This window comes from Mastigoproctus giganteus, chromosome 13, assembly GCF_048544385.1.
Source record: "Mastigoproctus giganteus isolate SK-2022 chromosome 13, ASM4854438v1, whole genome shotgun sequence".
NCBI classification, from domain to species: Eukaryota; Metazoa; Arthropoda; class Arachnida; order Uropygi; family Thelyphonidae; genus Mastigoproctus; species Mastigoproctus giganteus.
The window spans coordinates 117649850-117910670 of NC_143587.1; the positions used below are offsets into that span (position 1 = coordinate 117649850).

At 36.5% G+C, this 260821-nt stretch overlaps 1 protein-coding gene across 1 annotated transcript; it reads left to right on the plus strand.

Annotated features, from left to right (window-relative positions):
• The first annotated feature begins 3405 nt into the window (after nt 1–3405).
• Nucleotides 3406–231720, plus strand: LOC150076390 (forkhead box protein K1-like). Its single transcript, XM_090388139.1, has 7 exons — nt 3406–3787; nt 125144–125326; nt 157305–157641; nt 168173–168366; nt 174833–175044; nt 202633–202815; nt 231026–231720. The coding sequence occupies exons 1-7, from the start codon at nt 3429–3431 to the stop codon at nt 231508–231510; spliced, it is 1953 nt and encodes a 650-aa protein (XP_090244265.1). The 5' UTR covers nt 3406–3428; the 3' UTR covers nt 231511–231720.
• Nucleotides 231721–260821: the final 29101 nt, after the last annotated feature.

Sequence of the window (260821 nt, forward strand, 5' to 3'; positions counted from 1 at the left end):
TTTATATGTGTCATATTCTGAATGATTACGGAGCCATGGTTTTTTGAATTAAAAAAAATGCCAATGGAGTTTTCAGCGATAAAAAAAAAAATAAAAAATAAATAAATAAATAAAGAAAAAGGAAATATGTGCCTGGTTTGAATAAACATTTTACTAAGTACCTGTCTGCTTATTCTTATTTATTATATTTTATAATTGAAAACTCCGTAGACTTTTTTTTTTTTTTTTTTTTTCAATTCAAACTTCGCGTTATCGTTCAGAATCTAAAAGATAGCAGAACTATCAGAAACCTGTTTGCATAAAACTTTTTCCCCGGTTTTTAGATAATAAATCGATCCTGAAAGTATGATCTATGTTAATTTTTAATTGAAAGTACATTTGAAATTACTTTATAAGTATTTAAAGCACTTTATAATTGAAAGTACATTTCGGATATTCAGGCGTTGCTCAACAAGCAAAAGCTGGATCGAAACCGAATTTCTGATCATATTTTGCCAGTGTTGAATCCATAGTGGTGTTTGCACCGGGGGGGGGATGCAAACTTCGGGGGTACATGCATCGGGGAGGGAAGAATGTAAACTTCAGGAGTACATGCAGTATATGTGTATTCAGTATATGCAGTATGTGGGCGAATATTAATATATTTATTATTATTATTTAATATTTACAACATATGTATATACTGTATTACAAACAAATCTATTTATGAATGTTATAATATGAGAATTTGAGAAAACAAAAGGAAATATTTATTATTTAATATATAAATACTAATAATCAGTTCACAAAAACCACATTACTGATAATAATCACAGTTTAATAATATAAAAATCACCGATTAAAATTCGCAAAAAAACATACAAATTATAAAACATGCAAGTATTATAATAATCTTATTATTCTTTGCATATGTATTAATCATTTCATTTATTAATTTTTGTAATAACTCATTCGAGTTATTACGAAAATTCTAAGCCTTCTAAGTGTATCTTCATGCAACGTTACAACAATACAGATACGTATATAATAAAAAGATAAAAAATGTATTGTTTATAGGTTGCGACCAAACCGTATTAAAGAAAAAATTAGCCACAAGTAGACTCTTGCTGTGAAAAAAAAAAAAAAAAATAATAATAATAAATAAAAAAAAATAATAAAATGAATAAAGGGAATCTGAAAACCATAAAGTGCAACTGCGACTGCCGACGATTGAAATAGTGTCTGCAGTACACTCCCATTTCTGCACAGACATCGTTTAGCCCTTATCCTGAAAGCCGCGGTACACTTTCTAATTACAATAGCATATACTGAGGGACCATTTCAGGTGAATCTGTTCACGGCCTGCGATCCAGTCGGTCGTGTTTGCGATATACAAACAAAAAATTAGTTGCAAGTAGACTGATTGTGTGAACCACTATCAAGAGATGGTTTATGTGAAAATAAAGGGAACCATAAAACGAAAATGTCGGCGCTTGAAATAGTGGCTTCAGTTACAATTTGTGCAGCCAGAAATGTTGCCTATTTAATTATTTAAAAAATTTTGTGTCGTTTGAATTTTAGTAAATTTTCACTGTGTGAAAATGTGCATGAAGTGTGCTTGTTGACGAATGATCAGTGGCGTGTCGTTCAAGAAATCAGGCATGTTGTTTCCCAGAAAGTTTCTGTACGCCTGCCCTGTGAGTTTGGAAGTACATGGGGCCCAAATAACTTATCGCCAAAAACACCCGCCCAGATGTTGAGGCTGAACCACTGTTGGTGATGTGATGAAAGAATTGCATGTGGGTTTTACTCAGCCCATACATGCTGATTGTGAAAGTTTTGGATTCCGTCTCGTGTGAACGGTGGTTCATCTGTGAATATCACTAAGGCAGGAAAGTGAGGAGTTGTACTACACTGCTGCAAGAACCACTGGCAGAACATTACTCGCGCAGGGTAATCTGCTGGTGACAAGACCTGTACCCGTTGCAGATGGTAAGGAAACAGTTGGTGTTCTCGCATCACTCTCCAAATAGTTGAACAGCCAGTTGCATTGTTATTCTGCGTGTGCTGATTCCAGGAGTGGCATGCACAACATCCAAAATCTCCTCCTCTACTTCAGGAGTCGTAGATCTTTGTCGTCCTCTGTCGGCAGCACGAGGTGTAAAGGTCCCATGTTCACAAAGGTGGCGATGGATACCTTCAAACGTTTTCCTGTCTGGACATCGTTCTGGGAACCTTTCGTGGTACAAACTACGAGCCTCCAGAGCATTGCCGTCCTCCCAACCATACATAAATTGCATATCCGCTTGCTCCTGATTTGAGTACATGGTCGGAATAGAAAACCACCAGATTCTGTCAGTACCTTGTGATGAAGGAAATCACCTGCGGGAGATAAGACATTCCGGTTAATAACTCGGGAACCAAGCATTTCCGGAACTATGTTGATATAAAATATATTTATTGTTTACATATGAGGAACTCATTCCTGAAGTTATGCCATGTATTTTTGAGACACCCTGTATAACGCGATACTGAATTATATAACTGCACACAGCGCTTCACATAAAATGAAATGTAATTATTCCAATATTTTTCTCTTAGTTTAATCTTTTTATGTTAGTTGCACAAAAGATTCTGTGAATTCATGAACTATGTTCAATAATAAATAACCAGAAGACCATTCTAATTTTGAAATAATTTTACAGCAGTTCAGATCTACAGTAGATATTTTTCGCCAAACACTAGCAGGGGCTCACATTTGGTGAGTATGGGATTGGCACACCCAGGGTTCTGAGCTGGATATCATCACTCTTCTCTTTCTTGGTGATTCCCTTCTACTTCTGACTTGTTCTTTCTCTCTCACACACACAGGGTAACTCAGAATTTTTTTTTTTTTTTTTGGCTGGTGCAGCAAAAGCCTCGGGCTTCTTTGTACCATATGCTAATAATAATAATAATGTGTCGATATCCCATCACGACGACAAAGTCTACAAAATCTAAATGTTTGCAATAACTATGAAGCGCTACGCAAATTTCAAGGTCGGTGAATGTCTGTTGGTTTTTGTCCTGTGGTGCCTTCAAATTCAGTTTCACGTTATTGATTATATTGGCACTATTTCCGCATTGAGCGGAAAGAAGCGTATCCAAAAATAAGGCTCAGCTTGTTGGCTGGCGGCCACTATCTTCAAGAACGAAAGTCAGCCGTCAAAACATAATCTAAGCAGCCAATCGCCAGTATTACAAGACCGCAGCAAAAACATCAACAAACCCTCGCCGGAATGCCCCTTATCAGTACGCTAGACAGGCCGCTGATCCAATACTCTCGCACTACACTAACACACGGAATTGTGGGTAAGAGCAGAAAGCTCATTGATTAAACGTGGTACAGAGTGGTTACCGCTGTGTTTGTCAGCCATTTTGGAAAGAGTCAAGGTGTGCTTGCTATAGCAATGGCGTCTCCCCAAAAGGCTTCCGATAACGATGCTTGGGCACTTTTAGCCTTGAAATCTGCCCCAACTAGCCCGTCAAAAGTTCAGTGGAGTCCCGAACCAAAAGAAACTGCCATAGCTAGGTTAGAAGGCAGAGAGTTTGAGTATATGATAAGACAGAACCGAATAACGATCGGTCGCAACAGTAGCCGAGGGGAAGTAGACGTAAATATGGGGCATTCGAGTTTCATCTCTAGGAGGCATATAGAGATATATTTCGAAACGCCCCATTTTTATATGATTTGTAATGGAAAGAATGGCGTTTTTGTCGATGGTGTTTTTCAAAGGAAAGGTGCGCCGCCTCTGCAACTCCAAAAAACGTGAGTATCTAAGTCTATCTTGTTTGTTTACACTTTGTGCAACCATGAGCACGTTGCGTACATTAGGCTAAATGTTGTTGCTAAGCCTAATCTCCCAATGAAAACTATGAACTCGGCACCACGACGCTGTAACGAATCATGCCGATGTCACGTGTATCTTGGTTGTCGCTGTTTTTATAAATTAGCAAAAAAAAAAAAGTAAATGATTTTGTTAGTAAATGATTTTATTATATTATTCCATATGAAATAATGAGAAACCGTGTTTATAGTTGGAAATAATAGGATTTTAGTATAGATGATTGGTATGTGTTATTGATAAACAAACATGGGTGGTATATCAAAACAAACAAAGCATTGTGGTAGAATGAATTAAGTCTTACTTTCACTCTGTCTCTTGAAATATTTATGTTTATTATACAGTTTTTTCTCAATTTGACACATTTTTCTAGGTAGGAACGTACGTTCCTGAATACTTAGAAATATATAAATAGAACGCCTGTTTTATGTTTTTATGAAGGAAAACTAAATAACTTCATTCAAATTTGTATTACTCTTCAGACAACAAAAAAGTTCGAAATACATTTAAATATTTAAAGCTTTTACTGGTATAAAAGTGTAATATAAGTGATTTTGCTAGTGTTTTAACACTAACGAAGCCCTCTATAATTAAATTTTAACGTAAATTAAAATTTTAAAGGGTTGTTTAATGTGACGAGACCCTTTTTTTTTTTTTTTTTTTTTTTTTTTTTTAAATAAGAAACTCTTCGGAAGCTTAGAATAATCATTATTCTGGGAGAATTTACAGATTATCGCTGCTTAAAACGAACCTTTTGATTCGAAATTTGTTTAGATGCAAATTTGAAATCCAGCATATTGTCAGATGATGTGGAGAATGAACTAGAGTTACATGACCGGTACTAATACAGTGCGAAAATTTTCAGTCGCATAGCAAATTACTAGATAGAATAAAAAAAAAAAAAAAAAAAATATATATATATATATATATATATATATAGTTTACTGTAGGAAGGTTGTACATAGTATTATTGAAATTATTATTAAAAACATATGTAGTAATTTTGAATGACAATAAAATCAATATAACTTCTATTTGAAAGGGTTAGGGAAGCGTCATTGTACACAATTTCTGCAGAAAATTCAAATTTAATTAAATTCTGTTATATATTATATTTAAGAAGCTTTTAATGCATGTTATATTTGTTTAATTTGATTTATACTTCCAAAAATTAATTTATCTAATTCAAAATTTTAATTGCAACAGTTTCTAAACTTTAGTTTGTATTAAAAATATGCTTTTATTTTCCTTAAAAAAAAAGATTTAGTCATAGTATTGGTGACTATATAGATGGTAGAAGAATTCTGATAACTGTATATGTAACTTTCCTATGGTGGAATGTCATTGTTGTTAGCACCCCCCCCCACCAGTCTTACAGGTCGAATCCAGTTTTCTTTGGGGTGGGAGGAACTAACTGGGTAATATATTATTTTTTCATATCCCTTTGCAGACAGAGATGCAATGAAATTCTTTTATTTTAAATTATATCTGTGGGAAAGTAGTCTTCATTTTCACTTTGACTTGATAACAGAATCCCAAAGTGGATTCATAAATATTCTTTTAGTGGCATGGTGTGCAAGTATATCAAGAACTGGAAATTGGTGAAATAATGAGCGCTCACTTCTTTAGTGAACTATAATGCTGTCCTTATGATACCATCAGCCTCACATACCAACAAGCTTGGTATGTGAGGCTGATGGTATCATAAGGACAGCATTACAGGAGTTCTCTGAAGTAGTACAGGAAAACGTGTGAGAATAATCTATAATTCTTTAAGAAATTAAAGGCAGATTACACTCCGTGAAGATTTAAGTACTCATTATATCACCAATTTCCAGTTTAAAAGTGGATTCAGAAATGTAATCTGTAACTAAACATTAGTTTAGTATATTCACTATTCTGAATATACAAATCTTCTATAGATTTCTCAACATTACAAATTGTTGGTTTTAAAATGTGCAGTTAATATTTTAATTAATTTTAAATTTAAATCTAATTTTAAACTGTTATTTAATGAACCCAACATTTTTTATGGACACCACATAGAAAGCTATGTTTAAACTTCCAAATATCTTCCTTTGGTTTATTTTTTTCCCACAACGTTTACAAACTTTTAAAGTATAACATGGGACCAGTTTTAACAAATTATTTGGTTAGTGCTGTTTCTAGGTTCTCTGTAGTATAAGGTATGTTCATGTCAGATGGCATCTGGAATTTCTCCTATCTCCGTGTGTGTCCGCTGTATTGAGGACAGTACACTGTCAAGCCAGACACTTGAAAGTGTGTGGCCATGTCTGTACAGTGTGATGTGCTGTGTCCATTGTCCGGCTTATTGACTGCCAGGCCCCTAGTGGGGCACAACGTTGCCCATACCTCGCCATGTGGAGGCTAGCTGGTTGCGTCCAGTATCACAACAAGTTGCTCTGGCAGGTCCTACTACCTAGTTTCCTGGGATTTCAGTGGCTAAGACCTAAAAAAAAAAAAAAAAAAATTCACGCATTTGACATTAATGCTTAATGAGATTGCTGTTAGGAAATCGCTGGTTGGGGTTGAATGCTAGAGAGACGTGTTAAAAGGCCTAATAAGTTGGACAAAATTTTGATGTTATTAAATTTAGACATGTGAGGCTATGCATTAGATGAAAGATAATAGTGGGAGGGAGGGAGGGGAGGCTGAAGACTGGGGGAGTAGAAATAAGGGGTCAATAGAAGAGATGACCCTTGCTAGGCAGTGTGGCATGTTCATGCCACACCAGAGGGTAGTTTGGATGGCAGGTGGGGGAGGTGCCGAAAAGTTACCTTTCCCTGCCAGGGATAGGGGTTGGAAGCAGGCTAGTCTAGGTGTCCAGCCTGGGTTGCCATATGGCTTAGGTAGTGATCAGCTGCTATCCTGATCTTTGTTCCAATATCTTGGTTGCCCTTTCCTTGTGGTGCTGGTCAGTTTGTTACATCCATGTGTTCTCTATAGTGTGAGGTAACCTGGTATAGATTGGCCTTTTAAATATATGTAAATATATATCCTTCCCCTCAAAAAAAAAAAAAAAAAAAAAAAAAGATCATCTGCAGGATTAAAACTAGTGATCTGGGTTGTCAGTCTCTACTGAACAGATTTAGCATTAGTAGAGGCATTTGATGCAAGAAAGCAAGCTTATGCAGCATCAGCCAAAAAAAAAAAAATAATAATAAATAAATAAATAAAAAATAGCCACTTCCACTTCACCCCTCTGTTAGTTCAAAATACCTGTCCAGCTGAGCCTTAAACTTATTTAGGCTATCAACTTCCACGACAAGGGATGGAAGTCTATTCCACCAACCAACCACCCGCTGGCTAAAGGCAAATTTCCTCACGTCTATCCTACATCTGTCTTTCCTCAATTTGAATTTATGCCCTCTCAGGTGATTATTCTGAGCAAGAGGAAGGATCCTATCAGCATTGAGCATGCTCAAACCATTCAAGGCTTTATACACCTCTATCAGATCACCTCGCCGGTGCCTAGTCTCCAGACACTGTAATTTGCAAAACTTAAGCCTTTCTTCGTAAGAGCACCCCCCTTGTTCCATTCACTAATCTTGTTGCCCTTCTCTGTACTCGTTCCAGCATCTCTACATCCTTCTTGAAATGAGGCCTCAAGGCCTGTATACAGTACTCAAGGTGTGGTCTGACCATTGCCTTATACAATGGAATAATCACCTCCTTATCCCTGTTAGAAAAATTCCTATATATCATCGACAATACACCATGAGCTACTATTGCAGCCCGTCTGCACTGCTCAGAAAACTTCATATCTGCCTGCACAACCACCCCCAGGTCCCTTTCATTCTCTACCATTGTCAGTGTAGTACCACAGAGTTGATACGTTGCTCTGGGGTTGCTGTTTCCCATGTGTAGTACTTTACATTTGTCAATGTTAAACTTCATTTGCCACCTCTCAGCCCATCTGCTCAACCTTTCCAGATCCTGTTGCAGCAGCATAGTGTCAGTAGTGCCTTGACAACCCTGCCAACCTTTGTATCGTCTGCAAACTTGGACATTAAGCTTGATATACCATCATCAATATCATTTATAAATACAGAAAACAATAATGGACCCAATACTGAACCCCGAGGGACTCCACTAATAACATTAGTCCGCGATGAGCAGTGTCCATTGATTTATTGGGAAGATCTTCATTAGAGGGCCAGTATCCAAATTTTTTTTTAGAAATTTTAGAATCCCAGTAGTGCATTTATGCATAGACATCTAGGGACGGACATAGACATACTGGGAACCTTCCTCCTTGTGCCCCAGTATTGTGAGGGATGGGAGAACTGAAAAGATGAAAATTTTTTTTAGAAATTTGTAAAAAAATGATGAAGCAATTTTTTTTAGAAATATATATTATTATTATCCAATTTACAGGTGGTAGATGACTTTCATCAACCGGTGAAATACCACCGCTTTGCTTATTGGAAGCTTGAAGTGGTGAAACCCATGTTTAGTCTCTAGAGCAAAGTTTCCGGCATCCCCCCCCCATACTTCTCCTTCAACCCATGCACGGTACTAAGTACTATAGGTTTTGATACCTTTCGTGTTTGGGGTTTTCATAAAAAATAAAAAAAATAAACAGTTGTGTTTACTAAGATGACCATTGATCTTGAAAATTGCTTCATAGATCCAAAGATTTCATTGGGCAGATTTTCATTATTTTTTGCACATCTAGAGAAATATCTGGAACATCTTAATTAAGTGTATGACACAATTTTGGAATGTAATTGTCATATCCTGAATCCTAAATTCTTACTTTGCATTTTTAGCTTACTTGAAAGTCTTATTGTAAATTTGGGGGGGGGGGGGATTCAATCCAGAACTTGCTTAATATGTGTAGGATTGTTATTTGTTTGACTGACCATGATCTTCTGCCTTTAGAAGATTAGCAGCTCGTCTCTCAAAATACTTACTTTGATAGAAGCATGTTTTGAAGATTGGGAGAGTTGAATTGTTTAGGCCATTTTCTTTAGATCATCATTACACTCGAATGTTTGTAATAAAGCTTTATTACAAGAATTCTTTACAAACTAAAGTTTGGAAATTCCTTTCAAAAATATGCTTTTCCTTAAAAAAAAAAAAAAAAAGTCATAATACTGGTGACTACGCAGTGTCATAATTGGAAAACAAGACTGATATTATGAGATGAGTGCTGGTGATACCATCTATTAGAAGTAAACATGAAATGAAAGAGTGATTGTTCCTTGAGCACTGCAATAAAGGTCAGTGGAAATTTCTGCCATTTCAGAATGTAGTGTGAGCTGAACTGCATGTCTCTCCTATGTCTATGTTGTGGAGGGACAATGGAACAAAGGGCAAACATCAAGTTTTATACTATAATAATTAATGATAAACACCAGCCAAGAAATTAAACTGAAAATTTACTATAAAATAAAATAATATACAATGAAATGTAATGAAAATAAAATAAGATACAATAAAGATTAAAATATAGTTACAATATAGTTAAAATATAGTTAAAAGCAGTAAAATTATCTAAAATAAACTGGGTTAAAAGCGATGAAACCTGGAGCTTTCGGAGACTGCCATCTCCGTCATCAACAGCATACTACTAGTGCTAAGACACATCCTTAAGTAGCAGGTCCATGGCACTCATGCACGTAGTCATCAGACACATGATCTACATTCTCCATGCGCGTATCGAAATGGAAGTGGCTCGGGAACTTGTCAAACAGAACCGGTCATCCCTTCTGAGGACAACTGCCTCAAACAGGGGGTGTAAACGGGTCCCCCTGTCCCTATTAATAGTATTGTGACTGGATGAACCGATTTGCAAGCTCTCGAGCCACTTGCGTTCCCAAAATCCATGGGTGCGGTCAGTAATGACCGCGTCTTCAGGGGAGATCCGATGCTGCTTTTTCCAGAAATGCTCTGCCACAGCAGACCTCGCATAGTTAGCAGTCTTGATAGCGGTCGTGTGTTCCCCCAGACGGTCCTTTAAACGTCGCCCTGTTTCCCCCACATAACATCAAGTTTTGTTTGACTGGGCAAAAGTGCCACAGAAATGTTTCAAATGATGAAGCAAGTATATAGAGAGAATTGTCAGTCTTATGCATGTGTGTTTGAGCGGCATAAACATTTTGCCCATGGAAGAGAATTACTGGAAGATGACAAACATCTGGGCCTGGCAAAAATGGTTTGAATGCCAGAATTTGAAAATGTGCAGGAAATTACCGGTGACCGATGTGCTATACTCTGGATGAGTTCAGAAGATCTGTGCATTAATAATAAAACTATTCAACAAATAATAACCCAGGATTTGAAGAAAACAAAAGTCTGTGCATGGTTTGTTTCCACATTCATTAACAGACTGTTAACAACAGGCATGAGTTGAACGCTACAGAAAACTTATTGAGGCCGCTGAAAGTAAACCCATTTTCCCAAATTTGATCGTTACAGGTGATGGTTTTCAGTATGAACCCACAACGAAGTGATAAAGTTCAGAGTAGAAGTTGAAAAACTCCCAAAGCCAAGAAAGTTCATCAAGAATGGTCAAAAATCAAAACCATTCTCATCGTTTTCTACAACAGCAAGGGAATTGTGCACAAAGAGTTCGAGTTCATGACCAATGGCCATAGTGTTGGCCATTGGTCATGAACATTTGAAAGCATTTTTTTTCTTTCAAATGTTCATGGTGGATGTTACAGATATATGTATCAAGCAAAGAGTGGTGATTGAATTTCTTACCAAGGAAGAAGTGACTCCTATCAAAATCCATATGCGTCTCAAAAATGTTTATGGTGACAATACTGTAGATGTGAGTAGAGTTAGACATTGGGTAAGTCACTTTAAGAGTGAGGAAAGTGACATTGTTGACAAGCCAGTGAGTGACAACAGGCAACAAGAGCTGGATCGACACACTTATCAAAGAGGACCGCATCACAACACGCAAATTGTGCGATACAGTAGGTATAGGGAAATCTGCTATGATAACCATCATAAAAGGCTACAACAAGGTTTGTGCTCAGTGGGTCCCAAAAATGCTGACACATGAGCACAAAGAAGCCCTGAAAGTCATCTGTATGGAACTTCTCCAGCACTACGAAAGTGAAGGAGAGGGTTTTCTTTCATGCGTAGTTATAGGTGATGAAACCTGGGTCCACCGTTATGACCCTGAAACAAAGAGACAATCGACGGAGTGGCACCATCAAAATTCACCACTCAAGAAGTTCAAAAGACAGCCTTCTGTCGGTAAAGTCATGGCGACGGTGTTTTGGGACAAAGATGGGGCTTCTTGGAGGGTGGCACCACAATCAACTCAGATCTAAATTTGGAAACGTTGAAAAAGTTGAAAGCCCACATCCATAGAGTTTGACTAGACAAATACCTTAACGAGATTCTTCTCCATGACAATGCATGACCCCACACCAATCTGCGCATGATGGAGGCCATTGCAAAACTGGGGTGCACTGTTCTTCCTCACCCGTCTCATAGCTCGAACCTTGCACCTTCCAACTATCACCTCTTCGGTCTGCTGAACGATACATTCTGTGGAAATCCATTTTGCAGACAACAATCAGCTCAAGCAGTGTTCGCTGTTTGCGAAGCCCTCTGGAGAAAGAGTAAGGACTTTTACAGGATTGGAATATAGCATCTGACTCAGAGATGGTGGAAGTGCATAGAAAATGATGGTGACTTTGTGGAAAAATAACAGTATGTTTATTAATGATTGAGGATTAATTGATGTAAAAGGCATAGTTGTAGTAATTAAATTTTCTGAGGAAAAAAATAGGAGGCATTATTTTTGTATCGCTCCTCGTGTCTGTACATTTTGAAACATTTGTTGCACTGTCGTGTGTGGCCTCAGTATGGAAAAGACAGTAGTTCGTTACTCTTGCACGACAACACACCAGGCCACAAGGTTCTCATTGTTTGGGAGTTTTTGGCTAGCAAAAGAAGTTTGCTTACTTCTTGAACCCACCGTATTCACCAGACTTAGCCCTATGCAACTTTTTTTTTTTTTTTTTGTTCCTGATGCTCACGGCACCACTGGAAGGCTGTTATTTTCATGATATCAACACCATTCAAAGAGCTATGATGAGAACATTGAGCAGTATACCAATCACAGCCTTCCACCAGTTTTTTTTCCAGTTACTTTGTGATTGTTGCATTCAGTGTGTGGATGTGGTAGGAAGTTACTTTGAATAAACTAAGGTTTGTTTACTCATATGTAGGATCATTATATTTTCTTAGCATTAGTCTCATTTTCCAATTACGATGCTGTGTATATGGATGTTGTTATTTAGGATGGGGAGAAGCTAAGGTGGTAATAATTTTTTTATTTATCACTTTGCCTAAAAAGTTTACCCCTTGTAACAAAAAAAACCATAAAAAAAAGGAAAATAGCTGTCTAGATTTCAGAAAGATATATATTTTTTTTAATATGTACCCAGACTTTTTTACATTACAAAATGATAAGATTATACAAATTTAACGAGTAGTAAGGCTAATTTGACTATCATATTGAAGTTATATTTTGAGAGACTCAAAATATAACTTCAATTACATTATCAAAAAAAAAGTGCAAACATTACTCTGGCGATCTAGTCTGTACTTATGAGATGTAGACACATCTCATTATGCTGCCAAATCTCATCTAAATATACAGTATATAGTAAAATGCTGTTATTTCTGCTTTTTTTTTTAACATAATTAATTAAATTTTTTTTTTTTATGATTTGCTGATTGTTCACATATCAGTATTTTTTTTTTTTTTTTTTAATTTAGTGCTATTTAGTTGTATGTAGTGCATGCATTTTTCAAAACTAAGGGTTTGAAATTTTTGCTAAGGCTTATTAGCATATAAAATTATCTAGGAAAAGAAGTTGTTCTTATTTTTAATTCTAGTTGATGAATGATAATTTTATCATAGTGTGAAGTGGATTGTAGTGTACATTTTTAGAGAGACTGGGAGAAGAAAATTAATCAGTTTATATATATGGGGTAGTGCATAAAATTTTGACATATTTGTATCATCAGTTAAAACTGAACTGTTAGTTGAATTTCATTTAAAGTTGGGAGTAGTTTGTGGAAAATTTACTGGAGAGCAACAGTAAGTCATAGCACTTTATATGCTCATGAATCACGCAACTTTCATCATTGGTAAGCAAAATGGCAGAGGTTGTGCTTTACTAAAGCTGTGCTTTTTATCACCAAAACAAAGAGTGCAACTGCTGTGCAGAAAAGATTTTGGAGTGTATTTTTTTTGAAACATGATACTTTGTTTATCCCAACAGTTTGAAGAGGAAGGCTCTGTAAAACACAAAAACGAAAAACATTGACTCATGCAGCCAATGTTCATTCTCTAGAAAATTTTGAAGCCCTCAGAGTTGCAGTGTATCATAGAATGAATGAATATTAGCAAAGAATTATATGTTTATACGAACACTAGAAGGAAAGGAATGAACTGTATTAGCCCACTTCACGGCAGCAGTAATATGTGAATTTTCGTACAAGAAATTTTGATAAATTTCTAGTACGTGTTGGCCAGAATTTTCTTCATTCCTCCTGCAAAGCAGCAGCCAGTGCCAGTATAGAAGAAGGCTGTTTTAGTGACAGTCTAATCTAGTGTTCCGAACTGATGGGTGCTCTTGAGACAGCCAGGCTAACTTTTCAGTGTTACAGTCCACAAACCAATTCTGTTTGACCTAATAGAGGACTAGTTTGTGGTATGACATGGAGCATTATCATGCTAATACTGACAGGATCCATTTCTGTAGTGTTGTCACATTGTATGTCATGCCTAATTGTCCAAGTAGATCAAGAATGAAAACCAAACTAGCTGAAACAGTTCTGTACCATCAAACTTCATGGTTGAGCCAATACACTTCAATAGGATGCACTGGCTGGGCAATCTTTCTCTCTCTCTGCCCATGTCCATGGGAATTAAACCTTGTGTAGCAAGAGTCATCACTCTACAGCACCTTCTGCCACTGTTTGTGAACATTGGGAATGACACTGCTCCAAACATAGCTCTTATTGGTGACCATGATACTGGGCTTATGTGCAGCTGTTCTACCATCAAATACAAGGCTGTGTAGCTCTCTAAAGATGGTTGATGTACTGGTGGATGTTTCTGTATCTTGAATCTGCTTCTTTATTTTCTGCAGATACCACTGCAAGGCAGTGTTATCTGTGGAAAACATTAAGGAGCAGGTTGTCCTCTTTATGGTTTTTTTAAAATATTTGTTAGTTTTTATCCTATGATTTATAGGGCATTTGCTAGTAATGCAAATGATGTCATTATCCATCTATATAAGATTATGGTTGGCCTACATTTGGAGTATGGTATTCAGGTGAAGAGCACCCATGTTAGTGATGAGTGCAAATCAATGCCCATGTGAAGAATGATGTAGAAGGTATGGACCATAAAGTCCGACAATTAGACATCAAAGGGAAGATCTTATTGAGGTGTATAAAGTGCTGGGATTGTTAACATGATTGAGAAAGGTCTGTTCTCCCTCATAGATGAAACCGGAATAGGGGAAGGGGGCACAAATATAAAATCTCAGGGAATAATAGAAAATCGAATCTCATAAAATTCTGTGATATTCAATGTTCAGTAAATTATAGATAGGACACTGGGCCTTCCTTGTCACCTGTCTATACTGCTTGGTGAACTTCGAGTCTGCCTATACTATAACTCCCAACTCCCTTTTTTCCCCTGCTGTTTTTTTATTGAACTTCACCAAGTTTATGAGCTATTTTGGGGTTGCTATTCCTCAAGTGTTTTTTGTACAATTACAGCAAGGATTCATTAAGGCAAGATCTTGTCTGACTAATTTGATTGGGTACTATGATGTAAGAAAGGAACTGGATGCAAAAAATAATTTTGACACCATATTTTAGGTTTTTAGCAAAGCTTTTGATGCTGTTCTACCGGAAAGACTGCCATACAAATTGAAACACTGTCATTAGGAGTAAGTTATTGCTGTGGATAAAGGGATGATTGAGTGTCTGAAGGCAGAGACTGGTTATTAATGCGCATTGCTCTTCTTGGACTGATGTTATTAGTGGAGTCCCCGAGGATTCAGTGCTGTGCCCATTGTTCTTTTCAAGATTTATTAATGATGCTGAAGGTATATCAAAGCTTAATGTCTAATACAAAGGTCAGTAGGGTGGTTAATGGTAACAGGCATGGTATGCTACTGCAACAAGATCTAGAAAAATTAAGCAGATGGGCTGAGAAGTGGCAGTTAAAGTTTAACATTGACAGATGCAAGGTTCTGCCAATGGGTAGCCCTAATCTAATAATAGCATACCTACTGTGTGGTACAACTCCGAGGGTTGTTGAGAATGAAAAGGACCCAGGTGTAATTGTGCTGTCATATATGAAGTTTTCTAAGTAGTGTAGAAAGGCTGCCTGGATAGGTTATGAGGTGTTTTCAATGATATACACACAACAATTTTGCCAGCAGAGTTAAAGAGGTAATTGTTCTGTTGTATAAGGCTGTGGGGCACGACCCCCAGAGAAGTCATGGGATAAATTAAAGGGGTCGTAGAAATTTTTAAATAAAATTATTTTTTGTGTAGAGACCTTGCTACTCGAATGAAGTCTGAGATACAAATGAACCCTACTGCCACTCTTGTTTTGTTAGGGTGGTTACTCGCGTGATGAAGGTGGTGTTTTTACTTATTGTCCATGTTGGGAATATGCCTTAATTTACTCACTGGCTATGGGACACAGAAAGCATCTGACTAGTGCGACTGCACAGTACCACTCAATTGCTGAATGGTAATCCCTCTAGCTCTTACTTCATGCTTCCTGCAGCACAAATTCTCGTATTGCCTAAAGGCAAGAGGTGTGAATATGCGATTGGAGTAAATACAGGAACTCCCTAACTTACGTAAGGGTTGCATTCCGCGGAATGCTATGTAAGTCGGAATTTCCCTAAATAAGCATTTAGGGAAATTCCGCACTCGCAACTATGCGCACTAAATTTGATAGAAGCAAAAAAGAAATGTTCGATGAACATGTAAAATAGAATTATTCAATTTTTTTTATCTCACGTGCAGGAAAAATTTCAAAAGGGTACAAAATTACAAAAATTTCAAAATTATGAAATTACAAAAAGAGAGAGGAGACAGGAATAACGTCAGCAAGTTTTACCTTTCAAGCATCGTTTCCAGAATTAACTCTCCAGCTGATAAGCATGCCGCTGCAGAAGTTGAGGGCTGTGGAGATTTAGAAGGGGTTTTTTCGAACACATCACAAAATTTCTCTGCAGCTGCAGAATCGGCATTGGCAACTTTAATGTCTTCGAAACCAGTGCGATGTTTCAACGTATTAATCCACCATTTCTTGCCATGAACTTGGCTCGGGACTCGCTGTACTTATCCTTAATATCCTCATAAATACTTTTTGCTTGAATGGCCATTGGACTCAGGGGCACTCGCTTCTGAATATGATTTTCCATCCATATAATTAATAGCTTTTCCATCTTCGATATAGCACCTGAATGATGTTTTGTGATCACTGTTGGGGCAGACTGGCCCCAGTGTGAAATACATTGATCCTTTAACATGTTCTTTTATACTCGCACTGTCCCTTAAAATAGTATTCACTGTTGAACTAGCGAGACCTAATTCTGTGCAATAGATGACAAACTTTGTCGTGCTTCGTACTTTTTAATTAATCATCTTCATTTCTAAATAAATTTCGTTTCCTAGCACTGCCAGCACTTGCACTTTTCGTTGGTCGCTTTCCTCTTGTCATTATAATACGTAAATAGGAATGAAGAGATGATTCTGAAAATTTATTTATGTTTTTTATATGATTGAAGATTTCAGTGAAGGGGGAACACATTTCACCATAATAACGTAAAAACCCACAGAATTCCAGTTATCGGGATTATTGCAAATGCAATAAGATAGTTTACTACAACCGTTTATAATTGATTACACTAATAGAAAAGACCAATAAACCGGAGAGTGCAAATTGTTTTTATTATTTTATGGTATTGACCTCCAGAAATGTGTTTTTTGAAAAATATCACAAAAGGCATTCAAAATTGATTCTTATAACAGAACATATGATAACGATGAGAGTGTAGTGCAATTTCCATTATAAAAATGACCAAAATTGTAGAGAGATAAATAGCTTAGTTGTATAGCAAAAATTTCAACTTCCAAGGTCTTGGAATGAATTACCCAAAAAAAAACAATATGTTATTGGGTTCACATTACGATATTATCATGATACTGGCAAAAACTTATGTAAAGTCGAATTTGTGTAAATCGAGTATTACATAAGTCGGGGAGTTCCTGTATAAGTTATATAGCAAGTGTGTTTCAACTTTATTCTGCGTTGTAATTTGGTGCTTTCGTGTCAACTTGGCTGTGTTTTTCATTCTACTGCTACTTTTTATATTGCATGTTTCATTATTATTATCGTTGTTTTTAAGAAGAAAAAATATATGTTTTACCATGGACATTTGGGTAATTAGAACAATATGGCCGAGGAGTGATGTCAATAATGTTCCTATTTTAGAAGCTAATAAGGTAAGAAATATACCACGTGAAACTGACGTTATTTCAAGTCTAATGCAACCACCAATTTCTGATAGAGACCATCATATTCCAAATCAAAAGGAATTAAAAAGAATAGAAAAATTAAGAGGAATTTATGAAGTACAGCTTCACTTACAGTGTTGTTGGTGATGAGCAACGTTCTGTGTGTGTATGCGTGTAATATGTTACGAAAAACTGGCTAAAGAAAACATGAAACCTATTAAATTAACAAGACACATACATACGGAACATCCAGAGCTAATGAAAAAAACTGAATCCTTTTTCACGGAAGTTCTCCCAGCTGCAATAAACATGATTTCAATTATGCATGGAGAAAAAGTACAGCAACGATTCATAATAACTGTAATATGTAATATTCACGATAACTGTAATATGCCACGAGACTGTGTCTCGTGGCATATTACATTTATCGTAGACAACGTAAAATTCAATTCATGAAATCGATCAAAAGTCCAATTTTTGTAGTACAGGTAGATGAATCCACAGATATTTCAAACCTTGCTCAACTTATTGTATGTCAGATACTGCTACGAGTGGATATTTTGGAGGATTTCTATTTTTCTAAGCTTTATTAAAAGTAAAACGATGGCCAAGAAGATTTTTGATGTTATAAATATTTTCTTTCAAACAGATAATCTAATGTGGAACAACTGTTGCGATTTGTACTGATGGTTCAACTACATTCACAGAAGAAAATAAAGGTTTAAAAGGCAACGTAAAGGAAATTACTCCAAATATAACTTTTAATTATTGCATTATACATAGGGAAGCATTAGTAGTGAAGGAAATGCAAACTGATTTCCACGAAGTTTTGAAAGATGCAGTCATCATCATCAGCCATTTTCAATCCACTGCAGGATGAAGGCCTCTCCAGCAACTTTCCAGTTCCTTCTGTTTTGTGCAATGGCCCTCCATTTACTACCCACAAACTCATGAAATTCATCTGTCCATCTCCGTTGTTGTCTTCCAGGTTTTCTTCTAGCTCCTCTTGGGTACCATTCTGTTATTTTGTCATGTCTTTGAGCTATGTGTCCTGCCCAAGACCATTTTAGTTGTTTAGTTTTGATAAGAATGTCCTTTACTTGAGTTTGCTGCCTAATCCACGTGTTTCTCTTCTTATCTAACATTCTGATTCCCAATATAATTTGTTCCATTCTTCGCTGTGTAGTTCTCAGCTTCTCTTCCATTCTTTTGGTAGGTGCCCAAGTTTCACTTCCATAAGTCATGGTGGGGAGTATACATTGGTTCATTATTTTACGTTTCAGACAAATTGGGATGTTGCTCCTCAGTATGTGATTATATTTCCTGAATGCTATCCATCCAAAATTTATTCTTCTCTTGACTTCCAGCCATGTATCATTATTACAGCTAATGACTTGTCCCAGATAAGTATATGATTGCACCTTTTCAGTTACTGCTCCTTCAATCATTATATCCCCTTTCTGTGGCATACTTGTTCATCATTACTTTTGTTTTAGCCATATTCATCTTTAGTCCAAAATCCTTACTAACTCTGCATGACTGATTAAGGTTTTCCTCTAATTCTTTGGGATCGTGGCTTATGATCACAGTTTCATCTGCATATCTTAAATGGTTTAGGTACTTTCCATTCACATTGACTCCTTTCTGCGACCAGTCTAATCTTCTGAAAGCTTCCTCAAGGGCAGCAGTAAACAACTTCGGAGATATTGTGTCTCCTTGTCGAACTCCTTTCTCAATTTTAAATTTACTACTGTCTTTGTCTAGTATAATAAAGGAGGTAGCATTCTCATATATTTTCTTCAAAATCATAATATATGGGGTATCTATGCTTTGTATTTCCAGTGCCTGAAACATTTCCTTATGCTGTATAGAGTCAAATGCCTTTTCATAATCCACAAATGCCCCACATAATGGTGTTTTGTATTCATTTGCTTTCTCCATTAGCTGTGATATTACATGAAGGTGATTCATAGTTGAGAATCCTGTCCTAAAGCTAGCTTGTTCTTTTGGTTGATTCTCATCAAGTATTCTTTCTAATCTGTTACTAATGACCTTGTGAACAACTTGTAGATGTGGGATAACAAGCTAATTGGTCTATAATTTCTGATATATCTCCTTTCTTATGCAGCAAAACTATGATTGCATTATTCCACTCCTTAGGCATCACACCTTTTCTAATGCATTTTGTGAAGAGGCTTGCCAGTTTTTGTGTCATGTCTCTTCCTCCCAATTTTAACAACTCTACAGTAACTTCATCTTCCTTGGGGCTTTCTGGATCGTCATTTTCTTCAACGCATGTTTTACCTCATCAGGAAGTATATTAGGTATGTTGTATGTGTTACTAATTTTCAATCCATCTTCCCCACTGCTGGCATCATTCCCTCACTCCTTGTATAATTCTCTATAGTAGTCTTCTGCTATTTGAATTATGCCTTCTCTGCTATTTATAAGTACACCATCGCTATTCTTCAGTTTCAGTATCATTTGTCTTTCTGTATTATTGCTCACGGTTGCTGATTTCAATCCTTTGTTTTCCCTTAATGCTCGTTCTACTTTTTTTGTGTTAAATTTTCTATTTTCTTATGTCCTCTCTGAGTCTCTTTCTAATGGCTTTGCATAACTCAGTATACTCAATTTTCTCCTTGTCAGTGTTTTTCTTGCTTTTCATTTGTCGTCTTCGGTTCATCATCGCAAGTGTTTCTTGACTAATTTTTTCTTCTTTGGATTTCTTTTTACCTATAGGTTTCTTCGGCTTTATCACTTTCAGAAAGTTGTAATATTCCTTGTCAATATCTTGGTCCTGAGCAGTCTGCAGATGCTCAGTTGAAAGTTGAAAGATTGTAAGTGTGATCAACTTTATTAAAAGTAGGAGCTTAAATAACAGACTTTTCGCTATACTTTGTAATGAAATGAGATCCGCTTATGAAATACTTCTTTTATATACGAAAGTGAGGTGGATTGTCCAGTGGTGAAGTGTTGCGACATCTTTTTGATCTCAAACATGAAGTTTTAGTGTTTTTATCGGATAAAAATCAGAACCTTGCTCAATTGTTTACAAATCAAAAATGGCTTGGGAAAACTTAGTTCCCTTGTTGACATATTTGAAAAACTTAATGATTTAAATTTAAGTCTTCAAGAGCAAGGAACAAATATATTAATACCCAGTGATAAAATAGAAGCTTTCGAAAAGAAGCTTAATCTTTGGAAAACTGAATTTGAGTGTAATAATACGAAATGTTCCCATGTTTTTTTGATTTTGTTCATAGTAATATTGACATTTTGCAATTTACGGATATCATTGCCACCCACCTAACAATGCTAATTAAGAATTTTAACAAATGATTTAATGTATCTTCAGAAAAAAAGTTATATTGGATTCGTGATCCATTTGCTTTTGAAATTTCTTCATGCCCCGAAATTACCAGCAAAAGGAAGATCTTATCGACTTGTCTTCTGACGAAGCATTACATGCTCGTTTCAAGACTACAAGTTGTGAAAAATTTTGGCTTTCTCTTCGAGAAGAGTGTCCAGAATTATTGAAAATGGCAATACAAACAAATATTGCTATCTTTCGGGTCTACATATTTATGTGAGATTGGTTTCTCAAAATTAACAGCCATAAAAACAAAATAGCATTCTAGACGATGACATGGGAGTAGCAATTTCAAATATTGCGCCAAATATGAACCAAATATTATCGGTTACCAAAGTTCATCCTTCTCATTTGTGTTTTGTTCTGTAATTGTTAATTTTTTATTGTTTTGTAATCTTAGTTGAAGAATAAGAATATGATTTGTTGTTTTTGGTGTATTCAAATAAAATATTAAACAATTTTTATGTGTAAATTAAAAGGAAACAATTTTTTTTATTCCTTTCTCAGTACTCTAATAAAATTTTCTAATACATAATTTATAAAATCTCATTTTTCTTCTCTAAAACTCTGGTCATCCTACCTCGGGGTTTACATTGAGGGGTCGCATCCATTTTATATTTAATAAAGGGGGTCGCAAGCAAGGTAAGTTTGCACGCCACTGGTATGAGGCAATGGTTAGGCCACATCTTGAGTAAGCCTTGTTTTAAGAAGGATGTTGATCTGGTTGATAAGTTGCAGAGAAAGGCAACAAGATGAGTGTTGGGAACAAAAGGGGGTATTCCAAATGGGAAAGGCCTGTGTTCTGGAAATTGCAGTGTATGTAAACCAGGCACCTCTGAGAAGACCTGATTTAATGTCTTTAAGGCATTAAGTGGATTGAGTAAATTGAATGCTGATTCATCCTAACCCTTGCTTGTATGATGCACGTGCGTGCACACACACACACACACACACACACACTCACACTCTCACACACACACACACACACACACACACACACACACACACACACACACACACACACACACATGCAAACAAAGGTGACATAAATTTGAATTGAAGGAGCATGGTTGTAGGATAGATGTGTAGAAACTTGGTTTCGGCTGGAGAGTGATTAGTTGTTGGTTCCAAACTTGCATCCAGTGTTGTGGATGCAAGTTTCAAACTATCCAATGGGGTCGTTTGATCTTATCCCTTTGTTGATGTCATTTAAGCAAATCAGAAACAACAGCAATCCCAGAACCAATCCTTGGGGAACTCCATGTTAACCTAGTCTGAAGAATAACCAGTAATCAGAACCTTCTGCCTCTAGTGATCCACCTTAGTGACTGTATTATAATAGCTTGATTAGATTACACTTGATTTTCCCCTAACAGAACTGTGGTATTTATCCTTTCAGATCCCATATCCATCTAAATGTCCCTGCATCATTTGCCACTAAATTTTTTATTATTGCCTCCATGATATTCTTTTTATTATTGCCTCCATGATATTCTCCACCACTGAAAAGTGGTGGAGAATATCATGGAGGCAATAATAAAAATTGTCTATTGTCAAATCAGACTGACTGGTCTATAGTTTTTTGTTAGAATTGCCTTTATGTATTGGTGCACTTCTCTAATCCAACGGAATCTCTCCTGAGCCCTTTGATGCCCTCATAATTAATCTTATGGTTCCATTCATTTTCTTGCCATCTAATCAGAATTACTTTATTCACTTTAGAAGTAGATGGGTCCCTTCCATTCTTAGATGTTCTGGTAAAGCATGTGGGCCCACGCCTGGAGACCTCAGTATACTGTAAGCCAATGTGGTGTGGGCAGTTTACCGACTACAGATCGGACCATGCCCTTAGCCATCTCAACAGCACCGCCCGCACTCTATTCTCCTAAGCTTGGAGCCATTCCAGTTCTGAGGAAGCTAGGCGCACCGAGTTTTCCAGGGTAAAATGTGACCTGGTCAATTGTGTATCTGGGCATGTCGAACCAGATTTCGAAAATCCTCTGGGAATATCGCATGAAATGCGTACAGCTACCTGGTAGGAACTTACGTTCCCTGGTTTCTATTGTGAAAACTCCAACCGCCCATCTTTTGCGTATTGGAGTGGTATACCACGTAACTTGCAAAGATTTTTTTTTTTTTATGTGAATCCCAAACACGAGAGGTATTAGAACCTATAGTACTTAGTACCGTGCTTGGGTTGGAGGTTGAGAAGACGAAAGAAGATATTTGTTGACATTGGACTTGAACTTCTGTAGATTGTAATTTTCAGGAAATACGTATGAAGGAAGGTTGTTCCAGAAAATGGCAGTTGAATGAATAAATGAGGAAGATGAAAAGTTGGTTCTGTGGGTTTGAAGTTGGACAGTAAATGGATGTTGGCTGGTGGCGGCACGTGTTCAGACTGTTTTGAAAGAGAGAGCGGGAATTATAGAAGCCAATTCAGAAGAACAGTGCCCATGGAAGTATTTGTAGAAGAGGCATGCAGCAGAAACAGTGCGTCTATGAGAAAGCGAGTGGAGAGACTCTGTTAGAGATGAATCATTAATTAACCTAACTGCCCTCTTCTGAATGGAATCAAGAAGCCTGAGAGAGGTTTTGGGGGTACCACCCCAGATGTGGGAACAATATTCCATGGCAGGGCAGATTTGCGATTTATACAGAGTGAGCAGCTGTTTGGAAGAAAAGTAACACTGAGAGTGAAAGAGAAAACCAAGTTTTTTAGATGCAGAGGAAGCAATATTTGTAATGTGCTTGTGCCAAGAGAGATTAGAAGTCAGGGTAATCCCCAAAAGAGATATATCATTTTGCCTAGAAATCAGAGTGTCACTAAAGATAAGCATAGGAGCAGAAGAATCCTTTTTGCGAGATATAAGACAAGACTTAGTTTTAGAAGGGTTGAAATCAACTAAGTTGTCTTTGCCCCACTGGAAAATTACCTGAAGATAGGCATTTAAGGAATTGGCAGCAGATTTTCGAGAACTTGAAGCTGATTGAGCAGGACAAGGTTTCTCAAAATGGAAAGTTGAATGCAATGTGCTATCATCGGCAAAACTATGGATAGGATTTCCAGTCAATGGAAGAAGGACATTGATATACAAGAGGAAAAGAGTGGGGGAAAGAACTGAACCTTGGGGGACACCAGCATTAGTGGAGAAGTTAGAAGACAGAGAGCCATCTACCATCACCCTCAGTGAGCGATCAGAGAGAAAACTGGATAACCAATTACTAAAAACAGTTGGGAAACCATAAGATGGAAGCTTGTTTAGAAGACCTTTATGCCAAACACGATCAAAAGCCTTTGAGATGTCAAGAGCAACTACTTGTGTTTCACCGAATCTTTCCATTGAATTAGTCCATAAATGGGTAACATAAGCCAGAATATCACCAGTGGATCGACACTGACGGAATCCATACTGGCGATCGTTGATCAGATGGAAGGTTTCTAGGTAGTTTAAGAGTTGGCGGTTAATTGATTTCTCCATTACTTTAGAAAGAGTAGAAGTAATTGCAATGGGACGATAATTGGATGGGAGGGACTTGTCACCCTTTTTAGGAACTGGCTGGATATGAGCAAATTTCCAAGCAAAAGGAAAAACACCTTTGGAATAAGAAAGTGAAAAAAGCCGGTAAAGAACAGGCGTAAGTTCAGGAGCACAGGTTTTGAGAACAAGTGGAGAAATACCATCAGGACCTGGAGCTTTCTTAGCATCAAGATTCATCAAAATCCTTCTGATATCCTTTTGATGGAAGACCACAGGAGGCATTGAATGGAGCGTGTTAGGAATGGTAGGAGGTGTTTTACCAAGATCATTAATACATGAGCTGGAAGAAAAATGGGATGCTAGCAGGTCAGCTTTATCCTTGGCTGAAGTGACAACAGAACCATCTGGTTTGGACAGAGGTGGGAGCAGAGATGGGCAAAAGTTGCGGCCAATAGCTTTGGTAAGAGACCAGAATGCTCGGCTACCATTAGTGCAAGAAGCAAGTTTTCTACTCTTAGCCTGTTCAAACTCTAGTTTGGACTGATTAATAACTGCTTTACAATTGTTGCGAGCTTTGGTGTAGGCAGGAAATGAAATTGAAGAATTAGAAACAAGCCAATTACGATATGCAACATTCTTCTCTTGGACAGCCTTAACACATTTATTGGAAAACCAAGGTTTAGATAAAGGACGAGATTTTAAAGTGGAGTGTGGGATAAAGGATTCCATTCCTGCAAGAATAATTTCACTGACACGATCTGAGCAAACGTTGACATCAGAAGTTTTGAAACAGTAATCAGACCAAGGAAAAGAAGAAAAGAAGTCTCGCAGGTCATCCTATTTTGCATTCTTGTAATGCCAAACACACGAGGTTGGGAATAGCCATGAGATAAAGGTTCCATTGGAGAAGAGACAATCACCAAGTTGTGAACTGAAGTGCCTAAAGGACCTCTCACTTCGACCTTGTACTTAGAAGGGTTGTTTGTGAGAAAAAGATCAAGCGTGTTGGCTGTATGATTATGATTGTCCGGTATTCTTGTAGGTAAATGAACAATCTGTGCTAGGCCATTAGTAATTGCAAAAGCCTCATTATCTCGGTGTGACTTGAAAACGGAAGCCAGCTGGAGTTGTGAACATTAAAATCACCAAGGAAAATTATCTCACTGTTAGGAAAGTTGGACTGGAGAAAGTCAAGTTGCAAAGAGAGGAAGTCAAAGAGCTCCAAGTGATTAGTGGAGTTGGAGAACGGTAGAGACAACAGATGAATTTGACACAGTGAGGTAGAGAGATTTTAAGCCAGAGAAGATCAAAGAGAGGAGATTCCAAATTGCCAAGTCTGACAGGGAATATCAGAATGGACATATGCACAAGTACCACCTTTGAGGCGAAAGGAATCATACAGCAAATAATTTGGACATCTGAGATGAGCAGTAGTTGAATCAACCGATAACTGAGATTCAGTCAGAAAAAGTACATGGGGTTTGGAAGACTGCAAGTGGAAATGGACATCGTTGAGATTAGAATTGAGACCACGTATATTTGTGAAATGAATTAGGAAGTCCTTGGGAGGTTTAGATCTTTTCGCAGATAAGCCTGCTCAATTATGTTGACAATTCATGGTGTATTCAATAGTAAGAAAAAGTGGGTGGGACATGCTGTATGAAGTAATGAAATTTTTGGATATGGTGTACATGTGGTAAGAATATACCCAGATCCTTGACATAACGTGGCCTCGACAATGCTCCCCGCATACACACTACACGGACTCCCTCCAGTCACTATCTGGCAGAGTAGAGGTAGCAAGATTATACACTAGCTGATCCGGAAGCCTCCTAGAGAGTTACCAATAGGTTTGGTCCGGTGTACTAACTAACGGCCGGCCTGCGAACACCGTTTTAGAGCTGTACCCTCGAAATGTAAGGAACATTGGATCTCGCCACGACATTCATCATAACCTCAAAAATCATCAATCATACTGCATGATGGAAGAGATAGGGAAGGGTTGGCCGGACCTTAGCTCTAGAGACTAAACATGGGTTCCACCACTTCAAGCCTCCAATAAGCAAAGTGGTGGTATTTCACCGGTTGATGAGAGTCATCTACCACCTAGTACTGCCTGGTAACATAGAGGGGCGGCATTCCTCCAAGTGGTGTGGACGCCACACCTCGAACCCTGCTTACGTTGGTTCACACCTGGGTCGTCACCTACCATGTACTTGTGCATGGAGGTTATACCCAGGATTACTAACAGTCCCACCATCGTGAAGGTGCAAGCAGAGGATTGGGGTGTCATAGACCGTCCGGACTTCGCCGAAAATGGGTCCACTTGACTTGAGTGTGACCCGAATATCAGTTCCATCAGCGTTTTAGACTCCCAGGTATCAAGTACAGCTTGTCTGGCATATCTGAGAGAATGTCTGTGACAACCTCAAGGGCAGTTGCTACATAGGAGAGAGCTCGAGACGTTTTCAAGACTGCCTTGTGGAGTATGACATATCAATTCACCTTGGTGACACTGACCACTCCGCAATCGCGTACATTTCTGGTCGACCCACCATGACCTTAACCCTAAATGCGATTACAAAGTGATCGACCAATCCTGGCACTTCCGCCACTGCCTCTGGCTAGAGTTCCTTAACATATCATGCAATTCAAGAACTATGAATCGCTGCAAGGGCACGAGGATACACCCTATCTTGGAAACAACTGCCTTGAAGCTGGATAAACGTTGGCAGCAAACTCACAGAAGTTTGGTGCCCATTTTTGGGGCATAATCTAGTAGTTGAATGTTCAATCTCGTGACCATGCACGCATCACAGCGCACACAACTCTGTGTCTATTAAATTTTGTCTCTAATGTCATTATTCAGTTAGAATCTGTATATTGCTGATGAAGGGGCCCATTTTACCCTGAAAGCTACATTTCTCATTAAATTTATTACTGAATATATACAGTATCATTAATCTCCTTACTTTATTTCCTTTATTAATCTTTTGATGTTTGCTACAAAAGAACTACATGCAAACAATAATTTTGACCTTATTTATTAGATTTTAGGAAGGTGTTTGATACATTACCACACGAAAGACTGTATAAATTGAAGCAATGTGGCAGGTTTCTGCTTTAGATAAGGGGATAGTTAAGTGATGACTGAGAATCATTATAACTGGATGTATATAACTTCATGGACCTCATGTGCTAGGTTGATACTGTGTTGATGATACTGATTTATTTCAGATTAATTCCTAAGTTTTTTGAAAATACCAGGGTGAGCAAGGCAGTGAATGACAGTAATTAGAGTATGTTACTCTAGGAAGACTTAATTAACTTATTCAGATGGGCTGAAAAATTCATCAGTAAATATCATTGGATAATGTACTGCTTTGGTAGCTCAGGATAATTGATAATGAAAAAGATAGAATAGCTTATTTTGTCTCTGATGTACAGTAACTTTTCCAGTAAAAACAGAGAGATGGCCTTACCATGGTTTGAAGGCAGCAGTGAGGTCACATCTTGAATATTGCATATTTAACATGTGAATTGAATAAATTGCAATTTAGAAAGTTCATTTTAAGAAGGATGCAGAGAGAGAAGAGAAACAAGATTAGCTTATAAAGGGGATAATGTATAATAAAGGGGAATAATCATTTCTGTGAGTTGCAGCATTTGGAAACCAAGCATCTTATTATTCATGAGATGATGTAGGGAACAACTCAGCATAGTTTTGGATTTTAGTAAGGCTTATGTGGTAATCTTTCAGTTCCTCATGAGAGATTACTGTATGAGCTGGAAAAATTCTAACATATATTGCAGGACGGCTTACAGGGTAGAAGGCAGATGGTTGTCATTAATAGATATTCTTTAGATTGATGTAACGTCAGAAGTGTGGTACTCCAAAGATCAGTTCTTGACCACTTGTTTCTCATAAACAGCATCAGTGAAGGGATAGAGGACATGATGTCAAAATTTGCAGATTATCTAAAGATTGGGAGCACTGTTAATGATCAGTGTCAGGCAGCTCTCCTTTGGGATGACTTGAAAAGGCTTCAAGAATAGTCAGAAAAGTGGCAGCTATATTTTAATGCAGAAAAATGTAAGGTGAATAGCTTATGGAATAGCAACCCCAGAATAACTTGTGTACTAGGTGGGGTTGAATTTACAATGGTAGAGGAAGAAAGGGATCTGGGATTTATGGTATGGGCAGATATGAGGTTCTTTGAGCAGTGTAAACAAGTGGCCAGGAAATTTCATGGTGTCCTGTCAATGATTTATCGAACAATAGCCTGTAGAGATAGGAGGTCATAATCTCACTGTATAAGGCAATTGTAAGGCCACACTGTGCCGAAGTATGGAGACCTCATCTAAGAAAAGAGATTGAGCTTCTTGAAAGGGCCCAAAGATGGGCAGCTCACATGGTGAGATTGGCAGAAGGACAACTGTATGAGGAAAGATTTTGTTTATGTGGGTTACAGAGCTTGACTGGACATGCTTGGGGGAGGAGTCCTGATTTATGTTTATAAGGCTCTGAGAGAAGTTAATAGAAAATTAATTTTTACTGTTATAAAGAATTCCAGAACCAGGGGCCATAAATTCAAATTACAGGGAAAAAATTTAGACTGGATTGTAGGACATTTTCTTGTAGCTAGTGAGTTGATTACTGGAACAAATTGCCTTTAGGTAGTTGAGGCTGACAATTTGAAGAAATTTCAAAAGTCAAATGGAAAGTTACCAACGTGATGAGGCAAGTGCATAATTTGCCTATTTTCTTATCTACTTTTTACATATTATTATTTATTTATTGGCTGAACCCACAGGCAGAAAAATGGCTAATGGTAATACTGATACTAATTAGTTTGGTAACCTGATTAAAGCATTTAAGGTTTTAAGTGTTCATTAAGTCATGTGCTTTGAGTACTTAGAACATGCTGACTGCTCATTGATTCTGCTAGGTGTAGATTTGCTTATTCAGAATGACTGCAAATAAATAGATGATTCTTGTTTTACTATGTCTAGATGAGTCACCAAACCCGTTGCAGCAATTTTTTTTTATTTATATATAAGGTGTGATTGCAAAGTTTGGCAACTGAACTAATATTTCAGAAACATGAAGGCTTTCTGCCTATATGGATGAATCTCCTTTGAAGTAGTAGTCTTCTTGACATTGTATTTGCTGGTTGCAATGCATTTACAACTTCTGAAAGCATTCCTGATAGGCACCTTTTAGAATTGCTAATAGTTCCTGTTTAACCCTTCCACATAATTTCCTGTCATTGAAAATCTGTGACATTTCAAGGAGGTTTTGGGAAGAATCACAGGATGCAAAATTCAGTGAGTAATGGAAATGGGAGACCAGAGTAATGGAATGCATAACTGTGGGCTCCCATCCTTTAAATTCTTGAATTTAAAGTTGCAAGCATCAATTCGCTGAAGCCCACTTTACCAGCATTTTCTCTTAGCAGCATTGTATCATGGAACTGGAACTGTTTTATAGTAGTCCTGGTTAACTATTTAACCATGTGAGACAAATTCATAATGAACAATGCCCTGTGAGTCAAAATATACAAGCACAGTTTACATTTGATCAAGACTTTCTTGCTTTTTAGTGCCTTGGAGAAGACATTGAGAGGACATTAGTATTAGTAGAGGCATATGATGCAAGAAAGCAAGCTTATGCAGCATCAGCCAAAAAAAAACAAAAAAACCCACTCCCATTTCACTCCTCCGTTCGTTCGAAATACCTGTCCAGCTGAGCCTTAAATTTATTTAGGCTATGAACATCCACAACAAAGGATGGAAATCTGTTCCACCAACCAACTACCCGCTGGCTAAAGGAAAATTTCCGCACATCTATTCTACATCTGTCTTTCCTCAATTTCAATTTATGCCCTCTCAGGTGATTATTCTGAGCAAGAGGAACAATCCCATCAGCATTGAGCATGCTCAAACCATTCAAGGCTTTATACACCTCTATCAGATCACCTTGCCAGTGCCTAGTCTCCAAACACTGTAATTTGCAAAACTTAAGCATTTCTTCATAAGAGCAACCCTTTGTTCCATTCACTAATCTTGTTGCCCTTCTCTGTATTCGTTCCAGCAGCTCTACATCCTTCTTGAAATGAGGCCTCCAGACCTGTATACAGTACTCAAGGTGTGGTCTGACCATTGCCTTATACAAAGGAATAATCACCTCCTTAGCCCTGCTAGAAAAATTCCTGTATATCATTGACAAGACACCATGAGCTACTCTTGCAGCCAGTCTGCACTGCTCAGAAAACTTCATATCTGCCTGCACAATTACCCCCAGGTCCTTTTCATTCTCTAGCACTGTCAGTGTAGTACCACAGAGTTGATACGTTACTCTGGGTTACTGTTTCCCATATGTAGTACTTTACATTTGTCAATGTTAAACTTCATTTGCCACCTCTCAGCCCATCTGCTCAACGTTTCCAGATCCTGTTGCAGCAGCATACTGTCAGTAGTGTCCTTAACAACGCTGCCAAACTTTGTATTGTCTGCAAACTTGGAGCTTGATATACCATCAACAATATCATTTATAGATACAGAAAACAACGATGGACCCAACATTGAACCCTGAGGGACTCTACTAATAACATTAGTCCACGATGAGCAGTGTCCATTGATTACCACTCTCTGTCTTCTCCCCCTCAACCATCCCTTTATTCATAGCAGCAATTTGCCTCCATTGCCACACTGCTCCAATTTGTGCATTAGCCTTCCATGTGCAACAGTATCAAAAGACTTTCTAAGATCAAATATATAATATCAAAGTTATTCCCTGCATCCAGTTCTTTTGTGACTGCATCATAGTATCCAGTCAAATTGCTCAGGCAAGACTTTCCCTTAAGAAAACCATGTGTCCAAGCAATAACTGAAGTCTTGTCTAGATGATCCTACAGTGCTTCTTTAACCAGTGCCTCCATTAATTTTCCTGGAACAGAAGTTAAACTCACAGGTCTATAATTACTTGTGTCAGCCTTTGATCCTCCTTTGTGAATTAGGGTCACATTTGCACATCTCTCCAGTCTATGGTTACCTCCCCTGAGTCCAAAGAAGCTCTCATAATTATGGCTAAGGGTTTGCTTACTTCTTTTGCTGCGTCCTTTAATATAACTGGATAGATCCCATCCACCCCACGTGCCTTTTTTATGTTTATCCTCAACAATTTCTCCTCCACTTTCCTCTCAGTTATTACACAATCATCTAGCTCACTGCCAGAGTTTACTTCACCTCTGGCATTCCCCTTCCTGAATAACTCCTCATATGTGAATGTAGATACAAAATACTCGTTTAGTTTGTTAGCCACCTGAGCAGCATCATCAACAGCTGAACCATCAATATCCAGTGGACCAATCTGATTCATCCCTTTCCTTCTAGAGTTTACATAGGTAAAGAACTCTGTTCTGTTTTTCTTTGCATCCTTTGCGAAGGATTTCTCATAATCTGCCTTTGTGACTTGGTTACAGACCAGCTTATATCTATCATAGGCTTCCATGTCAACGATTAATTTATATGTATCCCTATGCATTTTTCTTCTCTGCCACATCTATTTAGGCCTAAACCTTGAACAATATTTCTTAGTTGGTATGTAAAGCCTAGTAGCTTCCAAGATAAGTTCTTTGAATGCTTCCATTTTGAATTTGCTGTTGGTAACATCATCAGTTGGTCCCACTGTATAGAATTTAAATACTGTCTCAGACCACTGTAGTCACCTTTACGAACGCAAAAATCATTCCCTTTACCCTTGATAGTAGTTACCTCTTTGAGTAAATCCCACTTCAGCACACTGCCACCTAGTGGTTCCTTTATCTGCAGATTCTTAATGCATGAAGAATTACTACTGATAATCAGATCAAGAGTATTACTCCCTCTAGTTGCTTCCTGAACATGCTGATGTAGAAAACAATCATCCAATAAATTCACAAAAGCATTGCTAGTGTGTGAGTGACCAACCCACAAATTCCAGTAAATATCTGGGAAATTAAAATCCTCCATTATAAGGCTCTCTGATTTACTGGCCCCCTCTATTTCCCTGTACAGAGTCTTATTATACTCATCAGAGTCATTAGTCCTATAGCACACTCCTACTCTCAATTTTTATCTCCCAATGCTTATGTCACACCAAACTGACTCAACACTGCACTGTACAGCGATGTCGATTGGCTTCACTTCCTTGGATTTTATGTGTTTCTTAACTAATAGCATAACTCCTCCTCCCTTCCTATCCAGTCTATCTTTTCTGTACACATTGTACTCCCCAAATTCCAGTTCTGAATTCCTTATATGCCGTAGCCTAGTGGTCAGGCGCGCGGGTGCATAAGTACACGTGCCTTGATTGACCGGGGTTAAAGCCCGTGACTGCTGAATACGGTGTTGTTTCTTGTATTCTGTGTGTCTTGTAAACTCCTCTGACCGTTTGGTCGTCCCGGAGTATAAACAGAAAATTTATTTATTTATTTATATCTGTGTGACACCACGTCTCTGATATCCCAACAATATCTGCCTTTGATGTTTTGAGTAATACCTCAAATTCATCAAATTTATTTACCAAACTACTAGCATTGGTGTACATGCAAGTATACATGCACCTGTTCCTATTCTTAGCTACCCTAACACAATACATGTGTTTACTTGTGCCGCAGTGACTCCCAGCGGTCTCTGAAATACCCAGCATCTTGTTTTCCAGGACTGGGCCTTTGTTTCTGTATCATAGCCATACCCATGATTCATCACTAGTAATGGTAGAAGAAACAAAGTTTGGGTCAGCAGCAGCTCATTTATGAAGATACTGACATGCAAGAACTCTCCACTCTGTGATCATTAGTGAGGAAGCTAGGCACAACTTCAGTTGAAATGCACTGATTTCCCAAATCTTGTGTTAAAATTGATTGACATGCCCCATAAGAAATGCCAATTTCACTGTCAACTTTGCATATAGCGAAACATTGGTCATTGCTTTTTGAAGTTGAATGGTGACCAGAGCAAGGATCATCTTCAACAGACAAGTGGCCCTCTTTAAACTTTGTGAAGAAGTTACACATAACATCTTCTCTAAAAATTGTTTTTTAACATTTTGTGGGTTTCTGTTGCACTTTCCCCTAATTTGAAATAAAATATGTTGCAAATTTGTTGCTTGATAAAATCCTAATTTTAAAGTGCAGCTAAACCCGATAAAACTTCCCAATAATAAAATTGTTTGAAACAACCGACTGAACTTCACTAATATAAATTTTAGGAAAGATAAATAAGTAAAAATAATCAAATAAGTCAAGAATAACTAACAATATATTAAAAGCAATAAAAATACATTGAGTAAAGTACATCAATAGCACAAATAAAATGAGAAGACAGAGTGCCTCTTTGCCAAAAAAAAAAAATAAAATAAAAAAAGACAGAGGCACCTTACCTTGAAAACTTCTCATCTATGCTTACGATGTTATCTTATTTTATCTTCACTTACGTTGCATAATTTTAACATATGTTATTCTCTCTTATGTTCCGTGATTATAACTTTTTTACTCCTTTATGTATTTTTATCTTTATATTTTTATTGTTTTTATTATATCGATTTTCATTCTTGACTCATTTTTAATTTATTGTTACTTATTTTAGTGAAGTTCAATTGGATCTTTCAAGTTAATTTTATTACTGATATGATCCCTGATGCTCAAGGCCTTTTTTGATCAGTGTGTGTGTGTGTGTGTGTGTGTGTACATACTCAGTGATCACTGAATTGTGACCACCTACCTAATACTGCGTAGGGTCACTGTTTTCATAGATAACAGCCGCTATTCACTTAGGCGTTGATTCCACTAGATGTCTGTATGGATCTGCAGCCACATTGCTTGCAGGACTCTTCACAATGTAGGAATAGATGATAGTTGCATCTCCATATTCTTCACTGCCTATTCAAAAATATCCCACAGGTGTTCAGTTTGATTGAAGTCAGTTGAATTTGGAGGCTGATCAAGATAGATGATATCTTCGCTGTGTTCCTTGAACCACTCATGTACAGTGCAGACCCAATGACCCTGCACACGACTCTCCTGGTAGATCCTCATCCTCTTTCTGTCTGGGAAAAATGCAACATGGAAGGGGGTCACGTGGTCTCCTAAGAGCTGCCAGTAGACCTCACCAGTGAAATGTTGGTCTATATGCACCAGGGTGCCTAGTTCTTGCCAGCAATACATGTCTCATATTAAGCAACCATTGCCACCTGCCTGGATAATGGGCATCGTGCATGATGAGTCCATGGACTCGTTTTGCTTACACTGTACATGAAGGCATCTGTCACCATGTTGCACCAGGTATTTGGATTCCACCCAGCATGCTCATTTCCATTCCTCCGGTGTCCGACCAGTTTATTGTTGACACCACAGTTGTCTGCTGCGGAACCCCATATGTCTGATTGTGCCGTGCATTGTAATTAGGCATCTCCGTAGCCAGGTGGGAAGGAGCAGCAGTGCGTAGCACATGCTTCTTGATTAGACCGGGGTTCGAGCCCGTCACCACCAAATACGGAGGATGCGGAAAGGTCAGGGAATGACCACCACATATCCCAGAGCAAAATGGCCTTAGTTGCTAATGCTCCTAAAAACCAAATAACAAACAAACAGCATTGTAATTTGGGATATTGCTTTGCCTTCCCCATATGGTATTGTGATGTCAGCTGTTGCACAGTAACCTGCCATTGAGCCTGTACAACACTCTGCACCCTTTGGTTACCACGAACATCCACCTTGTCTGTCGGTGGTTTGACCTGTTTGACACCATTCTTTGTACACCTTAACCACTGTGGGCTGTGAGCAACCGACAAGATGTGCAATTTCTGATATGGAAATATCTGATGCACAACAATCATGCCCTTTTTAAACTCTGTGGTATCTTTACTATGTGCTGTAACTGCTACTTTATCATTTTGCTTTCATGACCAGATGCAAATTACCACGGCTATACCATATGAAGCCGTTTGGCTTTTTGTACTGCAAGCTATGTGACATAGTCCATTACAGATGGGGTAGTCACAATTTGGTGATCACTGTGTGTGTGTGTGTGTGTGTGTATATCCTATGCTATTATAAGTTAGCTTATTTACATTATTTTGCCACTACTAATGCATAATAGAAAACATGCTTGTTACTGTGTGCAATTAATGATTAACAAATTACTGTGTGCAATTAACAAATTATTTCCTGAAGGAAGTTGTTTGGTGATGCTGTGGTTTGGTATGGCCTATCCTTATCTCAGTTTGTGCATGTGTAAATCATAGCTGCCCAAACTTGATGGTGATTTAGAATTATTAGCACAAATTGATTTATTTATTTATTTACAAACTTCTCACCCAAAGGGCATGCAAACTGTAGATAATGGTGAGAACACTGAGAATTACAGAGAATCAAGACAAAACAGTCACTAGTATTAATATATATACGAAATTTGGATTAAAAAACAGAGTACATAGACAGTTTACTTGTAAAATCAGTATTGTTGTGATTATTCAATACCTGAAGGAAATGGGACAGAGGATTTCCAAGTAAGTGTTGAGTAGGCGGGACAGGCAGTGAAAAATTAGTTTTATAATGAGAATTCAAGTGGGGGGATGGTACAGTGAAAGGTATTTGTTCAAGAAGAGATGGAGAATCGATAACAGAGTTTATGATATTGTAGACAAATAGAGACCCATGGAGTTGTCTGGAGTGAAGCGGAAAGAATCTGAAGTGATGACAAAGAGCTCTATAGTTTTGACAGTTAAAGGCAAGGCAATTTCAAAAGCATAAGAATTTAATGAACTTAATTTGAATTCTCTCAAGTTTGTGAGAAAGATATTCCTGTTGTGATCACCAAATAACATCACAATAATAAAAAATGGGAAGTATAAGATGTTTGTAGATAATGATTATAACTTTCACTCTTGAAAATTGAGGTTGAATGCTTAATTAATCCAAGAAGTTTGGAAGTCTGAAATATTACATGATCAACAAAGGAAGAGGAATTGGCAACATAATAATCAGTAAAGAAGGAGGGTATAACTGCGCAATTCGGGCAAAAACGACATAATTTACATTTTAATGGGTTTAGAAACAAGTTATTTTTATTGAGCAAGAGTGAGAGGGAATCAAGACAGGAGTGGAGTTCATTTCAGTCAGTTGAAGAATAAATAACTTTGTAAAGTTTAATATCATCTGCATAGAGTTGCCACTCAACATTAATGGACTGAAATAAAGTCAACAGATCATTAATGTAAACATGAAGGAGAGCAGACCGAAGAGTGAGCTTTGATGAACAGCTTGCGAAACAGTAAATGGAGTTGATGAATTACCATCAATTGTTATGGATAGTTTACAGTGGATAGTTTTATGGATAGTTTTAAGCAGTGAATCAAGTAAAGGGAACCGTAGACCATAAGATGAAAGCTTGAAGAGCAGAAGATCGACGTGGACAGAGTCAAATGCATGAGAAATATCAAGGAAAAGCGAATAAATTTGATTTCATTTGTCCAAATTAGTTTGTAGGAGATGAGAGAACAAAGTCAAATTTGAAGCAGTTGATTTCCTGGGAAGAAAAGTATACTGATGATTATTGATAAAAGGATGAAGGTAGTAACTAAGATATTTATAAAGTAGGAGTTCAAAAATTTTTGCAGTTGTATTTAGTATAGTAATAGGTTGGTAGTTATTAGACCTAGCTTTCTCATCCTGTATTTTATGTATCAGGATGAGATAGGCTTTGAACACTGAAGGGTAACAACCACGAAGAAGACAGTAATTGAAGAGATTTTTTTTTTTTTTTTTGTGTGTGTGTGCTTTTGTATGGGCATTTCCTAGAACAAAAGTTCATCTCCGCCTTGTTGCTCTGTTCAGTTTTTACAGACTGTCAAGGTAAAGCCAGTGTGTATCATGTAAAAAAAAAAAAAAAAATTTCATTCCACATAGGAATATTCCATGCTGGATGAAGATAGATGAAAAGGAAGGCAAGAGAGAGAGAGGGGGAAAAGAAAGAAGTTTTTCATCCCGCACAGGAGAAAGTGATAGGAAAGAAAAACTGTGTTTGTTTGTTATTTGGTTTTTAGGAGCATTAGCAACTAAGGCCATATTGCTCCGGGATATGCGGTGGTCATTCCCTGACCTTTCCACATCCTCCGTATTTGGTGGTGACGGGCTCGAACCCTGGTCTAATCAAGAAGCGTGTGCTACGCACTGCTGCTCCTTCCCACCTGGCTACGGAGGCGCCTCAGCTGATGTGTGTGTGTGTGTGTGTGTGTGTGTTCTGTAGTGTGATGTTGTATTTTGGCCTTTTGGCTATCTGGAAGCAGTGATCACCCGGACGACTTCCTCCAGGTACTTGTCCCTAGCAGAAGAAGGGAAAGGCCTCCCATACTATCTGCATGCTCTCCTCCCTGGGGAATGTGTTTCCCAGGGAGGAAAGAAAAACTTGCATAAGATGAAGAGAGGGAAGGGAGTAAATAGGAGGAGGACTATTCCGGCCCAGGGAAGTCCCAATCCAGGATGAATTGCTAGAACAACAATGCAAACAAAAAAAAAAAAAAAATTTATAAAATAAATAATAATAAACAAATAATAAATGAAATAAATAAATAAAACATATAGGGTGAGGAGGAGCTTTCCTGGTCTGGGGAGCCCCAGCCCAGGTCAGGACAAAAAAAAAAAAAAAAAGGTTTAAATCCCACAACCTGGTCAAGGAAAGGAAGAGAGCATCGGCCAGGATGTCAGCAAGCAGAATGATAGGGGGGAAAGAGGGGTTTCCCCCTTTTTTATTCCACACGGGGTGGATAGGAAAAGGCTAGCAGGAGAGTGCTAGGGCTACTCCAGGTCAGGGAACAACATTCCCCACCCAGAGCAGATCATGGGAAGGAGATGAGAGAGAGAGAGAGAAAAAAAAACAAAAAAAAAAAACTAATTTCTTCCTGCAGAAGGAATTTCTTCCCATGCGAGACAAAAGAAGTAGTAAGTCGGCTTTAAGCCAAGTAGCCACTAGTTATTGATTTGCAGAAGCTGCTAGGATGATCCTCCTCCTATGCTTGAATACCTCTGCCGCAAAGTACTGTAGCGCACCTAAGTTCTTTTGGGATTGTGCCAGGAGTTCTACTTGGTCAGGAGAAAATCCCAAAATTGCTGCCTGGAGTTGTTGTCTGTGGTCCTCGTAGATAGTACATTCAAAGAGTAGATGTTCCCAACTCTCGACAGACCCACAGAAACAGAGATTGGTATTTAGTGGACCTAGTTGGTGGAGTTTCTGGTTGAGGGATCCATGTCCAGTGACCAGAAAGGAGGTTTCCATGCTGATTGAGAACCACTTGTTGACCACTTTGCTGGTTGCGAATGTGACATCTGGTGTAAATGTTCTCGTAACAAGACCGTTTGTGGTCGTGTCCCATCTTGTCTGCCAGAAATTGATTAGCTCGTTATAGCAACGAGCCCTTTCCTGTTTGGTATCACTATCCATGTTGAGTTCAATATCCAGTATTTCAGTTGGGATTCTTTTCTTCAGGCAGTAAGCAAGTCCTCTATAGATGAGGAAGAGATCCAGGGGGTGGGGATGTTTCCAGATATTACTTGCAATTCTGCAGTTGACACTGTTCTACAAGTGCAATGGGTAGCAAGAATAATGCTTCTCGGTGGAGTTAAGCTTCTCTTTGATTTTGACCATAACTGACCTTTCAGAAAAGTAGTTTCTGGTCAGCCAGTAGAGTTGTGAGGAGCAGTTGGCTGAGTGGAGACGTTCCAGTGCACTCTCCCACCAAACTCAAATGCCCCCTCAAAGTCAACAAAAACGGCAAGCTCATACTTTGACTTAGATGTTTCTAGATGAAGAACCAGGGCATCTTCGCAGGAGCGACCAGACGTGAAACCGTGTCGTGCTGGGGAAATAAGGTCCTGTGATTGGAATAAGTTGACAATCCTCAGGGCCATGAGGCATTCCAGGATTTTGCCTAGGTTGGCCAAAAGTGCAATTGGCCTAAGGGATCTTGGCTCCATTGGTGGCCCGTTTGGTTTAGGTATAAGTCGAAGGAGCCTTCCTTCCAATACTTCGGAAATTTTGACTCCAGGAGGCATTTGTTAAACTGAAGTTGCAGTAGGTTGTGTTTTAATTTATAAAATTTTTGTATAAACATATAGTCAATCAAGTTGGGGCCCGGACATTTCTTTGGATTAATTTTCATCATAGCTGTGCCAAGTTCTTGTGGGGTAAAAGGGTTAGTGCTGTTGGATGCTATATAGTTAGCATTGTTTCTTCTGATTGTTGTGAATTCTGGCATATCTGTTGATATGTCATGATTTGTAAGAATTGGAACTAGAGACTAACTAGTTTTCTTGAAGAAAAGAACAGGGAGAGTATCGAGACTAGGAGCAGTGAAATCTTTAAGCCAAGAAATGGCTGATTGGACATCATCAGTAGTGAGAACTAATCTATCAAAACAGTCATTAGTATTATATTCAAATGAACAACAGGGAATAGAACATTGCTGTTTGGGAGTACAAAGTTTCAAAAAACGGGTAGCAAAAAGATTAGCAATGCCAGTGCCAATATTGAGATTTTGTAACTTTCTTAACATGATGGCTAAGGGAAGAGAAGGAAAAGTAGCTAAAGTTAGTTTTGAGTTTTAAATACCTTTTGTGGAGGTAATTTTTACAACGAATTAAATATACAAGCTTATTTGACATCCAGTGGGGGAAGTTACTACGATTAGTGGTAGAGAATTTGATGGGAAAGAACTCAGAAATTGCAGAATGGAAGATTAAGCAGATAATTAATGTAATGATCAATCAATTCAAATTTTGGATGGGAATCCAATCAACATTGCCCAGAAACTGATTTAACGAAGTCCAGTTAGTGTACCTAAAGCTAAAAAAGTATCTGTCAGAGGAAGGTTCAGAAACAGAAGAAAATAACTCAATGACAATAAGGAAGTGATCTGATCGGAAAAATTATCACCCTTAGAAATTGTGAAGAGAGTTGATTCATGGTTAAAAACTTAAATCAAGGTAGGAGAAGTTCCAGGAGGGAAAGGTATAGATTTCAGTTAGGGAATTACTAAGCCAAATGCTGCAGAATTGCCAGTCAGTGAATTTGGTGAGAGATTCTGGTCAAATTCAGTTAGGATATTAAAACCACTCAGAATGAGTGGTATTGCTTTTGGAGGCTCCAAAAAGATTGCTGCATTTATAATATTCCCTAATTGTTCAGTGGTGGCTAAAGAAACTGGAGGAGCAAGGTAGAAAAGAATAAGCAGAAGAAGCCTTCCTGCATAGTTAACTAATAATGAGATACCTTCATTGGGAGAATGTTCAGTGAACTGCAGCACTCTAACCAAGTAATGGGTAAAGATAGCAGCACCACCACCCTTTGAGTCTCGATCCGAACGATAGACAGAATAGGAGAGAGGTGAAACTTCTTTCTCGAGTATATGTGGATGTAACCAGGTTTCAGTGAGGGAGACTGGCAAAAATTTGTTGGAGAAGGAAAAGATGAAAAGCAATATTTTTTGCAACAATTACAATTGATATAAAAGAATAATGATGATGATCTTGTTATACATCAAGAAAATAATTGCTAGCTAGAGTAAGTCTGGCAAGATGGGCAGCAGTGCCAGAAGACAACCTGTATGGCTTAATAATAGGATCAGTTGGCCAAATATCCGTATCTAAAATATGTGATTGTTTGGATGGATTATTTAAGATTAGAAACAAAGCATAGTCTGGATAACGGGTAGATAACTTACTCACAGAGTTGTGAAGACCTAATTTAGTGTTGAGAAAATCCTCAACATATGAAGGATCTATGGAAGGAGCAAGCCGACTGATGAAAGACCAAGCTTGGTGAAGAACAGTGTGAAATCTACAGTTCTCATTGTTTCTGAATGTGAAGAGTGGTTCCTACTTCTGTTAGATGAAGAAAGGGATACATCAATTGATATTGTTAGCTGTTTATTAGATAGTTGCTGATTAAAATTGGTGGGTTGAAGACTGTTCATAGGTGCTGAAGACAAAAAGAGACCTGCTGAAACGACGGGCTGAAATGCTTTCATAGGGCCATTCACATTATTTAGCATGCATACTCCAGAAGAGCAAGTAGAATCAAGAAATATATTTGAAAATGTAGTTGAGTACTTAATGTTGTTAGACTGAGGACTCGTTAACTGGGCTGCATCCAAAGAAGGGTGAACAACTTGATTGGAAGTACTTTGTCTTCCAAATAAAAGGATAATGACTTGTCAGGACTTATTTATTCAGCTGATTAACGAGCATCACTGAAGGAAACCTGCTTAGGATGTAAGACAGGTGGAACTGGAATAGGTCCTGTGCAAGCAATCAGGATAGTTCTTTAATGATTTCACATTTAGAAGAATCAGCAGTGGAAGATTGATTGATGGTATTTGTTGGGTGAGGCTTAGGATTTTTGGTAGTCCCACAGTTGAAGGATTAAGACCAAGCTTGAAACTCTACATCGTACATCATGAACTGGAGAAAGGCCTTGGGATTTCCCAGTGGGGGTAATGTTAGACTGTAGCATAGAAAAGTCTGAAGAGCGACAGTTTGTACAGGAAGAGGATGAAACTGAAGCTTGAATAATTTCAGGATTGGTCGCTAGCTGGGAGTCCTGGAAAGAATAATTTTGCAGAGGTAAATTCTGTTTAGCTGGGGTGAGACAGATGAGATTGTAGAGGCAAGAGGCCCATTAGAAATTGACAGAAATTGAAGATTAGACTATGATTGGTTAGAAATCGGTGCTGAATGGGAGACATGTGGATCAACAGTAGATGGAGAAGTAAAGTAGAACTTAAGACAGATGTGAGAAAAATTCATGAGCCAAAAATAAAAACCACTACTTCCCACATCAGCTGCTTGATCCATCTAATAATTTGTTAGTCCTTCATCAAATTTATTCAAAGTAACAACTTCCACAGCACGAGATGGAAGTTTGTTCCAATATTCAACTACTCCCCAGGTGAAAGCAAATTTCCATACATCTGTCATCTCTGTTATCCAAGATATCACATTCAAAAAACACCTCAGTCATGTCTCCTCATGGGTACCTAGTTTCCTGATGTTTGAATCTGCAGAATCGTAGCCTTTTCTGTTAGGAATATCATTTTGTTTTCTCTCACTAATCTTGTTGCCCTTCTCTGCACCCATTCCAACAGATTAGCATCTTCCTAAAAGAAGACTTCCTGTCCTGCATTAGTACTCATTATGTGGCTTAACCATTTGCTTTATGCAACAGGAAACCTCGCCTGCTTGACAAACCCCATGAGCTGCCCTGGCAGTCTGTCTGCACTGCTGAGAAAACTTCATGTCTGACTTCACGATTGCTCCCAGGTCTTTTTCATTCTCTGTTACATGACCGTTGTACCATACAGTTGGTAAGTTGTACTTGAATTACTGCTATCCATATGCATTACATTTGTCAATGTTAAACTTTAATTGCCACTTCTCAGCTCATTTTCCTAATTTTTCTAGTTCTTATTGCAGTAATTTACCATGACTATTGCCATTAAGGATGCTGTCAACCTTTGTATAGTCTGCAAACTTAGACATTAAGCCTGATTTGCACTAAATGCTGGGAGACTCCGCTAATAACATTAATCCAAGAAGAGCAATTCCCACTGATAACCATTCTCTGTCTTTTCCTGCTCAACCATACCCATATCCATAGCAGTAACTTGTCTCTAATGCCACACTACTTCAATTTGTACAGTAGTTTTTATCAAAAGCTTTCCTGGAATCTGGATATAGGAAGTCAGAGTTATTTTTTGCATCCATTTCCTTTTTTACTGCCCAGTCAGATTGGTCAGATAAGGTCATCCACTAACAAATCCATGCTGTGACTGTGGTGTTATTACATTTCTTTAACCAGTGATTCCATTATTCCCTGCAACAGCCCTGTAAGAATGAAATCTGCTGCAGGGAATTCACTGGTTCCACACAAGGTAGTTATTGTCGATGACTATGTTTTAAGGGAAATGGAAAATATATTGTGCAAGAAGGATAGGTGGAATAGGACCAGCCTATGACTACCAAGGGAAAAAAGTTGATAATGTTGTAGAGTAAATAAATATCTTTTAACAGGATAAAAGGGGATATTGTTGTACACATTGGTGTTATTGACATTAATAGTAGGAGAATTGAGAACTTAACAAGTATGAGGCAACATTGAGAAAAAACTGTAAATTTGGGTTAAATTTGAAAGTGTCTGCAATTCTGTAAAGAAAAGATAAAAGGGTATGCCATAATAAAAGCCTTGTCAATCAATTTGGCTCTAGAGAGATTTGTGAAGGCTCATGGGGTAGAATTTTTCTCAGTGTGCTCTGTGCTTGTTAACAGGAGAGAGTGTTTCTACAGGGATGGAATACACATAAATAGAAAGCATGTGAGAATATTTGCCAATGCTACCGAGCCAGTGTTGGGGGGGGGGGGTCAGAAAACTGCAAGCTTGGGAATGGGATACGCAGACTAATAGATTAACAACAGCCACTGGCAGAAGTTAAAGTGATTCTTTCACTGTGAGGGTCATTGTGGAATGAGGAAATACATGGGATGTGTTAGGGTAACTAAGAGTAAGAGCAGGTGAATGTATAATTTAATGTACACTGAGGGAACAGAAATCATGGGATACCTACCTAGTAACTGGTAGACCCACCTATCGTCTGGATAAGGGCAGTCACACGGCGAGGCATTGAGTCCACTAGAAGAAGTTCATGAAAGCATTCCACAGGTATTTCCATCCATGCTTGCTACACTGTTGTCCATAATACCGTTGCATTCCTGGGTGGAGGATCGAAATCTCGAACGGGCTTTTCCACAGCATCCCAAAGATGCTCTACAAGTTTCATACAAGGTTCATATCCGATGAATGGGGAGGCCATTCCACCGTGGTAAAATCTGCGGAATGCTCTTCGAACCATGTTCTAGTCACCATGGCACAGTGGGGAGGCGGATTGTCCTGCTGGAAGAATCCATTGCCTTGTGGGTGCACGATGACCATGAAGGGATGCAGATGGTCTGCAAGGATGGACATGTAACCTGGACCGTTCAGAGATGCATCTAGACGTACCAGTGGTCCCGATGTGTGCCAGTTGAACACACCCCAGACCATCACCTCCTTGTTGACACGAGGGGTGCATAGCTTCATGCAGTTTCCGCCAGATACACACCCTCCTGTCCACTCGAAATAACTGGACTCATTGGACCAGGAGACCTGTCTCCAATCATCCAAGGTTTGGTGCCGATATTATTTCGCCCACTTGAGGCGTAGAGTCCTGTGTTGTGGTGTTAGCAATGGGACTCTGGTGGGTCGGTGCCTCCCATAACCTATTGCGACTAATAATCACCAGATGGTCTTGATGAAGACGTTTCTGGCACCTCCCTTGTTGAAGTCAGTGGTGATTTGTGCCACTGTCGCTCTCCAGTTGGCTGAAACAATGTGAGACAGACGATGATGTCCACATTCATCCACCACCCTTCTCTGCCCATAGCATGCTGTCCACGATGAGATGTTATTCCGGAAATGGCATATTCCTGATATACTCTTGATGCTGTCGAACTGGGATGGTGCAATTTCTGTACCACCAGACGCATAAGTGACCCATGCGTCCACCCACTATCATCCCTCTTTCAGAGTCGGTTAACTCACGACGTTTATCCATACTGACATCAAATTACCATCTACTTGAATGCAGTGTACCTATATACCTGCCAAGCATTGGGTTCGTCTACTAGTGAGAGGGCTGATAGCTTTGCATTGCCCAGGAACCAGGTATCCCACGAGTTCTGTATTTTCAGTGCACACCAATGCTAGGAGCATAGTAAATAAATTTATTCAATTTGAAGCGCTGATTATTAAGTCCTCAAATGCAGACATTGTGGAGATATCAGAGATGTGGTTTCACTCAGATATAAGGGATGCAGAATTTGAATATGGGGAGTACAATGTATACAGACAGGACAGGAGGGGAAGAGTGTGGTTGTGCTGTTAGTTAAGAAGTACATAAAATCTAAGGCACTGAATGTTGATTCAGTGTGGTGTGATATAAACATTAGGAAAAACAAAAATGATAGGAGTGCTATTGGCTGAATGACTGTGCTGAGTATAAAAAACTATACAGAGAAATAGAGTAAGATATCTTTCCAGATATTGACTGGAACCTGTGGGTTGGTTACTCGCACACTAGGAAGACTTTTGTGGATTTATATGGATAACTATTTTCTACAGCAGTATTCAGAGAGGTAACAAGGGAGAGCTATACTCTTGATCTGATTATCGGCAGTGAATTTTCATTCAGTAAGGATCTGCAGATCGAGCTTTTGAGTTTGTAAACTGAATTAGAGGTGTCAAAATCAATTTACCAATCTTGTTCATAAGATCGATTGTCTATTGATTGGAAGTTTACTGTAGTTTTATTGACTTTTGGACAATCTAATAACACTGGATTTGGGGCCAGATTTAGTGATCTGTAGATATATATTCATAAATGGCTAAGTGCCTATTAGCTTCAGCATGTATGCCTATTAGCTTAGCTGTCCACATGTAGCAGTTGGAAGTGAATGGATATTCATGAAACAGCCTATTCGTTACCAGCAGATGCATTAGTATACTTCTGCTGCAGCACTAATGCCCCTGCTGTGACAGGTTAGTGAAATATTGCAGAAGACTTGGAGATCACTAGTATTTTGATGTCAAACAGATATATACATGGCTGCTTAAAATAGTATATGAAAAAATTATTTTTAATTTCAGTAGGTAGCATTTTAGAATTTCACATTTAATCACCATTAAATATATTGTTTTGTGGAATTGTAACGAATTTCATTTCGTGCTTATTGCAGTTCACATATAGTGTTACGAGGTTGTATAGAGATATCGCATGCTTGTACACTCCTGGTTCAGAATAAAGAGGATTACTTGCGGTGGGAAAGAGAAGTATTGGCCACAAATTTCTTAAGATGGCTGCTCTCCTCATTCTTTCACAAGGGCATATGTACTTCCACAGAATTTGGGTATATAGTGTAGTGGGTCATTTGTTGGTGTGCAGATAACAGCTATTTCTCTGCAAAAGCCAGGATCTCTCTCTTTCTTTTCAAATAAGGTGATGACGATGAAGAAAAGGTTATGTCTTTGTCACAAAAGTAATTAGCTGAAAGAATAGAAGGCAAATTGATGAAAACAGACTAGATGAATAAAAAACATAGCAGACATATAATAATCCCAAAAAGAAAACCAGCTGATTATGTTAAAAGTGTCAATAATTTTAAAGACAATTCTTACAGATGTTATGTTGTTAACAGGTTAATGATTTAAGATAGATTGGAACTGGAGCTATACTTTAACCACTTTGGGAGATCAATAGAGTGGCCATCTTTTTTGGTCAAGGAGACCAACAGACTTAACATAAAAAAAAAGTAAAGTGCAGCCATTATCAACCCACTGCAGGGTGGAAGCCTCCTCAACAATTCATGCTGAGGGAAATGGACCATAATCTGCCACGCTAGTCCAGTGCGGGTTGGCAGATCGACCGTATTCAGCAGTCAGGGGCTTGAACCCCGGTCTACTCAAAGAGCGTGTGCTACTGCACTCCCGCTCCTGCCCACTTGGCTACGAGGGTCACTTAACATATAACATCTCTAATATAGGAAGGTTTCTTAACACTTTGTTTGGTGTAAGCAGCCTTGATTTCACATAGGGCTTCCCTCTTCTGATCCACACAACAGTGTTCCCATGGATGACTCTGGATGACTCTGTCCCGGTTCTTCATTCTGTTGAGATTCTCATCTCTTGTTTATCTTTTTCTTATATATCTATCTTTAGTTTAAATTTTATTACCATTTCCAAGTATTGTCACGAGATTTTTCCCCTATCCCTCCTTGGATAAACAGGGATTGCTACTAGGTCTTATGAATAAAGCATTAGTGGTGTAAGTTTGTTGAGAACCTAGAGGTTGATTATGGACCCTTTTAGCAACAATTTTAAGCATTATGTAAGTGGTATGTTTCTAGGCTGGTTCCTCTCACAACAATGTAACAGTGGAATCTGATGGTGATTCTGAATTAAAATGACATGACTTATGATCATCTGTATGAGAATCATATTTGATTGTTGTTGTACCCTGCAGGTCAGGCAACCTGAAAGCAATTAATAAATAAATAAAAATGGTAGCCTCTTGTGATGATATAATCTAAATAGTTTTCACTTATGATATAAAACATTTAAACTATGAGATATTTATTATTACTGAGGTAAAATGGCAAAGGAAAATCAGGACTGACTTCATTATTACAGATAATTATAATGCTAATAAGACCAGGCATGAGTGTGAAGTCAGTTTTAACAAGGACACAGAATCAAAATGCTGTAACAGTAACAAGTTTTAGTGAGATGGGTTTCAGTCTGTATTCATTGATACCCATAACTAAATTTTAATACTAGTTCCCGAATCTCAATCAGAAAAGAAGACAATTGAGCACATGAACTTGTTTAGTTTTCTCTTTTACACTCATAGTAATGAGTTGCTCTATAGCTAATGAAAATTTGAAAGTGAAATAGATGTTCTTCAATAGTTTTTACAAGATAGCTGTATTAACATTGGAACAAAAAAAGAAAAGTAAAATAATTGATTAATCCAGTTATGACCCTAATACCACATTATTACTGTGGAAATCTGATGTTAGGCTGCACCACTATAAGTGGTCTTGTAATAATTTTTAGTGTGGATTAAGATGAAATTTCTTTTCCTGTTTTAGGTTAAAATGAAGAGAATGTTTTACTCCATATGATAAATTTGATGTCCCAAATAGCATAGTTTGAACAAATGTTCCATTTGTGAGGGGGGGGGGGTGGACATGCAAGCAGTATTTGATTTTGCCCTGCAAGATCCAAAGTAAATGGTTATTTTATTTGGGTTAGTTAAAGCATTAATAAATAATCCCATGTGTACTGTTGTTTAGTTTTTAGGAGCATTAGCAACTAAGGCCATATTGCTCCGGGATATGCGGTGGTCAGTCCCTGACCTTTCCGCATCCTCCGTATTTGGTGGTGACGGGCTCGAACCCCGGTCTAATCAAGAAGCGTGTGCTACGCACTGCTGCTCCTTCCCACCTGGCTACAGAGGCGCCCCATGTGTATTGAAATAAAGCAAGCATTTTTTTTTTATGAATCAAATACGCAAACTCTTGATGTAGGCCCGTGTGTTGCAAGGTATCACGTAGATTCTAAAACTTTAGAATTAGGATTACAGTAAATAACACCATATTATTAAAATTCTAACAGTTCTCATTCCAGCAAATGCTTGAACATCATTATGCATTGCTGGGATGAAGGACAACAGTGATTTCTTAAAGTAAATTTTGTGTATTAATGCATACAGTCTAAAAAGCATACTTATCTTATGGAGATATGAAACCTCCACCCTGATAACCTCTTGCACTGCATTTACAATCAGAGACATTCAAGGCCTTTCAACAATGAACACAGTGTATTGAGAATATGAATGTGTAAAATATGAACTGATTTCTCTGAGATCTAAACATGTATGAATTTTCCATTGAATTGTAGATAATGAAAAAAAAAAAAAAAGATGCAGAATTTATAGCAAAGTGTTTTAGTTTTAGTGTGCTTATATCCCATTTTAGCCTTTCACACTGAATAAAAATTAAAAAAAAATAAAAATAAATAACTTGGTGAAAAAAAATTTTTTTCCATTGTTTCAGTGCATTTTTATGTTTTGGTTAAACATGCATATAGCTACTGCTGTGTATATTTTTACTTTGTTTTTGTAGGTTTATTAGCTTTACCAAATAACCTTGATCTCATTCAGTATAAAATCAACTACTCCTGTCTTATCTAGAGTTCATTCTGATAACCAGGCATAACGAGTAAGAGAATAACTGTGTTTGTGTTGCATTACTTTAAGTGATGGATTGAATGTTTAGTATTTAGTTAAAGCAAGTTGTCATCAAAATACAAAGAGAAATAAGTAAAAAGAAACAGAAACACTGCACAAAACAACTAAAAGTTTTGGAATTTTTTAATTTTTTTTTTTTATAATCTGAGAGCTAGAGGGATGTACTGTTAGGTGCTAATTTCTGTAAACAGGCTTAAAATTTACATTGACTATGTTTGGAAGGTTCTCTTTGATACCAAAGGTACAAATATTTTTCAGGATGAATCCCTTGTAAGATATTTTTTGACTCGATCAAACTTTACTTTTCAGGAGTTTGACTATGTACAGAACTGCTTGCCTACTTCAAGTAAAACCCACCCTCATTGGTAAAGATTTTTTTTTTTTTTTTTTTAACAGTTAAAATTTTTCTGTATGGAATACAGAAAACTTTAATATTTAACATGCAGCTTGGGCCACAACTCAGTGATTCACCTTTTTCTTTTTTTAATGTGTAAGCAACAACTTGATTATATAAAATAAAGTAGGATGTATTTGATTAAGTATTTATTAAAATTTTATAGTAATTCAAAGTTAATGTGATTAACCGCTAAGGCCACATGATGTTGTTAAGGAAGATCAATATACCCTCTGCAGTATGTTATGTCTAAAAACCTCATTACTTCTTACCTATATGTTCCTTTCTAACTTTTATATGATTTTACATCAATACATCATGAATAGCATTAGTATTAACAATTACATCTGGTATTTTTCATTATCAGTTACCTTGATTTTGGTTCTGTCCAATTTTGTGTTATTTTGGGATTACTGTTATCCAAATGTATGTTAAAAAATGTGTCAAATGTATATATCAGACGTGTTACTTATCTTGCATTTATCAGTATTATAACTTAATTGCTGTTTTTCAGACCATTTACTTTATCCACATTTTGTTGAAGTAGCTTGTTCTGACTGATATCATTAACTACCCAAATTAACTTTGCAACACTAGCAAAACATATATAAATTAATTTTCTCTTTATACTCCAGCAGAATCATACAGATCAGCTCACTGTGCAGATCTCACTTTACATTTTTGTCAAGTGAGAAGTTTTAAACTCCATGCATGACAAGAATATTATCAGCAGTCATGTGGTGTTGAAAATGACCACAGTACTTTTGGCATCTGGAACCATGTAGTAAAGAACTGTCTGATCACACAGATGCAAATACCATTCAGATATAGCATTGTTTTGATTGGCAACAATGAATTTTTTTTTACATTGGGTTAGTGTACAAAGATGAGTCAGGGTCAAAAGGGAACAGGAGCCTCCATGATTTTATGAAAGGGAATTGGGGGGGGGGGAGTCAGAGGGAAAGATATGCTATAGATTTATTTTAACTTAGCAAATACAGAATGGGGAAGGGGGTTACTTTGCCATCTTGAAATAAGATGGCTGGCACCGAATTATAATTATTTCCCACTTAGAATCCTGGGCGCTTCTGTAGCCAGGTGGGAAGGAGCAGCAGTGCGTAACACATGCTTCTTGATTAGATCGGGATTCGATCCCATCACCACCAAATACGGAGGATGCGGAAAGGTCAGGGAATGACCACCGCATATTCCCGGAGCAATATGGCCTTAGTTGCTAATGCTCAAACCAAATAACAAACAAACAAACAAACTTAGAATCCTGGTATTTTTTAAATTTGGATGGAAAACAAATTTACAGGAAATAATGTTCGAGTGGTCTAAACTATGCTGATGGATTTGCCTTTATTTTGATCCACAATCTTGAAACAAAAAGGCTGCCTCTCAAATTATAACCACCATCGCCCAATTAGGAACTGTTGTGTTTCCAAGTCAGTCCATACCAAATTTACAATACAGTGAGGATTTCCTGACTATCCAGATTGAGACCATTCTATTTAACCCTCCACTGCTGACATGGCATCTTACAAGCATTGCTTTTTTTAAATTTGGAAATTAAATTAGTTTTTGATTTGTCCATGGATAATAGCAATATTTAGTGGATTTTATTTAAATTCTCTGAGCAGAAATATTCTAAATAAAACAAAGTAACTTATATTTCAAACAATTGTACAAAGTCTTTTATTGTATGGAACAGACCTTGGACTTTGAATAGGCAAGGTGAAAAGAAATTGCCCTCCACAAAAATGGATTTTTGGAGACACTCAGCAAGAACTTCTAAAAGAGACAGAAAATGGAATGAAGACACGAGAGAAAATGGAATGAAAACACAAGAGAGAAAATGGAAGTAAAGAAGAATATTATCGCTACTATTGAAGAAAAGCGTTTAACCTGGTATGGACACGTAAAACGGATGCTAGAAAATCAGATATCCAAAGGCTACCTTGGAATGGATACCTCCAGGAAGAAGGAGAAGAGGAAGACCTAGGAGGACATGGATGGAGTACAGGAGTGCATGACAGCCCACGGTCTAACTGACCAAGATGACACCTTGAACTGCATATTGTGGCAGGAAAAAGTTCCTATTAAAAAATAACTTGTAGGTTGGGGAAACCCATTGCAAATAGAAATACTGCTCTTGAAGAATATTTTATATCAGTATTTTTAAAAAAAAAATTGACACCTGTCAGGTGCTCTGCTGCCATTTGTGTTATGAGGTTTGCACCACTACTGCTGGGTTTAAAAAAATTGTGTAAATAAAATTGGTGTCTGCAGTCACTTCAGTTATAAGAGATTTCAAATATATACTGTATATAATATTGGAACAGAAAATAGATCCAATAACTGAAACATACAAAGTGCAGCTAAAAAGAAACAAGAAATATTTTTTAAATCATTTATTATTTAAAATACAATTTCAATGTTTATCCCCTTCAGAATGTACCCTCCACCATTTCATATGCAACGCTCCATTCTTGATTTACACTATCTAAAACAGCAGCAGAAGTCCTTGGAAGATATGGCCTTTAATTACTGCATTGTGTTTTTCTTAATGTCTTCTAAGTCCTTAAATCATTTTCCTTTGAGGTGGATTTTAATTTTCAGGAACAGAAAAAAAGTTGCATGTCCCTAGATCTGAAGAATAAGGCAGGTGCTCCAATGTTGTGATCTTATTTTTTGTTAAAATTTCTCTCACTGCAACAGAGTAATGACATGGCACATTGTTATGATGCAAAAACCATTTGTCCGGCCATAAATTTGGATGTGTCTTTCAAATTTTTTCACAAAGATTTCTTAATATCTCAATGTAGAGTGTCTTGATTTGGTGGGACAAATTCATGAGGAACAACACCATGACAAGCATGGACTTGATCTTTGATCGAGACATTCTTGCTTTCTTTAAGTAAGAAGAAGAGGGAGGAGTTTGCCACTTCATGCTTTGATGCTTGGTTTGTGGATCATATTGAATGACCCAGGATTCGCCTCCTATTATCACCGAATCCAAAAAGTTGGGAGTTGAATGAATTTTTTCCAAATTTGCACTGCAAACTCTACACATTACTGCTTCTGATCTTTTGTCAGGATGTGTGGAACCATTTGCATGCACACCACATTATTTGCAAATTTATACATTAAACTTGATGTGCCTTCATGAGTATCATTAATTGAAAACAACAATGGACCCAACATTGAACTTGGGGGGGGGGGGAGCTTCACTAATAATATTAGTCCAAGAGCAGTGCCCCTTGATAACCATCCTGTTTTCTTCTGCTTGACCATCCTTTTATCTGTAGCATTAACTTTCCCTTAATGCCATCTGCCCCAATTTGTATAGCAGTCTTTGTGTAACAGTATCAAAAGCTTTTATGAAATCTAAGTATATGATGTGAAATTTTTTTTGCATCCAATTCCTTTGATACTGCATCATAGTATCCAATCAGATTGGTCAGACAAGATCATCCTTTAACAGATCCATGCTGTAACTGCTGTATAACTGCATTCCTGTTTTATTTCTTTAATCAGTGACCCCATTATTTCTGGAACAGAAGTCAAGCATGCTGCTCTGTAATTACTCACTTCACCCTTTGATCCCTTTTGTGAATTGGGGATACGGTTACACTTCTCCAGTTTGTAGGGGGCCACCCCCGAATACGAGGATGTATTCTTAATTATGGCTAAAGATTTACTGAACTTGCGTAGAGCCCATCTGCCCAGGCCCATTATTCATTTAGCTTCAACATAATCTCTTTTGCTTTCTTCTCAGTTATTACAAAATCATTTAGATTCCTTGTACTTCTGGTATTTTCTTTCCTAAAAACTTCTTTGCAGTTGAATGTAGGGCAAAATTTTCATTTAGCTAATCAGCAAACTTAACAGGATCATCAGTAGTTGTGCCATTATTAAGCTAGGCCAATGTGATTCATCCCTTTACTTCTAGTGTTAACGTAAGCAAAATTCTTTGCTACTTTTCTTTGCATTCTCAGACAAAACCTCATAATCTGCCTTAGCTTGCCTAACCCCCTTAGTGACTTCATTGCAGGCTAATGTGACTTAGTGACTTGATTGTAATTAATATAGGTTTCTGTGTTTCCTGTTAATTTATAATAATTTTGATTCTGTGCTAGTAGTCTCACCAGTTCATCTAACATCCGTTTAGGTATAAAACTTGAACAATACCACCTAATTCATATGAAAAGTAGTTTATTGCATACAAAAGGCACATGCGTACACAACACCCTTCACAGCTACAAGTCAGGGGTTTCTATGATTACTTCCCCAAATGCTCCTCATTTGCAATTTGCACCTGGTAACATCATTTGGGTCCCTTGAAGGGAATTTTGTGGTCATAAGATTTGTTTATGACCACAAAATACAGTAGACTATTGAAATAACGGGACATTTGAAATAATGGCACATTGAGATCTGATGTATACCTACAGCACAGATAAAAGAAAACAGCAAGTCATGTGATTGCTGTATTTGTTTACATTCACCATTTTCAAAGTGAATTCTGTACTGATGACACGGATTATACTGTTTTACATTTAAATTAAATTAAAATCCCCTCACTATGGTTCCTAAGGTTAATAAACCTCATACAGAGAAGAAAAGAAGAACATTAAAGCTTAGTGACAAACTTGATATAATCCAAACAATTACATTAGGATCACCTGGAATGTTAATTCATATACCCATGTGTCTGTATATTGCATGTGTTCTCTGCTCAATTTGCCTGTTTTGCTGGACGAAAAACCTCAGTTTCTTGGTAAAAAACCTTGATATCTATGCCTGAGACTCACTAACTCAGCCACGAAGTGAAAAAAGCCTATAAAAGTTTCTTGCATCATTGACGGGATTCGAATCCTGCTTTTCCACCCAGTGTGGAGAGGATGGTGACGATACCAATGTGCTATGCACACAGACTAAACTTGATATAATAAAGAAAATAGAACGGGGCATAAGCAGAAGTGCATTAATGGCAGAATATAACCTTGGATCGTCAGTATGTTTGTTTTTTTATGTGTAGTTAATAAAATTTCATTCTTAATCTCTATTTCTTATTTGGCCTCATTATTTCTGTATTAAATACATTAAAAATAAAACTTTCTAGATAATGGAAAAATTGAAATAATGGTACCTTGAATCCCTGAAGGTGCCGTTATTTCGAAAGTTTCCTGTATATAGGAATACAGGAAAACCTTGTGAATACAAACTTCGAGGTACTGAAGTTGTTTCACTTTGTAATAACATGGTTTATGAAATGAACATGTCAAAATCAACTTTCTAATTTTGTTTTTCATAATATACTTTGATTAAACTTTAATTTGCCATTTTTACATAAAATTAATATATTCATGAATATAAAAATATTCGTGAATATCAGAAACTCATTCTGAAAGAGTGAAAATCAGTTGAATTCACAATTAAAAAGGACCCTACATCAAAGAAAATTTTAAAGGTCATAGTTAATTAAAGGTTAAGGTTTTCTTCAATAAATATTAAGGATTCTTAAGAAATTTAGGATTTAATGAAGGATAAAAAAAAGCAGTAAAAGGTACTCTTATAATTTTGCATTGTAAACAGTAAAGATTAGTTTAGAAATTAATGAAAAAAATTGCAGTACTTATTTATGGATTAATACATTTCAAGAGCTTTACACTCTCAAAAAACAAAAAAAAAAAAAAAAAAATACAATTCTGAACACTTTTTGTTTTAAAGTGTTTTTAATGATAGCACAAATCTGTTCAGCACCTCTCTGCTAACATCACTGCAGGTCAGTACATTTTCAATCACATTGCCTTTTTTTTGCAGTTTCTTCACCATCTTATTGTAGGACCCCTTTGTTATTATAATCTTTACTACTGTCTACATAATGAGTTTAGATCTGGTGGTGTTGTTGTTGTTCATGTGTCTGTCCCCTTAGTTCATTCTGTTCATTCATTTGATGGCCATATTCACCTTCTGGAAGGTCTATGTGCCTTTTCATTAAGCCACTTTTGGCATTCCAAAAATTGCCATCCCAAGCAATCACAGTATTTTGAAGAACAATGAATGCATTCCATTTTTCGGGCAACACTGTTTTACCTTTTAAGGTGACAGATCAAATAATGCATGAGGTGGGATATGTAGTCTTTATCAATGATATCCTGATCCAGTGGCTGCACGAAACTTGTGACGTTTGGAGGCAGAAAGAGCAATCTAATATTTCACAACTTTAGTTCCACAGTGGAGTATACAGCACAAAAATTCACAATAACTGGAATATTCTTTTCTGCTTCAGCATTTTTCTGTCAATTTTAGAATTTGTGATTGAAAAATTTTAGCGAGTAAGACAAGCTGTTTTGTTTGATTTATACAAGGGAGATTGGTCACTCCTTTAAAACATCTTCATTAAGAAGACATGTTGACAACCAGGGGTACAAAGCTTTGTAGTATCATCTGCATTGGTATGCAATAGCATAGTCACTCTCTGTTTGCTAAGTTATTTCCCTATGGCAGGTTGCACCATAAATGGCAACTGTTTTATTGAAAATGTCCCGACCAATCTTGGGTTTTCTCTTTGTCATCTTTTCCATATTCACTGTAGATATCAAGTGAGACTGAGTTGTTCACTCATTAAAGTGCTGTAACCATTGCTACATCTAAAATCACTGATAGATGCAAAGGCTCTGTGTGAAACATTCTGCCTCCTCTATGTGGTCATCTCGAAGTATAAACAGAAAAATGATTTATTTTATTTTATTATGCCAATGCTCACAGCTGTAATGTGAGTTATGCTACTCCTATTTTTAGCTTTCTTTGTATTTTACACTAAACTGGCAGATCTGACCCACCCCCCTTCTGAAATGACAAAGTGACTGATAGCTAGGCATTGTGCTGTGATCAGCATACATTGTACTAACAGTACTGAAAAGTATTGTTATACTATCCATGGTGCAAACTTAGTTTGGTAGTACATATTAACTGTATTTTGCATTAAACAAATTTTTTAACATGAGAATGCCCATCCTTTATGAAGAGGAATGTGATCTACTTCCTACAAATGAGAACTTTGTATAAATATTGTATTAACAAGATTTTCCTGTTAATATAATGAATTATTCAGCCTATCTAAGAAAATCATAAAATCAAAACAATCTAGTGTTGCAGGTACTTCAGAGCAGTAGTTGAAATGGAATAAAAATTGTATGTCACACTGTGTTTGATTTTGATGAAGAGGAGATCTTTGTTCTCACTAGTTACTGACATGTGTGTGCATATTTTGCAGGTACAAATTGAATATTTTACATTTAGGTCAACCATAGAATTGGTGACTATATGAAAAGAAAACAATGTAAAGCATCTGTTAGCCGTCACGCTAAAAACTTACTACCTTGGGTGGTTTGCATGGTAAATATCCCATGCAAACATTTATGTTATTACAGTAATTTTTAAATTTTTTTATAAATATAACTACTGCATTTACGAATCTGATTTTTATATTACAGCATGTATAGTATTATTTATGAGAATACCCAATTTCAATCAGAAATCTTAATTGGAAGCTGTAATATAAGTGCCTAAAATTGGTATGAAAATCAGCCATTGTGATGGCATTGTTAAGGATTAAAAAATAAAACTATCTGGTGTAGGAATACAAAATTTTATATTTATAGAGAACATAAATGAAAAAAAAAATATTCATAGCCAGCTATGCTACCAGCACTTGAATTTTGGAAAAAAATTTTTTGACTCCACATTTAGCATTAGCACTGCTAATGCTAATGTGGAGTCAAAAGCATCAGCAAAAAAAAAAAACCTTCCCATTTTACCTATCCACAAAATGTGGATTTGTATTTGTAATTGATAGATTTATACAGCATAACCACTGTGTTATGCTGTATACTGTATTATGATTACAAAGCACACGCTTCTTGATTAGACCGGGGTTCGAGCCCGTCACCACCAAATACGAAGGATGCGGAAAGGTCACGAAATGACCACCGCATATCCCGGAGCAATATGGCCTTAGTTGCTAATGCTCCTAAAAAAAAAAAAAAAAAAAAAAATATTATGATTACAATAATTTACTTTTTCAATCCATGTGGTATTATTGATTTAAATGTTAAAATTTCATTCAGAAATCTCTGTCATAAATTTGTATGTTCCATCATGCCAATGTAATTGAGAATTTCAGTAATAGTAAAAATAATACAACAGTCAAGTTTAAGAATATGAAATTTTATATTTATGGTGAACATAGTTGAAATAACCAAGAATAAAATAAGTTACAAAAAAATATTAACGCTGTGTTATAAAGCGTTTTAATTTTGGGAAATTTTTAACTCCATGTGACCTTTTTTAAGTCCATGTGTCACATGGAGTTAATTTTTAACTCCATGTGATGCTTTATGAACCCTAATACAACCACTTAAGGGTTTAACCATTCCCTTGTCCACTGTAGCATCATACTGCCACATTGTTTCAATTTATTTAAAATCAGTTTGATTGGAACTGTATTAAAAGCTTTTCCAAAATCTAAATCATGTCAAAATTATAGTAGCTAATCAGATTGTGTAGGCATGATCTTCCTTTAACAAATCTATCGTATAATTGCTTTGCGTCTCCATTCATTTGCTTTTACTATTGCCCTTCCAGCACAACAAATCATTCAGGACTTTTAGACTGTTTCTTTGAAATTGTACTTTATCCAGTTTAACTTTCCTAGCAGTAAAATAATTTTATTTGTGATTTTAATCTTTCTGATTCTTGATGGCTTTAATTTTTTAGTTGTATGGACCTAGCCAATAGGGAGATGTTGAGATGTTTGCTGTTATTAATGGCATCACACAATTTAGCATAACTTGTTAAGTTATCTATTAGAATACCAAACAAGTCAAAACATACACCTAATACGCTTGATTGTTTTCCTACAATAACCCTTCAAAGTACAGTCGGTCCTCGTATAACACGTATTTGCATTACACGAATTCGATCATACACGATTTATAAATAGGGGAACGTTATCTTATATAACACTAACCGAATTCGCTTATACACGATTCGCCTTTGTGTTTACAAGAAATGGCAGTCGAATGCGGAATCACCCCAACTGAACGCAACACGATAGGAACGAAGAAGATTCTGAAAATGTATTTATGTGTTTTATATCAGTGAAGGGGAAACACATTTCACCATAATACTGTAACGTGAAAACCAACACAATTCCAGCTATCGATATAATCGCAAATGCAATTAGATGGAGTTTACTACCAGTTTATAACAGATTCCACTAGCAGAAACGAAACTGGAAATTGTTTTTATTGTTTTATGGTAGTAACCCCCAGAAATGTGCTTTAGTAAAATGTGAGGTGTTAATAGTGTATCTCGGCCTTTACGGTGTTGTTTATTCAGTTGCTACACGCGCGCAGCTTTGTTTCTGTGTATCAAGCGTGCCACCTCGTTTGTAATTGTGCTTTATTCCCTAAAAATTAGTAAAATACTTAAAAGGTGTGAAAAGGAAGCGTCCTGGCTAAGACACTGCAGATTCAGAGAGATAAAAAAAAAAAAAAGAAGCAATATCGATAAACAGAGGCGGACTGGGTCAAAAATTCTTACCCGGGAAAATTTGTAGTGGCCTCATACTACAGTTTATGGCCAAAATCACACCGGCCTTCGGCCCACCGTGGTTTCCCCCGTAAGGCTTATGGCCAGTCCGCTTCTGTCGATAGAGAAAAAATACGAAATTGTGAAACGCTTTGAGCGAAATGAAAGACCATGTGATATTGCACGTGCTACAGACCTAAATGAGGAAACGCGGAGAATTACAAAGAATGCAGAGAAAATAAAAACAACTTTCATAGCGGGAACAACTCAAAGTGTAATTAAAATCCATTAGATTAAGACACAAAGAATTGGAAGAGATGGAACGGCTGTCATCTCTTTGTTTAGAAAATCAAACAAAAAGCAAGTTTGCTTACGATAGAAGCAAAAGCATTAGCAATATTTTATTACGACTTACGTATTATAATTTATACTTACGTATTATAAAATACGTAAGTATTTTATTACGACTATTTTATTTAATATAATACATTGCATTTTTTACGAATAAAATACGTATTTTATCCGTAAAAAATACTAAAAATACTTTATTATAATAAAATATTATTTTTATTACGTATTTTATTCGTTATAAAATACTTACGTATTTTATAACGATTAAAATTACCCGATTATTTATTGTGTTTGGTAATGTTTTGGTTCCAAATGTGTGTTCAATCTTGGGTGGTCGGCACCTAACCCTACTTTTCCCATAGGGCCTGTTGTTTATATTGCACGATTTTGCATTGCACGAGGGTTTCTAGGAACGCAACTATCGTGCTGTACGAGGACAGACTGTACACAGTTAATGTTAATTATTTCATCAGTACTTCAGATCCAGCTTAATCATCTCCAGTGGAGTGTTTGTTCTATTGCCATTCTAATCCTCACATTGTTTAGCATCACAAGAATGTGAGATAGAACAATCTGTGTAATTTTGATTCTTTTTTTCCTTAGGTTGGAATTTTCCATTCCTAGATTTTTATCGCTCTTTAACTGTTTCTTAATTTCTTCTGACACTTTATGGACAATATGGATTCCATGAGTACCAATCTAGTAGTGATTTCTTGGCTTATATTATTCATATATTGTCTTATATTATTCATTGTTTTCCTACAATAACCTAACATACAATAACCTTCCTAACAACTTAGGAAGTTGGTTTTTTTTTTTTTTTTTTTTTTTGGCTGATGCTGCATAAGCTTGCTTTCTTGCATCAAATGCCTCTACTAATGCTAATATATGGACAAATTCCACGGAAAACTGTAGAGAACACAATTATTCTCAACATTTCTGAAGTTTTCGGTTCTCTTTTCCTTTTATTTATTAATTACCCTTTTGTTGACTGGAATTCCTATTCATAGTGTTGCTGATAGTACCCTGCATCTCAGTTTCCAATTCAACAAACCCTCATTTGCAAACAGCCACAACTTCTTGTATAACTACCAGCAGTTTCTTAAGTGGTGATCAGGTAATTTGGCAGTGGTAAGGGGGGGGGGGGGGGTTAAAAACAAGAAGCTTAGTTCACTCACTTCATCAAATCCTAAAAATTATTTGTGTCATTTCTCAAAAAAAGGAATCTGCTGCTTCCATGTTCATCTTCAGCGGTACTCAGATGTCTAGACAAGAATGCATATATTTATTGGGGATAACTTGGACTTTTAAGCTTTCTTAGAATGAGCATATTGTAAATATTTCTTCCTCCACATTGAAACAGCTAGGCTTTCTGTTTTGCTTTTGGTATTAATTTTCTAATTACTGCTGACTATAAGTTAGTTAATGTATGTGTAACTTTTCAGGCACCTTAGCAAATATTAATAAAGATTTATATATACTGTATATAAAAAGGAACAAAAAACAGCAAATTATATGCACAAACTGAGATAATTTTGTTTCTGTGCTTTGTCATATTGACCATCATTCCTCCATTCAGTGCACAGGAATGCTATATGGATAGCCTGTGTGACATTTTTGAAAAAAAAAAAATAAATAATAATAATTTACAGATTTCTGTTGGCCTAATTTTACTGAAATTTAGGAAGGCCTAACAGATTGTTCTAAAAAAGCCAAATATAAAATTTTTTAAAAATCCATTCACTTACAGTGGGTTATTACATATCTACAGACAGACAAAGGAATAATAATTGCCAGATTTATATTGATTCGAATTTAATGAAATTGGGATGGCTTGATAATTCTGTCTAAGAGAGCTAAACGTACAATTTCATCAAAATCTATCCACTGGAAGTTGAGTTATTGCATGTGGATGAACAAAGAAATAATAACTGTTAGACTTTTACTGGTGCAATTTTAATGAAATTTGGGATTACTCAAATTCTTTTTTCTAAACAAGCCAAATATAAAATTTTATGAAAATCCATCCATTAGGAGTTGAGTTATTACATGTGGTGGATGGATGGGCAGATGGATAGACATGATGAAGGCAATATTTATTTTGGATTTGCCCTTTCTGGTGATGCTGTATGATTTAAAAAGATATTGGCAATTTGGGCAGAATGACTGTATTTATCTCAAAGTTAAACAGAAACTAAAGCTTTGGCTTGAGAATTCAGTCTTCAGTAACTAGTGAGAACAAAGATCTCCTCTTCATCAAAATCAAACACAGTGTGACATACAATTTTTATTCCATTTCAACTACTGCTTTGAAGTACCTGCAACACTAGATTGTTTTGATTTTATGATTTCCTTAGATAGGCTGAATAATTCATTGTATTTACAATATTTATTAATTAATTATTATTATTATTTTTTTTTTTGCAGTCTTAATATAGTATTTATTTTCTTGTGGATTATGTGGTAGCAGTTTATACGTAACTTCTGTCGTGGTGTTACTTGGTGTTAAGTGTAATTCGTACAGAAGTGACTGAATGATTGGCATCAGAATTAGAGCAGCATGTTTCAAATTTTGAGTGAATGCTACTGATTAAATGGCAGTTTTGTTTTTAAAAATAAACTAGTAGTATATGATGTATACGTATGTATTCATTCCTTTTACAGTTTTTTATCTTCTCTTTAGGTGTCATATACATCAGTAATGTGCACATAAAATGTTCCATTGTTGCCATCATAATTATATAATAATAGAAATATTATCAATATTAATATGAGCCCCAGGCCATACTAGAACTCCTACTTGTCCTTCATCAGGTAGGCGCTCAGAGCCGTAAGAGACAACCCAGTTGTGAAATATTTTCACAGTATGAGAGATGGCAAAAGGTGTATTTGTCCAGCATAATTAAGGCCTTCGACCAAGGATTTCACATATACATATAAGTTGGTCAATAAAAGCACCATTTCTGCATGCAGTGAAATTCATAAAGTAGCAAACTAAGTTTGTGAAGAAATATCATCATTGCTACATATCATATTGCGAAATCCTTCCTGAGTTGCCTAGAGTAGCACTTTCTGCTAACCACTTAAGGGACAATTATCCCTGAAATGGTTCTGTCTGGGTGGTGCTACTCAACTGAGGATAAGTAACAGCAATTCTTTATTTGGGAATGCAAGATGAGGCAATCCTTCAAAAGTTGTGAAATGTGGTCAAAAGGTATTAGCAGGCACATGGATGCAGTAAGCATCCCCCCCCCCATTTAGAGGCCTTAAAAGTTATGATAATTTGAAATCAAATGGGTGAACACCTGGCACCAAACCAGTGCCAGGTTTTGGGAGAGGAAGTGGGGTTACAAGCTTACAGTTTCAAGACATTTTATGGTTCTGAGGTATAGAGGTCATCTTTTAGTTCCCAATATTAGAGAGGTCCTTGCTTCAGTTTTAGCTTTAAGCCTCTATTGGCCTTAATTTGGTGATAACTGCAATGCATTGAATATTTAAACATGTAAATGTTTTGATATTCATTTCTGGTAGTGTTTTCTTGGAATGTGGTCATGCTTCCAAAAATATCTTTCTGGAATTGGATAGATTTATCCCTGAATGTTTCTCTGGCTAAGGAATATTCTCTTTTCATATTCCTAAAATTCATAAATCATAAGTCTAATGGCTGATAAGTTCCCCATTAGACTTATGATTTATGAATTTTAGGAATATGAAAAGAGAATATTCAGAGAATAGCATGGCTTGTTAGATTTGAACCCTATAGAACATAAAAGTATCAACTGTGTATCAGTAACACAGAGATTGCAGGCAAGATTTGAAGTATTAGAGTCAGTAACAACTGTTGAGAAGTGGTGGCATACTGAACAAGAAAGGAGTGCAGTACTGTATTCTAAAGCTATTTATTTAGTATGATGTGAGGAATACACGAAGGAACCAGTTTTTTTCCCCCCTGCTTCCTTCGTGTATCGTGGCCGTGAAATCTAACCGTAACCGGAGGTGCGGCACCATCGTGATATCCAAGCCCGAGGCGGGATTCGAACCCGCGACCTTTGGGTTGCCAGGCAGGCACTTAACCCACCTGGCTAGCTCGGTCGGCTCCTAAAGCCATTAAAGGTTGCCACTGATCAGTGGTAGAAAGTGCATCGGAAGACCATCTACTTTTGCATAAGAAATCCATTAGCATGTGTACATATAATTGGAACAACTTATCACTGTGTACAAATTTTGATAACACAACTAATGTGGAAATACTTTGTTGAAATACTGATTTAATCCCTAAGGATTTCTTTTGTTGGTGGGAGGGACAGGGGCGGACTTAGGCCTAGGCAACTGCCTACGGCCCGTAAAACGGTTTTATTATACATTTTTTATAGTATCAATTTTTATAGGCAGAGGACTCTTTTTAGCTTTCAACATAATACAAGACCTGTACTTTTATATTTAGTAATAGAAGACCTTTTTTAACCCATTCAACTGTGTCCTTCATGACAATTTCTGAAAGGTGGGGCCCGAACTGAGAATCTTGCCTAAGGCCCGATTTTTCCTTAGTTCGCCACTGGGGAGGGACTTTGTCAAAGAAAGTGTTTAACAGAGAAAGCCAAGTATTATTGATGAAATGAAGGAAATTATGTGAGTAGTGGTGCCCCTGTGGATTTTCATGTTTAGTGGAAAATGTAGCAGTAAGGTTGAGATTGGTTGTTGACAGTTCAGGTGAATATGTAATTTGAATGTGTAAAGGTATAAAATTTTCAAACAAACAGTGATTTTCAAATCACTGTTTGTTTGAAATAGTGGTTTTCGAATCATCCTGAGCAATATTATAGCCTTTGCTGCTTTTGCACTAAACCCTAAACTCACGCACCAAACCCTCTGGACGAAATCGCATTGGACGTGGAAGTAGAAATATGTAGAGCTGCTGCACTATAAAGGTGATCAGCAAATCTCAGGATTTGTCCTTGACAGAGTGAGGGCGTAGGAATGCGTTAACAGACTTACTGAGGAGTGTGATATGCGTTGTGCATCATTGACAAATTTCAGTATTGCTATTGCACAATAATTAAACACCCACAAGCTGACTGCAGTATGTGTGTGTGTGCAGCATAAATTGTGGACATCCAATAATGACCAGATTTTGAGGGCTAAAGGAGGCGATATTCGCTATTAACTCGTTATAACTAATAAACATACCACTCACAATGCCCCATTGTCCATTACACACACTTCATACTATGATTTGATTGCTATGTACATCTGTATTGCACAACAGTATAGTGATTTCGTTACTTGTCACTAGTTTGGAGAGCTATGGGTTCGAACCTCGTCGGAGACTGGCGGAATTCTTAAAGGCCTCTTCAACTGGGATGGAGGGAGTAGGGTTCCCTCGCGTTTATTCCGGGGTTTTCAGCCCGTAAATGTACAAAGCAATTGCAAATTGGTCTGTGAACACACTTGTGCAGTCAATACACAGAGAACACATGGTTTTTGATGTTAATGCGCTATTGCTGTAAATAATAAACAATAAGTAATAAATAAAAATATATATATATACAACAGTAACTACATATCTACACGTAGATACAAGTGTATCTCTAATATGTGCATTTACGTCGTTTGCATAATCGAAAGCAGTTTTCCATTTCGTTCCTTATTTCCTTAATATATATTAGCATGCTGTGAATTGATAAATTCATCAGTCAGCATATTTTCCATATTCAGAAAGCAGTTTGAAGTGTAATACCCCAAGGGGTTCACATCTGGTGAGTATGGGCTTGGTACATCCAGGGTCCTGAGCTGGATATCATCATTCTTCTCTTTCTTGGTGATTCCTTTCTACTTTTCTCTCTCTCTCTCTCTCAGGGTAACTCGGGAATTTTTTTTAGCTGGTACAGCATAAGCCTCAGGCTTCCTTGCACCATATGGCTAATAATATCCAGAATACCTGTTTATCCAACTCAGCAGTGCATGACAATAGAAACTGTATTGATAGAAACAAGAAATATACGGCTTAACCAGAATAAGGTACTGTGTTATGTTACAGCGTATACAGTACTCTAGACCTCTCTTACATTCTTGCGTATTGCTAAACCTTTTACTAATTGGACATTGTGTTTTGTCATGATTTTTAGAACTAAGTCCAAATTGAATAAACAGTGTACTGTACTTAATATGCCCCTCCCCTTTTCGTTCGTAATGCAGTTTTGAATGGGGGTTAGTTCCATATAACCATTTAATCTCTTTTCAAAACTATGACCTTAGTTATTGCATTTTCATCATTACTACATAGTTAAATTTTTTAGACAAACTGAAGTTTGTACATTAGCATCATTATTGTAACATAATCGGCCGCCGTAGCCGAGTGGTCCCGCGCGCGGGCATAAGTACACACGTGCCTTGAGTGACTGCTAAATACAGTGCTGTTTCTTGTATTCTGTCTATCTTGTGATGAACTCCTCTGACCGTTTGGTCATCCCAGAGTATAAACAGAAAATTTATTTATTTATCTTATATTGCGAAATCCTTCACAACGAGTTGCCTTTCTCATGCTTCAAATAAGTAATGCTTCGGTTAGAGAAGACTACTGTTACTTATTTTCAGTTGAGTCCACCACTCGGATCTTTTGGAAACTGTTCGGAATAATTCAAAATATAAATTCAGATTTATTAAATAAAATGTTTTTTAAGAAACTTTTGTTATTGCTTTTTGCGTCAACCCTTCTGTTATTACTTCTACACTATTGTAGCAACAAAATTAAAAAAATAATAATAATTGTTTCCTAATCAATAAACGAAACAGGTTTCACGTGGGCGATTTTATTAACCTATAAAAACTCGCCCATATATATATATATATAATTTTTTTTTTTTCAATCTAAATCTTTCTTTCAGAATTAAATATCAGTAAGATGTCAGCTCAAATATGAATATCGAAATTGTGTTTGTTAAGCAGTAACGGTGTATAGATTCTTTGTAGTTAGTTACTAACCGGTTTTGCTAGTTTTAAATTGTGTATGAAGCTAATAGGAAATTATTCTTATTTCAGAAATAAAGCAAGTAACAATAGTCACGAGGTGTGATAAATAGTTGATGAAACTTCCTAGTTATCACACATTTGCGCAGGCTGGTCAAAAATGTCTATTTTTTTTTTTTTTTTTTTTTTTTAAATTTCAAAGCAGTTCCAGTTGACGAGTTGTAAGTGAAAGTTTAGAGTAGTGTTTCCTAACTTTTTTTTTTTTTTTTTTTTTTTTTTAAGCTACGAACCACTTTTATAGAGAGATCACGGACCACCAAAAAATATTAAGCTATACATGCAAATGTATTAATAACTGTATTTAAATGTAATTTTTAAATACAATGATATGTAATCATAATTAGCATATGTAGTTGGAGCATATGGAGCTGGTTTCTGCCAGTTCTGAGCAGATCCAAGATCACTGCTCTCAAGATATCCATTTCTCTGGTTACCATAAGGTTTCTGCCATGGGTGGCAATGGTTAACCCAAAGTCACCTAAGTGGTATGTCCCGAATCATAAACGTTTTGAGGCAACCAGCTGGTTTATGCCAGCTCCGAGCATATCCAAGATTACCTCCCATGATCCTTTGCATTTCCGACCGGAAATGGCGTCTATTTACGTCCTTCCCATGTCGTAAAATCGTGACAAATTGATTTTACTGCCGTCCGAAATTTAGTAGGTGATCTGCAAGATAGCGACCGGGCTAGCCGGGGGTAACGTGCCTGCCTGGCAACCCAAAGGTCGCGGTTCGATTCCCGCCTCGGGCTTGGATCAAAGTACTGCAAAAACCTTGGTAGGTGCATTATGGCCACAGAAGCCTATGCGCCAACAACTGGAAAAAAAAAAAAAAAAAAAAAAAAAAAAAGGTCTGCAAGGTCACCTCCCATAATCCTCTGCGCGACCTCCTCCCTCGACCCCGTTTTTCTTTGTTATGAAACGGAAATGTCATTTCCGCGTCGCAAAACCGTTTGATGTTTACACATCAAAAACTCTGTTTTATTGTCAAGTCTGATGGACCACAGGCCGGAAAACACTGGTTTAGAGAATCAGCTTGTTAAAAAGATTGAATTAAATAATAATCAGGGTTACTTAATCTTGAAAGGGAACTTAAAATATACTTTGAAGGAAATACTGTATACAACGTTTAGTCCAATAGCTTGTACCAAACAGTACCTTCTTTTTGCCTTTTATTTTTACGTGTCTAACGGTTACTTATTGATTACGGTCTTATTGATTTTTCGGATTTTACTTTGGAATTGTTTGCTTTTACAAATATTTTTGGAATAAAAATATGCCATAAAAATATTCAAATGCCATAACATTGTACCATAATTTAAAACTCGCAACTGTAACTACTTAGTAAAAAAATTTTGCATATTCCATGAATTTGGGTAAAATTGTTTACAGCTTTTGCCCCGACTTCTGTGTGGTTTCATTAGTAGCCAGGGGTGGGATGGACGTATTCCTTAGGTTTGTAAATTGTGGGTGTGGTAAAAACTAAAAAAAAAATAATAATAAATAAATAAATAAATATATATATATAGTGTATGTGTGTGTGTGTGTGTGTGTGTGTAATAAAATATATGAAGTTGGGAGGACTGGACTATTTTGTCCTTTGGTGCGTTTCTGCAGACAGCAGGATTAACTGTGTAGTTAACGCACAGAAGATTAAACTGCCATATTTAAAATATAGATATTGCCTTGACAACCTATTTCAGGATTTACTGGTTGCTCACCATATATGTGAGTTCTATAGTGACAATACCTAAAGACAAAACACTTGTAAGTTGTATGTTCCATACGACCGCAAGATTTCAGAAAGTTGTTTGCATCTCATGTAACTAACGAAATAAAATGAATAAATTTCTATTTTTTTCTATTTGATTTTTGAACATTTTACGTTTAATGTTGGCCTTAATTCTTTTCTCAGTTTGATATATTCCTGATCTTTTTCATTGCTGTATTAAGTCTCAGCATTTTATCCTTGGCGTTTTGACATGGAACCATTCGAGACAATCTGTGGTGTCCACTTTTAGCATCACTATCGTAGTTGTCAACCAGTGTTCTTGACAAATGCGATGTTGTACGAGTTTATCTTGATCAGTGGTTTCCAGATGTGGGCAGCGAATATACAGTATGTCGAATGCATACTATCTGTACATTAGCATCGACAGTCCATTTTTATTTGTTGTCTTCTGTGGCATGTTTCGTTTCCCACTCGTTTTGAAGAGTTCTGGATTTGATGATTGGAGAAATTTCTAAGCTCTTCTTCAGTCGAGGCTGTAGTAAGCCGATCTCAGCAGAGAGAGTACGGTTTTCTCCGTGAGTATTCCAATTTTTGCAGCTCTCACAACATGCAAATCGGTTCATAAATACCCACTTCTACAAAAAGTGACGAGCTCTAGTGCCGTTATAATAATAATTCATTTTGCAGATTCATCTGTTCACTCATGAAATGACAACGAAAAGTGGTATGGGGAATTTATTTTATTTATTTATTTATTTTGTCTGCTAAGGTTTGACAAGGTAGTATCCATTCTTAGAGACCAGTCGCTGCTTCTCTCAATATTTTTTTAAATTTTAATAGTATCCTTTTCAAATAAATAACAATATGCATTTGAAATGCTTTAGCGGGTCTTGATATGAGAACAATACCATTAAAAAAAATTGTCTTTTTACAACTGCCTATTCTATTAAAAAAAAAATTTGGGCGTAAGTCCTGCGAATTAATTGACTTTCAGATCATCCCCCCCCCTCCAAGTTTCATATGTCAGAGTTGTGGTTTTCTCTGTAACACATGTTTTTACCTACAAAAGGTACGATTATATATAGGAAGATAAATATTTTTAGTGTTTGTTTTTATATTTTCATTACGAGGTTTGTACCATTCCAGTTCCACTGGCGAAAAGCGCTGAATCTATTAAGTTGTACGTTAACATACTTCTAGCGGTAATACAGTACTAGTGAACTAGGTAATGTTCCTGCGGCAACCCTGCAGTTGTCAGTTGGCTTCGTTGTTCGAAATATTTCGTGAATGACCGCTCCTACATGCTGGGAGGCATACCACAAATGCCTCATAGCGGAACAGTGTGGAGAGGTTTACAAAAGAAAGAATGATTATACTGCTGTGAGATTTTCAAATATCTCCAAGAGCTCTTCTTGTCTGAAAATGCACCACCCGGTACCGTTATGATGAATATTAAATAGAGGTTTACTGTAGCCAACTTCGTTATTAATTATTTTTGTTACAAAAAATATTCAGCTACTGATTTAATACACAATTTTGTAAATAAATAATCTTTATTAAATGTACCATACCTTAGAGTTACAAATGAAAGGTACATAGTGTCCATTACTGTAGGAAGATAAGGATTCTGACTTAATCAGCATATTTCGATAATTGAAGTTTGAGAATTTCTGTAGCAATTATTTTCTTTTATACTTTTTATATATAGTTTTTAAATTATGTTTAGACTAACTTATTTTCGTAATTTGTTATAAATACTGCATTGTAATTTATATATAACAAATAGCCACAAAGGCTCAATTAACAATGTTTTATCAATATTTAAAATGTAAGAGATTACCTCATAGCTTCATAGGATGTCTTCTACACCATACTCTCGAAATAATATTTAAAAATGGTTAAAACATTAAAATTTGAATGTGTTCCTCACCCTTTGCTCGTGGATGGACCGACAACCTCCGACTGTGATACCGGGGGTGTCGGTCCATCCACGAGCAAAGGGTGAGGAACACATTTAAATTTTAAGTCGTTTTTAACCATTTTTAAATCGATATTATTTGAAGAGTATGGTGAAGCTATGAGGTAATCTTTTACATTTTAAACATCGTAATTTATGTATAATGGGAGCTGGCCATGTTCCTTGAATAACGAAACGTATGTCGTCTCTATTATGCAGGTTGCGCAGTCAAACCCGTACGCTACCACAAAAGTTTAATTTTTTTGTTAGCTAATTGCTGTCATAGCAAATTAATCTAGTGTGGAGTAATCCAAGCTATATATACAGGGTGTCTCAAAAATATTGGTACAAACGTTTAGGGGAGGTAGGTAACATCTAAAGGAATGTGAATCGCATAGGAACCCATAACTGGAAACGGCGCTGTTCATCAGTTCGCGAGAGGGAAAATTTCTGGTTTACTCATTCAAGCAGTAGTCGCCGCACGAAGAACATACATCGATATACGAACTGTGAGCTGGCAGACATGCACCTAGTGTATGGATTAGCAAAGGGCAATGGACGAGCCGCTCAACGAATGTATGGAGAACGCTTCCCACACAGACATGAACCGGACCACCATTTGTTTGCGTGTGTGCATCAAAATTTGTGCGATTATGGGTCATTTAGAGGTAACAGGAATAGTGCGGGCAGGCCACGTTCAACGCGAACTCCCGCCATGGAAGAAAGTGTGTTGAATGCCGTCCAGAATAATCCTACTACCAGCACACGTGCCGTTGCCTCTGCGGCCGACCGGGCTAGCCGAGTGGGTAAAGTACCTGCCCGGCAACCCAAAGGTCGCGGGTTCGATTCCCGCCTCGGGCTTGGATCAAAGTACTGCAAAAACCTTGGGAGGTGCAATATGGCCACAGAAGCCGATGCGCCAACAACTACCAAATCAAAAAAAAAAAAAAAAACAGCCGTTGCCTCTGCCTTAGGAGTTTCTCGTTGCAGTGTACAGTGTGTCTGGCACGACGATTCCTTACACCCCTTTCATTTCCAAAGGGTTCAGTTACTGCTCCCCCAAGATCATCCTGCACGTGTGGCTTTTGCGCAGTGGTTTCTCCAAGAAAGTGTTCAATACTTGAATTTTCCAGCCTATGTTCACGGATGAGGCTTATTTCACTCGGGAAGGCTTATTCAACCAGCACAATGCTCATGTGTGGGCTCACGACAACCCCCACGGTGTGCGCCCCCATGCGGCACAACATCGCTTCGCAATAAATGTGTGGGCAGGTATGGTCGGTGACTGCTTAGTCGGCCCATACCTGTTACCATCCCGCATGAACTCCGTTAAATATCGGATCTTTCTTGAACAAGTTCTATCAGGGTTACTTGACGGGGTGCCCATTATGGAAGGTGTGTTAGTGACCATTTGAACAGGCGTTTTGGGCGTCGATGGATTGGCCGTGGTGAACCCGTTGCCTGGCCCCCACGCTCACCTGATTTATCGAGCCTTGATTTCTTTCTGTGTGTGTGGGGGCTCAAATCTATCGTGTATGAATCGCCTGCGGAGACGGAAATGGATTTCGTGGCGAGACTCGTCTGCTCTGCTGCTACTATCAAATAAACTTCAGGTGTGTTCGACCGTGTCACGCATGCATCGCGTCTCATGGTGGAACCTTCGAGCATCTGTTGTAACATCATGAAATGCATCCATCTCGTACTCCATTGTTAATATTTTGTCAAATAAATGTTTGCCACTAATTACTGTCTTGTGTCATTTCTGCTTCTTGTGCCTCTGCTACTAGTTTCCCGTGACGTTTCCGGTTATTGGTTCCTATGCGATTCACATTCCTTCAGATGTTACCTACCTCCCCGAAACGTTTGTACCAATATTTTTGAGGCACTCCGTATATTAAATTTATTAAACTAGGCTGTTCCAGCCAGCTTTTCTGGCAACCCCGCCACTATTTACATTTATAGTACTGCACAAATTAATATCAACACATATATTATACTGCGCTACTATATAGCTACAACTTAGTTACCATCCCTGGCACGTGGAGCCGGGCCAAAATTTACTGTCAAGCGAACAAATGGGATGTACAGAAACTCTAAATTCTGCAACCCCCCTACCCTCCGCAGGATTGCCGAACAACCCCATGTAGTCTTTCGCACCCTAACCAAATCAGCTGTCGAGTTGTTGTTATTTGGTTTTTAGGAGCATTAGCAACTAAGGCCATATTGCTCCGGGATATGCGGTGGTCATTCCCTGACCTTTCCGCATCCTCCGTATTTGGTGGTGACGGGCTCGAACCCCGGTCTAATCAAGAAGTGTATACTACACACTGCTGCTCCTTCCCAGCTGGCTACGGAGGCGCCTCAGCCGTCGAGTACTCGGGCTCTCCTCTTCTCCGGATCGGCCGGAATGGAAGTTTCTCCACGCATCGAAAAGAGTGAAAAGAAAAACTTCTATACTGGCTGACCATATCACTTTTCCAGTTTATGCTACAGATGCCATTAGGGCCATGAGCTAATATTGTGTTTGGCTGCCGTTTATCCGAATCATTACTCCTACGCAACGTGGCATGGCGTCAATAAAGTTGAAAAATGTAGCTAGGTATATGGGACCATTCATCTGACCAAACTGAGAGTAAATCTGGGAGTGATGCGGGCATAGGATTGTGCTGACTGATATGCCTTTCCAGTTTATGCCACAGGTGCTTGGTGAGATTGATATTCGAGGACTGGGGCTGACTAGGATAGATGCATGAAATCTTCGTATTTTCTCAAGCCACTCTTTCACATATTTGGGACAGTTAATGATTATACCATCATCTTGCAAGTAATACCCTATTTCCATATGGCTAAAAATGCAGCATTACTGGGTGTACCAGGTAATGTTGCATTTTAGCGTTCACAATATTCACCAATGGGATCAGGGCTAAGGATATTCTACGGAAATATGCTCCACACCACTGCACCTCCGTCAACAGTGGCGCCTCCGTAGCCAGGTGGGCAGGAGCGGCAGTGCGTAGCACACGCTTCTTGATTAGACCGTGGTTCGAGCCCGTGACCACCAAATACGGAGGATGCGGAAAGGTCAGTGAATGACCACCGCATATCCCCGGAGCAATATGGCTTTAGTTGCTAATGCTCCTAAAAACCAAACAACAACAACAGTCTAACCTACAAGCACCCTGTGGTTATGGACTGGTATGGTTTTCTTTATGTGCACTTTCCATCAGTGCGGAAAGGCGTAAATCGTGACTCATTGGACTACATGACTTGCTTCTAGTCCTCTTTCGTCTATCCTGTTCATTTCTGAATCCAGTGCAGCCGTATTTTTCCAGTTGGTGTTCGAGATCAGTGGCTTTGAAGGTATCGCTGCATGCTCTGTTGTGATGTTCCCTCATATAATGAAGGGGTTAATTAATTGTTTCATCATTTGGCGACGATTACAAGTGCTAATCCGTTGCAGACATGGAACTCCACTTTCCTTCACTGTATTTCGACTGCAGGTGCGTCAGTTCACGGGTTTTTTCCTGGAGTTTTTCTTTTCGCTAAAGACTCCAATACTCCGTACTGTACTTGGTGCATTCTAACTTTACTCCTGCCATAAACAAATACACATAATCGAATAAAGCTCACATTAGTCAGTGAATGATCAATGAAAGCTTTGCTCAGTTACGTATGTTTATGTCAGTGAATGGCAACGGCCTCCGTAGCCGAGTGGTCAGGAGCGGGAGTGCAGTAGCACACGCTCTTTGAGTAGACCGGGGTTCAAGCTACTGAATACGGTCGATCTGCCAACCCGCACTGGACCAACGTGGCAGATTATGGTCCATTTCCCTCAGCATGAATTGTTGAGGAGGCTTCCATCCTGCAGTGGGTTGATAATGGCTGCACTTTACCGTACCTTACCTTTATGTCAGTGAATGATCAATGAAAGCTTTGCTCAGTTACGTATGTTTATGTCAGTGAATGATCAATGAAAGCTTTGCTCAGTTACGTATGTTTATGTCAGTGAATGATCAATGAAAGCTTTGCTCAGTTATGTTTGTTTATGTCAGCATTAAAGTTAGTGAAGAAAGTATTGTTTTTGAACACTCAACAAACAACGATAGTCCTCTTCTCTGTTGTAGCACCTCTTGCGTGTACCTACAGTTTTACACCTTTTGTAAGTTCGTGATATCCCAGTCTTTTTCCCATTGCCAGTGAACTGATTTTGGCTCTAGCCTGGTCGCACAGCTTTATAGCGCTGCCTTGCCCACACCATGTGACGTCTTCGATTTACGCATTTTCGAATTTTATAGATTGTTGCGTATAACACCCTCCCTAAAGTGGCCAGGCAGTGTACAGACAATATGATGTGTACAGGATAATTCAAAAGTAGTCTAGCAACTTGTAAGCCCCTATTTCTTGTAGTTTGTAAAATAATCAGTGAGCGAAAGCTGTAGTCTCGAAGTGTTTATTGGTGGTTACTCATTTGTTTGCCACCTACTCTTAAGTGAAAAGTCCTTTATAGTAAATTCCTTCACCCACCGACGGGAGTTTTCAAACGATAAGTGGCGAAACCAACATACGCATCATGTAGTATTATGCTATACCGTAACGGAAGATCATGATGTACAGTAATGGGAATAAACGCTCTTTCCTGTAGTTGTGGAAAGCTGCCAAGGCAGTACGTACGCTGAAGTTGTGGTATTATCACTTTTTGCACTTGCAGTCTTTTCACATGACAAATTCCACACCACTGAGTTGTATAGGAAACAATGGACCTTTTCAGTGTGGTCCATGAGTTACGCCGCTGTCATCCATTGTTTCCTGTTGCTCCTCAGGAGAGTGTCGTGATGTGGACTGACTGCGAAAAGGTGTTGGTTAAATGTTGGTTGTCACCAGGGTCGTATCCAGGTATCATCGTAAGGGAGGGCATAACGCCCAGGTATCATCGTAAAGGGGGGGGGGCATGGTGACCAGGCTTTTTAGCTTTTTTTTAGAACGCCTCCTGCGTTCTTTTTCTTTAATTTCAATGTGGGGAGGGACAAATGCCCTCTCTGCCCACCCCTGAATACGCCCCTGGTTGTTGTGACCGTGGTCGGCCTGATTCTCTTCTGGTTATAATAAATAATAAATTTTCTGTTTATACTCCGGGACGACCAAACGGTCAGAGGAGTTAACAAGATAGACAGAATACAAGAAACAGCACTATATTTAGCAGTCAAGGGTTTGAACCCCGGTCACTGAAGGCACGTGTACTTGTGCACCCGCTTGCATGACTACTCGGCTACGGCGGCTCAATGTCTCCTTATGTGCTTTCGGTTATGAATTGATTCTATAGCTGGAATATCCTCGCTAGGGTTCATATTGAGCTACCTTGCCACCTCTTCTGCCAACAACAGGCTGGCATTATAAACTATCGTCCGAGCGCTTTTCCATATTACGCTGATTTACGCGAACCTTTGGCGTATAACGGTGATTTTTTCCTACCTTATGGGACACAACTAGGGCTTGCATAAAACCGAGAAATTTCAAAACCGAGTTTAACCGAAGTTAAACCTCTTAAAACCGGTTTTAAAACCGATTTTCTTAGATTTAGGGAAAATAATTAAAAGCTTATAACACAGGTATTTATTTTATCTTGGGTAGACTGTACAAATCGTAATCAAATATTTTAAACAAAATCTATCACCTCTTATAGTAAAAAAAATAAAAAATTAAAATGCTCCAAAAAAGTAACCAGCTTGAGATTATACAAAATTACAAATTGTATTCAAATCCTTTGAATAAACTATCTTCTCGTATAGTAAACAAAAAAATAATAAGCCCTACAATAATAATAATAAATAAATAAAAATAATGTGAAAAAAACAGCTTGGGGAAATTACTATTTATTGCTCAGCTTTTTGCTGAAAATGATCCTTTAAAAAACACAGTATATTAAGCATTTTTCCTGATAGACTTGACCTTATTTTTGTGTTAAAGAGACCAGTGATCGAAAACACTCTGTCAGATTGGACACTTGTTGGTTTAATGGTCAGCAGTGCTCTATAAACTTTCTCCAGATTTTCATTTCTACTGCTAGTTGCCTCCAAAATTTTAAATTCTTTGCTGATTTCCAATTCACTCGGATATTTTAGGCTCTTCAGTTAATCTCTTTATTACACTATCATACTCTCGCATGAGTGTATCTCCAACATCGGAACTAGACGAGTCTTTGTTTTCTTCTAAAAGAACAGTTCGTTTATTTTCAGTTTCTTCATTCAACGCTAAGACTCCTTCGGAATGTTTTGCAAATAATCTCTGATAAATCTCTTCAGCATGCTTTTTCAAAACTTGCTTACTTGGAAAATCAAAAGTTTTTGAACCTGAATCTTCTTTCTAAACTTTTTGGGGTTGTGTAGATAGCTCAGCAAAGCCACAGTTTGGCAATTTCGTCTTGCATTGTAACGTTGCAAAGGGCTTGATGAAACTTTAAAGCAAATGGGTTTTCTGCTGTATCAAGCTTAGCAAGCGGAAATTCTATTGAAGACTCGGCTTTAAGTAAGTCTATCTTCTGAGGTTGTAGCCTTCAGAACATTTCAACTGGTCGCTAAGTTTCACATAGCAATTCAAGTGTTTTCCAGTCATCGTCAGACACAGCTTCAGTTGACAGTACTGCATATAGAGCATTTGGAATGCAATTTTTCAATTTCAAAAATCTCTCAATCATATAGAATGTGCTATCCCATCTAGCCTTGCAATATAATATAAGTTTATATTCTTTCTCATTAAATTTTGCTTTAACAAAATTTTGTAATGTCATTTTTGGTAGGCGATTTTCGAAAAAGCTTGCAATTTTTTCTGACTTTGTTAATAGTTTGTGCAGTATTTGCCATTGGATTGAAGAAATAAATGAGCTGATCGGTAAAGTCGGTTTGATAAAGCATGCCTTGCTGTCTTTCTTCAACTTCTTCATCATCACTACTTTCTTCATTATTTTCATTTTCTTCGGGAGACTCAGAGACTGTGGAACCATAATTGATTGCTTTTTCATAAAGTACATCTTTTTTTTTTTTATGAAAACCCCAAACACGAAAGGTATCAAAACCTATAGTACTTAGTACCGTGCATGGGTTGAAGGAGAAGTATGGGGGGAGGGGGACGCCGGAAACTTTGCTCTAGAGACTAAACATGGGTTTCACCACTTCAAGCCTCCAATAAGCAAAGTGGTGGGATTTCACCGATTGATGAAAGTCATCTACCACATCTATAACTGACAGATGTATACAATGGGCTATACATTGTTGATGATTAGGCGTAATTTGCTTGCCAAACTTAATCATCATTGCTGCTTCATCGGTGGTGCAGGCAACAATATCGTCATCCAAGTTCAAACCAAATTCCTTCAAGTGTCCATTCACAATTTGCTCAGTTCTTCTGCTATCAAGTGAACCATTAATCTCAATAAGACCTAACGACCAATGATTGTCTTTTGAATGCACATTTATATTCATATACATTTTATTTTGTATAGACGTATATTCGTCAATGAATACCGTGCACCCAAAACCAATGAATTTTTGAAATGCTGAATGAGTTCTTCTTTCTTAGTTTTATAATAATTCAGAACCATATTTTTAATTCTATTCACTGAGGCTGGTGGTAATTTATTGTATTTATTTCTCTGAAGGTGAAGGCTTGATTGTATAAACTCACTCTTGGCAATTGAATTAACAGAAAATCCATCTAAAGCAGCTAATTTTGAAATCTCTTCTTCCATAGATTTTTTTAACGATAAAGTTTTCCAATGTTCTTACCATTTTTACGGGAGGTTCACTGTTATCTTGTTTAATGTCAATCTGATGCATTTTCTTTAAATGCAACATCAAAGATGATTTAGATCCTTCAGACGACTTCATTATCTTCTGACATTTCGAACATTGTGCTTCATCTTTGCTTTTTCGAGCAAAATAATTCCATACATTTGATTTCATCTTAGACATATTAATAAATATTAATTAGTAGGAATTTATATCACCGCAATTTTAAATAAAAATATTGAAGATAACAAAGGCACAATACTATGCGTCACTCCCCCAAGCACTGAATGAAGAGTCTAAACGAGGCAAGTTTCAAAATTTTCACGAAAGAAATTTTTTATTTATTTACTTGCAATTTTTTCCCCCAATTAAATCTATTGTATTTTCAAAATTACATAAAGGCTAAATTTGGTGAAGCTGCTTTTTGGAGAACATTTGATCGCAAATTTAATAGGAATAAAGAAGCAAAAAACTTTCTACGATTGAAATTTGATGCAGTATTCAGCGAAAACTGTTTCTAGTGGGTAACCATCAATAAGGCGCGTTCCACAACTCACTCAGTCGTAAATGAGTACACCTGCATCGTGCCATGATACAGGTGGGAAGATAAAAGGTACCCCTCCTAGATTTGGGCCATTGCCCATGAGATTCGTACCTTAAAATAAAATAAAAACATGTTTAAAACAAAGCAGTTGAACGATCCAGACAAACGAACAAACGAAAGAAAATGTGCGTAACAAAAAACTATATTCGAGGGCTAACTAAAAAAAATATTCGAATCCGGTTTTAGAAGCTCGGTTTCGGTTTTAACAACTCAATATGAAAACCGGATTTAACCGGTTTATAAAACCGGTTTGCAAGCCCTAGACACAACCATTTCTTTCTAGGTCAGGAATGGCGAACCCAGCGGCGCGTTATCCTTTAGGCAAAAAGACATCTGTCTAGGGCCCCCGATCAGAGGTGGCTCCAAAATCACTGTTTCAAAAACTCATTGGTGTTTTTTGCTAATATTTAAGTAGTTTTTATCGGAAACTGAACTTTCTGCCTGCCAAAGTCAATGAACTTTACTTGAAGATTGATTTGAAAATCACGTTTTTTTTTTTCCTTTCAAAAATGGTTTTACCGATTTTGATGAAATTTTATATTTAGTTTTCATGTCATATAATTTGTTTGTTTTGTTGTCACAATAAAATGAAATTGAAAAGGTTCTTTTAGTTTTCTCTTTAGATGGGCCCCCAAATTCCATTTTGCCTTGGGCCCCATGAAGGTATAACGCGCCACTGGGTGAACCGATAGCACCAGCGCCACGATAAGAAAATATACGGGCACGCGACCATCCATAAATGGTTGATATTATATAAAAAATAAAATAAATAAATATACTGTGCGTATATATATATATATATATATATATATTTATTTATTTATTTATTTATTTATTTATTATTATTTTTTTTTTTTTTGGGCTGACAGACCGTAAATCGACAGTTTGTTTTACGGTCTGTCAGCCACTTCACCACATGTAATTGTGTGCAGAATTATACAGCAACAAAGTTTTCATTAGAAATTTTCAAGTTTGTTCCTTTTATATATATATATAATAACAATGAAAACTACTTACTTATTGTAGTCAGTTTTTTTTTTTTCTCCTATGGCACGCGAAATTTTTTTATATTTTTGTTTCTTATTTTTGGCTCGCAGAATGGAAAAAGTTTTGCCATCGCTAGTGGGTTTAAATACCACCTGATCTTTTTGCAGTAGCTGAGCTATGTACTTTTCATATGCAGGTTAAAGTGTAGAATAGGGATGGCTCCCGTGACATGATTTCCGACGTGAAAAGATGTAAATATGGTTAAAAAAAAATAAAATAAAAAAAAGGTTGTGACTTAACTTTTTGATATCAGTATTTATGCAGATTAGTGTAGTGTAGTGCTGTGAAAAACCAAATTGGTGCAGGGAAGTGAACTTTTTTCCTACATCCGTCAACAAAAAAAACCAAAAAAAAACCCAACCACTCATGTTTTTCCTCTCGTCAAAAGTAACTTCAGTACGGTATTAAACGAATGTCTAATATGTCTGTAAATTGGTAATTTAACATTAGTTTATTAATTGTTAGTTATCAGTTTTTCTGAAAAGAGTGATTATTTCAGAAATGTCTTCAAATGTGCTGTTATAAATTTCTTTTATATTGTATACTAGTGCATGAATTTTCCATATGAACATCCAAAATATGTCGAATATATACAAGCTGACGCTAAGAAATAGAGAAAGTTTATCTGTGTTGGTTTTGTTAGACCATTTAATACTGATTATCGATAACGAAAATTTTAGTTTCGCGAGGTCAAAATTCCACAAAAAGTAAACAAACCATCGGCCGGATCAAATTGCACGGCATTTTATCATTTCGCAGATCGTAGTTATTTTATTATTTGATACCGGATGTACCTGGTGAATCCGTAATTCCGTGGTATCAATCAGTCAGTAATCAGCTCACGATTTTTTCACTCGGGTGTAGCCTTTAGTTTGTCGATAACTGAAGTGCACTCCATTTTTCCCTTAAATATGGATCGCTGTCGAGATTATCAGCCACTTTCTCACGTGTATCGCTTTGCAAACTGCGTCGTAGTGGTGGTGCGTCCGTATTGCTCGCATGCCGCAAGTCACAAGCCATTCCATTCCGTCTTCAAGGTTACTACTTCTACCACCTACCGATGTTGTTTGGCTGTTGTTCGTCATTGAGGGCAGGGTCTATGGCCCCGCGCTCGCTCTTTCTCTCTGTCTGCCTCTGAGACAGCAGGCCTGTTGCTGCTGCCATCTAGTAGCGGCAAGCATATGTTCTAAATGTATATACGTGTTGGCTTTTAACCTCTATTTTTTTCATATTTAAGCGAAACAAATAACAAGTTAGTTGATGTATACGCAGTGCGTTTTCGATTTTTTTCTTAAATTGAGAGCTGTTTTTCATTTCTCTGATTGACGGAAGTGAGATATGGTTATCCTTATCAATTAATAACTAAGATTATAATTTTAAAGAATACTTAATAAAACTGTATAATTATATCTTGTACAAACTTAATGTTTAGTTTAATTACAACTGTATAATGTTTATTACTTTACTCTCCTCCCGTATACTTTTTTATTGTTATTTTTCTCACTGTACTATGTATCTCTTCTCAAACGGCACCACTAGTATTACATAACAGTACACGCAAACCGTTTACCGACTGGCTAAAGTTAACACTGCCGCATTAAAACTACATTTAATCTACGAATTTCTTGTTCACGTACAAATTGTATAGAAAATAATAATAATAATAATAATTGCCGGATTTCTATTTGTTCGATTTTAATGAAATTTCGTGACAATCTGTCCCACTGGCAGTCGATTTATTAGATGCGCACGGCCGACGTGGTGAAGACAATAGGCGCATATGTATATGTACAAAAGCGCTAAAATGCTTTTTGATGCCATAAAAATATATCAACTGGATTGATGAAGCGAATTCACTAAATTCAAGGCATACGCAGTAGTTCTTTCCCAGTTTACGAACAATATTTAACACCTCAAATTCGATTTACTTACTCAAAGTTCGATCTTACGAATTTGCTCAATTTTAGTAGCTCCAAAACATGCTGAAAGAAAGAAAATGAAAAGGGCGGGGGGAAGTACTTTCGGTATTTTATTTATTTACTATATGGATATTGTGCACTGCATAACATAATACTGAACTTCACTAAAACGTTATTATTTTACAACGTTATTTATTCGTTAATAGTAGTAATAGAGGCATGTGATGCAAGAAAGCAAGCATATGAGCTTATGTAGCATCAGCAAAAATAAAAATAAAAAAATTCACACAATCATTCCCTCTAAATGTTTGTCCAGTTCATCCTCGAATTTATTCAACCTATCAACTTCCACAACGACAGATGGAAGTTTGTTCCAGCAATTAACCACCCGCTGGCTAAAGGCAAATTTCCGCACATCTATTCTACATCTGTCCTTTCGTAATTTGAATTTATGCCCCTTTAGGTTCGTAATCTGAACAAGTGGAAGGATCCCATCAGAATTCAGCGTGCTCAACCCATTCAAGGCCTTATACACCTCGATCAGATCACCGCACAGGTGCCTAGTCTCCAGCCACTGCAATTTGCAGAACTTAAGCCTCTCTTGATAAGAGGATCCCTTCATTCCCCTCACCAATCTTGTTGCCCTTCTCTGTACACGCTCAAGTAAATCTACATTCTTCCTAAAATGAGGCCTCCAGACCTGTACGCAATACTCAAGGCGTGGCCTGACCATTGCCTTATACAGAGGGATAATCACCTCCTTTTCCCCGCTAGCAAAATTCCTGTATATCATTGACAAAACCCCATGACCTGCCCTGGCAGCCTGTCTGCATTACTCAAAACACTTCATATCTGCCTGCACAATTACTCCCAGGTCTTTTTCATTTTCTACCACCTTAAGTGTAGTACCAGACAGTTGGTACGTTTCTCTGGGGTTACTTCTACCCATATGCAGTACTTTGCATTTGTCAAGGTTAAACTTCAGTTGCCACTTCTTAGCCCATCTGCCCAAATTATCTAGATCCTGTTGCAGTAGCACACTGCCATTACTGTCATTAACAACCCTGCCAACCTTTGTATCATCTGCAAACTTCGACATTAAGCCTGATATACCTTCATCAATATCGTTGATAAATATACAAAACAACAGTGGACCTAACACCGAACCCTGTGGGAATCCACTAATAACATTAGCCCAAGAAGAGCAGCACCCATTGATTACCACTCTCTGTCTTCTCGCACTTAACCATCCTTTCTGCTCCAATACCATTCTGCTCCAATTTGTACAATAGTCTTCCATGCGCAACAGTGTCAAAAGCTTTCCTGAAATCCAAATATATGATATCAAAATTTATTTTTTGCATCCAGTTCCTTTGTAACCACATCATAATATCCTATCAAATTTGTCAGAGAAGACTTTCCCTTAACAAACCCATGCTGTGTCTGAATTATTGCTGCAGTCCTGTCTAGATGATCCTCCAATGCATCTTTAACCAGTGACTCCATTATTTTACCCGGAACAGAAGTTAAAGTGACTGGTCTGAAATTACTCGTGTCACACTTCGATCCCCCTTTGTGAATTGGGGATACATTTGCACATCTCCAGTCCGTGGGAACCTCCCCTGAGTCCAAGGATGCTCTCATAATTATGGCTAAGGGTTTGCTTAGTTGCTTTGCCGCCTCCTTTAATATAACTGGATAGATCCCATCCATCCCAGGTGCTTTTCTTACGTTTAACTTCAACAATTTCTCTTCCACTTTGCTCTCAGTTATTACAAAATCATTAAGTATCCTGCTACAATTTGATAACCTTCTGCCATTTTCAAACCTTAATAATTCCTCATGTGTGAATGTAGATGCAAAATACTCATTCAGTTTGTTTGCTATCTGAGCAGGATCATCAACAGTCGAACCATCGATGTGAAGTGGACCAATCAGATTCATCCCTTCCTTTTAGAGTTTATATAAGTAAAGAAATCCTTGCTGTTTTTCTTAGCATCTTTTGCCAAGGATTTCTCGTAATCTGCCTTCGCCTGCCGAACCTCCTTTGTGACCTGATTACAGATTAACTTATATCTGCCATAGGCTTCTGAGTCGCTTGATAATTTATATGCATCCCATGCATTTTGCTTCTCTGTTACGAGTCTCATTAGTTCATTTGACAACCATTTAGGCCTAAACCTTGAACAATATTTCTTAATAGGTATGAAACTTTTAGTAGCATCCACGATTAATTCCTTGAATACTTCTCACTTAGAATTTACTGTTGGTAACATCGTCAGTTGATCCCACTCTACAGAATTTAAAAACTGTCTGAGACCACTGTACTCGCCTTTACGGAAGCAAAAACCCTTTCCTTTACCCCTGATGGTAATTAAATCTTTAAGTAAATCCCACGTCAGTACACTGTGATCACTGCCACCTAGTGGTTCTTTTATCTGCAAATTCCTAATACATGAATGATCACTGCTGATAACCAGATCAAGAGTATTATTTTCTCTGGTTGCCTCTCGAACATGCTGCTGCAGAAAACAATCATCCAATAAATCCACAAAAGTCTGACTAGCGTGTGAGTGCCCAACCCACAAGTTCCAGTCAATATCTGGGAAGTTAAAATCCCCCATCATAAGATGAGTACTGGCCACAGAATTCATATTTGGTATATACGGTATGAATTGAACCTCAATAAAGAAAATTAATTTACACACACACACACACACACACACACACACACACACACACACACACACACACACACGATGAACAATTAAGTATATATATATATATGTATAATTGCTAATTTTGTTTTATGCGCTATAAGGTATAATATTTACAGTTGTGTTGTAGATATGTGGCATTAATTTTTGGGTTTGTGTTCGTAGTTTAATTTATATTTTAGTGGGAGGCATTAAGTTCAAACGGTACTGCCTAGCAATTTAGTAAGCTAGCAGATGATGGTTCCCCTATGTTATTTTAAAATGAAAATATGTTAACAATGAATATAAAAGGAAATAGAAAAAAATAATTAAGGAGTACAATAACGAATAAAGAATTAGTGAAGAGGTGAAGGAGAAAGGAAAAATCGGAAAATATTATGCGAGTTAATTTTTTTATTATATACTGTGTGTTTGTGTATATATATATATATATATATATATATACAGGCATACCTCGGTTAACGTTACCTCTGATAACGAAGCCTCGATATAACGAAGTCCGCAATTTCAAGCCCCATTTAACATAAAAAAATATTCCATTTTTGTTTAATCACCTGAAATCTAAACAAACTGAAGAAATTACGGAAACCTTTGGGGCTTCTCGTGGTTGGTTCGAGAAATTTAAAAAACCGGCCAGGATTCATAGTGTAAAATTAACAGGAGAAGCTGCAAGTGCAGATGTTGAAGCTGCAAATAAGTTTCCAGAAAAACTAAAGGAAATAATTAAACGTGAAAATTTTCCACCAAATTTGGTGTTCAATGTTGACGAAAGCGGTTTGTTCTGGAAACGGCTACCAACAAAAAGCTTCATTTCTATTGAAGAAAAATCAGCTGCTTGGTTCAAAACAGCCAAAGACCGTTTAACGTTACTCTTTGGATCAAATGCCTCTGGCGATTATAAATTAAAATTGTTATTAGTTTACCATTCAGAAAATCCGAGGGCGTTAAAAGGTAACATAAAAATGAATTTACCTGTAATATGGAAAGCAAATAGAAAAGCGTGGGTTACCAAGGAGTTATTTACTGATTGGTTTGTTAACCACTTTTGTCCTGAAGTAAAACGGTATTGTCAAAAAAACAACTTTGAAGAAAAAGCTCTTTTGTTGTTAGACAATGCTCCGGGACATCCTACTGATCTTAACACGTTGGACACATGCATTCCTGTCAAAGTTGTGTTTCTTCCAGCAAACACAACTTCCCTGATTCAACCATTGGATCAGGGAGTAATAGCATCATTTAAAGCTTATTATCTGCGTCGAACTTTAAGCAATTTAACTGAACTAGAGGATAAAGAGGAAATGACAGTTAAAACTTTTTGGAAAAACTACACCATTAAAAACGCAATAGAAAGCATTGATAGTTCTTGGAAAGAAGTCACTAAGAAATGCTTAAATGGAGTTTGGCGCAAAATATGGCCAGAAGTTGTACTAGAAGAAGAAAATAACATCCAAGAATTAGAAATGAAGTTATCCAGATGGCTCAATCAAATAGGTTTCGAAAATTTCGATGAAGAGGATGTTAGAAATTTATTGAATGCAGAAGATGATGGTTTTTCAGTGGAAGATTTAGAAAGCTTTGTTAGCAACGAAGACAAAGATAGTGAAGGCGAAGTTAAAGAAGTACCTGCTTTAACAACCAAAGATTTAAAAAGGTGCTTAAATGATATTGAAAACGTTTTAAATTTTTTTAGTGAAAATGATCCTGACTTAGGAAGAAGTGTTATAGTTAAGCGATCAGTGTTAAATGCAATAACTCCGTATAGGCAATTGTTAAATGAAAGAGGAAAAAAGCATAAACAATCAACTTTAACCTCATATTTTAAAATGTGATTTCACTTTGTATGTAAGTTGACTGTTTATTTAATAAAACTTTTCTTTGTTCGAAAAAAAGCTTTTCATTTTCTTTACGTAGGAACGTATCCCTATTCTGGCCATAGTATTTTTATCTCTGAAAACGAAGTTTCGCTTAACGAAGTAATTTCGTGGAACGCATCCTATTCGTTATTCGAGGTATGCCTGTATATATATATATATGTATATTTTAATTAATATGATAAATAAAAGTAAAGATGGCAGTTCGAAACTCCGGAAAGCTTAAAAAATTACATGAAAACGTTAAAAGAAAGTTACGATAGCCTACATGGGCAAGTATGGAAACGCAGTCCGTTGATGCTATGTCAGGTGTAGTCCCCCGATGAAATACCTGATTTAGCATCAATATTTATTTTGCTGACATCAGATTTCATTATTTATTAATATTTCATATTTTATCCCCGTTTCGGAGTTCTGTGTTTAGTAAATTTTTCCCGCCTTTATCTGATGTATGCTATCGTAACTTTCTTTTAACGTTTTCATGTAATTTTTTAAGCTTTCCGGAGTTTCGAACTGCCATCTTTACTTTTATTTATCATATTAATTAAAATATACATATATTTACATTTGCATCCGTTGCTGCTGCTTTGCGCGCTTCGGTGCATTTGCCATATCCAGTTTATTTAACTCTCTGATGTTTTCTGTTTTTACTCTTTAATACAATCTTTTATATATTATATTATTATATCAATTTAAGAATTAGTTATCTGCTGCTTTGCGCGATACTGTTCTTTAAATTACACCCATCTCCGTTATTCAGTCTTTATATGGTCTTGTTTTTAACTCCGGTTTGCCATTTGCTGGCTTCAATCTTTATTCTATAGTTAATCTATTTTTTCCTTGTGGCCTTTAGTGTTGCTTGCATTGGCATTTATATTATTTCATATACATCTGCATCCTTTGCTGCTGCTTTGCGGGCTTTGGTGCATTTGTTTGTCCAAACAATTTTTATCATTCTGTTATCTCTATTGGTTTTAATGCACTATTTATATTAATTTAAGTTTTAGCCATCTGCTGCTTTGCGCGATGCTAAGCTTAAAACCACAGCTCTCCCGTTTTATTTATTTATTTATTTATTTTTTTTTTTATATATATATATGGTCCTCTCTGGTACACTTCTCGCCACATTTCTTCTTATCTACCTAAATTTCTCCTTATTCTGTATATTTAAAATACTGTCTTAAAAACTGATTACAGAGGTCACTAGTCATCTATTTTTTCGTCAGTAGCTGTTTTATTTGTTTTGTTTGCAGCTATCGTATTGACCTCATGTAGTTTCGCGTCGCCATTTTCAGGTATAATATTTTTAATTTTATAATATTCACCCTTTTCTCTTAATTATATTTTCATTATAATACTGCGTAGGGACTACCTTGTCCATACTTTGTAAGAGATACCTTTTCGTTTTTTTTTTTTTTTTTTACATTTTTTTTTATATTTGTTTATTTACATTTATAAATTTTCTCTTGCATAACTATGGGCAAGTATGGAAACGCAGTCCGTTGATGCTATGTCAGGTGTAGTCCCCCGATGAAATACCTGATTTAGCATCAATATTTATTTTGCTGACATCAGATTTCATTATTTATTAATATTTCATATTTTATCCCCGTTTCGGAGTTCTGTGTTTAGTAAATTTTTCCCGCCTTTATCTGATGTAGGCTATCGTAACTTTCTTTTAACGTTTTCATGTAATTTTTTAAGCTTTCCGGAGTTTCGAACTGCCATCTTTACTTTTATTTATCATATTAATTAAAATATACATATATTTACATTTGCATCCGTTGCTGCTGCTTTGCGCGCTTCGGTGCATTTGCCATATCCAGTTTATTTAACTCTCTGATGTTTTCTGTTTTTACTCTTTAATACAATCTTTTATATATTATATTATTATATATATATATATATATTTTTTTTTTTTTTTTTTCCTCTTGCTCTGTCTTTCTTTTGAGGCAGTTACATGGATTACTGCCTTGTTGGTGTGAGTGCGACAAATGAAAATTTTATCATCTGGGAACCTAAAATATGCGCGAGTTTCACTTTTTATCCCCCAAAAAATTCACATCCCTAGTTTTATTACGATAGTATTTTCATATTGTGCTGCTTTATTTAATTATTGCGACTCTATGTTACTAAGATTGGCCATACTTTTTGCGTATATACCCGACTTTCGTCGCAAGCCTTGCAACGGAGATCGCTTGCTTGACATTTAGTAAACGAAAAGTAAGCCGACGACGCTTTTAGCGTTTTTCTCTTATAGCCTGTGAGGTTACAAGCGTGGCGAACGTACGTTGTGAGATTTACCGGCCCGCTGGCAATTGATCGCTAGTTTCATAACTTAAACATTTTTTTTTTTTTTTCTCTGTCAGTCATGCGCACCAGTTAAAACACGCCCAGTTACGGGCTATCTTCGCCTTGTTTTGATTGACTAGCAACTTGTTCTTCTTGTCAAATACTGAATGATGAGATCGTTAAATTGTCATTAGGTCCATAATTTATAGGAAAATAGAATAGAAATCACCAGCGACACTAATTTAATTAAATAAAATTAAATTAAATACAAGCATAATTACTCTATTAGAATAGAGTATTTTGAATACCGTTGTTTCATAATGATATTTTTGACATATTGCCAATGTGTCGGTACTATTAGTACGCTTCCTCACCTGGTCGTACCTCCCCCCCCCCCACAGTATGGTATGCTAGTCCTGGAGAAGTTGACCTGCCTTTCCCCTCCTTTCACTTTCTTCACGCTCCTGATGATATTTATATACTGAAGTTATCCAAAATAGCTTTGGGCAGCAAAAAAATAAAAAATAAAATAAAAAAAAAATAAATTAAAAAAAAAATATAATAAAATAAAAGATTGTAGCCTAAGACGGTACTTCTTTTTTTTTTTTTTTTTTTTTTTTGTGCAGACGTTTAGAGGACATACTAGTAATGCAGTTTGAATTTCTAGGAGCTGCGATGTTTAATACAGAAAATCCAAAATTAGTTGAACAACTTAATTTTATTTTTATGTTCAAAACACAATCTATGCATTTGCCTTGTTCCTGAACACGGATACATTGCAGATGAATCATGTATCTCGCTTAAAGACATTTCGTTATAACGAAACTAGAAAATCACCACCAATATTCGATTTGCGACAAACCTGATCTCGTTATGTCGGCGCCTTAAAAATAATTTCCAGAAATATTAAAAAGCCCGCCACCAAACAGTAGTGCTCTCAACTGAGTAAAAGTAAATCATCATTGTGAAGTGTATTTGTCAAATTAAAGTGCCATTTAGTAATAGATGTATTAGATGGTACCGTTTATAGACTCCAGTGGACATCGTTGTTGAGAAAGATGGAGACACTCAAAGGAGCAGGAAAATTAACAAGAACATAATAAAACTTATGTCATTTTTACTTTTTTCTGTGTTTATTTGATTTATTTTATACACTTCTTCGCTTTAACAGTCCGCTTTAACTTTGGACTTATTATCTTCTTAATTTCTTCTCATGAACCTTTCTGGAAACATTCGCTTTTTCCTCTTATGAGTATTTTGTATCCCAGTACCTGACGAGATTCAGAACGCTCATAAAAGGAAGTAAAGACATCGAATGTGTGAATACAGCTTGGAGTATTACTGTTACGTGTGTGTATGGTCTGATTGTATTCAAAATTATCTTGGACAGAGAAAGGCAGCACATGATGTACAAAGACATAGTGGAGATTGTAAAAATGTCTGGCTTGAATAATGTTAAGGAGGTTGATCGATTTACTCGAATCGCATGGTGAAGATTTGTCGTCTGAAGAAATTGAAAACCAAAAATGCAAGCTGAGGGTGATAAATGCTAACACTGCAGCCGACAAAATGAAAACAACCACAAACATGTGAGAAACTTTTACTTATTTACAGTCTCCAATGGCCATCTTTGCTAAGATAGATGTGACACTAAAAGGAACATAAGGGTGTGAACGTTACCGGTTAAGAGGAGAATCAAAATAATATCAGGATATCAGTAGGCGTATTTTATTCGACCTCATTAATCTGAAACAGAAGAAGCTCATTTTCTCCAAGTTATATATATATATAATCCTTTTTTCATCCTAATTGTTCTTTTCTTCCATGGTTATAGCCATAATGGAGATGGTTCTATGTTAAATAAACCAACAATTCACGAAGTTGTTCAATCTTATTATTACTCTGTTATTTTGCTATACCAGAGGTTCTATGGGCTATCGTGATTCTCTCCAGTAAATTGAAATTTCTTCCTTCACAAGGGTATTTTTGACTTGGTGTGATGGATTGAAGTGTGCTGATTCGACAGCACTAATTTAACCTTCAATAAATATACGAGTTTCCTACTTCTAAAATTATTATTTTGTAGAATACATCAATTAAGACTAATTACACGGGCCAACGTGATTTTTACCTCCACTAATATATCAGCTGTTGTATGCTGATATATTAGTGGAGATCAAATTTCACATCACAATTTCTACATATACAGGTTTTTGTGGTTATCAATAATTTATATATACATATTTACCAATACTATTTAGGGAACTAGATATGACAGTGATCTGTTGTATATTACCTGCAAATAATAATGTTTGCACGTGCCCATACATGGCATCAGTGTTGGAGAGGTTAACATGTTCAACTTTGTCTGTCTGCTTCCCACCTTTCTTTTTTCAGTAAGGGAACGACAGTTGTGATGCGAGTATGTGTGTATGTATTGCATATTGTTTGTTCCTTCTATGTTTTTCTCAGCATTAGAAAGTGTCTGAATCACCCCGACAATTACTGTTACGTGTGTGTACGGTTTACAACCAGAACTCGGAGGAAGAAAATATACAGTATTACTAAACGAACATATTCTTTCTATTTTGGTTGCAAGATTGGTGATTAGGGCAAAACTTGGGCTCCACATATGTGCTGTATGACTTGCACCACAAATCTGAGGATGTGGCTAATTCGCGATTAAATAAATAAATTAAAGTATGTATGCCTTTTGCGAGAACCGCGTAACCACATTGGTGGTTGCTAGTTTCGCATGACAAAAATATCAGGGATGTCCAGAAAAGCAAGTACAGCATTGAATATTCTAATATATCATCTACGACAAGGCCTGTTCCACATAATGAAAACCTGCCAATAGCAGATCCCCAGAATCACAGGATAAAGGAATCAGTGATGAATAATAGCGAGGATTCTCTGTTGTTGCAGACTTTGCTGACCGTCTAGTTCAATAGATTTGGACTACCAACCAGAAAATTATAACGCATTATATTAAATTAAGCAAGAGGAGTTGAATAACTTAGTTCGTGATTTAAACGTATCTAAAGAGCAAGTAGAACTCCTTGGCTCTAGGTTACAATAGTGGAAGTTACTTGAAGCTTGAACCAAAATTACAGTACTGTATATCGAAAGCTTCACAAAGTGTTTTCAAAATATTTCGTTATGGAAGACGGCTTGTGCTAAAGATATTAGTGGCATTGCACACAATCCCAATGAATGGCATATATTTATTGATGCCTCAAATTTAAGTTTAAAAAGAGTTTTGCTGCACAATGGAAATACATTACCAACATCTTCTCTGCTTTATGCTTGAAAGAAAATTATCAAAGTATCTCCAAGATCAGAGTATCTCCTTAGTGCAATAAAGTACCGTGATTTTGCGTGGAACTTCTGCAGTGATCTTAAGGTAATTGAATTACTCACTGGTCTACAGGAAGGTTAACAAAAGACTGTTGTTTTCTATGTTTGTGGGACAATTATGCAATAGAAAAACATTATATTGTGCAGCAGTTGGGAAGGGAGGGAGGAATTTTTTTACCAGGGAGAAGTAATATAAAATATTACCTTAATAATATAAATAGTAATATTATAAATGGCGTATATTTACTTTTGCTCGTAAAGCGAAATATTATATTACCTTTAGTAATATAATAATATAAAATATTACTTTTTTTGGTTGAACCAAAAATATTTGGTTCAATCGGTGTTCCACCGGCTTTTCTTTCACCTTTGCATATCAAGTTTGGATTACTGAAGAATTTTGTTATGGCTTTGGATAAAGAAGGAAGCGCATTCTGCTACCCAAGAGAAATGTTTCTCAGTTTAACAGATTCAAAACTAAAAGAAAATTTCCGGTGGGCCTCAAATAATGAAACTTCTCAAAGATGATGTATTTGAAACGAAGCTACAGGATACCGAATTAGCTCTTCGCGATCGTTTAAAGCAGTTGCGTATGGAATCCTTTGAAGATGGAAAGATGATCATTACTGAGTCTCTGGTTTCATCTTTACTGCAGTATTATAAAGATATGGGCAGCCGGAATGTCTTTGAGAATTCATTTTCTTCATTCTCATCTCAGTTTTTTCCCCCTCAATATTTGGGAGATGTAAGTGTTGAGCAAGGGGAACGCCTTCATAAGGACAAATCCACGATGAAAAAGCAGTACCAAGGTTGCTTACTGCCACGATGGGAGATTGCTGCTCGTTTCATATAAGAAAAATTTCTCTGAGTAGCAAACATTTCCTTTTAGAATGTGTGTAGTGCATTATATGTTTGATTAAAGTATTTTAAAATTAATGAATAATTTGTAAGACAGAGTGTATATTACTGTGTGGCTTTTTGAAATAAGTTCATTAAGTTATTAAAATTTCAGTATACCTTTTAATGGAGACGTGATAGAGAGAGGCACATTTTTGGTATTTTTGTAATCGGCGAATCAATTTCTTTTACAATATGCAATTTTGCTCCGGAGGTACGATTTTTTTTTTTTTTTTGGTTTGGCTAGTGTTAATCATATTTTAATATTATATTATACAGGTAGTTCTCGACTTTACGAGCTAATTCGTTCCTAGCGCGCGCTCGTAAGGCGAAAACTCATAAAGCGGGAATTTATTTCCCATAGACATAAGGTTAAAAATAGGGGTTACGTTCTCAACAATGAAATTAGTTAGCTACTTAGTTTGTTTAAACAATGATTGATTTATCGAAAGAAATGAAAAGGTAGCCTGTAAAATCAAGCAAATTATAATAATAGAGAAATTATTTACGACTTACAAATGTTAAAAAATGTTTATTCTTCATCGTCATCGACTATTTGATCACTCGTTGATCAAATAGTTGATCGCACACTCGTTGATCACTCATTATTGGCTCGGCACTCGTTGGCTTGTTGCACAAGGAGTCGTCTTCAGAAATGCTTCAAGAGGCATTTGTTTCCAAGATAATCTTCTCTTTTCTTTATAAATTTCAATAGCATGCATAAGCATTTTTTAACGGAACGCACAAATTGCAACTAACACGATTTGTGCGGAGTAACAAGTTTACGAAGCTTAAAAAAAAGGAATCAAGAGAAGATTCTGAAAATTTATTTATGTTTTTTATACGATTGAAGATTTCAGTAAAGGGTACACACATTTCACCATAATAACGTAAAAAAACCCACACAATTCCAGCTATCGGTATTTTCACAAATGCAGTGACACCGACTTTACTACCCGTTTATAATTTCTTGCAGTAACAGAAAAGCCCAATAAACCGGAAAGTGCAAATTGTTTTATGGTCGTGACCACCAGAAATGTGCTTTAGAAAATTATCACAAAGTCATTTAAAATTGATTCTTATAACGGAACGTATGATAACGATGAAAGTGTAGTGCATTTTAATGACTTCAATTGGTAATTAATACAATTTACAAACCACGCTCACGACCTTTTATATGGCCTAAGGTCACGCTCGTGACCTTTAAAAAATGACATTTTAGAGAGATAAATAGCTTAGTTTTACAGCGAAAATTTCAACTTCCGAGATCTTGAAACGAATTACCAAAAAACAATGTGTTATTTGGTTTACATTATGATATTTATACGTAATCTGTCTCAGCCGAAAAAGGTTAGAGTCCCTGGGCTAGGCGCCTCCGTAGCCAGGTGGGAAAGAGTAGCAGTGCGTAGCACACGCTTCTTGATTAGACCGGGGTTCGAGCCCGTCTCCACCAAATACGGAGAATGCGGAAAGGTCGGGAAATGACCACCGCATATCCCGGAGCAATATGGCCTTAGTTGCTAATGCTCCTAAAAACCAAATAACTAACTCCCTGAGCTAGACTGTTGTTATTACGTAATTTATGCAGAATAGACAAATCTACTTCCTTCTCTCTTACTGCATTACGTCAGCTGTTATATTTAAAATTTGTTATTGTTATTATTATTATTTTTTTTTTTTCAAGGAATACCATCATCATTTTGTCATGGGAAATTACTATTTACTTAACGAGGTAGGGGGTAAACAGGCTATATGCCTCTCCACTTATTATTAAAACAATGTTGATTCAGGGTGTCATTTTCAGTAATGTGTATACCCTACCGGGTGATTGACAAAATGATAAATTCAGCGTAAGGTTTTACAGGTTTTAATACTTCCCCCCAACACAGATGATTCACAAAACATATCGTGATAGAACAAAAGTCAACTTATTTTGCGCATTGATTCAATGCAACTTTATGTGGTGCTTTTACAGGTGTTTCTGTACAAAGCAGTGTTCAGGAGAACTTTCTTCTTCCCCAATTTATGAGGACTATCCTATCAGGGTATTCTGGTTAGTGGCGTATTATTACTAGGTTGGGCCCTAGTGCAAAGTTTTTTTTTTTTTTTTTTTTTTTTTTTTAGCGGCATCCACGATCATTTTTCTTATGGGTTCCTCTGAGCTCAGGACCCTTCTACAGTTGGACCACTGGATAATACATCACTAATTCCAGCAAGATGGACTCCCCCTCATTTTCAGCAGAATGTGCAAGACTGTTTAAATGAATATTTTTTGAATGTATGGATTAATTGATTGATTTTGCCACCTTGTTTTCCAAACCTGACGCATTTGTTTTCTTGAGTTTTGTGAAAACATGCCGCGTTCATATCACCACTCTCATTGATTGGACTTAGAAGCAAAATGGCTCTACAATAGTATCGCATCTCGATGTGCTAGTGTAAGTGTGTATGGAAAAATAGACTGGGATGTTGGGATGTGTACAAAATCACTGATAAGAGTCACATGGAGGGAACCAAACACTGTGTACGATTTTGTCATGAACAGAAAAATTAAGTTGTACAGTTTTAACAACCGTTTAACTACTTTTGAATTACTCTAGATTCTTCATTGCTAAAGAACACATCTCTGTGTTAGAATTTTAGTAGAACACGTGTAGTTATGCGGTACACCGATGTTCTGTGCTCAAGTTGCCCTGATAATAATAAGAATAATAATACAAAAACAACCTAACCCTGATCAAGGTTGTTAACAAATAGCTGGTGCTGTAACTGCGTGCTTTCTGACATGTCGTTAATTGTACCATTTTTTTGAATTCATTTTACATGGAGTAGTTAAAGGACCGTCTGCAATAATTAGAATTATTACTGATAGTAATTTGTGTAGGTGAATAGTAATTGTCCAGTTTAACTTTTGTTGTGATATAGCCTTGAAATCTTATACTGTTTTGTTAGAAGCAAGTACAAAATCCTATCCCGTCCACGAGATTCTCATGGGAGATCTCTCTCTCTCTTCTTTTTAGCCTTATCAAATCAACTGTCGGGCTCCCTGAATGTTTGGGCCCTACGATGGTGCTGTTTATATGGTAATTTTGCCACTGATTATTAATCAAGTAAAAATGTTACGTAAATTTAATAACTATTAAAAAAAATAACTGCGAACAAAAAAATATGGAACAATTTGGAAATTTTTCTGATATTGCATATTTTCCTAGCTTATCGATTTGTTTCACTGCCAACAATGGTACTCTTACGGCTAGCGGAGTTCTTATAATCCTTGTTTTTCTGTACACTATGGAGAAACACTAGGTTCGACTCCGCACGGGAATTTTTATTTATTTTTTTGTTTGTCTTGATGGATGAAATGTAGGAAGATAAAATGTGCGCAATTTAGACATGATCTACCGATGCCTCATAGCCTTAGTTGCCTTTTGCAGAAATCTCAACCTGTTTGAGATTTCTGCAAAAGGCAACATAAATTAAACTCTTTAATTTATAACAGTGACATTAATTAATAATTAAATGCATGCGCACACACAAACGGGTGTGCGCAAATTATTATATTACGTGTCGGTGAGGAATTTTTTTTATTTTGCTGGCGAGACACCCACAAAATTGTAACCTATCATTCGAGGAGTTATCAGTATAAACGATAGAGACAGTTAATTAACTTTTTTCTAGTATTCAAAAAATCGAATTTAAAGATTATATAACTTGGTGAGTGGTCAGAGACGAAACTACAGGCTCTGGGGTCTTCTCCGCCCTGCGAGATCCTTGAACAAGCCTCTCCTGCACTCTTTAAATATAGTACCAAAATAACCATGTCCAGCTACCTTCTTCCGCGGTGTTGGACCTGGCAGTATGGTAGTTTCGCAACTGATAGTGATATAATTTATATTGTTCATACTTCCTGATCATGCTACTTCATTGCTTCTGTTTCGTACAATAGATTTATTTATATAATTAAATGTACATTTTCCTCCAGATTCTCAGTACCCTCCTTTCGACTTCTCCTCCTTTTCCTACTACTACGACAGTCGAACCTCTCAAACCTGACATCACCTATTTTCCGGCTGTGTTTAGGAAAATGGGCGAATCTAAATTTTATCCTCTGATTGGACATTCGCTACAGTACGTTTTAGAGCTGTCGTGCAGTCAGGATTCCGCCTTTACAGCGTAAGTTTTTTCTGCTTTCCAACTACATTGAGAAATTTGTTAGGTCATAGAATTGTCTAATTGCCATCCTTGAACAAGCTTACGATTCATTAATAAAAAGTAATGGATTACTCATTTTCTGAATTTAACGATTCATACGTGAAACGTCACACTGTGGTAACGATTCGCAGAACGCATTACTATTTAGTGATGTTTTAGAATTTTTTTGTCTTTCGTAAGCAACATCCATATTGCAGCTCTAATCCATTTTTGTTTGTCATAGGCGGTCAAAAAGAAAATTAGGTAGCCCAGAGGATTTTGTGTTTCAAGAAACTCATACACAGGTCCATTTATGTATTGTGGAAACACGGCCATATAGTTCATCTTCGTTTTTTTTTTTTTTTTTTTCCAATTCCAAAACACAATACGGTAATTTTGGAAGGGAAAATAATTAATTTTATTTTTACTATGTATCGTGATGAGCGAAGGGCGCAGCGCATTTTACGGGCTTAACGGCAGGTTACTGTGCGATGGCCAGTTCACATCGCAATACAATATGGGGAATGCAAGAACCATACTGTATCTCAAATGACGATGCGTATCACACTGAGACTTATGGGAGTTCCAAAGCAGACGACCTAAGAGACGCCTTCTGCTGCTCACTGCTGATTATTGTCGACAGAGAATACGTAGTGTCAACAATACGCTGGAGGAGAGGAAACGAGTGTGCTGGCGAATGAGCCCCAAATACTTAGTGTGACATGGTGACGGATGCCTTCGTGTGTGGCTCGAGCAACACGAGTCCAATGACCCATCGTGCATGGTGCCCATTATTGAGGCAGGTGATGGTCACTTAATATGGGACATGTTTTGCTGGCAAGACCTAGTACGTATGTACCAAGGTTTCACTAGTGGGGTCTACCTGCAGCTCTTAGGCGACCATGTATACATCCCGTCATGTTACATTTTTTCTCGGACAGAAACGGCATCTTAATAGACAGTAATGCGGCGTGTCATCTGGCCCGCACTGTGCAACAGTGGTTCGCGGAACAGTGAAAATATCACCCATCTTGATTGGCCTCTAAATTCGCCTGAACTCAGTACAGTTGAACGCCTGTGGGATGTTTTGAGGCGTATGGACACGCAATCCACCTATTCCGACACTGGAAAGCCTTGTAGACAGGAAGGCTGCAGATCCCTACGGACGTCTGAAGACGTCCGTAGGGATCTGCAGCCTAGACAAATAGTGGCTGCAAAAGGTGGAAAGACGATATTCGCTTTGACATGCTTAATATACATTTATGCAATTTATTATATAATATTGGTGTAAATGCACCATAGTTTACCCATAAATTTAACTACATAAGTAGGACTACTTATATAGTTAAATTTATGGGTAAACTATGATGTATTTACACTAGTATTATATAGTTAATCTCAACCCATAACATATTATGCCTTGTGCATTTTAAAACGTCCATTTCAATTTTTAAGCAAACAATGATGTTGCCACATTTGTATAAAAATTAAAGGCTTCTTTTTCTGGTTTGACTGAATGCATTTACTGAAGGGACTCGGAGGTGGGGGGGGGGGGGGAAGGATGAAGAATTTTGATAAGTGACAAGTAATCTGGATTACCGAAAAGTTGGGTAAAGGGTGAAAAATCTTCGAATGTTAGTAACCTTCATTCATATCATCCAGAACATTTATATTGTATACTTTTTTTAGTGATAAGAAGCAAAAAAAAAAAGTGTCAGCACATTACAAAATACAAGACCTTTAAAATAAAACATGCAAGTAAAGAAAAGATATATTGCATGGAGCACACATACACTGAGGGATCACTGAATTATGACCACCCCTATGAAAATTGAATGCGATCCGTTGACTACGTGAGATACGAGAGTGCGGATTAGTCGACCTACGTAGCATAGATAAGGTGTCAGTGGTTCAGTAGGTAGTAACATTCCGAGCATGATTGGTAAAAGGAAGAATTTATCGGACTTTGATAAAGGACAGATTTTGGGGGGCTCGACGAGCTGGTGCCTCGATTTCCCAGACGGCTGAACTGGTGGGGTGTTCGAGAGCCACTGTAGTTAAAGTTTACCAGGACTGGCGTCAAAATGGTCAAACAACGACCCGACGGCAAAACTGCAATAGTTGATGTTATAGGTGAGCGCCGGGTCCGATGAATCGTACAGGCTGAGCACTGTTGAAGAGTTGACTACCCAATACAACACGGGCCAACCCGGAACAATATCTGGCATGACCATGTGTCGTACGTATGGGCTATACCAGCAGATGACCCCATACGGCATCCTTTCCTAACCAAGGTTCATCGGCGTAAAAGAGCATGCAAGTTGGATGTTATAAGATGAAGGTGTGCTGGTCGGATGAGTCACGTTATTTACTCCACACCGTGGATGGTCGTGTACGGATTTGGCGTTAACAACATGAGGCTCTTGATCCATCATGCATGGTATCAAAATTGTAGGCCGGCGGAGGCGGTTGTATAGTGTTGGGCATATTTCACTGGCAGGAACTTGGATCCCTGGTGCATGTGGAACAACGTATCACTGGTTTCCGCTATCGTCAACTGCTTGCTGACTGTGTTCACCCCGCTATGTTACACTTTTTCCCGAATGGCGATGGTGTCTTCCAAGATGACAATGCGCCGAGCCATCCGGCACTTGGCAGGAATGGCTTGAGGAACACAGTTCTGACTTCCAGCATATCGATTGGCCTCCGAACATCCTCGATATCAATCCCATAGAGCACTTGTGGGACACCATGGAAAGGCATATCAGGCGTCAGGATACACCAATCCCCTCCACACCTGCATTGCTGACCGCATTACAGACAGCTTGGTTGGCCATACCTCCCGAACCCTTCCGACATCTTGTTGAATCAATGTCACGTCGGATAGCTGCTGCTGTACCGAGGGCAAAAGCAAAAGGAGAACCTACGAAGTATTAGGTTGGTGGTCATAATTCAGTGATCACTCAGTGTATATATATATTTTTTATTTTATTTATTTTTTTTCTCTCTCTCTCTCTCTCTCTCTCACACACACACACACACACAGACACATTTTAATGTACAAGTTAATTCGTTCCTAGCGTACTCGTAAAGCGGGAATTTCCCATAGACATAACGTTAAAAATAGGGGTTTTTATGTATGGAGAATACGTTAACTAGTTTGAGTTGGCTAGGGCAGCTACCTTCTCTAATAAACGTATTTGTTAAATATGTACATTAAGTAATCACGCAAGGATCAAGCAAGACAAAAAAATTAGCGGAATTTTCTCAGGTCTTCTTTCTTATCATCAGTTAAGCGACTGACAACTCATTCTGTTCCTCTTCCCCCAGTAGTTCTTGTACTAAACAGTACTTTGTTATGATGAGATGGAGAAGTGGTCAATCGAGTCAAAAAATAAGGCCTCTCCCGTCGTATACGCGAAGCTAAATATGGTAGATAAAATTGTTGAATTTTATTACAAGCGATTAGCACATACAGCAATTCCTTTTCGTATTTGGTGGCACGGATCAGCGGTGATTCCGGTAGCTTATGGGTATGTCCGTAGGTGACATGCGACGAACTTTCAACATGGTGTGGCACGCTATAGGAAAATGTTGGCCAACCCTGGTTACTTCTTACAAGTCGCACTAGAAATTGTCCTTTATTTCCAAGATAAAAAAAAAAAAAAAAATATATATATATATATATATATATATACAGTATATATATATATATATATAGCAATAAAACTTCCCTTCCTTCTAGAAACCTTTTTCTGGAAAAGGATTACAGAGAATTAGTATGTAGCTCTGCCTTACCTTCAATATATGACATACAGACTATCACAAATGGTTAATTTGTAGCTGAACTTTGTATTTTTGTGATTGGTTACTTGTATAGTGAATGTTTTGTAAGATTTGTGCAGGGAATCAAAAATGTATACCAGTTAATTTATTAAAGAATTTTAATATTATTATCCCTCTCCTTTCCCTGCTTTTTCCGGTGGGATCTATATGTGTGAAATCAAGCTGCGCGATCATCCGAATTACAGGCATTAGTAATCATTTTATTGACCTTATCCATGACCTTCGAAAACCAGTACAGTAATCCCTTCTATAAATCAATGACACACTAGCGTAGAGAAAAACATCTCTTTAGTACTCGTGTTTCACGCAGTATGCTAGTTTCAATTTTTTTAATATATAAACGTGTAGTTCAGATGAAATGGCTACAAAGCACCATAATTCACCTTCCAAACTGAAGGTGGGTTATGCCAAAAAAAAAAAAAAAAAAAAAACATGGAAACAGAGCAACTGAGACACATTTCCATCTTCCTCCAGGAAGGAAAATGATACTTTTGCTTGTGAATTTGCATTGCAAATACATTATATGTAATAAATATTTTTTTCCAAAATTCTCCTTCTAAAATCTAGGTGTGTCTTATCGTCCAACAAATACAGTAAATGACCAGATAAAAAGTAATTGAAACTAAGTACACTCGCAATAGATGATATCACCGATATACGGGTGAAGTGCGGACAAAGGGTTTAAATGTAACTACAGTTCTACTCTTAAAGTTCTACATCGCATAACTGCGTTATAAAATTTTAGGGATTAAAAAAAAAAAAAAAAAACCCATGTGGTAAACAAAATTTAGTTTAATCACTACATGCATGTACTTGGGTATGCTGAGATCTTTATACTTTTGCATGTATAGTCAAATTCGAAGGTTTAAGGCTTTATTTAAAAATTGCGAAAGATTTAATATGATACGTCATGTGAATCAACCGAGGCAAAAAGACCGAATTATTATTATAACTGCGATTATTGTCAGAAGTAGTGTAAGCCTAAATAAAGAATTTTTTTTTATGGCTATAATTGTTCAATGAAAAAAAAAAAAAGAAATAATAATGATGCGAATGTGGGTGGGGGGGGGGTACTTACTTCAGGAATAAATTTTTCTGTGTTGGCTGAAGCTGGGCACCCACTTGCCCGCTAGAGGAAAACGTATCTAATTACATAAAACGTTTACCCCACCACATATTCCTTAATATGGTACGTCATGTGAATCAACAGAAGCAGAAAGATTACGAAATATAGCATTTCCAAGGCTACGCGTAGTATAACATCTTTTTTGCAAACAAGATTCGTCCTTCACAACGTACCACCCGCAGGTCCAAAAACCTTAGCGGCGAGCGCACGTGATCATCCTTGGCTGGAACATCACACCAATGATAGCAAATAGGCATCAAAACAAGTCAGTGGAAAGCTGGCAAAATGCCACAAGGAAAAGTAAATCCAGCCACGTGGGTACGCTGCTTTCGCTAGCCGTAATGAAACGTACAAGACGCAACAACATTTGTCGCTGGCGGACGTTTGCGAGGCCGTCAGAAACACATCGACCTTTTTCACAAGGCATTTCGGCGACTCGTTTGGGTTGGTGGGGTACGTCATTTTTCCGTCTCTCTTTAATAGTCTTTCCAGGATATTCTACACTGTCATGAACCAGAAATTATATAAATACTTTAATCATATTCTTTTCGCTGATTTACGTGGGTTCCGTCGTTATCAGTCTCATTTCTCTCTGACAAATCTTAACTACAGCGATTGACAGGGAAGGATGGATGGCGTATACACTGACTTGTCTAAGTATTAACATTTAACTCCTTGATCATCTCTTACTTAAACTGAAACTATTCTCTTATGATGTCATCTCCATTTCTAGCTGGGGTAATCAACTAGATTGTACCAAGTTACGTATTTCAGAAGCATCTCTAAACAAATAAAATTTCACATTGGGTGCCACAGGGATCATCTTTAGGGCCATTACTACTGTATTTAACAAGCTTTTAAAGTCTTGCAAAACCAAAATGGCATTGTCTGTTATTGCCAAGCGAGTATCAAGTAATAATCTTTTAGTAAATATTTATAAATGCAAGATAGCATCACTTAAGAACCCGAGGAAAAATATTATATTTTTTGACTATATATAACATAGGAAACAATATCACTCCTAGATATGCCTCGGTAACTGACTTGGCTATTACATTTGTTTACACTTGCTCCTTTGTAACGCATGTTCCGGAAATTGGGCTTTATCAAGCGTTTCGAAACCTCACTCAAAACTAACCAGACATTGTTTATATCTTTGATGTTACCAATACTTGAATATATATGGACAATTAATTCTCATTATTTAATTTATAAAATCGAAAAGATACAGATCAGAATAATAAAATGCGTATTATGTCAAGATGATATCAAGAACTTTCATGGATTTTTCATATTTAGCTAAATACAAGTTGAAACCTCTGTACATTGGACATCAGTTTAAAGGAGTAAAATTAATGCATAGAATAACTAACAGTTCTTGCCTAAACTCCTCCTTATTACCAGATATCGGTACGTACCAGTAAAAAAATACTCCAATTGTAGGCACATTTTGAACTGATCGTGGAACTAATCCACTAATTTATTTCTGGGCTTAATGGACCAATATAAACTGAACCCATTTATGACTTATCCATCTTATTAAAAAAAAAAAAAAAAAATTCCGGAATAACCGTTCCGCCCTGTCTTGAGTGTATCTCCTCCTTATGGTGATTTAACATTTAATATCAAGGAGTCTTTTTTAACGACAGTCGTCATATCTTTGCGTAAATTGACCATGAACTTTAATCAAGGCTTTTAATATGAGATCTGTATAACCTGTATTTGCTATACCTTGTTATTTATAAGTAATAATGTTAAGTATATTTACAGATTGTATTATTATTTTTGACAATTCCTGTTCCAGTTTTTTGTTTATAGTTAATAAAATATTTGTTAAAAACTCGTTAAATCAACGTTCTTTTGTATACAAACTGTACGGGGGGGGTGGAAGGTTGAAAAGTTGGTAATCCTCTAGCAACACTCCTTCAGAAAGGCTAGTAGACAGTCACAGCGGAAATTTTACGCAGACCTTGCGAGGCGTTTTGGTGGGGGGAAAAAAAAAAATAAATAAAATAATGTATAACACTTCAAATAATAACCCACCAAGTACTTTGGTCCTCTGGGTAAATTTTTACCCCGCATCACATTACAATTTAATTACACTAAAAAGTGCAGGACCAAAGTAGGGAAATGCAGTTACAATATTTTTTTTTTTTTTTTTTTAAATTACAGAGCCTAAACTAAACTGAACTCAACAAAGTTGTGTGAATGGGAAAGATAGACAAAATCAGTCACTGTGCAGTCATCCAATATTTAGGGGAAAGGGACTAACGCCCAGTTCATAAGGATATGGTTACAATATTGGGGGAGAATTTATTTCTCCTTCCTATTCCATGGTTAAGGAGTGGGCAGCAGGATTTAAACAAGCATGGTCTGGTGTGAGTGATCGATGTGTGACAGTTCGGTACATTGCCAGCGTCTCTGTTATTATGTGATTGATACACACGTTTAGATGAGATTGCCGGGGCATCTCATATTTTATTGTATTAAATTAAACTGGGTTATCATTGTATATTCTTCATAACAGAAGTTCTTAGTATGAAAAAAAAAAAAAACGTGTCGACAAAATGGACCCCAAAGTTGTTGACAGCTGAGACGTGGGTTCATCACTTTCAGCCAGAGACAGAGGAGCAGTCCAAACAGTGGAAACACTGCTCTTCTCCCCCTCTAAAGAAAGTAAAGTCGATTCCTTCTGTTGGTTGGCAAGGCCTTGGCATCAGGTTTTTTTTTTTTTTTTTGGGGGGGGGGATATGTGGACATGTGTGTGTATAGGTAGGGTGGCTCCTAGAACGTCCGTTCAAATCCACCTCGTTTCTTTGTACGTTGAACAGACTCTGCAAAACAGGCCAGCGTGTAATAGTGCAATGTTCGTGTAGTTTAATGCATGTTATTTTGTTGTGTTATGCTGACCTCTTGGCTACCCAGAAGCAGCTATCACCAGGAAGGCTGCTTCTAGATACTCGTCCACACCACGGGAAGGTGGGCCAGTTCCAGTAGATGGGACGCATAAGGTCTCAGGTTATGAGACAACAACACTTAAAAAAAAAAAATCCTCTGGGGGCCCAATCCAGAGCTTAAAAAAAAAAAAAAAAAAAAAAAATATATATATATATATATATAAAAATAAATAAAAAAAATAAAAAAAAAAAAAATAAAAAAATAAAATAAAATAAAAAAAATAATAAAATAAAATAAAAAATAAAATAATAATAATAATAAAAAATTAAATAAATAAATAATAATATAAAAAAAATCCTCCTCATCATCACCATTAGTCTCTTGGGCATTCTGGACACACTTCGGTAATGTTTTCAACACACTATTTTGGTTCAAGTGTTTAACAGGCGTTTCCTCAGTTCAAAGGCTCCCTTTGCAAAATCCTGGAATAATTGAAATACACTCCTATTAGATAAGAACACCTCTTCCCGACCTAACTCATTTTCAGCAATGATTTCCCTGACATTATCATAAATTGTACACACATATAATATATGGTGCCAACTTTCAACCTCACCACAAAAAACAGAGATCTGTATCCGAAAGTCCCAACTGAAATAATTTCGCTTTCATCGAGCCGTGACCTGTTACTAAAAATGATGTTTGTAAACTTGGTGTAAACCAGCTTCGAACTGTTCTGTCACTTAAAAAGGTAACATCAGGAATAAATTTCTTTGTCACTCGACCAGAAGATACAGTGTCCCATCTTGTTTGCCACAAGTTAACAATCTCGTTTAAACATCTTCTCTTCTCCCTCTTAATGTCAGAATTTATGTCAACTTCTATACCAAGAAGTCTAGTAGATATTTTCTTCTTAATGCCATAGCACAGCCCTCGATAAGCCACGAACAAATCCAAGGGGACTGCCCCAGCCATCACTTGAAGTGCAGTCGTAGCTACAGTTCTACATAATATACTGAGAAGCATTGTTCTTTGTAGTGAGTTTAATTTAGCCTGAAATCTAACAAGAGCCACTCTGTGAGACCAAACTCCCGCTGCATAAGTAACCATAGGCAGAAACACCACCTTATAATATAAAAATAAAGTTTTATTGGACACACCCCAATCTCCTCTTGATACTCTTATAATATAACCGGCAAATTTCCTGATCTTGCTATGTAGATGTGTTATATGCGCATAATAAGACAACTTGTGATCAATAATGAGCCCCAAGTATTTAGTTTCAGAAACCATAGTCAGCTGTTTCCCATTTAATTTTATTTGCGGCGGTCGTCCCAAATCAAGTTTTGTTTTAAAAAGCATCATTTTGGTCTTTTGGGGGCTAATGGTAAGCTTAAATCCTTGTGCCCAGGTATTAATATCATTTATTACACGGTTTGCATTTTGCTCCACATCATGTCGTGATCGACCTGCCACAATTAATGTGACATCATCAGTAAAAGCTATCACGTACAAACAGTGGAAACACTGCTCTTCTCCCCCTCCAAAGAAAGTAAAGTCGATTCCTTCTGTTGGTTGGCAAGGCCCTGGCATCAGGTTTTTTTTTTGGGGGGGGGGGGAAATGCTGATGGAGTGTTGCTACTGGATTACCTTCAGAAGGCTAGACAGTTAGGGGCGTTTGCATGAAATAATCAAGGACAAACGCCGAGGAAAACTCAACAAAGGAGTTTTGTTCCACCATAACATAAAATAAATAAAATAAATTTTCTGTTTATATTCCGGACGACCAAACGGTTGGAGGAGTTCACAAGATAGAGAGAAAATACAAGAAACAGCACCGTATTCAGTAGTCACGGGCTTGAACCCCGGTCACTCAAGGCACGTGTACTTATGCACCTGCGCGCATGACCACTAGGCTACGGCATGCCTGCTCACAACTCTGTTATTGACATCGCAGCACTGCATGAGTGCTTTGAAATCTTCGACCATCTCCCAATTCCCAGATCTAGCACCATCGGACTTTCACATATTTCCTAATTTGAAAAAATACCTGCCTGGCATCCATTTACCCACTGACAGTGACATCTTTGCCGCAGGCGCAAGTGGAATCAAGAACCAAAGCATTGCAGCATCGGTGGCAAAAGTGTATTGACTCCAAAAGGGACTATGTTGAAAAGTAATAAGTTACCAAACTCCTGAAATAAACCCATCATGCTCAGGCCACTGTTTCAAACAGCCTTGTGTGTGTTGCACTTTGCGAACGGTTAGCTCCTACCTGTTACTTATAATAAACATAGTTCTTAACATAGTTTCCCATTTTTTTTGCAATAACAGTTTTTCTCCGTCTGTTTCTTTTCGCAAAAAAAAAAAAAAAAAAAAAAAAAAAAGAGAGAGAGAGAGAGAGAGAGAGAAGTTAAAAGGACCGTCAGTTTTCGCTTTATTAGTTCCCGGGTTTACGAGTTTTTTTCCCCCCCAAGTATCAACAAAATCGAAAATATGAACATTAATTGCAAAAAATAAATGTTAAATATTCATAAATACGGCATTTCAAACCACACGCGTAGCTATACAATACTGGATTACCTACAGTGTACCCCGCTCTACGATATTAATCCGTTACCATCGTATCACGAAAATATCGTAATGTGAACCCAATAACACATTGTTTTTTGGTAATTCATTCCACGCTCTCGGAATTTTCAAATCTTCCCTATATAATTATAAAGTTCAGATTTTCGCTATATACCTCTCTAAAAGGTCGTTTTTATAAATTGTATTAATAAATTTTATAAATTTTCTGTTACTGCAAGCAATTATAAATTGCTTGCAGTAACAGAAATAAACTCAGCAATAAACTCGAGTTTATTGCATTTGTGAAAATACCGATAGCTGGAATTGTGTGGGTTTTTACGTTATTATGGTGAAATGTGTTTGCCGTTTACCGAAATCTTCAATCGTATAAAAAACATAAATTTTCAGAATTTTCTCTTCATTCCTTTTTTTTTTTTTTTTTTTTTTTTTTTTTTTTAAGTTTCGTAAACTTGTTACTCCGCGAAAGTCGTGTTAGTTGCAATTTGTGCGTTCCGTTAAAAAATGCTTATGCATGCTATTGAAATTTATAAAGAAAAGAGAAGATTATCTTGGAGACAAACGCCTCTTGAAGCATTTCTGAAGAAGACGACTCCTTGTGCAACAAGCCAACGAGTGCCGGGCCAATAATGAGTGATCGAGTGTGCGTTTAGTCGATGATGAAGGATGAACATTCTTTAACATTTGTAAGTCATAAATAATTTCTCTATTATTATAATTTGCTTGATTCTACAGGTTACGTTTTCATTTCTTTGGATAAATCAATCATTGTTTAAACAAACTAATTAGCTAACTAATTTCATTGTTGATAACGTAACCCCTATTTTTAATGTTGTGTCTATGGGAAATAAATTCCCGCTTTACGAGTACGCTAGGAACGAATTAACTTGTACATTAAAATGTGCGTGAGAGAGAGAGAGCGAGAGCGAGAGAGAGAATGAACAGCAGCGTTTTACACTGCGCTACCACCGGGATGGGGCTTTCCTTGAGGATGTCACTTATTTGCAGTGTAGCACTCCGGTAGCCCCTGTGATTGTGTTACGTTACGAGAGATCAGTGCCATTTTATTTTAAGATTTCTGCCTTAAATAGAATTGTTCTCGCTTATGTTGTTAAAGAAGGGTGTGCAAATGCACCTTTTTGTATATTGTTCTGATAAATAGGCATGAGATTCTTTAGTGGTGCTTTTTGGGAGACTATCCCGAAAAAAGCTTTTATCCCCCCCCCCCCCCGTACATTTGCACGTTTACCATTTATTTACTTTTTACTTACTATTTCTTTTTTTTTTTTTTTTTTTTTCCCTTTGTCTGAACACTTCGGTAAGCGATTTTCTGTTATATAATGTCCCCTCCCCCCCACCGGCTCGTTGTAATGATTATGAGGTTAGTGTTCCCCCTTTATTCATTGTGTTGTCGGTTGGCCATTCATTGTTCACCGAATAATCAATTGTCTGCTTATGCAAACAGTACATTTTAACGAACGTAATTGTATAGTAACTGATTGATTACACTATCTATTTAAAAAAAAAAAAAAAAAAAAATCTGGTGCTCTCTCTCTCTCCCCTTCCCTCGCTACTCCAACTTGTTCTCTAACCAACCGTCATAAACCACCACGTCCTGCGGACGGCGATATGATAGCTTCGCCGATTTAATGTACACAGGTGCTTAGCCATTCCACCGAATCAATACTATAGTTGGTTTGACATTTTTTTCCCTTATTTTTTTGCACATGGATGAATCCCCCCCCCCCTTTTTTTTTGAAACACTTGTGTTCATCAGTGAACCCTTTTTCAAAACACAACAGTAGCTTGCCATCATTATCTCATTCCACTTCCCCCGGCGTCTTTTTTCTATACTCTTGATATCACAGTAAAACCTTTTACGCTCTCGTTACTCACTACCAAGTTTCTGTGGAAAGTATTGAAGGTTGCTATGCAGGAAAATCAAGTAGATCTAGTTTTTTGAAGCTAGTCAGCTTGTTTTAACAGTCTTTTCTGTAGTTGACGCTTTTGCATGATAATTAAATCTTCACTCCTTTCTGAGCCGTAACAGTTGCGAAATTATCATTTTGAAGAACTCTGTGTTCCATCGAAAACATTATTGTGGAGCATCCTTATCTCAGGAAATTTTGAAATGATGTACCTTAAATTAATTGTCTATAGCCTTAACAAAGCATTTTCAGATCATTACAAATTCATAATCACATTTTCATCGTTTCTAACAAGAATTTCAAAGTGTTGCAAGTTTCCTTTAAGAGTATAGAATGGGCGATCGGAAATTGAGAGTAACGTGTTCTCCACTGTTTAGGGCAATGGTCTCCAAACGTTTTTGGTTGCGCACTCTTATTTTACTTAAAAGGACTGGCGCGTATCCCGGAATAAAAAATTAAATATATAAGTTTAATATATATTTTAATTTATTTATCATTTACATGGAAGGCATCATATCTAAAATCACATATAATTTTAAAAGATCACAAATAAAAAAAAAATACAAAACAAAATTAAATCGAAGTTCAGGTACAAAATGCACGTACTTGAACGTGCATGATCAAATAAATCCGCATATTGAAGTATTAAAAAAACATTTATTTATAATTTTTATTTTCAATTAAGTTTCGAAAAACTAAAGTTTTCATAATTAATAAATATTGATTTATTGCGGATTATCTCGCGCACCCCACTTTGGAGACCACTGATTTGGAGGAACATCTTTCATAAAAGATGAAAGATGTTCCTCTAAAACAGTGGTCTGGTTGGAAGGATGAAAGATGACAGACGTATCACGGTTGGGCACTAAATCCTTTTTTATACGTGTTTAGGTTAGTACACTACTGGGCACTACATCTTTTATTTCCAATTAGTCATAAAACGGTGTTGCATTCTGATAGAAAATCATAAATTTAGTGAAAATCATTACAAGATGGAAGTTTACTTTTTCGGTGCACTAACAGAAGTGCAAATTAAATGTTACTGTTGATAAGGAAAGGAAAGGCATAATTGTCACATGAACACAATCACCCTCTTCTCTCCGATAATTTAATAAATAGTGAAAAATCAGTTCGGTTCTTAAGTGAAAATCACAGGAAAATCTAGATGAGAAGACAAGCAAATTAGGAGAGAACGTCAAAGCAATACTTCTTATATTGTTCGCTCTGATCTTCATCTCCTAAGAAAATCAATATATGATGCAAAAAGTAAAAAATGCATGCCATGCCAAGAAATTTAAAGGATGCTTTTAACTCAACTGCATAGCACGCAAGATCAGTCTGTAACCAGCACACTGGGGAAAAAGTTTTGCCATGTGCGTTGTAACCGAAGTGTTGCCCATATTTACCAGTAAAGAAACTGGAAATTTTAAGAAACGCAACAGGCGTTTTTGCAAGTTTTTATTCCCCAAAATTTTTTCACCAGTTGTACACTGTCCATGTATAGAAGAACAGTTTTACTCGCCTGTAGCCTACTGTTTTATGCAGTCAAAATCAAGTGACGCTTACACTGAAGTGTAGACCACATTACAGGAAATTTGTATGGAACTTACTGGTCACTAGCTAAACTTTACTAAAATTCATTTGGACTTCGAAAGAAAGAAAGAAGTGCTCATTCAGTAGTATTCGGCGTGTTTCCGGAATGCCAAATAGCAAGTTGTCGAGTTCATATTGGGCCTTGTTGGTACCTGAAAATACAGAAGGACAAAAGTCTCAGGAATCACTATAATCAAAATACAGAAATGGGACGGACAATGGTTGAAATATTTTTTTTGCACTCAATTTTTTGCCTTTTCATGAAGTAGGTGACGGGTGTAGCACACTGATTGCTATTGCTCCGACAAAAGATGTCTTTTTCGTGATTACATTCTGGACAAGTATTTGGTAAAAAAATCTCCCTTTATCCTCCGGAAGTATGGACAGAAAAATCTTCATGTGCACCAACAACGACATGTCCTGATCTATTCCTATTACAATCAGCAGTTATAAACCCCGATATACATCAAATTCGTAATGTGCTTCTGGATATTCAGACTGAAAGTTTAAAGCAAAAATCTCGAGGAAAGAAACCAAAGATCGAAATGAATGTATCCTGAAAACATGGGATGATTACAGTAATAAAAAAATTGACTTGTCGTTTATGAAAATAATGGAACCCCTCTTTCAGTTGAGTAAAATATGATTAAGAAACGAATATACAACGGTAGGATGTATATCTTTTATATGTATGCATTCTTTTATGTAATATTTTAATTTGTCATAGTGTTGCAAGTAGGTTTCGAAGGGTTCAAATTATGTACTGTGCATAAATAGCTGTATTTTTAATATTTTGGGTAATATTTTTAATAATTATATATATTTTTTATTTTGTAAATAAAGTCCATTAAATGTCCTTTACGGACTCGGTCTTATCCCTGCAAACCTCGTTACAATTAGAAATGTCTCTAGCAAATAAATCGTCAATAAATAATTCAATGAAAATAAACATATATATATATTATTTATTTATTTATTTTACTATATTTGAAGTGTATAATTTCACCCGGATTTAAAAAAAAAAAAAATGTCATTACTAATTTGTCTGCGGTGCCCAATCGTGAACCGCCGCTTTTTAAGTTCGATATCGAGCTGTCAATGGAGAATTTCCAGTCATACGTATGGGATCATACGTGCATTTTTAAAACCAAACGGTTCTCTAACATTTCTTATTTAAATCACACCTGGAGTTAAAATATGCTGTTTTGGCAGTACACCTAAAGAGTGCTTGCCTTTGAACTTTATGGAGTTTGCCCTAATCTCGCTGCACACCATTGGGAATGTCTGGGTTAAATCATTTACGCCTCCAGAACACAAGAAGCCCTCCTTGGAGAAGATGGAATGAATCCTCTTGTTATCTGTACATATACCCAGCAAGTGTCAACAGATTCTTTTCATTCAGTCTGGAGCATTGCCGGACCAAGGTATTTGCGCGCCCCGGGCAGAAAGACTTTTCGGCGCCCCCTTCACTAAGGATATATATATATATATATATATATATACATATTTTTTTTTTTCATGATTTGTAACATTTGGCGCCCTGGGCAAGGGCCCTGCTAGCCTATGCCTTAATCCGGCACTGGTCTGGAGTCCAAGAATTGTGTTGAATTCTTCGGCGGATTCAAGTTATCAAATTGTCAGTTGAGCTTATGTAAACTGTCGTTTCCTTTGACTTGGTTTTAACTTCACTATTATCTTCAGATTCACTGTGCTTCCTCGGAAGTATAAAAGTTCTATGTATATATCTAGGTGAATTTTTCAAGGGTCAACCATGTAGATTGAAAGGAAAAACAACGATACGGGATTCTCTGTTTCTGCAGTATGGCAATACCAATTTTAAAAGGGCCTAAAGGTTGTACACTATAAAGTCTATATATATATATATATAATGTATGCATAGTGCACATTGATTACCGTTGATCCTAATGGAGTGAACTGTAATCACTGTGCATTATGCTTACTGTGTTGAATTTTAGTTTGCTGATTGTCAACAGCTGAAACAATGGACATTGTGTTGTTGTTGTCTGGGGATGAATTGGTAGTATGGCGGGGGCGTAAAAACGAAATGTTTTCGGTTCGCGCAAGTCTTTTCTCTAATAGTTTTTGCTGTGTTAGTCCGTGTTTTTTTAATCGACGATCAGTCCTTTTAAAAATATAATTAAAAGTTTTCCTTTTTCAAAGTTGGCAGTCCTACTTGTATCGTGTGACGACTTCGAGTAACGCAATTTCCCGGAACTGACAACACATGGTGGTCAATTGCTTGCTGTGTGACCATAGACACTGTGCAGATGAACGCTCATTCCCGAAGCGGACAGTAGGCTCTAGTCAACCTGCTTTAATTAAGCACCCATTGATGGGATTCAAACTCGGGCATTTTCCATTCTGTGTCTGGAAGGACGGTGTTTATATCCACTTGCTACGCGTGAGGGCATATGTTACATTATAACAACAGCAGCGCTTTAGTGATAACATTTTAAACACCTGCAACACTTCTTTCATTAGAAAATGCAATTCGTAATGTATTTCGTTTGTCAGTTTGGGTTTACTGCAGCAGATCTAATGCCATTTTTTGAAAACTCTAAACTGGATTGTGGGGAAAGGAAAGGCAGTTTCGGAAATTGTTCGTAATACATTGCATGGCCGTCATTAAGACGGCCGTGTTGCACTGCTTCCGGATTATATTGCGTAATCTTGTACCCTATATATTTGGTGACGCTCGAACATTGTCTTTTGATTATAAATGAATATGTATCATATTTTTTCTGATGAAAGAGAGAGAAGCGAAAATTTTCCGAGTGTTTTTCTATCCACTTAAGAGTATGCTTTCTGAACTTATGTAGGTCTTCATTGTTATTTTTTTGCTGCCTTTATCTTTTAGTTGAGAAAGTAAGAACGTTCCTGTTTTCTTTCTATATTTATGTGCTTTAAATGTTTTCGCTGTACTTGATTGAATTACCATTCAGTCACATAATGCGTAGTGTCCTTGGTCGTTGTTTATACTTAAGCTCGATCACCAGTTCTTCGAAAATTAGAAGACCGGCATATAGCTGTGTTCGTGTCGAAATTGTTTAGTCTCCTTTCACCTGTGCGTGCTCTTGCGTTCGACCTTCAGACGTGCCGTTTTTTCTTGTGCGATCTCTTCGACCAACCACCTGTCACATTCTGTTGACTGAAAGCAAATATCTTTATTTTTATAGTTCAGTTGTAATACAGTATATCCAAATTATACATTAGTCGAGTAAACGATTAGTTAACATTGTACATGGAATTCGGAAAATGCCATATCTGTAAAATACGTCAGAAAGATTGATTTTCTACTCACGTAATTTTAACATCATTGTTTAATCTCAGTAAACAAGGTAAAATTAACTTTGTTATTGAAGAAAAACATTGTGAACAAAAGCGACTTTTTGCCCCTAGAGTCGTTTTATATCCCGTTCAAATTGTTTTGACTGAGAGAATTAGGTTGTGCAGGTTGCTCGAATGAAATGATAAAGCTTTGTACCTGTGTCTTGAGACTTGAAGAATGGCTCTCTGTTTTGTTGGTTTGTTTATCATGCGTTGTTATAATGGATTCATGTAGCTTTATTTCGAAGGCTTTGGCTGCTAAATGTTTGTGGTTATGCTGCAGTATCCGTGGTGAACAGTAACTGTATTGCGTATTCTAGTGTTTCTCAACCTTTTTAGCCGAGGCACAATCCCCCCCCCCCCAAAGTCCTCAGGTACCCCTAAGATTATCGTAGGTAAGAAAGGGGCATGGGCGTTTTTCAGTTTTTTGCATGTGTGTGTATTATAGTAGAACCGAAAAATAATCGCCACTCTTAAAATTTTAAACTAAAAAAAAAAAGTATTTTAAGACTCCAAATTTAAAAAAAAAATAAATAATAATAAGACTTACTCAATGAATCTAATGATAGACCTGCTGCTCAGATTTTCAGCGATTTTGCTGAAATTAGGTGCCAAAGCTGATAATTGACAGCGAATGTCTGCCAAAGCTTCAAGTCTGTTCCCTTTTTTGATTTCATGTAACAATATTCGGCAAACGTTCACATAAAGAAGTCGTCACAAATAGTAAAAGTTTACGAACTGCTTTGTCTGCTATATTAGGGAAAGAGTCCAACAAACTAGCCCAGAACGAGGACAGTGGAACACGAAAAAATTTTTCTTGCAGTGACGTGTCACAAGGGATATCAATCAATTCCTTTGTGGAGATAGGACAGAGGAGTTTCGGTTTTTCTATCCACCTGTAATTTTCAATGTCTGTTTTGACAGGAAAATTACACGCAGGTGCCTGGTCTCCAGCCGTTGCAATTTGCAGAATTTAAGCCTTTTTTGGTAAGAGAACCCCTTCGTTCCCCCCCCTCACCAATCTTGTTGCCCTTCTCTGTACACGCTCAAGCAACTCTACATCCTTCCTAAAATGAGGCCTCCAGGCTTGTACGCAGTACTCAAGGCGTGGCCTGACCATTGTCTTATACAAAGAGATAATCACCTCCTTTTCCCTGCTAGCAAAATTCCTGTATATCATTGACAATAAATACCCCATGACCTGCTCCGGCAGCCTGTCTGCATTGCTCAGTTTATATAAGTATTTATATATGTACTGTATATACTTTTCTGGTGTACTCTTCTTACTAGCTTGGCCCTGCAGTTCGTAGACACACTCAGAATGGAATATCAGCCAACAATTCGCTAAATATCAATCTTCAGGTCATTCTTTAATGGATGAAATAGTTCACTTTATTCCGCCATAAAACTAGTGTGGGAAAAAAACCCCAAAACATATCTTTGCAGACAATCGTATTTCTCTTTTAATAATAACCTTGGTGTTCAGTCTTAATACGCGTAAGCATAATAGTTTGGAAATCATTGGCCTATTTCGGCCACTTGACTTGTAGATGTCAGAATTTCTTAAATTTTGCACATTGTGTAAAATCTTTAAATTTGCAAAAATAAATTGAGAGCAGTTTATCTACCTTATTAGTTGAAGGGAGGCTTGAGCACAAAGTTCAGCTGTTAGAGATATCTCGATTGGATATGCTAACAGACTGCCAGACGTTTTTTGTTTTCATCTTCAGTATTAAAGGCTGTTATTTTTTGTTCGTTTCCCGCTTTCTTGTTTTTCTTTTCTGTGTGATTTTGGCGAATTGTGCATTGCGGATTTCAGTTTGCTTTTGAAATCTGGGCCGAAGTTCTCGAAATGGACGATGTGGTGGATGGTCACAGTCTGCTGCACTATTTTACTATTTTGTTCGCAATATACAGACCATCGAGTATTGCTACTTAATCAGGTTCCTGGTCTAGCTGAGGACAATGTGAAAATACTAGCTGAGAACAAAACAAACTTTGAGACTTTCCAGACCTTTGCAGAATCGGTCTTTAAGAAAATACTTGAACTAAGAACTCAAATCCAAAATCAAATATAAATCTGACAGCTGAGAAGTTAATATATATATATATTTGTATCCCATTAAATATAAATAGAATGACTTGTTGTAAGATATGTAAATTTAATTGGATTGCTAGGATTTAGAGTTAAAATTCTATTATCTTCTACAAATGTAAATATTTATTTCGCTAAGTTTATTGGAATTTTTCAAATCGGCTTCTATCTGCTGAGGCTTGGATATTTTTTCTTTTTTTTTTTTTTTTTGCTGGTTTCCAGGTTTGGACAACTTGAGGACGGAATTGTTGGCACCCACCAGTATTGCACTATCTCCGGTGGGTGCGAGATTCGTGCACAAGGCACTAAAGGTGATAGTAGACCCAGGCTTGGCTGCTTGTGCCTGGGGGCGGGCAGCGGTTGCCTAGGTGTTGGCTGCTCCTTGGTGGCAAGGTGGACGTACACAAGCGATACACCAATACAAAAAGCTTTGCAGAGTTCTGCACCAACACAGACGTGCAAGGTGGAGATGGGCTAGGGCCTAGGAGCCACCCTTGATACAGGTAAAACACACACACTGCAGTATTTCATGAATTATGAGATGGATTCACAAGAACATAGTTGGTTTGCATCGTATTTTGCCTGGGTAAAAGATACCTCGCAGGTGCCTAGTCTACAATCCGTGTGAAAGATACTGAATAAATACAGTATCTTTCACACGGGCAAAAAGGCGCCTCCGTAGCCAGGTAGGAAGGAGCAGCAGTGCGTAGCACACGCTTCTTGATTAGACCGGGGTTCGAGCCCGTCACCACCAAATACGGAGGATGCGGAAAGGTCAGGGAATGACCACCACATATTCCCGGAGCAATATGGCCTTAGTTGCTAATGCTCCTGAAAGACCAAACAACAACAACAACACGGGCAAAAAAAATATACTCGATAAACAAATACACTTTTAGGGGTATCAGCGGTTACGACTGCTGCCCTTCCTCATCGAAGGCCTAGGTTCGAATTCCGTAAAGACAGAAGGAAATTTTACTGGCATATATATATATATATATATATATATATATATATAGTTTGTGGGGAGAGGATTGCACAGTTTTTTCCTTACGAAAACTTCGGTTTTCCATCCAGGCAAGCCGACCGTAAAATACATGCGGTTTACAGACATAAAATAAGTCTCATAGCAAAAAGGAAAAGAGATTAATTATGCCGGATAAAACGCTCTTTTAAGAGAAGGAAAGGTTGGTAGTTTTAACTTGTCTCCTGTGGATCTCTCGCTCCTGTGTGTGCCCTTGAAGCAGTAAAGCGTCTTGACGAAGTGTAACCATAGTAACAGCCGCCGGGCACAGCAGTATATCACTCAGACATATTGCTGGCGTCTTGAGGGTGGGTGGAATCTGATTTAGGCATGGTGTTTGGTAGCATGTTTGCGGATGCTACGGACTGGGAAAGCTATCTAGTACCTGAGAATACAAATGAGAATCGATTTCGTTCAGGTCGCGTTGGGAGTTCTGCTTATTTTTTTATCACGGAGATCAGAGAATCGTTTTAGTTCCATTTGAAATTTATTAAAATTGACAAAGCTGAAGAATTGGTGGGGTGCTGGAGCTATTATTATTTTTATTTGAGTGTTTGTCTACTTGTTAAAATATTACCATCACAGTCACCACATCGAAGCTCAAATAAAACGTTATTCCATAAACTCTGTTATAACAGCATTCTAACAGTCTGTTCAGAATTGTTTACATTAGTGGAATGCGGAATTATACCATTCCTTGTTTCTGGTTTATTAAAGGTCAGTAAAATGTTTCACATCTGAATTCTGTTATAGAAAAAGATGGCATCAAGGCCCACAGTTCCCCTGTCAATGCTGAAATAAATAAATCATGGCTATAAATATATTAATTATAAGATACCATGTAAAATATGTGGCAAAATTTAACTGTACCATCACAGAAAATAGCTCCCCATAGTCCCATCCAAACTGTTGCTATTAAAAAACTCTGAAGTTCACTTTTTATGTATAATATATAGTAGACTCTCTGTAGCTCTAAGTTGAAGGGAGACAAAAAAACAGAGTTGTTGAAAACTCAACTTATCAAATTTACTGCTTTTCTGTTAAAATAAGTTACTGTATAAACAACACTGCAAAAATATACTAGTTTTTTTATATATATTGTTTTCATACACAAATTTTCACACACACAAAAAGTTGTATAATGAAATACATTCTACTGTATTAAATATTGTAAACCTAAATTTATATACTCTCTGTATTTAAAATAGTAATAGTATTTGTTATATAGTGCAAGGAACCCTAGGCTTTGCTGCACTGCCAAAAAAAATAAAATAAAAAAATAAATTAAATAAATAATAAATAAATAAATAAAAAATAAGCAAATACAAATATTCAGTAAGAAGGGTATGATACATTTTCCTTATCAATTTCCATTCCATAACGTCCTTAATATGATTTGCAGAGAGAATATTTTCTGTTGTAGTTGAAAAATCTATGCACTACTTCTGCCTTCCAAGCTTCTTGTCAAGGTAGACACATTAATTCCTTCACACATTGTTGTAGACACATTGTTGTCATCATATGTCTCTCTCCCCTCCCTTTACCCTTCTTGTTTTTATATTCTGGCAAACTATCTCTGTATCACTTAAACACAATTCACCAATGTCTGTATCGATTTCAAAATTTACAAAATATCAAATGACTGTTTTAGTTATGCCTGAAAAATGTAATTTTTGAAAATTTGCTAGCCATCCAATTAGGAAATTATTCAGCACTATTATGAATAAGTGCCCTGCTTAAAGGAATGTTCTTTTCTTGGCACTGAGAAAACTGCTTTAATACACATTACTCTAGATTGCACAATCTGCACTTCTTATTTGTTTCTTACTGCTGAGAGATTGAATATGTCTTGCCTGCTTCTGAATTGCATCCTAACTGCTAGATGAGTTGGAAGTTTATTAGGAGGAATCCCAAATTCAACTGCAGCTGCTGACTTCATCTTGCCATCCTTTTTTACAGCATGAATGACTTTAATTTTATCTGCAAGTGATTGTCTTTTGATACTATCTTGCACATTTTCTCCTCTATGTATGTACAGCAATATGCTTGTAATTTGTGTTTTTACATTTAAACAGTACTGTATGTGTAACTTTATGTGGATCTTTACATAAATTCTTGGAAACCACCAAATAGTTCATTCTAAACAAACAAATTTATTGCAGTTGTAAGTACATTTCAAGTTGGACTTGTATACAAAAAATCACATTTTGTCCAAATGATTGAGGGGGGGAGGGAGGGAGGGAGGGAGGGAGGGGGAGAGAGAGAGAGAGAGAGAGAGAGAGAGAGAGAGAGAGAGAGAGAGAGAGAGAGAGAGAGAGAGAGAGAGACTTGTTGATGGAATGAATGTGGTGCTGATGTATTCCTGCTGACTTCTGCTTGGATTTAGCCCACATACATTTTTTGTGCCAACCTAGTTTTACAAGACTGAATCACTTGGGAAACTATCAAGAACATCATCAAATGCAGCTCAAATTAATGAGAATTTTAAAGCATTAACCATAGAACTCCCAAGGAGGGGGGCCAAAATTGCCTGCAGCTATCTTTCCTGTATCTCCTAAAGTTTTCTTTAGGAGATACAGGAAAAATCTCTAAAATAAGTGTAATTATCATTTAAGGTATGTATTTCATTGTAGTATAACTGCGTTACTTTTTTTTCAGAAAAACGAGTACATATTTTACTGCGGGGATTAGATGTTACCAATTTTTATTTGATATAGGTACTGCTACTTACACACAATAAATAAATTTACATTTTGCTAAACAGATTCACCCATGCAGTTGGCCTTGGAATTTAGTGGAGAACAGACCTTGTTTTAGTTTTCTAATTTTTTAAACCTAATTGCACATAGGCATAAGAAAAACCTCATTTATACTAGAAGAAGCAATTTACAGAAACTACGTTTTGAAATGTACCTAAACATTTATCTCTCAGTTGAGCAATTTATTACTGTGCCCTTTGGATCATTAGCAAAATATGAGTGCAAGATATAGTAAACCTTTGACTGAACAAGAGCTTGAAGAGATTCTTCAACAAAGTGATCTGGACGAATATGTTTCTGAATGTGAAAATGAAATAAATGCAGTAGAAAGTGAGACAGAATCACAAGACTCATCTGATGACAAAGATTGTTTATCAAGTCAACACAAAAGTGTTTTGGCTGCAAAAGGTTGATGTTAATACAGCACAGTTGTACCAAGAGCAAATTGTAGAGCTCCACAAAATATAGTTTGATTTAGAGGTTTGACATAAAACCAACAATGTGTTAGACACCTTCAAAATTCTTGCCAACAGAAATTATAGATACAATTGTTTGGTTTATGATGGAGCAGAGAGAAAAGGTGTTGAGAAAACTAACGCTACTGAGATGTATGCATTTCTAGGCATTCTGATACTAATGGGAACCAATCATGATACGATACAAAATTATCAATTCATGATTTATGGTCAAGTGTTTTTGGACAAAATATCTATATTGGTGCCAAGAGCAGAAATAGATTCATTGAAATATTGAAAGCAAATAATCAACAGGAAAGATAATTTTGTTTGCAAAAACTTGTTTGAATGTTATTTTAATGAAATTAAACCAAACTTGTACAGTTTTCGAAAATAGAGTGCCAAAAACATGTGCAGGCAAAAAGTGCCCCCCCCCCCCCCTCCTTGGGAATAGATGTAGGTAATTTTAGCTTGGGAGTTCTAGGGTTAATACTAGAAGTTGTGGCAGGAAATTGTTGGAGTTCAAGATGGTGAGGAATTCTACTTATCAGCATTTGAGTTATTGAGAGTGTACCCCATCACTGATAGACAAAAGTTTAACAAAGATTTGACTCTGAGATACATTGCCCTTCAAAAAATATCCAGACACCTATTTTTATAGTACATCCTAGATAAACAAGTGACTGAGACCAGTTTATAAGGAGGGCATGTAATCCATGTAAGTTAAGTTGTTCTCATTATGGCATGCAGAGCTGAGCCAACTTATTCTGAGAAGGATGTTGCTGACTTATCAGTTTGTGTAATTGCTAACAGCCTATGCCAATCAGATTTGGTGTCATCATTGGTGATGTTATCATGAAATGGAAATGTAATGGTACAATCACCTTCCAACAGTGCAGAGGATGACTATAACCAGAAGCTCACTGCACTTGGACATTTTTACAAGACACTAACCAGGAGTTTAAGGTGCCAGAAGGTGTTGATATCTGCTTGAAATACTATGGAGCTCCGAATTCTCAATTTTCATGGGAAAGTAACACTGTATAAGCCAAATATTGGCAACCACAATTGGCAGTCTCACCTTGCATGGTGCATTGCTATAATTAGTACATAGAGCAGCGGAAATTACTTCTATAGAGTGAAGAATCTTGCTACAACCTATTCCGATCAGATGGGCAAGTTTGGATGTAGCAGATGGGAAACGAGGCTCCATTTTCCCTTCCCCCCTCACTTTGATCCAGAACACACTCAGTGATCATACAGAAGAAAGTTTTTAATGTTGAGAATTGTGGAAGAGGAAAATGGAAGAAAACTTTATTTTCTTCCATTTTCCTCTTCCACAATTTCAGCTTCCTTTGAAAGCTGTAAACTTCCCTGTTAGCCCAATCACTGCCCATTCATGACCTTGAATTGAAATATTTGAATTAATGATTTCAGCACATATGTCTGAAGATATGCTAGTTTTAATATCCACTTGGAAAATGCAGGTACCTTACACCCAGGGGGATGATTTCTTCAGACAAAAAAAAAAAAAAAAAAAAAGTTTCAATCTCATTGTGTAAAGCCACAACTCATTCAAGGATGTTTCCTTGTGACAGCTGCCTGAGTTCATAATGCAAAAAATAAATATAAATAAAAAAATATATATATAAACAAGAGCTTTGGGGGGGGGAAACACTCAGAATGTTGTTCTGGATCTTGTTTAAATAGATGTCAGGTAGGTATAATGAAATACATGCTATGTGCCGATGAAATTTCATGTTTAAATGATACAATGTTATTTACATTCATTGTTATATAGCCATCAGTGTTAATATTTATTAAGATGTTAATAATTTATTGAGAATTTTAAATAAAATCTCAAAACAAAATATTAAATTTACATAATTAAGAAAAGTAGGGAGTCTAATATAAATTGGCAAGGATTGAGGGGGGGGTTGGTTCTGGAACCTTTCTTGCATCACATGCCACTCCTACTACCACCTGTTTTTTAACACAAACAGCACTGGATATACAGAACATCCTGTGGCTTTGGCTCATTTTGAGTGAAAAATGTTATATAAACATGATTCTTGGTAGTTATGGAGATACGGGCATGAAGTTGTCAGACATGGACATGTTAATGAAAGTCACATGTCTCTAGTGAGCTAGCAAACGGTGCAATCAGGTCCTGTTGTAGTATAACAATAGTAACTGTGAGCATAGCATTTATGCTTCCAATTGAAGACCACTTGATTTTTGTGTGCAGATTTTGCAAATAGCAATGTCAATTCTGCTGTTAAGATTGTGGAAATCAGCAACCATTTCCATGTTTATCAGCATTATTGTGCACTCCTGCATTTCATTCGGAACCAGGTATCCGAATAAACAGTTCCCTGGTAGACAGAATTAGCCACCAGGTTTACTAGATCTGTTCCTTAGATTACCATGTATGGGTCACATGAAAAACATGACATGAATGCAAGAGGTAAACTACTTCAGTGAATTTTTGATGCCACAAGGCAGATTAATAAATACTGTAGTTATCTATGAGGTTAGATGGTGGACAGTTTGAATAAGTATTGTAGGTCAAACTGGGTAAATTGTACAATATAATTTAATCATTTGTGCTGTGCTGTAATATACTGGATTTTTTCTCAATATCAGAGTTCAAGTCAAGTTATATTCCAAAAACACAGCTTGTAACCATTGGGGATTGGACTCATGTTCATGTATTATTTTAACTGAGAAATTATCACCTGAAATTATGACAAAGTCAGGGAACACCCTTTACATGAAATTATATTTCAGGTTAATTTTATTGCATGTAGTCAGAGACAATTACAGGGGAAAAAAATCACTTTGGCAATTTGATTAGACCTTAAGTTAAAATATCTATGGAAGTTTTGACAGAGTATTTTTCTTTAAGGCATTTTAAAACATTTATAGTCTTACAGTAATAAGCAGCAGTCCACCATTATTTATTTATTATGCATTTCCAAAATTACTTTCATATTACATTGACAATTCAAATAAACTTGCTGATGATTAACAGACTAGTGACTTTGTTAAGGTTACATTGAGAAGGTGTGACTAGGACTTGGAATAGATCAGAGCACATTTGAATGCTGTTCCAGTTTTCACATGTATTGATAATGTCATGCATGCATTTGATTATTAAAAATAAGATATTTTATTAATATGTGTTTTGTCTTATAAAATTTTCTTTTCAACCCCAGAGTGGGACTTGCATTTTAATAAAATTCTGAAAAAATATTTTCGCTTTTGCTCCCTCCCGCCACCTAATGTGTGTGTGTGTGTGTGTGTGTGTGTGTGTGTGTGTATCTAGACAACTATGCATAAATGTACCACTGCATTTATGATAGTGACATTGTTCTGAAATGTTTTGTGAAACCAACATGTATCCATATACATTGTTGGAGGATAGTGCGTTTACATACTATACTCAAGTCATTATTCTCATATTTTATGTACTGAATTTTATGTGCCATTATTTATACTCAGTTGCTTAGTATTAATCAAAAGAAACGTATAATCGCAGTACTACTTCAGTTTATTTTATAGCATGATCTAGTTATTGATATAAATAATAATCTGCAGAGATCAGAATGGGTTTTAAATTCTTGGCTATATGCTTGACACTTTTATTATTAGTTATCTCTGTATGCTTATAAGTCAGCCCCCCTTCCCTGCTCCCTGATAGTATAGAATAGCATTTATTGGGTTGCCAGTGATTTTCTGTTCCTCATACAACACTAGGTTATTAGCATAAAAAGTTACCCCATTTATAACTTTAAAAATTGGCAAGTAATTCAAAATTTTCCACTTTTTGATACCGCCTTTATTTTCAATTGTTCGTGAACAAATTGTGAAAAATCCATTTTTTTAAATTAAAAACACTGAAAATAAAATACCTCTGCAGTGCTTTAGACATGATTTTCATCCTCTCTTATTTGGAAGATTTGAATATTATCTCCTTTATTACTTTAACCAATAGTGAGCAGAATGTCAGTTGAAAAGCCTGTGTGCTTCAACATTTGTACGCACACCAGACTCTTCCATGACGTGAAGCCAGAGAGTGTAAAATAGTCAAAAAGCATAAAGAATATGGATATAATTGGATATGAGAGATGCATGCTAAGTTAAAAATTCGTATTTTTCAGCAGGAAATTCTGAATGGCAAAATCAAAGAAAACACTTTTACTGAAAGGTATTGAGAGTTTCAGCTGTGTGGACTGAGTAGATGAAGAGCACAACATTGCTGAAGGTGTGTGTTGGGGTTGGAGAGGGGGGCGGTTGAAGACCTGAATGTCTGTCTTGGGGTTAATCATGACCTTAAATTGTGTTAATATTTGACATTAGCATTGATTGAACCATCATGTAGGCACATCTGAATATGAAGTAATAAGCTGTTCTTATTTTTATTTACAAATAAGAGAGTAATTTTAACAATGATATTTGTTGAACGTTTGCTATATGTTGAAGCTATGCAAATTTTTTTCACATATTAACTCATTTTTATTTATTTCTAGGTGTGTGTTCAGGTTTCCCAGCACAAATATCAAAATCATGTTCCAGTCGTTGATTGATGAAACTGATCCTCCTCGCATTCCCGAATCCCCTAAACACAAGCCAATGGCACCCCTTAAAATAAACATTCCAGAACCAGAGCCAAATTTTGTAAGTCCTGTTCCCTCTCCAACTGGTACCATAAGGTAAGCAAGCAATTGGAATTAAAAATTAGATAGGTGCTAAGTACATTTTGTGAATTGAAGTGAGAATTTTTTTCCCCATTTGTAATCCATTGAAATATTGAAATGTAATTAATTTACAAATGTATGTAGTTATATCTTTGAAAAATTTTGTATATAATATGAATTATCTCTTCTTTAGGCTTACCAACAGTTTAATAATTTTTATTGGTCCAGCAGCAGTAATAGAGATTTTAAATTGAGACTCTTAATGAATAACCTCATGAATTGAATGGCTAATAAATGAAAAATGCATTACTTATCATTCAAGATATCTATGTTAGTAGTTTTGTGCAAATAAAACTGTTACTTTTACAGTACAAGTACTCAGTGATATGAATAAAATAAAAAAATATATAAAATTACTACTAATTAGAAATTTGTAAAACGATAGCTGTGTCATGTAGGTTGTTTTGAAAATTGTAATCCTTATGCACTTGGATTTTAACTAACTGTCGTATAACTTTGATTTTATAAAAAAAAAAATTGAAAATTAAATATGTTCCACTTCTTTTATGGACACAGGAAATTAACCATAATTCTTCTATTTGCTTGGATTCCTTCACCCACCCCTCCCTTGCTCTATTTAACATTTAAATTTCAAATTGTTATTACTCAGCTCCTACTAAACATTTTGGGAATAATAATTATAAAAAGTTAAATATGAGGCATGGTGTCAGGTTTGAAAATTTGAAGAAAATTCTTTGAATTTCAAAATGACATGAAACAAACGTTCATAAATAATGGGCAGCATCTACCAAGGCTTATCATCTGTGTTGGACCTGGTGACGTAACTGTCTCAGTCTAATGGTATTTACTGCTAGTTAAAATATTTTCACAATAAAGAAAATTTAATTGTAGCTGATATAAAATGGCTAGCCTTTCTTTTTTTTATCAATAGAGTATCTGATAATCAGATTGAAATACTGTATGAAGCAGCATTTTTACTCTTTTATGACCAGTAATTTGTTTAAATAACATAACTAAATTTTGTTTGCAGTTCCTGCTGTTACAAAGAAACCATAAACAAGACCAAATTCATATACTATAGGAAATGGTCCAGTTTATGAGTGATACTTGCACCCAAAACAAGAAATTTTGCTGTTGTGTAAATTTGAATAATAACTTATAATGCTGTGATTCAATCTGTATTTCCAACAAGAAGTGTGTAAAGTTTTCGTATTACAGTACTATTTTATAGCCCATCAGGTGCTGTAGTTGAAAACTTCATGTTTTCTATTCCTTTTTCATAGTGACATCTAAGAAGGGTGGCGAGAAAAAGAAAGCAAATAAATTTGAGCATTTCTGATAAAAAATCAAGTTAATTAAGAAGTTCAAGTCTAAATAATATTTTATAATATTCGTATGTGCAAGGAAAAGGCTTAAGCAGTTTGCTGTAAAGTTTGATATTATTGCTTCCAGAACTAGTAGAACAACTGATAGTGAGAAATTTTGATTTACTCTACCTCATGCTCAGAAATCCTTGTCCTTGGCTACCTTCATATGTTTTCTGCAAAATTTTCTGAGCACATGAGACAGTATGGAGTCATCCCAACCTCCAGCGACGGTACTAGAGTTCTTGAGAAACTCTGAATAAGCAAAAGTTTACACTGCCACTATATGACGTGCCAAAATTTCAGGTTCTTCTACTCCACATGGATGGTAAATGTAGTAAAATACAGTACAATATTTTACTATTTAATATTTTTTATTTCGTGCTGTAGCACTTTTCATAACATTATAACAATTTTGGTAACTATACATATTTTAAATTTAACAGACAACTGGATTTACTGGACATCTGCAACCTATTGTAAAATTGAGATTTTAATGAAGGGACTTTAATGAAGTTTTTTTTGGCACAAGAATTGACTTTATTGTCCTAGATTGCTACTGAAAACCTATGTAATATAAGTCATGAACTAAGCAATACCTGTAATACAGAGATTGCTTTTATTACATCTGGAGCAACATCACTAACAAAAATACGGCCTTTTTTTTTTGTCGTGGGTTGATTCTTGGTCTGGCCATAATAGCTGCAAAGATTCGTTAACACATCCTGCAATTGTAGAGTGATTCATGTTTTTGAGAGAGAACCTTACAAGCAAGAAAATATGGATGAAAAGGTTCATGGTTCTTGTAATTTCCCACATATCAGATGCACAGTATAATTGGTTACAAGCATTTGCTGTTTCATCTGTGCACGTTTCACCAATATCTTGAAGAATTTGTGAGTCATATCATTGTAAATGTTATCCTAATGCACATATGCATTAAGACAATTCTTTCTTGGGGTAGATTCATTTGGAACTTTTTGATTTATACTATATATTTTTCAAAAATCATTTGCAAACTGGAATTTTTAGCTTATTGAAAGGAATATTTTTGCTTATTTCAACAAGACATTAATCCATTTAAAAGTTACTTTTATCTTTTGTTGAAGTACATGAGATGGTTAAAAGTTACTGATCTGGCAACTTTGCCTTGCTTTTTATTTGCTGGTCACAGTGTGTGATGTTATTTTCATATGTTGGTCAATCTGGAATTCTTTCCTGCATAGAATATTCTTTTCAAAAACAACCAAAAAGGCAATATTGCCATCTGTTGTGAAACATTTTCTGTGATTGGTGATCCACAATTCCCCAAGATTATTAGCAGATTTGACATTTTGAGTGAAAGCTTCATTTGCCTATTTGTAACTTTTTTACAGCCCAACTGAACCTTTATGTTATACTTACAAAAAATGTGCTTTTGTTGAACATAATTGACGGTGTGGGAATTAAAGCAAAACACTATCAACATGTTTTTCCAAGCTGTATGACATTTTTCTGCACTGGTGTTATTGTAATATTGTTTTCAACAGGTGAATCATGTTTTAGAGTTTGTCTGAATACTGATCAAATTAACAAAATATGCAGTGTTAATAATATTTGTGTTATAAATTTGCATATGCAAATGCATATTATCCAATGTCTAGTAATCACCATTTATCACGATACCTTTTGGTAAATTAACAACTAATAATACCAGTAATCCCAGATTAAAATTCTAACCGTGTGATACTACGTCAGGGAAGTGGAAAATGAAAAAGACCTGCGGATTATTGTGCAGTCAAATATGAAATTTTTGAGCAGCAGACAGGCTGCCAGGACAGCTCATGGGGTTTTATCAATGATTACAGAAACTTTGCTAGGAGGGATAAGGACATGATTTTCCCTTTGTACAAGGCCAAGGTTAGGCTCCACATCTGCAAATTGCAGCATCTGGAGGCCCCGAGTGCCAAGCGATATTAGTGACCACAGCGCCTTTTCATAGTGATTATCTGATACGCTTTACTGTATATACGTTTCTCCTGAGTGTCGCAAGTCCGTTAACTCTTGAGCATTATAATTGAATAGATTTTTCAAATTATATACCCCAGAAAGGAAAGTACCTTTCTTTAACCCCCTTTTTATTTTTCGTTAATACTAACCTTCACTTCGCTTGGGTCACTAGGTGGCACCGCTCTTGCCTCCACGTGGCGGGGCTGGTAACCTGGGAGAAAAAGATAATCTCCCGGGGCCAAAAAGAGCACATCATGAGTAAATCAAACTCAGACTTATCTGGGCTGCCAGATGCACCCCAGACATCAAAAAAGAAAGATAGTTCTATTGCAGGAACTTCAAAACGGCAGAAAGCTGACTCTGACATCTATCCTTCTCCAGCTTTTCTGATCATGCACTCAACTGGTGAAAATGCAATTGGCAAAATCTCGCCATTTAGAATACAAAAGGAATTAGAAAGCAGAGCTGGAGCTCCTAAGTCTGTAAAAAGACTTAGGTCAGGAGATATTCTGATCGAGACCTCTAATAGTAAACACTCAGAGCGACTCTTGAATATTAATCTCTTTGCTGGAATACCAGTTACTGTGACACCCCATAGATCACTGAACACCTCTAAAGGAGTGATCTCTGATTGGGATTTAATAGATGTGTCCGAAGAGGAGATGCTTGAAGAACTTAAAGAAGAAGGCGTTATACAGGTCAAGAGAATTTCCACCAGAAAAGGAGTTCTGACTCCTACACGCAATCTCATTCTGACCTTTAATACACCACATCGCCCAGCATCCATTAAGGCTGGATATCTGGTCTGTAATGTCAGACCTTATATTCCAAACCCACTACGGTGTTTCCGATGTCAGAAGTACGGACATTCCCAGACAGCTTGCCGGGGAACTCCTGCTTGTGCAAAGTGCGGGTCAGTTGAACACAACTGCGAAGCCTGTACTGCTCCCCAACCGATATGCCCAAACTGCAAAAAAGATCATCCCGCTTACGCCAGAACATGCGATCGTTGGAAAACTGAGAAACTTATTCAGATTTATAAAACCAATCATAATGTGTCCTATCAAGAAGCAAAGCGAAACGTCTCACCACCAACCCTTGCAAATAGATCTACGTATGCTCAAATCACCAAAAAATTCCAATCAACCGCATCGCAAACAGAACTAACAGTACCCCCAAAAGAGTCTTTCTCGAACTATGTAAAAACACTGTACAGTGCAACTCAAACTCAGGCAGTCAATACGCCAGTTTCTATACCAATCGAAAATCTCCACTCCCCGGACGAAGGACGCAAAGAAAAACAAATCGTTACTTCTGGTCACCAACAGGAAATGGATACTAAGGAAATACCCCCAGATGACCCGGTCCTACACATTTTTGTAGAAGAAGACATGGAAACAGAAAGGCCCTACTTTCGAAAGAAAGACAAAAACAAGAGTGTAAAACAGAGAACCTCAGCACCAAGAAAACGCTCTGAAAGTCCAACTAGAGATAAACAATGAACACAATAATTCAATGGAATTATCGTGGTTTCCGTGCCAATATTAATGACCTATACGACCTTATCTCTAAATACACACCAATATGTCTCTGCCTCCAAGAGACGTATTTCAAACCTCAAGACACACCAAAACTGTCTTATTATAATATCTTTAGAAAAGATAGAACCGATCAAAATACTGCACGTGGTGGTGTAGCTGTTATAACAAACCCATATGTTCTGTCAAACAGGTCTTACTGAACTCTCCCCTCGAGGCAATAGCAGTCCGTGTAGCTGCTGACATCCATATTACAATCTGCTCCTTATATATTCCACCAAGCTTTTCCATCCAACAAAATGATCTAAACAACCTCATAGCTCAACTCCCCACACCTTTCCTCATTCTGGGAGACTTAAATGGTCATCACACACTATGGGGTAACAACAATATTGACCAAAGAGGAAAACTAATTGAAAAATGTTTAGATGATAACAACCTTCTCCTTCTAAATGACGGGTCACCTACTTATGTTCACCTTCCTTCTGGAACATATACTGCAATAGACCTGTCTGTCTGTTCTGCAACTTTGTATCCTACTCTAAAGTGGACGGCAAACAATGATCCACTGCATAGTGATCACTTTCCCATTACAATTGAATTACTAAATAAACCCTCTTATCATCTTACTAGAATTCCTCGGTGGCTAATTGATAAAGCAGACTGGGAGATGTACAAAAAATTAGCTAAACTGGACCCTGAAATTATACAAAAATCCCCAACCAGGGAAGCGGTTGAGTATGTCACAGAAACTATACTACACGCAGCAGGATAAGCTATACCAAAATCCCCCTCGAAATTACCTGTACACCCAAAAATATGGTGGAATGACGAATGCTGTGCAGCAAAAAGAGACCAAAATAAAGCTTGGAATACTTTTAGGCGCTATCCAACCACAGCTAATCTCATTCAGTTTAAACGCGTTAGAGCAAGAGCCAGGTATGTTAGACGCAGTAATAAAAAGGCCGCTTGGATTCGCTTCACTTCAACCATCAATCAAGCAACTCCCACACATAGAATTTGGAAAACAATCAGGAAAATGAGTGGTAAATATCAAACGACACCTCAGCCTATCATGGAATGGAGAAGGCAGAACATTTCCGACCCTACCCAAATTGCCAATATACTAGGAGAAACTTTTGCCAAAACATCAGCAACAGAAAGTTACATACCAGCCTTCAGAAGATTCAAAGCAAATTCAGAAAAACAAAAGTTAAACTTTTCTTCAAAAGCAGAAGAACAATATAACTTACCATTCACTATCCACGAACTACATAGAGCCTTGTCAACATCTAGGTGTAGCGCTGTAGGACCAGATAATATCCATTATTCGATGATACAGGAACTAAGTGCTGAATCACTGCAGTCACTTCTTGATCTGTTCAGTAGGCTCTACCGGGAAGACACATTCCCTGAACAATGGCACCACGCTACAGTCCTTGCATTCCTTAAACCAGGAAAAGACCCGACAAACCCTACTAGCTATAGACCCATTGCCTTGACCAGTTGCCTTTGCAAAATTCTGGAAAAGATGGCGAACCGTCGACTGATATGGTACCTGGAAAATTTCAATCTCTTACATTCTGCACAATTCGGCATTCGACAGAACAGATCAACACTAGATATACTAGTAAAACTAGAGAATTCCATTCGGAATGCATTCCTTAGATCGGAACACTATGTAATGGTTTGCTTTGACATCAGCAAGGCCTATGATTCCACGTGGAAGTATGGAATACTCCGCGAATTACACCGCCATGGACTTCGGGGCCATCTCCCGATTTTCATACGCAACTTCCTAGAAAAGCGAACTTTCCAGGTTCGATTTAAAACTTCACTGTCGGAACTATTTTTTCAAGAAGAAGGAGTTCCCCAGGGCTCTGTACTTAGTGCTACACTCTTTATAATTGCAATAAACACCATTGCTGAACAACTTCCAAACACTATCGATAAAGCACTGTTCGTAGATGACCTTAGTATTTCTTGCCATGCGAAAAACATGAATACGATCGAGAGACAGTTACAAGGGGCAATAAATAAGATCAGTACATGGGCACAAACCAATGGTTTTCAGCTTTGTTCTCAAAAAACGTTGTGCATACATTTTTGCCGACAACGTAAATTGCACCCACACCCGGAACTACAACTGAAGGGACAACCAATAGCAGTTCAACCCAGCATACGATTCTTGGGAATCACCTTAGATCATAAGCTTACATTCCTGGAACATATTAAAAGACTAAGAACATCCTGCCAACAAAAATTAAATATTATCCGGGTTCTCTCAGCAACAAAGTGGGGAGCTGATCGCCTTACCTTATTACAGCTATACAGATCTTTAATAAGATCAAAACTTGACTATGGGGCACCAGTGTATAGCTCAGCAAGGCCTAGTGTCCTTCGTTGGCTTGATCCTCTCCATCATAGTGCAATACGCATTGCTCTAGGAGCATATCGCACGTCTCCAATACATAGTCTATATGCCGAAACTCACGAACCCCCTCTCTCTATCAGAAGGCAACAACTTATATTACGCTATGCATATAAAATAAGATCTATGCCTGAACACCCAAATTGGGAATTACTTTTCACCCCCCAACACAGCAGGTTATACCGTAACCGCCCTACTGCTAACCGACCGTTAGGTATAAGAATAAGACATCTTCTAGAAGAACTTAATCTGAGTTTTGATAATATCTCAAATACCCCTCCTCTATTCCTTGCTCCGTGGAGCATTACTCCACCTTTATGTGACAAATACCTTAATAAATGGGATAAATCTGCACTACATAAAGAAAATTTCTTGCAATTGTACCTTGCAGTGGTGGAGCAGTTTCCAAACTTTGTTGTAGTTCATACAGATGGGTCAAAGAATGACACCCACGTTGGAATCGCCGCAGTTTTCCCGAACATAACATTAGCCTACCAACTTCCACATGAGTTCGGTATATTTTCTGCCGAACTATTGGCAATTCAGGTTGCACTGAAGCATATCGAGACCTCCAATATTGAAAACAGTATAATTTTCTCTGATTCTCTAAGTGCACTTCAAGCCCTGGAAAACAACATGAACATCACCCACCCAGTCGTAAAAGAAATAACAAACTCTTTATATACCTTATCTGAGCTTGGAAGAACCATACATTTCTGTTGGGTCCCAGGACATATGGGAATTCCAGGAAATGAATTAGCGGACAATGCCGCAAAAGCGACCGACTTACCACCTGATGTACAGTGGAGAGTTCCACATCAAGATTATAGACGAATAATACAGGAAAAATGCATGTACCAGTGGCAATCAACGTGGCAAAACCAACTTGAAAATAAGCTTCGAAGTATCAAGCCAAATCTTGAGCAATGGCCTTCAAGTCTCAGTGCAATTCGACAACAGGAGGTAATACTAGCTCGTCTCCGTATAGGTCACACTAATATTACTCATGGTTACCTTTTAAGAGGGGAGATTCGCCCCCAGTGTGATCACTGTAAAACAGTGCTTTCAGTGAAACATATCCTTGTGGAATGCACAAAATTTGCAATAGAACGCCAGAATCACTTCAATCCAGCCTCAACTGAAGAACCGCTAACGCTTACTTCACTTTTGGGCAATAAAACAGATATCTCAAAGATTTTTAACTTTCTCAAAGCAATCAATGTATACCACCTCCTTTAGCTAGTCAACAATCAGTTTCCTGACTCTCGATCCATAAAGAAATAGCATAAATACTAACCTATGTATGGCTCATTATGGCCATAGACGCCCATGCGCCAAAACAAATCCCCAAACAAACAAACAAACAAGCAGCATCTGGAGAACTAGGCACCTGCAGGGAGATCTGACTTGAGGTGTTTAAGACCTTGAATGGATTGAGTAGGCTAAATCTTGATGGCATTCTTCATCTTGCTGAGAGTATGCACTATGCTCATTTACTTGTTAAAATATACCACACTCCTTGTTGCTAAACAATTTGTAATACCTGTTTTGAGATATGTTTGCCAGACCATAAAAATAATAAAAAAAAAAGTGATCATTCAGCTATCGAATTTTTTTATTACTTGTGCAAAGATTTATTTTTGTCTGTTGATTGTAGGTAATATCTTATAGATGTTACATAGAATAACGGTTTTTTTTTTTTTTTTTAAAACAAAGATCTATAAAATTTTGCCTTATGTTGAAGCATATGATGAAAAAGCTTATTAAGAAGTAGAATATTTGAATGGTAGAAGTTCTTAAAATATGAATGTGTTATCATTAAAAATGATTCTAGGTCTTCCATGGTATGGGAGACTAAGCGTGAATAATGCTTCCAACTTACTGCGGTAGCGTATGATGACCTGTATAAAATATTAATCCCCTGAAGTTTCCTCTGTCTCTCAGGAAGGAAAACGAAAATTGGACTGACATGTTTAAAGTTATTCTGGAATTGTTTTTTTGACTATAATGGCATATGTTTTTGACCATTTGTTATGAATTTATACCGTGTTTAGAAATCATTAGGCCCTCAAAAGATGCTATCAGGAGAAAGTGACCTAATCTGTGGACAAAGTAAATTTGGAAATTACTCCATTATAGTGGCCTTGCTCATCACATAACAATTACTGAATACCTTTTCAAACACTCTGTAACTGTCTTATAGCATTCTCTCTTTTTTTTTTTTTACCTTAACTTGTATTGCAAAATTTTTATTTTTCCAAACTAGAGACCTCATCAGAGGGACTTTAATCCTCCCACCCACTCACTCACTCGCCCTGATCGGGCTCACCCGGCATGAGCTCAGTGAGGTGTCAAAACTGTATCACAGTGATGCTGGGCTATGTTCACTTGGTTGCTTCCCACGGTGGTTACAAATTGGGTGGTTGAGAATCTCTACTCTGAAGAGCTACCACAGTAAGTTGGATTTGCTCTCATATTATTTCTCCAGTTTTCGAAGGGAATTGAACCCAGATATCCCCAAATGATGCACAATACATAGCAGGTCGTGATATATTATGCTCACTAAATTAGCATGGTGGACTGGCAGATCTGACAAAAGCAATCAAGGATCCTTCAGAAGAGGCCTTTGAAGAACCTTTTTTTTTGCATTTTGATATACAGTGGAATCTCGTTAATACAAAGTTCAAAGGACCTAAATTTTCACGTTTTGTAATAACGAGGTCTGTAGTAACAAGGTCCCCCAAAAGTGTCAAAATTTTACTGGTTTTTTTTTTTTTTTTTTTTTGTACATACTGTTTATCTAAGAATAATAATAAATAATAATATCAAAAATAAATTAATAGGAATAACATATTTTTTAAAGATTTTATTTTATTTGTAAGATAAACTAAGAGAAAAGCAATATTAATGGAAATGAAAATATTGACAGTATATACTGTATTTTGATATATACAATATTTTAGTATCACAGTGAAAAGAATTACAATCTTAATATAAAAGGAGACATAGAAACCATTAACTTTTTAATAAATTAATCTAATTTAAAGAAAAAATCCAATGTTGTTTGCACAGTTTTTGTTCTATATGCATTTTTAACTACAGCACAGACATTATTAAATGCAATAGTTGTTTCTTTATGAACATTACTGTAGGCCAACACATTCTCTATTATGTTCAATGCATTTTGGGCATCTCTTTTAGATGGCAGTGTGTGCGCTTCTTCACTTTTTCTGTCGCTGGTAACAAAAACATCGTTTTGTTTGGTACCCAGCAGCTCTTCTGCTGTTGGCATTGCAGTGGTAGCAACTTCATCATCTACCTTCACAAACTCTTCAAATTCGCCAACAAAATCCTTATGCTCTTTCAAATTCCTCCATTCCTCACTGTTGCTATTACATTTGTCTGCTTGACCATGTTTTTTGATGATGTTCTCTCCAAAGCCACTCTTTCTGAAGCAGAAAGTGATTATTACACTTGATTCAAGTGATTTATTGGTTGCATTAAACTGGTGGTATTGGGGGGGGAGTAAAAACAACAGCCGTATATTTCTCAACTTAAGTATCTCAGCAGAATGTGCTGTGCTGTACACTTCTAGAATCATCAAAATGTTCCTTTTTTTCTGAAGTAATTCTTCTGTCCAATTTGATAACCAAGGCTGAAAAATTTTGGCCATAAGCCAAACACTTCTATTGGCCTTATAATCACAGGGAAGTTGGTTAACTGCTTTAAAACATCCTGGCTTGGAAAACGTACCAATCACAAGTTGGCTTAGTTTTGTACTGCCATCTGAATTGCAGCATAACAGAACAGTGAGCCTTTGTTTACTTAATTTTCCACCATGACAAGACTCTCCTCGAACAGCAAATGTTTTGTTTGGCAACAAATTAAAAAATAAACCTGTCTCGTTGAGATTAAAAATATCTTTTGCCTCATATTTTTCAAGGATGGACCATACAGAACACAAACAGTCTGTAGCCTTTTCTTTGTCGACTAATCCAGACTCACTGCAAACATTCCAGACACTGCTATATTTGAAGTCACTAATCCCATATTGCTGAGCTAGATAATTTGCGGCTTCTTGCAAAATCAGACCTGATGTTGGCAAATTAGATGCGCGCATTTGTTGGTACCACTCAAAAAAAAGTTTTGTTTCAATCTCCTCGTGTTTTGCACCACGAATTCGTTTCCTGTTTTTCATCACTGCTCCAGTGTCACGCACTTCTTCAAGTCTTTTTTGGTTTTTCAGTATTGTAGATAAAGTAGGTAAAGGGATGTAGTATTTCTTTGCAATGTCCATTTTGTGCTTCTTTCCATCCTATCAGCCTCTTGTATAATTTTTAGTTTAATTTTCAGGCTTAATTCTGTCTGTCTACGTTTTGTCGCCATAACACTGCTAGATAAGATTTATATTAAATCTTATCTAGCAGTGTTATGAATTTTAAATTAATTTAAATTTTAAATTAATTTAAAGACACAAGTTCTGAAAAAGACATCAGCTCAGATAAAATAGCACAAAAAATAGATTGCTGTATATGATAACAAAACACTTTGACCTGGGGTAACAATGGCAACTGACATTATTCCCGTGGAGAGCGAGGGAGTGCATGTAAACAACTTAGAAAAACTTTTTATTCTTTTGTTAATTTAACAACTCATCCTTCAGAAAGATGTTTTTCAGAGTGCACTTGACGTTGTAGCTACCAATAACTGCTTTTGTTTACCCAAAACTAATTTCTAACAAGTCAGTGCCATCCTTCGGGAAGTAGGGAGCCAGGTGGCTGGTGGCAGTAATCGGATCACTTTGCCAAGATTTGTATTAAACATACAAAATGACAATATTTGTTTCTCTCACTGGGTGAAAAAGAACTTTGTAATACGTATTAACTGGATTTTGTAATAAACAATTATATTTATGTAGAAAAGCCTATCCTTTCGCAGGGGAATGGTATGTGCTTCATATAAACGAGTACTTTGTATAAACCGAGTTTGTATTAACAAAATTTTACTGTGTGTATTTATATATATATATATACACACACACACACCTTTTTATTGACATTCCATATAGTGCCTCTTCTATTATTCCTTATAGCTGCCATATTCATCTTTTCTTATAAGATAAGAAAAGGTGAAGATAAGATAACAGCTGAAATCTATTATCTCCTTGAGATAAACTTTTTAATATTTTGGGCATTTTTTTATATATATCTGTAAAGCATTGAGTCACATTGAATCAGTCACATAATGTGACTGATTATTCTAAATATTCTATTTCTAATTTTTATTATTTTTTAATTTTTATTGTTATGTTAGTGAGATCCCAAGTTGTAATTTTTTTCCTTTGTTATTTTTTGACTGATAGTGTTTGTGGCTTATTTTCTTCACCCGTGAATTCACCATAACATGTAATCCATTTCTTTGTCAATGCAATAAACTTGAGTTGAATGGTCATAAGATAATTTGATATCCCATGTCACCATTCTTAGTTCCATGTCCTTGGTGTTCCATTGGCTGCCATGAAGCTGTTCATGTTGATTCCATTGGCAAAGTGTGCTTTGTTTTCTAGGCTTTGTGTGTTTCTCTGTATTACATTAAGTGTTGCAGGGAAGCCACTTTATCAGGTGAGTAACACAAATTTCCATTGGTGTTTCATTCAAATGGAAAATTTTGCCCGAATAATTTTCATTATTCCAAGAAGTGATAGTGAAATCACGTCCATAAAAACAAAAGTTTTTCTTTCTGCAGATGTATCAGAATTTTTTGAATGAATATCTGCTTTTTAAAAAAATAAAGTACTGCAACTATGAATGCAGTATTTTGTTTCTACATTGTTTAGAACTTGATTGACTAAGGGGAAAAAAATTAAAAAAAATCAACAAGAAATTCATCTATAGCCACATTGTTTTTAAATGTGTGGTGCTGTTATTACCAAACTTAGGCATTGCAGATGATAATATATCAATAAACATCAATATATCCATGAGTCCATTAGTGGAGGTCATGGGTCTTTCTCAGGTTATTAACCAGCAAAACCCCCAAGAAGTAACCAGGAAGTATAGGACAGGTGGTGGGAAGAGAAGGAGAAAGACAGGTGGTGGGAAGAGAAGGAAAAAGACAGGTAGCTGGAATGATAGGACAGTGAATAGGATAGGTCAATTAAAAACTTGAAATGGGAAATGGAATGAAATAAAATAGATATTGTGGGGTTATGTGAGACAAGATAGAAAGAGAAAGCAGACTTTAGAAATGGGGTAAGGGTTTGATATTCTGAAAGTAATGAGAGTAAGAATGTAGGAGTGGTTTTGAGAAGGCAGGTGTTTGAAAGTGTGGAAGAGGTGTAATATATTAGTGATAGGTTGATGACTGTAAGAAAGAAGACAAAATCGAAGGAATGACATTAGTACCAAATTTATATTCTAGAACAGAACATGAGGGAGAGGAGCTTGAGATTTACAAGAAACTAGAAAATGTAATTGAGGGAGATATGATAGACAGATTTTTAGTTATTATGGATGATTGGAATGCAGTGTTTGGAGAAGGAAAGGAGGGAAAATATATGGGACAGTACGGCCTGAGTAGGTGAAATCAGAGAGGGAGGGGCTAATGGCATTTTGTGAGCACAATGATCTAAAGATAACAAATACTACTCAGTTTAGATAGCATAAAAGGAGGTATGCATGGAAAATGGGGATGGAAGTAAATTTCAACTGGACCGCATCTTTGTTCATTACAGACAGAAACAGTGCGAACTCTCATGCATACCCAGAACCACATATATTCTAATCATAATATTCTGATAATGGATGTGGAATTAAAGTTGAAAAGGATTAGAGGGGCAAATAAAGCTAAAGTTGGAACATGGACAGAATAAGAACAAGGAGGATGTTATGGAAGCATTAAGAGAAAGGCTATTATTGGTAAGGGATGATCAAACAGATAATCAAAATATAAATGGCAAATGGGCGGGTAAGACAATATAAATAAAATTGCTGAAGAGGGAATAAGATACAGGATCAGTGTCCACACTGCTCTGCACATTTAACTATTAAGTAAATTCTTATTGACTGCCTCTACTATCAAAAATACAGAACTTTGACTCCCCCATCCCTAGTTAGCCTTCAAGAATCGACAACATTATAGCATCTCATTGGCAAAGAGGCAAATATTATTGAATTTTCAATTTCTTAAAGTGAATTGGAGTATGTCATCAGTTTCTGATTGAGATAAAAGTGTATTAAGAGAATCCAATCATTCATTTACTTATGATGAATGAGTAGGCAGATTATAGCCAAGCAGCTTATGCATCATTAAGCTCCAGCAATGCACACGCACACACACAGATTAAGACCAAGAAAACCATGAGTAATAAAGTATATGATATAGGAAAGAAGGAAATGTAAAAATATTGATAATGGCAGGAGGAGGTAAAGAGGAGAGTAACAATAGATCTAGACAAGTAACAGATAAAACAAGAAAATGGCAAGATGGGTTTTGTAGGGAAGGGTTTTATTAGAAAGGTTAGGAAAATATAATTTAAAATATGAAAGAATAAGGAATGGGAGCACAGAGAAAAGAAGGAGAACTAAGGGTGCTATAGAGGAAAGGAACAGTAAGGCACTAGGAAACCCAGAGGAGATAAGGAGAGATGAATGGAATATACAGTATATAAAAGGGAGTTATAAGGGTAAGACAAGAGGCCAAAAGAGGATTATTTTGATAATGTAGAAACAATGAGTCAATATAGTGTGAGACCAGTCATAATTTATAAAGAGGTGATCACAGCATAAGGAAATGAAGCATAATAAGGCAGTAGGAAAGCAGTAGTTGCTGATGGAATTCCAGTGAAGTTTACAAGTTTACTAGGGAAAGTTAGCTTAAGGGAATTAACAGAATTATGTAGGTTAATTGTATGAATATACATTAACCTATGTATTCCAATTGTGATAGAAAGGACCTGGTAGTGAACAAAGATGTATGTATGTATTTTATGAATTTGGAGAAAGCTTTTGATGGGATAGACTGGGTTAAATTATTGATTATATTCGAAAGGACAGGTGTGGATTAGGATAGGAGAATGACTACTAAATTATATTGAAAAAAAAAGTAATAGGGTAGGACAGGGTGACACTGAAAGTGTAGAGATAGGAAGAGGTATGAGACAGGGATGTTCTACCGACTGGGCTAGCCGGGTGGGTAAAGTGCCTGCCTGGCAATCCAAAGGTCGCTGGTTGGAATCCCACCTCGGGCTTGGATCAGAATACTGCAAAAAAATTCTTGGGAGGTTCATTATGGCCATAGAAGCCGATGTACCAACAACTAAAAAAGAAAAAAAAAAAAAAAAACAGGGTTGTTGTCTGTCCCCAACTTTAATATACAGGGTGTCTTCAAAAATATTGGTACAAACGTTTAGGGGAGGTAGGTAACATCTAAAGGAATGTGAATCGTATAGGAATCCATAACCGGAAATGTCACAGGGATAGTAGTAGTAGCAGAGGCACAAGAGGCAGAAATGACACAAGACAGTAATTAGTGGCAAACATTTATTTGACATAATACTGTATTAACAATGGAGTACGAGATGGATGCATTTCATGATGTTACAACAGATGTTCGAAGGTTCCACCATGAGACGCGATGCATGGGTTACACCGACGCAGCATGGATTGGCGGACACAGTCGAACACACCTGGAGTTTCTTTGACAGTAGCAGCAGTGCAGACGAGTCTCGCCACGAGATCCATTTCCGTCTCCACAGGCGATTCATACATGATAGATTTGAGGGCCCCCTATAGAAAGAAAGAAATCAAGGCTCGATAAATCAGGTGAGCGTGGGGGGCCAGGCAACGGGTCCACCATGGCCAATCCATCGACGCCCAAAACGCCTGTTCAAATGGTCACGAACACACCTTCCATAATGGGCAGGCGCCCCGTCATGTTGAAACCAAATGTTGCGTCTCACATTTGCTGGAACATTGTCAAGTAACCCCCGGTAGAACTTGTTCAAGAAAGATCCGATAGTTAGAGGAGTTCATGCGGGATGGTAGGCGCCTCCGTAGCCAGGTGGGAAGGAGCAGCAGTGCGTAGCACACGCTTCTTGATTAGACCGGGGTTCGAGCCAGTCACCACCAAATACGGAGGATGCGGAAAGGTCAGGGAATGACCACTGCATATCCCAGAGCAATATGACCTTAGTTGCTAATGCTCCTAAAAACCAAATAACAAACAAACATGAGGGATGATAACAGGTATGGGCCGACTAAGCGGTCACCGACCATACCTGCCCACACATTTATTGCGAAGCGATGTTGTGCCGCATGGGGGCACAACGTCGCACAACGACAACCCACACACCGTGTGGGTTGTCGTGAGCCCACACATGAGCATTGTGCTGATTGAATAAGCCTTCCCGAGTGAAATAAGCCTCATCCATGAACAAAACAGGCCGGAAAATTCACGTCTTGAACACTTTCTTGGAGAAACCATTGTGCAAAAGCCACACATGCAGGATGATCTTGGGGGAGCAGTAACTGAACCCTTTGGAAATGAAAGGGAGTGTAAGGAATCGTTGGCCAGACATGCTGTACACTGCAACGAGACACTCCTAAGGCAGAGGCAACAGCACGTGTGCTGGTAGTAGGATTATTCTGGACGGCATTCAACACACTTTCTTCCATGACGGGAGTTTGCGTCGAACGTGGTTTGCCTGCACTACTCGTGTTACCTCTAAATTACCCATAATCGCACAAATTTTGATGCACACGCGCAAACAAACGGTGGTCCGGTACATGTCTGTCTGTCTGGGAAGCATTCTTCATAAATTCGTTGAGTTGCTCGTCCATTGCCCTCTGCTAATCCATACACTGGGGGCATGTCTGCCAGCTCACAGTTTGTATATTGATGCATGTTGTTCATGCGGCGATTACCGTGCCATCTACCCACTTACAGTGACACCGACCGGGCTAGCCGAGTGGGTAAAGTACCTGCCCGGCAACCCAAGGTCGCGGGTTCGATTCCCGCCTCGGGCTTGGATCAAAGTACTGCAAAAACCTTGGGAGGTGCAATATGGCCATAGAAGCCGATGCGCCAACAACTACCAAATCAAAAAAAAAAAAAAAAAAAACTTACAGTGACGTTTCTGGTTATGGGTTCCTATGCAATTCACATTCCTTTGGATGTTATCTACCTCCCCTAAACGTTTGTACCAAAACTTTTGTGACACGCTGTATATGTAGAAGAAATGGTTAAAAAGGCATTTGATAAAGGAAATATGGATGAAGGAGCATTGTGTGGGGTGAAGATGGGAAGAAAAGTTATTGAGTATCAGATTTTGTGATGACGTGGGACTGGTGGTAAATTCTGAAGAAGGATTGCAGAAACTGGTTAATAGGCTAAAGAAAAGTTGTGATAGGCTTGCAGTGAAAATTATTGAGAAGATAGAGGTTGTGAGATTGGGAAGAGAAAGGTATGAGTTAATAAGAGAGAGAGAGAGAGAGAGAGAGAGAGAGAGAATAGAAGAGCAGAGAAATAAGAATAACAGTGGGTAAAAAAAAATTGAAAAACAAAGAAAGCAGTAAGAGTTATGTGGAGATTAGGAATTGGTTTAAGATAAAGATTAGTATGATGCCTGATATGGAATGTGGTATTTTTGCCAAAAAGTCATAGCACTGTCTCATCTTCAGATCCAATCCATTATTCAAAAGTTTTGAAAGACAAATTAATGAACTCTTTAAGAGAATTACCAAATATCAAGCTTCTGGTTTAAGTACTGTACTCCTAAACACACCAAGCAAGGTGATAATTATAGGTATGTTATTCTGTAGCCTCTTGCAGAAAGCTTGTTCATGTTCCACTCTTCTGGATTGAATAAAGAATTTTGCTTGTTTTTTTTTTAAATGCTATGCAAACATTTGAAAATCTGAATGTAGCTCTTCAATCTAGTGTATCCCATAGCTATTTACTGAAGGAGTTACTTCTAGATATGTCAAAGAATGTTATGTGCAAATTTATTATACCAACAGTTTTTAAATCTTCTACTTCCATTTTGGAAGTTCATTACTATAGCAAACTAAACCAGAAGGAAGATTCTCACTTAGTCATAGGCATTTCTACTTTCAAGGTTTAGGAGAGTCTGAAACAAAAGAAAGTTCTGTTGTTTTGTTCAGTGTAAAAGTACTTTATTGTGGAATGTGACTACATTCCACAGTTGTGAGGAGTAAGAGTGCAGTAGCATTAAAATTTTTGATGTCACACACTCTTTGAGTGGACTGGGGTTCAAGCGCATGACTGCTAAATACGATTAATGATTGCATTCATGATTTGTTCTTAACTCCTCTGACTTGGTAGTCATGCCGGAGTACAAACAAGAACGTTTAAGTTCCCATTGAAAAAAGGATGTTCTTATAAATGCTAAGATAGCAGAAATTTCATCAGTTGGCAGTGTATTATTTCCAAATTTGAAATTTTTATGGACGGGTTTCCAGTATGACTTGGCATCATTAAAGATGAAGAAATGGATGAAGAGAAAGATGTTTTGCAGCATCATTAAAGATGAAGAAATCGATGAAGCAAAAGATGTAGTAATCGATGAAGCAAAAGATGTAGTAGTAGTAGTGCCATGTGATGCAAGAAAGAAAGTGTATGAGTTTATGCAGCATCAAAAAAAAAAAAAAAATCACACCATTCCCTCCAAATGTCTGTCCAGTTCCTCCTTAAATTTATTCAACCTATCAACTTCCACAACGACAGATGGAAGTTTGTTCCAGCAATTAACCACCCGCTGGCTAAAGGCAAATTTCTGCACATCTATTCTACATCTGTCTTTTCTTAATTTGAATTTATGCCCCCTTAGGTTCGTAATCTGAACAAGTGGAAAGATCCCATCAGAATTCAGCGTGCTCAATCCATTCAAGGCCTTATACACCTCAGTCAGATCACTGTGCAGGTGCCTAGTCTCCAGCTGCTGCAATTGGCAGAACTTAAGCCGCTCTTGGTAAGAGGATCCCTTCATTTCCCTCACCAATCTTGTTGCCCTTCTCTGTACACTCAAGAAAATCTACATCCTTCCTAAAATGAGGCCTCCAGACCTGTATGCAGTACTCTAGGCGTGGCCTGACCATTGCCTTATACATAGGGACAATCACCTCCTTTTCCCTGCTAGCAAAATTCCTATATATCATTGACAAAACCCAATGACCTGCCCTGGCAGCCTGTCTACATTGCTCAGAAAACTTCATATCTGACTGCACAATTACTCCCAGGTCTTTTTCATTTTCTACCACCTTAAGTGTAGTACCACACAGTTGGTACATTTCTCTGGGGTTACTTCTACCCATAATCAGTACTTTGCATTTGTCAAGGTTAAACTTCAGTTGCCACTTCTTAGCCCATCTTCCCAAATTATTTAGATCCTGTTGCAGTATCACACTGCCATTACGTTATTAGGTGGGCAGGGTTATTAATGACAATGGCAGTAGCACACTGCCATTGTCATTAATAACCCTGCCAACCTTTACATCATCTGCAAACTTCGACACTAAGCCTGATATACCTTCATCAATATCATTGAGAAATATACAAAACAACAGAGGACCCAATATCGAACCCTGTGGGACTCCACTAATAACATTAGTCCACAAAGAGCAGCACCCATTAATTACCACCCTCTGTCTTCTCCCACTCAACCATCCTTTTATCCATTGTAGCAACTTACCCTTAATACCATTCTGCTCCAATTTGTACAATAGTCTTCCATGTGCAACAGTGTCAAAATCCTTCCTGAAATCAAAATATATGAAATCAAAATTATTTTTTGCATCGAGTTCCTTTGTAACCACATCATAATATCCTATCAAATTTGTCAGGCAAGACTTTCCATAACAAACCCATGCTGTGTCTGAATTATTGCCGCAGTCTTGTCTAGATGATCCTGCAATGCATCTTTAACCAGTGACTCCATTATTTTACCCGGAACAGAAGTTAAACTAACTGGTCTGTAATTACTTGTGTCACCCTTCGATCCCCTTTGTGAATTGGGGATACACTTGCACATCTCCAGTCCGTGGGAACTTCCCCTGAGTTCAAGGATGCTCTCATAATTATGGCTAAGGGTTTGCTTAGTTGCTTTGCCGCCTCCTTTAATATAACTGGATAGATCCCATTCACCCCAGGTGCCTTTCTTATGTTTAACTTCAACAAGTTCTCCTCCACTTTGCTTTCAGTTATTACAAGATCATTAAGCACCCTGCTACAATCTGATAACCTTCTGCCATTTTCAAACCTTAATAATTCCTCATGTGTGAATGTAGATGCAAAATACTCATTCAGTTTGTTTGCTATCTGAGCAGGATCATCAACAGTCGAACCATTGATATCAAGTGGACCAATCAGATTCATCCCCTTCCTTTTAGAGTTTATATAAGTAAAGAAATCCTTTGTTTTTCTTAGCATCTTTTGCCAGAGATTTCTCGTAATCTGCCTAACCTCCTCTGTGACCTGATTACAGACTAGCTTATATCTGCCATAGGCTTCTGTGTCGCCTGATAATTTATATGCATCCGATGTATTTTTATTCTCTGTCACCAGTCTCATTAGTTCATTTGATAACCATTTAGGCCTATACCTTGAACAATATTTCTTAATAGGTATGAAACTTTTATTAGCATCCACGATTAATTCCTTGAATGCTTACCACTTAGAATTTACTGTTGGTAACATCGTCAGTTGATCCCACTGTACAGAATTTAAAAACTGTCGGAGACCACTGTACTCACCTTTACGGAAGCAAAAACCCTTTCCTTTACCCCTGACGGTAATTATATCTTTAAGTAAATCTCACATCAGTACACTGTGATCACTGCCACCTAGTGGTTCCTTTATCTGCAAATTCTTAATACACGAATGATCACTGCTGATAACCAGATCAAGAGTGTTACTTTCTCTGGTTGCCTCTCGAACATGCTGCTGCAGAAAACAATCATCCAATAAATCCACAAAAGTCTGACTTGTGTGTGAGTGACCAACCCACAAGTTCCAGTCAATATCTGGGAAGTTAAAATCCCCTATTTTAAGACATTCTGATTTATTAGCGCACTCTATTTCTCTGTACAATTGTTCATTGTACTTATTCGAGTCATTAGGCCTATAACACACTCTCACTCTTATTTTTGCTTTCACAGTGCTTATGTCACACCAAACTGACTCAACAGTGCACTGTTCATCTATATCAACTGGATGCACTTCTTTTGATTTTATGTTTTTCTTAATTAACAGCATAACACCTCCTCCCTTCCCATCCCGTCTATCCTTTCTGTACACATTGTACTCCCCAAATTCCTGTTCTGCATTCCTTATATCTGTGTGACACCACGTCTCTACTATCCCAACAATATCAAGAGTGTTACTTTCTCTGGTTGCCTCTCGAACATGCTGCTGCAGAAAACAATCATCCAATAAATCCACAAAAGTCTGACTAGTGTGTGAGTGACCAACCAACAAGTTCCAGTCAATATCTGGGAAGTTAAAATCCCCTATTTTAAGACATTCTGATTTATTAGCGCACTCTATTTCTCTGTACAATTGTTCATTGTACTTATTCGAGTCATTAGGCCTATAACACACTCTCACTCTTATTTTTGCTTTCACAGTGCTTATGTCACACCAAACTGACTCAACAGTGCACTGTTCATCTATATCAACTGGATGCACTTCTTTTGATTTTGTTTTTCTTAATTAACAGCATAACACCTCCTCCCTTCCCATCCCGTCTATCCTTTCTGTACACATTGTACTCCCCAAATTCCTGTTCTGCATTCCTTATATCTGTGTGACACCACGTCTCTACTATCCCAACAATATCCGCCTTTGACGTCTTGACCAACACTTCAGATTCTTCAAATTTATTTACTATACTTCTAGCATTGGTATACATATACCTATCCTTATTATTAGTTACCCTAACACACCCCACATACCCATCTGTTTCACGATTACTGCCATCAGTCCCTGAAACCCCCAGCACCCCTTGCTCCAGGTCGCTACTTATTCTAATAGAAGTTGTGCAAGAATCACCTTCTCCTCTGCCTGCGGCTACTTTTAACCTTTTAGTCTATGAATCCCTCCAAGCCAGCAGTTTTCTGACCCACCCACCCAACACTGCCTCGATAGCATCAGCAAATATTCTTGCTCCCTTTCTATTTAAGTGTATTCCATTCCTGTAGAAACAGTCTTTCCTGTTAACAAGCACAGCCCACTCTGAAAAAAATTCTACCCTTTGAGCCTTGCACATTCCCTCTAGGGCTGAATTGATCGACAAGGCTCTCATCATATACGCTCTCCTATTGTGTCTGGATAGAATTGCAGACACTTTCAAATTTAACCCTAATTTCAAATTTCAAATTTAATGACGTTTTGCAGCATCATTAAAGATGAAGAAATGGATGAAGCAAAAGATGTTTTGCAGCATCATTTTTGTCAGTATCAGTGAATACCAGATGCTATTAAGAAAGAAGAAAGAATTTATGTACAGTGGTTATTTGAAGGAAGCTTGAAATATAACTGATAACAGATATCTCTTTGTAACAAAGCTTTGGAAATGCTCTTGAGATGCCATGTATAGACATCAAGGCCATTGTTACGAACACAACGTTGATTCAGCATTTCTGAAGAGGGCAAAGCCTGTAACAGTATCTTTCTTGAAGTAGTCAGAATTAATTGATGTCTAAGGGCTATACTAGACGAGCGCTTGAAGCGCCAGTGTAAACTAGTGTCGTGAACGTCTCCAAAACAGCAAACTACACATAGCACTCCTAACGTCAGATCATTTCAAACTAGACAAGGCACTTCTACCAATTCATTGGATATCACAATTGACTCACTTTTTCTACTATTCCTAGTTTCAAAATGGATGTTATTCAAGTTGGATGTATTGTGTATTTACATAGTTGATTGTGAATAGAAAGAGAAAACGACGATGGTGAATTCATCCAGCAAATTCAGATAGGTTAAAAAAAAGTTTTATGTTATATTTGAAACACAGAAAGTCTCCTGAGAATTTTTTATTTTTTTATTTTACAGAATGTCTATACAGAGTTTTGATGAACTTCTAATGTTAATTAGTGTGGAAAAAAACGCAAAATTTGATACCATGATGCGGAAATCAATTTTTTTTTGTTTGTAAAATTATTTTATTTCTACCCGCTATTCTTATTCAGAGATTAAGGTATTTGTAAGACTCGGTGTCTTACAGAATTACTTTTGGTAACATAAAGAGTAATTTCCTGTTTGATTTTACAGCACAGGACTTCTCAGAATAAAACACCTCTCGTTACTGGCTTCCCACCACTTGACATTAGTTCCAGTGGAATATTGACAGGTACTTTCCATCCATTTGAAGCAGAAAACATTCTCCTGCCCACACTGTAGCGGATTACTTTCTGTACAATGAAGGATTAGTGTTGTTTGATTTTACGAATGTTCATAAGAAGACACCAGTTTTTGAAGTTTGTAACGCAGCTATCAATAGAAATATATTTTCTTGAAATTTCATTAGAAGATCAAATATACATCCAGGAAAGGTGCTGTGCCGATATTGATCCCTAAAAAAAAAATCAATAAAGCAAACTTTTTTCTATTTTTTTTTTTTTTTTTTAATCAAATGCACATTGCAGTGTTATCAGTTTTACAACAGTTTTTCCCATTTCCAGTGTGGCTTCCAATAGATTGTGTTAGTAGATTGCAACACACATTGAAAAAAGGAAGTACAATCTTTTTGTTTTTCAAAAATAATCTGCTGCAGTTCTTTCGGTCATGTTTTTTATGACAAGAAACAATTGCATGAATTTTTCCCTCCATATCATGCTGGCAACGACTCTGTACATTGTGGCTTACTGCGTGCATGCTTACGTTGCTTTCACAATACTTTTCAAAAATGAAAGACACCGAAGTTATGTTTGAAACGAAAGGTTTTCAAAATTCATTTTGGAAGAAGACAGAGACCGCACGTGATTCTCATTTGTTAACGCCGACATTAGTTGTACTGTTGCAGTGGATATTCTTCAGCAGTTTTCCAGTTACTGTTTTCATCTTATTTAATAATAATAAGGTTCTTTATTAATTTAAATTATGTACATTCGTGATTCTGTACACAGATAACCCAGAATCTATTAATAAATTGTCTCTGCAAGTGAACAAACTTGTATTTCGTTAACTAATGAAACAGTACTAAAATAGAAGTAATATTTACAGAAATATAAGGTCCAGAACTGAGCTTTCTGATTCTTCTGATCATTACATAGTTTATCCCAGTTCGGAAACATTCATTTTCCAATTTCAATACAACGCTTTGCCTTTATTTCTTTGCTGGAGTAGTCTTTTAATGGCATGTTGTACAAGGGAGGTCTCCTTTCCACCTCACAAATAAACTTCTCTGTCAAACATACTCTTCCTCAAAGTATAATAAACAAACAAATTAAGGCCAACCACCCCATGCACGGGGAGAATGTCTCCTCAGGCTATTCAAACACCAAGGCTTACATGCTTGTAACATGTCCAAAGGTGTTGGCAGGCGTTTTACGCCTGCTTATGTTGTCCTGCATGGCGTTCGAAGTGCCCGTCTAATATAGCCCTAACAGAAAATCCAAACAGAAATCCACTGACAGAAAAATTCTAGATAAGTTAATGTTTGAAAGCATACTGTACTGAGTGTAGTACTACACTCAGGGAAGTGGAAAGTGAAAAATACCTGGGGGGTAATTGTGCAGTCAAATATGAAGTTCGCTGAGCACTGCAGATGGGCTACCAGGGCAGGTCATGGAGTCTTGTCAATGATATATAGGAATTTTGCTAGCAGGGAAAGGGAGGTGATTATCCTGTTATTTAAGGCAATGGTCAGGGCACACCTAGTCTACTGTGTACAGGTCTGGAGGCCTCATTTTAGGAAGGATGTAGATCTGCTTGAGTGTGTACAGAGAAGGGCAACAAGATTGGTGAGGGAATGAAGGGATCCTCTTACCAAGAGAAGCTTTACTTCTGCATATTGCAGCGGCTGGAGACTAGGCACCTGTGAAGTGATCTGATAGAGGTGTATAAAGCCCTGAATGGTTTGAGTATGATCAATGCCGATGGGATTCTTTCTCTTGCTCAGAATAATCACCTGAGAGGTGATTATTCTGATTCAAATTGAATTCTTAAATTCAAATTGAAGAAAGACAGATATAGGACAGATGTGTGGAAATTTGCCGTTAGCCAGCGGGTAGTTAATTGGTGGAATAGACTTTCATCTTTTGTTGTGGAAGTTGATAGCCTAAATAAATTTAAGGCTGAGTTGGACAGGCATTTGGAACAAATGGAGGGGTGAAATGGTTTTTTTTTTGGCTGATGCTGCATAAGCTTGCTTTCTTGCATTGTATGCCTCTACTGATGCAAATGCTAATTTCTTCTAACTGCTAAAAATTCCTCTGTCTGTATTTTAATATAAAGTTTATATTATATGTTGGCAGTAAAATTTAATTTCTAGTGCAGAGTGGACATGAAAAGAACTTCCTGCTCTTTCTGAAAAATCTGTTATTCTCCTGGTTGCAGTTACTGATCTCTAGATTTTTGAAAGTCAAAAGTTGGCAGCCATGTGTAAAACTTTCTCCTATCTTTCACCATTTAGCCAATGATTTCTCATATTTAGTGTTTACTGTGATACTACTAAAAAAAAAAATAATAATAAAATAAAAAAAAAATAATAATGTTAAAATTATTAATATAAATTTTTTAATGGCACTAGAGGTTGCAGTTATGTTCAGGTTTTTTGTATTTTGTTTGTAGAAGTGTGTTCAATGGCAGATTTACATTTTGTGGGTTGAAGAACCTGGAATGATAGAGAAATCCCTACCCCCACTACATGAGATTGGAATCAACAAGAATTGAATCCAGACCACTCCAAACAAGTGGCAGATGATGTATTGTGCCAACTAAGCTGCCACAGAAGACTATGGTGCTTTTACAGTTAAGCTTATAACTGTTATATGCTTTTATTCTTTTCTTTTCTCTGTATCTGTCTTTTTGCACTATTACACTTCTAGGGGTCTCCAGACTTTTTATACATTATGCTCCCCTTTAAAATATTTCATAAATTTCATGGCTTCTGCTCCCTTCCAGAAAAAAAACAGATTTGATATAAAATTTAGTTATGAGTATACATACTTTCATAAATTAATGTATTCTTCCATACATTAGTAGAGGCATATGATGCAAGAAAGCAAGCTTATGCAGCATCAGCCAAAAAAAAAACCACAACCCTTCCCATTTCACCCATCCATTCACTCCAAATATTTGTCTAGTTCTGCCTTGAATTTATTTAAGCTGTGAACTTCTACAATGACAGATGGAAGTTCGTTCCAGTAATCAACCACACGGCTACAGGCAAATTTCTGCACATCTGTTCTACAACTGCCTTTCCTCAATTTGAATTTATGTCCCCTCAGGCAATTAACCTGGGCAAGAGGAAGAATTCCATCAGCATTGAGCTTGCTCAAATGATTCAAGGCCTTATACACAATTCGAAAATTGTAGATCTCTTAAAGTACCATTTATAACTGACACAATATAATAGTCACACACAATATAACACTTCAGTCAGATCAGATCACCTCACCGGTGCCTAGTCACCAGACACTGAAATTTGCAAATCTTAAACCTTTCTTCGTAAGAACAACCGTTTGTTCCATTCACTAATCTTGTTGCCTTTCTCCGTAGTCGTTCCATCAGCTCTACATCCTTCCTAAAATTAGGCCTCCAGACCTGTATACAGACCACATATACAGTACCTTGAGTACTGTTTATGTGGCCTGACCACTGCCTTTTACAAGGGGATAATCACCTCCTTGTCCCTGCTAGGAAAATTCCTGTATAACATTGACAAGACACCGTGAGCTAAACTTCATATCTGACTTCACAATTACCCCTAGGTCCTTTTCATTCTCTACCAACCTGAGTGTAGTACCACACAGTTTTTTTGTTACTCTGGGGTTACTGCTACCCATATGCAGTACTTTACATTTGTCAATGTTAAACTTCAGTTGCCACCTCTCAGCCCATCTGCTCAACGTTTCTAGATCCTCCTGCAGTAGTGTACTGTCATTGGTATACTTCAATACAATCCATATATTGTTAAAAAGAAAGTGCTTCCTCCTGGGGGGGCATCCCACACCCCTGAAGTCTTTACTAACCAATTTTTTATTCACTCACTTCAGCATTCTTCTTGTGCTGTTTTTTCAACCAGCAGTGAGAGTGTATGGCTTAATGCGTCGACTTTTGAACTTGAGAGAAAATCTGTAGTGTATTAATCACCACTTTCAAATTAACTCTTGCTATGCATTTCTTCCTAAGTATACAGTTTAACTTTAGTAGTTTTATGTGATATGTGTTGTTTATGCAGAGGTATTAAGTGAAATATGCTGGTAAAGGAGGCACTGTCTAATGTGTTTTGTTCTTCCCTCTTGTGCTGCTAGTTTCAGTATAAATGAATATATTTCTCACCAGGTGGTTTCTAACATTGTACTCTGCGTTTTACATTCGATTATTATATAAAATGGTTTCTTGTTTCAATCTTTTATTTATCTCTTTATTTATTTAATTGGACAGAAGAAAGCAATAAGTACAATGTATTAGTTTGAATTTTCACATGGCTAATGGTTCTGTAAATTTGAAAATGGTATTGACTAATGTTTATAATGTCCCCCGCCCAACGGAGTTAATATAAGTTTAATGTTAAAAATAACAAATGTAAAAAAAAAAACACATTTTTAAATATTTGAATTTTTCATTAAAAATTAGAAAATACTTAAAACAATTGCCATGACCTTTAACAACAACAAAAAGGATTTGTTATCATCTCATACTTTTTTCCCCCCTCTTATATAAAAAAAAAAAAAATGAATGGAATGATAATAAATTTTTAGGGAACACAGAATCTTGAGGTAAGTATGAAATAGTTTGTAAACATGTTGCTCAGAGGTGGTTAGGCATTTTAAAACACTGCAAGAAGTTTTTGGCTATGAGCACAAAGAAATGTAGTAAAGAATTGAATGATTGAATTGAAATAATCTTTATTACCATGTGAAACACATTACCATGTCAAAGTACTGCTATAACTGCAGCAATTTTTGCTTAGATAGTACCATAGTTACCTGTACTCACAAAAATAAAATAAATTAAGAAATTCAAATTAAATTGAAGTCAACCGTATGAATACTTGCAAAGTACCTAATACAAAATTTAACTAACGTGGCACAACAAAATGTGGCATAGCCCTGAACAAAAAAAGGCCATGCAAGCACAGACCACAGACAAACGTTCATGCCTGTTACATGAAATTAACTAAAATAATGAAAAATAAAGGGACTACGGGGATGACTTCACCAGTAAGCATTCACTGCTGTAGGTCCCAAAAGGTTGCATTTGCAGGTAAAAGTTCTAAGCAAAACTCATTATAGTTATAGCAATGCTCTCATGTGGTAACAAGTGTTTAGTTTTAAATTGAATTCATTCCTTTAGTGCTAACAAAAGAAGCAGCAAAAGAGGCAAGTTGTAATAATGGGAGTCTCCTTGGATTCAGGGTGAGGTCTCAACAAATTGGAGATGTACAAATATCTCTCCTGTTCACAATGGTGGTTCAAAGGGTGAAGTGAGCAATTACAAACCTGTAGGTTTTGACACATGTGACCTTGAACATCACATATATTAAATCTTTAGTCATTCTGTTCTTTGTAATGGTGGAGTATAAATGAAAACACTTGCTGGTGAAGCATAGGAATATACCACAAAACATCTGATTGTATAATATACAACTGGAAATAAACAGATATTGAGATCTCACACAGGTTAAAAGTGCTTCATTTCTTCTTTTAATATAAGGAAACGTATACTTTGCTGGTAACAAAGTTTAGTGTTTCACTGCCATAAGAAATGAAACCCTTATGGTTTTTATGCATTCTCACCCATGCAAGTGTTTCCTTGTAGGAAGCTGGGATTATCTGTGGCATGACTGTTTACTGCATGTGCGAAAAGCATCATGAAGAGTCTGGTCACAAAATGTTTTATGAGTGTTTGAATGGCAAGAAAATCTATCGAGGGGGTTCTGTTCATAATCATTGAACTAGCGTACAAGTTAGTGCAGTTTCATCATTTCTGTATGTAGTCAACTACTTAAGTAGTTATAAATTGGCATCATTAAGTATATCTCATATTGTGAATACCTTCACAATGAGTTACCATTATATTGCACTACCTCGAATAAGTAATGCTTCACCATAGGAGAAGACTATTGTTACTTATTCTCAGCGGATGCCATCACCCATATGGCACTGTTTCAGAGCTTATTGGCTCCTCATCAGTGAGTGGGTAGGTATCCTGGTGTTGCAACGACGATAACCCAGTTGCAAAGTATAACTCCACAATATGAGAGATGCCTGATGGTGTGGGTTAATTAAGATTAGTCATCTTCCTACGTAACCTGAAGCTTAAGCCCTAAACTATTTTGTAATCTAAATTACCCCACACCATCAGGCCTCTCTCATATTGTGGAGAGATGCCTTTGCAACTGGGTTCTTGGTTGTCATCATTGCAACGCCAGGGTACCTACCCACACCCACTGATGAGGAGCCAATAAGCTCCAAAACGGTGCCGTATGGGTGATGGTATCCACTGAGAATAAGTAACAATAGTCTTCTCCTATGGTGAAGCATTACTTATTCGAGGTAGTGCAATATCATGGTAACTTGTTCACAATATGAGATATACTTAATGATGCCAATTTATAACTACGTATAACACGATAGTTAGATTCCTATAAAATGCCATGTTGTGCAAGACTAAGAAAAAGTATAAAAAGGGAGTTACGTTCCAAAAGCTAACAAAAATACACTATTTCATTAATAAAATATTAACAAAACTAACAAAAATACGGCATTCTAGATTTTGTGTATCTTCTGCTCTTTAAAAAATTAGTAATTTGAGTTTGTTTGCTTTTGCTTGATAAATCTTTGTTAATTTCATCGTGTGGAACTAAGCATTTTTGAAGCTCCCTTTTGAACTTTGGGCTCTTTTCATTTAAGAATCTGCATTTAAAATAAGATTCTAACTTTATGCTTTCCTGTATGTTTTTTAATATAAAATTTGGAAGCTTAGAATTTTCATCTGCGCTATCATCCTCTGAATTGATTTGGTTTTACTTCTGATGCCATTTCCATCATTTCCATTATATGCAGAGACAATATATTGCTCTGCATATATTGTCTATAAATTGCGTGTCCTGAGGTAGATTTTCTGTTTTGATGTACGAAAAACCTGAATTTCTGGGAGGAAAAAACCATGCTTCCTGAGCCTGACTAACTCAGCCACGTTGTGAAAAATACCCATAAAAATTCCCCCCCCGTCATTAACAGGTTTCGAACTCTGGTCTTTTCCACCCTGTGTGGGGAGGAGGGCGATTCTATCAGCTGTGCTACCCACGAGGGCTTCAATAGTCATATCATCAAAACCTTCCCTTCCTACTGACGTAGCAAGTTCTACTATCGCACTGATTTCATTTTCTGCCGGTTCAACCATATTTCCCAAATGAACTGACTCTGACCATACATTTTTCCACATGCAATGAACGTTGAAAATTTTACTTCTTCGAGCGATAAAGCTATGATTCTGATACAGTCTACAATTGAGAAATGTTTCCATACCTACTTCAATAGATTCAGAATCAATTTTTTCCAAAATCCATTGTAACGATTTTTTGATATAATGAGTTTTAAAGGTGGATATAATGCTCTTGATCTAATGGCCGAATGAAAGAAGTTGTATTAACCTACTACAACTGTGGTGGTAGAAACATAACTTCAACGTTTGGATGGCCTGGCATGCTATTCAATAGTAATAAACTTTGAAATCTAGAATTTTCCACAAGTGTTCAATAGCACAGAACATAACACGGGGGTTTCCCAACAAAAATAAAATATAGGGTTTTTTTTTTTTTTTTTGATAAGTCAACAGCCGGGATTCAAAAAGAGTGGAAATGTTGAAAAATTACATCCAACATACAGTAATAGCAGGGTTTCCCCCCGGCACAAAAGCTCAAAAATACCCAGTTATGTGAAGTTTGCCGAAATTCTCTATCCGTGTTATATAAGCACTGTGTTGTGTGAGGATTGTCACAATTTATCAATCGTTTTAGATCGAAACCATGTTGTACAGGGGTTGCCTGTATTTAAGTAGATGGCTACGTACAGAAATGATGCATTTGCATTGAGTTGTATGCTAGTCACCTTCCTACTATAACCTGAGGCTTTAGCCCTAAACTATTCTGTAATCTAATCACTGAACTTAATGGTATTTATTATTGCTAACACATAATTTTGAATTCCTTCTAAGGGCATTGAAGAGGCCAGCAGAATAAGAAATTTTTTCTAATATGAAATATATTTTCATTGGTAATGGAAATCCATCCTGTCCACCATAGATGAGTTAAAGCTTTTCTTGGCAAGAACTGTGTAATATAGTAATAAATTAGTGTTAGATGCTAGATACAAGTTAAATAATAGCTAAAATAATTATTTGAATTTTCCCTCAGTTCCTCTTTTTTTTAAAGTGCTCACTTTATTTTTTTTTTTTTGTAGTGCTGCAAATTCGTGTCCTGCAAGTCCTAGGGCAGGTTCCCACCGCCGAAATATTGCCAGTGAATTACAGATGGCAGCAGCTGCAGCATATGTAGCTTCTACTGTTTCCACAGAAGAAAAGCCTGAGCAGAAATTGACTGTACCAACAACTGAACCACCCACAACAAACAATGAACTCTCTAATTCTAGAGATGACCAGAAACCTCCATTTAGTTATGCACAATTGATTGTCCAAGCTATATCTTCTGCTCCAGATAAACAACTAACGCTGAATGAAATTTATTCTTATATTACCAAAAATTATCCATTTTATAGGACAGCAGATAGGGGATGGCAGGTAAATATTATATAAAAAAAATGTGATAGTTTTTAGATTATTAGTTATCATAATAGGAGAAATGTTTTGTTACATATACATTGTTTTACTGTATACAAAGATAATGGGGAAAACCTTATAAACTTTGCGTTATAGGAGAAAGAGTTTATACAAAATTGACATACAATTTACTTTCTGTTGTTGCTTTGAAGTAAAGGCACTTAATGTACATTCGTTTTTTGATTTATATATAGATACATTCCTTGAAACATTTTGCATATATTATGTATATATAAATCAAAAGCTGTTCCCATAGAAATAATGCGATGGGAGGGGGGCTCAACGACCATACTGATTCACGAAGTTGATACCCTAAATTAGTGGGGTTCAACTTTTAGCATTAGTAGAGGCATGTGATTCAAGAAAGCAAGCTTATACAGCATCAGCAAAAAAAAAAAAAAAAAAACCCCTTCCCATTTCACCGATCTATTTGCTCCAAAAGTTTGTCCACTTCCTTGAATTTATTTAAACTATCAACTTCCACAATGACAAATGGAAGTTTGTTCCAGCAATCAGCTACCCGCTGGCTAAAGACAAATTTCTTCACATCTATTAGACAACTGTCTGTCCTCAATTTCAGTTTATGCCCCTCAGATTTGTAATCTGGTAAAGAGGAAGAATCCCATCAGCATTGAGCCTGCTCAACCCATTCAAGGCCTTATACACTTCAATCAGATCGCCTCGCAGGTGCGTAGTCTCCACATGCTGCAATTTACAGAACTTAAGCCTTTCTTCGTAAGAGAACCATTTTGTTCCACTCACCAGTCTTGTTGCCCTTCTCTGTACCTTTTCCTGTACTGGGGCTACATTCAAAGTTAGATTTGTTTTGCATGCCATACTGAGTGATTCGAGAAAAATTAAAGCGTGTAACATTTTCCATATCTTGTTACATGTAAAACGGAGTTTCTATTTTCATGTTACCATTTTTTATTTTCAGGCTATATATAAAAAATATAAATACCCAACATTTTATGTGCAACAAATCAATGTCACTGATTTATTTTTTAAATTTTATTAAATATGACTTACTTTTGTTATTTAAAAAAAAAAAAAAAACCTTAGTTTTGCTTTTAAACGCTCACTTCAGAAAATTTACAACCTAGAGTGCTACTTTTCAATATTAAGGTGAATTAATAAATATAATGATGCACCTAAAATTAAAAATATTCAATTTAATAAGTAAAATACACAATAACATTAACAGAACAAAACTTAACATTTAATGAGATGATTCAGGCTGGATGTGTTTAGATAATTGTTCAAAATTTGGTTAAAAATTTTTGACAGCAATTCTCAGTACAGAATGAAGATGCTCATCTGTTGTTCTGTTTCTTAATATTTATTTGATTTCACGTGTGAAAAAATTGCTTGCAAACACGTTGATCTGAACAAAGTAGCTATTTCCATTGCATTTTTATTTTATTAGTGGAAAATCTTCAGATGGGAGAGCCTTGTAGAATTCAAGTACTTTATTTTCACAGTGTCCATATACAGGTTGTTCATTCCTAGCACATGCTCGTAAAGCGAAAACTCGTTAAGTGGGAATTTATTTCCCATAGACATAATAGACAGACTGCTGATCAGAACTGCAGCACACATCAGGGTAATGAATCGAATTTGATATTTTCCACAAAATATATTAAATGCGACGTCATCTTGCAATGCTTAGCTTAATACAACTTTCAAAGTCTACATAAGATGTCCACTGAAGAAGCCATAGATGAGATTTTGCGGTTACTCTTGCATATCGCCCGTCTAGGAGCAGCGAAAGTATTAAAGATCTCCGACAGAGCGAACTCTTGGTTCACTCCACAAGTTAAAGTTATGTTTAAAAAGAAGCAAAAGCTCTATCGAAAGTGGAAAAGAACTGGACACCCGACTGATCAGACTGCGTATAAATGCGAAAGGGCAAAGTTCATTCGACTGAAAAGACGAGCATACTTTGAGGTTATGAAGGAAAAATTTAAAAGGAAAGAGAATAGTTAGCAAGAAAAACAACAAAAAAGAAATGACGGACTAGCTGTTTAGAGAGTGGACAGAAGTCACTTTCGGAAAGCCTTTGAATGAAAAGCAGAAAAATTGCGAGGAAAATATCTGTGAGATGCAGAAAATGATTAAAAAACTGATGGATCCCAATGGCACTAACCAAACTAGAGCTAGAAACATTACATGAAATTAATATCCGCAGGGAAAACTTAAAGGAAGCTATTAACTCACTCCCTAGTAAAGCAACAATCAGGCCGGACCAGTTCCCGCTATTCATGATAAAAATACGTAGCGCTTACATAATCGACACGCTCCACCACCTCTTCCAATGAATACTAAGTGAGGGGATTATCCCGAAAACATGGAAAAGATATTACGTAAAACCAGTTCCAAAAATAAACAATCCTAAAACCAGTAAAGATTTCAGGCCCATCGCAATCAGATGCTCTCTGCAAAAAATATTTGAAAAAGCAATCCTGAACACCATCAATCAGCACTGCTTTGGGGACAGGCCAGAACACTTACATTCTGTGCTTCCTTGAAGGTCAACTATTACAAATTTAATGGCGACTCTACTCTGAATACAGCTAGCTTTAAATAATAAACAACAGTTGGACATCGTTTTCCTGGATGTAGCAACAACTGTCGACGTCTCAATCCCAGCTATAACAGTAATCCTCAAGGAGTATTTCCTCATTTCAGGAAGCACTTTAAGCATTCTGACTAACACCCTTCAAGAAGGACAAATTATAGCAATAAACGGGAAACAAACAGCAACTTACTGTATCTCCAGGGGACGTATTGTCCACCACCTTCTTCACACTAGCCCCATTTTTAGCTCAAAACTGTGAACAATTTATTACATATGCTGACGAGAAACTGTACCCCATCTATCAGAGGAAGCAAACGAGGCAATCAGGAAGCTAGAAGAATATCTGCACTACATTGGCCTGAAACTTAATGAAAATAAAACTGCCCAAATGACCTTCACCAACAAAAAGAAGAAAAATGAAATTATGATTTTTGTGAACAACACCAGAGTCCAAAAATCGCCCGCACATGTTGACCTAGGCCTTAAGTGGGATGAAGGATTAAACTTCATACCTCACATCGAACACATCAGGAAAAAGACATATGCAGCACTCTGGAGCACTAGACAAGAACTCACCGGTCTCCGAAGCCCTATGTTATGATTCAATACATCCTTAAATGCGTTACACCGATTCCATTGTACGCATCGACTATCTGGTCATCGGCCCCTGAGAGCAACATCAAGGCCTTCTTAGGAGTAGAATACTGGCTCCTGAGATGGCTAAACAAGATCTCCGGGAAACCATTTACCCTCTCAAGAGCGGTCTTGTCTGCCAATCTGGACATCACACCCTGGAAGTATATCATCACAACCAGAAACATCTTAACTCTGGCAAAGCTACTAATGGAGAGAATAGATGCGCCGAAAGTGGGAAATGTGATCACTCGCCCTCGGATGATAAAACCGAGAATAAACAGGGAAGAACCAAGTCTCAAGTGCAAATTGACTCAGTTGGACTCTCTGGGGAGATTTTTCCCAGCAAATACTGTAAATTATTTTAATAATTTAAATATAGATCCAGAGAAACTATGTACAGACAAAATGTATAGGACAGAAATCTTTGGTAATGTGTACCGCAGGTACAAATATAATAAGAAGACTAATTTATATAATAATATTTAGCATTTAATAACCATTCGCAATTAATTAAACCAACATAACAATTAATTCATTAACCACATACTCTGTTTTTTCATCTCCAAATATTGTAAATAAGTTCATGTAAATATGCTTGTAAATACTGATATAATGTAACCACACCCTCTACCCACGTGCTGTCTATGGGTGTCTCGAAAGAGAAATAAACAGAAAATGATAATAATAATAATGTTAAAAACAGGGGTTACATTCTCAACATTGAAATTAGTTAGCTAATTAGTTTGTTTAACTAATGATTGATTTATCCAAAGAAATGAAAACAAAGCCTGTAAAATCAAGTAAATTATAATTTAAAGAAGTTATTTATGACTTACAAATGTTGAAGAATGTTTATTCTTCATCATCGACTAAATGCACTCTTGTTGATCACTCATTGTTGGGTCGGCACTTGTTATTGATTTGTTGCACAAGGAGTTGTCTTCTTCAGAAATGCTTCAAGAGGTGTTTATTTCCAAGATAATCTCTTTATAAATTTCATGATAGCATGCATAAGCATTTTTTAATGGCACACCTAAATTGCAACTAACTAACAAGATAAGCGCAAGTGAGATTGCAACTAACACAATTCGCGGGGAGTAACAAGTTTATGAAGCTTAAAGAAAAAAGGAATGAAGAGAAGATTCTGAAAATTTATTTATGTTTTTTTTTTACGATTGAAGATTGCAGTGAAGGAGAAACACATTTCACCCTAATAACGTAAAAACCCACAGAATTCCAGCTATCAGTATTTTCATAAATGCAATAACATCGAGTTTGCTACCTGTTTATAACTGCTTGCACTAACAGAAAAGCCTAATAAACCAGAAACTGCAAATTGTTTTTATTGTTTTATGGTCGTGACCTCCAGAAATATGCTTTAGAAAAATATCACGAAGGCTTTCAAAACCGATTCTTATAACAGAACATATGATAATGATGAAGTGTAGTGCGTTTTAATGATTTGACTTGGTAACTAATACTATTTACATTATAAAATGATCTTTTAGCATTAGCATTAGTAGAGGCATTTGATGCAAGAAAGCAAGCTTATGCAGCATCAGCCAAAAAAAAAAAAAAAAAAAACCCACTTCCACTTTACCCCTCTGTTCGTTCAAAATACCTGTCCAGCTGAGCCTTAAACTTATTTAGGCTATCAACTTCCACTACAAGGGATGGAAGTCTGTTCCACCAACCAACCACCCGCTGGCTAAAGGCAAATTTCCGCACGTCTATCCTACATCTGTCTTTCCTCAATTCGAATTTATGATTATTCTGAGCTAGAGGAAGAATCCCATCAGCATTGAGCATGCTCAAACCATTCAAGGCTTTATACACCTCTATCAGATCACCTCGCTGGTGCCTAGTCTCCAGACACTGTAATTTGCAAAACTTAAGCCTTTCTTCGTAAGAGCACCCCTTTGTTCCATTCACTAATCTTGTTGCCCTTCTCTGTACTTGTTCCAGCAGCTCTACATCCTTCTTGAAATGAGGCCTCCAGACCTGTATACAGTACTCTAGGTGTGGCCTGACCATTGCCTTATACAAGGGAATAATCACCTCCTTATCCCTGCTGGAAAAATTCCTGTATATCATTGACAATACTCCATGAGCTACTCTTGCAGCCCATCTACACTGCTCAGAGAACTTCATATCTGCCTGCACAACCACCCCCCAAGTCCCTTTCATTCTCTACCACAGTCAGTGTAGTACCACAGAGTTGATACGTTGCTCTGGGGTTGCTGTTTCCCACGTGTAGTACTTTACATTTGTCAATGTTAAACTTCATTTGCCACCTCTCACCCCATCTGCTCAACCTTTCCAGATCCTGTTGCAGCAGCATAGTGTCAGTAGTGTCCTTGACAACCCTGCCAACCTTTGTATCGTCTGCAAACTTGGACATTAAGCTTGATATACCATCGTCAATATCATTTATAAATACAGAAAACAATAATGGACCCAACACTGAGCCCTGAGGGACTCCACTAATAACATTTGTCCACGATGAGCAGTGTCCATTGATTATTACTCTCTGTCTTCTCCCCCTCAACCACCCCTTTATCCATGGCAGCAATTTGCCTCCAATGTCACACTGCTCCAATTTGTGTAGCAGTCTTCCATGTGCAACAGTATCAAAAGCCTTTCTAAGATCCAAGTATATAATATCAAAGCTATTCCCTGCATCCAGTTCTTTTGTGACTGCATCATAGTATCCAATCAAATTGGTCAGGCAAGACTTCCCCTTAACAAAACCATGCTGTGTCCCTAGCTATAACTGAAGTCTTGTCTAAATGATCCTGCAGTGCTTCTTTAACCAGTGCCTCCATTAATTTTCCTGGAACAGAAGTTAAGCTCACAGGTCTATAATTACTTGTGTCAGCCTTTGATCCTCCTTTGTGAATTGGGGTCACCTTTGCACATCTCCAGTCTATGGTTACCTCCCCTGAGTCCAAAGAAGCTCTCATAATTATGGCTAAGGGTTTGCTTACTTCTTTTGCTGCGTCCCTTAATATAACTGGATAGATCCCATCCACCCCGGGTGCCTTTCTTGTGTTTATCTTCAACAGTTTCTCCTCCACTTTACTCCCAGTTATTTCAAGATTCTGTAGCTTACTGCTAGAGTTGAATACACCTCTGGCATTCCCCTCGCTGAATAACTCCTCATGTGTGAATGTCGATGCAAAATATTCATTTAGTTTGTTAGCTACCTGAGCAGGATCATCAACAGTTGACCCATCAATATCAAGTGGACCAATCTGATTCATCCCCTTCCTTCTAGAGTTTACATAAGTAAAGAACTCTTTGCTGTTTTTCTTTGCATCCCTTGCCAAGGATTTCTCGTAATCTGCCTTCGCCTGCCTAACCTCCTTTGTAACTTGGTTGCATATCAACTTGTATCTATCATAGGCTTCTGTGTCATGTGTTAATTTGTAATTATCCCATGCATTTTTCTTCTCTGCCATATGCCTCATTAGTTTATCTGACATCCATTTTGGCCTAAACCTTGAACAATATTTCTTAGTTGGTATGTAAAGCCTAGTAGCTTCCAAGATAAGTTCTTTGAATGCTTCCCATTTTGAATTTGCTGTTGGTAACATCATCAGTTGGTCCCACTGTATAGAATTTAAATACTGTCTCAGTCCATCGTAGTCGCCTTTACGGAAGCAATAACCCTTCCCTTTACCCCTAATGGTAGTTACCTCTTTGAGTAAGTCCCACTTCAGCACACTGTGATCACTGCCACCTAGTGGTTCATTTATCTGCAGATTCTTAATGCATGAAGAATCACTGCTGATAATCAAATCAAGAGTATTACTCCCTCTAGTTGCCTCCCGAACATGCTGATGTAGAAAACAATCATCCAATAAATCCACAAAAGCCCTACTAGTGTGTGAATGACCAGCCCCCAAATTCCAGTCAATATCTGGAAAATTAAAATCTCCCACTATAAGACTCTCTGATTTACTGGCCCACTCTGTTTCCATGTACAGTTTCTTATTATACTCATCAGAGTCATTAGGCCTATAGCACACTCTTACTCTCAATTTTGATCTCCCAATGATTATGTCACACCAAACTGACTCAGCACTGCACTGTCCAGCGATGTCGACTGGCTTCACTTCCTTGGTTTTTATGTGTTTCTTATCTAATAGCATAACCCCTCCCCCTTCCTATCCTGTCTATCCTTTCTGTAGACATTGTACTCCCCAAATTCCAGTTCTGCATCCCTTATATCTGTGTGACACCACGTCTCTGATATCCCAACAATATCTGCCTTTGATGTTTTGAGCAATACCTCAAATTCATCAAATTTATTTACTAAACTCCTAGCATTGGTGTACACGCAAGTATACCTGCACCTGTTTCTATTCTTAGCTACCCTAACACAACCCATGTGTTTACTTGTACCGCAATGGCTCCCAGCAGTCTCTGAAATATCATGCATCTTGTTTGTCAGGCTTCTGCTCATTCTAATAGAAGCAGTGCAAGAATCTCTTTCACCTCTGCCAGTGGCTACTGTCAATCTATTGGTCTTTGTCTCCCCCCAAGCTAGCAGTTTTCCGACCCACCTAACACTGCCTCGATAGCATCAGCAAATATTCAAAAATTTAGAGAGATAAATAGCTTAGTTATACAGTGAAAATTTCAACTTCCGAAGTTTTGGAACGAATAACTAAAAAACAATGTATTATTGCAGTGATGCGCAAACTATGGGGCGTGTCCCCTCTGGGGATCGCAGCAATTTTTAAATAAAATTAGTTTTTGTGTACATAAAAGACAGAAAACCTGTTGTTAAAATTACTTTTTCAATACTGTAAGTGTAGAGACATTACTACTCGAATGAAGTCTGAGATACGAATGAACCTTATTGCCACTCTATTTTTTAGGGTGGTTTCACGTGTGATGCAAGAATGTTTCTTGCTTTATTGTCCTTGTGGATAATATGGCTTAATTTGGCTATGGACACAGAAAGCAGCTGACTAGTGTGACTTCTCAGTATGTATTAATACTTCTCAGTACTACTCAATTGCTGAACTGTAATCTCCCTAGCTCTTAATTCGTGCTTCCTACAGCAAAAATTTCTAAAATTGCTTAAAGGCCAGAGGTGTGAATATGTGGTGGCAGTAAATAGCAAGTCTGTTGCATGCATGCTTTATTTTGCTTCATAATTCAGTGCTTTCACATCAACTTGGATGTGTTTTTCATTTTTCTGCTACTTTTTATATTATCGTTGTTTTTAAGAAAACAAAAAAAAAATGTACACATTTTTATATATTTTACCATGGACAATTGGGTGATCAGAACAAAACAGTCAAGGAGTGATGACAGTAATGTTGCTACAGGTACATCAGAAACTGAAAGGATAAGAAATGTATCATGTGAAATTTTGGACACAAACATTATTTCAAGTGTAGTGCAGTCACCAATTTCTGGTAGAGAGCCATCATATTCCAAATAAAAAAGAATAGAAAATATCAAGAATTTATGAAGTACAGCTTTACTTTACTTAGTGTTGTTGATGATGAGCAATGTCCTGTGTGCATTATATGTTACGAAAAAATGGCTAATGAAAGCATGAAACCAATTAAATTAAAAAGACGCTTACACACAAAACATCCATAGATAATGAAAAAAAAAAACTGAATCCTTGTTCAAAAGACACGAAGACACCATACAAGGTCTGAAATCTTTCATGAAGAAACACTGCAGTTTCTTCTAAAGCTCTTAGAGTATCATTGGAAGTTTCATATTTAATAAGAAAAAAATTTAAATCGCATACTATTGCTGAATCCCTTGTTCTCCTTGCTGCTATAAAAATGATTTCAATTATGCATGAAAAGTACAGCAATGATTTAAATACTATTTCTCTATCCAAAGACAGTTATTGCAAACAACATAAAATTCAATTTATTAAATCGATTGAGAGCAAGTCCAATTTTTGCAATACAGTTAGATGAATTCACATATATTTAAAACCTTGCTCAACTTATTGTATATGTCAGATACTGCTACAAGGGAGATATTTTTGAGAATTTCTATTTTGCAAAGCTTTGGAAGGAAGGACGACGGGCGAGATTTTTGATGTTATAAACGTTTTCTTTCAAACAAATATTGTCTGAAGTGGAAGAACTGCTTTGCGATTTGTACTGATGGTATGGCTGAATTAACATTATAAAATAAAGGTTTAAAAGGCAAAATAAAGGAAATTGCTCCAAATATAGTTTTGAATCATTGCATTATACGGTACATATGGAAGCATTAGTAGCAAACGAAATGCAAACTGATTTGCACTAAGTTTTGAAAGATGCGATAAGTGTGATCAACTTTATTAAAAAGTAGAAGCTTAAATAGCAGACTTTTCACAATGCTTTATAATGAAATTGGATGAAATGTTTCTTTTAGATGCAAAAGTGGTGTGATTGTCCAGTGGTAAAGTGTTGTGATGTCTTTTTGGCCTTAAACATCAAGTTTTGATTTTTATCTATCGGATAAAAATCAGAACCTTGCTCAATTGTTTACAAATCAAAAATGGCTTGGAAAACTTAGTTCCCTTGCTGATACGTTTGAAAAACTTTAATGATTTAAATTTAAGTCTTCAAGGGAATAAATATATTAATACTCAGTGATAAAATAGAAACTTTCAAAGGGAAGCTTAATCTTTGGAAAACTGAATTTGAGTATAATAATACTGAAATTGAAATGTTCTCATGCTTTTCTAATTTTGTTATAATATTGACATTTTACAATTTAGGGGTATCATTGCCACCCACCTAACAATCAGGTTAATTTATGATCCTCAGAAACTGTTCCACTTTTTATTAGGAAGATGTTTAGTTTCTGCTGTATGCCTTTTCTACAGATATTTCTTCTGAATTTGCATCAGTAATTCTACCTCGTTCATCCAGATCAGTCCACACATGCTCAAACTACTCAGTATCCATTCACAGTTCATCCCCAAACTCACAGAACAAATTTTTTCTTACTTATTTATCCCTTCTGCTTCTATTCTTTGGAACTACCTTCCTTATGTAGTTTCTTCAAATTATAGTCCACAGAAATTCAAGTCCAGTAGGAGCAAGTGTCTTCTCAAGTTTCAGCCTAAATGTGAAACTAGAGTGCTATAGGTTCTAATACCTTTCATGTTTGGGACCATCATAATTTTTAAAAAATTATTGTTTCTTACATATTATTACATATTATAGTTATTTAAATTTTTTTAAACAATTATTTTGTTTGTTTATTTTATTTACTTATATTTAAAACTTGTTTTTCTTCTAGAATTCCATACGTCACAACTTGTCCCTCAACAGACATTTTGTGAAAGTACCACGACCGCAAGAAGAACCAGGAAAGGGTTCATTCTGGAGGATTGATCCCCAGTCAGAAACCAAACTAATAGAACAGGCATTTAGAAAAAGGCGGCAACGGGGAGTACCCTGCTTCAGGGCTCCATATGGAGGCTTATCATCCAGGTTGTTAATTGTGATCTGTTTTTTGTGCTTTCTTTATCAGCTGCATAGTAACAAATCAACCCCCAGTGGACACATTGTCATGAAATTTTTTATTTGGGCCTTTTAAAAATATTTGTACAGCTATTCTAAATTTCATTAAAATCAGACAAATAGAAATCCATAAATTTTGAATTGACACATCAGTAGGCTTTTGCATATCAGCAAATGGCACATTGAAACATTAACATGTTAGTAGGCTTTTGTGATAATGGTTTTTGATTTGGAGAGTGGGAAGGGGGAAACAGGAGGAGAAGGGGAGAGTGATGCAGTGTAACAACTAGGTAGTCTGACAGATGTTTTTCAAAAGATTTCACGAGTGAGCTCCCTGAATGTTTTGTGTGTTCCCAGTAGTGAGTTTCTAATATCAGTAGATGCTGTGAAGATTTTTTTTTGTATAAATTTTTTGAATTTTGCAAAAATGAAATTTTGTGTATAAATGCTTTAAAATATTAATATGCTTTTATTTTGACTTAACTGCCCAGTGTTTGAGTGAAATTATTGTCAAAGAAGTTTAATATAGATAAGAGATGGCAACAAATACTGGGAAAATTTTCAAGACAGTTTGTTCTTGAACAGACATTACAGAAATTAAAGTCCATCATCAACAACAAGTGTTTCTCAAGTTTCAGCCTACATGTGATACTGCAGTCCTGTAGGTTCTAATACCTTTCATGTTTGAAGCATCCTTTAAAATATAGATCTGTATATGTATAAACAAGAAAGATATTACAAAATATTAAAAATTAGCTATACCTCTATGAAATTTTTCTTATTGTCCAAGTAAAATAATTATTTCATCGAAATACAGCAAAACTCAAACCTGGCATCTTAAAAAAATTTAGAATTTCAAAAAAAAAAAAAAAAAAAATTTCACTTAATCTCCTGTAATTTGGAAATTTCTCCTCAAGCCTTATGCTTCTAGTTCTATTGTTTTGGCAGTTGCAGATTTTTATGACAACAGGAAACCTAGCCAGAGTGTTCTGAAACACCATATAATAGTATCAGTTAAACTAACACTTCCATATTATTTATTCTTTCATTGATAATAAAATTCCAGGAAGTCTGTCTCTCAATGAAAGAGTTTTTATAGTTAATCTTAAATAAAGTACTGTGTTATTTTTAATGCTCAGTCATCATCATCAGCCATTTTCAATCCACTGCAGGATGAAGGCCTCTCCAGTAACTTTCCAGTTCCTTCTATTTTGTGCAGTGGCCATCCATTTACTACCCACGAACTTGTGAATTTCATCTGTCCATCTCTGTTGTTGTCTTCCTGGTTTTCTTCTAGCTCCTCTTGGGTACCATTCTGTTATTTTCTTAGTCCATCTGTCATCATGTCTTCAAGCTATGCATCCTGCTCAAGATCATTTTAGTTGTTTAGTTTTGATAAGGATGTCCTTTACTTGAGTTTGCTGCCTAATCCATGTGTTTCTCTTCTTATCTAACATTCTGATTCCCAATATAATTCGTTCCATTCTTCGCTGTGTAGTTCTCAGCTTCTCTTCTGGTGAGTGCCTAAGTTTCGCTTCCATAAGTCATGGTGGGGAGTATACATTGGTTCATTATTTTACGTTTCAGACAAATTGGGATATTGTTCCTCAGTATGTGACTGAATGCTATCCATCCAAAATTTATTCTTCTCTTGACTTACAGCCATTTATCATTATTACAGCTAATGACTTGTCCAGATCAGTATATGAATCCACCTTTTCAATTACTGCTCCTTCAATGATTATATACCTTTTTGTGGCATACTTGTTCATCATTACTTTTGTTTTAGCCATATTCATCTTTAGTCCAAAATCCTTACTAACTCTGCATAACTGATTAAGGTTTTCCTCTAATTCTTTGGGGTCATGCTTATGATCACAATGTCATCTGCAAACCGTAAATGGTTTAGGTACTATCCATTCACATTGACCTCTTTCTGCGACCAATCTAATCTTCTGAAAGCTTACTCAAGGGCAGCAGTAAACAACTTCGGAGATATTGCTACTTCTTATCGAACTCCTTTCTCAATTTTAAATTTGCTACTGTCTTTGTCTAGTCTAATAAAGGAGATAGCGTTCTCATATATTTTCTTCAAAATCATAATATATGGGGTATCTATGTCTTGTCTTTCCAGTGCCCGAAACATTGCCTTGTGCTGTATGGAGTCAAATGTCTTTTCATAATCCATAAATGTCAGGCATAATGGTGTTTTATATTCATTTGCTTTCTCTATTAGCTGTGATATTACGTGAAGGTGATCCATAGTTGAGAATCCTGTCCTAAAGGCTTGCTCTTTCGGTTGATTCTCATCAAGTATTCTTTCTAATCTGTTAGTTTAGAATGACCCTTATGAACAATTTGTAAATGTGGGGTAACAAGCTAATTGGTCTATAATTTCCAATTTCTGATTTATCTCCTTTCTTATGCAGCAAAACTATGCTTGTAGTATTCCACTTCTTAAGTGTCATGCCTTTTCTAATGTATTTTGTGAAGAGTCTTGCCGTTTTCTGTGTCATGTCTCTTCCTCCCAATTTTAAATAACTCTATCGTAATTTCATTTTCCCCGGGGCTTTCTGATTCTTCATTTTCTTCAACACATGTTCAACCTCATCAGCAAAGATATCGGGTATGTTGTATGTGTTACTAATTTGTGATCCATTTTCCCCACTGCTGGCATCATTTCCTCGCTCCTTGTATAATTCTCTATAGTAGTCTTCTGCTATTTGAATTGTGCCTTCTCTTCTATTTTTAAAAGTACACCATCTCTATTCTTCAGTTTCAGTATTATTTGTCTTTTTGTATTACTGCTCATGGCTGCTGCTTTGTTTTCCCATAATGCTTGTTCTACTTTTCTTATGTTAAATCATCTTATGTCCTCTCTGATTCTCTTTCTAATGGCTTTGCATAACTCAGTATACTCAATTTTATCCTTGTCGGTGTTTATCTTGCTCTTCATTTCTCTTCTTCGGTTCATCACGACAAGTGTTTCTTGACTAATTTTTTCTTCTTTGGATTTCTTTTTACCTATAGGTTTTTTGGGCTTTATCATTTTCAGAAGTTGTAATATTCCTTGTTGATATCTTCGTCCTGAACAGTCTGCAGAAACTCAAACTTGTTCTTAAATTCCAGTACATACTGTCTTTTCTCCTCTTCTTTTATATCAAAGAAAGACCTTTTGTATTATTTACTCGGGTCAGTTTTTTTCTTTCTTTTCTTACATCTATGTCAAGTGTGCATCTTACCATTCTGTGATCACTTTCAACATTTACTTTGTTCAGGACAGTAACATAGTTTACAATATATCTTCTGTTAGTGAGGATGAAGTCGATTTCATTAGTTGTTAATCCATTTGGGCTCTTCCATGTCCATTTTTTGTTCACCCTTTTGTTGAAAAAAGCGTTCATTACTGACATACCTCAAGATTCTGCAAATTCCACAAGTCTTTCACTAATTCCAAAATTTCCCATAGTTCCCCCTTTCTGCACTATTTTGTCTCTTTCCAACCTTAGCATTGAAGTCCCCCATAATGATATTGTAGTGGGTTTTCTGCTCATCTACAAGACTCTCAGTTTCGGTGCACATTTCTTCAACCTCTTCATCATCATGGCTCGATGTTGGTGCATAAATCATTAAAACCTTTAGCTTGTACCTCTTAGAAATCCTGAGTAGTAGTCTTGACATCCTTGGTGATGTACTTTTGAATTCCAAAATGTTGTTTATCTTTATGGACCAGAAAGCCAATTCCACCTTTGCTCCTTTCACTGTTTCCATTGGTGTACAGCAGATTTCTTGATAAACTTATAAGTGACTCATTTCTTCTTGTTTCAGCCAAACTGATGATATTCACATTTTCTAATTCCTTCTCCAGCTCTAATATCCTATTTTTACTGATGAGCGATCTTTTGTTGTAACAGGCCAAGTTCAGTTTCCATGCATGGCAGCCTGGTCATACCGAGAGATTCTTAGCACCCTCTGCTTCCACTCTGATCCTCTCACTGCTGTAAGAGGGAGAGTGAAAGCCTCTGGAGACTGAGGGCCATTTGTTTCATTGTGCTGGAGGGTTTGGTCTTTTCCTCTTCATGCTGACCAGGCATCTTGAAGAGAACCATGCTACATGTTCGTTGCCACCTAAGTGTTTGATGGCATTTATCCTATAATCTTAAGGGAGTGCATTAAATCATTGAGGCTAATTATGAGAGCATCACTGGACTCTGGAGTGATTCCATTGGATTGGAAAAGTGGCAATGTATCTCCAATATATAAGGGCAGTTCTAAGAGTGAAGTGGGAAATTACTGGCCAGTTAGTCTAACTTCAGTAGTAGGGAAAATCATGGAGACTATGATCAATGGTGGAATCCAGGATCACTTAGATAGAAATAGAATTCTGAAGGATACTCAGCATGGTTTTGTAAAGGGAAAATCATGTTTAACTAATCTGGTTAGCTATTTTTACAAGGTAACTCAAGAGCCGGACTTGGGGAATAATTTCGACATTGTTTATTTGGATTTCAGCAAAGCATTTGACTCAGTGCCACATGTGTGGTTACTTTATAAGCTGGAGCAGGTTGGAATCACAGGGGAAAATCCTTAGCTGGATGGCTTCAGGGTAGGAGGCAGAGGATTGTGATAAATGGTTATTCCTCAGACTGGGTTGATGTAAGAAGTCGGGTTCCTCAAGGATCAGTATTAGGACCACTTTGTTTTTTATTTTCATAAATGACATCGATGAAGGGATAGAGGGCGTGATGTGTAAATTCGCAGATGATGTAAAGCTTGGTAGAGCTTATTTAATGATTGCCGCCAAGCAGAGCTTCTTCAGAGTGATCTAGATAGCCTTCAGGGATGGTCAGAAAAATGGCAGCTATGCTTTAATATAACAAAGTTGGCAGAGTTGAACTAAAGTCAGTAGTGGAGGAAAGGGACTTGGGTATTACGATATGGTCAGAATTTCTCTGAGCATTGTAGACTGGTTGCAAGGAGGGCCCATTATGGGGGAAGATGCTTAGACTGGATTGCAAGAAGTTTTCTTTTAACCAGTAAGTTGTTGATTACTGGAACAAGTTGTTGATTACTCTGTGGGTAGTTGAAGCTGACAGCTTGGAGAAATTAAAAGGCTGGATAGGTACCTATGATAAGGGGATGGGCACAGAATTACTCTATTTTCTTATTTATATATATATATATATATATATTTCATTTATTTTTTATATTTTTAATATTATTTTTGATTTATTTGTTATTTTTCTATTATTTTTATTATTATTATTTTATTTTTTTTGGCTAGTGCAGCAAAAGCCTGTCTCTTTGTTGCAATGTATGGCTAAACTAAGTTTCTTGTTTGCTATTATATTCATGGTGTATCTACCAAACTGTTTGTTATTTGGTTTTTAGGATCATTAGCAACTAAGGCCATATTGCTCCGGGGATATGCGGTGGTCATTCACTGACCTTTCCGCATCCTCCGTATTTGGTGGTGACGGGCTCAAACCCCGGTTTAATCAAGAAGCGTGTGCTACGCACTGCTGCTCCTTCCCACCTGGCTACGGAGGCGCACCGTATCTACCAAACAATGCTTTCATTAAATAATTTTCACTGCAGATACATCAGAGTAGGTCAATTTTAATTATAACCCACCTGTATTTGGTGTATAATCTTTATTCTATTTGAGAAATTGTTTCGCACAACTTTTGTAAAGAATAGGGTATAACAAAACCCTATTCTTGGACATTAACAAGTAAATATGAGCAGTTGTTGAGAGTGTTTGAGCGTAGAATTTTGTGAAAAGTCTTTGGTCCTGTACAAGACATTGATGGGCCATGAAAGATCAGAATGAGCCATGAACTTGACCATCTTATTCAGGGTGCGGACATCGTCAGATTTTTGAAGAGCCAGAGACTTGCCTGGTTGGGACCTGTTATGAAAATGGATGACAGCAGAACAACTAAGAGGATAATGAAATGGAAACCTACCAGTAGGAGGGCAAGGGGAAGGCTGTGGAAAAGATAGATGATGTAGAAGGGGACTTAAGATCATGACAATAAGTAGTTGGAGAAGTTTGACTTCTGGGAGGGCTTACTGGTGGAACATCGTTGAGAAGGCTGAGACCCACCCTGAGTTATAATGCCAGAAGAAGAATAAGGGTATGACAAAAAGATGATTTACAGTTCTTGGTTCTTCTGAAGATGAAGAATCAGAAAAAATAAGTTAAACAACTCTTGACAATGTAAAAATACTTATACATGTTTAGGCTTTCCCTACAGATGCACAAGAGAAGTAAATGGTATTGTTTTGAGAATCTCTCCTTGAAAATGCAGGATCAAATTTTTGCCAGATTTTAGATGAATTTTCTTTACAGGGGAGAAAAATAAATTTTTATTGAAAAATTTACAATAATTGTCTTAATTTTAATTACTGGTCTTGTGATGCTTTTTTACAGGTCAGCCCCTGCATCTCCCAGCCATAGTGGCCTCAGTGGACTAGTGACTCCTGATTCGTTATCTCGGGAACCCAGTCCTGTTCCAGATAATATATCTGAAACAGCTTCAGATTCTTCTGTGTCACATCTAGGGCAAATGTTAGCTCCTCCTGTTTCTTATTTGACTATGAGCCACGACATTAAAACTAGCAAATCTGCCCCTGGATCACCTGGTAAGTTTTTTTTTTTTTTTTTCTCTTTCCTTCTACAGTATACTGATAAACAGGTGCATCAAGTAACTTACCTCTGTCCTAAGATATAGGGTCACAAATTCCAGTCTCTCTCTTGGCATAAGTATAACACAAATATTGCTTCCTCTGCATTGAAATAACTAGGGTTTTCCTTTTTCTTTTACCACTACTTTTTTTCTTAAATAGCTACTGATTCTATATAAATCCAAACTCTGTCAAATATTGTTCCTATATCTGTGGCATTTCTTCTGAATTTGTCATATGTAATTCCATCTCCCCCCCCCCCAAAAAAAAAAAAAAAAACAGTGTGAACATATACCTTAGCCAATCACTTGTTGTTCAACTCCAAACTAACTTTTCCTTGTTTGTCTATTTTACTTATGTTCTTTGGAACAACCTTCCTTCAGCAAAGTTACAAATTGCAATGTACAGAAATTTAAATATTGTTAACAAGTACCTTCTCAACCCATACATAACACTGAAATACTGTAAGCTCCTGCACTTTTTGTGTTTGGCATCACCATTTAAAAAAAAAAAGTGTCAGTGTTACATTTCTTAAGTAAGAGATGAGTTCTTGGTATAACTATGAGTATAAAGCAGTCTCTGCACAACTGAGTACACACTGCAGTGAGGATCATCCATTTTAATATCCCATAAGGCATAACTGGCTGTCCTCTATGTTAGTTTAAGATATGCGTATTATTGGGCAGCCTACTTGTAGTTATTAGCAAGTAGTATTGACTGTCTGTCACTACTATCACAACTATATTTTCTTTCTTATGCTAGATATGTTAAGATTGAACAAAGATGAGAGAGAGAGAGAGAGTTGTATTATATAGGTTCATTTGATTGAATCATAGATTCCCTTGCATCATGCTGTTCGTAAGGTTAGTGCATTTGTTCAATGGAAATATTAACCTATGCATGGTGGGTCTGATGGAACCCCCCAATATTTCATAGCCTCTTGCACAGAAATGATTGGCTTAACCTGCTGAAACCTTGCATCATGTGATATTTGATTTGGTAATAACATATTTTGTTTACTCAGCTTAACACTTTCGGAATGCTACATAGTGAGGTAACTGTACCAGGATGAATCGAGCTAACATTTTCACAAAATATTTACCAGAGATAATCAGCATAGGAAGTTGAAAGCTAAAAAAACACATGGTTGTTTGCAGTCATGAGTGGGAAAAGAAACTTAATTCCAAAATGTAATTCCTTTGTAAAGATGTGAATGGAGTCCAGCTTAAAGTTCACCCAAAAGGAACTGTTTCAAAGAAATAAGGTTATATGAACTTGATCGTTCCTTATGATAGAAAATAGTAATCGTATTTGTCGTTATAGTGCAAGGAAGTTACAGGCTTTTGCTGCACTGGCCAAAAAAAAAAAAAAGCAAAAAAAAAAAAAAAAAGCAAAATTAAAAAAAAAAACAAAAAAAAAACGAGTAGATAAGGAAATACATATGTGCTTTCCTCCTCACATAGGTAATTATACAGTTGACCTTTGAATTTATTCAAATTGTCAGCCTTAAACTACCTGCAAAAGTAACTTGTTCAGGCAGTCAGTGACTCTCTGGTTAAAAGAAAACTTCCTACAATCTAGCTAGCCCTTGCCAATCCCCGCAATCTCTTCCCTTGTAATTTGGATTTATGTCCCTAGTTGTGAAATTCTTTATAACAGTGAAAATTTCACCTTTATTCATTTTACTAATCCCTCTCAGAGCCTTAAACCTCCATCAGGTCACCTCTGAGGTGCCTGGTTGCCATGCTTCGTAGCCCACATAATCAGAGAATTAAGTTGTTTTTTTTTTTTTTTTTTTTTTTAACCTCCTGCTCACTATCCTAGTATAGGATTTCTCAATATTTTTAACAAAAAAAAAAAAAAAAAAACCCAAACTACAGCTTCAGTTAAATTTGGAATTTTTAACAGGTGCTGCAAATTTGATCATGAGATTTCTTTATTCATCTCTGGTTAACAAATCAGCTATCAAATGTGCTCTGTGTTGCATAAAATACACAATATAACATATGAACAAAGTCTCTCAGGAGGAAAGAAGCACTACACAATGTAGTGTTTAAGAAGACATATACTGATTTTTCTGTGTATTATGAAATCTGGAAAAGGTACCATGACTGTGTACTTTATGTACAAATATGATTTCGGTTTCAAGTGCTGAGAAATGCAATTTAATGAGATATTATCGAACAAATGAACATTAGAACAATGTGCAGTACCTAGAAAACAAATAAAAAAAAAAAAAAAAAACAGATGTTTGTTGCGTGGGGGTGGGAGAGTGATACATGGCTGCCGACTTTTCAGATTTACAACATGCGCTCTAATTTACCATTTCCTATTGCTACTGATGGCAGTGGTCAGAGTGATTCATGCTGTGCTTTACTAACAAAAAAATAAAATAAATAAAAAAAAAGTCAAATTGGAACGGCTTGCTTTCATTCCCAGTGTTTGATGGTGGCTCTGCAGCATATATTATTAGGCATCTTCTTTTCACCAACCTGAAAGCCTATGGGATTTCTTTTGAAAACTGCCTGTATTTATTGTTGGTAATTCCCATGTTATGGTATGCCTAAAACTGTAGTAGTAAAGCTTTCGGAGGGGGAGTTCTTAAATTGCTGAAGCAAGAATTGAAAGGTAAAAGTTAACAATTTAACCCGGTCAAAGTCTGCCCTGTTTTTGTCTAATTTTTAACCCTAACTCGAAAGTTGTTCCCCCCCGAAGAAAACTAATAATTTTCATAATTTCTACTCAATTTTCCAAATTGAAACTCTCAATATACATAAACAGAAGTATATTCTTTGATTTCCTACCTTTAGCGCTCAGCAAAAACTATTAATTCACTCTAAAACAGTAAAAATGTACGATCACATTTCAATTTATTAAATTTTGATGTCGGCAAAACAAGATCCAAGCTTTGAAAATAAAACGCGTTACTTCATTAGTTCAAAAATTCGCGCGTCAGCTCGGTGCCTCTGGCTAAAACGAATCAACTCACGCAGAGAGATAATTGACTGGTCAAGCTTACGTCATTAACGTTACCAAGGTGATCCAAGGAGAAAATGAAACTGTAAACAACTTTCGTGGAAAACAAACAGTTGAGCATCATTACTTGCGAACACTAATTTGCATGGCTCACTCACTTGTAGCTTTATTGCTTTTCGTAATTGTTGTACGAAAGAATTGCAACGAATTGGTTTTGAAAAGCTAAAATATTGCATTTCCTTTCTTCAATATGTATTATCTACTAAAAAAAATCAAGGAAATTCATCTACTGGAAACGAAAAAAAAAAAAAAAAAAAAAAACTGTCGTAAAACTGATCGCTACAATGCGCATTTCATAAAAAAAAAAGTTTGCTTTATTGTAATTGTTTCTAGAGGACTAAATCGGAACAGCAGTTTCATGGATGTATATTTGATCTTACGAAATTTCAAGAAAATATTTCTATTCATAGCTGCGTTATAAACTTCGAAAACTGATATCGAAGGAACTTCACATGCATCTCACCTGGTGTACAAACGAAAAAAAAAAAAAAAAAAGCGCAGCTAGTAACAGATTGTGAGAACATTCCATTACTCGTAGTGAGGATTGGGAAATTGTAAGTAATTGTTATTGAATACTTCAATATTTCCTTGATATGCATTTGATATCATCAAAAAATTTCCAGAGAAAAATTGAATCACACAACGCCCGAAAAATTCACCATAAAATGTCGTGTTTCAATGTTTGAATTCCATTCTGAGCTGTAAATGTAATTTCACTTCTCTTGCGCTGACAGAGTAGCCGTTCACTGAATGAAGAAAAACAGGGTTCATTTTCATGAAATTTCCAATTCCCTTTTTTCACTTGAGGGAAAAAAACTCCTTAGGGGAGGGAGTCCACCCTTTCTAGTCCGACCCTGGAGAGAGAGAGAGAGAGAGAGAGAGAGAGAGAGAGAGAGAGAGAGAGAGAGAGAGAGAGAGAAATAAAAAATACCCTTTTGGTGGGGAGAAGGCCAAGAGATTGTCAAACGTCCAGAGCGTTAACTTTCATTTATTTTATTTATTATTATTTATTTATTTTATTTTATTATATTATTATTATTTTTTTTTTTCTTGTGTTGTTCTAGCAATCCATCCTGGATTGGGGCTTCCCTGGGCCGGGATAGTTCTTCTCTTTTCTCCTTCCCTCTCTTCATCTTATACAAGTTTTTCTTTCCTCCCTGGGAAACTTTTTTTTTTTGGCTGATGCTGCATAAGCTCATACACTTGCTTTCTTGCATCACATGCCACTACTACTACTAGTAGTTCCCCAGGGAGGAGGGCGTGCAGTTAGTAGGAGAGATCTTGCCCTCCTGCTAGGAACGAGTACCTGGAGGCAGTCGTCCAGGTGATCGCTGCTTCCAGGTAGCCAGAATGCCCAAATACAACATCACAATACAGAACACACCCATAAGCTCACAAACAGTTTTTCTTTCCTGTCACTTTCTCCCGTGCGGGATGAAAATTTTTTCTCTCTCTCTCTTGCCTTCCTTTTCATCTGTCTTCATCCAACATGGGATATTCCTAAGCGGGATGATTTTTTTTCCACGACACACACTGGCCTTACCATGACAATGCGTAAAAACTGAACAGAGCAATGAGGCCAAGATGAACTTTTGTTCTAGGAGCCACCCATACAAAAACAAAAAATAAATAAAGAAAATAAATAATAATAATAAAAAAAAAAAAAAACAGCATTGCAGCTCTAAGTCAGCTTCATCCTAGGATGCCGAAACTGCAATTGTTTTAGAGAACAATATTTTGCATTTTTACTTTCTAACATTATTTTGCATTATAGCTCTGTTACAATATTTTGCTTCATTTCTTTACATTATTGCTGTAGCAAACGATATCGGTGTGCATGACGTTTCATCACAGATGCTGGAGTTCTAATTAGTCAGTTCATCCTAGGATGCGGAATTACTAATTAGTCCGATTTTGGTCTGGTGCTCATTTGATAAAAAATCCAGAATAATTCCTCTGGAAATATTAGCTAGTGAACTGCATTATAAATTTCAAACATCGCTGTATTGCTTATCCTTTGAGTGACCGCATATTTTCGCCTTGTACAATTGTTTTATTGTGGACACTTTCTTCCAGTCAGTAAAATCATTATTATACCTATAAAATAATTCATTATGTTGGGGGAAACCGTTTTTGCTCCTAATTGATGTAGCACTTTCGAATTTCGCAAAGTGGATTATTTGAACACAACATACATTAGAAGGTCGGTAAAAGAGTTGATAATTGATGGGCAGCATTCCGACAAACAAATTTTCTGTTTATATTACGTGATGACCACACGGTCAGAGATCCCGAAATAGAGAGAGAGAGAGAGAATACAAGAAACCGCACTGCATTTAGCAGTCACCGACTCATCTGCCAAAAACCACAGTAAAACAATAACAGTGATGGGGAGTAAGTCTATTTGTCAGCGGAGTTTATCTGTTTATTGCAGTTCAGAACAGCATTATGACCGTGGATAGTGAATTTATTCGGCTTCTGAGCTAAAACAGAATTTCTCCCTTTGCGATAACATCAAAGCGTAACAAGCAAATATCTTCTAACGATACTTTTTGAGCAGCCGTTAGTTGTAATCTGTTAGCTTTGTATTGTTACAAATATTGCAGTTATGTGAACAATACACATTTCAAGAAAGAAAGAAATTCAAAGCGGATGATTTTTTTTCCTTTCTTTTGATGCACCAGTTTCGAAGTTTATAACGCAGCTATAAATAGAAATATTTTCTCGAAATTTGGTTAGAAGATCAAACCCAGGAAACTGCTGTTCTGATATTGTTTACTAAAAACAATTACAATAAAGCAAACTTTTTTTTTTTTTTTTTTTTAATCAAATGCGCATTGCAGTGTTATCAGTTTTACACCAGTTTTTCCCGTTTCCACCAGATGAATTTCCTTGACCTTCTGTTCGTAGGACCAATACACGTTGAAGATAGGATATACGATCTGTTCACCTTCCATAAACTGTTATTGGTACTGTATGGCTTTATTGCTTCTTACGTCAAAAACAGTAGCTCCTGTTTGTCTTTTGTTTGTTTACACTTACCGTCTCGATGTAGCTGTACTGGCGACGTGATATATACTTCCCACATTTCGCTCGTATTCACGCGGAGTTGTTTATCAGAACTGCTCCTCTCCGTAAAAAGAAATTCGCGCGCTTTACACCAAGAAACGAATCAAGTGTCGGGTTTCATAAGCTCTAGGCTGGTTAGGGCGGGGGTAAAAAAATTTATTGAAAAGGTCTAAAAAAATTGCATACTTGATGTCACATTTTGTCATTTCTCTGAAATTCAATAGAAGGTTTTGAAAATTTAAGTGGGAAAATTCAAGAAAACAGTTCTGGCTCCAACTATAGCGAGTTTCAGCTCTGTAATTAGAGTAAAAATTATAGAATTAACTTGCTGAACCCAGTTGGGGCTGGTACGTACCCCAACGGATGGGGATACGGTTAAGGAAAATATGGGATAATTGCAATTATCATCAAGAATAATTCTAAACATGACTAGAACAAATTTGGAAATGCTTTGGGTAAAAAAAAAAAAAAAAAGACATCCTCTATCTTAAGTCTGATTCATTAAAGAAGGAGGATTGGGAGAGAGAGAGAGAGAGAGAGAGAGAGAGAGAGAGAGAGAGAGAGAGAGAGAGAGAGAGAGAGAGAGCCTTTTATAAGAATGGTATCATAAACACATTAAGGAACATAACATAAATGACATTATATATACAAAGTTTGTATAGTGACACAACAACAAAAAGGACCAGGGAATTAAGCAGTTCTTGACTTCCTGCTGTGGCAGATATAATGTACTTTTTTATTTGTTACTTACAGATTTCACTATCTACTAATGAACTCTATGGCCCTTTAGGTAAAGGAACTGTCTTTCCAGTTACCTGTAGGATCATTCAGCCTGTAGATACTCACTGTACTGCTGCTGTCATTATCAGAAACACTCACATTGTCACCTGAGTAAATCATTTATGTAATTCCTTTGCAGTGTGTGCCCCCAAGGTGATTGGCAATTTGGGCTGTATTCATATCATCTCTTTATAAGCTGTTTTATATTTAAAAGCCAGTTTGGTAAAAAGCTACAAACCTTTAGAAAATAATCTTATACTTGGAAATGCTTTAGATTCCCTGCAGATGCAGTTTCCTTTTAGCTACTGGTGCAAATGGTGAATCCCTCTGTGGCATAGTTCAATTACTGACAACAGCATTTCATTTGAAGACTGCATAGCCTCCAGATGACTGGTCATGATTAACAAACCAATCAGTTTTACAACCTTTAGCCAATATTCATGAAGAAAGCAAGATTAGTATAATTATACAGGTAACTTTCATATAACATGGTAGTTAGGTTCCTATAAAATGTCGTGTTGTGCGAAACTATGTTATACGGGATTAAGAAAAAGTACAAAAATGGGGATTATGTTTGAAAAGCTAACAAAAATACACTATTCCGTTAATAAAATATTAACAGAACTAACAAAAATACACCATTCTAGATTTAAAGAGAGCTCCATTCTAGAGCTCTCTTTAAAAAATCAGTAATCTGGTTTTGTTTGCTTTTGCTTGATAAATCTTTGTGAATTTCAATGTATGGAACTAAGCATTTTTGAAGCACTCTTTTGAACTTTGGGCTTCTTTCATTCAAGAATCTGCATTCAAAAAATAAGAATTTAAGAAAGAAATAAGAATTAGAATTTCCATCTGCACTATCATCCTCTGAATTGATTTGGTTTTACCACCGATGCCATTTCCACCAAATCCTCTTCACCAGCCTCTTTTTCTACCAGTAGTTCTTGAACATCTTCAGTAATCATATCTTTTTTTATTTTTTTAGGAGCATCGGTGACTAAGGCCATATTGCTCTGCATATATTGTCTATAAATTGCATGTGTCCCAAGGTCGATTTTCTGTTTTGATGGACGAAAAACCCGAGTTTCCGGCAGAAAAATCCATGCTTCCATCACCTGAGCCTGACTAATTCAGCCACGTTGTGAAAAAAGACCCATAAAAATTTCCTCCCTGTCATTGACGGGATTCGAACTCGAGGCTTTTCTACCCAATGGAGGGAGGTTCTTTTAACAGTGCTACCCATGAGGGCTTCAGTAGTCATATCATCAAAACCTTCCCCTCCTACCGACATAGCAAGTTCTACTATCGCACCGATTCCATTTTCTGCCGGTTCAACCATATTTCCTGAATGAACTGACTCTGACCATACATTTTATCACACGCATTTAACATTGACAGTTTTACTTCTAACTGATAAAGCTATGATTCTGATGCAGTTCACAATTTAGAAATGTTTACATGCTTCCCTTACTTCAATAGATTCGGAACCGATTTTTTCCAAAATCCATTGTAATAATTTTCTGATATAATGAGTTTTAAAGGTGGATATAATGCCTTGATCTAATGGCTGAATGAAAGAAGTTGTATTAACCTAGTACAACTGTGGTGGTAGAAACATAACTTCACTGTTTGGATGACTTAAATCTTTTGGATGGCCTGGCATGCTATCCAATAGTAATAAAACTTTGAAATCTAGATTTTTCCACAAGTTCAATAGCACAGAACATAACACGGGGATTTCCTGACAAAATAAAATACAGAGATTCCTCAATATATATATATATTTTTTCCTGACTAGCGAGTCAACCGTGGCAATTCAAAAAGAGTGGAAATGTTGAAAAATTACATCCAACATACAGTAATAGCAGAGTTTTCCCTGCACAAAAGCTCAAAAATACCCTATTATACGAGGTTTGCTGAAATTCTCTAACCGTGTTATATAAGTACCGCGTTGTGTGAGGATTGTCGCAATTTATCAATTGCATTAGAGGGAAACCGTGTTATACGGGGGTTGCCTGTAATTACTTTCTCTGTAGGCAATGTTACCTGTTAGACATTCTTGTTCTACTGGTGATTATAGAACAATTACTTTTAATTATTAACATATTCTAATGACAATTCTTCCTTGATTTGCACAGTTCTCCATCAGAACTGCTAAATGGGAAAAATTATATTGAATCCATCAATTTAGATTTTGCAGATCAAATCAGCACTATTAAAAATTTAAATTCCACAGATGTGGCTAACCATGTGCAAGAGGTGCTTTTAAAGGTTTGCAGGCATTCCACGAACAAGAAGAAAATGTGCCCTTGTGCAGTTTCTTGGTGAATGGAGGAACTGGACAAACATAATTCCAAAATTAAGGGCAAGGAAAGAGTTCCAAAGAAGGGAGATGGGTTGGCACACGATTGAAGTTAAAATAACATCTGCAAGAATGAATACACTCAATTAGTAAATAAGCAACAAGTTAGCTAATGTACACAGTGTATTACATTTCAGGTGCATTTGATTTTTTTCTTAAATTAAAGTTTTTTTTTTTTTCATTTTCTGTGAATAATAGAAATTAAAAGTAAATACAGTTATCTCCATATCAATTAATTATCAAAATAACTTTATAGAGCACTTAATAAAGCTCTATAGGTTTGTGTTCTCTAAACTTAGCCATTTAGTTTAATCCCACCTGTATGATATTTATTACTCCCCTCCCATATTATTGGCGCCTCCGTAGCCAGGTGGGCAGGAGCAGCAGTGCGTAGCACACGCTTCTTGATTAGACCGGGGTTCGAGCCCATGAGCCACCAAATACGGAGGATGCGGAAAGGTCAGAGAATGACCACCGCATATCCCGGAGCAATATGGCCTTAGTTACTAATGCTCCTAAAAACAAAATAACAAACCCATATTATTCTTTTTTTTTTTAAAGCCTCTTTTCTCTCTGTATTTATGTATCTCTTCACAAGCAGCATCACATTCACAAGTCATACATAACAACACCCAAAGTGTGCAAACTTTGAAGCTAACAATGCTACATTAAAACCACATTTAATTCACGAATTGCTTTTTCCATACAATTTATGGGGGGAGGGAAGTAAATGTTTCTCTTTTTGGCCAATTTTAATGAAATTTGGTTACGCAACAAATATTTTAAACAAGTCCAAATACAAATTTCATGAAAATCCATGCACTGGGAGTCCCTCTGTTGCATGTGGAAAGATGGATGGACATTGTGAAAACAATAGGCACTTTGCATATATACTATATTTCATTGATTCTAAGGTGTACATTTTTTCACATTTTAATGTCTTTGAAATTGGGGTGTATCTTATGGAAGATGGTATCTTACAGTTACTATCAAAAGAACGTTGTGGGAGGGGATAATCAATTAGGGAGATCACAAACCATGTGGGAGTGCCTGCATAAGCACACGCATATCTGTTCATCCTGTTGGCACTTCAGCTGAGTTATGTTCATTAATGCTAGTACATGTGTAACTAGAATTTGGGCCCCTAATAGTTGTTTAAAATGTCTTCAAAAAAAGATTTCGCTATGATGCTGCATTGAAACAAAAACTTATTGCATGTACAGAAAAGCATGGAAACAGATTAGTGGGGGGGTAAATTTGATATTAGTGAAGCAACTATTTGTCGTTGGAGAAATGATCACAACTCCATATTTTCTTGCAAAACAACAACCAAGTGCTTTATGGGACTTAAGAATGGAAGATACCCACAAATAGATGAAGCTGTATTACATTTTGTTACTGAGATAGGTACAAAAGGATTGCCTATTACATGCCAAACAGTGTAACTGGAGGCAGGAGAAATTGCCAAATCCCTTTGGAATAATTTCAAAGTAACGAGAGGATGGTGTAGCCGATTCATATGTCCTGTAGGACTATTGTTAAGGCATCAAACATTAATTTGTCAAAAACTTCCTGCTGCTTAAGTTCTAGGGAGACATAATTCAGATGAGGCGAAAACAAAACTATGACTTTAGTCAAATAGGAAATGCTGACAAAATCCCAGTATTCTTCAATATGCCTTGAATTATACTTTCGATGCTAAAGAAATCACTATCATTAGTACAGGTTACAAAAAACAGCATATCACTGTGATGCTATGCATAACTGCCGATGGCTGAAGGTTGCTTAAAAAATGAGATCTTCTCCAAAGATGTTATTGTGCATGGACAAAAAAATAGAAATGGATGACTGGGCTAAAAGTCATCTGGAATAGATGCCTGGGTGCTCTGTGTCATCTACCTAGTATGTTAGTTCTTGATGCTTTTCATGAACATTTATCTAAACAGTTAAAGATAGCCAAAAAGAGCAGTGACTTTGTTGCTATTCCTGGTGGCATGACCAGTCAGCTGCAACCCCCTCAACATTTCAATCATTAAACCATTTAAGGACTATTTGAGGAAGGAATGCGAGTCCTAGTTGTTGACTGAAACCTTCCATCGACCCCTAGTTAGATGAAGAATGTGCATCAAAACTTGTAGAATGGGTGTCAGTAGCTTGGAATAAAATCCTGTAGACAATAGTGAAGCACTCTTTTAAGAAACACTGCATCACCAATGCTTTAGATGGCACAGAATGATATTGTTTGGGATAATGTAGACTCTGGGTCAAAAAGTGATTCAGAAGAATCAGACTCTGAATGTGAAGAAATTTTAGACTGATACTACAAAAGCAAATGAAGTTTTATTTTTAGCATTTCATTTTTTCCTTGTTAGTGGTACTGAAAATAATGGTTCACCTTACAAACGATGGCATCTTAGAATTGATGAATATAGTATAAGTGAATGTGCCTAAAAAGAGGAGCCTTGGTGGCACCTAGTCCATGCTGCTGGAAACTTGAATCTTTGGTGAGTTAATGTTAGACAGAACCATAGTGGACTCAAGGTACCTCCCTGGAAGATTCCTCTTCTGATGGTGATTGGGCCTAGTTGTGATGTTCTCAGTGTTTGGGGTGACAACCTTTCGAATGAGTGGGAACATAAGGCTAGGGGAACAAGCCTAAACTCCAAGGGATGTGTTTGTAAACTATAGAAAAATACTTAGTCTTAACTGTGTCTACAGTAATGTCAGGAGTGTTGACAACAAAATGGGTTAATTTGAACTCCTGGTTAGGACAACTAATTCTGACATAATAAGACTAACTGAAATGTGGTCCCACCTGGAAATTGGGATGACAAGTTCCATTATGGTATGCATAATATGTTTAGGGAAGATAGAAGGGGTGGTGGGGGTCATGTTCTTATCAAAAGCAGCCTGAGCTTTAGAGTCAGCAAATGCTCTTTTGCTGACTCTAAAGCCCAGGCAAACCTCCACAAACTTCTTTTCATGTTTGAAGGGGTACGTAGATCTCAGTAGTTTGGGAACCACTGAACTAGATGATTATTTGCACCAACACGTTAGAGAAATTACTAGGGATAAGAATATTCTTGGTCTGATCACATTACAGGGCTTAAAGTGCAGGAACAAATGGCAGGTAGTGATCATGCAGTCATTAATTGGAAGATGAAGAAAGATATTGCAGTAGTTAAAAGTAAAGACACATTTTAATTTCAGAAAAGGGGAATGGCAGTTTAAGGTGCTACTACATGGCATCAATTAATTGGGAAAATTGCAGAGGGAGGGAGAATACATTAGAATCATGGAATAGCTTCAAAACAATAATCATGGAAGCCACAAATGCATATATACCATTGAGAAAATATAGCATGAGGAGGATGCTGAGATGGATGAATATGGAGCTGGCCAATGTAATAGAGCAGAAAAAGACAACATGGGAAAGTTACTGATCGATGAAAAGTGCTGAAGCATACAAAACTACAAGTTGATGTGTAACAATACCACAAATAAGGTTAAGGAGGCCAAGACTATATGAGAAAGCACTGGCTAAGAGGGAGAAAAGAATGGGAAAAAAGAGTTTTTCATGTGTGGGAACAACAAAGAAGAAAATGAATCAGATTGAACCCTTTAGCTCTGGGTGGGAGAAATCTCTGATGACTTAGCTGATGAATTGAATAGGCACTTTGCATTGGCCTTTACAGATGAAAGACCCTTTATGCTGAGGAGAGACTGTACGAATGAGCTTGAGCTATATGAAATTGGCTCAACTTCGCTCACTTTGTGATTTCAAAATTACAAATGACTGTTTATTGGAAAAACTTTTGAGCCTAAAGGCAAATAAGGCTCTGGGAGTTAACGGCATATACCCAGTAATTTTTGAGGCAGGTGGCCAAAGAGTGTATTAAACCAGTGAGATTAATTATGAGGGCATCTATAGACTTGAAGAGATTCCTTTGGATTGGAGAAGTGCCAATGTATCACCAATACATAAAGTTGGATCTAAGAACGAAGTCCATAAATACAGACTGGTGGTAGGAAAAATCTTAGAAGCAATGATTTAGAGTAAATTCAGGGACATTTTGATGGAAATGTCATTCTGTAGGACACAACATGGTTTTGTTAAGGGAAAATCATATTTAAATAACCTGGTAGGCTATTTTGACACAATTACTCATGAGCTAGATGTAGGGAATAATTTCGGCATAGTTTATTTGAATTTTAGCAAGGCATTTGACTCAGTCCCTCATGAGAGTTTACTGCATAAGGTGGAACATGGGATTAATGAAAAAATTCTAAGATGGATTTTTAGGGTGGCTGCAGGGCAGAAGGCAGAGGGTTGTGATTGATAGATATTCTTCAGATTGATGTAAGATTCTTCAGATCAGTGGGGTACCTTATGATCTGGGTGAATGTGAACTCCTCTGCTATATGCCTGTTTGTGCGCTGTGAACTTTTTGTACTAGTAGTTGTGGATTGGTTCTTGGACCACTGTGTTTTCTGATTTTTAAACATCATTGAAGGGATAAAAGGCATGATATCAAAATTTGCAGAGGGTGTAAAGATTGGAAGAGTTGTTATGATCAGTGTCAAGCAGCACTCCTTTGGGAATACTTCAACACTTCAAGAATGGTCAGAAAAGTGGCAGCAAGCAAAATGCAAGGTCTTATTACACTTGGGAAATAGCAATCCAAAAATAAATTATACACTTGGCAGGGTTGAATTAAAAACAATAGAGGAGAAAGGGGCCTGAAAGTTATGATATGGGTAAATATTAAGTTTTCTAAGCAGCGTATACAGGCGGCCAGGAAAGCTCATGGTGTCCTATTAATGGTTTTTTGAATACAGGTAGGACTCAATTTATGCCTGCTTAACTATGGCCTAAATTTTAAATAATTAAACAAAAAAACGGAGTATAAAATGCGACTCATGGATCAAGGAGCAATATCCACCTTCTAGGCTTATTACTTACCTGCAGCACTCAAGGGAATTTCTGAGGCTATTCAAGTGTCCGATAATGTCACGTTAAGTCATACGACATCGTGACTAAATCATATGACATCGTGAAAGGGATCTCCAACATTTCACCAGCATGGAGTGAAGTGTCAAAATCATGTATGAATGGTGTCTGGCATAAGCTTTGGCCTGACTGCATTCCGGATTTGCAAGAGCAGGACACTACCCTTGCGTCAATAACAGAGATAGCAAAGGAAATAGGACTAGATGATGTAGAAGTTGGTGACATAAATGAGCTCCTTGAGAATCATGGTGAAGAGCTTTCAATGGAAGATTTAGAACAGTTAGCTGAACAACTGTCCAAAGAAGACAGAGGAAAGTGAAGCTGACTCTGCAATGCCAGTTAGGACACCAACAGTGAAATCAATGCAAGAAGCTATTGCTCTTATTAATAAGGGATGTGAGATCTTCTGTAGCAACGACCCCAACTGGGAGCAGAGCTCAACCATTAAGAGAGGAATAGAGACAGTTCTGCAGCCATACTATAACTTATTATCAGAAAAGAAGAAAACCAAATAGGTATCTATTCTATCATTTTTAAAGCAGTAAATTTTCTTTCTTTTTCTTAAACATTATACAATTTTCAAGTATTTTGTGTTGATTACTGAAAATCTTGAAACGGAACCTAATGTATTTGTTTATGTTCCCATTATATTTTTGCTTCCATTTACACCGAAAATCTTAGGAACCTAACCCTGGCGTAAACCAAGCCCCACCTGTATTATCCTGTAGAGATAAGAGGTAATAATCCCACCATATAAGGCAATTGTAAGCCTGTGTTTTGAATAATGTGTTCAAGTACGAAGACCTCACATTTGAGGGGGGGGGGATTTTTTTTTTTTTTTTTTTGAACTTCTTGAAAGGGTCCAAAGATGGTCAATTCATGTGGTTGATTGGCAATGGGTAACCATACAGGGAAAGACTTCAATTGTGTTGGCTATAGAGTTTGGCAACCAGGCAACTTAGCCGGGGTGGGAAGGACCTGATTGAAGTGCATTAGGCTCATATGAAAGCAGAATTTTCACTGTTATAAAGAATTTTGGAACTAGGGCCATGAATTCAAATTATAGGGAAAGAGGTTTAGACTAGATTGTAGGAAGTTTTTGCTTGGCCAGCAAGTTTTTTACTGCTGGAACAAATTGCCCCTACAGGTAGTTGAGGCTGACAATTTGAAGAAATTCAAAGGTCAACTGGATGGTTACCTACATGAGAAGGGAAGCGCAACATTATTTGTATTTTATCCACTTTTTTTTTTTTTTTTTTTTTTTTTTTTTGGCTAGTGTGAGAGCCTGTGGCTTCTTTGAACTGTATGACTAATACTGATACCTTGGGTCCACACACTTTTAAATCTCTGACCTCAACAGTGTACTGTTTCACATGACAACATGTATTACGCGGAGATGGGGGAAACCCCTATTGCTGTTAGACACACTACACACTCTACACTATAGTGATACCTTGATGGGAGTTGTCCACTCTGCCATAGTTGCTTCTAGGAAGTGTCAGTATTGGGTCGATTTTGTAAATCTTCACTGTCGCTATTAGCCAGCTATGGGGTATGGAGTCAAAGGTCTTGCAGAAGTTGGTGTAGGCCGTGTACAGGTTGTGGTGCTTCTTATAAGCTTATTCCATAACTGCTGTATCAATGGTGATTTGTTCATTGCATTCTTTGCTCATCAGTTTACATCCCTTCTGCTGCTCAGCCATGATGTTCTGATATTTTCTTGGTTATTCAGTTGATCAGGATCTTGTACATAGTTGAGCGACAGGTGATTGGTCTGTACTGGTTTGTGGTGTCTTTGTTCTGAACCTTCAGGTAGGCAATTCCTTGAGTCAGAGACTGTCAGGATGCCTTATCTGGCTGAACTCTTCTGCTATGTGCCTGTGTGTATGCACAGCTGAACTGCTTGTATCAGAAGTTGTGGATATTATCTATCCATAGGGTTTGCCACTTGTTGGATTTGCTGATTGCCTGGTGTGCTTCTTCTTCCTTAATCTCCCATTCTGTCATCTCTTTTATGTCCTTGGTTTTCTTCCATTCCAGGTGTCTCTAGGAAGACGGCCAATATGGCTAACTTCGTTGCCCCACAGCTTGTCGCATAGCTCCTTGAATGGCCTCTGGTCAGTTGATCCGTTGCCCTTCTTCTCTTGTCTGATGTTTTTGTAAATGGCTCTCTGGTTTTCATGAAATATCGGTTGTCTGTTTTCCTTAGGGCACTATACCTATATCAGCGGAGTCTCTTTCTGAGTGGAAGGAGGTTCTGCTTCAGTGTGTCCAGGTATTTTTTGATCCTCTGATTATACACTGAGCTATCCAATTATGACCACCCTTAAGAAAAGTGAATGCGACCCGTTGACTGCGTGAGGTACGAGAATGCGCAGTTAGTTGACCTATGTAGCATAGATAAGGTATCAATGGTTCAGTAGGTAGTAAAATTCCCTCCAGTGGTAGGGTAAATAACCTGGCAGTAGCATCCTGTCCCATAGCAGGGCCAGTGGAAAAATACTTAATACTGATGATTCATTAGTTTTGAGTTAGTGGTTGATTCTCTTTGTACCTTCCTAAAAGTGTCTTTAGTCTTGTATATGCTGCTTTTTTTTAATCCGTTTATATTGTTTTTTGCTTCTTGAAAGCTCAGTGCCTGAGAGGCTATCCAATATAGTTTATGTTACTCCATTGTATCCAGCCAAGTATCGTTTGTCATGTAGCAAAACACCTTTCTATCATAATGGCTTGTTTTTCACTATCCAGAAGCTTCTCAAAGTTCACACCACTAACCTATGTGAGAATTATCACAAAAAATAAGACAAATTCTGGTAGAGTTTGTGGCGGCAAACAGTAACTCAACTAACCCCCAGTGTATTTGTTAGTTAGTTAGTTATTTGGGTTTTTAGGAGCATTAGCAACTAAGGCCATATTGCTCCGGGATATGCGGTGGTCATTCCCTGACCTTTCCGCATCCTCCGTATTTGGTGGTGATGGGCTCGAACCTCGGTCTAATCAAGAAGCGTGTGCTACGCACTGCTGCTCCTTCCCACCTGGCTACGGGGGCGCCCAGTGTATTTGCATTTGCATTCCAGGAAGTGTTACAAGTATTCTGTGTTACTAGAAAAAGCCCACTACATCATTTAGGTAGTGTGCATCGCGGCAGTAAAATTGATGCTTCAAAGGAGTGTGTGTGGGGGCATAGATCATCACATTTTTAAATTCTATTTTGGTAGAGATTGACTTAGTTGGATGAGTTGTGTTATGTATGATATCAATGTATAGTGTGATAATACTGTACACTGGTCAGCTTTTCATAAGAAATATAAAAAGTTCATGATGATAAAAAATGAGCACATGAAGTGATGTATTGTGATCACTTCATGTGCTCATTTTTCTATTTTAACCATGCAGAATCTTCATATATGTGGTTGTCAAAAGAACATTAGAAAAATGAATATGAATGATTTTTGTGTTACTATTTCATGTTTATAATATTTGTCACATACACAGGCAAAATTAACAGAAATTTATTTATTTTTTCCCCACTTAATAAGGTAATTTTAGTGTTTTGTATATATTGACTTAATTTGTTGAGTTAGAGTAATATTGAAGTTTTTTGCAGTTAATGCCTTCACAAACTTAAATTTGGCAGTGTTTAGACTATAAAGCATTTAGCATTTAGGGCTGAAGCCTCAAGCTATGGAAAAGTCTAGACTATGTATAAGTATAGTGCAAAAGCATCAATAATGCATAGCCAAATCTGAATTAACAGAATGTTAGCAAAACGGCATCGTTTTAAGTTATATCTCATATTGTGAATACCTTCACAACGAGTTGCCATGATATTGCACTACTTCGAATAAGTAACGCTTCACCTGAGGAGAAGACTAATACCTGAGAATAAGTAACAATTAGTCTTCTCCTCAGGTGAAGCATTACTTATTCGAAGTAGTGCAATATCACGGCAACTCATTGTGAAGGTATTCACAATATGAGATATAACTTAAAATGATGCCATTTTGCTAACATTCTGTTAATTCAGATTTGGCTATGTTATTATTGATGCTTTTGCACTATACTTATACATTTGGCAGTGATTAAATGTCTTATGTTTCTATTTTATGTTATCAACACTTTTTTCTGAAAATTTAAGTAAAACTAATGGGTATTTTTAGTGAAGGAAAAAAAAAAAAAAGAAAAGGAAAACATTTGCAAAATTTTATGTTATTATTAAAAATGTGTAAAACTGAAATTAATGGGCATTGCAATCTACTGGTACTAGGTCAAGTATTAGTATACTAAAAGCACAATTGAAAAAAAAAAAAAAAAATAAATAAATACTCCCCCCACCTCCAAATATTAAAGTTAAAATCTGAGCTTATCAAGGGATGGGATATCATTCATGTTATGAAAAGAGGGTGATACCACTGCTGGATTAATGGTTATACATAAGTGCTGTCAGTGAGGGTGCAGTCGTACTTTTCTTCCATGCCATTCTCCAGAGTACATTGTGTGCTTACACCCCCCCCCTACAACTAGCAAGTTCCCCAAAATCTTAATGCCTTCTCAGTGGCATTAGCAGAAAAGCTTATCCCCTTTGTTTAATTGAATAGTCTTTGCAGAATAAATTCTATCAGTTAAGGCTAGCCATGCAAAAAAAAAAATTTCCCCCATAAGCCGTACACAGTGCCTAGAGTTAATCCACAAAGCTTTCATCATGAAATCCCTCCTGTTATTTTTGGGCAGAATTGCAGAGGAAGATTTTGTCCTGTGTTGTAACACTTTTTCACAATGACCTTATATTTCATGATCAGATCATTAGTTTGTTTTTAAGCTTGAAATTATTAGTCCCTACATGTTTGTGAGGACTGATAATTCCATGCACCTGCTAGAACCTTATGAGCTGATAAATTGTTTATAACATCATTATATTGTGCCCGAAGAACACCACACCAATCATTAAAGGGAAAAATACAAAGTGTGGCTATAAAGTTCCCGGACTGGTACAATAAAAAGAACACAAAGTGAAGGAGCTCAAAAATGGTTTTATTTTTATTCAAAGTAATCTCCGCCTGATTAAATGCTTATACACCATTCTAAAAAGTTTTTGAAAAGAGTCAGCAAAGGCTTCCAAAGAGATTATGTTCAGTTTGGCAGTTATATTTTTCTTTGTCTTCGACATCCTGAAATCTCTTTCCTTTGAGGGCAGTTTTCACCATGGGAAAGAGGAAGACGTCTACTGGTGTTAGATCCAGAGAGTATCTGGATGGTCTCCATAATGCCATGTTTCATCAGAAATGTCTTCACAGTAAGTGCAGAATGGGCATGGGCGTTGTCAAGTAATATGAACCAGCTGCCTTTCTCTTAAAAATGCAGCCTCACCCACGAAATGTGTCTCAGTAGTCTTTGAAGCACCTGTACGTAGAATGGCATTGACTCTCCCCTTCAGATACAAATTCCTTGTTCTATAAACTATAAACAAAATTTTTGGGCCTTTGGGATGATTTCGAAAATAGCTCACTAAGGGAACATCTGAGCCAGCTTGAAGATTATCAACGATAGTCCTTGAGCCTACTACAAGGTCTCTTGCCCATGAACACTAGGCTCCCCTGGCCTGTCCCACAGGAACACCCATCTCCCTCACCTGAGTCATCGCTACTACCTGAAACAGAAATAGTTGTCTAAAGACAGCGCCTATAGCGCCATGCTAAAATCTACGAAACAGAACTCTGAGATTGCAGACATGAATGGAGCACAGCAATGCCAGATGCCTGGACCTGCACTGATGCAAGCATCCCCACGCCAACGGCATTCCAGAAACAGCAAGACCACCTTGATTGGCATGAGAGTAGTTAATACTAGCCTCAGAATATGAAATTGCCGAGTGACCAGCAATTCCCATGCGAATATTTTCATTAGCATGCTGGATCCGTTGACAAAAGTTGAACGAATAGAGGCACTATTGAAGGAACTAGGCATACGCGGTAAGCCTTTCAAAATCAATACTAAGCATCCCTCTTATGACTCCTTCAGGATTCAGATTGATAGGCCCAATTACCAACAATACCTCAATGCCGAATACTGGCCCAGAGGTCGTTGGTGATGCCATACTATGGGAGACTAAAGGCTAAGAAATCATCAAGCCCGAACCCCATTCCACAACAATGCATAACTATGCCAACATAGCTACCTGTCCTCTCTAGTGGAGTCTCCCAAATTATATCTGAGAGTGGGTGCAATTCGTGGATGTCTAGTGTGGAATGATGAGCGAACATCAGACTGGTTACATTCCAGTTAGAATATCCAGCTATAGGGCACATCGAATGCGACATCAGTCCTTGGACAAGATTTTAGATCATTATATGAAAAGCAGATACTGTTCGGAGAGTAATCTCATTATATTACAACCTTCTGTGGAGGTAAATATCCAATGTTTCCTACAAAACATCAGGAGTGTCAAAAACAAACTAGATAGCCTATTTGATTTGCTTTCCTGTGCAGAGTACAACTTCGTCATTCTGATTGAAACTTGGCTCAGAGATGAAATGGAAATTGCTACCTTCACACGCTGGCTGATAATAGAATTGGGAGACTAGGTGGCGGCGTAGCAATCTGTCAAAGGAGTTCACTTCCCCTAATTAAGGCATTTACTTATCCAGGAGGTGATGCAGTTCGTGGAATCTACCAAATTGCTGGTTTGTTGATCTCTGTGGGTGCCGTTTATTTTCCTCCACCGGTTTCTGTGGATTGTGTCCTTAATCTGACAACATGGCTGTCATCCACAATCAAACATCGGCAAAAGCTCATCATCCTTGGAGACTTTAACCTTTCACTGCCAGCCACAGAGAAGCTCCTAGATACACTGTCATTGAACGTGTCAGAAATGGGCATTGGTCTTATTCATGTTTCTCCCTCACATGGCGATGCCATCCTGCAGCACGTCTTCTCAAACTTTTCAGTAAAGGAAACCCTGACCACAACTGAGAATTTCCTCCCATCAGATCACGATCCATTCTCTGCTATGATATTACTGCAGGCACCTAAGGATGAACGTACACAAGTACAAACCCTGTCAGGAGAATATACAATCCAAAATACATCAACATTGTAAAAGTTACTACCCTTTTCCAACTTTACCCATGGAACATACTGGCTGAGCTTAACATCAATGAGGCTGCCTACTGGCTTTCGAGATGGATGGAATTCATTGCAAGGTTTGCAACGTCCAAAACATGCATCCTTAGTCCCCACTCAAAGCTATTGTGGAATGACCTCCTGACTAAGGTGTAGTCGACCGGGCTAGCCGAGTGGGTAAAGTACCTGCCCGGCAACCCAAAGGTCGCGGGTTCGATTCCCGCCTCGGGCTTGGATCAAAGTACTGCAAAAACCTTGGGAGGTGCAATATGGCCACAGAAGCTGATGCGCCAACAACTACCAAATCAAAAAAAAAAAAAAAAAAATCTGACTAAGGCCTTTAGGGAAAAACAGGCAGCCCATGCCTTCTACAAGAAGTTGCCTTCCCAAGACTCATATGCCAAATTTTCCAAAGCAAGGATGGATTTCCAGAAGAGTAAACAATCAGCTATTGACAATTTCATGAACAGCCGGCAATGAACACTGGGGAAAACAAGTGTGGTCCACAAGCCATACTTGCACCCCTCTATCTTTAGATGTCCAGGAATGGTGTGAGCATGTGCTGCGTTTTAAGCGAGATCACTGTGTATCCGAAGCATATTCTTGGAATGAAGCACTTAACGTTTCTTCACCTACTAGTAATATAGAAATTTTCAAAGAACAGCTAATAAAAATAAATTCACTACCTGACAAGTCCACCACAGGGATTGATGCAATACCTCTTTTTAGTCTAAAATTGCTTCTTATTTCATCAGCAAAGAGCTCACTCAACTCTACAACAAAGTATTCAAATATGCACAGGTGCCTTCAAGCTGGTTGTCGTACAGAGTTGTGGCAGTTCAGAAGAAGCCGCATGCGAAAATACCGGCTGACTTCAGACCAATATCAATTGCCTCTCCCTTCCTGAAGTGCATTATAATGTGCCACTCGCAATCTTTGCGCATAGGCCCAAACATACCCGTTATGCCATGCCTAATAGATAGGCCCAAACATACCCGTTATGCCATGCCTAATAGATAGGCCCAAACATACCCGTTATGCCATGCCTAATAGATCTACTGTAACCTGCCTATGGTCCTTATCATCGAAAATACTTCACGCCAGGAATGACAACAAAGATCTTCACCTCATTTTTCTGGACATGAAATCTGCTTTCAGCTCAGTCCAAATCATGCCCCCTCTTGCCGTACTTGAAAGATTCTACAGGATATCTGGAAATATGCTCGAGATCATCAATAATCTGCTATCTAGGAGAATGTTCACTTCACAGGCAGTGGCATTACAGTCTGTAAAAGCATCGAAGTAGGGATCCCACAAGGTGGTTCTCTCTCAGCCTTGTTATTTGCAGCAATATTCATTCCACTAATGCAGGGGTCGGCAACCTTTTTGAGTGAAGAGCCGTTTTTGATCTAATTAAAAAAAAAAAAAAGAGAGAGAATCCAAAGAGCCACGCTTAAGTTCAAATGGGGGGGGGTTAAGAAATGGAATAGAGTGGGAAGGTGTTTCATTAAAAAAATATATATATTTTTTAATTTTTTTTATTTTTATTTTTTATTTTTTTGTTGTTGGCGCATCGGCTTCTGTGGCCATAATGCACCTCTCAAAGTTTTTGCATTTTACTCTGATCCAAGCCTAAGGTGGGATTCAAACCCGCGACCTATAGGTTGCCAAGCAGGCACTTTACCCACCTGGCTAGCCCGGTCGGCATATTATTTATTAATAATATTTCTAATTAATGTGATTTTTGCTGCTGAACTTCTTGAGCGAGTCTCTCAACATCAGGGAAGTATGCCGTAATTTTCATCTTTAAGCATGCTGAGAGACTCGCACTGTTCAGACGTTTTCTTGATTTATTTTTAATATAGTTCATGTTCGAAAATATTTGCCTGCAGAAATTCGTCGAAAACCAAAAACTGAGAGAAGTCCAAACACAAATATTTTCAAATTTATATACGTGTCTGGTAAGCATCGAACACAATTCGGTCTTGCTTTTTGAACTCATCTATCGGCATCCATTTATGTAGAATTGTAAGAGCAGTGCTTTGCCTCTCCAAATCCCCAATTTTAGTTTTAAGGCATTTTAGTCTTGCACTCCACATGTCCTTGATTTTTGAGTCTCCATTTCAAACTTTAACTCTAACTCCATTTCAAACTTTGCTTCATGTGGGCTAAAAGTTAGAGCTGCATGTGGCTCGCGAGCCACAGGTTGCCAACCCTTGCACTAATGGATCAAATTCCAGCATTCCTATTGTATGCTGATGATATTGTATACTACTTGCCATACAAACACTGTGTTGGTGACTCACAAGAAAGACAAACTTCCTCTGAATCTGTAAACCTAAATATATTCTGTAAGTATGCAAATTTTTTTTGCCTGTCATTTAATCCAGGGAAGTCAACTATCTCATCTTTACTCCAAGTCGGATGACTTCTGCTGATACTGCATCTTCTCTACATCCGGAATTGGCAGGAAATGTTCTGACTCCCACAGACAGTGTAAAATTCCTAGGAGTAATCCTTGATGCCAACCTCACCTATAAAAAACAAATACAAGTTCAGTATTCCAAAGTCCTGAGAGTCTTCTGGGGAATGAAAATAGATCTGTGCAAAATGCACAATAAGGAAATAATCAGGAAATACCTTGCAATTTACTTCTGTAGTGTGCTCTCCTATGCAGTGGAAGTTTGGTCGGCAACACCACCGACCAGTCCAGGAAACTACGAGGCCTCGAATTCTGGTTGCTGAAGTGGGCCAACTTGTGGTCGCACCAGATCTACACAACATCTAAATCTGCACTCTGCTCCAACCTGCAATACATGCCCACAGTCCACAGATCCCATGTGCTAAAAATAAAGGGTATTCCTTCATCTGTGCTCAGCTAAGCATGATCGTATCAACATCTGGAACATGGTTGGTTGGCATTTGCCAGGCAGACATCTCCGCAGTAACCCCCCTCCTTGTGCTCAAGGCTCCAGAGGTTACAGAATTTCGAGACACTTCCCAAACGTGATCTGGATGCTCTCAATTGCTCGACATCGACTATAGACAAGGCATATCGCGATGGCATCTTGGCTTATCTTTCTGTTTGTAAAGGACAGTTATGTAAGTCCGGTCTTAGTTAGCTGATGTCATTTCATGTTCTGCTCAACTGTGGCCCTTTTTCGTTTTAATTAATATTTCATTATTACATTTTGATTATTGTTTTTTGTTTTTTATTTATTTATATATTATTATTATTATTTTTTTTTCTAATAAAAAAATCACTTGTATAAACAACATATTGTGAGATTCCTCTTGCTTTCTGTGTAAGGAATCACTATTGCATACAATTTATGTTAATAAAGAATCTTATTATTTATTTTAAGTTTACTGCATGCTCTGATGCTTTGTCTTATGGGTCATACTGAAACACCCAACACTCATCTCCAGTTACAATACAATTGAATAAATTAGAATTGTTTTGATGAGTCTTTGGATGAAGTTTTTGCATGATGATGCTCTTTGTTGACTCTGCTCATCCGCGAGGCACAAATCTTGCACAGACCTCCCTTTTTCTTAAATCTTCATGCAGAATTTGACATATCATCTGCTTATTCATATCCAACTCATCAGCCATCATTCTCAGGGTCAAATGATGATCTCTTGTTACAATTTCCTGAACTTTTGCAAATCTTTCCTCAAAACATCAGTCAAGAGGTTGATTGATGTTTGATGTCCACTTCTTGGGTCATTGTGAATATCCATATCATTTTTGTCTTTGAACTGTTTATACTGTCAGATACACTGGTATGACTTAATATTTCATTACCATAAACAGTTTTTAATATTTTATACATTTCTGTTGCAGATTTTCCTGGTTTAAAGCCAATTTTGATATTCGTTAGTTGCTATATTACAAAATCATGATACAGTATGTTAGCACTACTAAGGAAATTGGTTGTTACTTACAACCTGTCAGCTTACTAGACATTCTCTGTACCACCATCTGCTCGAGGAAATTTAAACTACAACATACCACTTCCATTTATTTTCAAAATCATCGAACAGGACTGCAACAGCACCACTTCAGAAACTTTATTTCCACACCTTATATGTTGTTCATAATGAGTACGGACAATCATATGTGGGGTTTCTTCAGTCCAGGCATGAAATTTTCAAAAGATGAGGATTATACATACATTACAAAGTGAATGTCCAAAGTTTCTGTTTCTGCATGTATCCATATCTTGTATACATGTACATTCTTGCACACGTGTACAAGAATTGTTGATACAAGATATGGATACAACTGCTATTCGTGTAATGTTCTTCATCTGTTTGTAGACGAAACCTTTATGTGACCTGAAAGCTTTCTGGTACTTTTGATAGGAGATACTTGTAAAGTATTTGCTCTTCAACATTTGCATTTCATCAACATCTTGCAGTACTAGCATTTACTCTTATTGGTTTTAGTGCAACTGCTTCTATATGTTGTCTCTCTGCAGCAGAAAATGTTTTACAAGAAGCATCACTTTCCTCCTCCTCTGAGGAAGTAGGGGAGGGATGCCTCTTGGTGAAAACAAATTTGTTTTCATCACGTTAGAAAACCTTTTGGAGTATCTGCAGATATTACCTATGGAATTCAAAGTGAGTTCAAATTTAACTCTGCAGAAATAAGCAGATTTGTAATGGCTCCTTTATTATCACTTTAAAAATGTGCCATTCTGTAAATACTGAGGCATTTGTCATGGAATACCCGAGACAGAAGTAATTGACACTTTAGTACGTATGTGCCACCCTGGTTGCAACTGGGTAATTTGTATCATTCGTGTAGTGGAACAGCGCTTTATATTTTTGTCAGTGTTGGTGCATATGTTTTTCACCATTTAAAGTGATATCTTTAAATGGTATATTTTTATGACACAAATTAATATTGAATGTCTTGTAAATAAAGCCATTTGAAACATGTTTATAGGAACTACTTTTTTTTTTTAAGCTGTAGAGTATGCTCCTGCATTTGTTCCATACAATTTTGAAACACCAACAACTTTATGTACTTTTTCTATATATACAGTTAATCCCAGACTTATGTAAATTTTTCTGGTAAAATCATAAAGATACTTTCTGTATAATTTTTAAGTGAGGTTGTATAAGGAACAATAAGTATTAAGTTTTTATTTTCATTCCCATACAAACTATGTTGGATAATAACCTGTGGCATAACTAGAATCTAGGTAAATAACTAGAGTTAACATTTCATTTCCTACTTCACTTCAGAGAAACCCCCACAATATTCAAACCACGTGGACTGTGCCCCATCAGCTATTTCTTTGGAGAATTACACTCTAGCCCTTTGTCTCTACATCCTTTCCTTCCTTTCTTTCTGGACTGTAGAGTCAGTTTAGTTTTGTTTGAGAGCAAAGTGGGAGCTTTTTTTTTGCATTTTGTATGTAATATTTGTTACACATGTTGGATTATTGTGGCAAATAACCATGTGAAGTTCTTTACAGAAAATTTCATTCTGACCATTATCATAATGCCACCTAAGAGAATAAGTGAAAGCAGTACAACTTCACTGCTGTTCCCAGATTGTTATGGTATATAACTATTTTTCTTCATTTTCTGAGGATATTATTGCGGTTTTTGTAATTACAGGGATATACTATTATTTTGTAATTTGTATTTTGATATTTTGTAATTGCAGAGACATAGTAGCAATAATTTATTAGTCATTCCCAAGTTACGTAAAACTCGACTTATGTAAAGAGTCCTGGAATGCATCTCTTATATATGTCGGGAACAGACTGTATTCATATATTTATCTTAGCTCAAAACCTATAATTTTTATCACAGAATTTGATGGCACATTATGCCCTAAGCTGTTGGTGCATAATAGCCCATAGAAAATCAAACATTCAGACCAATCCATAGAATATGACTAAGAATCCATAATTATTAGCATCATTCTCATTCTCTAATCAAGTTAGAATTTAACATAATTTTAATTATATCCTTATAATTATATTGGAAATACCATCTGAAACATTTTGCACAATTCATTCCTGAATTTATTTTTTCTTGGTCTTATAATGAAAACATTTTAGAGATAATTTTTTATGATATAGAGTTCAAATTTTACAGAAAACAATTTAAATAGCTGGACTGTTAATAATTATTAATTTGTTACTAGGTTCAGCTTACCTGTCTGTAACTAGTGGGACTTCTTCTGGTCAACCAACAATCAGTACATCACAACTATTGGCTTCATTATCAGTAAAGTCCAAAGTGGTTGTAGCATCACAGTCTGTTACTATGGTTACTAATGGAGTACTGAGCAATGGTCCTCATTTTGAAAATATTAGGCAAGAATCTGGTAAGAACATATTTTTTATCAGATTGCAAATTACCACTTGTGCCTTGTATTTAATTGTATCAACTTTTTTTTTTTTTTTTTTTAAATCTTTTTACAGGAATTTAGCAAGCTTCTCTGGATAAGTATTAGGCTTCAAAAATGATAACACTCTATATCAATTTTTCCAAGGTTATTGACTGGAAAGACACAAAGACATTTTATAAGACCTACAAGACACAAAAACAAATTTTGTGCGCTGTTCAAGTACTAGGTTAAACTGATAATATAAGGTCTAATCAAACTTCTAAGATTTTTATTTCAAAATAAGCAATGAAAGTTGAAAGTCGGGGTGATGAATAAGTATAGAGGAGTGGTTACCGCTTTATGGTACAGATGTCTTAGGCCTCTGTCATAATTGTAATGGATATAAAAGTGGAAGAAGAGTGTGTGCATCAAGTTTTTGTGTCAGGAATGGGAAAAGTGAAAATCCTCAAAGGTTAAGGACTGCATTTGGTGATGCTAGTATAAGGCTATTCTTTATGAGTGGATGACCAATGCTCAAGTTAACCTTCAGTTTCACACTGGGATGAAATGGTTGCCAAAGGGAAAAAAATTTGTTATGATCAGAAATTAACTATCTAAGAAATTGTCGTATTGGAAATCCCCTGTGGATCATGCTAAGAGATTCAGACTGAAAAGTTTTGCATAGAGTATCAAGCAGAACGTGTTCCAAGACTATTGAATGACAGCACATTCACCATCAAAAAATTTGAGAAGCTGAAAGAAGACTGGAATTGGATCCTAATATCATAATTTTTATTGTTACTGGTGATGAAACATGGACCTGCAGCTATATCCTCAAAAGGAAATTCTATACTTTCCAGTGGAAGTTGTCAAACTAAGCCCAGCCAAAAAAAGCACAACAAGTTTGACCAAATGAATAAACACTGCTACTTGTTTTTTGAGATAAAGGCATTGTATGCTCTGAGTTTGTTCAGAATGGTCAGATGGTAACCGAGGCCTATTATAAACAGGTTGTTTCGATTGATGGAGCAAGTTTGGAGAAAATGCCACCAGTTGTTTAAATATGGTAGTGATTTCTCTGCCGTGATAGTGCTCCTGCATTCAAGGATTTCTAGCCTTACAGAACATTCCTGTAGTACCCTACCCTCTGTATTCTCCTGATTCCCCCATGTGACCTTTTAATCTTCCTCAAACCCAAAATGAAAATGAAAGGACAAAGATTCAGTGGCATTCAAACCATCCAACAGAATATGAGAGTAGAACTCAGCCAGGGCATAAGTGAAGACATTGGGACCTTGCATATTAAAGGGAGGGAACTACTTTGACGGGGAAGGGAGGTTGCATATGGGCTTCGACTTACAATGACATTGACATCCGATATTCTCAGGAACCGATATACCTTCCATACGATCGTTTATTTTAAAGACTGATGATATTTGCAGGTACTGATATAGCTGGAATGATATGTGGGTGGAAATTTTCAGACGCATGGTGAACGGAACATCATTCATACGATTGTTCTCAACCAACTAGCATCTTTTTTATTGTACAATTTGGTGAGCGGAACATCATTCGTACAATTATTTCAGATCTATGATGATCTGAAACTTAAAGCTCCATCAACCATGGTAGTTCTGTGCACTTTGAAGACTTTAAAGCCAGCAGAGGCTGGTTTGAGCACTTCAAAAAAAAGGGCGAATGTCAAAAGTGCTGAAAGGCATGGGGAGGCATCCAGTATTGATTAAAAGGCAGCTGAGACCTTTAAAATTGATTTCCAAGAGTTTGTTGATATCTTACCTACCAGGTGTTTAATGTTGACGAAACCGGCCTCTTCTGGAAGTGAATGCCCAGGAGAACGTACATCACTGAGGATGAGACTAGTTTACTTGGGAATAAGCCTATGAAAGATAGGCTCACTCTCCTGTTGGGTGCCAATGCCCCATGGATTTTATGCTGAAGCCTTTGCTTGTGTATCAGTCTAATACTCCCAGAGTATTTAAACAACAAAAGGTCGACAAAGGCACGTTGGAAGTGTTTTGGCACAGTAACAAGAAGGCTTGGGTTACAGGATATGTCTTCAATGAATGGGAGCTTGAAGATTTCTCTCCTTCAGTGAAGAGTTACTTTAGAAAAATAAGCTTCCTGTGAAGGCACTGCTCCTGCTGGATAATGTGTCATGCCAGGCTATGATCCTAACCTTGTTCAATCTCTTGAGACACAATTTGACTTTGAGTCAAATTTTTGCCACCCAACACCACTCTTCTTCTTCAACCAATGGACCAGCAAGTGATTGCAAACTTCAAGAAAACCTACGCCACAAAAATGTTCGCAAGTTGCTTTGCACCAACCTCGGGTGAAAATGCTGTCACCCTCAAAGATGTTTGGAGGTCGAAGTTTAACATTCTGGATTGTGTGAGGCTGATTGTAACTTCTTGCAATGATGTTTCCACCAGGTGCTTAAATTCAGCCTTGAAAAACATCTGGCCTTTAATTATCCATAACATTGATGGATTTGAAGATGATGGTGCTTTGACAAATGATATTGTCACTCTTGAAAAATTGATGGGTCTGGAAGTTGGCGAAGAGGATGTGGAGGACATTATTGACACTCGTGGGCATGAGCTAACAACAGAGGAGCTACAAAAGTTGGAGAAAATTACGGAGAGTGACACTGGAGAAGAAGAGAAAGAAAAAGACATCCAAAAAAGTGTCAGCTGAAGAGTTGGACTGTCATTTCTTCTTGTGAGCATTTAAGAGAAGTGATAAAAACACGAACATTGAAAACACTGAACTCATCATGTGCAAAATGGAAGATGAAGTCATTTCTTACTTCAGAAAGCTACAAAAAATTTGTAAAAAAACAGTCCACTTTGGACAGTTTCTTTACCAGTAGCAACAAAAGATTGAAAGGCCACCTGAGCTTGATATAGAGTCCCACCACCACTATGCCACCATTGATTTCATCAGCTCTGCACTTCAAATCAAAGGTAAATTCTACTTTGTTTCCTTTTAATTTTAAGATGTTTTATGACTATTTTTATCACTAATTTTTAACATGTAAGAAATGCCTATTTTATGTGTTGTTGGGGAACAAATTACAGGAAATCAACGTATTATTGGTTTCAACTTACAATATTTTCAACATACAATGGGTTTTGTGGAATGAATTACAATTGGATGTTGGGGCTCCACTGTATATATATATATATATATATTTTAAATAAGAGGTAAAGTAAAATTAAATAAAATGTGTGCCAGTAGTGTGGCAAACTAGTAAAGTGAAGATGAAATTAACAGATAAAGTAGTACAAAACACAAGAAAAGGAGGGGGGGGGGGAAGAAACATAAAGAAGAATAGGGTATTGCTGGATAAAATAACTTAGAAAATACTCCAAAATAATTTAGAAAATGAAGTCCAGATTCATGAAATTTAGTGGTGCCCCTATGATAGCACCGGTTTCCGAATTGTGTGAAATATCACTAATGTTGAAACATATTCAACCAACAATATAAGACCAATAAACAAAAATAATAAAACGTAAAATAACATTAAAGTACATAGTACAGAAAAGACTGACCATTATGCCCCATCTCGAGATGGGGCATATTTAATATCTTCACTGTACTGGTTTGCCATGCTACTGGTACACACTTTATTTAATTTTACTTTACCTCTTATTTAAGTTAATTATGTGCAACATGTTGTGGTTTTTGCATTTTCACTGCCCCTGATGTTTGCTTCACTATCTTTATTTTCATTTAATTTTGCATTCATTTTTGCTGTTTATTCTTCGATTCAATTAGATTTAATTTGAGTTTGTTATACAGTAATACCCCGACTTACGCGAACTCGGAGTTACGCAGTTCTTGATTTCTTCGTTTGGTGTATATTTAAAATTAGCTTACCAGTGATTTGGAAGCCAAATCTTAAAGCTTGGGTAACAGCTTCCGTTTTTGAGGACTGGTTTGGTCACCACTTCATACCCGAAGTCGAACATTATTGCAAGTCTAAACAAGATTCCATTTAAAGTGATGCTTCTTATTGACAATGCACCCGGTCATCTTCCTGCCACCCTAATTAATTTCGACCCACGTGTGAAAGTTGTGTTTTTGCCTCCAAACACAACCAGTTTGCTTCAACCGATGGACCAGGGAGTCATCAAAATATTCAAGGCTTACTACACGAGGCGTTCGTTTGTGCGTCTGAATGAAGCTATGAGACAAAATAGTGAGATTTCTGTTAAATACTTTTGGAAACAATTCAATCTTTTAGATGCCGTAAGAATCATCGAAGAATCTTGGGATGAAAATCACAAAAAAACATTGAATGGTGTCTGGAAGTAACTCTGTTCATTTTTTTTAAAAAACCGAGACGAAAACAAGCCGAGAAACTGATCATGTCGCTCATGTGATAGAAGTTGTTAATCTTGCCAGGCAATTAGATTTGGAAGTCAATGGTGATGATGTCAATGAGCTGTTGGATTCACATAGTCATGAGCTGACAATAAATGAGCTCATAGAGATGCGTATGCAAAACGTCACTGAAGTATCCGACACTTCAGACCCAGTTCCACCAGAAAAGCACATGAGAATTGCAAGCTTGACAGAAGGTCTCAGCTCAATTGAAAAGGGCTTAAAAATTTTAGAAAACATAGACTCCAATGAAGAATGCATTATAGCTACAAAGCAAGGAATAAAAAAATTATTAGCTTGCTACGAAGAAATTCTGCATGAAAAAAAGAAGGCGCTGTGTCGTCAGACGAATTTGTTAGATTTTATGAAGCCATCGACATCGAAATAACTTTTTTACGTAACTCATTTATTTTTTTAATACATATTTTGTATTAATATGTACAAAGAACTGCAATTTTATTAAATATTTTTCTTCTAAACTAGTGGTTTTGTTAGTCCTTGGTCCCAATTAAACAAAATTTATATGCAAAGTTGTACCCCAACTTACGCGAATTTGATTTAAGCGATTTTCATCGGACCCACCTATTGCGTAACTTCGGGGTATTACTGTATATATATATATATATATATATATATATATATATATAATTACTATTGTAAGAGTATAATTGGTACTATATAGGTATTCAATGTGTATTAAGACATTGGCATAAAAGTACTCAGCAGGCCAAAAGAACCTATAAAGACTAAGATAGCCTAAGAAAGAAATGAAATACCTCTAAAAATTCCCTTGTGAAAGATGAAATTGATTACTGCCTTAAGAACAAATATAGGTACAACTTTTTCATACTGCCTTAAGAACAAATATAGGTACAACTTTTTCAATGAGTGTAAGCTTTATGTGACATGCTCTAAAGGCAGTACCTATATATACATATGTACAAGTCCTCAAAATATAGGTAAAACTTTTTCATACTGCCTTAAGAACAAATATAGGTACAACTTTTTCAATGAGTGTAAGCTTTATGTGACATGCTCTAAAGGCAGTACCTATATATACATATGTACAAGTCCTCAAAATATAGGTACAACTTTTTCATACTGCCTTAAGAACAAATATAGGTACAACTTTTTCATACTGCCTTAAGAACAAATATAGGTACAACTTTTTCAATGAGTGTAAGCTTTATGCGACATGCTCTAAAGGCAGTACCTATATATACATAGCCGACCGGGCTAGCCGAGTGGGTAAAGTACCTGCCCGGCAACCCAAAGGTCGCGGGTTCGATTCCCGCCTCGGGCTTGGATCAAAGTACTGCAAAAACCTTGGGAGGTGCAATATGGCCACAGAAGCCGATGCGCCAACAACTACCAAATCAAAAAAAAAAAAAAAAAAAAAATATATATACATATGTACAAGTCCTCAAAATGACTAATGTGATTTTAAATAGCTACTATAGAATTGGAATAGCAATCTAATGTGAAACTAGATGATTATAGTGAATATTGAGCTAGTAGAATTGAAATACTTATTTAGAACGTACTTTAGCTATGAAGTAATTTGGATTTATTTTATTATTGTGCCATTTAATTAGTGGCAATAAAAATGGCTTTGTGAAGATGTTTAATAACGATAAAATTGGCCGGAAATCCATTATTGTACCTATATTTGTTCTTAAGGCAGTAATCAATTTCATCTTTCACAAAGGAATTTTTAAAGGTCGGGCTAGCTGTTATCTTGCCTTTTTGATGTTAAATTTAAAGTTTAGCATAGATTGCCTTTATGTTTAATTATTTGGACCTAGTTAAACAGGCAGATAACAACCAGAAACAGATAGCCTTGCTAATTATTGGTGGGATATATAGAATGGTGTTAGCCCTCGAAAAAGTGCCATTCAATGTATCCGATTATCAATAATTAGCTGCATAATCATTATTTTATTTTATATTATATTTTTATTTTATTGCTAATTATATGTTTATTTCTAGGATATAGCAATGTAAACCAACACGGGCTATCTTAGTCTTTATAGGTTCTTTTGGCTGTATGGCCTGCTGAGTACTTTTATGCCAATGTTTTAATACACTTTGAATACCTATATAGTACCAATTATACTCTTACAATAGTAATTAGATTATAGACTGATGTAATGTTCAATCTATATATATATATATATATATAATTATCTAAATGTACAATTAATTGTGGAATGTTTTCAGTAAATGGTGTTTGCCTATAGGTATTAGCGTGCTTACGCTTCAGGTGATCAAGTTAGCCCATAAAGGCTATCTTAATTCTGTAGGGCCTATAAACATATTATATTTATGCAGCTTTTAACCTAATGGTAAGGAAAATTTCATTACAATTGGCTGATGATTTTTCATTACCTGCAGCTAACAACTAATCAAAATTAATGATTATGCTTATAACTGTTCTTATTCTAAATTACAATACAAATTTAATATTATTATGCATTTTAATTTAATACATTCCGTCACATGGTCATCAATCCCCTACTTCGTCGGGGGCGTTAACGTTGCACTAATGATCTCATAAAAGAAATATGTTAAAATCTAACTAGATTACCATTAAATCATGTAATACTAAGAAAATATATCCAACATGTTTAACCTTATATATATATATATATATATATATATATATATATATATATATATATATTTAGACTTAATAATGGGTAAAAGTGAAAATGTTTGAAAGGAAAAGTATGAAAAGAGTCTCAGACCAGATTAATGCCATCAAATTATTGATTAAACATTACATCAAGCTGTAAAATAATTACAATAGTATTTGAACAGTGCTTAAAGTACAATAAATTGTACTTTAAGCACTGTTCAAATCCTTTATCTTAAATCCTTATCCTATATACTATTGTAATTACAGCACACTCTCGATTTACCGGGACACTTCAAGATTCCAAATAAAAAAAAAACAAAAAAAAAAAACAACCAGAAATCATAAAATTCAAGTGATAGCTAGAATAGGTATAAACAGATGTTTTGCAAGTCGTAAATAAGCGACAAGAAACAGCATTATAAGTCATCATTAGGAGATTAGTGTGCCTATTATCTTGCAGCCTCCACTGTATTCTTACCTGCTGCTAAAAGAAAAAGAAAAAAAAAAAAAGATACCAAATGTTTAGTTTGTTTTAGTATGTCGCATCAATTGTTGTGTTCCGTCGCACCGCAGAAGGGCAAATTTTGTTTTGTTATGTATGTCAGAATTTTTTTTTTTTTTTTTTAGAAATCGCGAAAATGATGGTCAAACGCAAGGGTTGTGCTTTCAGTTGAATAAAAACTTGAAATTATTCAAAAGTTTGAAAACGGTGCATCTGTTAAATCTCTAAAGAACCATTATAATGTTGGTGACCAAACCATATGTGACATTGTAAAAAGTAAATGGAAGCATCGTATTGGTTATGCGAGTAGTGCGTGGTAAGCTCTTTATCTATCGCCATACTTTTACGTAGGTTGCTGGACATTTTTCGATACAGCAAGTCCCCGACTTACGTAGCTTCGGACTTACATTACGTTATTTATAATTTTTTTATATGACTGAAGATTTCAAGTGAAGGGGTTACAAATTTCACCATAATGTAACAACTCACAGAATTCCAGCCACCATAGTGTCCACATTGTTCTATAAATCTGACTGTCAAACACCTTCTCGTTGAATGCCCATACTATAAACAAAACAGAAATATAACTCTACTATCATTGGTTAACCTTCAGAAACCAATAACTCTAGAGAATGTCATTGGTGACAATGCAAATATTCCTCAATTTTTTAACTTTTTGAAACAAATTGGAGTTTTTAGTCATTTCTGATTTCAGCCTTTTCTGTTGTTACAAGAATTTCTCATATATTATTACAATAAATGAATAGGCACATTATAGCCAAAGCAGCTTATACCCATCAAACCCCCACAACAACAACAGAATTCCAGCTATCGGTATTATCACAAATGCAATAAGATTGAGTTTACTAGCCGTTTATAATTAATTGCACTAACAGAAAAGCCCAATAACCTGGAAAGTGCAAATTATGTTATTGTTTTATGGTAGTGACCTCCAGAAATATGCTTTAGTAAAATGTCAGTTCACATGGAGTGATAATAGTGAGTTTTCACCTTAACCCTGTGAAGTTTTCAGAAAATTTAATTTTGACTGTTATCATGGTGCCAACTAAGAGAATAAGTGACAGCGGTACTAGTAAATCTATCAAGAAAAGGAAAACGATCGAGTTGGATTAGAAAATTAAAATAATAGGGATGTATGGAAATGGCCAAACATCAAGTATCACGTGGAATTCAGATTTGTCAGTGGCAACAGTGAACACAATAAAGGAGAAAGACAGAATACAAGAAGCGGTCGGCACCAATGAATGTACAGTAACATGCGTTTTTTCTTCCTTTTATGTTTTCTTTTCTTATGTGCCACCCCGACTACTTCTCCACTGGGGACAGTGGAGAAGTAGTTTAGTTTAATTAGTTCAAATAGAGAAGTTCAAATAATTAATTCAATTAAAGTTTTTAATTGAACTAATTAAAAACATAACTATTTTTCTTCATTCTTCTGAGGATATTATGCGGTTTTTGTAATTTTGGTATATCAAGGATATACAGCAATATTTTATTAGTCATTCCCGAGTTATGCAAATCTCGACTTACGTAATAAGTCCTGGAACATATCTCTTAGTATGTCAGGGACTTACTGTATTTTTGGATTAACCGGGAAATCGATTATCCGGGAATATATTATTTTTTTTTACCATCTATCCCGGAAAATCGAGAGTCTACTGTATATATATACAAAGGGTACTAGGAAAGTTTTGCAATACAGCTTTGTTTATTTAATTTTTTCAAAGTAATTTCCTCTACATTCAATACACCTCTCCATCCTCCAAAACCAATCTTTAAACCAGTTCTGCCAAGTTTCACTAGGGAGTAAAGCACACTTGTTGTCCCAAGCCCGTAGAAGGTCCTCATCACTGGAAAACCGCCTCCCTTTTAGCTTCATTTTCACATGCGGGAACAGTGCAAAGTCGCAGGGAGCAAGGGCTGGACTGTAGGGAGGGTGCTCGAGAAGTTTCAGTCCTGTCGTGGTCAAATATTCGGTGCAGGCTTTGGCGCGGTGAGCTGGAGCATTTTCGTGATGGAGGTACCAGGTGTCCATTCTTGACTTTGGCCGCAGGTTCTTCATAGATCCAATGACTTTAGGCAGGCATTGTTCAGTATACCACTTAGCTGTGACTGTCTTCTGCGTGTCCAAAACGACACGTTCCACAATTCCACTCGATTTGAAAAATACAGCTATCATTTTCTTCTTTACAGATCGGGATTTTCTGACAATTACGGGTGTGTCGTCATCATCAAAGACCCAAACTTTGTTTTGAGCCTTGGTCGGCAGATCGTAATAGTACAGCCAAGTCTCGTCACCTGTCACGATGTTGTTCGCATACCGAGATTGTCCCTTATCAAACTTTTTTAACATCTCCCGGCACCAAGTCACACGTCGTGTCATCTGCTCTTCAGTCAGTTGATGCGGCACGCAGAGAGAACAAAGTTTCTTCACGTGCAAATGATCTTGCAGAATCGAACGAATTGCTGGTGCATTTAGGCCCAAAGTATCCTCTATCTGTTGGTAGGTCACTCGCCTGTTTTCGTCAAGCATTTTCCTCACAGCAGTAACGTTTTCCTCCGTAACTGACGTTCGTGGCCTTCCCGGCCTCTCAGAATCCTCCAGAGTGAAATTTCCCCTTTGGAATTCTCTATACCACCTGAATATCGTTGTACGATGTGGACAATCATCATCTAGTGCAAGAGTCATTTCTTCTAAGCACTGGTCTATGGTTAAACCACGCACGAAATTATACCGCAAAACTGTCCTTATCTCATTTCGTGACCACAATGCCATCGCAAACACTTTACACTCTCACTACTAATGAATAACTGAGCCCATCGACTTGGCGCGGCGGCTACTATGCACGTATGAACATGTCTCAACATGCAGCAACAAGCAGCTTCCTGTGATTCATTGTTGCGTCATATTGCAAAACTTTCCTAGTACCCTTTGTATATATATATATATATATGTGTATTTTTTTAGAAAATAGCCTTGAACTTTTTGATTAGACCTAGTATATTAGTGATTTGCATATCAGTTCATATTCATTTATCTTAGAATCCACTCCTGATAACAGTGCAAAACTTGCACTGTTAGCTTAGATGTGAGTTACAGTATTATCATCAGTTTTATCATGACTTATTATCAGTTTTCTATAGAAGTGCGATACTATTTCAGTGCAGGTATTGAAATAGTTTTTAAGAAAATAGTACAGCACTCTATTATGTTTATCCTATCCTATCCTATCCTATCCTACCTGACTGACTGTCTGCTGGTTCTTTTGTTCCTGCAGTGCAGTGACAGAGTTTGCTCTTAAGCTCTTTAGAAATATCTTGTTTATTTCCAAGTCAACCAGAAGGAACTAATATAATTTTTAATCAGTAATATCACCCACTAGGTGATGTTATTATTATTATGTTATTGCTGTTATTCATTAAAAAACTTGACACTATTGTGACCAGTTTTGGACCTATCTGAATCACCTCTCAAACAACAATTAGAAACTTTGTTTTGAGTAGCAAATAAACATATTGAACTAAATGAGCAGCAAAGTGGCGTGTGGAAGAAAAATTTCCATTTGGAAACTTAACATTAATTATTTATGAAATCTAAGTCACTGTTACTGGACTGTGTTGGGTCAATGCAGTAATTTTCTGAAAATTGCAGCATCTGGAAATTGAGGAAGCTCAATGCTGATCGCACTCCTCTTGCTCAAGCTAAACACAGGAAAAGGGGGCATAAATTCAAATTGAAGGATGGTTGCAAGATAGATGGGTGGAGGTTTGTCTTCACCTAGTGGGTGGCTGAGTGTTGGAACAAACTTTCATCATCTGTTGTTTTGAAAATGGATAGTTTGAATGAATTCAAGAAAAAACTTGATAAATTATTGGAGAGGATGGAAGGTGATGGTTTTTTTTTTTTTTCTTTTGCTGATAGTTTTTTATAAGCTTGCTTTCTAGCATAATTTGCCACTACTAATATTAATTTACTAAAGCAGTATGCTGGTTTCATTGTAGGTATTGAAAGTGTCCTCAAACACTTGGAGCAGAAAGCAATAATAAACTGTTGTGTTATTTGCATAAGCTATTTGAATACTTGCATTGAAATAGCATTCCGCTTCTGTAAAAGAAAGCTGTATGAAGTCCACTAATAGTGGGTTACATTATACATGACTGTAAAAAATTTCAATTCGAAGTTTAACTTCTGCACATTGTTTGGCTCTTTATTTAGATTCAATACATCATTTATCCTTTGCTTGACACAACGTCACTATTTGGGGCTACCAGCTGTCCGATGAATGACTCTGAAAGGTCCAAAAGCAGTTACATTAGTGAACTCAAGTTTTTAATAAATAATAGATTCACTGGTTGGGTGATGTTATTTGATTAAAAATAAATGATATTAGCTCCTTTAGGTCGACTCATGGATAAATGATAGTTATTTCTAAAGAGCTTGAGGCCAAACTGTCACAACACAAAAACATAACACAATGTGGCATTATTTTCTTTTATTATGATTCATTAACAACAACTTGAACATAAGCAGCAGACAGGTTGGAAATTCTCAACTTGGAACTCCCATATTGAGCATTTCGTGATATTTATGCAGGCCTGCACATTTTTCTTAGTTTTTTGATTTCGTTTAGGAACATCATTCCATTCAACTCCAGAGGAAAACATAGTAAGATCTCTCTCTCTCTCATTTTTTTTTTTTTTTTTTTTTAATGTGAACCCCAAACACTAGAGGTATTAGAACCTATAGTACTTAGTACCGTGCTTGGGGTTGGAGGTTGAGAAGACGAAAGAAGAATTGGTTGACATTGGACTTTAACTTCTGTAGATTGTAATTTTCAGGAAATACGTATGAAGGAAGGTTGTTCCAGAAAACGGCAGTTGAATGAACAAACGAGGAAGATGAAAAGTTGGTTCTGTGGGTTTGAAGTTGGACAGTAAATGGATGTTGGCTGGTGGCGGCATGTGTTCGGACTGTTTTGAAAGAGAGAGCGGGAATTATAGAAGCCAATTCAGAAGAACAGTGCCCATGGAAGTATCTGTAGAAGAGGCATGCAGCAGAAACAGTACGTCTATGAGAAAGCAAGTGGAGAGACTCTGTTAGAGATGAATCATTAATTAACCTAACTGCCCTCTTCTGAATGGAATCAAGAAGCCTGAGAGAGGTTTTGGGGGCACCACCCCAGATGTGAGAACAATATTCCATGGCAGGGCGGATTTGCGATTTATACACAGTGAGCAGCTGTTTGGAAGAAAAGTAACGCCGAGAGCAAAAGAGAAAACCAAGTTTTTTAGATGCAGAGGAAGCAATATTTGTAATGTGCTTGTGCCAAGAGAGATTAGAAATCAGAGTAATCCCCAAAAGAGATATCATTTTGCCTAGAAATCGGAGTGTCACTAAAGATAAGCATAGGAGCAGAAGAATCCTTTTTGTGAGATATAAGACAAGACTGAGTTTTAGAAGGGTTGAAATCAACTAAGTTGTCTTTGCCCCACTGGAAGATTACCTGAAGATCGGCATTTAAGGAATTCATAGCAGATTTTCGAGAAGTTGAAGCTGATTGAGTAGGACAAGGTTTCTCAAAATGGAAAGTTGAATGCAATGTGCTATCATCGGCAAAACTATGGATAGATAGGATTTCCAGTCAATGGAAGAAGATCATTGATATACAAGAGGAAAAGAGTGGGGGAAAGAACTGAACCTTGGGGGACACTGGCATTAGTGGAGAAGTTAGAAGACAGAGAGCCATCTACCATCACCCTCAGTGAGCGATCAGAGAGAAAACTGGATAACCAATTACTAAAAACAGTTGGGAAACCATAAGATGGAAGCTTGTTTAGAAGACCTTTATGCCAAACACGATCAAAAGCCTTTGAGATGTCAAGAGCAACTACTTGTGTTTCACCGAACCTTTCCATTGAATTAGTCCATAAATGGGTTACATAAGCCAGAATATCACCAGTGGATCGACACTGATGGAATCCATACTGGCGATCGTTGATCAGACGGAAGGTTTCTAGGTTTCATGTAATGTACAGTGCCTTATTATATATGTTTTCTCTACTCCTGCAGAATTCAGTTGAATTTTTAATAATCATCAGTTTCCTCATTCAATTTAATGACCTGTCAAATTACTGAAGTTACTGGTTTTTCACACACCATAATATAGAGCAACATTTCCCAAACTGTGTTCTGTGAAATGTGAACAAGTGTTCTATGAAAAATCGTAATTAATAATTAAAAAAAAAAAAAAATTTCAGATATTTGTAGCATACACCACTTTTGTATCATTGCAATATTTAACATAATTTTTTTTCGGTTATTAATATACTGGCATAGACTAAATCGAATCGGCCGCCGAACACTTTATTTTGGCAGGCTTTTGCATAGAGAAGTATGCATAGAGGTAATGACATCTACAAAAGTAGCAATGTAGTGATCTAATGTGCCATTCATATATGATTTAGCCTGGCTTATACGGGTTGAAGGAGAGGGGGAAGCAAACTGATATCATGACTATAAACTCACTTCATTGTATAAATTTTTTTGATAACCCTACCCAACATGATTTTTACCTTCAGCAAATCAGTGGTTGTTTCTTGTCAAGTTTTATGTATAGACTTTACAAAGATATCATTACTGTTTAAAATACAATTTTTAAACTTATTAACTTTTGGTTGGTTTTGTTTATTGGGCTAAAAGTTAAGCATGTACATCATTACTGTTCTTGCAATATAGTATATTTTGATTTTGATGCACTTTTCCAGACAAGTCAGTATTTTTATTAAATTTATTACACCATTCAACTGTTCAATAAATAGTGTACGATAAACTATGCTACAAGAATTCACCTTCTGTTCAAATTTACCAATTGCTTTTACTGTTTTTAGGTTAATGCATTGTTAATATGGAGAAGACAAAGCACAGAATTTGCGTAAATTACCCAGACACCTTCTGCTATGTTTGTGGACACTTAACCCCAAAAACTCAGAGGAAGGAAACATACAATGTCACAAAAGTTGCATATTCATTGTACTTCGGCTGCAAGATCGGTGACCAAGAAAAAAATTAGGCTCCATATATCTGTTGTATTACTTGTACAGTGAACTTAAGGCTGTGGTTATATGGCAAGCTGAGAGCATTATCTTTTGCCATCCCTATGGTATGGCACAAGCCCAAGAATAATTTCGACGACTGCTATTTTGCTTGGCAAAAATAAAAGGTATTTCCAAAAAGAGCAAGCACTGCATCAGTAATTAGGCCAGTGATACATGGTAAAGAACTGCCAGTACCTGTGCCACCAAAATCTTGGGGTATTGGAAGTAGTGTTGAAGCTACAGAAGAAATCCCTTTTACCAGATGTCACGGAACCATGTACTTCACATGATTTGGACCACAAGCCAGAAAAAGAAAAAGGTCCCACAGTACATTAAACAAGAATTGAGTGACTTGATCATAGACTTGGGCTTACCCAAAGAGAGCTGAATTACTCAGATCCAGATTACAACGGTGGAACTTACTCGCCAAAGGGGCTAAGGTAAAGAAAACCAACACCAGAAACATTGAGAAGAAGCAGTACCGGGAAACGCTCAAAAGCGTTTTCCGGTACTGCTGCTTCTCAATGCTTTCTCAGTAAACAGATGGTGAGTGTTATCGGTAGTGGCAGTAGAAGTCAATAATGATGTATTGATTAGTTTTTCAAATTAAAATTGGTTATCGGCGTTCATGAATGGCCTGAAATTTACTTATGGGTATATTCTCTTCAGACTGACTCAGTATTAGAGTGTTCATCTCTCCCACCTGCTGTTTTAACCTGATACGAAAACAACTTCTACAGACAGTGCATGTTATCGGTAGTTGCAGTATAAGTAGTTTTCATATTGGGTAAGAACAGCGGGAAGGGGAGATAAACACTCTAAGACTGAGGCAGTCTGGTGGGTGTACCCGTAAGTAAATTTCAGCTGCGAAGGCATTCCACCCATGAACTCCAATAATCTGCTTTTAACAATGATAAAAAAACTAATCAATATATCATTATCGACTTCTACTGCCATTATTGATAACATGCACCATCTGTTTACCGAGAATGCAGGGAGAAGCTGTGGTACCCAGAAACACATTTGACTGCTAAGTTTCTCGTGGTTCTTGTGTTGGCTTTCTTTACCTTTGCAGCCAAAGGTAAAAACATTACAATACACTCTAAGTGAAATGAAGAGTTTTCAAGATATTTTGCAATGGAAAACAACATGTGAGTCTGCAGAGATGTCATTGGTCTTATGCACGAACTGAACATTGATCACAATACCTCTGAATGGTATTTGTTCATTGATGCGTCAAAGCTAAGTTTGAAAGCAGTATAGCTTCATAATGGAAATACTTTACCATCAATTCCTCTTGTTCATGCTGTTGGCCTGAAAGAAACTTATGATAGTATGTCCCAGATACTTGCAGCTCTACATTGTAAACAATGACTATGGTCGGAATATTTGTGGTGATCTCAAAGTGATTGGACTGTTTGTTGGGTTGCAAGGTGGTTTCACTAAATACTGTTGTTTCCTGCATTTGTGGGATAGTCGTGCAACAGCCAGACACTGCATTGTACAACACTGGGACAAGAGAGATGAATATGTTCCTGGAAAAACCAGTGTAAAGTATGTAACTGTAACAGTAATAGTAATCGTGGCATGTGATGCAAGAAAGCAAGCGTATGAGCTTATGTAGCATCAGCACAAAAAAAATTCACACAACCATTCCCTCTAAGTGTTTGTCCAGTTCCTCCATAAATTATATAACCTATCAACTTCCACAACAACAGATGGAAATTTGTTCCAGCAATTAACCACCTGCTGGCTAAAGGCAAATTTCCGCACAGCTGTCTTTCCTCAATTTGAATTTATGCCCCCTTAGGTTTGTAATCTGAACAAGTCGAAGAATCCCATCAGAATTCATACTTATACAGAGGGACAATCACCTCTTTTTCCCTGCTAGCAAAATTCCTGTATATCATTGAAAAACCCCATGACCTGCTCTGGCAGCTTGCCTGCATTGCTCAGAAAACTTCATATCTGACTGCACAATTACTCCCTGGTCTTTTTCATTCTGTACCACCCTAAGTGTAGTACCACACAGTTGATACGTTCCTCTGGGGTTACTTCTACCCATATGCAGTACTTTGCATTTGTCAATGTTAAACTTCATTTGCCACTTCTCAACTCATCTTCCCAAATTTTCTAGATCCTGTTGCAGTAGCACACTGCCATTACTGTCATTAATAACCCTGCCAACCTTTGTATCATCTGCAAACTTCGACACTAAGCCTGATATACCTTAATCAATATCATTGATAAATATACAAAACAAGTGGACCCAATACCGAACCCTGTGGGACTCCACTAATAACATTAGTCCACGAAGAGCAGTGCCCATTGATTACACCCTCTGTCTTCTCCCACTCAACCATCCTTTTATCCATTGTAGCAACTTACCCATAATACCATTCTGCTCCAATTTGTACAGTAGTCTTCCATGCACAACAGTGTCAGAAGCTTTCCTGAAATCCAAATATATGATATCAAAATTATTTTTTTGCATCCAGTTCCTTTGTAACCACATAATATCCAATTAAATTTGTCAGACAAGACTTTCCATAAAGAAACCTATGCTGTGTCTGAATTATTGCTGCAGTCTTGTCTAGATGATCTTGCAATGCATCTTTAACCAGTGATTCCATTATTTTACCCAGAACAGAAGTTAAACTAACTGGTCTGTAATTACTCGTGTCACCCTTTGATTCCCCTTTGTGAATTTGGGATACATTTGCACATCTCCAGTGCACAATTACTCCCTGCTGCTCCTGCCCACCTGGCGCCTCCGTAGCCAGGTGGGCAGGAGCAGCAGTGCATAGCACATGCTTTTTGATTAGACCGGAGTTCGAGCCCGTAACCACCAAATACGGAGGATGTGGAAAGGTCAGGGAATGACCACCGCATATCCCCGGAGCAATATGGCCTTAGTTGCTAATGCTCCTAAAATCCAAATAACAACAACAACATCTCCAGTCCGTGGGGACCTCCCTTGAGTCTAAGGATGCTCTCATAATTATGGCTAAGGGTTTGCTTACTTCCTTTGCCACCTCCTTTAATAAACTGGATAGATCCCATCCACCCTAGGTGCCTTTCTTATGTTTAACTTCAACAATTTCTCCTCCACTTTGCTCTCAGTTATTACAAAAACTTTAAGCACCCTGCTACAATTCGATAACCTTCTGTCATTTTCAGTCCTTAATAACTCGTGTAAATGTAGATGCAAAATACTCATTCAGTTTGTTTGCTATCTGAGCAGGATCATCAACAGTCGAACCATCGATATCAAGTGGACCAATCTGATTCATCCCCTTCCTTTTGGAGTTTATATAAGTAAAGAAATCCTTGCTGTTTTTCTTAGCATCCTTTGCCAATGATTTCTCGTAATCTGCCTTCGCTTGCCTAACCTCCTTTATAACTTGATTACAGACTAGCTTATATCTGCCGTAGGCTTCTGTGTTGCCTGATAATTTATATGCATCCCATACAGATTTCTTCTCTGCCAAGAGTCTCATTAGTTCATTTGACAACCATTTAGGCCTAAACCTTGAACAATATTTCTTAATAGGTATGACACGTTTAATAGCTTCCACGATTAATTCCTTGAATGCTTCCCACTTAGAATTTGCTGTTGGTAACATCATTAGTTGGTCCCACTGAACAGAATTTAAAAACTGTCTGAGACCACTGTAGTCACCTTTACGGAAGCAAAAATCCTTTCCTTTACCCCGGATGGTAATTATATCTTTAAGCAAATCCCACATAAGTATGCTGTGATCATTGCCACCTAGTGGTTCCTTTATCTGCAAATTCTTAATACATGAATGATCACTGCTGATAACCAGATCAAGAGCATTACCCTCTCTGGTTGTCTCTGGAACGTGCTGCTGCAGAAAACAATCATCCAATAAATTCACAAAAGTCTTACTAGTGTGCCATTGGTTGATCCACAAAAGGTTTTTCTTCCCCCTTTACACATCAAGCTTGGAATGATTAAGAATTTCACTAAGGCACTGGATAAAGAAAGCAGAGGATTTGCATATTTACTGAAAATGTTTCCAAATTTATCTCATGCAAAGCTGAAGGAAGGAATTTTCATAGGTCCTAAAATAAGAAAGCTCCTGAAAGATGAAGAATTTCAAAGAAACCTGAATGATGTTGAACTGGCTGCATGGAGATCTTTCAAGGCTGTAGTACACGGATTCCTCGGAAAGAGAAAAGAAGAGAATTATGAGCAACTGGTGACAAACTTGCTGAAAGGTTACAAGAACATCGGGTGCCGAATGTCATTGAAAATGCATTTCCTTCATTCTCATCTGGATTTCTTTCTGAAAACTTAGCAGATGTCAGTGATTAACAAGGAGAATGCTTCCACCAGGACGTATCTGCAATGGAAAAACGATACCAAGATCGCTGGGCCTCTACCATGATGGGAGATTACTGTTGGTTCCTTAAATTTGAAAGCAATCTGGAGTAGGAAAACATGTCTAAGTAACATATATTGTATGTAATAATTACAACCATGTATGCTGATATTGTATAAAAACAAAGAATTCAAAAAATGTGTACATCTTTTGATGTAGACGTGACAGAAGTAAAAGACTGATAATCAGGACATTAATTTTATTCAGAATAACCAACTTTCGTTCCAGAGGTATGACAAAAAAATTTTTGTCGGGTAGGGTAATTATCAGTGTTTTGAAATATTATTATTAAAATATGTGACTGTAGCTTTGTGGTTTACAAAAGGAACTTTAAAACAAAAAGCAAAGTACATCTAGTAGTGCAACTGTGGTCGATGAAAATGAACATTTATTGTCACACTTCAAAGTGAGAATGAACAATTGCAGCCTTTTGTTCCCCAAAAATCCAAAGTGAAAAAACAGGAACCACTAATAAAAGACCAAAACGAAAGTATAACGACAGTTATTTGAATTTTGGCTTTACATGTGTTGGAAATAAAGATGCTCCTGATGCACAGTGCGGCATTGTATGTAATAAAATATTAGCAAACAGCTCTTTGGCTCCCACTAAACTTGTGTTACATGAATATGTTGTGAGATGAAAAGTGTTCTGTGACTAAAAAAGTTTGGGAAATGCTGATATAGAGTTACACAATTTACACCAGACATGACACTACCAGAACAATATAAAATCTGCTGTTTTGAGTTAAACTAATGTTATGTTTAATCATAAGCTTAGAGTTATTAACTCAGGTACAAAGCAACTGCTTCACCTAACTTCCACGTCAACATATTCAGATAACTACAAAAAGTCGTGAATTAGGATTAATTTGAAAGTATATAATTCTGCCCACACACGATAGGAGGGAGTATATGATGAGAGCCTTGTCAATCAGTTTGGCTCTGGAGAGATTGTGCAAGGCTCATGGAGTAGAATTTTTCTCAGTGTGGTCTATGCTTGTTAACAGGAGAGACTGTTTCTACAGGAATAGGATACACTTAAATGGAGGGGTGCAAGAACAGTTGTTGATGCTGTCGAGGAAGTGTTAGATGGGCTGGAAAACTCGCTAGATTGGGAGTATACACAGACTAAAAGATTAACATTAACCACAGACAGAGGTGGAAGTGATTCTTGCACTTCTACTGCAATCAGCAGCAACCTGGAAGGCAAGTTGCTGGGAATTTAAAGAGCTGCTGGGAGTGAAACAAGTAAATTCATGGGCTACGTTAGAGTAACTAAGAGTAAGAACAAGTGCACATATACTTGCATATACCAATGCTAGGAGTGTAGTAAATAAATTTCATGAATTTGAAGTGCTAATATAGATATGAAAGGCAGATATTGTTGGGATATCAGAGATGTGGTGTCACACAGAGATAAGGAATGCAGAATTTGAATTTGGGGAGTACAATGTGTACAAATAGGATAGAATGGATAGGAAGGGAGGAGGAGTTATGCTGTTAGTTAAGAAACACATAAAATCTAAGACAGTGCATCCAGTTGACATTGGTTAGCAGTGCTATGTTCAGTCATTTTGGTGTGACATAAGCACTGGGAAAACAAAAATGAGAATAGGCGTGTGTTATACACCTAATGACTCTGATGAATACAGCAAACAGCCATACAGAGGAATAGAGTGGACCAGTAAATCAGATTGTCTTATAATGGGGAGTTTTAACTCCTCAGATATTGATGGAATTTGTGGGCTGGTCATTTACCCACCAGCAACACTTTTGTGGATTTATCGAATGAATGTTTTTTACAGCAGGATGTTCGAGAAGAAACCAGAGTTGATCTGATTATCAGCAGTGAATATCCATATGTTAAGAATTTGCAGATAAAGGAACCACTAGGTGGCAGTGGTCACAGTGTACTAGTGTGTGTTATACTTAAAGATGTAACTACCTACCATCAGGGGTAAAGTTGGCGCCTCCGTAGCCAGCTGGGCAGGAGCAGCAGTGCGTAGCACACGCTTCTTGATTAGACTGGGGTTCGAGCCTGTGACCACCAAATACGGAGGATGCGGAAAGGTCAAAGAATGACCACTGCATATCCCCGGAGCAAAAGGGCCTTAGTTGCTAATTCTCATAAATACCAAATAACAAACAAACGAACATCAGGGGTAAAGGGAAGGCTTTTTGCTTTCGTAAAGGTGACTGCAATGATCTCAGACAGATTTTCAATTCTATATAGTGGGACCAACTGATGATATTACCAACAGCAAATTCTATATGGGACGCATTCAAGGAAATAATCTTGGGAGCTTTTAGGTTTTTCATACCAATTAAGTTTGATAATTGAGAGCTATTAAATGCTCAATAATTCCTATATTCTATTATATTATAAATCAACAGGGATTACTTTTATTTTAGATATAGGAAGCTTCTTTTCCAACTCTCCTAGTCCAACACACTAATAATTCTTGAGGATGGTGATATCTATTTTGTAAAGTAGGTGGGACATCTAATGACAGTTCTGACAGTGGGGAAGATGTCCCACCTACTTTACAAAATAGATATCGCCATCCTCAAAAATTATTACTGAGTTGGACTAGGAGAGTTGGAAAAGAAGCTTCCTATATCTAAAACAAAGGTAATCCCTGCTGATTTATAATACCAATTAAGAAATACTGTTCTAGGTTTAGGATTAAATGGATGTCAGATGAACTGATGAGACTCATGGCAGAGAAGAAAAATGTGTGGGATGCATATAAATTATAAGGTGACACAGAAGCCTATGGAAGTTATAAGCTAATCTGTAATTAAGTCACAAAGGAGGTTAGACAAGTGAAGGCAGATTATGAGAAATCTTTGGCAAAGGATGCAAAGAAAAACAGTAGACTTCTTTACCTATGTAAACTCTAGAACAGGGGTGGGCAACAGACGGCCCGCGAGCCACATCTGGCCCGCGGCGATGTTGAATCCGGCCCCCTCGGTAAATGCATAAATATAGAAAATCCATACCCGACTACACTCGCTGTAAACGTTCGGCTTAATTCGGTTCAATTGGGAATCGCGGCCAGTACAACAGTAACGAAGTGATTCTATGCAGCGTCAAAGAGTTATTTCATAATTATTATTGTAGCATCGACCGAACAAAGTTCCTTTGGGTTTGACTTCTTATTGAAAAAAATAATATTGGTGCAAGATATTTTATGTTTTATGCCTTTTCTAATTATTACAATTTTTAATTTAATATAATTTATAGCCCATAAAATGAGCCAATTAAAAAAAAAAAGAAAAATTGATGCCGAATGCCGCATTTTCAATGATAATTGGACATTCAGATATTTTTTTAAAAATACATTAATAATTTGGTAATTCAAGTAATATAACATTTTTTAGGTTCTGATTTTTTTTTTATTAAATCGTTCGATCTATTCCAGCCCGCATCATGATGCGAAAATTTCATTCGGCCCGCATCATGATACGAAAATTTCATTCGGTCCGCTGACGAAAAAAGTTGCCCACCCCTGCTCTAGAAGGAAGGGATGAATCAATTGATCCACTTGATATCAGAAAGAATACTTGATGAGAATCAACCAAAAGAGAGCAAGCTGGCTTTAGGACAGGATTGTCAACTATGGATCACCTTCACGTAATATCACAGCTAATGGAGAAAGCAAATGTATATGAAACACCATTATGCCTGGCATTTGTGGATTATGAAAAGGCATTTGACTCCATACAGCATATAAGGCAATGTTTCGGGTACTGGAAAGACAAGGCATAGATACCCCACATATTATGATTTTGAAGAAAATATATGAGAGTGCTACCTCCTTTATTAGACTAGACAAAGACAGCAGGAAATTTAAAATCGAGAAAGGATTTTTGACAAGGAGACAATATCTCCAAAGCTGTTTACTGCTGCCCTTGAGGAAGCTTTCAGAAGATTAGACTGGTCACAGAAAGGAGTCATGAACGGAGAGTACCTAAACCATTTACGATTTGCAGATGACATTGTGGTCATAAGCCACGATACCAAAGAATTAGAGGAAAATCTTAATCAGTTATGCACAGTTAGTAAGGATTTTGGACTAAAGATGAATATGGCTAAAACAAAAGTAATGATGAACAAGTATGCCACAGAAAGGGAAATAATGATTAGAGGAGCAGTAATTGAAAAGGTGGAGTCATATACTTCTCTGGGACAAGTTATTAGCTGTAATAATGATAAATGGCTGGAAGTTAAGAGAAGAATAAATTTTGGATAGATAGCATTCAGGAAATATAGTCACATACTGAAGAGCAATATCCCAGTTTGTCTGAAACATAAAATAATGAACCAATGTATACTCCACACCATGACTTATGGAAGTGAAACTTGGGCACTCACCAAAAGAATGGAAGAGAAGCTGAGAACTACACAGCGAAGAATGGAATGAATTATATTGGGAATCAGACTGTTAGATAAGAAGAGAAACACATGGATTAGGCAGCAAACTCAAGTAAAGAACATTCTTATCAAAAGTAAAGAACTAAAATGGTTTTGGGCAGGACACATAGCTCGAAGACATGATGACAGATGGACTAAGAAAAATAACCGAATGGTACCCAAGAGCAGCTAGAAGAAAACCTGGAAGACAAAGGCGGAGATGGATAGATGAAATTCATGAGTTTGTGGGTAGCAAATGGATGGCCAGTGCTCAAAACAGAAGGAACTGGAAAGTTCCTGGAGAGGCCTTCATCCTGCAGTGGATTGAAAATGGCTGATGATGATGAATGCACAATTTAGAACATTTGATTACCTGTGTTACAAAACTGGGTGAAATAGTATTTGCCATAAGCCTTCTGCAGGTATCACCAGCCATGTTAGTTCTATTTTGTGATGCATGTGTAGCATTTATACCATATTGGCTTAACAAAATAAACGTTTTGGATAAAATTAAAGTGTTTTTTGTTAATAAAATGAATACATAAATCTGGCAACTGATGAAGTCAGATAGGTAAATATCTGTTAAATAAATTTTACTGATTTAGATTTACCCTTAGTTTTTGGATTTACAATAGTTTAACAAGGCATTAACTCATAAAAGTTAAGTGCAAATATATACAGTTTCTTTCTTCAGAAAGAAACTGTATATATTGTTGAAGAGACTTTCTTCAACAAAGCTAATATTAATTTGTACTTTAACAAATGAGGGAGAATTATGGAGGAATTGATTTATGACACCACGTTCAAGAATAATGCATACAACAAAGTTAATGAAGAGATTTATGCCATAACACTGTAGCCTAAAAGTTTTAACAAATTAGCATTAGTAGAGGCATATGATGCAAGAAAGCAAGCGTATGCAGCATCAGCCAGAAAAAAAAAAACTTCCACTTCACCCCTCCGTTCGTTCGAAATACCTGTCTAGCTGAGCTTTAAATTTATTTAGGCTATCAACTTCCACAACAAGGGATGGAAGTCTGTTCTACCAACCAACTACCCGCTGGCTAAAGGCAAATTTCCGGACATCTATCCTACATCTGTCTTTCCTCAATTTGAATTTATGCCCTCTCAGGTGATTATTCTGAGCAAGAGCAAGAATCCCATCAGCATTGAGCATGCTCAAACCATTCAAGGCTTTATACACCTCTATCAGATCACCTCGCCGGTGCCTAGTCTCCAGATACTGTAATTTGCAAAACGTAAGCAAGCCTTTCTTCGTAAGAGCAACTCTTTGTTCCATTCACTAACCTTCTTGCCCTTCTCTGTACTCGTTCCAGCAGCTCTACATCCTTCTTGAAATGAGGCCTCCAGACCTGTATACAGTACTCAAGGTGTGGCCTGACCATTGCCTTATACAAGGGAATAATCACCTCCTTATCCCTGCTAGAAAAATTCCTGTATATCATTGACAAGACACCATGAGCTACTCTTGCAGCCCATCTGCACTGCTTAGAGAACTTCATATGTGCCTGCACAATTACCCCCAGGTCCTTTTCATTCTCTACCACTGTCAGTGTAGTACCACAGAGTTTATATGTTGCTCTGGGGTTGCTGTTTCCCATATGTAGTACTTTACATTTGTCAATGTTAAACTTCATTTGCCACCTCTCAGCCCATCTGCTCAACCTTTCCAGATCCTGTTGTTGCAGCAGCATAGCGTCAGTAGTGTCCTTAACAACCGTGCCAACTTTTGTATCGTCTGCAAACTTTGACATTAAGCTTGATATACCATCATCAATATTATTTATAAACACAGAAAACAATAATGGACCCAGCACTGAACCCTGAGGGACTCCACTGATAACATTATTCCACGATGAGCAGTGTCCATTGATTACCACTCTCTGTCTTCTCCCCCTCAAACACGCCTTTATCTATAGCAGCAATTTGCCTCCAATGCCACACTGCTCCAATTTGTGCAGCAGTCTTTCATGTGCAACAGTATCAAAAGCCTTTCTAAGATCCAAGTATATAATGTCAAAGTTATTCCCTGCATCCAGTTCTTTTGTGACTGCATCATAGTATCCAATCAAATTGGTCAGGCAAGACTTCCCCTTAACAAAACTATGCTGTGCCCGAGCTATAACTGAAGTCTTGTGTAGAAGATCCTGCAGTGCTTCTTTAACCAGTGACTCCATTAATTTTCCTGGAACAGAAGTTAAACTCACAGGTCTATAATTACTTGTTTCAGCCATTGGTCCACCTTTGTGAATTGGGGTCACATTTGCACATCTCCAGTCTATGGATACGTCCCCTGAGTCCAAGGAAGCTCTCATAATTATGGCTAAGGGTTTGCTTACTTCCTTTGCTGCCTCCTTTAATATAACTGGATAGATCCCATCCACCCGAGGTGCTTTTCTTGTGTTTATCTTCAATAATTTCTCCTCCTTTATAAATAAAAAATATTTAAAGAATGCTTGCTTTTCAAGTTTATATGACTAAAGCTTGAAATAACAGTAACTGTTTATATGTTATTGTATTCCAGCAGCAGACTCTCTAAAGTTACATTTTCATTTTCAGCCAATCACAATGTTTTTAAAACCATGCAGTTACATTTTTCACAGATCGGAATCCTTTTTTTTTGTATTCTGCCTTTACAGTGAAAAAATCTCTCTAATTTTCATAATTTTGCATGATTATGTAAAAGCATCTCTGTGCCTAATTTTTTGTGATTTTATTAAATTATAAGCAAGGGTACCAAAAGTGAGTGAGAAAGAAAAGCAGGAAATCATATTTTGTGCAAATGAAGGAAGACATTAAACAAAGGATGCTTTCAAAACATGAAAGTGAAGGATGCATCTACCAGATTTGAAAGGGGGCTAATAATTTTAGAAATTGGAAAACTATTAATACTATGGATTTCAAAAAAAAAAAAAAAAAAAAAAACCGAATCTGTGAGTACTCAATTTGTGATAGGGCTAAAGACATTTATGATGACTTAATGTGATGCTTCTCAATCATCTAATTCCCATTTTGAAGACCAGAGATAGTAAGAGATGGTTTGAAAATTTTAAACCATAGTCATGGTGAGGCTGCAAATGCAAATAAAGAGGCAGCAGACAAATTTAGGGTTGGGTTTGTGAGTTTGTGGGTTTTGTGATAGAGGAGGAGGAATCTGTCTTCCTTGCTAAGTATTCAGTGTGGATGAGATTGTTCATTTTTGAAAGATGACAAAGAGAACCTGCATAACTGAGGATGACACTACTTTGCCAGGGCATAAGCCTATGAAGGACAATTAACATTGTTGCTCGATGATAAGTCTTCTGGTTTAGGAAATGCCACGAAGCAGTGTCAGATGGTAATGGCATGACACAAGAAATTTTGGAAGAAGATAAAGTTTGACATCTTGGAGGCTGTAGGAAACATTGTTGTGTTGCAGCATGGCAATAAATCTCATTTTGCTGCCTGAATTGAATGCTGCTTGGGAATTTGTAGGACCAACCGTCCATCAAGACCTGAGAAGATATCAGGCTAATATTGATCATGAAATTGTTTCCCTTGGTCAGTTTATGAATTGGAAATGGATTCAGAGGATGTTGAAAAAACCCAGTTCAGTCTCATAAAAGGGAGCTCACCGCTGAAGACCAGCAGCACTTTTGAAGTCTATGATTGAACATAGCAGTGGAAAAGAGAGTAGGATGATTTTATACTTAACGGCAGAGGTTAAAGAATTCTGTATCATTGGAATCAGATGAAGAGATTGGCTGCAATATATTTCTCCATGGAGTAAATGGAGTTGCAACTACACATGAACACATAGAAGCTGTTATGGAAGAAGACTTGAAAAGGATTATATTATGGTGTGGGGATGTTTTTTCAGGAAACACAGTACGAGAACTGAAAAAGTCTTGCAAAGGATTATATTTAAAAAAAAAAAAAAAAAAAAGAAAGAAAGTACTTCTTATTCTAAACCAGATCATCAATATATAAAGTACATTTGTTTTTAAAGCACAGTCATATTCACTACTGGACTCTGTTACATTCTTGTGCAGTTGAATATTTCCTCATAAATAGGATGCTTCCTTTCTTGTTGTCAGTTTTTTTTTTTTTTTTTTTTCTTTTCAGTTTATCTGTATCCTGTTGGCAATATACATCTGTTTTGATGACAGTGGAACATAATTTTAATTAACTAAAACTGACCACTGTTAACGTTGAACAATTATTCCTTCCTTGCAATAATCACCTGTTGCTTTATTGGGCATATGTTATCCTGATAAATTTTTATTCTTCTTTGTACTCTATTGGCAGCATACACCTGTTTTGATGACAGTGAAACTTCCATGTCCTGGAGATGATTTTAATAAACAGTTCCCTTGCAATAATCACTTGTTGCTTTACTTTCAGATTGTACGCAGAAGCCATCAGTCAATGAAACAAGCTCATTAGGATTATAAGGCCTGTTTCTTATGCTACATTTGATGGGATTAATGATAGTTTTGCACTGCTTTTGTAGTAACATTCAGAGTTAAATTCTAGTAATCTGATTTGTGTAGAAAATGTGAGTTAAGTGTTTGAAACAACTGGTATAAGTAAAGTTTAAGCCTAAGTATATTTATTCTCACTTTTTTTTTTTTTTTTTTTGACAAATGAAATTGCCTATTTTAGAATTGCTTTTATATGTTTTATTATTTTTTCTAATTTTTATTCCTTAGATAATAAAGTATACAATCAGATATCAAACTCAGGAAAGCCAGAAATTCTTCTGTGCTCTCAGAAGCTTTCCCTCCAGCAGGGAGAAAGATCTCAGTCTCCCATGCATGCCCAACCTACAGTCATAGTTCAGGCACCTCCATCAGCCATGGCTACATATCCCTCTTCTATGTTAACTGTGGTATCATCTGCTCCAACCCTCACTCCCATCACATCTGTCATTCCTCAAGGAACTCAGTCTGGTGTTTACAGTAATGTTACCTTTGTTGCTCCTCAACCTCCTCCCTCCACTACATCATCACAGTCTACAGAAGTACATTCACCACTAACTAGGTTTGCCAAACGGCCAATTTCTACCATGTCAATTGACACTAGTGACAGTGGTCTGGAAGTTGATGCTTCTTTTAACACAGCTAATTCAAGAGTGAAGCGATTAGCATCAAATGAAGAAGAAATCCTTTCAGCTGGTAGTGAGGCTACTTCTTAAATTTGACACATCTACCCATATTTGCTGGTTTATTGGATGTAGGCACATGGAGCATTTACAGTGGCATTTTAATGTGTTTGACAGGTGGTGCTGCCATTTTCTGTCTTAACACATGCTCATACACACAAAATATAAACTGCTGAATTAAGATCTAAATTGTGAGCTGCACTTAACTTTTTCCTTCCAGAATATTGTAGTGTAAAATCAGAATAAAAGTCCCCTACCACCATGAATTAGAATATTCACTATAAAAAGTTTGTTGTATAAAGTGTAAGAAATTAGAATTGTAAAAGAAAAGCTATTTAAATATAACTGTTGCCAGTAATGTGTTGTCTTTAGTAAAAATTTTGTTACAAATTTTATGTTTAATTTCATCTTCCAAATCAAGGGTTTCACTTACATGATTTTTTTTTTATATTGTTATAATTAAGTTATGCTCCTCTCCTTGTTTTGCAATCAGCAGGAGAGATCAGTCACAACCCTGCTTACTCAAAAATAAATTGTACTGGAAGGAAAAACTTGTGAAAATGTTTGCAATATGATTGAATGAGCTGCAGTTTGAATCATATGGCTATCACCACTGCTATTTTTATTAATAGTAATCCAGACCTTGTCTTTTCCTAATAATTATCTAACGTGTTTTATCTTTCCTTTCCTCCTACCCCTTGGACTGTGTAGAATAATTTTTATAATGTGCTGAGCATTACTGAATAATGTTTGAAATTCAACATAAATGAATAATATAGCATGTCCAAATTGTGCTAACACAAGAAAACTTTCAAAAAAATATTTTGTATTTTCCATCTCTTAGCAACAGATTTCTAATTTTAAGCCTGTTTGGTTTTTTTTTTTTTTTTTTTTTTATATCAAGTTTAAGCAGTTATAATTTGGAATTTTATGTAAACATAAATAAAAACAAAACATAAGTTATTTTCATTTGCTGCTGTTTCACTGATATTTTTGTATTCAGATAGAAAAATATGTACATAGGTTTGATATGTGAATGTACTGTTAGACATAGTTTCATTTTAAGCTGTACCTTCATTTATGTGATCAGGTTGCATATCTGTGATTTTTCATATTTAACCCTTCATAGAAAACCATGTTTATGTTCAGTTGTAATATATTGGCACTTGTTTTCTTCTCAGGATCATGACCATATTTATAATTTATGTAAGAATAGTTGATTTTGTATTTTATAAAGAATTCTGATGTGCAATTCTGAAATTAAGTAAAAAAATTGGGGAGAATTAGTCCGAAAGAGAATTATTTAACCTTAGTGAAAGAGCTTTAAAATGTTATGTAATGAAATTATACAACAAAAGATCATTTGGAGTAAAAAAAAAAAAAAAACTTGTTTTTTGCAACTGCTACTTCAAAATTTTATATAATTTTTGAAAAAGTTCTTTGCCAAATTTTTTAACTACGCTGATATAATCAAAATTAGATATAATGTAACATTATTAAAGGAGATCTTGCTGATTTTATATTATGCTGTTAATTGCTGACTAGTGGGGGAAGATGTACATATAATTCTGAAGTTATATGGCCTGAATATATATTAAGAATAAACATTAAAAAGAACTTATTTTTACTGTTCAAATTTAAATGTCATTTTATTTTTTGTTGTGGTTGTTAATTTTGCTGTGCTAGAGTATTGTAAAGAGCAGCTTTCTCTGCAGGATTTTAGCTCACAAAGGAATGGTTTACAGCAGCCTTGAAGATATATATGCAAACTTTTTATAGTTTACGCAGGCTTAAAAGAAAATTATTAACCACTAGTTGTCAGATGTGAAACTTATGCCAAGGATGTTAATAATTTAAAAAAGTAATTTCATTAATAGTGAAATAAATCCTTCAAAATTGGTTTATCTTTATCAGTATAGCAGAAAATTTTCTTGATTTCTCACTGTTTTAGGAAACAATCAATTAATTTATAATGTAGTATAAACCCCTTAGCCATGAAACCACCTTAATCATCTGGAATTATTTGCTGTTTGTTATCTTCATTGTGGGGTTGATGTTGATTTCAGATTTAATTTACATTTAGGTGCATACATTGATAACTGGCCTTTTGGTGTGGGGAGGGAGGATTGTTTAAAAGCAAGAATTCATAATTTTAAAAGAGGAGATTAGTTGATTGTGTGATCCGGAATAAGAAGGGCAATTCTTGAAGGGTTTTGTTTTTTATTCTTCACAAATAAATAAATTTAGAAATTATCAAAATCTGTTTGAAAATTGTCAATTTTTGTGGTTTTAAATGATATTTATGAAAAATAATCAGCTTTTTTTTTTTTTTAAATGTCAAAGCAGTTATATTTTCCATTGAAATAGCAAGTTTTGTGAAACTTCTCAGTTAAGCTTTGCATAGTTAAGGGTTTTTTTTTGCATGCCACATGTAAATATTTTCTTTCTCTTCTCCCCCCCCCATCCATCCCCCAATAATTATCTCAATGGTTCTCAGACTTTGAGACAGAATGCTCTGGAATGTGTAAAAATGTCTTTGAAAGAGAACTTCATAAATATCTACCATTAAGATTACACTAGATGTAGAATCTATGAACTTGTTAAAAACTTGTAACAAATACTTGGGAAAACATTGAACATATTTCAGACTATGTGAAGTTGGACCATTTCAGAAGAAATAGATTGCAAATGCAAAACTATCTCTTCTATCCAGATACACCTGGATTTGATTTTTCAGATTCTAGAAAACCTGCAAAACAATCAATTCACATTCACGGTGTTGATGGCTTATTTTTAAACACTTCTCCCTTCAGCAGTCCCTAAGTCACAGTGGATTACAAAATTTGGAGCATCATATCCAGGTGTCTGGCTGTTAGTGGCAGACACTTTCATCTCTTATGAATTGTATCCATTTCAGGTATAGCCAGTGTTTCTCTCTATATATTTTTAATTGTTTTGCGAGTTTAACTGATGTGACACCATAATTAATGTACTTAAAAATATGGATGAGGCCGTTTGCATCATTTAGAAAATAAGGCTACTGACACACTCAGTACTCTTATTGAACGTTTATCTTTGACCTTTATTTTCTATTTATGCAAGATACTGCACTGGTGACATGGTATATTATGTAAACATTAACTACTCGTTGATCCCCCTCACCCAAACTGAATGGCAACAATTGATTTTAAACACCATTTATGAGATAAAAGCAAGAAACAGTGAAAATGATATGCTCATAATTTTATTCTTTATTGACATATAATAAGAACAAGTCTAATAACAAAATTCATGTTATAAAAATATATATATATACAGTCTAATCTCTATATAATGAAATTGAGGATTCACTTGAAAAATTCATTAAATGGAAATTTCATTATAAAGAAATATGACCTTTTCAACAATAAAAAAATACTGTAATTCAACATTCATAAATATAGTAAAAGATAGGAAATAAATCAGAAATAAGTGGGAATGAATAAATTATCTAATATTTTAAAACAATTTATTAATACATATTAATATTAAGAAATTACTACTTACATGAAGTGTACAATATGTTAGTACACTTAAGAATTATTTTATAAAATATTTGGTTATTTTTTGATGGACACTGGATTTTACTGTACATTGTTCATAAAAATGTTCACATTTGTTTAAGCACACACATTTTCTGACGGCCCTGATGCAAAGTTTCAAATGCTGCCAACATTTCATGTTTGGAAGGTTTAATGTTGCCCTCATTTTCATCCAACTCATCGTCAATATTGTCACTAGTTCTTTGAATACTCTCCAAAGCAATGGAGTCACTTGAATATTCAGCCACTATGATATCATTATGAACTCCTAAAAATTTGTCAAGAACAATTTCTTTATTGATTCTCCTTGTGCTTGGAGTTCTTCCCAAGGTTGCTCAATCTCTTATAGTAGTTCATTCCTCTCATTGCTGTTAATTGGTATTTTAGCAAAACCTGCTGCTTTGGTCTTGAATCAACTTCACCCACTTAAAAACTGCTTCATCTACATCTTCCTATAGGCACAATTTCACATGCTTCTGACCAGGTCCCATTTCCTCAAACAGTTTGTGAATCAAAACAGTTTTTCAGAATGAGTTTCCCCCCCCCCCCCCTTAATGCCCGATCTATACTACTAAGCACTTCCACTACACTCAAAGACATTGTAAGATTACTTGAAACAAAACTAATTTAGGAACCACTTGTGCATACCATGTAAACAGAGACAGGTGAAATTTAGCAAAAGTGTGGATGACTCATTTCTGCGAAGCAACAGATTACTTTCTGAAGGAAAATAAAGGAAAATCGCTCTCTCTCTTAATTCTCTAATAGGGTGCTTTCAGCAGAAAACAGGTTGACCAGAACCAATGTCTGCATCAGGAATATGCCTTAATCTTTGCCAATAGTTATGGACACAGATAGCAGCTGGCCAGTGCGACTTCTTGGTACAGTAGAGGCGGTCGGATAGGTTTTACGGGCACGACTAAATTGTGGAATGTTTTAGCTCTTGATTTGTGCTCTTAATAATTAAACCCTTTAGCTCTAAAAAGTTAAAGTGATTAATTCTTAATCCGTGTAGCTCTTAATTTGTGCTTTCCACCGCATCTATTGCCTGAAGGCCAGACGCACAAACAATGCATACCCAGGTCTCTCAAAATCAGTTCATTATATGAAAACCATTTTCAATATAATGGGGGGAATAAATAAAAAACAAAATTCGCTGTATGGAAGTTCATTAAAGAGAGATCCGACTGTATATACTTTCTATGAACAAATCTCAGTTAACAAGCAGGCAAAACCAAAGGGAAACTAAAACTGGAAAATTAACACCAGAATGTGAGTGCAAAGCAAACTGTTTGCAGTGAATAAAGCCATAAAGAATTTCTTTTTAGCTATATTTTTCAATTAAAAAATAACATTAAAAGATGATGATGTGGACTGAATAGCACACTGGAGGAATACTAAAATTTATACTACACTAACGTAATTCTTATATTTAAATTTCAAAGATTTTCTGTATTTGGTAATGGAGAATACACCAGAGTATTCAATTGGTTGAATTCATATTACCTATTGTAATGAATAAATATCAAATAAAATTTAATATAATAACAAATAAAATTTAATATAAGCAGATTTACCAATTCGATGTGATAAGATAACTTATTGGATACAGGAAAAAGAAAAGGCAGAATACATCATCTGCTCAATCATTAAAGTTTCATTGTTGATTACAGAAAGGAATTAACACTGCTGTGAACAAAAAGATAAATACTTGCCTCAAGGAATACCTGTACTGGTTTTATGAGTTATGGCTTCAGTTCACAAAATGCAACGGGGTAGTTAATGTATATTCTGGTTCATAAGTTAAGTATGCCGAGAATAAAATTCTAAGTGTGACACATGCTTAAGGTCAAAAAGACATGAATTAATATCAATATATTTACAATTTATTGCATATACACTTTATTGCATATATTTACAATTTATTGTATTTTACGCAAATATGCAGTGTTTCTCATCTTTCAAAACCCAAGAATTTGTTCATCTTCACGAGACAAAAACTGGAACTTGTCAGAAGTTTTTTGGTTTTACTTTCCAAGAACTTGAAAATTAAAGTTAGGGGAGTATTCAGGAGCAGGCCGTGCCAGGGGTGCACTGCACCCAAAAACCTGAAACTTACACATAAGAAGAAAAGTTTAAAGGGGTGATTCGCACCTGGGTTCCACATTCCCTAGGAACTCCCCCAAGAGTGTCAAATCAAATGTGCTTCCATGTTGAAGTGCTGTTTGGAACGAAACCAACTTCTCAGTACGGTAGTAAACAGGCAACAAGGGATGGTTCAGTTAAATACTCAAAGCATCCCATATACACACACACAATCAATAACAGAGATGACACATCATCACCTATACTTGTAGTTTTGGTTTCATGGTCTATTGTGTAAGGGAGTGAAGAATATGCTTACTACTTTCTTCACAGTTTACCATACAGTTATCATAAAATGCAGTGTAAACATTTAAAAGTGTAGAAATAATTGATTTAAAAAAAGTAGACAGTGGTTCTTAATGTAAATTGTATTGTAATCATCAATTGTGAGATATGAAAAATGAATATAAAGTTATCTTATATGGCAGCTATATAATTAAGTGTGAAATTTCATGTGAGTCAACTTCAAATAGAAGTTTTTTCCCTTTATATTCAGGTACTGTAAGAATCAAATTTGGGTGGTCAGATCTAGAAATTAGCATTATTAGAGGCACATGATGCAAGAAAGCAAGCTTATACAGCATCAGCAAAAAAAAAAAAAAAACCCCTTCCCATTTCACTGATCCATTCATTCCAAATGTTTGTCTAGTTCTGCCTCTTATTTATTTTAGCTATCAACTTCTGCGCACCTATTCTACAACTGTCTTTCCTCAGTTTGAATCTGTCCCCCCCTCGGGTTTGTAATCTGAGCAAGAGGAAGAATCCCATCAGTATTGAGCCTGCTCAATCCATTCAAGACCTTGGGTGCTTAATTAACTCTTCCAGTTTTGCAGAATGTTAGGTAATACCAACTACAGGTGACCCCCGCTTAACGCTGATCATTCGTTCCGGAAAAACAGAGCGCTAAGTGAATCCGCGCTAAGCGAGCGCCGCTTTCCCATAAGGTAACATATGTATTTGTGAGCTGCGGTCGGTGCCATAGGATATTTCTTAATCAATAATAAACGGTAATGAAAAGATGCACAAATGTCGGTCAAAATATTTAATATTCAAATATTTGCACATATAAAATATTCTGCATTACATACGTATAATTATGTGGTAACTACTTGCGTCTCAAAAGTAAACAAAATTCCAATTAAAATAATGAATTTAATTGATTTAATTTAATGGATGAATTTAATCATGAAAAATGTGTGGATTTTGAGTTGAACTTTGGCCCTCTTCCAAATAAACTAAAAGGGGTATTAATTTTAAATGGCCCGCAGCGTTACCACCCAACAATAAAGTCAACCGATCCTTCGCCGCTTTGAAACTTGGCATGTTTTTTGTTCTTTCAATATGAAACTTCTTTTAGGCATTCGTTTCCACAAAAGTCCTGCTTCATCTATGTTAAAAACTTGTTGAGAAGTATAACACATAATACCCCTCTTCAATAATTTTAACAAGTTCTTTTTTGAAAGTTTCGGCTCCTTAATCTGCACTAGCGGCTTCTCCCGGGATTTTAAATCTATTCTACCAGTTTTAAATGGTTCCACATTTTTTTTTTTTAGGCGAGTTTTCTTCAGATCATCGTATTGGCTAATCTCTTTCTCTCTCTCTCTTTTTAATATTTAACTTAACTGAATTCTGCATTGGAATATTATCTTCAAAAAAATTAGTCTTTCCATTTCAATCCTAATAGCCGGTCTAGTCCTAGTTGCTTGCAGTGGAACAGCTATCTTTCCCGCTGCTAAAATTAATTCTTTATTTTTTCATAATTGTTCTTACAGTTAAATTTGCGAGTCCTAAATTATGGCACATATCCTCTTGTCGTTGACCGGAATCGATTCGCTTCAAAACGTCTAATTTAATTTTCAAATTCAGTCTTTTTCTTACATTTATAGTCTTCGTACTGTGCCCAGACGTTGTTGCATTTTCATTCCTGTCGGTCATTATTAGCTCTTCGAAAATATAACTGCGTTGGTTGAATTAATTATGATACAATGTTCAAGTAAACTGTCCGTTACGCACGATGTCTAATACTGTACTGAGTGATGACTAACTAGACTTCGGATAAATGCATATAACGCAAATATTACAAGCAATATATTTGATCATTTTTTAAAATGTTGATCTCGGAACTACGTAACAAGTGACTGTACTTAAATTAGCGTGAGAGAAAATTTCACTGAGCGTGGGAAAATTGCTCAAGTCGGCGTGGGAAACGTTTTAATGCTGTTTTGCTATTCATTTTCAAGCTATCGACTCCATCAAATGAAATGATTTCGTTTTAAATATGTCAAAAATGTAATCTGTAAAAGAGCGTTATAGTGATCTGTGATAGCGTTATAGTCAGATACGGGTTATAATATAAGAACAGCGTTATAGCGAATCAGCGTAAGGCGAACCGCGTTATAACGGGGGCCTGCTGTAATTTGTAGAATGGAATAATGAGCATGCACACATGAATTAATAAAGATTTTCTCACTTAGGCCCATGCATCACATACATAAAAGAAGAAAATCACTTCACTGTGTATGGAACAGTTTTTTTTTTTTCTCATAAAACTAAGATTCGATGCCATCCTGAGGTTCCTCAACAGGATGCATAGCCAACCAAGTTATTAACTATGCCCACTATTAAGAAACTTCAGGATAGGGTTGAAAAGGTTTTATGATAAAAACCACCCCATATTATAGTGAATTGTTGTCTTTCATTGTTGTTCGCTAAAGGGCATAATTACACGAAGTAACCTGTGTATAACCATGCCCTTTAATGAATGTATTCCTAACCACCTGGTTATCCCCCCCCTCAGCTGAAGATAATAAGAGCTGAAATAGATTTTTACCTTTTATTGACCTATTTTAAATGGATGAAATAGAGTAGCCAGTGTAATAGGTATTAATGTACAGCTTCTAAGATTCAACAATATAGCATTAGTAGAGGCATATGATGCAAGAAAGCAAGCTTATATAGCATCAGCCAAAAAAAACCTTCCCATTTCACACATCCATTAACTCACCTAGTTCTGCCTTGAATTTATTTAAGCTGTCAACTTCTACTACAGATGGAAGTTTGTTCCAGCAATCAACCACACGCTGGCTAAAGGCAAATTTCTACACATCTATTCTACAACTGTCTTTCCTCAATTTGAATTTGTCTCCTCAGGCGACTAACCTGGGCAAGAGGAAGAATCCCATCAACATTGCGTTTGCTCAAACCATTCAAGGCCTTATACACCTCAATACCACCTCATAGGTGCCTAGTCTCCAGACACTGCAAATTGCAGAACTAAAGTCTTTCTTTGTAACCCTTTGTTCCATTCCCCAATCTCATTGCTCTTCTCTGTACTCGTTCGAGCAGCCCTACATCCTTCCTTGAATGAGGCCTCTAGACCTGTATACGGTACTCAAGCCATTGCTTGAAGATAATCACCTCCTTATCCCTGCTAGCAAAATTCCTGTATATAATTGAAAAGACATCATGAGCTACTCTTGCAACCTGTCTGCACTGCTCAGAAAACGTCACGTCTGATCTCAGCCCATCTGTTCAAATTTTCTAGTTCCTGTTGCAGTAGCGTACTGTCATTAGTGTCGTTAACAACCCTGCCAATCTTCGTATCGTCTGCAAATTTTGACATGAAGCCTGATATAACTTCATCAATATCATTGTCCATCGATTACCACTCAACCATCCCTTTATCCATAGCAGCAACTTGCCTTTAATTCCACACTGCTCCAACTTGTACAGTAGTTTTCCATGTGCAATATTATCAAAAGCTTTCCTGAAATCCAAGTATATGATATCAAAATTATTTTTTGTATCCAGTTTCGTTGCAACCTCATTGTAGTATCCAATCAAGGTTGGCAAGATTTCCCCTTAACAAACCCATGCTGGGTCTGAACTATAACTGCAGTCTTGTCTAGATGATCCTGTAGTGCTTCTTTAACCAGTGCCTCCATTAATTTCCCCGGAACAGAAGTTAAACTAACAGGTCTCTAACTACTTGTGCCACCCTTTGTGAATTGGGGTCACATTTGAACATCTCCAGTACATGGGGGCCTACCCTGAGTCCAAGGAACCTCTCATAATTATAGCTAAGGGTTTGCTTGCTTACTTCCTTCCTTCCTTTAGTATAACTGGATAAATCCCATCCACCCCAGGTGCCTTTATTTAAATTCAACAATTACTCCTCCACTTTGCTCTCAGTTATTACAAAATCATTTAGCTCCCTGCCAGAGTTTGTAAACTTCTGGCACTTCTCCTCCCTGAATAACTCTTCATTTGCAATTGTAGATGCAAAATACTCATTCAGTTTGTCAGCTACCTGAGCTGGGTCCTCAACATTCGAACCATCGATATCAAGTGGACCTATCTGATTCATCCCCTTCCTCCACTTTGCTCTCAGTTATTACAAAATCATTTAGCTCCTTGCCAGAGTTTGTAAACTTCTGGGACTTCTCCTCCCTGAATAACTCCTCATTTGCAATTGTAGATGCAAAATACTCATTCAGTTTGTCAGCTACCTGAGCTGGGTCCTCAACAGTCGAACCATCGATATCAAGTGGACCTATCTGATTCATCTCCTTCCTTCTAGAGTTTACATAAGTAAATCTTTGCATCCTTTGCGAAAGAAAGATTTCTCGTAATCTGCCTTTGCCTGCCTAACCTCCTTTGTGACCTGATTAAAGACTACATTATATCTACTACAGGCTTCTGTGTCAGCTAATGATTTATGTGCATCCCATGCATTTTTCTTCTCTGCCACGAGCCTCATTCGTTCATCTGACCTCCATTTAGGCCTAAACCTTGAACAGTATTTCTTAGTTAGGACAAAAAGCCCAGTAGCTTCCAAGATTATTTTTTTGAATGCTTCTCATTTAGAATTTGCTGTTGGTAACATCATCAGTTGGTCCCACTGTATAGACTTTAAAAACTGTCTCAGACCAGTATTGAAAATCAGAACTGACATGAGTCGCTACATCACAATGCAGCACACTAATGTGAGCTAACCAAACAAATCAATTAAAGAGAAACTAGGCATTTCGTGCAACTCCTACTGCACAATTCTATGCCAGAGTTAATGGTCCATATTATTTCTCACTTGGTAATTTAAATTTAAGTGAACAGGTCAGCAGTTGTACCTCCAGGATTGGATCCAAACTGGAACTCATGATACGATTAGCTGAATCATGTCTTACACTGGTGTGAGCTAACCTTGTCAGGTGTAACACATCACAATGCAGCACACTAATGTGAGTTAACAGCATTAAAAATTTTAGATGCAGTCTTTGTTTAAATAACTGATAGTGCTCAATAGTTGGATTCATTCCTTTTATACTGTTTATGGGCACTTTGTTTGGCCACACACATAAGTTTGACCTGTTATCAATTTTTGAATAAGATAAAAGGTAAGATTCTTAACATAGCTTCTTGTACAACATAACTTATCTAATGCATCAGTCACGAAGTTGTATTAGCAACATCTCATTCACGAAAACAGCTGTTAACAGATGCTTTGATCTTGCATTCTGAAATAAAAATAAAATTCTGATTAAAAATTCTCTTCTTGAAATCAAGTAGTTTTATGGTGACATAATGCTTCTTTCAATATAACTGTTCTCAAAAAAGCATTTTCTCAATTATTGCAATTAGGCTTTTATAAGTTTACAGTCTAATAGAAATATCTGTAATCACATTTTTAGGTTTACTAGTTTGAGTGTACTGATCAGCTTAATTTGGCTGAAAATATTTTACATATTTAAACTGTTATTACTCCAATTTCCTAATTTCAGTTTTTTTTCCCCCCTTTTAACAAAAGCAGTTAAGCTTTTCAGAAAATATCATGCAAATAAGTCACTGTCATTGAAATATTAGCATTGCTGTCATTATTCTAATCAGGCACTGATTCATTTCATTTCCAAGTTAAAGTACATGTGATGAAATGTTTTTCCTGCTTGCAGTCATATCTACAATTACCATAAAAATATAAACAAACATGCTCCGTTCCACTTTCTTCACAGAACCATGCAGAAATCCTTGCTTTTGAAATGCCTCATTTATGTAAAATTAACAATATTTGTAACTGGCCTCGTTCAACATAAAGCTTCCCAACACAGCTTAATATTGTTTAAATAGTATTCAGAATTTTAGTCCAAATTAAGAATTGAAATCTGCCATTTTAGCTTGCCTGTGTTCATTATTAATTTAACAAACAGTGATATAAACAGATTAAGTTTACTTCTGACTTAATTTACTTATTAAAAAACTACTTCAATCCTCTTATTTCCATACATAACTTACTAAATATGCATCTTTAGAATGTGTCTGCCTCTATTTTCCTTCTAATTTTCACATAAGAGTTGCTTTTTTTTTTTTTTTTTTCTTTCTTTTTTTTTTTTTTTTAATAAAACAAGTTTTAAATTATGTATTATGTTTTTGGTGGCATACTGTTGCCAGCAAAATTTAATTTCAAAATATGCACTGAGGACTGCTTCTTAGCCTTATGTGCAAAACAAAGTTAATTTTCATATATTTTCTGCTCATATGCCTTGTGTGATTTAACAACTAATTTAAACATTTGTCAATGTTAGAATGAGAGCTGAGTGACTTGTTAATCATAAAATGGTACTTTTGTTACTAGTAGGGTCATAAAAGGACAGGATGTGCATTTAGTGTTGCAACTGTGTACATAATTTTTTTTTTTTTTATTGAAGTTTTATTTATATTTTTGAACTTCCCTTGAGAGGGTGCACACTTCACAGTTTGAGAACCACTGTTATAACCTTTAAATATGCCAAAAAGTTCATTTCTAGTAGATTATATTTTTTATAGCTGATGACAAGTGGACAATTTAAAAATAATATATTTTTAAAATAAATTTAAAATCATTCTAAAAAGATATTCAGAATGCACCACAATTACATTTTTCATTCTAGCAGTCCAGTTAATGTTTTAACCACAGTAGCTTTACATTCTACTTTTTTTTTTTTTTAATGAAAACACTATGTTTAATGGATAAGCAAAGCCTGCTATAGCACCTTTACTTTCAGAAAGTGAATTGCCAATTCTTCTTCAAACATTAAAACTGCTGTAGTAAAATTTATATTTGTAACAGCTAGGGTAGTAATGGGGGTCTTCCCCCCATTGTTCACAGTGCATATAAATGACTGAAAGCAATATTATATCTACTACTAACAGCTAAATTATTTTAATTCTGAATCAGCTATCATTCAGTAACAGGGCATGCTCAAATTAAATCACTCATTTAAAACAAAAACTGTGGAGTTTCTCTGTTTTACTTTCTATTTTACAATTCATACTTTCTGATGCTTTAAGGCATCTTAACAAGTCTGATTTTTAAAATTATTAAGTCTGAATATTGAATATCATCTGTTATTAATGGTTAATTAGAATCAGTGTTAATTTGAATTAACCCATTAAAGGCAAAATTATTTAAAAATAATATTCTCTTAAGTAATTTGAATTGTCAGCCTTCAAAAATCTGCTGATATTTATTGGGGGTAGGGGAAAAATGATAGTGCCAAACTATTTATAGTGTGAAATAATGAAGGTGGAACAATAAAATATCCTTCACTGCTTATTTTCATAAGTACTTTTTATTCAGAACAATTTTCAACAATTTGTTTTTAGGAAACATTTGTTATTTCAATTATTTTATTGAGGTCATATATTTTCAAAATATTTTGAGACAAGTTTGGACACACACATATAGGGACTTGGCATTGTCAGGATATGAAAAGTTCCTGCCACAATTTACTGATTTATTTTAGAAATAAATTCCTTATACTGAATCCTTCATGAGGATCAAATTTATTTTATTTGGGTTTACTCATCCCATCCATTTTTTCTGATAAATGATGTGTTGCCCTTTCAATGTTTTTATATGCTTGCTTGCAATATGCTGTCATTAGAGCCTTGTTGTATCAGGTTTTGAAAGTTCAAATGGCGAAGAGGCCTTGACAGAACAACAGTTAACAAATTCTGAAGTGTTTTACCAGCAGTATTTACAAACTTTTGCTAGATTCTGGTCATCTTTTATATGGTGGTTGTGGACCAAAGTGGCATTTAGATATTCTCTTCATATGTCCTCTGATACAAAATAAACTTTTTTTCCCTAATTATAATCACAGCTGTTTACCTTCTTTGCTTTCTTGTAAATTAATTTTAACATAATTAACAGGTGGTGCTGATTATAGTTAAATTTACAATATACTGTTTTTGTCTATCATGTCACATTTAAGCTTTTTATTATTCAAAATTTTCCGAAAGTGGCACTGCACCAACTTTATAATAAACTTGAATTTACACAAAGTGTCCTTTAAAGTCCTTTTTTTTTTTTTTTTTGTTAGTGCATCGGCTTCTGTGGCCATAATGCACCTCCCAAAGTTTTTACATTTTTACTCTGATCCAAGCCCGAGGCGGGATTCGAACCTGCGACTTTGGGTTGCCAGGCAGGCACTTTACCTACCTGGCTAGCCCGGTTGGCTTTCCTTCCAGTATTACACATTTTTACTAGCACTACACTCCTGGACCAGAGGTGTAGGTAAAAACCCCATTCTTTAACATATACCATACAGTTCTATGTGTGCCATTGCAAAACTTAGCAGTATACTACTTACACCACTGATCTGGACGTTGCCAATTTGAACTTTCTTGGCACTGCCAAATCTGTATCTCAAGTAGTTTTTTTTTAACTAATCTAGCCTCAGAATTCTAGTCTAAAGAGGTAGAATTCTGAGGCTAGGTGAGTCTGATGTGAATGTGGTAATACAGTCACTTGTGTGGCCCAATGAGGTGGAGGTGTACTGGAATGAAACAGAAGCCCATGTTTGCCCCAGTTAGAGTTACTTTCCTTAGACAATTTCCTGCAGACAGCACAGGAACTCCAAATACAAGTTTTGTTAACTCTACTGTTAAGGATGAATTCTTGATTCACTTTCTCTCAAGAAGAGCAATGTGTTACTCTATCTTTTTGAAAATTCTTTGGACAAAGTGAGCAAGTCGTCAATTATTGTTTTGTCTATTGGCCATATAGGAAATGTCATTGTTAATCCTTGACATTGATTATTCTCAAGAAGGCAAGGTCTGCAGTTGTTGCTTCCATGAGTTTGCTCTCTACCCCTCCTTCTTTTGGTTGTGAACCAAGATACTTGGTTACAGTGTTCAGGTATTGTCAGGATGGTGGGGCATAAACTAATAGAAGCATTAATTGGATTTACTCTGATCCATATTGTGCTTTCATCAGATGCATACTGGAATAACTGCAGTTTTTGCAGATCTTTTGTCCATTTCTGGCAAAAGATTTACTGCTTGAATGCTAATATTTTCATTTACTACACCTCAGTGGTAGTGCATACCTCTTATCCTGACATATCCTTCAGACCCTGTACTTAAGCACTGCATAGCAGCTGATAAGGTAAACAATGCTCCATAAATTTATCTACCAAGAATTGCACTACATGGAACTATAAACAGTTTTTTCAGTATATGCACATAATCAGTCGATTAACACGCAGTTTGAAATTTCTACTTCTATCAGTACATTGATTATTTATGAAAAGAACTTTTATCCAAGGAAAGATTTCTTTTAAACTAAAATTTGACTTTTTTATATATATAAAACTGTTACATTATTTGATATTTGTGTTTGCTTTTAAGATTAACGAGTTATGCTAATTTTATTGAAAGAAATATACAGTGTCTTTTTATAACAGTTACTGGTAATTTTAGATATTTAAATTCCACATTAAAAGTAATAGTCATGTGTTACATAACCAGCTACTGTTTGTTTAAAAGTTATGTATTTATGTATCAGCAGTAAGAGTTTTCACATAAGTGTTTTTACCTGCATTTCATTTAAAACATTGCAGTAACTTGTGCCATTTTGTACACATCTGTTATACAAAAAAAGAATGTGTAGTCCTCTTATTGTAACAAACATGATTCTCTTAGAATGCTGTTCTTTTTGTGTACAATTTCTGAATAATACAGAAGTATTTTTGTGAAATTAAACATTCTCCCCTCTCCTTGTTTTATGCACAAGGCAGAGTTTCAATTTCAGGTGTAATGTGGTATACCTCATTGTTTTACCAGTACAAAGATTTGAGTTGTGTAGAAATAGAGTTTGTTTGCTCTTGTTGCAGAAAAGAAGTGGAGAGATATGATATGCAGCAAAGCCTGTAAATTGAATGGTGGAAATGAGACGGAAAGATAGTGTATCAAATGAATAAGGGAGTAACTTCCTTCCTTACCTATATTATATGTACTTTGTGTAAGATATGAAATATTGTACATACCCTCGTAAAGGTGCAGAGGTATATATAGATTGTAATACAAAGTACTAACTAGTGATCTTTATGTAAGTAGTTAGCTAAACACATTTCTGTAGCTACATCCAGTATAAAATTGTACAGCACAAGCCCTGTTTATTTGATACGTTGTCATGTAAAGCTCTGTGGATGTCTGTGGTTTACAGCAGTGGTGCACAAGGAAACTGACAGACAAGGTGCTGTGATAGGTGTGTTCACTTCATGCTACAGTCTGGTGTCAGGTTTTGAGTCAATAAAATTTTATGAGTGATATATATTAAAAACATTTTGTACTGTCTTTGATATTTTTATTTTATTTTATTTTTAATGATTCCAAAAATACAAAGACTGAAACGTAATACTGGGTGGGTTGGTGACAGAAAATTGAATTTCTGTACATTGCAATTTTCAGGAAATATGTGGATGAATATTTTAAGGGAATAAATGAAAGGAAAAGCATGTATCAGTGAGACAGGAGTTGAACAAAGTGGTCATTGACTAACAGATTCACACTTGGACTGATTCAGAAGAAATGTGTAACTTTAGATGGCAATTCAAAAGAACAGTGACCAGGAAAATATCTGCAGAAAACACCATATGCATCTCCTTGGAGCATGAGTATGTGAGAAAAGGGATGCTTGTTAACTAGACTACTGTCTCTTTTGTATAGAATATTTAAGGATTTTAGAGGTTCTAAAAGCTGTTCAGCCAAAATGGGTTTGAAATTAAGTTTAATCTATATAAGGAAGTGTTTTGTGTAGAAGTGAGGAGATAAAAGTTATCTGGTAAACACTGGGATTTTCGATTTTTTTTTTTTTTTCTTTAACTGATTAACATGGCTACATACACTCGGTGATCACTGAATTATGATCACCTACCTAATATCGTATTGGACACCTGTTCACAGAGAACATTTTCTCCTAGGCATTTACTCAACTAGATGTGTGAAGATATCTGTAGAGATCAGGGATGTACAGTCATGCTGCCTGCAAGGCTTTCAGCTGTGTCAGAAAATTTCCAAAACATCTCACAACTGTTCAATTGGATGGAGGTCAGGCAAATTTGGAGGCCAGTAAGATGGGCTATATCTTCACTGTGTTCCTTGAATCATTCAAGTGTAGCACAAGCTCGATGACACAGTGCATTGTCTTAGAAGATCCCATTTCTGTCCAGGAAAAAATGTAATGTGGCAAGGTGCATATGGTTTCCTAAGAGCTGCTGGTAGGTCTCACCTATGAAATGGTCCATATGCATCAGGGGTCCTAGTTATTGCCAGCAAAACATGCAGCATATTAAGCTGCCACCTGCCTGAATGGTAGGTATGATGGCTCTATGGACCTGTGTTGCTTGCACCATATGTGAATGAAGGTGTCTGTCAGCATGTTGCACGTATTTAGACTCTGCCAACCAGCACACTCATTTCTAGTCCTCCGGCATCCAACCAGCATGATGATTAGTGGCAGAGAAGGGGTGTCTCTTGGGATCTGCTGTGGAACTCCCACATGTCTGAGTCTGCGACACATGATTTGGAATATTGTTCTTGCATTTTCCCATATTGTATTGTGATGTCAGCTGTCACACAGAGACCTTTTGAGCCTTACAATGTGCTGCACTCTTTGCTCACCATGGACATTCACCTTGCATAATTCTTCACAATTCTGTCAATTACAGGAGATGGTTTGACCCATTTGACACAATTCTTTATACACCTTAATCACAGTGAGCAACTGACAAGGCAGGCCGTTTCTGATATGGAAGCACAAGCTGCCACAATAGTGCCCTTTTGAAACTCCATGATATCTTTACTACATCTGACAACTGCTATGTTATCAATTTGACTTGCATGACCAGATGCAAATTACCACTCTTCTAGCATACAAAACTGTTTGGCTTTTTATACTACATGATATATGGCATAGTCCAGTACGGATGGGGTAGGCATAATTAAGTGATCACCAAGTGTATTTTTTAGAGTAAAATAACATTTTTGACAAATGCTCCTAAAATATTTTAGTCTTCTGCAGATGGACAAACTCCAGTAAACATTAGCAATGATAAGGCCATGCACAATAATGTTTATGGTATTCATTGGGATATTTGTTAGCTTTCCATCCATATCATCATTTGCACTGTTATGCCAAAGGACAATTGAGGTGAAAGCAATTGAATTAAACCTCTTCCCACACACTTGTCACTCACAATTAGACTCATTAAGTATGCTCACAGAAAAGTGGTAAGGTGCTACACCCCAACCTGGGTAACACACTAGATAATCTTGTCTGTACTCAAGGTGCCACCTAACCATTGCTTTATAAAATATAGGTGCAGCAAATTCTTTTTTGCAAGAAATAGGATGACTAAAGTTAATTTTTCTTCGCCTCACTGGAAAATTATCTGGGAATCAGCATTTAAGTAACTGGTAGTGGATATTCGCAAAGTTAAAGCTGGTTGTGCATAGTAAGATTTCTCAAACCGGAAAGTAGGATGTAGCGCATCATCAGCAAAACTTTTAATAGGATTTGCAGTCAGTGGAAGAAGGTTGTTAATATATAAAAGGAAAAGAATGGGAGGAAGAACTGAACTTAGAACTGAACTGAACTGAAGAGAACACTAGCATTACTTGAGAAATTAGAAGAAAAGCCAGCGCTTGTAGTCAGTAATCAGAAAGAAAACTGGCTATCAAACTGCAAGAAACAAATGATAATCCATAAAGAGGGAGCCTGTTTTAGAAGACCTATGTAATGCCAAAAACAATCAAAGGCCTTTTAAATGTCAAAATCAACTGCTTGAATTTCACTAAACTCTTCCGTCAAATTTGTCCAAGAATGGAACAAGCCAATATATCACCAGCAGAATGACAATGATGAAATTCAACATCAGTGACTGCTGATCAGATTGGAAGGTTGAGATAATTTAAGAGTTGGTGGTTGGTAGATTTCTCCATTATTTTGGAAAGCGCAGAGAATAAGTATAATGATGCAATAACAGGAATGGGGGGGGAGTTGTAGGAAATGGCTGAACATAAGCAAATTTCTAAACAGGAATAAAAACATCATTGGAATAAGAAATTGTAAAAAGGTGACACAGAACACAAGCAAGCATGGGTGAAGAAATTACATCTTGACCTGGAGTTTTCTTGGCTTCAAGATTGCTCAAAAATTTTTATCGTCTTTTGTCAGAAGACCAGGGAGGCATTGGGTGGAGTGGCAGAAGGCAATTTGCTGAGCAGGTTGATAAAAGTGTTAGAACACTGGAGTGCTAATAAATCAACTTTAGTTGAAGATGCAACAAAACCATCAGGTTGTAACAGATGGAAGTACAGATGCACAGCAATTTCAGCCTTTGGAAATACACCAGAAGTTTCAACTATCACTTGAGCAAGAAGAAAGCCTGCTTTCTAGTCTTAGCCTATTCAAAACTGAGTTTGGATGTATTAATAATTATTTTGCAATCATTGCAAGCTTTAGTGCTCACAGAAAATGAAGCTGGAGATTTATATACAACTCGATTGCAATATGCTTACATTCTTAACTGAATAGCCTCAGCACATTTATTAGAAAACTAAGGTTAAAAGGTTAATAAAGGACAAGAGTTCAGTGGAATACAGAATTTCATCCCTACAAGAATAATTTTATTGGCAGTCTGAGCAAATATTAGGATTGGGCGATTTAAAACTAATTCAATCACGGAAAGTATTAGTAGTGGCAAATAATGCAAGAAAGCAAGCTTATACTGCTTCAAAAAAAAAAAAAATTATACATCCCTCCTAATAATTTGTCTAATCCTTAAACTTATTAAAACTACCCACTTCCACAATCACTGGCAGAAAAAAAGAAATTTTCTTTCAACCATCCTTTTTCAGTTTATGTCCCCTTATGTGTGTTGTCCAAGAAAAAATAAAGATGGCAACAGCATTCAGTTTACTCAATCCAGTTAAAAAGAAATAGAAATTGTGCAGCTCATCCCATTCCACATTCTTGTAATGCAAATGGCACGAGGTAGGCTCGGTTCGGAAAAGAGACCACCAAGTTTTATTATTATTATTAGCTATATGGTGCAAGGAAGCCTGAGGCTTATTCTGCACCAGCCGAAAAAAAAAAAAAAAAAAAATCCCGGAGTTACCCTGAGAGTGTCAGAATTAGAAAGGAATCACCAAGAAAGAGAAGAATGATGATATCCAGCTCAGGACCCAGGGTGTGCCAAGCCCATACTCACCAGATGTGAGCCTGTTTGACCCAATGTACCTAGAGGATTTACCTTTTTTACCTAGAGGTTATTTTAAGAGATTATTTTTAAGGGCTGTTGGCAAGGGAATGTGGTTAGGATTGTCTGGCATATTACATCCTTCAGTCACTCCACGGATGAAAATGTATTTCTGAAACTTTTTTTTTTCTGAAATTAAATTATTCCTTATTTTAAAGCAAAGTGTAAAAGTGTAATTTGTATTCCTTATTATTAAAGATTATTATTAATTATTCCAACACGTGTTGGAATAATCATAAAGTTGGTCATTACTGGGTATATTTCATGCTGAACATTTATAAATTTATTATTGAACTCCCCCACACACACACTTGTGGTCAGCAATACTGTTGCCCACCTTAAATCTAAACTAAACTGTTCATCATGAGCTGCCCTCCATACAGGAGAATTAAATGGCTGCCTACTGGGTGAAAAAATATCTAAGGATCATCATTCATTTATTAAAATTGTTACATCAGAACTCAAGGAAAAAGAAAGTTGGATAAATTTTAACTAAAAGTTTAAGCATAAGAAAATTGCATGCCAACAAAGATGGTGCCAAAAATTTTGAATGAAAAATCAAAGAATGAAATGACTCCAAATTTGTAAAGGTGTTTTGAAGTACTGTAATTACTTGCAATGAAAGTTGGCTGTTATAGTACAACTCAAACTAAAAGGCAGTCAATGCAATGGAAGACAATCTCCCCAGACAAAAAAAAAAGCAAGAATGTCAAAATCAAAAATGAAAACCATTTCTTCAACATATTAAAGGAATTATTATGGCTGAATAATTAGAAGAGACCCGAGTTGTGGAAGGGTGGTTGGATGTTTCAGCAGCACACAGCAGACTCTCTGTTCATCAGTTTCTGGCCAAAAAAAACTAGTCCCTGTGTGTGTGTGAACTTGCCCCCTACTCACCAGACCTAACCCCATGTAACTTTTTTCTCTTCTCTAAACTGAAAAGGGAACCCATTTTCAGGCCACTCAGAAAAAAAACAATCTTAGTGTTAAAAGTGCTTACAGAAGATGATTTCCAGAATGTTTCTGTGCTTGGAAGGAATGTATGGAACAATGTCTGCAAGCCCAAGGCAAATCTTTTGAAGGGATACAGTGACAAGTTATGTTAAAAAAAAGCAAAAGACATTATCTCATACTTAATGTTTAAGTACAAAATTATGTTGCTCATTTCAATAACATTTCTGAATAAAAATATGGAGAGAGAAAGAAATCCAAATAATGCAGATTTGGTTTTTATATGCTTCAGATTCAGTATGGACGCATCTTTACTATGTCTCAGAATAAAGTCAGCAGGTAAGACAATATGCGGGCATGTGAACATTTTAGAAATATCTTGCGATTCAATGCAGTCAACTGTGCTGCTTATCAAAACTTGTCTATGAATTTAGATAAGGAAAACTTCTTTCTGTGTCAATCATACAGTCGTTCAATTGAGTCAAACTGATAATGGCTTTTACAAACCTTACCAGGTTTGAAACTGTACCTTTCTATATACTAATACCCTTGTCTAATTTAATTTATGATTGAGAGCCAGATTAAAGAAAAAAAGGAATTCTAAATATATTTTTTGGAATAAAACCACGAATATTACAGACATGTTGCCACATTTACAATTTATCTTATCTGAGGATAATGTTTTTGCATTTTTTTTTAAGAAAATTTTAATACAAAAATTTTTCTAATCAGCAGATACCTTTGGTAAGCATCTAAGTATAGATGCTTATTTTTTTTTTTTTTTGTATACCAAACTACAAAACTCTTTGATCGATTTTAGTACAGCAATACTCCGCATGGCACTGATAATTGGTACCGAAACTGTTCTGATTGAGGTATAATTAATTTAATTGAATGTGTACCAAAGAAATTGTTTATAGACTAATTATAATAAATCTATAAACAATTTGCACTTGACAGCCAATTAAAAGGATTTGAAATAAAAAATATTGCAAAAATTTTATTAATGAAAAGGTAACATCATGAGAGATGAGAAAAAAGTTTTTTTATTTAGGTATTTCAATAATCAAGTCTGGTGAAGTCGTCTCTTCTTTTTCATGGCATACAAGTCTTTGTAGCATCGAATTCCATCTTGTAAAATTTGCCATATCTTGATGCTATGTTCAACATCTGGATCTCCATTCATAATCACCTCACAGGCCAAGTCAACCCCCCCCCCCCAAAAAACTTTCTCCAATTCTTCTGTTAAAAATTCTTTTGGTGCTACTTCAGTGTTATGCACTTCAGAATTGTTTTCCTCTTCTTCATATGCAGTTTTCTTGTCAATTTCAAGGAGAGCTGTAAAATTTGCCATATCTTGATGCTATGTTCAACATCCGGATCTCCATTCATAATCACCTCGCAGGCCAAGTCAACCCCCCCCCCCAAAAAAAAACTTTCTCCAGTTCTGTTAAAAATTCTTTTGGTGCTACTTCAGTGTTATGCACTTCAGAATTGTTTTCCTCTTCTTCATATGCAGTTTTCTTGTCAATTTCAAGGAGAGCTGCATCATCTAAGTCATTTGCATGTGAGTCAATGCAGTCACATACATTGGCAGTGTCCAAAGTTTTGAATCCCAAGTCTTTTCCGATCTTCACAATGTCTTTGGCAATTGTCTGAATTTTCGATTCAAGACCAGTGAAATCATTTGCCAAATGGGGAAAACCATAACAGAATGAATGTTGTTGGCAGTGATTGGTAGATTCAGAAACGGGTACCCCTTTCAAAATGGCGGCGAAGAGAGGAGGGGAAAGCAATGATTGACGGGTTGACGAAATCAAGAACAGACTAAAATGTGATTAGCAATCGTAATCAGCCAATCACAGAGCTAAGTTACTTCATTTTTTTTTTAATTAATTTTTAATTTTTTTTTCTGGGGCTACCGCCCCCACACCCACGGAATTATTCAGCCGAGAACAATACCAATAAACACAGTTCTTTTTTTTTTTAATTATTCGGTTTTGTAATCCAGAAAAACCTCAGCGTGCCTGTAGGTACATGGCACGCAGTTCGTGTCACCCATGCCAGCTGTTTCCGTCTATTAAGATCGCGTGACACTGGGCGAAGTCAGCATCCGTCAATCACGGCCGTATCGCTAGCAGTCTAGAAGGGGCTGCTAGCGTTTCTGAATCTCGACCCAGTGATTTCTTGCCAAGTTGCAAATATATTTTCGATCGTATTTAAAGGAGTAAATATTAAATAGTGAAATGAAAAGCTATCACGTCACCTCGTCAGGATGGAATTAAGAATACTGAACACTGTTGCCGCTGACTACCCACGGGGAGCTATCAGCACGTGAGACAATAGAGTTGGCACCGCAGCATATATTCAGAGTACGTGTCTAGGCTATTGAATGAATTTTAATATGGATAGTAAATTTTTGACTTAAACTTAATTTAAACCCGTGCTAAACGAGGTATTGATGTAATTCGGTCCCAATATTTATTTGCTTGCCTGTTTTTTAATCGCATAAGTTTCGGAAACATTCATAGAAAAAGCCTTAAACCAAAATGAAGACACAGTGTTGATGATAACTAGAAAAGTTGCTTACCTGCAAGTCTAAATTTCTCACAGTGATGCAGTCTCAGATGAATGCCTGGTACCATACCTGTTGATTTTAACATTTTTTTTTTTTTTATTCGGGAAACGTAAAATCTAAAGCATAGTACCAAACGATAACTTGTGGACAGCTATAATGTGACGTTGAAACATAAACGTATGTTAGACCTCACAACTTTTCATTAAAAATTTGACACGAATACAATACATAAATAAATGATTACTTCTCCATTTGTTAAATAAAGATGCAACATTATCTGGAAAGATAATAACTCTAAAGCAGTGTTTCCCAACGTGGGTCCCATGCCCCACATGGGGGCAATTTGATTGTTCAGGGGGGCAATTCAAAAATTGCTCGTCTAGAGTTTAAAACAACCGCCTACTATGATTTAACTTGTACAAAAGAAGAATTGTTGGTATCTCAATTTTAAATAAGCATTCGTTAAATGTTGTACTTTCTATAGAGCTGCACTTGAAAGTTTGGAGTAATATCAACTACAGTTTGCTCGGAGAGTATTGCTTACTATGCCTAGTGAAGGAATAGTACATACTGTATTGGACGATTGCTTATGGCATATGCAATGTGCAAGCAAAGTGGTTGTCTACTGTAGCCTACCGCAAACTCAGCATGTTATATGAAATAGGTAATTCCTTTCATACAAACGCTCGTTTGGGCATCGTGACTGTACATTTGGATAGGTTTGACGATCTCAGATTAAAATAAAAATTACTTTGTCCACGCACAGAATTATTATTAATGAAGAACCGTGATATACAATGGTATGTATTTGTCATATATGTATTTCTGTGGTCTCAGTAAATAAGCAAATAAGTCCAAAAACTCGAATTTGCAGGAGAGGAAAAATAAACTTCACACTCTCATATAAACACGCATATATTCGAATATACAAATATTTATTACTCACGCTAAAACTACAATAACGAAGATAGCTGCGTGTCACATAATAGTAAATAATAAATACTTTATTATAGTGCACTTATCTCATTTTTGACAAATTAGACTTATCTGCTTGTTCACAGAGACCACAGATTTAATAGCCCGAATTCAGTAATTCGTGTGATTTATTCATTCAAAAAGCGTACTAATAATTAATTTTGATATATTAAAATAAAATTAAATTAACTTTAATGCATAGTTTATTTTTAGTTTTTGATTTATCTTATATTTATTTCTTTCAGTTGCGCAGTAAAATGAGTAGTGCAAGTAAAAAAAAAGTTCGTCAGTATTCAGAGGAATACTTAAAATTTGGTTTCATACCCGCTATCCACGATCAAAGGTCACCTTTTTGTCTTTTATGCCAACAATGCTTGACCAACGAATCAATGAAGCGAGGTCGTCTTGAGGCGCATTTGAAGGCGAAACATAATGCTCATGTAAATTCAGATTTAGATTACTTTCAAACTTTAAAGAAGAATTTTGAAAAAAGAGCAACATTAAAGTGTCTGTTTATTGCTCATACTGCAACTGTCAATCGTACTCTTGAGGCTAGTTATGAAATTTCTTTACTCATTGCTAAATCTGGGAAAAATCATACTATAGGAGAGAATTTAATCAAACCATCAATATCAGCATTTCTTAAAACAGTTCTGGAAAAAGATGACAAAGACGTGAAAGCTATGCCACTCAATAACAATACTGTTAGCAGAAGAATAGATGAAATGAGTGAAGATATTGAAATACAACTTGTTGGAAAGCTGAAAACAAGAAAATTCTCAGTGCAAATGGATGAATCAACTTTGAGAGACAGTGAAGCCGTACTGATAACTTATGTGAGATATATTGATAAAGGTAATTTTGCTGAAGAAATGTTATTCTGTAAATCATTAGAGAGCACCACTACCTCCAAAGATATATATAATAAGCTAAAAAATTACTTAGATGACAATAATATACCAATGAAAAATATAACATCTTGCGCTTCAGATGGTGCTCCTAATATGATGGGCAAGAAAAATGGCTGCTTAAAATTGATGAAAGATGAGAATCCAGAAATGCTTCTTGTGCATTGTGTTATTCATAAGGAAAACTTGGTAGCTAAAAATATTTCGCCTGTTCTTCATGAAGTACTAAAATCAGTTATAAAATGTGTCAATGCTATTAAAGCTAATGCCAAATGTGAGCGTCTCTTCAAGCTTTTTTGTGAAGAACAAAATGGAGACCATGTGAGACTTTTACTTCACACTGAAGTAAGGTGGCTCTCGAAAGGGAACTGCTTGAAAAGATTCATGGAACTATTTGATACTATTAGTGACTTTTTAAGTGACAAACCTGAAATGAAGCATCTGTTAACGGTCGATGGTAAAGCATTTGTGAGTTATTTAGCCGATATCTTTGAAAAACTAAATATATTAAATAAACAACTTCAAGGAACAAATAAAACTCTCGTCGATGCAAAAGCGAAGATATTTGGTTTCATTACATTTATTGAATTATGTCAAAAATATATTTGTAACAAAAATTTTGAACAGTTTCGTTGGCTGCAAAAATGTGAAGTGACTGATACCGCTGTACTTGTTATTGTCGATCATCTGAAAATTCTGTCCGCTGATTTAAAAGAAAGGTTTTCTGATTTAAAACAAATTGATTTTCCAACCTGGATGATGCAACCAATGTTAGTGGATTTGTCTGATGTATCAATGCAGTACCAAGAAGAACTCTCAGAAATGCAAAATGATGAGTCAGTTAAAACTTTATTCAATATAAAAGGAGCGATGGCATGGCTTTGTGATGAAACAGAAATTAAATACCCAAATTCAACCAACTTTGCAAGAGAGCTATTGTTACCGTTTCCATCTTCATATTTAGCTGAATGTGGATTTAGTGCCATAAATGATTTGTTCCTAAAGAAAAGAAATCGACTGGATATCACAAAACGGGGAGACTTGAGACTGAAGCTGACTAAATTGGAGCCCAATATAAAATCTCTCTGCGGCAAGCATCAAGCACAAGGGTCTCACTAAATTTAGTGCACTCATCTAGAAGTGACTTCACATGGAATGTTGAAATTATTAAACAATTAAATAATAATTACTAAAAATTAAAATGTTATAAAAAAATCTTTCATATAAATTATTTTGTACTTGAATTTTAGTTGTCCATTATATGTTTTGAAAATTTACTTACTGTTTTTTTCTTAATAATTTCCTAATGATTTCTTCCTAAAACCTAAGTTTTGTGTCCTGAACAAGTTGTAATTAGGCTTCATTTAGGAAATAATTCAATTTTTGAATATAAAAAATATGTATATCGGTGTTTCCCAACGTTACATAGGGGGCATCAGAATTTTAGAAAGACTTAGGTGGGGCATGGTAAAAAAAAGGTTGGGAAACACTGCTCTAAAGGGATCTCTTCATCATACGTCACTTTCGTATCTCCCTCTCTGTTTTTATTCTGCAGGGCAACCAACCACTAGCAGTATACATATATGCTTAATATTTAAACCCTCCGGTTCGAGAATAGGTATATGGAAGCATTGGAGGGGTAAACATTATTATTATTAATAGCCATATGGGGCAAGGAAGCCTGAGGCTTATGCTGCACCGGACAAAATAAAAAAAAAAAAAAAAAAATTCCCTGAGAGAGAGAAGTAGAAAAGAATCACCAAGAAAGAGAAGAATGATGATATCTAGCTCAGGACCTTTGGTGGTATCTAACTTTACATATTGCTTCTTAATCTCTCAGAATGAAAAATTATAATACTATACTGTAAATTTTTAACATAGGAACAGATCAAGCATTTAATAAAACTGAGCTGGATTTTTTTTTTTTTTTTAAATCAAGCTATATTCACCCAGGCAGGTTTTTCTATATATACAACCCAAGGCTTCACATCTGGTGAGTATGGGCTTGGCACACCCAGAGTCCTGAGTTGGATGTCATCATTCTTCTCTTTCTTGGTGGTTCCTTTCTACTTCTTTCTCTTCCCCTCCAGGGTAACTTGGAAAATCTTTTTGGCCGGCGTAGCCTAAGCCTCAGGCTTCCTTGCACCATATAGCTAATAATAATAATATGGCAAAACTCAGGTAGGTTTATTATGCGGAAAAAAAAAACAGCTCATAAATGAGATAAAGTTTTATTGGCTTAATCTAGAAGTTTGAGTTCACCAACAAAATATTTTGTATCATTGACAAAATTTGCACCATTCACATTGGCTTAGTATTAACAAAGCACAACAAAACGTTGTACTTATTTTTAAAATGTAAGCTTATTCACTATCTACATACACACCAGCCAAAACATTACGACCACTCTATCTCCAAGGGTGTAAACATCCCACAGCACCTTTGAGGGACGTCACCGATCATATATAGTGACAGCACAGGCAATGCCGCTCCGTTGGTAAGATGCGCTCAAAGTTATATTTCAGCGCCCCCATAAATTAGAATTTGCAAATTAAAATGAAATTAATTTCAAGAATCTTTTATTTATTTAGTATATAAATACAAGATATACGTTTGTGTACATATTTGAGTATAGTGTTGAGTATTACAGCTCTGATTCATACTATAAAAATGGAGCATATAAAAAAAAAAAATTTTTTTTTTTTTTCAATTATCAAAAAAAATCACAACACAATAATACATTTTGTCATTTATTACATATTTATCCTCCTAGCTTTAGACGCCACAAAATTCTTAATTAGATCTTTTATATCTAAAGCATCCATAATATTATTTTCTATTGATATCGATAAGACGTTCTTCGGACATTGTTGATCGCAAATAATTTTTTATAAATTTTAGTTCTGAAAAACTCCTTTCCCCGATAGCTACGGATACAGGTAACGTTAAATAAATACAATGGCAGTATTTGGAAACATATCGGTTAATTTATTTTGATATATATAGTCTATGTATATAAAGTGCTTAGCATCATAATACACAGCCATTTCTGAATAAACAGAAAATTTTTAAGGTGGCATCGTTTTAGGTTATATCTCATATTGTGAATACCTTCACAACGAGTTGCCATGATATTGCACTACTTCGAATAAGTAACGCTTCACCTAAGGAGAAGACTAGTGTTACTTATTCTCAGATAGGTACCACCACCACCCAGACAGCACTGTTTCAGGGCTATTTGGCCCTTCGTCAGTGAGTGGGTAGGTACCCAAGTGATGCAATGATGGCAAAAACAGTTATGAAGTATAACTCCACAATATGAGAGATGCCTGATGGTGTATGATGTATTCAGACTAATGCGCATTTAGGGCTAGAGCCTCAAGCTGCGAACAAATTTAGACTATGTATATAAAGTGCTTAGCATCTTAGCATCATAAAGTGCTTAGCATCATCCAAATAGCCCTGAAACAGTGCTGTCTGGGTGGTGGTACCTATCTGAGAATAAGTAACACTAGTCTTCTCCTTAGGTGAAGCGTTACTTATTCGAAGTAGTGCAATATCATGGCAACTCGTTGTGAATGTATTCACAATATGAGATATAACCTAAAACGATGCCACCTTAAAAATTTT

What these genes read in the sequence shown, in the direction of transcription:
- LOC150076390 (XM_090388139.1), top strand. Translation starts at nt 3,429, where the DNA reads ATGGCGTCTCCCCAAAAGGCTTCCGATAACGATGCTTGGGCACTTTTA. An exon ending in CAGCAGATAGGGGATGGCAG is followed by an intron (nt 157,642 to 168,172) that starts GTAAATATTATA and finishes TTTTTCTTCTAG; the next exon opens with AATTCCATACGTCACAACTT. An exon ending in AAATATTAGGCAAGAATCTG is followed by an intron (nt 202,816 to 231,025) that starts GTAAGAACATAT and finishes TTTATTCCTTAG; the next exon opens with ATAATAAAGTATACAATCAG.